General features: G+C 39.1%; 2 protein-coding genes and 1 long non-coding RNA gene across 3 annotated transcripts; 1 reads left to right on the top strand and 2 right to left on the bottom strand.

Moving 5' to 3' along the window:
- Positions 1 to 2,290: 2,290 nt before the first annotated feature.
- lancl2 (LanC like glutathione S-transferase 2) lies at positions 2,291 to 39,373 on the bottom strand. The gene is made up of 9 exons (XM_062983803.1): positions 38,812 to 39,373; positions 29,646 to 29,763; positions 19,858 to 20,065; positions 16,320 to 16,467; positions 14,679 to 14,825; positions 11,876 to 12,058; positions 10,248 to 10,424; positions 7,609 to 7,681; positions 2,291 to 4,336 (listed from the first exon to the last, which is right to left on the bottom strand). The coding sequence occupies exons 1-9, from the start codon at positions 38,992 to 38,994 to the stop codon at positions 4,218 to 4,220; spliced, it is 1,356 nt and encodes a 451-aa protein (XP_062839873.1). The 5' UTR covers positions 38,995 to 39,373; the 3' UTR covers positions 2,291 to 4,217.
- A 14,873-nt stretch (positions 39,374 to 54,246) lies between these two features.
- On the bottom strand, positions 54,247 to 203,327 carry egfr (epidermal growth factor receptor). Its single transcript, XM_008112902.3, has 28 exons — positions 202,860 to 203,327; positions 113,747 to 113,898; positions 110,584 to 110,761; positions 109,235 to 109,390; positions 107,271 to 107,339; positions 105,260 to 105,378; positions 96,973 to 97,114; positions 96,179 to 96,295; positions 92,595 to 92,721; positions 92,425 to 92,498; positions 90,197 to 90,287; positions 88,974 to 89,173; positions 87,874 to 88,006; positions 87,158 to 87,248; positions 85,837 to 85,994; positions 82,722 to 82,757; positions 81,156 to 81,297; positions 78,518 to 78,640; positions 78,098 to 78,196; positions 71,702 to 71,887; positions 69,282 to 69,437; positions 68,111 to 68,186; positions 66,798 to 66,944; positions 64,049 to 64,146; positions 62,420 to 62,587; positions 62,091 to 62,141; positions 61,794 to 61,896; positions 54,247 to 61,106 (listed from the first exon to the last, which is right to left on the bottom strand). Exons 1-28 carry the CDS (start codon positions 202,957 to 202,959, stop codon positions 60,730 to 60,732), a joined length of 3,669 nt encoding a protein of 1,222 aa, XP_008111109.1. The 5' UTR covers positions 202,960 to 203,327; the 3' UTR covers positions 54,247 to 60,729.
- A 34,366-nt stretch (positions 203,328 to 237,693) lies between these two features.
- Positions 237,694 to 262,295, top strand: LOC134292580 (uncharacterized). The gene is made up of 2 exons (XR_009999829.1): positions 237,694 to 237,927; positions 261,531 to 262,295. It is a non-coding gene; the product is annotated as an uncharacterized LOC134292580 (long non-coding RNA).
- The last annotated feature ends 21,513 nt before the right edge of the window (positions 262,296 to 283,808 follow it).

The following is a 283,808-nucleotide window of genomic DNA, read 5'->3' as shown; positions in this document are numbered from 1 at the left end:
GGCATGCAGTGAGATCAGTATCTGCATGTCAAATTCAAATGGTAAGGTTCCAGAACAGGAATGAACAGCCTTGGCTGCAGCATACAAAGCAAATATTTCCTAGAATATATCCATTCAATATGCTCCCATAACATGCTAAATAGCCATGTTGTAATACTGTAATGAAATTTTTGTTATAGATGCAAGTTTTTTTTAATGTTTTACATCCATCTACCTTTCTAGAGAGCATATTTCTTTGAATTAGCTGTCAATCTCAGCATAATTAATGTCCCTTTACCAAAGAGGCCAGTGCCTTTAGGGCAAGTACGCTAACTGTATGTTGCTAACCAGCTGCCAGGCATGAGGCCATGAGTGCTAATGAGACTTGCAACAACATAGTTCTCTTTGTCTACTTTTTTTGTCCCTTACTCTATGAGATCATGTTTGTGTTATCAGAGGATTTAACTCAAAGTGGAGCAAGAATCCTGTATCATCCTGTCCTGCCTGAAATACTACTACTGCTTCAGGCAACAACCTTTATCCACATAAGCTCATCTCTTGTATGAGAATTAACCCACATAATCAATTATTCAGTTTATGCAATTGAAATGAATTCCATTCCAGGAAGCAATTGTACAAGGCAGTAATAAGACATTACCACAAAGCCAGATTGGCTCTGGGAAAGAATGGGAAGTATCCTTCCTGGTCACAGAGCCATTCATCCAAATTAGCAGTACCCATTTTATAAGATCAATGTTTCAATGTATTTTAATTAGTTTTACACACTCAAAATATCTACCTATCCTCCTTTTCTTCTCTCTTTGTCTCAAGTTTTTTAGACAACTGGTGTCTCCACCTCAAGTTTATAGTACACTCATTTCATGCAATATCAAGGGATATACTGAAAATACTTTAACCTTATGGGAGCTGTTAAAAACTTACATACTAATTTAGTTAGTTTATTCCCAAATGTTCTCTCCAACCCATAATTAACTAGGCTCCTTGGTATACAGAGACCCTCAGATGATGAGAGCACAGATGATGGAAACAACTTCTGTGTGAGATGACATGATATAGAGTACATCTTTGTTCCTATAAGATAGCAATGTGTAGTGAATAAAGCTTTCTTCTCTGCATGTAATACATCTGTGAAATAATGTCCAGCTGAGCTATTTGGAGTAGTGAGAGGTTTAACTCAGGGATCGTCCCCTCTGAACCCACTGCTACAAACCTCAGCAGCTCACTGTGATAACTAAATATCATCTCACAAATAAAATTTTATTGGCCATCCCTAGACTGTGGAATTATTTACTGGAAAAGATTAAACAGCTAAATGAGCTTTCCTAATTTGAAAAACAATTAAAGACATTTCTCTTCCGACAAACCTAACCAGTCAATTTTAAAGCATAGGCACAAGTCTATAAGCACATGATAAATTATAATACTCCACTGGGATGAATTAATTCTGCAACTTGGAAAACCTATTAAAACCTATTAGGATTTCACAGAAACAAATGGGATCAGATTTTAAAACAGTCTTTACTGACAGTTCTCCATTGTACTACTACTATACACACACACACACACACACACATATACATACATACACACATAAAGGATCCTTTGATCTATGTATTTTAACTATGCTGTACCTCACCTGGAGACACAAGAGGTCAGATTTGACAGATGACCCAACACCAAAGTCACCAGAGTTCCCTGTGACCATTATCTAGATCACCTTTGGATTGTGTGTGCAGTTGGCCTTAAGATGTCCAAAGTTCTCACATGTCAAGTTCACACTGGCCTTGTCTTTCGACTGGCTCAGAGGGCAATAGCTGAACAGGTTGTGGCTGATGCATGGTTTTGAAGTTGTCAATTTTGTATGACAGGTGTCAAGTTTTTCTCTTATCTGTACAATGCAAATCTCTGGTCTAATCTTGTGAAGGTTGGGTGTGCTGACTGTCTTCCACTGATCTCAAGGTACGTATTTGCGGCAGTGGTGGCATGTTTCAATGTTTTACCGTTTGTCTCCAAGACATGTTGCACAAGTTCCTTGGGGAAATTATAAAAGAACTGCTCCAAATCATTCTGTAAGCAGATATCCTTTACCTTGGTGACCTTTACTTCCTGGAACTAAGGTTAAGAATAGAAGAAAACCTGTGTAAAAAATCAGAAGTCAACAGATAAGATCTTGCACAAAACTGCCATTTGGGTGGTACAAGCAGCTGTGTCATATATACCATGCAGTTTCAGCTCCTGACTCCAGCTGACCTTTTAGAAAACTAGCAGAGAGGAAAAAATGTTCAGAATATTTTCACATTTTGAGTAATGGATTTATTTACCGAAAACAATTGGAACAGGAAAACACTGTGGTAACAGATCCCTCCATTCACCAACCCCTCTTACAAAAGGTTCCTCATTCTCATTTTACTCTTAGTCAAAAACAATGCTGTTGCCAACCACAGAATCAGAACAATGTGATGCAACTATCTTGAAATATCTCCATTTGAAATTCAGGATTCAATCCTTAACTGAGAATGTCTGGAAACAGGTTCACTCCTACGAGAGATGCACCCTATGAGGCAAATCTTGCTCAATTTCTTTTAGATATGAACAAATTGAATGGTAAAAAGAGAAACATCCTTTTTGTTGAGACTCTTGGGCATAATCGTGACATGCTCTCAATGAACTGTCTGTCAAAGGACATTTCAGAGGATAAAAAAACACATCTGGGAGAGTTCATTTTAATCAACAGAGAACTATAACTTCATTATTCACCAGAGGCGGCTACACTGGTCCCATCAAAAAGATCTCAACACCAGTATTTAGCTCAGGGATGGGCAACTCCAAGAGGTTGGGGGGCACAGTGAATCTCACCCACAAAGAATGCATGCTGTCAAGACTGGTGCCCAATTTCCAGTGACCCGCTGCTGCTGACATTCAGCATGGATTACTGTGGAATATCTACACCATAAAGAGTTGCCAGGACAGAGTGCCTCAAAAGATAGGGGCTTTTTCTAACACTGCTTTTGGGTGACATGTTTTTATGCCCTCTGCCTCAACACAGGCAATTTTAGTGATATGGTTTCAGCAATAGCAATAACTAGGGAGCAATAGAGACTACAAAATACTTTGGGAACATACTACGTACTATGCATTTTTACCTGGACTGAATTTGCCATCACTTATATGGCAGCAAGTTTCCGTCATAACACTGGTGGAATTACAGTCAGTTGACACAAACTGTAACACAGAGGCATTGGGTACTTTAGCTGTACATGTTGTGGCCTCCTTGTATTAAAAAACTGGCTTTTCAGCAAACACTTGCACTCTTATTCTTCTTTTCTGAAAAGTATACTGAAAAAAGACATTTTGAAAGAGAGAAGAGAGAGATCATGCTAATGTATTCATTCTGAAGCAGGTTTGGTGCCTAAGGACACAATCTCATATACCGTTAACAGAGGAGTCTAGAATTTGTTTAAAATTATCCCATCAGAAACAAGCAGATGTTAGTGCTTCATTATGGAAGAACTGAAAACGAAAAGGTAATTGCATTGGAAAGGGGGAAACTGTTCAGTATAATTCAGAGAGAACCTTGACATATTTAAGTCCTACTGATATGTATTGCAGGAGATCTGTCCATGCATGACTTTTTGCATGGGAATCAATGGGCTTTGAAAGCGTTTTAGGTATGACTGGATCTTGCTGTTGAAGTTGTGTAGTGCAAATGTGTTCAGTGATTTTGGTAGTGTGAGCCTGGAAGAGTGACCAATTTGAGCATTTGCCTAGACTGGATTTCCTCCTTTGTTGCTGCCCACAGACAGCGCAATCCCATTATGAGCTCATATATCCAGCTGCAGAAAGAGAAGTGTGTTGTCATTACAGTCATGCACAGAAAAACAACAAGACTGGAGATCACAGAACAGTTTTCAGCTTTACAACAAACAGGGAAGAACCGTACATTTACAAACACAGAGAAACATGCAAACACTCGAAAAATCTAAATAGAACTGTGAAAACTGAAAAACGGAGAGCCTAATGAAGGTTAAGACTGCTCTGCGCCAAAGCAAAAGGCATCTCCTGAAATGAAACATTGAGGTGTTGAGCTCTCTCATTCATGCACATACCACAAAAATGGTCCTTTGGAAAAGTGAGAAAGTTTTCACTCTTTGTTCAGACTCCAGTGTTGGTTCAGTGTACTTTAGGCACTAAGCAGTCTTGTTCCTTTTGGCATCGTGTTAAGCTTCTACTTTGCTGTCATTCTTTCCTTTCTTTTGAGGACCAAGCTCAAAGGCTGGGAAGCGGGACTTCTCTGGGGCCAGTATGTCAGAGAGGAAGTGGATTGCTCCTGCCATACCTGGAAAGGGCAAATCAAAAGCTCACAGAAAGCAGCAGCAATTTTGAGCATAGCATCCCTCACAAACAATTTTGTAGTAACACAAAAATATATAAGATGAGGGAGAGCCTGTGGAATCACATTGCTCTCCAGTATACCTTCCACGGGCTGGATGATTAAACTAAACTGATCCCCTTAGAGGCCCCATCCTCTTGACATCATCTCTGGTTCCTAAGCTGCCAATCGGAAAAGCAGATTTACAGCCACAACTCTGCCTAGGAGGCATTGTGTCTCCACCCAGGCCTTCCTTTTGCAGGGTAAACTCAGGCAGCCATTGGACTTAAGGTACCATCTATGAGAGGACCTGGAGGTGTGGTTTCACAGTGGTTCCATTCCTTCCTGGAGGGACATACCCAGAAGGTGGTGCTGGGGGACTTCTGTTTGAACCCCTGGCAACTGACCTATGGGTCCCTCAGGTTCCTTTTTGTCCCCCAAGCTGCTTAACATATACATGAAGCCGCTGGGAGAAGTCATTTGGAATTTTGGAGTGTGGTACTATCTATATTTAGATGACACCCAACTCTACTATTCCTTCCTACCTAAAGCCAAGGAAGCTGTCCTGATCCTAAGCCAGAGCCTATCATCAGGAATGTATTGGATGAGGGCAAACAAATTGAAACAGAGGTATTCCTGGTCAGCTGGAAAGCAGATCAGAGTTTAGCGATTCAGCTTGTGCTGGATGGGGTTACACTCCTCCAGAAGACACAGGTCTGCAGTTTGGGGGGTATTGCTGGATTAAGCAATGGTGGCCAGGAGTGCCTTTGCACAATTAAAACTCGTGTGTTAACTGTGCTAATTCTTTCAGGTCCAGGATCTGGCTATGACATTACATTCCTTAATAATATCCCGTTGGATTACTGTAACGCACTCTACGTGTGACTACGTTTGAAGAGTGTTTGGAAACTTCAGTTAGTCCAAAGAGCTGAAGCCAGGTTGCTAACAGGGTCTGGCTATGCGGAGTGGACAACTCTCCTGTTGTAGCAGCTCCATTGGCTGCCTGTTTGCTTTGGGCACAATTCAAAGTGCTTTTTATGACACAGAAAGTCCTATATGGCTCAGGTCCAGGCTTTTTGGCTAATTGCATCTCCCTGAATGAACCTGCCTGGGCCATGAGATCCTCAGGAAAGGCCCTTCTCTAGGTCTCACATCCACCGTAAGCCCAATTGGTGGGCAGGAGAGAGCTGGTCTTCTTCGTGGCTGCCCCTTGAACACCCTGCTCAGGGAAGCTAGAATGGCCCCCCTCCCTGCTATCCTTTCATCAAATTCAGACATGCTTCTAAAGGAGGATTTTAAGAACCAGTTGGGGGGGGGGTGTTGTGGTTTTAGTTATGAATAGGTTTTTAATTGACTTCAAGGGTTTAAACTGTTTATTTTTAATGGCGTTAATATTTAATTCTATTTTAATACTTTACCATAAGTTGTTCTGAGTCTCTGTATAGGAATCACTGTGTATTATTTTGTAAGCTGCCCCAAGTCCCTATGGGAGATGGTGGCAGGGTATAAATAAAGTTTATTATTTTATTTTATTTTATTATGACACAGAAAACAAGATAGATATGCTGGATTTTGTATCACAAAATCACAAGTCGAACACTCCCCAAGTGTCTAGGATTGTGTGATGTATTTTCGGATGATGCGTGCAGATCCCAGTAGGGTGGCCTTTTGCAGTTGGCAGATCGTAATTTTGTCAATGCCTATTGTTTCCAAATGCCGGCTGAGATCTTTTGGCATGGCACCCAATGTGCCCATCACCACTGGGACTGCCTGTACTGGTTTCTGCCAGAGTCTTTGAAGTTCAATCTTGAGGTCCTGATAGCGGCTGAGTTTTTCCTGTTTTTCGTCAATGCGACTGTCACCTGGGATGGCAACATCAATGATCCAAACCTTTTTTCTTTCCACAACTGTGATGTCTGGTGTGTTCTGTTCCAGAATTTTGTCAGTCTGGATTCGGAAGTCCCACAGTATCTTTGCGTGCTCATTCTCCAATACTTTTGCAAGTTTGTGATCCCACCAGTTCTTCACTGCTGGGAGGTGGTACTTGAGGCATAAGTTCCAATGAATCATTTAGGCCACATAGTTGTGCCTCTGTTTGTAGTCTGTGCGATTTTCTTACAGCAGCTGAGGATATGATCAATGGTTTCATCAGCTTCCTTGCACAATCTGCATTTTGGGTCATCAGCTGATTTTTCGATCTTGGCCTTAACAGCATTTGTTCTGATGGCTTGCTCCTAGGCTGCAAGGATCAGGCCTTCTGTCTCCTTCCTTCTTCAGTGTCCCATTCGTGAGCCATAGCCAGGTATTCTCCTTATCAGCTTTTTCTTCAATTTTGTCAAGGAACTTTCCATGCAATGTTTTGTTGTGCCAGCTGTCAGCTCTAGTTTGTAGTGTGGTTTTCTTGTACTGACTTTATGTCTGCTGTGTTTTGAGGTGTTTCTGATTTTTGACTTCAATCAAAGCAGGTTCTTCACTTTACTTTACATATTCTGCCAGGGCATCATCATCATCATCATCATCATCATCATCATTATTATTATTATGTTATAAAGAGAAAAGTGGGGTATAAATAAACAATAATAATAATAATAATAATAATAATAATCTATAATCCCACTCCACTAATTTCATTCTCCAACAGATGACAGAATTAAACAAAACAGTAAATACTATGTAATTCATTCACCAGAGTAACAAATGGTGCATCTTTCAATGGAAAGAACAGAATGTCTAAGGAATTATTCAATAAAGGTTTCTGAAAGGGGCAAATTTATACTACATTTGAGACCTTACCTATAGTATTACACAATTTAACTCACTAGGTTTGAGTTTTCTTCCACATAAATAGGGATATGAATTGAATGCTGCTTGTGTCTTTGAATATGACAAAATGGGAGAAGCTGTTACATCTCAAACACATAAATAAGAAAAGTTTTTTGGGGGGAAATATAAGCATTTATGATGTATGTGTATACGTGTGTGTATGTGTGTGTGTGGGTGTGGGGGGGGGGAAATCACTTCAGCAGAGGCATTTCAATTATTATTTTTAAAAAAGATTATATAGGTCTAATACATATGCCATTAAACAGTCTAGCAGAGCAGTTCTATTCAGAAGTTAGTCTTAACTGTGTTAAATGGGGCCAACTTGAATGTATGTCATACTGCTTTGAATTTCCTCCTCTTTTTCCTGTTCCTCACATAATTATTAGCAATAGATATAAATCATAAAAATGACTTACCTTCAAAGAGTGAGTAGGGTCGATCAGGAATACGACATCCATGGGCACCATATTCAAGACACCACTCTGCAAACTGTGATAAATTATCCAAATATAGGGAAAAATATTGACTAGGTATCTTAACAAGCAATATAAATGAGTAAATACATAGGTTCAACAAATACAAAATACCACACAGTTCAAAAAGAGGAACTCATTGCAATCAATCTGTCTAGATTAACATTTTGCACTTCAGTTCTACTAATCATTATATCAGGAAACTGAAAGGACAGCTTAAATAAAATCCACTCTGCACTGATTAATGTTTGTGCACTGAGTTAAAGTAACCCGAAAGAGGGAAAAAAAGAGGCATTAGCAGCATGTCAATAGCCATCAGATTAAAGCAGAGGACTAAAGTTTACATTAGAGGGCAAACATTAGTTTACAGTTAGGAAAGCTATCCCAGTGGTCTTCCTTGTTAGCCTGTTTGGATCTATCTCTGTTCAGCAAGACCTGATAACCTCTTGAAAATAAACAAATTCCCTTGAAAATAAGCATCTAGTAATTAAGAATAATGATCTTGGGTTTTTGTTTAGCTTTTTTTGTTTCTGGTATGGAAAACAGCCTCTTTCTCTTCAATTCTATCCCAATCAATATACCAACTTAATCAAGATGGGAAATGGGTAATGAATGTACTATCTTAGCCAAGCTTTTAAATGGTCATGAATGGAACTCAGTAGGAAAGGCGTGTTTCACAATAAGAGTGACTGATAATTATTTTCAAGGTTTCCCATTATTCTGCACAACTAGCAGCTCTGGCTAAAGCTGATGGGAGTTGCAAAGCCAATGAATTCTGGATGCTTCCTAATCCTGTTACTGATACAGACTAATTCCAAACTCATTTTCCCAAAGTGAATGAAAATGGAGCCAAAACAGCACAATCTATACACAAGATGGAGTTAATCAAATGGGGAAGATCTATGGACTGCCTTTAGTGGAGGAAGTGTTCCTAAATCTTTAATTCTGAAAGCTCAAGTGGACATATCCAAAACAAGCTCAGCAAGGACTGAACATACTCAAGGATGTGTAATGCATATTAATGACGGAGGTAGTTATTGGTGAAAATCTAAGAAAATGAAGGAGGGGCATGATGGATAGAAACGTTCTGTTATTGTTTATTCGTTCGGTCGTTTTTGAAATAATCTGGGTACTGTATTAGTTCCTCCTTTGTCTTTTTGTTTTGTTTCTTTGGCAAGTCTTTAGATTACCCATATTTCATTGCATAATATTTGCCACCATGTTATAGTTGCACCTCCATTTTTGGAGAGACAAAATTGGTATTTTTATGTTCTTCACATTAATAGTCACAGAGCTGTTTGGGGCTGAATCCTTGTTTCTCTGAAGGCAAGGCAGTTTAAAAACTATGAAATTGAAGTCTCTGGAACGCCCTTCTTCCCTCTAAGGTAAGGCAGTTTTAAAAAATTGAAATGGAGGTCTCTGGAAATCAGATATTCCATCTTTCCTTCTTTTTTCAAACAGCTCCATTTCATATTTTGTAAATTGCCTTGCCTTTGGAGAAAGAAGGAAGTAAGCATGATCATCAAGTTTGCAGACAACATCCAACTGTGAGGGATAGCTAACACTCCAGAAGACAGGAGCAGAATTCAAAATAATCTTAACAGACTAAAGAGATGGGTCAAAACTAACAAAATGAAGTTCAATAGGGATAAATGCAAGATACTCCACTTGGGCAGAAAAAATGAAATGCAAAGTTACAGAATACGGGACGCCTGGCTCGACAGCAGTACATGTGAAAAAGACCTTGGAGTCCTCGTGGACAAGTTAAACATGAGCCAACAATGTGATGCGGCAGCTAAAAAAGCCAATGGAATTTTGGCCTGCATAAATAGGAGTATAGTGTCTAGATCCAGGGAAGTCATGCTCCCCCTCTATTCTGCCTTTGTCAGACCACACCTGGAATACTGTGTCCAATTCTGGGCACCACAATTGAAGAGAGATTTTGACAAGCTGGAAAGCGTCCAGAGGAGGGCAACTAAAATGATCAAGGGTCTGTAGAACAAGCCCTATGAGGAGCGGCTTAAAGAGCTGGGCATGTTTAGCCTGCAGAAGAGAAGGCTGAGAGGAGACATGATAGACATGTACAAATACGTGAAGGGAAGTCATAGGGAGGAGGGAGCAAGCTTGTTTTCTGCTGCCCTGGAGACTAGGATGTGGAACAATGGCTTTAAACTACAGGAAAGGAGATTTCACCTGAGCATCAGGAAGAACTTCCTCACTGTGAGAGCTGTTCGACAGTGGAACTCTCTGCTGCAGAGTGTGGTGGAGACTCCTTCTTTGGAGACTTTTAAGCAGAGGCTGGATGGCCATCTGTCGGGGGTGCTTTGAATGTGATTTCCTGCTTCTTGGCAGGGGGTTGGACTGGCTGGACTATGGGGTCTCTTCAGCTTTTCAGAGGTTTCCGTTGATTGCTGCACAGGTGCATCAAGTACCACATGTGCTTATTTAAGCAGACACCACGAAGGAGAAATAAAGATGGTGGTGTCTCTTTTAGTATATACTAATTAACAAGTGAGGGAGAATCTTCCTCAGTAATAACCAAAAACACATTTAGATGGAGTCTTTTCAGAGGAAAAATATACCTTGCAAGCCCGGTAGAGGTACTTTTTATCCTGAGTGAGATGGTAGAGGGATAAGAAGGAGTAACCATTTCCCGCAGTCCCATGACAGATGCCATAGCCTTTCCTCAACAGTCCTCTCTGCCAAATGAGATCGCTACATTCCATAGCATCCTTCAGATATTTCTCTTCTTTGAACACCTGTGGAAATGAACACAGAATTACTAAGTGGAAGGAGGAGGGGAACCAGGATGCCTGGTCCAAACTCTTACTTCATGGTGGAATGTAGATCACAAATCCACTGAGCATGTGAGTGCTTACTTCACAGTGCTCCTCCTTCCATACACTTAACCACAGCTTAATAAAAAGTAAATAATAATTATTAACAACAACAATTATAAAGAGAAATCTTGTGCCTTAATCTAGTAAGGAAGATCCATGTTTGGAAGCAACACATAGGTGTTTATGTATGTTTTTGTCTGTCTTGATATGTTCACTTATCTCCTGTAAAGCTGGCTAGATGTCTCATTCGATGAATATATGTATTTTTCATTAAGGTGTTCGAATGTGAGAAAGGATAAGCCCCGGAATAGGATTTGGGAGGCTTAGATCTCCACTTGGCCAGGAAATTCATCTGGTTAATATAGTTCTTAGAGCTTGGCTTGCTAACGTTAGAGTAAAATTACAATGGAAAGCATGATTGTTATGCACACTGCCTTGACTTTTTCAAGGCATTGTCAAATATTAATGTAACTATCAAACCCAGGTATCGACAAGGTCTTCATATTTATATACCACATTTCTAGTGATTATAGCATTTCAACAACATTAATGAATCTCAATAGCACCTATAACGGTGCAAAAATGAAGTCAACCCACTCTGACAAAAGCCATCTTACAACTTCCTTCATGAAGTGGGACTGAATCTCTTTGACATATAGGATTGATAAAATAGTAGTAAGAATTCTGAGAGTGGCTTAGAGTTGAGCACTTCAAAACTTTAAACAGCTAACCTCAGACTCTCTCTACACATATAATAGTCCACATCAAAATTGCTTCTGAAAGTATTTTCCATTTTTAAAAGCAATCTGCCACACAAAGGGAGACTGGAGTGCTGCATTTAGAACAATTCCTGGTTTCTGGATCTTTATTAAGTTGTACCAAAGTGTATCCTCATACATCTAGGGTGGATAGAGAGAAATTTTGACAAGATCTTGGGCTCTGTGAGTTGTTTTAAAGCCCCTCTATCATAAGATGAAGTAACACAGGCAATGTAGGCAGAAAAATTTGGCTGTCACAAAAGGCAGAAAAGCGATAGCTGTGTAACTTTTTTTACTGCCACAGAGGGGAACAAATACTTCTGGAATGTCTACCTCATATCTCAAAATAACTTGACTGGTAGGTACTGTGAACCAAGCGAGTAGGTGGGGCTGTAATTTGCTATTTTATCCCAGAAAGAAATCCTGAAATGGCCCTGTTTACAGTAAATAAAAAATAATTTAACCCATGTATACATTCATAACAAATATCGCAGCATAACAAAGGAGGAACTGAAATGATCCCTCCACAATTTTGAGAACCTACTAAGCTCCTGCTAGCAATCTTAAACATGCATGTTCCAGCCTATGTATTTTTGCAAAACAAGGACATACTTTATATGCTTGCATGAGCATATGGATGACTCCTGGGGCACCATGACACCAATGAACGAGCCTGTCAGTTTCATTGCTTAAAGACGATGGATAATTCCCAGATCGGAATTTTTTATGACGCACATAATCAATGCTTGGTTTCACCAGTTCTGTCAAAGTCTCCTGATCCACGTTGGCTGCTGGCTAAAAAGCAAAATTAGCATAAGAAAGATTTCATTTTCAGAAAAATAAGCTGACACAGTATGCACATTCCCATGAATACATACTTGTCCACAGTCATACTTAGCAATCTCAAAAATTACTTCTAAATTTGTCTTTGCTTATCTTGGTTAAATGGGCCAATGTAATGGTTGGTAGTGGCTGTTGTGTTTAAATGCTGACTTTGTGCATTTCAACAATGCATAACAATTCACATACTCCTGCTATGGAGAAAATGTGAAAGCTGCAATTCTGCACGCTAAACTGGAGGCATGCTTGTGTTACATGGAAAAATTCAGTGTTATTTCACCGCTGAAGTGACACAAGAAATTGCTATTTAAATGTTTGAGCTGTCAGACAGGCAATCTCACAATCTCCACACCATGGCACTGACTCATAATAGTAAGTCAAGAGTCATGGCTTATTTTGACTTACTGTGAATGAGCACATGACCTGTTTGATACTCTTTTGCACCTCCCCTAGCAAAATGGGCAAGATTGATTTAGCATTATGGCTTATGAACAAGGATGACTTAGTATTAAGTCTTAACCCAGGATTCCTAGTTTGTTGCTCTGAGACAAGCTAGAATCTGTAAGTCAATAGCCACCTCAGGATTAGTGGTGGCTGTGGTCCTGGCTTGTTTGGCAGCAACAAATCAAAATTCTTATCAAAGGCTATAAGAGTTAAAAACCAAGTTTTATAAACAAAATAAAAATCAGATTTTTAAGAGAAATGTGTTCACTTGGTACCATGGAATCCACATAACTCTGATCATTAACTAAAAGCACACAAGGAGTAATAAAACACTTAAGGGATGCTTGATACATGGGCAGTTTTCTCAGACGTTAACAATGTGGATGCTAGCTTGTAGGGCTTCACAAAACTTTGTAACTCTGTAGTATCTATTTCATAATTATCGTACATATGAAGCAATATTTTGAAACACGAGGGGTAGTCACGCAAAAAACTTAAGATTCAAAACAATGACTTAGGACTTTCGAATGAGTTATGTAAATCTCATAAGTGGCTCCAGGTCTCCGTTGTGGGTGCCGCTTCTCCCACAAAAAGGGCTGGGTTTAGTTTCCCCAAACAGCCTTGAGGAGGATGGCGAGGCCCAGAGTTGAGGGGAAAGCCCAGCTCTTTCCCCAAAGGGGGTGACACAGGGGGCCTGGGGCAGGTGGGAGGGAGGGATGCCTGACTAGATGGCTGGGCAAGGAAGTAGTCCCTCTGGCACATGGCCAGGCCAGAGACAGACAGGGACCATCACACTGTGGCTTTAACAAAGGCAGCCCCAATATTCTGAAGAGTTTTTTGGCCTAACTGAACCTTCCACAGATATATAAACATCCCTTGCTTAGTTTCCATTATACCTCACAATCTCTGAGGATGCCTACTAGCCTGCATACAACAGGGAATACAGTATACATTTGCTACATTTATATGAAATAGCTTTGACTGGAATTAGCACCCCTCTTATAAAGGAGGACTGTCATTTGAGCTATGGAAGACAGGACAATTTCTTTCTCTTCAGATATATCCTGCTACTTTGGGATCAAATTGACTTTCTCCTTTTAATTCGGTTATCAGCCATACCTCACTTCTCTATCCACTGTGCCTTTTCCGGATTCCCCCCTCTTGCTATTAATCAACATGGGTTTATCAAAAAACAAGTTTTGTCAGACAAACTATCTCTTTTTTTTGGACAGCTGCAAACTTGGTAGATGAAAGGGAAGCTGTGGATGTAGCATATCTCGATTTAAGCAAAGTGTTTGCCAAGGTTCCCCATGATATTCTTGAAAAGAAGCTAGTAAAATGTGGGCTGGACAATGCTACTGTTAGGTGATTTGGAAACGCTTAACTAGCTGAACTCAAAGGGTGCTTATCAATGACTAATTTACATCCTGGAGAAAAGTAATTAATTGGGTGCCACAGGCTTCTGTCTTGGGCCCAATGCTATTCAACATCATTATCAATGACTTAGAAGATAGAATAGGAGGCATAATTATCAAATTTGTAGATGACACCAATTTGGGAGGTGTAGCCAGTACCCCCGAAGACAGGATCAGAATAAAAAATGACCGTAATACATTAGAGAGCTGGGCCAATCCTAACAAAATGAATTTCTACAGTGAGAAAAGTAAGGTACGACACTTAGACAGAAAAAATGAAATGCAGATATAGTATACGTGACAACAGGCCTTATGAGGAACAGATTAAGGAACTGGGTATGCTTAGCTTGGAGAAGATAAGGTTGAGAGGGGATATGTTTAAATATTTGAAATAATGCTATATTGAAGGGGGGAAGCTTGTTTTCTGCTGCTTTAGAAATCAGGGCATGGAGAAACAGATTCAAATCACAGGAAAACATATTGCAACAAACATTAGGAAGAACTTTCTGATGGTTAGTGCTGTTCAACAGTGGAAAATGCTGCTTTGGAGTGCAGTGGAGTCTCCTTCTCTGGAGGTTTTTAAAGAGGCATGGTGGTCATTTGTTAGGAGTGATTTTATTGTATTTTCCTGCAGGGCAATTGGCTGGATTGGATGGCCCTTGTGTTATTTTCAAACTCTTTGTTTTTATGGTTCTATGACAAACATGGAGTATTACCTGCATTAGCATATAGTAGATCCCAGCCATGCCATGGGCTGCACCAACATACTGCTTTTTGTGCCACTGGTACAAAAGTGGGCACCGTTCAGTCTTTCGTTCTTCTCTGGAAAGATTTTTACCTGATTCAATGATGCAATCCACTACCTAATGCAAAGAGAAATACAATAACCAATTACGTATTTAGAAAAATTCCTTACATCTGGACACTATGTTCTGTGGCAAAGTCATTTTTAAAAAGAATATAAAGAAATCACACCCAATTGATCTACACGTTTAAAACTATTTTTTTCCACCTGCAATTACTATGTCTTCATGGAAACAGTGGGTATTGGTTTTACTGCAGTTGCATTTTCAGGTATAATCCTTTGGTTGTAGGAGGATCAAAAAATTACTCAGGTAGAAGTCCTGTTGACATGTCACCATTAAAATCAACAATGTATCACTGGTAAAAACTATATTGTTTATTCATTGCTGCAACAGTTGAAGTTTTAAAATGTAGCTACAGCAAAACTGGAGAAAGGTTTTGAGGGCAATAATTACAGGTCCCCAGACTTCTAGGCCACCTGATCAAAAAGTAACTTTTTCAAAGATCTAAACTTGTTCAAATGTTGCTAGCAATTATGTGACAGTGTTTGTGACACAATTATTGTGAAATCACAACTTTCCACATGTCTATACCATTCTTTCATGTCTAAGGCATTTTTAAAGATACGTTTTGTAATTGTTGCCAGTGGATCTGTCCTACTTTTTCATAGGCATATACTTTCTGTAGCGGTGCCTGAGCACTATGTGGATCCTTTGTTGCAATTTTCTTTATATGGTTTTTTTTAATGCTAAACAGTCTCACTTTTTTATTGGCTCCCCTATTTCTCTTTTGAAAGGGAGAAAATCAAGTATAGCAACACCTTGCCCCAGGAGATTTACCACATGATAGGATTATATGCTGGGACAGGATTTCATGCCTTCCACTGGTTCTGGATGAAGAGAATAATGGGTAAATGACTGAGGAAAATTTAAGTTTAATAAAACAATATCTGAAAAAAGCAGGATAGCTCAGAAATGTAGGAGACAGCTTTCTGTGACCTAAGCTGCCAATAGAAACAGATAAATTGAGATAAAATGTGGGAACAGTTGAAAAACATAATGTCCAGCATTCTCTCCCCTTAAGGAAAATGATTCTGTAGCAGGACCAGCCAAGACATTTTTCTGCCTGAGGCAAGAAATTAAGAGACCTTTCAAGAAATGTCAATATAACAGTATGATTTCACTTTAATGCCAAGGCTGAATGCTATGCAGTCCTGGGGTCTGTAGTTTGTTGAAGCACTGGACAAGCTCTCTAGTTAACCGTTAACACCCCTCTTTCAACTGCACATCTCAGGGATACACAAAATGAAACCATGACAATTAAAACTGAATCATACTGCTATATTTTTATAGTGTGAAGGGGCTCCAAATTCAAGGTACAGCATAATAGTTAGCCATTTTATTTTGAGACCTGAATCAAGATCAACCACTCAAACAAAAATAGTTTCCTAAGACAAAATCTCCTGCCTAAGGGCAAAGCCAGGTCTCTTTTGTATAAGGACCGCCCCAGGAACTTCCTACTATTCAAGGAACAAAACATTTTGGAACCCTTACCTCTTTGATAAAAGACTGTGGTACTGTCTCAGGATCAATTTCAGTATTCAAATACAGCAAGGCATACAGGTAACCAGCTCTTCCATAAAGCAGCTCGTCTGGAAGGTCAGCATCTGTGGCAAGGACTATTCTCTGGAGTTGCAAAAGTCTGAGTCAAGACAGAAGTGGAGGAAAAATTGACCTGTCTCGTAATCTAGCTAAGAGCGAAGGGAGTAGAGAGAACAGGGTTACTTTCCCAACCCTGGGAAAACTTTTCATGAATGGTAGAGAAACAGCTTCTTGTAAGTATGCCAAAAGTGACAAATGTAGGAGATTTATATACTGCTTGTGTCATCTGAGGTTAGCTACAATCTTCCAATAGGTGCCTGAGGTATGTAGAAATGGAACTGATCTTCCAAGCAGTAATACATTTTTCTGAGCTATGAGATTGATTAAACTTCTAAATATAAACTGTACCGACATAGCTATAGGCTGTGTCCTCCAGTATCAAACAATATATCAGACAAAAGGAGAGATGCTGGGAGAATAATATTTCGGGTATGGACATAACACAGAATAAAAATGCTCTTGGGTACAGTATTTAGAACCCACCAAAGGTCACTGTTGTGCCAGTTCTGAAGTAGGAGAGTGATGAGAAAGCAATTAAGAAACATTCAAATCTATTCTTAAAAAAACAAAAACAAAAATGGAAATATTAGAAGAAGCAAAATGGAACAAGAAGGGCAGAGTTCGCTCACGCTGCAGGGGGATAATGATTTCAACCAGCCACAGGCAATTAACTGAGTCAAAATGTATCAACCTGATGTGGTAGCACACTTTGCTTTATTAGGTACATCTGCTGTCTTCAGGATCTTTAAATCATTCAGTGAACTGAAATGACCTTCCTTCTGCATATTCTTACTGATCTGACCCATAGCAGAACAACCAGATAATTCATCTTCAGTTGTTGATTCTGTCCATGCATTTCTTAATTTGGGGAAGTCTACAAAGACCAAGTTTACTATGCCCAAGATTATGAAGTGATAAACAAGCACAAATACATAGATATACTAACTGATGCTTAACTTAGTATTCAAAATGCAACAGAAATTCAATAAGGACTTGAAAATATTTTGGGAGCCAGTTTGCTCCAATTATTTAGATTGCCCAAACAAGGAAAAATAATGAGGCTTTCCAGATATTGCTGGATTGCAAGTTACAATACTCCACACAACTGGCAAAGTTGGCTAAGGGCAGCTGGAGAGCTGTAGAACTCCCAACACCAGCTCAAACACCTTGGTAACCCATTCTGGAAAACCCCAATTCATTGCAGAGTACATAGTGAAAATATATATGATGTTCTGTGCCTTCATGGCATTTCCAATATATCACAGGATTTTCTTGCCAATATATGTTCAGAGGGGAGTTATGCCTTTCCCTTCCTCCGAGACTGGAAGAAGGTGATTTGTCTAAGCTCATCCAGTAAGTGTTTATGACTTAGCAGGATTTCAAACTCTGGTCTCTAGAATTGTACAGTAGTCCAATACTCAAACTCCTATACCACACAGGCTCTGACTATAGCTAGACCTACTATAAATTTTCAATATGCAATGATTGCATGCAAAATAAGCACCACATAAAAATATGGAAACATATCCACACATTTTAAAAAGCAACTAAAGTCTTAAAACATGAGTGAAACAAGAAGAGTCTTACTGGCATATTGATTGTCACATGTAACTGTGCCCTTCCTGAAGGGTTTTAGAGCCTGTGGATAGACAGCCCCCTTGGCAACAGAGTGTTAGTGGATGGACCCTATGCAATACAACCTCACAAATACTTCTTTGGCAGGAATTATCACTGATTTCAGTGGGACTTGCTCTGTACCTAGAAATACCTTTTTCGACCCTGTTGCTTTTGGGATTTGCATAAAGGCTAAAACTCACAGCAATATGTTGCGTGTGCATCCCTTTTGTTGTCTGTCAACTTCTGGCAACCCAAATAATTTCTATGTTTTCTTAGGCAAGGAATACGCAAAATTTGTTTTGCCAGTTGCTTTCTCTAAAATATAATATTTTGCACCTGGTTATTCAGTGATGGTCTTCCATCACTAAATAGGCAGGGCTAATGCTACTTAAGTTTCAGGCTCAGACAGAATCTTGTGCCTTTAGAGTATTTAGGCATTTAGTAGTAATATCTTACTTGTGAATTAAATGAGAAATTGACTGAAGCTTGCAAATGGCTTTAAAAAAGGTTTCGCTTCTAGTCATTTATATGCTGCTTTAACATATCCTGTGTCAAGTATTATTTTGCATGTTCTTCTTTGTTATGTTACTGTTGTTCCTGATGTGTGCCTTCAAGTCATTGCCAACTTATGGTGACCCTAAGGTTAACCTATCATAAGGTTTTCTTGGCAAAATTTGTTCAGAGGGCCTTTGTCTCCCTCTACCCAAGCTGAGAGAGAGATCAGTGGGTTTCCATGGTCAAGCTAGTATTTGAACCTGTTCTCCAGAGTCCAATGCTCACTTCTAGGAAACTACCTTATAGTGAGTATGCTTTTTTAAAGTACAGGCTACACGACCTGATAACAGCTCTTTGCAGTAAGAAACTTTCCTAGTGCTATTACTTGAAGATGCCAAGAATTAAACTTCTGACCTTTCATGTATAATGCAATTGATCTACCACACATATTAAAAGGCAAGGTATAATGTACCAAACAGTAACAGGAACAATAACTTCAGTGCATTTTTTCGATGGCCCCCAATATAGATAATCAGAAAACTATATTCCACTATTTATTGATTAATATTTATTTATACCCTGCCTTTCTCCCTGTGGGGAGTCAAGGCGAAGGTGAAGTGTTGCATACTTTGTTCATCAAGCTGTAACTCATGCTGAATACCAAGCAAAGTTTAATAGATTTATAGTCAAGCCCGGCCTTAGGGGTGACAAGCAGGGCACTCTCTCTGGGCAACGAATCAAAGAAGCAGGGTAAAGAATTGAGCTTGGTGACTTTGCTGAGATTGCTGAGTAGTATATTGTTTGCATCAAGTGAGAATGAAACAAACCAATACACATCATTATCCTCGCTTTCAAGCTCAATCCCCATTTGGAACTGGAAGCCACATCAACTCTGCAGATTCTGCTAAACTGCAATTCCCAGCAGCCTTCCCCATTGACTATGATAACTAAGGCTGCTAGAAATTATAGTCCAACAACTTCTGAAGGATGGCACAATTCTCTCTTGCTTTAGAGGTTATTTTAATACCATGAAATAATCTATGAAATAAAATTTAATCAATTGCCTTTAAAGCATATTTATTGTTCAATATTGAGTCTACTATAACTAATTCTAGATAAAACTCAGCAGAAAATGAATTTCTTTTGAAGTGCTATTGCTAAACACCAGAAGCACATTAAATATGTTCAACATGCTACACAGTGTAATTTTTAAAATAAACTGTAAGGCAATAGATGGATCTCGAAAGTAGTATTTATCTAAGGCCAGCCATTAAGAAAATATATACATATATATCTCCAAGTAAACCCAGGCACTTACTTTGTTATGCACTCCTTGGATTCAGTGTCATTCTTCAACTTGTGGTACACCACTGCTCCCACAGCCAAAGGTCCAGCATCACCACAAAGGAAAGTAACTCGTCTGCCATTCAGATTCCGAAGGATTCGCTTCACATAATCCAAGGATCTCTGGAGGTCACTTGGCTCCGTTGTCACGCGGTACATCTGAAGGTACAAGAGGGCTATACCTGCAGTTTGCATACAGAAGAAAAAATAAAGAATGGTTGCTTACCTGTAACCATGTTTCTTCGAGTGGTCATCTGTGAAATTAGCACATGTGATAGTTGATGCACCTGTGCAGCAATTAACAGGAAACCTCTGCAAAGCTATAGGCTTGTGGCTGTGGCCCCGCCCAGCCTCCACAGGGGGCAATATAGACAATGGAAGGGGCTGCAGCCTCAGTTCCCTTTCACCGCCTACTGCGGCTCGAGGACTGAGAATGAATTGCAGGGAGGATGGGTGGGGATGTGCTAATTTCACAGATGACCATTCGCAGAAACATGGTTACAGGTAAGCAACCATTCTTTCTCCTTAGTGGTCTCTGCTGAAATTAGCCAAAAACCTTGGATGCTGGACATCATGCCAGTGTTGAAAAGAGTACTGCTCTGCCAAGGGTGGTGTGCCTCCTTGACTGGACTATAAAGATACAGCCCTCAGAGATCCAAGATTGGTCTCTAGTCTTCATCCTTTTTGGGGACCAAAAAATAGGTGGAAAAAAAGGCTGAAGAAAACATAGAACGGTGGAATGGCACGATAGCTCCTTTTTGGAGAAGGGTGCGCACTTTGTCCCCACAAAACAGAAGAGGGAGGTGTTTTCCTGACAACTCCTAGTCGCAGCAGGCTTCTGAATTCAATGGCATAGCCATCCCAAATAATGTCAAGTACCCACTTGTCAGTGGTGATGCCACACCATGCTGCATAAAAGTCAGCCAGCCTTGTGCCAAACCGAATAGTCAGAGTGCTGTGTTGAGCAGGAAAGTGTGAAGGATTCAGGTGAGTACCATGTATCCCGTGGTTAGGTGAGTCATCACCATGCGAAGGCAGAGAAGACACACGTGCAGGAGAGGGGAGTTGTCACTAAAAGCGATGTTTCGTTTTATTCTGAGATTTCCCTTACCTTGCTGAAGCGAAGTGGTCTGCGTCTGTTGCTTTGGTGAGTGTGGTGGTCTCGTTTGCAAGGACACCTGTGAGGAAGGGAAATATGGCCTGCGGCTGTAAGAAGAGGACTGTTGGCCTCTTGGCCGTGAATGGTAAGAGGATTGCGGGAAACCAAACGTATTCACTGCTTGCCTCACCTCTTGTGTATCCTTAAGGTGAGTATTGATTTCCAGATTAAAAAGGCCACCATCATGCGCCAGAAGATCCTCCACCAACAACTTGCTCTGAAAGGGTTGAGGTGCGTAACCAGGCATGTCTCCGCAGGGAAGTGGACGAGAACAACTTTCCCTCATTATCTGCAAGACGTTGATTTGGGCTTGTGTCAACAATAAAGCTTCCCGGTAGTAGGCCTTACCCATACCCTGTTTATCAGGTGGCAACAAATCCAGGTATGGGGCGATCTTTTCCCATAGAAAGATGTCGTAGGAGGCCATATATGCCTCATAGTGTGCCATATGGGTAGTTAGGCTTGCGTTAGCATGAGCCTTTTTCCCCATTGTCTCCAGCTTTTTGCTCTCCTTATCGGAAGGGGTAGGCTGGGATCTTGTAGACCTTCTGCATTTAGTCACTACTGAATTCAGCTTGGGTGGATAAACAACCCAATTTGCCGTGCTGAGAGCAATACGATATCTAGCATCCCATCTTCTTGAGACAGCTGGAACCAATGATGGGGGTTGATCAGGGTTTTTTTGTCAACTGAAGCAAGTATGGCAAAGGTGGTAAAGCTGCAGAGGTAAGTGCTTGCTGCACCTGTTGGTCAGGTGGATACATTGGGTCATCAACTGGCTGGTGACTCTTTTTTGTAGAAAGAGTTAGCGCCTTAGCCATATGGACCATTAAGTCTGTGAATGCCGAAGCATCCTCTAACGTTGCTGATGGCATAACATCATCAGGATCCCTAGGGGCATCTACAGATGACCCAGATTCAGATAGAATGGCATGCTCACTGTGGCACTGTGACAATGGTGGTGGAGGTGGAACCACCTGCGGCGGAGTGGCCCTTGAGATCATGTGGATACTAAATCTATGTGCTGGTATTAAATGGTAGGCCCTTCCACCAGGGGAGTAATGGTAGGCATGACTCACATAACTTGAGGATGCCCGGTCTGGGGAATACCCGCTGTGGCCTTGGTATCTGGCGGGGGACCCATAAGGTGACCATCCACCTAGCTCCGGCCCCATATGGAGTAAGAGTGCCAACCTGGCGCTGGTCTTATGAGCGTCCGTGTGGGTCCCGGAGGCTCTTCGCTTAGCAACCGTGTCAGGGAGGAGGGCCTTTTCATATAGAAAGGCTTTGAGCCGCTTTTCTCGGTTCTTCCTTGCTTGTGGCGTTAGCGCCTTACAGGAAGAACAAGAATGCATTGAATGTGTCTCCCCCAGAAAAGAATGCACATAATGTGCTCATCTTCATCGAGTAGAGTCCCCCCCACAGGACACACATTTTTTTCAGAAAAAAACAAAGCCACTGTACAGACCAGGGTCAGACGAAAGAGTAGTCAATAGACAGTCCAAGTCAGGATAGGAGAAGGTCAGCAAAATCCTTTAAAAGGTCCAAGTCGTATCCAAGTTAGTTTTTTTTTTTTTTGAGTGAAGAGAGGTTTCTTAACACTGCTGCAAAGGCCACTGGAAAAAGGGAACTGAGGCTGCAGCCCCTTCCATGGCCTATATTGCCTCCTGTGGATGGTGGGCGGGGCCACAGCCACAAGCCTATAGTTTTCCTGAAGTTTCCAGTTAATTGCTGCACAGGTGCATCAACTATCACATGTGCTGATTTCAGCAGAGACCATGAAGGAGAAATGCTGTTTCTCATTTTCTCTGTATCTCTGACCCCATTAGCCAATAAGGAGAATTATACTGTTTTCATCATTACTTTAAATCCATATCAGCAGCTGTACGCATTGTAGTTATAAAGTCAGAACTGTTAAAACACATATCTGCAAACTACAAAAGGAGACATTTTACTATATTTACTATATTTGGGAGTATTTACTATACTCCCAAATTCTATCCTCCTCCCCCCCCCCAAAAAAAAAAATCTCAGGGCAAGGAGACAAACTTCCCAAAGATGAAGCTGTAATTCCAGAATATTCCTGCTGGAGGACCATGAGGTAGAAACCACACATACCACATTTTTACTTCAGCACTGCCAAAGATAATACAAATTGCTGGGATGCTTATATGCTAACACTGCTGAAAAACAATTCGGAATGTACTCTCTTATCAATCATGCTACTGACTTGCGCTACTGAGATCTATTATATTGTAATTATGCATCTAATTTCCTAATTTAGGCAGCTGCCACTCAATCTCAAAATGGACTGGAGAATCTAGTCCTAGTTCTACTTGCTAGAAAGTGGGTGGGTGACTCAAGCATTGATCCAGTGAAATCAGAGGAAAAAGAAATGCAGCATTGGCTACATTATACCTCAACTACATTTCTGAGCTGATAAAGGGCATGAACCACATCAATATGCTAAAAATGTATTTCCCCTTCACTGGAGCAAATCAGATCTGGAAGGAAATCATTTTGCTGGCTTTCACAGAAAGAGCCTGGTCTCGTGGCCCTGACATTACAGGACTGTGTTGTCCTCTTTCTCCTTTCTTTTGGTACTTGTTGATCCATCCTGCCACCTCCTTGTACAGTGTAAGGACTGCTGGTCACTTCAAGGTTGGAAACCCCACTCTTCATTTGTGCCCCCCCCCAACCTAAACTGGCATGGAAAAGACAGGAAATTGGCTTAGGGTGGTGTCTTAAATAGGTTTAGAGGGGTGATTTGATTCAATGAGCACCTCCTGGCACAATCTGGGGGAAAGATGGGATTTTGGAACTATCCCAGATATCTTGCAATTGAGGGGTTTGGGAAAACTGAAAGTCCTTGAGGCAGGGTCCTTGTCCTTCTGTGGTACCAAGCAGCTTGAACAGCAAAAGAAGAAACATACTGTAGTGCATTCTGGATTTTGATGTTTCTATCATTCTCCTTTCCTTCTTCAAAAATGTGAGGAAATCTTAAAGTATACGTGAATACTTATACGCTTAACATACATTCAAATAATATACCTTCATATTTTTTTTAGATCTGTGTGCATGCATTACCGAAGAAAGCCAAGGGATTAATATTACTCATCCATTCCTCTTGATACTCCATGTGAAAGGTTAATTTGTTTTACTCCCCTTTTGACAAGAGTGAGTTAGTAATAAATTCTTCAATTTTGGCAGCAAAACTTTGTTCCATTTTCTTTCCAAAGAAACAGCAAGCAAGATGCAGCTATTTACACACACACACACACACACACACACACACACACACTTCAACACCGGAAAGCTGTCCCCATTTTTAGATTCTATTAAATAAGCCAAGCACAAATACCACAATTTTGTCACCTCTCCTACAGAGCCATCTGTTGAGAACACATCAAATTCTTACAATAAGGAACAAGTACAAAAATACTGCTCTTTAATCACTGAATGTAGGCCATCTTATTTAAGACTTCTACTTTTTAAAGGGATTAATGTGAAATCTGAAAACCATAAAGCCCAAACATGTTTTATATCTCCACTAACTCTGTTGAGATGCCAAATGCGGTACTTCTCTCCTGCAACTGTCACCCAGCCACAGCCATTGCACCAGGTTACAGGGAATGAGGGAGGGAAACAGGGCCGTCCTCTCCCAGAACTGTTTCTACCCTAGCAAGTCATTGCAAAGAACAACAACAAAAACTCTTGTCTCCAGAACACTGGATACACAGTGATGCCTGCGTTTCTTGTTTTCCTTTTCTCTGCTCCCCTCCCTTTGTATAATTCATGCATTTTAATTTGCAATCCTAATGATTGGAATTGAGCTTTTATTTCAAGCTGCTTTTTCCAGATGAAGCATAAATTAAACATGATGAAATACATAAATCTGAAAAATATATATTTTTGCTTCAAACCATGTCCACATTATGTACCACTGCACTTATGCTAGACTGATGTTATCAATTGCTATCAAGTCAATTTCAATTTACAGTGATCTTAAGAACAACAGAACGCTAAGTCACCTTGTTACTAACAGCCCCTCTCAGGTCTTCCAAACTGGGGGTCATGGTTTCCAAGATTGAGTCCATCAATCTCCCTCTTTATTTCTTCAACCATACCATGGATTATTGTCTTTTTTGATGACTCATATCTTCATATGGTATGTCCTAAGTATAATAGTTTCAAAACAGTCTCAAGTTTAGTCACTTTGGCTTTTAGAGAAGAGCTCAGGATTGATTTCCTCGAGGATTCGTGCATTTGTTTTTCTAGTAGCCCATGATATCCACAGAACTCTCCACTAGCACATTTCAAAGGAGTTGATTTTCTTTCTATAAGCTTTTTTCTTTGCCCAGCTTTCAGCACAGAAATCAGAAATATGATGGCCTAGAACAGGGGTCCCCAAACTTTTAAAGCAGGCGGCCAGTTCATGGTCCCTCAGACCGTTGGTGGGCTGGACTATACTTGAAAAACAAACAAACTATAAACAAATTCCTATGCACACTGCACATCTCTTATTTTGAAGTAAAAAAACAAAACGGGAAGAAATACAGCCTCAATGTTAATCATAATCATAATAAAAATAATAAAGAGGGTTGGAAGAGAACCCTTGGGCCATTTAGTCCAACCCCCTTCTACCTTTGTGCACCAAAAGCACAAGCAAAGCACCCCTGACAGATGGCCACCCAGCCTCAATGTTAATAATAATAATAATGATAATAATAATAAGAAGAAGACCGCACTACAAACTAGAGCTGACAGCTGGCACAACAAAACATTGCATGGAAAGTTCCTTGACAAAATTGAAGGAAAAGCTGATAAGGAGAAGACCTGGCTATGGCTCACGAATGGGACACTGAAGAAGGAGACAGAAGGCCTGATCCTTGCAGCTCAGAAGCAAGCCATCAGAACAAATGCAATTAAGGCCAAGATAAAAAATCAGCTGATGACCCAAAATGCAGACTGTGCAAGGAAACCGACAAAACCATTGATCATATCCTCAGCTGCTGTAAGAAAATCGCACAGACAGACTACAGAGGCACAACTATGTGGCCCAAATGATTCACTGGAACTTATGCCTCAAGTACTACCTCCCAGCAGTAAAGAATTGGTGGGATCACAAACCTGCAAAGGTCGTGGAAAATGAACACGCAAAGATACTGTGGGACTTCCGAATCCAGACTGACATAGTTCTAGAACACAAACACAAGACCTCACAGTTGTGGAAAAGAAAAAGGTTTGGATCATTGATGTCGCCATACCAGGTGACAGTCGCATTGATGAAAAACAACAGGAAAAACTCAACCGCTATCAGGACCTCAAGATTGAAATTCAAAGACTCTGGCAGAAACCAGTACAGGCAGTCCCGGTGGTGATCGGCACATTGGGTGCCATGCCAAAAGATCTCAACCGGCATTTGGAAACAATAGACATTGACAAAATTACGATCTGCCAACTGCAAAAGGCCACCCTACTGGGATCTGCGCGCATCATCCGAAAATACATCACACAATCCTAGACACTTGGAAGTGTTCGACTTGTGATTTTGTGATACGAAATCCAGCAAATCTATCTTGTTTGCTGTGTCATACAATGTCGTTGTGTCAATAATAATAATAATAATAATAATAATAATAAAGAGGGTTGGAAGAGACCCCTTGGGCCATTTAGTCCAACCCTTCTTCCTTTGTGCACCAAAAGCACAAAAAAATCACCCCTGACAGATGGCCACCCAGCCTCAATGTTGTTAATCATCATAATCATCATCATTATACATCACACAGTCCTAAACGCTGAGGAAGTGTTCAACTTGTGATTTTATGATACAAAATCCAGCATATATATATCTCATTTGCTGTGTTATACTGTGTCTTTGTGTCAATAATACTGATAATAATAAAGAGGATTGGAAAAGACCCCTTAGACCATTTAGTCTAACCCCCCTTTGGCTTTGTGCACCAAAAGCACTGGCAAAGCGCCCCTTAATAAGTATTAATTAAATAATTAAAATACCATTATAAACAAGTAAAGCTTAGGAAGGCGTGCACCAGGTGAGGGAGGAGACGGGAAAGGCATGCGCACCACACGTGCCTTCCTCAACAGAGGAGGAGGGAGCCGCCACTGCTGCGGGGGCTAGATAAATGGCTTCCGTGGGCCGCATGTGGACCCCGGGCCTTGGTTTGGGGACCCCTGGCCTAGAACATCCTAAATTCAGTATTCAATTATATACTTTTATACTTGAGAGTCTTGTCTATTTTCCATCATGTATTATGTGGTGTATTCTTCTGTTTGTTGTACTGCATCTCCACTCTCAGCTTAAGCTTCTCCTTTCATTACTCAAAATTTCTGGAAGGAGTCTCATGTTTTACATTTTTGTCATCTTCTATCTCTGCATTGACTACTATTGTAGTTCTCCTTGCCCTTGCAAACAAGACCCTAAATAGTTGCTTTCAGTGTTCTTACTCTATTTCTGCCACCTTTTTTTGTTAGTGTGGTATGACAAAACTGTTTAAAGAGTTTCAGTTATTGTCCAGGGAGGCTTTTCTTTCTTTTTGACTGAGGATGGCATCCTTTTCTCTCACTCTTCACAGACAATGTTCCTGGCTTTTGTCCAGAATTCCTTTGGGTACTGGTCTGTTAAGTTTAATAGTACAAATCCATTTTTTACATTGCAGTTTTTTTCAACTTTTACAGGAATATTCTTCTGATTATATATTTGCACAATGATTGATTTAATGTTCTTCTTTAGGTATACTCTATTTTTAATAGTAGCATTTCATGGTTTGTGCCATATGCTGCTCCGAGTCTTTTTTTCTCGGAGAGAATTATGTTTCTCCATTTCCTCCTTCAAATTTCTATATTGGTTATCACATTATGCATATATAGTAGAGTTCCGCTCATCCCCTCCCAGGCCAGCGCAGCAAAGGTGGCGGCAGCCATTTTCACCTGCTCTCTTGCTCACTCACCAGGCTGGGTCCTGGGTCTGCTGCCATTGCCATCATTGCTGTCGGGACTGGCCTGGTAAGTGAGTGAGGGCCTTTGCTGCCCACCCTCACTCTTGCTCATTCAGTCACTCACCGGACTGGGTCCTGGTTCTGCCCTTGCTGTCGGGACCCAGCCCGGTGAGTGAGCCAAGTAGCGAGGGAGGGTGAGAAGCAAAGGATCAGCGGCGACACTGCCCCTCCGCTTGTCCTCTTCCTTCTCTCCCTCTAGAGCCAGCCTGCTGAGGGAGAAGAGGGGGATCGCGAGGAACAGCGGCAGGACACCTTCCAAGCCTCACTTGTCCTCTTCCTCCGGCAGGCTGGCTCTGGAGGGAGAGGAGGAAGAAGACAAGCACGGCTTGGAAGGTGCCCCGCCACTGTTCCTCGTGATCCCCCTCCTCTTCTCCCTCAGAAGAAGAGGAGGAGGAGGACAAGCGAGGCTTGGAAGGTGCCCCGCCACTGTTCCTTGCAATCCCCCTCCTCTTCTCTTTTGGAAAAAGAGGAGGAGGAAGACAAGTGAGGCTTGGAAGGTGCCCCACTGCTGTTTCTCGCAATCCCCCTCCTCTTCTGCCTCGGAAGAAGAGGATGAGGAGGAGAACAAGCAAGCCTTGGAAGGTGCCCTGCCGCTGTTCCTCGCAATCCCCCTCCTCTTCTCCCTCAGAAGAAGATGAGGAGAGGAGCCTCTTCCCCAGCAACAGGGGAAGAGGCTTCTTCTTCTGCCACCCTCCCTATTATCCGACAGTTTCGATTATCCGGCAATCTGCCTGCCAGTTTAAGTGGGATAATCGAGACTCTACTGTATATACAGTTGTCTCTTTGGTTGTCTGAATGCTGTGTTTGTGGTGGATAAACTGTTGCCTCTACAAAATTAAGCATCTATTTCTATCTTTTGAATTCCAATTCTTTTAGTGTGTCATCAATTTCCTCCTGGACTTCAGTGGAGAATCCCTTCAATTTCTTTCTCTTCTGCCTCTGTAGTTGAAAGCACGAATTTGTATTCTGGGCTCTTTTCACTCTATGTACAACATTATATCCACAATCATTTTGAAGATACTATGTAGGTTTATTCATCTAGCTAATTTTGGAATTAATATTTGATTACTTGGCTGGTATGAAAGGTTCACCTTCAGGTCGTCATATATCAGAAATGACTTCAGGACACACAATAACAACTAGATATCCATTTAATACAAGGAAAGTAATTAGAAGGACTCCAAGTGTTGTTGGACTGCAAGCCTTAACATTAGCATGGCTTCCCAAAAAGTAGCATAAAAGTTTGATGCATTGTAATATCAGTCATAACTAGGCCTGAATCGAGAATCCAACACTTCATGATAAAAAAGTGAATCATCTCCAAGGACTGAAGCATTCCATCTCCTTAATTATACTATGTACAGTGTTCCCTCGCTACTTCACGGTTAGCTTTTTGCACCTCGCTGTTTCGAGTCTCAACCAATTCAACACTGATTGTGGCAGCCACAAAAAATAAAGTTTCTGGAGTATAACAACTACTTTCAAAGTAAGTACTTCCCAATTAAACAGGAACAAAACCTTCAAACCAGGAGCACAACATTTTACAAATTTTGTTACATACTGTTATTGTCAAATAATTCTTACCTGTCCAGCCGGTATATGTAGAGCAGTCGTGAGGATCTGATGTCTTTAACCCTTCTTCCATTTGCTGCAGAAGGTCTTTAATTTTTGCTGTGACCTTCCTGTTGAAATATGGGCTTATCTAGAGAGAATAATGAGAAATTTTAGAAGATTAAGAGAAAGGGAATGAATGAGAGCATGCAAGAGACCAAGAGCAAACACACTGCAAGTCATGTAACAATGGGTAGAAATCAAATGTAGGATATAGTTTATTGATATTACATGTTAAGGATGTCAATGCAAGCCATTGTACATGTGTTCACACTCTATATAACATTAAAAATATGTGAATCTTCATAAATCTGCTCACTGCTAATTTGTAACAAGTATAGGAATCCTCTTAAATCCTAATCAAATGTACAGCTGTAACTGAGTGAAATGAACACATTCACAATTGTGTGAACTGAGAGACATATGTTCAGTTTATGAAATATGAAAATGTAGCCCCCTCCCTGGCTTTCAGGGATGGAACACAATGCTTTCTATTGCCAAGAGCTGCCGTAAGAGGAGTATATTTGTTGGGTGGGTGCGAAAATTCCAGAAGGGAGTGGAAAATTCAAAAGAAAGAGACTGAGGAAAGCACAGGAACAGGATATCAATAAAAAGAACCAGCTGGACAAACCATGGGAGAACAGGATTTCAGGCAATACTTCCAACACAATCTTCAACAGCTTTAGAACCAGAAGAGAGGAAGCAGTGTGAGGCCTGGAAATGCATCCTGGCTGATTAGGCTGTGATCAAGTACATATCGCACTCAGTGGCATCCATTCCCATTCTATATGTCTGCTTTGAAACTTTAATTTTACCCCTATCAGAGTTGTTTAAATTGTTTTCTTCTGGTCTTCTCCCTTCCTATTAAATATATTGCCAGCAAATATACTGGTATTTAACTTTCATAAGCATTTCTATTCCATTTTCAAAGCCGTATCAAGTGCGGATAGTTCCCTGACGATGCTCACATCATAACACAAGTGAAGTCTTCTGGTAGCAGAAGACGTAGCTTGTTGGAATAAACTTTCCTCTAAAAAACAGTTCTATTCAAGCCTCACTTAGCCTGCTTGGTCTTACTTCAGTGAAAGCTACCAAGATCTCTTTAGATCTGTTCTTCCTTGGACATGCTTATAGTTAATATTTTTTATTTATAGTAATTTATTTTGGGTCCTGTATATATCTGAAACTTTTCCAAAAATCTTATTATTAAATTATTATCAAATAATTATTAAATAAAACAACAACAATAGAAGCAGCTGTCCTAAGCTTTTTTCTGGATTTGACAAAAAATAATAAAATAGTATCTGTATATAAATTTATATTCAGTATTTTTAATTTTTATTCCTTGAATTTCAATATTTTTCCTTATTAATTCTGCTAATAGTTCTATTGCTGAAGCAAAAGGAATAGGAGAAAGTGGGCACCCTTCTCAGATTCCTCTAGATATTGGGAACTGTTTGAAATTCATACCATTTACACTTACTGTAGCATTTCCATTTCCATATATGTATTTTATAATTGCTATAGACGATTTTCATTTCTTTTAAAAGTTCTATCAAGTGAATAGAAACCCCCTTCCCCCGGTTTTTACTTTTGCCCAGTAACATGATTCTGGAAATTTCCATCCTAACCATTATATAAACCATGTACTTGATGGATTAAGTCATCTGCAATTTTGTTAAATAGAAATTGGTGTAAAGGGCATTTGGTCATGGTGATTTATTCACTCATTCATAATCTATCCATTGTTTCAACATTGAAAAAGCAAAGCAGAACAAATTATTTTCTAGATACGTATTATAGAACCAAAATGGATTACAATAAGCTCTTAACCATCCATGCTGCATCTCTGAACACAAAGATAAAGTAACAGAATGGGTGAACAGGCACTTATTGCTATTATCAAAGAGTGATTAAATGATTCATAAGTTTGTGCTATGCTTTACTGCAAAATTAGAGACTTATTCATCTCTGTTGTATTCTAGACAGTTCTGACTATGCTAGGCTGAAGAACCACTGTGGTGGGTGTTGCGAGCTATGCAGTTATGCAGTTCAGTAGATGATCAGATTAATCTTTCAGATTAATCCTCTCTGTAGACTCATTTTAAAGATAGAATGAGACAACATTACATAACTATCTGCATATCCGGTTATCTATCTACCTTCAGTTGCCACATATATCCTAAGTATCATACAAATGCAAAAAATGAAGCCTGTATAGTGATATGTACAATCCTTGATCTCATCTCCTGATCAATGACATCTTTATCTTGCTCCATATACAATTATTTTTCTTTGTCACACAGCCTATAAAGGGTTACACAGAATCATTTGCATCATTTAAATCATCCTATACCATAAATTGTAAGTGCCTTTACCACAAATAGATGGCATCAGCAATACTCAAGTAGCCCCTGTGCCATTGAACACCACTAAATCATCTGAAGATGTCCTAATTAACTATTTCTACTAACTGGTGAAGCGTTGCCATTTTTATCATTTGCCTTCAACTGCTCCCAATAAAATAAGGTTAAAATAAACCTTAATTACATGAAGTGTATAATACAATCCCCAAATATGTCAGGGAACATACAAACAACCCATTAGCAGTTAATATCAACAGCTCAAGTCATTTCTTAATTCCCTCTCACAACCCACACATAGAGGTTTGAAGACAGCTCTTGACTGTGTTCCACAGTTGTCTGTCATAATATTAGTACTTAATTATGTCTGTCAAAATATTGGGTTCTGTGCTGATGTTACTCTATCCATGTGGTAAGCCAAGGAAATAGCTTGAAATAAAGCAAAGAACATAATTTCTCATTCGTAACAATTTAGGACAGTGACACATCATAACATGACCTTCACTTTGCGAGATGGGGGCTGTCAAAATCCAGGATAGGTTGACAGACAGGGAAGGGACAGAAAAAGAAAATGCCAGGCATCCATTTGCTCATTCGGTTTGGAATAAGTGTCCGTTTCCTCCTATTAAACCATAATGAGGATGCCCAGCAACACAAGCATGTCCCTCCCTTTTAAGCATTTGATGAGGGATGGTTTGAGAACAGAATTCTTGTAGTTTGAACACCCCTTATCCAAAATGCTTGGAACCATGTGTGTTTTGGATCTTTTTATTTTTCTGGAACACCTCTATTTACATGTTTATGTATAATGAGGTATCTTGGAGATGGGAGATATCTTGGAGGTGGTTCAGGCTATTTGGTTGACTGCAGCCCTTTGTACAAACCTGCCTGGGCCCCAAGATTTTCAGGATGCCCTTCTCTCGGTTCCGCCTCCATCTCAAGCTCGATTGGTGGGGACGAGAGAGAGTCCAGCCTTCCTTCTCGGTGGCTGCCCCATGACTCTGGAACTTCCTGCCCAGGAAAACCAGGATGGCCCCCTCCCTGCTGGACAGGCTAGAACCTTTTTATTCAGGCAGGCTTTTAAAGATGAAGATGCTTAGAATCAATTCAGGGGATACTGTGGTTTTTAACTTTGAGTGTGTTTGAATGATTTTTAACTGAGAATTTTTTAATACTGGTTATATTTAATCCTGTTTTAATGTTCGGAAATTTGTATATTTTTAAATGCTTATTTATTTATTTATTAGCATCATTTATATCCTGCCCTTCTTGAGGGGACTCAAGGCAGCTTACAAGTCATATGTACATACAATATATTATATTATTTGTATAGCATAATACAGTAGAGTCTCGCTTATCCAACATCAGCTTATCCAACGATCTGGATTATCCAACGCAGTTTGCCTTTTAGTAGTCAATGTTTTTGTAGTCAATTTTTCAATACATTGCAAAGTTTTGGTGCTAAATTTGTAAATACAATAATTATTACATAACATTATCATGTATTGAACTGCTTTTTCTGTTGTAAAACATGATATTTTTTGCTTAATTTGTAAAAACATAACGTAATTTGATGTTTAATAGGCTTTTCCTTAATCCCTCCTTATTAGCCAACATATTCGCTTATCCAACGTTCTGCCGGCCTGTTTATGTTGGATAAGAGAGACTCTACTGTATATGCATGGTTATGCTAAGGCTTTTATGTCAAGTCCCCTTAGGGGGAGATAAAGTGGGATATAAATAAATATAATAATAATTCAAAGGAGGGAGAGAACATTTTACAAATGTTGTTACCCTAGTGATTTCTTACAAGCAAAAACTCCTTAGCATTGAGCCAGGATGGCGAATGGGATATCTAAGTGGTTGGATTCTGCAGTGTAGAGGAAACAGCCTCCCTCTCCTACTGAAGCTGCATCTCCTCTGTGAGTCTCCAAGGCAGGCCTGGGAAAACTAATGTATTACAATATATAAAACTGTAATACTACTATTATATAATACTAATAGCATAATATACTGGCGGTGTATTATATACATAGTGGTATAATAATATAGCACAATATAATAATATAATATATAATGATATCATTGTATATTATATATTACATGTAATATTACTAATAATATTGCAGTATAGTGGTATAGTACAATATAATAATATATAATACTAAGATTGTGCCGTTCAAATATATTATATAACCATAGAAAATTAATAATATTATAATGTAATACAATATAATACTAATAACAATACAATGTAATAATATATAATGATTATTTTGTAATATAATAATACTAATATATTAAATATAATACTATTGATACATTAAATATAACACTATTGAAAATATATCACCCTGCAGAAACGTACTGATAGTGCATGGGGTGCAGACTCAAAATTAATAAGAACATCAGCCCTGGCCTTGTCTTACTCAACTACTGTTTGCCACAAGTGTGCTCATAGGAAGCAAGTCAATACAGCACTGAACGAAACATGTAGAAAAATCACAAGATGTCTCAAACCTACACTTGTTGATAGTGTCTATAAGCTAGCTGGCACTGCCCCTCCCCATGTGCAATGGGAAGTTGCTGCCAAGGGTGAGAGAAATAAGGTTGAACACTGTGAAAACTACCTACTGTATGACTATCAGCCTTCTCCCAATAGACTTAAATCAAGGAAAAGTTTAATAAGAACCACAATTCCTCTTAATGTTCCTTCAGCACCAGCAAGAGTATCCCACTAGGCAGCTAAAACAGGACATCCCAAATGGTTTGTCCCTATGAGGGTCTGCTTCCAGGGGCAAACTAAGAATGAACAACCTGTAAGTTCCTGAACAGACTCAGAGCCCTTCCAGACAGGCCCTATATCCCAGGATCTAATCTCAGGTTTTCTGTTTATCTCAGATTATCTGGCAGTGGGGGCTCATATAATCCAGTTTAATGCAGAAGACCTGGGATCAGATCCTGGGATATAGGGCCTATCTAGAAGACCTGGTGTTGGGAGATCAAAAGACAACCTGAATAAATAGAACTGCCTAAAGAATACACCTTGTGCGACTGCAGAGCAGAACAAACAAGTCTGCATCTGTATGCTTGGCCACAATGCCCTGCCTTGCACACAGAGGAAGAACTATTTAAGCTATATACAATGTGGTCGCTGTTGCCCGTTTTTGGTCTAAAATTATTTAGTCACTTGTGTTCCCTCTACTTTATCAGTTTTATACTTGTTTATTTAGGCAAGGCTTTTGACATGAAATAAAATAACTGATTAATATATAATGATATACTGTTTTATTATTGTATCTTGGAAATTAGGACTTTTGGATTGTGAGCCGCTTTGAGTCTCCGCATGGAGAGATAAAGCAGGATATAAATAAATACATAAATAAAATGTCGGCCCTCCAGGGGTTTTGAACTTCAACTCCCACCATTCCTGGAGGGCCAAAGTTTGCCTATGGCTGCTCCACAGGGCTTCAAGGCCGATCTGAGTGCAGGCCTGCAGACAGCTGAGAGTTCCCCTTTTCACTCTCCCCCAAAGCCAAACACTGTGGAGGCCGAGAGTTCCCTCAGGCCACGGGTCGGTGAGCAACAGCCTTTGCACCCTTAGAGGAACACACACGGGTCTGAAGAAGAGTAAGAGAGCAACAGAGGCTCTTGCCACACAGCTGAATAAAATCCCACGTTTTCTGCTTTGACATGGAATATATGGTGGTGTGAATTCGGATAACCCAGTTCAAAGGACATATTATGGGATTTTTTGCCTTGATATTCTGGGTTATATGGCTGTGTGGACGGGCTCTGAGAGGGAAGAGATGTATGTCTTACCAGCACGCCCTTCTGCAAGCCCATAGCCAAGGGGGCAATTTAGGGGTTTAAACCACCCCCAAAAATGTTCAGGTAAAAAAACTCCTGGTTTATTCATGAATTTCACTTGTTAACCAAACCAAGTAAGTGAGAAGCAAAAACTAGAGTTCCTCAAGAACTGCAAGCACTATTGCAACCAAATTTTGATTATTCACACTATTATTACCTATCTTTCTACCAATTTACACTACAATAGAAGCATTAACTGACATAGTGGAAGCAGCCATAATGGAAGCTGCCAAAATGTGGTAGCTGGAAGGAGATGCCTAAGACACAGGACTGGGGGGGGGGGGGAGGATTTGACCTGGATTACAGGTGAAAGCTGAGGAAATTGAAGTGTCTACTACTGGTTCATCTAATCCAAGCCCTGCTAAGGAAACAATGGAATAGAAGAAAGAGAAGAAGCTGTGCCATTGGACTTTATATGAACAAGACTGTTTCGGATGACCAAGTGAAAGCTGAATTAGTGCAAAATCCATGGACTCCATTGCTAGGATATGTATTTTCTGTGGATAAGAAGAGGCACCTAAGTTTCCAACTCAAAGGGTTCAGCAGATTTCCCTGGTTGGTCTACTCATTTCATCTATATTGGTGTACTCTGTAAGCATGGTGTGGTGTTAAGAGAAGTTGGGGTAAAAGTCATCAGAAGCTTGGTGCATTGGTTGTTAAACCATTTGTGTGATGGAAAAATGCAATAGAAGCTTGGTTGTTGAAGGCTTTCATGGCTGGAATCACTAGGCCGCTGTGAGTTTTCCGGGCTGTATGGCCACTTTCCAAAAGCATTCTCTCCTGACATTCTGCCCACATCTATGGCAGGCATCTCAGAGGTTGTGAGGTCTGTTGGAAACTAGGCAAGTGGCATTTATATATTGGTGGAAAGTCCAGGTGGGAGAAAAAACTCTTGTTTGTTTGAGACAGGTGTGAATGTTGCAATTGGTCACCTTGGTTAGCATTTGCAGCTTTAAAGCCTGGCTGTTTCCTTCTTGGGAGGAATCCTTTGTTGGGAGGTGGTAGCTAGCCCTGATTGTTTCTTGTTTGGAATTCCCCTGTTTTTTTAGTGTTGTTTTTAATTTACTATCCTGATTTTAGAGGGTTTTTTTTTTAACACTGGTAACCACATTTTGTATTTTAACACTGGTAGCAATAGAAGTTTTCAATAGACATAAAAAGAACAACTGTGGTTGGCTGAAAACTTCCTGCTAATCCACAGCGGAAAACATCTTAATGATAAAGAAAATAAAAAAGCAGAAGAAAACAGAAAAAAACTTCTGCCAATTGTGGAAACTATTGTCCTTTGTGGCCGACAAGAAGTGGCTTAAAGATGGAGCAATGATTCAGGAACTGTTACAGTAGAGTCTCACTTATCCAACACTCAGTTATCCAACATTCTGGATTATCCAACACATTTTTGTAGTCAATGTTTTCAATACATCGTGATATTTTGGTGCTAAATTCGTAAATACAGTAATTACTACATAGCATTACTGTGTATTGAACTACTTTTCTGTCAAATTTGTTGTATAACATGATGTTTTGGTGCTTAATTTGTAAAATCATAACCTAATTTGATGTTTAATAGGCTTTTCCTTAATCCCTCCTTATTATCCAAGATATTCGCTTATCCAAGCTTCTGCCGGCCCGTTTATGTTGGATTTTTTTTTCGTGTCAGGAGCAACTGGAGTTGCTTCTGGAGTGAGAGAATTGGCCGTCTGCAAGGACGTTGCCCAGGGGATGCCCGGATGTTTTTATGTTTTACCATCCTTGTGGGAGGCTTCTCTCATGTCCCCGCATGGAGCTGGAGCTGATAGCGGGAGCTCATCCGCGCTCTCCCCAGGTGGGATTCGAACCTGGCAGCCTTCAGGTCAGCAACCCAACCTTCAAGTCACAAGGCTTTTATCCCCTAGGCCACCAGAGGTTAATGTTGGATAAGTTTATGTTGGATACGTGAGACTCTATTGTACCTGTTAAGAACCTTTGCACAATGGTGATAATTTCAGGGCATTGTTGAGGTCTCCTGCCAGTTCAGGAGACACTTGCCTAAAAAATCATCTTGGGGGGGGAGTTTCAACCCCTCCTGAATTTTTTTGATGGCTAGGGCCTGACTTAAGGCCCTTCCACACATCCCTAAATCCCAGAATATCAAGGCAGACAATCCCACAATATCTGCTTTGAACTGGGTTATCTGAGTCCACACTAAAATAATGTGGGATTTTTTTTTGCCTTGATATTCTGGGATATAGGGCTGTATGGAAGGGCCCTCAGACCGCTTTCACACAGCCAAATAAAGTTCCACATTATCTGCTTTGAACTGGCATATATGGCAGTGTGGACTCAGATAACCCAGTTCAAAGCAGATACAGTAGTGTCTCACTTATCCAAGCTAAATGGGTCGGCAGAACCTTGGATAAGCGAATATCTTGGATAATAAGGAGGGATTAAGGAAAAGCCTATTAAACATCAAATTAGGTTATGATTTTACAAATTAAGCACCAAAACATCATGTTATACAACAAATTTGACAGAAAAAGTAGTTCAATACGCAGTCATGTTGTGTTGTAATTACTGTATTTACGAATTGAGCACCAAAATATCATGATATATTGAAGACATTGACTACAAAAATGCCTTGGATAATCCAGAACCTTGGATAAGTGAGACTCTACTGTATATTGAAAACATTGACTACAAAAATGGCTTGGATAATCCAGAACCTTGGATAAGCGAGTCTCGGATGAGACTCTTCTGTATTGTGGGATTTTCTGCCTTGATATGGCTGTGTGGGAGGGCCCTGAAGGCGAAGAGGTGTATGTCTTGCCGGCACGCCCTCGCCCCCCGCCCCGTTGCCTCGATAAGCCGGGGAGGGGCTCGTCATGGCGGCGCCCACCTCTGTCTCCTGTCCTGCCTCTCCTGCTCACCTTGCCGTCGGCCTCGAAGGGGAGGCGCTCCTCGCCCTCAGGGTCGGTGGGGGAGGGCGGCACGGTGCTGGCGGCGGCCCCTGCTCCATGGTAGTCGGGGAAGGGGTTGCTGAAGGCCCGCTCCTCCATCTCCGCCTCGCCGCCCAGTTGCATCTTCAGCCTCTTAGACATCCCTTCTCCCATCTCGCGCCTCGGGCCCCTTACTTCCTTCCGGCCGACGGCGAGCAGGACAGGACACCCTTCTTTGCCCGGGCGGGAAAAGCGCGCCAGCTGTTGCGCCTTAGCTCAGCCCCGAGCCCGCCTCTCCGGCCCTTCTGCCTCCTCATCGCCGCCCGCCTCGCCTCGCATCTCAGACCGCCACCAGCAGCACCAGCAGCGGGAAGGAGACGCCGAAGATGAGGCAGTAGACTAGCAGCTCCCGCCCAGGGCGAGGCAGCCAAGCCCTCCAGGCCGGCGGAGGCATCGCAGAGCGAGGAGGAAGCGACAGCGCCAGGCCCCTCGCCGCCTCCGAGCCCTTCAGCGCCCGGACGGACTGCGGCGCCAGGACCGCGCGCGACGCGAAGGGGGAGGGGAGGGGAGGGGAGGAGAGGGCGGGGCCTTGGCCGGGGGCGGGGCCTCCAGGGCCAGGCGCGCGCCCCTCGCTCACACCTGCAAATCCACGCGCCTCAAACCTCAGAAGAGCCCTCGCACTGCCTTCCAGGCCTGTAGCCAGAAAAAAAAAAAATTCGGGAGGGGTTGACACTTTTCCCACCTCAGGCCAGTGCCTCCTGATCTGGAACGAGGTCTCAACAAGGCCCGGAATTTACCATCTTTATGCAAAGATTCTTCACAGGTACAGTAGAGTCTCACTTATCCAACACTCGTTTATCCAAGTTTCTGGATTATCCAAGCCATTTTTGTAGTCAATGTTTTCAATATATCATGATATTTTGGTGCTAAATTCGTAAATACAGTAATTACAACATAACATTACTGCATATTGAACTGCTTTTTCTGTCAAATTTGTTGTAAAACATGATGTTTTGGTACTTAATTTGTAAAATCATAACCTAATTTGATGTTTAATAGGTTTTTCCTTAATCCCTCCTTATTATCCAAGGATATTCGCTTATCCAAGCTTCTGCCAGCCCGTTTAGCTTGGATAAGTGAGACTCTACTGTTACAGGTCCTGAATCATTGCTCCCTCTTAAAGCCAGTTCTTGTTGCCACAAAGGACAACAGTTTCCACAGTTGAAAGACGTTTCTTTCTGTTTTCTTCTGTTTGTTTCTTATTTCCTTTATCATCAAGACAGGGTTGTTGTATGTTTTCCAGGGTGTATTGCCATGTTCTAGAAGTATTCTCTCATGACGTTTCGCCCACATCTATGGCAGGCATCCTCAGAGGTTGTGAGGTATGGAGAAACTAAGCAAGGAAGATGTGTTGTCGAAGGCTTTCATGGCCGGGATCATAGGGTTGTTGTATGCCTTTCGGGCTGTGTGGCCATGTTCCAGAAGTATTCTCGCCTGACGTTTCGCCCACATCTATGGCAGGCATCCTCAGAGGCTGTGAGGCATGGATAACACAACACAACAATAGACAAAAGACATGCACAATTATAAAAATTTCAACATTAGCCAATAAAAACAAATGACAAGAACTAATAAAAACATGGATTAAAACGGAGAGGTTGTAAAGGTAGACTGGGTAAGGTGCACCATATAAATATTGTAAACACAAGGTGACTGATAAAAGTGCTGCAAATTCTTGGAAGTGCAAATTGGGATGGGAATAGACCCTGTGTCTATATCAAGTTCACAAGGGTAAAAAGTGCAAACCGGTATAGGAATGGTCACAGGTACAGGATTATTATTATCCAGCAACACTCTGGAATATAGCCATACAGCCTGGAAAACATACAACAACCCTGTGATCCCGGCCATGAAAGCCTTCAACAATACTTTGAATATCATCAAGATGTTTTCCACTGTGAATTAGCAAGAAGTTTTCAGCCAAGCACAAGTTGTTCTGATTGTACTCTGTTTTTTGTGTCTATTGAAAGGTCCTTCCACACTGCCCTTTAATAATACTAATATTACTGCTGCTACTACTACTAATAATAATAATCTTTATTTATAGACCGTCCTATCTCCCCAAAGGGACTCAGGGTGGTTTCTAACAATACTTACTTACTTAGGCGATATCTCATAGCACAGCATACTTACAGAGCACACCTTGTACGTGAAATGAGTAGGCTGACCAGGGGAATCTGCTGAACCATTTGGGTTGGAAACTTATACATTCTTCTTATCTTATCCACAGGAAATACATATCCTGGTAATGTAGTCCATGGATTTTGCACTAATTGAGCTTTCACTTGGTCATCAGAAACAGTCTTGTTCATATAATGTCAAGGACAGAACGCCACAAGGTTCAAGATAACAGAGTTTATTGGATTACAGAACTCAAAAATGCCCGTAAAATACAAGGGCCAGGCAGTATTAGCCTTTAGGAGCAAAAAGGGGCAAGGAAAAACGTTCAAAAGATAAACCGGATTAAACCGGAGTTTAATCCGGGTAAAAACAAACTGCTTGCTTCAGCCTGGGGATAAACAAAACAAAGCCGAGGAACAAAAGATACAAAAGAATGCAACTAATTGGCAGCAGATTCCTCTCTGCTGCCAACACTGTGCTTAGAGTAACTTGCGTCGCTCCCACACACACAGCAGACAGGATTTCCAACACGAACAGATCAGCCAAGGATTGTAGCAGTAGAGTAGACCCAGTTCCTTTCCGTAGATCAAAGCCAGAAGCAGACGTTTGTAGATTCCAAGTCCAAGAAGGGGGGAAGACAAGCCGTGGTCAGTTCAGTCCGAGTTTTCAAAACAGGAGATGGCGTCCGTCAAGAAGACGACGGAAGGTCAAGCTAATAAGAGTAAGCACAGGTTTGCACAAACAAATGCCCACACAATTCCTCCCGCCGTCTGACCCTGAATTCCAAAACAACTTACGTCTCAGCACAGGAAAACACACCAGTCTTCAGGAAAGCGTCCCACACAGATCCCAAGCGTTCGTCCAGATTACCTTGCCCAACGCAATTTGCAATTGCTCCCAAGCCCCATTTTATGCCAGTTACAAATCCTCATCACTGTCAGCTGTCCTCCTTAACCCGGGCGTTTCCTCATCACTTTCCTCATCAGAGCTGGAACACCTCTGACTACGCCCCACAGCATCTCCAGCTGTGGATCCCGTCCCATCCCTCCAGCTAAGCCATGGGTCTAATCCTGAAGGTCCCCATTCATCTTCTATCCCATCATGACCAGTGGCACCCAATTCCTCCCTTACCCGAGTCCAATCCATCTCATCCTCCTCCGAGCTAACCAGCCCCTCCTCCATTCTCTCCGTAAACCCCTCAAAAGACTCTTCGTCAGATGGTGCTGCAAAAATGTCTCGCAGTCTTTTTCTTTCTCGCTCCTCGAGAGTATCTGACTCTCGAGGAGTCTTACGCCCACGTCTGTCAGTAACAGAGCCATGAGGCTCAATCATAACATAATAAAGTCCAATGACACAGCTTCTTCTCTTCACTCCTGTTCCATTGTTTCTTTGGCAGAGCTTCCACTATAGTTGCTTCCACTATGTCAGCTATTGCTGCTTTTGTGTGTGTGTCAGGAGCGACTTGAGAAACTGCAAGTCGCTTCTGGTGTGAGAGAATTGGCCGTCTGCAAGGATGTTGCCCAGGGGACGCCCAGATGTTGTTTTTTTGATGTTTTTATCATCCTTGTGGGAGGCTTCTCTCATGTCCCCGCATGGCGCTGAAGCTGATAGAGGGAGCTCATCTGCCTTCTCCCCGGGTGGGATTCGAACCTGGCAGCTTTCAGATCAAGTCACAAGGCTTTAATCCACTATTAATAGCTATTGCTGCTATTGCAATGTAAATTGGTAGAAAGTTAGTAAGAATAGTGTGAATAATCAAATTTTTGTTGATATAGTGTTTGTTGTTCTAGAGGGAGTCTAATTTTTGCTTCTTATATAGCAATAATAATAATAATAATAATAATAATAATAATAATAATAATAATAATAATATTGTACCTCGCCCCCATCTCCCAGAGGGACTCTGGGTGGCTCACAGAGCACTCAAAGTGTAACATACAGAATACAAAAAGTACAGGATCAAAACAAACAACAAACAGCCAACATAACATCACAATAACACAATACCCCTGATTAAAACAGTAAAATACAGAGATCTTAAAGCTTGTGCCATTTCATAGAAGGAGATACAGTCTCGAAGATAGGTTGGACCCGAAGTGTATAGGGCTTTATAGGTGATAATCTGCACTTTGAATTGGGTCTGGAAACTCATTGGCATACTTAGAATGAGGATTTGGTTAACTAGTCAAAATTCATGAGTAAGCCAGGTTTATGGGTTTTTTTGTGGAGGGCGTTAACCTAAAAAATTTCTAGAGTGGTTTGAACCCCTAATCTGCTTCCTTGGCTGTGGGCTTCCTTCCTTTATGTCTTTATTTGTTCAATCACTTCCAAGTGGTTGTGACCTCATGGACCAGCCCACGCCAGAGCTTCCTGTCGGTTCCTTTATAAACGGAACTGCCTTGCTGTGAGTTTTTCAGGCTATAGGTAAAGGTAAAGGTTTCCTCTGACGTTAAGTCCAGTCATGTCCAACTCTGGGGGGTTGGTCCCATTTCTAAGCCAAAGAGCCGGCGTTGTCCATAGACACCTCCAAGGTCATGTGGCCAGCATAACTGCATGGAGCGCCGTTACCTTCCCGCTGGAGCGATACCTATTGATCTACTCTCATTTGCATGTTTTCGAACTGCTAGGTTGGCAGAAGCTGGAGCTAACACTGGGCGCTCACTCCACTCCTGCGACCTTTTGGTCTACAAGTTCAGCAGCTCAGCGCTTTAACACAGTGTGCCACCAGGGGCTGTATATACAACAATATAAGAAGTCTGGTCTGATGCCCTGCAGGGATTTCATCACCCTTAATAATAATAGGGGTGGCACAGCGGGTTAAACCGCATAACTGCAGAACTTGCTGACCGGAAGGTCGGCAGTTCGAATGTGCTGGACGGAGTGAGCTCCCATTGTTAGCCCCAGTTACTGCCAATCTAGCAGTTTGAAAACATGTAAATGTGAGATCAATAATTGCTATCTACCTAGCAATGCGCACGGGGTGCTTTCTTCAACTGGCTTGCCGGATAATAGGGCCTCCCTATTATCCGTCAAGATCTGGTTATTCGACATTCGGCCCACCCGTGTATGTCAAATAACTGGAACTCTACTGTATAACAAATAACTAATGGAGGCATGAGGAAGCTTGCTATTTCTAAGAAATTAAAGGTGTGCGTCCACATTCAAAAGGCAATCCTAGTTAATAAGTCAATGCTGTTAGCATGAATATAGCTGAAAACACAAAGTAATAACCTTCCTGAAAATATCTTGACAGTATATCACTGATTAAGGGGATGCTTATATAACTAACAAGAAAGCAGAATATAGTCAGGAAAGAATAGAGAAATCTTGCAATTAAATATTTTTTTTCATAAGGGAGGGAAAGGGTGAAAGGGAAATAATGGCGGTGTAGTTGGAGGTCTCTATTTGCTTGTTGGAGGTTGAATGAAATCATGGAAGTGGATCAGAGAAAGGTTATGCCATAACACCACATGTATTCACCCAATCAGTGTTGGGTAATTATTACTTGACTGTCAATGCTGGAAAAAAGTGCTTTCAAGAACCTATTCAAAAGTTTCAAAAGATAGGGTCGGCCTGTGGCGCAGCTGGTTAGTAGCCAGCTGCAATAAATCACTACTGACTGAGAGGTCATGAGATCGAAGCCCGGGTCAGATTGAGCTTCCAACCATTTAATAGCTTAGCTCACTCTTGACCTAAGCAGCTCAAAAGACAGTTGCATCTGTCGAGTAGAAAATTTAGGTACCGCTTTATGCGGGGAGGCTAATTTAACTAATTTACGACACCATAAAAACTTCCAGCTGCATGCGGAAAGGAATGAGGAAGTACTCCATCAAGTACTTGGTGTCACAAGTGAACAATGAGCAGTTCCCTCTGTGGCCGGATTCGAGCATACCCTCATGAAGCCGTAAGCTGGAAAATGTTAAATTGCCTCTGTGTCTGTCTCTATGTCATATGTCTAATGGCATTGAATGTTTGCCATGTATATGTGCATTGTGATCTGCCCTGAGTCCCCTTCGGGGTGAGAAGGGCAGACTATAAATACTGTAAATAAATAAATTTCCCTTGTAAATTAAAAGGTACAGTAGAGTCTCACTTATCCAAGCCTTGCTTATCCAAGCTTCTGGATAATCCAAGCCATTTTTGTAGTCAATGTTTTCAATATATCATGATATTTTGGTGCTAAATTCGTAAATACAGTAATTACAAGATAACATGACTGCGTATTGAACTACTTTTTCTGTCAAATTTGTTGTATAACATGATGTTTTGGCGCTTAATTTGTAAAATCATAACCTAATTTGATGTTTAATAGGCTTTTCCTTAATCCCTCCTTATTATCCAAGATATTCGCTTATCCAAGCTTCTACCGGCCCGTTTAGCTTGGATAAGTGAGACTCTACTGTACTGCCAAACAACCGGGGAGGGGCTGCAATGCTACTGTTTTAGAATGACATTGTGTAGTGACTAGTGTTAACACTTGCTGGTAATCAGCCACAAATATGTGCCCTAACCCTCATGTGATAATATCTCTGTCTCACAAATAATCTATGTATTGCAGTATCATCCCTGACTGTTGGGGCCCCTGTCTGATCTTGGAAGCTAAGCTGGGTCAGTCTCATGAGGAATCTGTATAATGACCAAGTAGCAACAGTAAGAACAGACCATGAAACAACAGACTGGTTCAAGATTTGAAAAGTAGTACGGCAGGGCTGTATACTGTATATACTTGAGTATAAGCCAACCCAAATATAAGCTGAGTCATCTAATTTTACCACAAAAAAACTGGGAAAACTTATTGACTCAAGTATAAGCCGAGGGTGGGAAATGCAGCAGCTACTGGTAAATTTCAAAATAAAAATAAATACCAATACAATTATATTGAGGTAACAATAGGTTAAATGTTTTTGAATATTTACCATATTTTTTTTAAAAAAACAGTAAACTTGCTCTGTAAGTAGAAAAGCAGGGTCAACAAAACAATTTGGTATCAACAATAACTTTATAATAATAATAACAATGACAAACCTTCATTTGTATCCTTCCTTATATCACCATGGAGACTCAGGTCAGCTTCCAACAGTTACACGCAAACATTCAATGCCTATATAAACAATGCAGAGCTAGATATAGATCTATAATTACATATACTAATTTCACATATGCATTTCCCCCTGAAACGTTTGTAAATCCTCTCTCTCTATATATATGTGCATTTCTCTCCTGAAATGTTTGCAAGCCCCATATATCTATGTTTATATCTATCTAGATATCTCTCTCTATGTGTGTGTGTGTGCATTTCCCCTGCAATATTTGCAAGGCCTTTATATCTACCGTATTTTTCGCTTTATAAGACGCACTTTCCCCCCCCCCAAAATAGAGGGAAAAAGTCAGTGCGTCTTATAAACGCAATATGACCTCACGTGGGCGGAGCTAGAGGGGTTGTGTGAGAGTGCTCGGGCATTGGCCCCCTGGGGTATCAGGCTTCTCTGCCTCCATCAGGAGCAAGGGCAGGGCGGCTTGGCCCCACCTCTGCTTCCCTCGGGAGCAAGGGCAGAGCGGCTCGGTACCGTCATCTTTCCCTCTGCCTTCCTTGAAAGCAAGAGCAAAGCAAAACAATCGCTCCACGAATTGCTGATAAAAAGCGCTCAACTCTGCCCCTAGTGGCTGATGTTGCAGTACCATGCGCAGGCATTTCCCTGTCTGCCTGGCTTGTATGGATTGTGCCGGTTTCGACTGCCTGGAGGCCTCCGAGTCCTTTTCGACAGCTGAGGAGCTCTTGCTCTGCACTGCTCCAATGCCGGCCCCAGCAATAACAGAGGCTCCAGAACCTGGCCACCTGGATTCGTTGCTGGCCCTGGTGCGTCTTATCATCAGGTGCGTCTTATAAAGCGAAAAATATGGTATATTCATATCTGGATATGTCTATATATATTTGTGTGTACATTTCCACCCGGTTATATTTGCAAGCCCTCTTTATATAAATAATTATATCTATAGGATTTGCAGAGACTTGCCAACATGTAAGGGGAAAATTCATATATAAAAATACATATAGATATAGATATACGGGTACATGGAAATCTCTAGATATCTATATGTGTATAGGATTTGCAAAGACCTGCAAACATTTGAGGGGGGAAATCATATATAAAATTAAAGTATATAGATAGATATAGATATATAGGCACATAGGGATTGCAAAGGCTTGCAAAGGGAAATGCCTATATTTCTGTAGGAGAGATTAACAAATATTTCAGGGGAAAATGCTTTTATAAGATTAATGGATAAATGTATTTTCTTCTTCCTGACTTGCAAAGCTTCTCTCCCCCTCATTTCCCTTTTCAAAACATTCCCTTGCTTAAGAGCGAGGGAGGCTTTGGAAAAGTAAACACACTGATAAGGGAGAAAAATATATCATGTATTGCAAACAATGACCTCCAGGCTCCGGTGCCGGCTTGGCCTTGACTCCATTATAAGCTGAGGGAGGCTTTTTCAGCTCAAAATGAGGGTTGAAAAACTCGGCTTATCTTCGAGTATATACAGTACTCTCGCCCTACCTCTTCAGCTTGTATGCAGAACACATCATGAGATGTGCGGGGCTTGATGAATCCAAGGCTGGAGTTAAAATTGCTGGAAGAAACATTAATAACCTTAGATATGCAGATGATACCACTTTGATGACTGGAATCAAGGAGGAGCTGAGGAGCCTTATATCCAAGGTGAAAGGAGAAAGTGCAAAAGCTGGGTTGTAGTTAAACATAAAAAACCAAGATGATGCTAACCAGACTGATTGATAACTGGCAAATAGAGAAAATGTGGAGTCAGACTTTGTATTTCTAGGGGCAGACTGCAGCCAGGAAATCAGAAGACGTTTACTTGGGAGGAGAGCAATGACCAATCTCAATAAAATAGTGAAGAGTAGAGACATCACACTGGCAATGAAGGTCCGCATAGTTAAAGCAATTGTATTCCCTGTAGTAACCTATGGATGTGAGAGCTGGACCATAAGGAAGGCTGAGTGAAGGAAGATAGACACTTTTAAACTGTGGTGTTGGAGGAAAATTCAGAGAGTGCCTTGGACCACAAGAAGATCCAACCAATCCATCCTCCAGAAAATAAAGCTCAACAGCTCACTGGGGGGAAGGATATTAGAGTACTTTAGCCACATAATGAGAAGACAGGAAAGCTTGGAGAAGACCATGATACTGGGGAAAATGGAAGGAAAAAGGAAGAGGGGCTGACCAAGGGCGAGATGGATGGATGGTATCCTTGAAGTGACTGTCTTGACCTTGAAGGAGCTGGGGATGGCAACGGCCAACAGGGAGCTCTGGCGTGGGCTGGTCCGTGATGTCACAACAACAACAACAAGTTTACTAAGAAGTAAGGTCCATGAATTCAAGAAGACTTACCCACAGATAGACATAGATAGAATTGGAGCCATCTTTAGAATAAACCACATCGAAATAAAGTAGACTTTAAACATTAGGAATGTCTATCTTAAATCTCATGGTTTCGATGGGTTTACTTTAAGAATACATTAGTCTGGATCCAACCTTAAGTGCTTGTGACCTTATATGACCTTCAGATTCCTCCCAGCTTTGCAGTTTCATGATCCGATGAATCAAACAGCTTCCAGCACAGCATTATCTGCACATTTTCTGCTGTTTGTTTTCCCATCTTTTGTTTAGGCCTGGGAACTCAACTGAGATGACTGAAGCATTTGTTCAAGCCAAATAACCCACAGAGTAAGAATAATGTGTGTAACAAAACTGTCAGTAGGTGTGTGTCTGTGTGTGTGTTTGGCTGGGGGAGATTTTGATTCAAACATTCATTTTCCTTAACTTACCTAGTTCGCTTCTGAACTGAATGGAATGGATCCAAAACATGGTTAATAAATGTACTCTTCCAGCAGAGTTTATACATCACCTGGTCTCATCTAGGAAAGGAGGTATCCCCACCAACAGATGTGTGTTTCTTTTCTCTGTTGTTGCAGGTTTGCAACATTTGAATCTCTAGAAATTGATCTGTTGTGTTTAATTGAGAGTTGTAACCCAGATCCTTTAAGTTAAATATTATGGAAAGGAGCAAGAAGGCAAATTGAAAGCATGATTCTCTGAATGTATACTCATAAGTAAGGCCCACTGAGCTCAGTGGCTGTTATGTGTATAGAAATGCATAGCCCCTTAATGAAATTTGCACTATGCCAGTGGGGACACACATTACCTCTGCTATACGCAGCAAAAGTGAATGTTGGGTATTCCCTGGAATTATTTTCCAGTGGAACCTATTTTGAGCATATATGCAGATTTCCATTGTAAGACTATTTCCATGATCATTGTATTTTATATACCTCACTATTATGTAGAGGTAAAAAAAGGCCACATGTGCTTTTACCACATATTAAGCACATAAGGAGCCCCGGTGGTGAAGTGCGTTAAAGCACTGCGCTGGAGACTGAAAGGTCCCAGGTTCAAACCCCGGGAGCGGCGTGAGCGGCCGCTGTTAGCTCCAGCTTCTGCCAACCTAGCAGTTCGAAAACATGCAAATGTGAGTAGATCAATAGGTACCGCTCCGGCGGGCAGGTAATGGTGCTCCATGCAGTCATGCCGGCCACATGACCTTGGAGGTGCCTACGGACAATGCCAGCTCTTCGGCTTAGAAATGGAAATGAGCACCAACCCCCAGAGTCAGACATGACTGGACTTAACGTCAGGGGAAAACCTTTACCTTTGCCTATGCATATTTAACTTCTTAAATATTCCTTTTAATTTCTCCTTGGTGGTTGTAATAGCCTTTAAGTGCCATATATTTGGGGTCTTTTTCTCCTATGATTTTGATTACTGTATTAATGAACGCTAAATATTCCTAAACTGTAATTATATATTATAACTTTGCTAATTTTTAAAAAGTTGTTAGCTTGAGAGTAGATGTAAACGATACATAGTTATGTAGCTGCACATAGAAGAGTGCTGCATTAGAAATCTGGCTTTCTTGGAGCTTTTCACCTTGGATGTTCACTTTATGGATGTTTACGTAAAAGCATCCTCAGCACAGGCAACTGCAACATCAGAAATTAATCTTGGCATTAAGAACAAGGTGAGGTTTTGTAGATGGCTTGGATCATTCTCCAAGTTCCCAAGGCTGGAAGGAAGGTGAGATAGGTATTAAACATCTCTCTCTCCTTCTCCTGACAGCTCCATTTGCCAACTGGTGCATCAGTCCCAGAACAGTTGACATCCACAAAGATGAGCTGATAGAAGTTTTCAAAAACATAATAATACACAACACAATTACAATAGAATTCTCCCAGCCAGAAAGTTAAAGCCCATCCAATAGAACAGTGAAGGCTGCTAATGAGCCCAAATTCTCATTTTCCTCTTCTGACAGAAGATGTTGAGTCTTTCATGCCCCTGTGGACTCTAGCTTTTATTGTCATCTCCTCAGCCCATAAATGGAATGTGCTGGCAGAATTTGCAGAGTTACATACAGCAGTTTGGTGGCTCTGAGTCTGTGAAGTATTAGGAGGCTGGGTCTTCTGCAGTTCCAGTGGCAGCAGGTAAAGCAAACAGCAGCAGTACTAGATGACAGAAATGCTTTGCCTTTTATTTTAGCAGAAGTTGCTGACTCTCTCAGGCCCTAGTAGACTCTACCTTTAAACTTTGCCATCCTCTTCCTTTAGCCACCATGGATGACTTCCAATTCTATGATGAACAGATTATTTAATCCTTTGTCTAGTATCAGTTGAGCTGCTTGCCTGGTGTGGTCTCCCTATGACAGGATCTATATCTCCAGATCATAACATCCTCCGTTGTGCCTGAGGTCCCCATTGATATAGGAGCACGTCTACTTGTGGCATGTCACCATTTGCTTCGCTGAGTTTATGAATGCAGACATTAAGACTCTTCTGTCTAATGCTTCCTGACTTAAGTACAGATGATGCCAAAGAAGATTTAGTTGGCAGAGATACAATCAAAAGTGATTTTGCACTTCTAGTCTTTTAACAGCTAAATCAGTGTTTGGACAAACAGTGATGGGAAAGCTGCAGAACAAAGGCTTAATCAAAATGAGTTTCTTGGAGTTGGGAGTGCAAGGATACTGTTACAGGGCTGGACAGAGACATTTTGCTGCCTGAGACAAAGAACAAAATGACATCCATCCCATTCCATGTTCAGAAGCTGATTGGACTGGAAGTTAAATCTGATTTCAACACTAACAGATAGGGTCCCTCATCACATCTGAAAGCAGCAGGCTGTTTCTGGATTTTCAGGGCAGGCAGTGTAGCACTCTGCCTTATGGTAAGGCCAGCCTTATTTTGGTCCTTTGTGATGTCACAAAATTACAACTCATACGAGTTGGGTTACCAGATCTCAATGCCTGGCCCTGAAACTCCAGTTTCTGTGAATCATGTTCAGATGGAGGCAAACGGAACCTCCAGTTTTACGAGTTTAGGTCTGGACAAGAGGAAAAGACTATGTAAAACACTAGCTCAGTTAGTAAAAAAGCAGCATGCTACAATTTGCTACAACTTATATAGACAGACCCTTGGTGATGTGTGTTCCCCTTCTGCTCTGCGCATGCAGCTTTTGACTGAAAGCAGTGGGCTAGATTAAATGTGCTCTATTCCTTCTCCCAGAACCTAAATTGCCCTAAAGGCACCAGATTCATATCTGATCTTGGGAGCTAATCGGGGTCAGTTCTGGTTAGTACTTGGAAGGGATACTGCCAATGAATATAAGGTGCTGTAGGCTACATTCCAATGGAAGGAAATGGCAAAATCACCCCTGAAAATCTTTGTGAAAATCATGGGGTCACTATATATTGAGAGGCACATACAGACAGACAGGTTCCTTTCCCAGTCACATGGCATGGAATCAGGTAGCTACTGCCCACAATACAGTTGCTACCTGCTTCCTCCTTTTCACTGGCAGAAATAAAGTAGGATAGAGGCTGGAATTTGGGCCCCTGCCCTGTGTATCTAATTGCCTTTGGTGCAGATGCCCTCTCGGATTAAAGGCAGCTCAGGATGTCCCTGTCAGGCCACAATGTGGGACAGAACTATCATTTTGCATACCAGTTCCACCCTACATTTTGAGTCTGTGTAGAACTGGCCTTAGCGTGCGACAGAATGGGACCAAAGAAAATATTCTCCTTTAAAGGCTTTGCCAGTCAGTGAAACTGTCCAAATCTCTGCCAAGCTTTGCCTCTGTGGTTTCTGCCAGAGAACCTTGTTTTGTTGGAAGAAACTAATACTCTGGAAAAACTAGCAATGGACAGGATTACCTACTTTCCATTCAGAATTATTGTCCATCCATAGATCTGAGTTTTAAATAATTCATATGCAGAAAATATTGTTCATACACTTTATTAATATAAAATGAGCATGCTTCAAAAACACAGAACAATTATTTCTGAAAAAAAATGAATATGAAATTTAAGACTACATTGTATTGCTTTAAATAGAAAATCTTGGGTTGTCTATGCTGTTTTCATTATGGAAAGGATGAACTAAAACACAGAGATCATTAATGTGACCAGCTCTCTTTGTACAAAATTCACTTTATCAACTGATCTAAAAGTAAAGATTTTCCTTTAGGGTCAGTATCTGGTGAGGATTTAGTAAGATGGCACCTTCATTTTATCAATCTCGTTATAGTTCCTTTGCTTTTCACAATACAGTAGAGTCTCACTTATCCAAGACTCGCTTATTCAAGGTTCTGGATTATCCAAGGCACTTTTGCAGTCAGTTTTCAATATATCATATTTTGGTGCTAAATTCGTAAATACAGTAATTACAACATAACATTACTGCGTATTGAACTACTTTTTCTGTCAAATTTGAACCTAATTTGATGTTTAATAGGCTTTTCCTTAATCCCTCCTTATTATCCAAGATATTCGCTTATCCAAGGTTCTTCCGGCCCCTTTAGCTTGGATAAGTGAGACTCTACTGTATGTTGTTTATACAGAAATATTAGGAACAATGCATCCTTAAAGTCTATCCTCTTATTATCCATCAGGTTAAAGAAGGAATAGTTACCACGGCATGTTTGCACTACAATTTTTGGCCTAATTCCATTTAGGAGTTCCAGGTAAAATAGGTGTACTGAGTTAATGAAATTTATATGTGTTAGCTTACCAAATTTATTTTGGTTTAATAGATCTTCCTAATAACTGGATTGCATCCTTAGACTGTAGGAGGGGTAGGAATGTGTAGCCCACCACATGTGGAACAGCAAGTCCCAGTAGCCCTAGCCAGGGTTGTGATCAGGGATGATATGCAACATCTAGACGGCTGAACAATTCCCGCCCCTGGGTTGAGGTAACAGACACTCCCTCTTTCCAGTGAATCCTGAGAATTGTAGCACTGTGAAAGCCAAGTGAGGAATACTAAAACATCTCACCACGTGCACTGGACAGCAGGAGAGATGACATACCCCCTGAAGGCTGGTTAAGCAAAACATGCTCAACACTTTCCTGTTGAAACGACAAAGTGGATTATAATAATAATTATTATTAAAATCCCCGTATCCCTCAGTATTTTTAAGCTCACAGCATAATTTTCTACATGGCTACTCAGAGGGTGCTCCCACTGGTTCAGTGGGACGTACTCCCAGTATATAGGGATAGGGTTGTAGCATCAGAAACCTGCATTTTCTAGATTCAGTTGCCTTTCATATTTATCATTTCCCTATTTTCTTACTAATTATTGCAGCATGGAGACTACTTCAGTTCTTGGCACAAGTCTGTATATTTATGTAGCATCAACAGATGCCATATGAAGAATCTTCAAAAGACTCTATGTTAGCTGCAGATATAGATTGCTCAAGACAGGATCTTGGGACAGGTTCCAATGATCCACCGGATCCTGCTGCTTCTGCCAACATTAGCAATTTCTATCCTTCTAGCCTCTCAGGCATGTTAAAAATCTATGCTAAGTGGCACAGAAATCCCTTTCTGAAATATGTTTTGGAACTGCTGGTTGTTGCAATGATGGGGGGGGGGGGGAGGTGGAGGGAAAAGTTTGTAATTCCATCTAAAAGGTCTACAGAAGTAAACGATTAAATCCTGACCTTAGAGAGTAAAATGTTGATGTGTTGCTTTCCTACATATTCCTGTCCTAATCCCTGGTAACTATATTAATTTGGATGGAGCATACTTCCAACTTACAAGTCAGTCAAAAACATCCTTTTTTAGCTAACAAAATACACTATATTACATTATCGATTATCCTCAAAACATGAAAAATTCACATCTCGCTCCTTTTATTGCTTAATTTACAAAATAACATTTATCAACATTTTAAAAATCAATAATACAAAATGTGACATTTATTTATACAAATTGTGCTTTCATAGATGCATTTACAATGCTTAGCAACAGAGAAAGGAGGTTTGGACCCTACAGTTAAAGATACACTATTAAATCATTTAGGCAAAGTCATATACAAAATTATTGCAACATCATATAATTGATACAGACTTGACATTAGTTCCACAGGCTTTTTATACATCCATCCTTCCATCAGTTCTAGTCATGTGAAACCTTGAGGCCCTGTTTGTAGGAAATGTGCATCCCAACCTCATCCCCACTGAATGTAGCCATCCACTTAAATGGGAAATAGGTGGGCTTTTGTACACAATTGCCTTAGTGGATCAGGGCATAGAAGCTGATGGTTTCTCCACACCTTAATAAGAGCAAGGAACCTGTTTTCATCTGAGAGCGATTTCATTTTCAGGGAAGATTTTGGAGACCATATTCCACTGATGGGTGAGATCAAAGGCAAAGGGGGTGTTAAAAATGCTGGCATGTTCTAGTTTAAAGTTCTTAAGGTCTTAGAAGTGTCATTTTACCCTTTAAAAAGAGTGGGAGGATATTCAAAAGGCCTAGAAACAATCATATCAGGTTACCATGTGGAGTCTCACAAGGCTCATATTCATCCCGGGGGCCTGAATTTCTCTACCTCTACCCATAATATTACACACCGTTCACGTTAGATGTCATGTGGGGTAGAGGAAAATGAAAATTAAGTCTTTCCTGAGTAGTATAGTGGGAAAAATTAAGATGCACAAAGTTCTCTGTTCTTTCAGTAGAGCTTCTTTCCATAAGTGGCTTAGGATATGTAAACCAAATCTTAAATGGCCTCTTATTGCACATAAAGTGACTAGGGGCAGGGAAAAAATAATTTTTAGAAGCATTTCACACACAGTTCCTTTTAAAATCAAAGGGTAGTTACAACTGTATTCAATGTTGTAGGTAATTATAAAAGATTAATACTTTTGCTACAACAAAACTACATATCTGATAAAAAAGCTATATTTTTGTTCTACTTTCCCCTGTACTGAGGACACACAGCAGCAAAATACATTTCTTCATTCAAACAATGACAATTTACAGCCTGTTCATTTTATGGGAGTTTCGAGAATTCCAAATCCTAGAAGAACCAGAATGCTTGAACATCCTGTGCATTGCTCTAATATAATTCATGTTGAAATGAAACCGGGATTATGAAACTCATTTTTTGGTTTTGACATTACTAAACTCGAAGTACTACTAAACATAAGAAATTCATCCACCCAAGAATTATAGTTTGTGTTCTCAAACAAATGATTGTCACCGACAAGTGTGAGAAGTTTCATTGTTCAAATACAAATCTCAACTAGAACTGCTGGGGCATAAATTAACACAAAAGTAAATGCACATGTATGGATAACACACAATATTGTACAGATGTAAATACTGAACACAGTCAGGGTTTTGCTGCGCTATCCATAATAAAAAGTAGTACAGTAGAGTCTCACTTATCCAACACTCGCTTATCCAATGTTCTGGATTATCCAACGCATTTTTGTAGTCAATGTTTTCAATACATCATGATATTTTGGTGCTAAATTCGTAAATACAATAATTATTACATAGCATTACTGCATATTGAACTATTTTTTTCTGTCAAATTTGTTGTATAACATGTTTTAGTGCTTAATTTGTAAAATCATAACCTAATTTGATGTTTAATAGGCTTCTCCTTAACCTCTCCTTATTATCCAACATATCCGCTTATCCAATGTTCTGCCGGCCCGTTTATGTTGGATAAGTGAGTCTCTACTGTATTTTGAATTAAATCATATTCTAATATGAATATTTTCAAAGTAACTTTCTTAACTTAGTGTAGTGACCTTTTGGACATTTGTAGGCTGGCCATATTTTAATGTTGACATTTATACTGACATTTATATTCAAATAAGAAAAAAGATCTGGCTGTAACAAGCATTTGTTTTGCTTCTCATAGCTGAAATTGTTCCAGGCGTTCCTTAATTCATGGTTTGAAAAAGAGATGCGCTATAGAGCCTGTGCCAGTACATAGCTAAGAGCTTTTAAAATTTACAATAATAAGAATGTATGATAACTGTGATACACTGAATTGCATTAATGAATAAAAAGCAAGAAAATGAGACAATATCTTTGGTCCCAACAGCCCATTTTTAATATAAAAAGATTATTGCAGTATTTTAAAAATATTTTTTCTCAAAAAGACTTTTTAGGAAGTCAGATATTAGAACCAAACATCATTGGGAAAACAAATAAACATGGTATTTCAATAAGGAAAAAAATCACAATTAAATGGTTTAAGATTATAAAAACTTGAAAATATTGTCTCTGGCACTGGAATTCTATGTCGTTCACAACAGTTTTACTAAACACTTTAAAAAAATTAGGAGGTGCAAACAGAAAAGAGAACCCTCATTTTGCTCTGACTAAAATATATTCTCACAGAGAAATAAAAATTATAGAAGGAAAAACTCAGAACAATGTTAACAACAGCTGACATTGAAGAGGTAGGTATCAGTCTTGTCTTTTTGCCCATTCTGAATGTCCAAAAATCCCCAGAGCGAAATGCTTGTCAGGAAATGAAAAGAGTCTTATGTTCCAGGCTGTTTTACGAATAGCCAGATGTTAACCTGCTTCTTTGGTGAAAAGATTGGCATTGCGACTCCACTGTAGGAATGATTGCATAGGATGATGCCATAGGAACCTTTTATGTGCTGTACCTTATCAACAAATGGAAGATATTCTAGCCATTTCTGAAACTGAGCTTCTGCTCCTGTTACAATGCTGGTGCACACATGCAGGGGAAGCTGTGGATAGTAATCATGTGGGACATATATATTTTGCACACACACTTTTCAAGTATAGGAAACAATTAACTGTACCTTCTGCAATGCATATGAAAGGTATTCCAGCTTCTTAGATGACTACATTAGTGTTAGAAAGTACAGCCATAATCAATTGTACCTAAGATGGCTGGAATATGATCAGTCTCTTTTGGTTTTAAGTCCTTACACACGAAAAAGGGCATTTATTTGACACCCCTATGACACAATTCTCACATAACAACCCCAGAGAAGATCAGCATTCTACATATTATTTATGTTCTGCTTGTATGTAGACAATTCTCCTTCCTTACACAACCCAATCAGAACATCAATAAATGTTGATGGCAGATCTGTGTAACCTCTTTCTCCTAACCATGTGATGAATTTTGCCTTAGGTTTGTTAATATGTGAGGCTGCCAATATTCAACACATCTTGGACACAAGACTGATTTAAATACTGATTTTCTCATTAAGCTCAGGTTTGTAAAATGAAATAGCAATTTTTCTTTAAAGAATCAGAGACACCTAGGGATATCATTCTATGAATATATGCCAATTGTATTAAGCAAGGGCAGAAAACCTCCCAATGACTCCTCTTGCTATTACTCCAGTGATATGGGAATGCTTTCCCACAAAGTTTATGGGGACAGAGTTAGAAGCCCAAACTCACAAGGAAGGAACATTAAAAACTCTACTTCCTGGGAGGGAAGACACTGATGTAATCCTCCTGTAGTGCATGGGGAACCTTACTCCTTGAAAACAACAGAGCAGACTTGGATGCATGCAGAAATAACAAACGTATTGGTGTGAACAATCAATTGACTTCAACAACTTTCATATTTCCCAGACAAGAAACTCCAAGGATAAGACATTGAACAAAATGTAGGAAAAGTGTAATGTCTTCATTGTGATTAACCACTTGAAAGACCAGGTCCAGAATTTAATGTAGCAAAAGGAAAAATCACCATGCAATGGTGCATTAAGTGAACAACTTCTCACCATTGAAGAAAAAGAGAATATGCCAAACTGCCCTGTAATAACACATGTATTTTTAAAGAATCTAAGTATAGATGTGTTTTACAAGAAAATGATTTTCTGGGGTTAAAATAAACTCAAATTCTACTTAAGTTTAATTCAAATTAAACATGATAGCCATGTTTAAATATCTGAAAAAAATGCCACTGAGGAAAGGGCAGAGTTGTTTTCTGCTGCTCTAAATAGGGCATGACACAATAGATTCAAGCTGCAGGAAAAGAGATTCTGCCTCAACTTTTGGGAAGAACTTCCTGATGGTAAGAACTGTCCAGCAGTGGAATATGTTTCCATGGAGTATGGTGGAGTCTCCTTTTCTGGAGCTTTTAAAGCAGTGGTTCCCAACCTTTGGGTCTCCAGGTGTTTTGGACTTCAACTCCCAGAAATCCCAGCCAGTTTACCAGCTGTTAGGAAGCGTGGGAGCTGAAGTCCAAAACACCTGGAGGCCTAAAGGTTGGGAATCACTGTTTTAAAACAAAGGCTGGATGACCATTTTTTGGGAGCGCTTTGATTCTGTGTTCCTACATGACAGGGTATTGGATTGGATGGCCTTTGTGGTCTCTATGATTGTATGAAAATGTGTTTCGGTATAAGTAGCATTAGGAAATCAATAAAGCAACAAAGCTGAGGTGTGCCAACTTGGTAATGTTTTCAATGTTTCGGCTAGGTTTTGGGGAAATGTCTTGCTGCCTTAGCAAAAACGTCACAGATTCAGTGCCTATCTTTAAGAAGCAACATTATGATAATGTTAGTTTGAGGGGGGAAAGCTTTAGGTAAAAAGATGCATAAATCATAAATAATAAAAAATGCTGGAGGTAATTGTTTAATCCTGTCATAGATGCTCTAGTTTAACCATTTCTCTTAATTGTATTAAACAGAAGAGTATTTTTGTTAAGTGTTATGGTATCATGGCTATATATTTTTAAACCATAAAAGCTAGCCTTGAATATACAATCCCAATGGGCCAGACAGCTTAATTTTATTCTCTTTCACATGGTTCTTCCTCTCCATCTCGTTCTCATTACGATCACAGTTTTCAGCCCAAATTATTAAACTTTCTGGTGCAGTATCTTCTGTGCATAATAAAAAAGCGTAATTTTAACAATGACTTGGCTGTCATTTTTTTTGTCCATAAGAGGCAACAAAAGAATCTACATAATAACAAAACTAAGGCTAGAATCCTTCACAGTGTAGGTGCTAGGGGTGCAGGAAATCCCACTGAACTCAGTAGAGTTTACTTTTTAGACCAACATAGACTGCATGGGAATCACATATTTTCTCTAATTTCTGGCTTTAAACGTTTCTAGCAGCAATGCATTTGTGGTGAATTTCAGTAAACAGATAAAGATAATAAATCCCCATTTCCATTTCTGCCCCTGCCTTGTTCATGTGGTTGTATTGTTTATAAATCTGTATTTTATTTGTAATATACAAGCGAAAAGATACAAGCCTCAATAAAGGATTGGATTTTGGTCTGAATTTTTTTCTCCTCGATGCAATAGCTGTTGAATGAAAGGGAATTCTCCTGTACTGACTTCTTTAGGAATGGAACAAATGGTGACTTTTGTAGGGTTTGCATAAGGTACTTCAGATAAATTTCAATCCCCCTATATAAATCCAAGCACCAAGCCTTTTCCCAAAAAATAAGAATTTCCATGTATAGCTTTTTAAGATTTTACACCTGTTGTCACAGCTCCAGAGAAAGCAATGGGGCCAGAAAAAAGAGAGAAGTGAATAAACAAACAAAACCCATTGTTTTCATTTTCACTGAAGATTTAAGTGGCTAGTCTGTTGTGCACTTCATATGCATTTCTGAACAATATCTTCAAACTGCAAAGTTCTGGTGACGAAACAGTAGTGGTTAGTTGGCAGTGAGTGCTGTAAGTGAGTTCTTCTGCTAGACAGATTCTCTCAGTCAGATTCAGTTGTTCTAAGAAATGTCTTAAGCAGAATCACTTCTGTCCCAAATATCCCTTTCTCCTCATTTATATACCAAAATATTAAATGAAGCTGGCGCTTCAAAAGCTGGACCAATGCATACCAACAACTTTTTCTTTAGATCTTCAGATGCTTGTCAGTGCAGCTGAAAAAAAAACCCCTATGAAAAATGTCTCTTAACTCCAACAAAGATCCATCTGGCACCAAGCAGTTCAGTATCTGGTTGTCTTGATGTTATAAAGGACTTAAAAGTTCCAAAGAACATTTTACAAAATACAGAACATTGAATCATTTAAAGTGGATGCTGCAACTGCATTGCATTGAGAGATTGCAATTCTTTAGTGAGTTAAGAAAAGAATGAATGCAACACTGACTTCTAATTTCCTGGATGTTATCTCTTTGTTGTACATTGCATCTTCCCAATTGATAGAGGTAAGAGAAGTACTAAGCAAGCCTGTTAAAATCCATAAACACGCCTTGAAGAAAATGCACATTCTGACATCAATTGCTCTTTCATCTAATCAGAATTCCTTTCTACAGCAGCCAGGAACATGGCCTGCATTCCTGGTCTTGTTGCTGGTGCCACAAGCAGTCTTTCCCTCAGAGGTCACGCTGAGGCTTGAATGTATTCACTTTTTCCTGTTGCTACCCGTAGGTATTCTGGATTCTCGGCTGTAGGAATCTTAGGGAAGCCATTAGATTTGGTCTCATTGGGCAAGAAATCTTGCTGATAATCCGGATTATCCAGATTGATTTGGGGGTTGTCTTTCTGGCCCAAAAAGGGGGAGCTGTCAAAAATTGTATTAGCAAAAGGAGAGAGGCTTGTGTTGAGATATTCTGGATTATCCAGTGCTGTGTTGTGCGGATTCTGATGGTTTGAATCAACCACATGGTTGGGCTCAATTGGAAGGGAGAAATTGTTGTAGACTGGGGTTTGCATGACAGAAACAGATGGGGGTTTGGCTGCCAGTTGGTTCATGTATTCTGAAAAGATTTCAAGAAAACAAAGGTGGAAGAAAATTAGCTCAATTGCAAAAGTGACTTTAATCAAAGCAAGAATTATATCTGCAGAAAACTAAGCCTTGTTGTTCTCCCTTTTGCCCAGCAACTATTTTCATTTCCTAATTCATTAAAGTAATTTGTTGCTTTTCTGGATTTTTTATAATGTGGCCAAATACATTATTATGACTGTTTGATGCATTTTATTAAATACTCTTTTGAATTATATTAAAACAAAGACATTTCCTATCCATAAACTCATGAATTAAGAAAAAATGTACTGTGAAATGAACCCAGATTTGAAAAAAAGAACTTTCCTGATGGGTCTTAAAGCTCATATGGCAAAAAACTTTTAAGATCAACATGCGAGTATTTAAATCGGATTAATTCTGTTATAATTCAGTTGTCCTACAAACTATATAGATGCTCCTGAAATTCATATTAGATTCAGGACCTCTGAATCAAATAGTCATGGCTGCAAGCTATTTCTTAAGTGCACTCATACAGAAAATAAATCCTCTTTGAAACTGGTACCTTTTACCTAACCTACCATCAACTCACTTTTGTGACAATGACATCAATTGTCAAAACACAAAAATATACACTGCATATATCAATCAAATATGTAACATCTCGGATAAACTGTCAGAGATTAGAGGTCTGCATATTCACCTGGAGCAGGTAGAAAACCATCATCCAGACTGTCATCCAGGCAACTTCTAGTTGGGTCTGAACTATATCGCTGGATAAAGCTGTCTTCTCTCACTCGATGTACCTGCAGGTTAGGACAGAGTGAAAGAGGAAATCTGAAGCACAACATTGCTGTCAGTGAGACATGGCTGTTCCAATGTTAAAGCTCAACTTGGATGCCTTGTGGACTGATGTTTCTTTTAAGCTGTCACTGATAGATAGCAAAAAGAACCAGGAAGTAATAGCTGCTGCCAGTGATTGCAATTGGTTCAAACTTACCCCATTAATATCCAAGCAGGTTACAGGTGCAGAATTATCACTAGTAGCACTCTAAAACAGAAGAGAAAAGACTTTTACTTTTAACATGGGAAGATGGCATCTTAAGAGTGTTGTTGTTGTTGTTATCATTATTTTAATACCTGCTTCTTATTGAGGCTCACAACTTGTCTATAAAATCTGGGCAAGAAAAGCTGTTGTACAACAAAAATGATCAAATGTATTGTAACAAGTATATTTGCTGTGATTTTTTTTTTTTTGCTACAAAATGGTAGTTTAACTATACTTCTGCAGTTTCTCAATATGGAAGATTTTTGTAAACAAGCTTATACCAGTGAACTTAGGAGAGGTGTCCGGGAATTTGATGGGCTGCTGAAAAATCCTTGGTGTGGAATAAGGTATTCATCTGCATCCACAATGTCTTCCATGTCCTCTTCTTCCATGAGGCTACGGTAAAATTTTGAGTCTGTTGGGCTTGGTAGGTTCATTCTTTCATCTCCCTGTTCCAAAGCAAATAGTAATGACAATTTCTGTTTTCAGGATGCACTATTTTCACATTTAGTAGTTTAAAAAAATCACCTTATAGAACTGTAAAATATGAATTGAAATTGAGAAAAGGAATGCTTAAATGTCTAAAAGTTGGGCACCATTTAATGTAAGCATATTAAAATGTAAGAGCTCTATTAGATTAAATATTAGTACAACATCCTGCTTCCCACAAGTATGGTGTTTAAAGATAAAAGCCTCCTTCCCATGTTGCTCCCCTGGCAGGTGGCACACGTTGATTATCACATTCCCCAAATTGTGTTTGTATGCTGGAACTAGAATAGAGGTATCTGCACAGAAAACATCCAAGGGATTTGAAATGAAGTAAAACAAATGTTTCAATAAACTATTGGAATGACCCAAAGTGGATTCCGTTCACTCTCCTTCTTCCTGAATATGATAAGTAGGAATATGTGGAATTTACACCTTGGGAGATGATGTTACTGATATTTTTTTCCCTTCCTCTAAATTGTTTGTATTTATAATTTAGCCAAAAAAGGAGAGCATGAAACGTGAGGAAATATGGTAGTAGATTTTTTTCTCACGGTGTTATTTCCATTATATATGAGATTGGTCAAACATTTTCTTACATCATTAAACAATTTGGTAAGTCCTCAGAATCAAATCTGGCCGACAACCTGACATATCATCATCCCTGCACATGTATCTATACCAATACATAATGTCAGGTAATTATTAGCAATGCAAAGCTGTGGTTTGTGAATTGAAAGCTAATACATCAAAACCATATTACTGGACTGCATAACTCTTATTTAAAATAAAACCAAAGCATATATTTTGCTATTTCTACATGACAGAGAAAACAATAAAATAAATCCAAAATAAATTCTAATTATTTTTCTATCCACTTGAAGAACTATATTGCACAAGGCAAGCAAACTGGCATTGTTGTGTGTATCCCAGTGCTGGTCCACCTCTTCCTCATGATTCTCTTGTCTCTAGCTATTAAGGGGTAAAACATATAAATAGCTTCCAATCCCACAGTGTTTCCTCCTGTTCCTGTGCTGGCATGGCAGCAGTAATGTAACATCCTCCTGTCTTTCCTCACTATTCCCTAATGGGCTATTTTTCTTTTATTTTTTATTCTATAGTTATATAGTTATTTTTGCCTTTTTAAATGCTAGAATCGTGCAACTGAACTAAAAATAAAAAATATTAAGGAACAGTGATAATGTGGGAAATCAAGGTTACGAGGGAGTGCAGAATGAGATTACAGGAACACAAATTGGCAAACCAGCACAATTGCACTGTGGAAGAAAGGTGCTCAACCTGGTAAGTATATTTTATCAATGCAAACACAACTGTAGTGCAATATTGCATTCATGTGATATAAAGGCTTTAGCCTAACTCTTTTCCAAGAGAAAGTAAGTATTACACTATTTGATAACCAGTACCTGTATAACCAGATAGCGCTGTGGGTCCCGAGCCATTTTGGAGAATTCTGCTATCAGTTCCCGAAATTTGGGACGACTCTCTGCATCAATCATCCAACCTGAAGGACACACAAAAACACGTTGAGGAGGAAAAGAGGACACTTTAATGTGGTTAGGGGTTATATCATAGAGAAAACGAAACAAACATGAGCAATGACAAAGATCCACACAGAGTTCTGTCATAAACGCTTAGGGCTTGCTGGTGGGAGGAAGTTAAATGTGTCGTCTTTCACCACCCATTTACCCATGTACCCATGTATATAAATAACCAGCCAGTCAAACAAAATAATTTGTACTCTAAAACAAAATAAGAGGCAACCTGTAGAGTATTTAGATGGGAATAAATTTTGTATGATTGCTTGTTTTCCCATTCTAGCATGATATTGTAAAAAGCAAACATATAATATGCGGCAATGGAAAAAGGTCTCTGTTCCATCTAATTGCTTTGTTATACAGTTCTGTGAGGATTATGGTTTTGTTTGTGGAGAGGCTCAAACTGAATCCCTCCTATTTACCCTTAAATAAGTCTCAGGTAGATCTTGGACCCCTCTACACAGATCACTTACTCCAGGTGAAATCAGCATAGAAAGAAGCTGACTGTGCAGGTTACTGCACTGGAAATCCTGGAATCTGTTTGGGGGCTGGATGCATGCAGCACAGAGGCTGACCTCTAACTAGGCTCAGGATCTGCAGTTTTCGAGGCTTGACAACCAGAGAGGATGCATATTTTCAACTACGCTGCTGGCATGTGCATGAGCAGTTCAACAGGGTGATTTGCATTCTATGGAGTCTGTTTCACTATGCAAGGTGGATTATACTACAGTGCACTGATGCACATTAAGGGATCTATTTTGGAGTATCCCTTGACTTTGTTTATCTGAGCTTAAAGGCCTAAAAGCATGCTCCAGCGCATCCTTGCCCTTTGAAGAGGCACTATGTTAGAATGGTTGAGGGGGCTGGATGATTTGATATAAAGCAGCTGCATATCTTGGTATGCTGCCAGAGCAGCATGGGAAGATCCATGCAGCACTGGTTCTGTGTTGCTTAGGTAACATGTAGAGCAGCCCTAAATTAAGAGATAATAATGTTATGGATATTAGAAGAAAATGGGAAGCACTTATGGTACAAATGCTGTTTATCTCGATGATTATTTAGAGAGATCTTAATTCTATTAAATGTGTTAACAAGCTTATTAATATCTTCCTTTTTAGTCTATAGCCTTGGAAAGAACCAATTATGCAATCTGTCAAGAAATCCCAAATCATATGGGAAGTGTGAACTTTAAAATATACAGGCAATAGGACCTCTGAAATTCAAAACAAAGAATTTTGATGCCATCTAGTGGATTACTTGTGAATACACATCCACCTACATTTATTTCCATAAATATAACAGAATGCCTGCTTGGCAAAAGGACACCCTTTTGAGAGGCAAGGAGAAGGGGCACTTTCTGCCAAGCCGAGCCTGGTGACCTTGCCAGTCTTGTCTTGGCGGAGGAGTGCGACTTTCTTTACTGGCTTCATTCACGGACTGAATGAGGCCAGTTGGAAAACTGCCACTCCTCCACCAGGCTGAGGCTGGCGAGTTTGGGGAGAAGCACCACTTCTTGCCTCTCAACTGACTGGCAAAGAAGGGGCACATTACATTTGGCAACAATTTTGTTTTGTAATGCACACCTCAACATTGAGATGTGTATTACAATTGAGGGTGCAACTATACTTGAGTAAATATTATAGTCCTGTGTAAAAAAATTTAAACACAAAACTTTTTTTTTTTGCTTTGGCTCTATATTGTTATTCTACATTTTATTAATTAATATTTGTTGTGTATGACATTGTTTTTCTAGTTTATGAAAACCTGTTAAAATTTTAAAATGAAAAACATTATAGAACAACTAAAATATAATCCTACTTCAAAGCCTTCATATTTTCTAGAGTTCTCTTGTTTCACATACTTTATTGAAAATATTTGTTTCTAATATATTAACTACAATAAAACTGGCACTAGTATTCATTCACATTATTGAAAACATCTTTCTTAAAACCAAGCCAATTGGGGGATATGGCATCAATTTGTACTATTGTTTAAAAATGTTTTATTTTTCTGAGCACAACCTCAGCATCTCGATTTGAATAAAATACTTTTGTAATCTTTTTAGTAGCTTTCTTCTTGACCGTTTTTTGAAAACATCTTAAAATGGACCTTGTGCTAGCAAACAAGCGAAGAATACTAAACAAATCATAATCTTTCACATTTAAACAGAAGACAAACAGCAAGATGGACAGGCTTTGTGAATGCACAACAATACACTAAGTTTTATGTGGACATCAAGGAATATATATATTCAGCCCTTTTTGTAGAGTTCTGGTTGATTGCCACTGATTTTTATAGGATTTTTCTAAAAACTGTTGCTCAAAAATATTTTTCTGTGCTAAAACTTTCACTGCAAATGAATGTTCCACCAGTACTTTCTTCAATTAATGGATTTTCTCCTATGAAATCTTAAAGTACAATTGTGCAGGAAAATTTGCATTTTTGGAGAATGAGAAAGAAAGTTTTGAAATTATTGATTCTTATATGTGGCAATGAAATAAACAAAGATTTGTATCCCATTTTACTCATAATACTCAGACCAAAATCTGTAACTGCTTATATTTGACAATAATCATGAAGGCATCTGCTGTGCAAATGGGAGGGGAAGCTGACTTACATTTGACCATGATCATGTAGACATCAATTGTACAAACTGGAGGCTGGGGCAACCTCTCCCCCTTTTCCAGGACACAGGAAATTTCACTGGCCGGGATGCCATCATATGGTTTTGATCCAAATGTCATTAATTCCCAGACAGTGACACCTGAAATATCACAATTGCAGAGAATGTTAAAAGACTCACCCAGAAAGCTAGGTACAAAACGACTTGCATGTTCAACAGTCTTGAGAGCATGGATATTCAATCTTAGCGTCAGATCAAGAGGGAATCTTCTGAGGATTCTCTACAACTGGTTTGTGCTCAAGTACAACAAAATAATGTATTCTTCTATAGGTATAAACTTTGTTAAATAAAGACACATTTTACAAAAGATCACATCCTTCACTATAAGAAACAAGGCACGAGGAGATTAAATTTCTCAGCTCATTAAAATAGCAGCTGCCATTTTTTTCATCAGCCCCATCAGACATATAGATTTATAACCTCAGAGAAGTAATGCGTAAATCTGTACCAGATCACTTTTTTTCTGGAATATTGTTTTGGAACTGAAACATGAATTATTATATTTATTTATACCCCGCTTTATCTCTCCCGAAGGAGACTCAAGGTTATGCTAAACATGAGATAACGCTTATTGCCCATGCATATTTTGCTGTATCATTTATAAATAAATCTACTGCTTCATCTATATTTGCCGATGGTGCCATTTACCTAAAAGATATGATTTCCTTTTTTATCTGTCTGCAGTGTTATGGTACAGCACAAACCATAGGATTTGCAAATTTGGACTTCCTTGTCAACATTTTTAAACATGCATGTAATGAAGGATTTTGGGATTATCTTCACAGATCTCTAGAGAGTGGTTCTGTGTTGGGGCACGTCTTTGGGATCTTTACAGAAGGAATGCATTAAAATCTAGCTGTGACTTGGCATGATGGGATTTAGCTGCATATGCACACATGAGCTAAGGTGTTTTTCAGTCTTTTCAGAATGACTTTTAGGCCTGTTTGAAATATGTTTTGAAACCGTTCCCCATGTTGCAGATTGTTTAACTTGGATAAAGACTATTCTTAAAAAAAAACCAACACTTTAGGGGTTTCAATTTTTGGGTTGGTAGCCATGGAGGAGAGACATTTTGCTACATTATGTACAAATATATGATATCTATAATCATTAGGTTCAGTTAATTGGCTATGTAGGCTATTATAAACGTAATAGCAGGAAAGGAAAGAACATTAAGAAAACAAGCAGGGGGGAAAAACTGCAGATCATGTCAACTGGAAATCCACCGAAACATTTCTTCTACTCACCATAACTCCAAACATCACTTTGATGGGTATATATGCGGTGCAGAATAGACTCCAAAGCCATCCACTTAATAGGAACCTAAGATGAGTTCAAACGTCATCGTTAAAACTAACAGCAAGACAGGTAGCTCTAAGAAATATTGTAAACAGCTAATGATTAAGGAATTTACAGTATTTCATTGAATAATAGTGGCTACTGCATAATAGTCACATCCTCATTTTTTGGATGGCAAAATTGGTGTTTTTATGTTCTCATAATAATTTCAGAGCTGTCTGGGACAGATTCCCTCTGCTTGCCTTTCTTCTTCCAAGGCAAGACAGTTTACAAACTATAAAATGGAGATCTCTGGAGCTTCACTTTCACCTCCTTCCTCCAAAGCAAGGCAGTTTTAAAAATGTGAAATGGAGATCTCTGGAATTTGGATGTTCCCACAATTCGGATGAAAACACACAACAACTCTGTTATTCCAGCCATGAAAGCCTTCAACAGCACATGCCATAATTAAGAAATGGAAGAAATAATAGGGAAAGAATTAATATGGGACAAAGCCAGATTTATGTCTCTCACAATAAAGGTAAGGGACTGAGATTCTAAAATATATGACAGCTGCAATACAAGCATTGATTGCCTGAGGATGGAGGGATGAGACAAAATGGGACATAGAAACTTGGTGGTCTTATATATCAGAATATATAATTAGTGATTTCATTAAACAAAGGAAAAGAAAATATACAAATAGCCTAAAAGAACAAGACTGGTTCAGGAAATGGTCAGTCCTAATTGACAAAATAGATGGAGACGAAAGATACACCACCTTGAACCAGGCGTTCCACACAGTTAAAATGATACAATGTAAATATATTGAATTGCTGTTCCAGGGGGGAGGGGGAATGGGGGGAGGGTAAGGGTTGCGTGATACATTCCAAAGGATCGTTTAAAATGTCATTTAAGCATTAGTTACTTTTGGTATTATGTATATTGAAATAAGACATGCATCGCAAAAATTTTGTTAATTGTTGGATTGTATCAAATAAAAAAACGCTTTTTGGGGAAAAAACAACACATGCCATAATTCTTATTTTAACCTTCCTTCCATATACAAAGATTTCATTTTGCAAAAGCATTAGCATCCTGTTAAATACACTAAACGTAAATAATGTTTGTATATCATACTTTTCCTCCTTCTGCATGGTACTCCTTTTCTTCTGCGCCAAGCAATTTTGCCAGTCCAAAGTCAGTAATCTTTACATGTTGAGGAGTCTTAACTAGAACATTCCTGGCAGCCAAATCACGATGTACTAAACGACGTTCTTCCAAATAATTCATTCCCTACAGCAAAGATACAAAGTATAGTTATAAAATCTTATTCAACCACTCTACAACCATTGCAAAGAAAGATATCTCATATTGGATAAAAGGACACTTGCATTAAAGCAGTTCCAAACTCGCATGAAGGAAAGTACTGGGAGCAGAGTATGATTATGTAATTTAAACATACACTGTTAAGATTCTTACAACAGATATGATTTTACTATGAGGCTTTGCACTGTATGGATTAATCCAGTTTCCTCTATAATCAAATGCATATGGAGTCATTTCAGCACTGATCTTGTTTTGGGGTATCCAGAATGTTATGGCTTTTCAAACTTTCCAGATGCCCCTCTCCCAATAATATAATTAAATTAAATAATTGATTAGCACTCCACAACATTCCTCTATATTTCCCCAAACTGATAATGTGGCACAATAGTTCTTCAGTACAGGACATGATCGCATGGACACTCATGCCTGGTGGAGCTGGGAGGGTGGAGGCAAAGAGTCAATGGAGGCAGAGCCAAAGAATCACAAGAAACAGAGCCAACAGTGATAGCCAAGTCCAGAGAGAGCAAATATCATGATAGGAGGCACTGTATTTTCGGACCTTGAAGGCTGCATGTCTGTAGTGTTAACTGTTTGCTAAGAAAACATTAGTATAAAAAATATTTTCCATCTAAAACATTAGCATAATAATGTATTATCTTCAATCTAACAGACTAAACAATATCATCAGCTTCTGTTAAAAACAACTCATCTAGTCTGTAATTATTGTTACTGCACCAGAGATAATAATTATTACAAGAGTGGCCACTAGTTCAATTGCTAGTTCCAGCTATAATATTATAGCTGTGGGTCTGCTCTAGTTGGGACTAACACTGCATTTAGAGCAGGATCTATTTGGTAGAATCTACACTAACACAAAACTCTGCTGATGTTTTTTTCTCAATCATGAAAGAACTGCAATTGTTAATTGGTTAATTTTGTATAGATGCCACCAAGAAACTGTGTGTGGACACAGTCAACAATTTGTGTATGTGCTTGCCAATAGGATAATAACACAGACTTGAGAAAATGTTTACTCCCATGAGTCCACCCCCTTTTTTCCATTCGCCTTAGATCAACATCATAATCCCGTCTAAAGATTTTCTGATAAACTCCCACAATGACCTAAGGGTTTCCAGTGCTGCCAGACAAATCACTGCAGAAGGCCACTATAAAATCTGGCTTCATTACATAAATATGATTTTAATGAGCTGTTATTCTCAGACACATAGTAAACAACCACACTGAATCCTCATTACTCAAGAACTGTGTAATTTATTAAAGTTTATTAAATCTAGCTATTCTACAATTGAGCTCATATATGTATTCTAAGGTACAATATCCCTCAAATGGCGTGTATTTACAAATATTTTATTTGTCTAATCCCAGAAATATAAAATTTAAAATAGAATTTAATTATTTTAAATAATTATTCCGATAGACCATGGGTACTGAACCTGGGCTGTTGCTAAATTATGCTTTTGGGTTTTGATCTCTTTTATACAATTTTAATGGTATTTTCATATATTTCAGCTGGCTGGCACAATTTGAAAGGCACTGAGTGGAATACAAATTTAATAAAACACAAATATTTATAAGATACTAAGCTTAAAATATATAGGAGACAATGCTGGACATACTTTTGTGAGATTAGTTCCAGTGAAACCTATTTGTTGCCAACATGTTATGAGTATACTGTAGGATGATTAATTTTTTCAGAACCAGTGGCTGGCCATCAATAAATTGCTTGTTATGTTTTGAGCTGTAACTTCACCCCCTCCTCTTACTTAGGAAGTATATTATTTGCCTCCTGAGACACACTTGTCTTGAGAAACATTCTGTGCTTCAGATGCTTAAAGAAAAAGGCATTTTAGATTGAATAAAAATCACTGTGTCAAAGCTGTAGGAATCAAGGAAAAGAATGAACTCTGTGGAAGAGTACCTCTGGGATCTGATTTCCTGTTTGTGAGTCAGATACTGTAAGAAGATTTGCAATGGTTTCAAGATTAGCAGCATTTGCTTTTGCTGATCCAGGGTAGTGCAAGACTTAGTTAATGTGGGTTATGACTTAAATATGAATCAGGGTATTGATCAGTTTGTTCATAAATATAAGATATTATGGAAAAGACTGTCGCATTATGTACATTCTATCAGCTTTTGATTTTTGGGCCAATTTATATAGATATGTTTCTATATAGCACTAAATGACTAGATGGGCATTGCTGTTAATTTACCTTTGCAATCTGCACACACCAATTGAGAAGGTATTGGGATCCAATGTTATCCTTGTGCTCTCGGATATAATCAAGAAGACACCCATATGGCATAAGTTGTGTGATGAGCTGGACTGTAGATGTGAGGCAAATTCCCAGCAAACGGCACACATGGGGGTTGTCTACGCTTGCCATTACATAGGCTTCCTGATCAGGAGAGAGAGAAAAGAGACAAACTAAAATTTCAAAATACTTAATGCATGAAACTGAAGGAAACAACACTTAGAATAATAGAATAAATAGAGTTTGAAGAGACCACATGGGCCACCTAGTCCAACCCCCTGCCATGCGGGAAAAGCACAGTCAAAGCATCCCTGACAGATGGCCATCCAGCCTTTGTTTAAAAGCTTCCAAGGAAGGAGCTTCCACCACAATCCAAGGCAGAGATTTCCACTACTGAATAGCTCTTCCAATCAGGACGTACTTCTGAATGTTCAGGTGAAATCTCCTTTCCTGTCATTTGAACCCATTGCTCAGTGTCCTTGTTTCAAGGGCAGCAGAAAACAAACCTGCTCCCTCTTCCTTATAACATCCTTTCACATATTTATGCATGGCTATCATGTCTCCTCTTAACCTTCTCTTCTGCAGGCTAAACATTTATTTACGACATTTATACCCCGCCTTTCTCTACCCCGGAGAGGACTGCCTTCACACATAGGCAACTATTCAATGCCTTAAAACAATGTACAATTAAAATAACATTTTAAAATAGAATGATAAAATACATTAAAACATTTAAAACAATACCTTCACTATTAACCACACTATTCACAATTGTAATCTGGGCCGTTCTAATAGACATTGCACATAATTCCATATGTATCTATTCCACAGGTTCTCCAAAGGCGTCATCACATTTTCACTCTCTTACAGAATGTCAGGAGGGAGGGGGCTGATCTAAAATCTCTGGGAAGAGAATTCCACAGCCATCACTGAGAAGGCCCGTCTCTCGTCCCCACCAGTCATGCCGGCAAAGGATGCGGGACCGAGAGCAGTGTCTTCCCAGACAATCTTAAACTCCGAGATGGATCATAGAGGGAGATATGTTCGGACAGGTAAGCTGGGCCAGAACAGTTTAGGACTTCATAGGCTAAAGCCAGCACTTTGAATTGTGCTCAGTAGCAGACTGGCAGCCAGTGGAACTGATGTAACATGGGGGTTGTATGCTCCCTGTACACTGCTCCGATGAGCAATATGGTTGGACCATTTAAAGCTTCTCAACAGTCTTCAAAAGCAACCCCAAGTAGCTCTTTAAAATGCTCCTCATAGGGCAATGATCTCTAGACCTCTGATCATTTTAGGTGCTCTCCTCCCCCCCCTTCTTGAAGATAGGAAGAACATTTTTCTTCCTCTAGTCTGCTGAGACTTCTCTCGTTCTCCAAGAATTCTCAAAGATTATTGCCAGTCATTCTGAAATTACTTCTGCTAGTTCTTTCAATACTTTTGGATGTAGTTCATCTGACCCTGGGGACTTGAATTCATTTACAGCAGGATAGCCAGGTATTTCTGGACTACTTATTAACCTATTTTGGGTTGCATTTCCCCATTACCTAATCCGTTCCATACTGCTCAGGTTGAACACCAATCACCCTTTGGGAGAAGACTGAGGCAAAGAAGGTGCTGAACAGCTCTGCATTTTGCCTATTCCATTAGAATTTCACCACCTTCTTCACCCAGAGGCTCTACCATTTCTTTTTTCTTCATTTTTCTATAGACATAATCAAATAACCCATTTTTATTGGTTTTAATATCTCTGGCAAAACTGAACTCATTTTGCAGCTTAGCTTTATGAACTTTTTCTCTAAATAGTTTCTCTACAAAGGTTATTTGTTTGAATTCCTCTTTGGAGATTTCTCCCCCTTTTCCATTTCTTGTGCACATCTCTTATAAATCTTAGCTTAGTTAAAGGTTCTTTGGACATCCATTCTGGTTGTTTTACACTTCTCCAGCTTTTTCTCCTTGCTGGCACTGCTTGCAATTTTGCCTTCAGTATCTCACTTTTAAGAAACTCCCATCCATCATTAACACTCTTTTAGTATTCCTGCTCATGGATTCAGTACTCAGTATTTCCTTAAAGGCAGCTCTCCTAAAGTCTTGAATGCATGTTTGACTTCTCGGTAGTTTTACCCTTCCTTTGTACCACAAACTCTAGGATAACATGGTCACTCCCATCTAAGGACCCCACCACTTCCATTCCATTGACGAGATCCCCACTGTTGGTTATGATCAGATCCAGAATAGCTGATCCCCTTGTTGCCTCTTCTACACTAATTCAGATTGGATGGGTTGAACCCAGATTCATGCTCATACAATTGGACTAGTGAAAACAGATTCAGCCCTAAAACAGGTAGATTTGAGTGAAGCGCTGCCCATGGAAAATGCATCTATCCAAAAATGATTAGGCATTGTGCCTGTTCCCCTAGTCTCCCGCATTAGTGTCCACTTGCTCCTAAACCTTCTTTGAGGCTGAACTGTGAACCTAAGCTGATTTAGCTGTACTATCTATTTTTTAAATTTACCTACCTGCGTCATCTACTAATAGTGACAGCCTATTGTTTTGAATATTTATTGTATTGATATGCTGTTTTTCTTCCAATTCACTCAATACACTTTATAACTTAACACAATTATTTACAATTTGAAGATGTTATCCAAATGGAAGAAAATAATTTTGGGAAAAGCCAAAAATGCAGTTGGTTCCAGCTATGTCAACAAGGGGTAGTGTTTTTATTTTTATTTTGTCCCTTTTCAACCTATTTCTGAGAATTAGGTGGATGTAGCATGCAGATTATTATTGAAAATAATCTCCTCATGATTAATCAAAATTTTGCTCAGATTTCGCTCAGATGTAACATGTAAGAGCACTAATCATCATGTTTTGAATTTTTTACATTCTTTTTGTATTTATGGGACATATGGAGATCCACAATTTGATTAAATTCATCTAGAACAGAGGTGAATAGCTATGTCAGAAAAGGAAGATTTCTGCCTCATCCCCTTAGCAACTATAACAACTGCTATAGATCTGAATGTTCTGCATGAAAGATAAAAGCAGAAGCTCTCAAACATCTTCAGTCAAAGCCTACTTGCATTTTTGAAGTGAGAGTTTGTTTGATATGGAATGGATGCGAAGATATATGAAAGTGTATTTTCATAAAAAGAATGTTATGTAAACTACCATGTATATTATAAGTGCTTTTATACATAAATATTTTTTTTTAAGATTTAGGCACAAATATATTCATGGCGATAAATCCCTTTGTTTCTTTCAATGTTTTTATGTTGTGATCCATGCGTCTTTCATTTTTTCTTTAATTAAATCAATATTTCCCAAACAAATCTAAGCTCACGCTCCTGCAGAAGTTGGCTTCAAGCCAGCCAAGCCAGGAATTTTCTCTACGGACTGTGTGCCGTGTGTTGGCCGCACAGAGCATGGAGCTGTTCCAGCATTTGGCAGAACCTATTACATTTGATATTGCAAAGTGCCGTGGAAAAAATAATGAAGCCATTGTACAGTCATATGTTCTTTAAAATACTTTGAGAAGTTACAGCACAGCTTTTGTTTTAAAACTTTATTTTGGAAATCTGTGAGGTATGCTTGGTATTTGGCAGCCAATCTCCTGACTTAACTCATATCCTAATAAAGCCATTAGGAGCTACAGTTGGAGAGTGTACAATATTGGATTACTGACAACACTTGTAGTGCATAAAAATTCTACAGCAACATAACTAATGGGAGATACTGATGCTCCATCTAGTAATAAAAGGGAGGAATCAGGAGAAAAAGTATTCTGTCCTAGTTACAAATATCTAGTCAAGCAATTGCTAAATAGTGAGTCAATGAACAAATACTGTAAATCCCATTGATTGAATCAGTCTACTCTAGTCAGGACTAACAGGATTTAGGTCTGAAAGTTGGTTCCTCTTGATAAAATCAGAAAAAGCTAGATTTGTTATAGATTCTAGAAAAAATCACTACTGTGAACTTGGCTGTGAAAGTGTAAGATACAAGAAAATTATTTCCATGTGCTCTGGGCACATTTATAAAATTATAAAGCTCAGTGGAGATCTTCCACTGTACTTTATATATATATATATATATATTTATTTGATACTGCATGAGAAAATGCATAAATCATTTTTTCAGTATAAGGCACTAAAGTAAGAAGCTTACTTAAACATTAGTTCTTTTTTCTTTTTTTGAGCTTTAAAATCAGAAATATTGTACTTTATTTATTGTTAATAAGGTAAACAAATAAAATTATGAATTGCTGCATTTCTCCTAATGTTCCAAGCACTTAAAATGGATTGGGTTTTGTTTGTTCATTTCTCTATGTGACCCATGCCAGATGTAAGACCATAATGTGAAATAAGACAGGAGTCTCAATTGACTATATCAGTTCATCACTGGGAAGTACCTCTGGTGTGAATCCTACTAATATTTGAAGCCAGGAGAAGGAAAGGAGTCACATTTGATTTATATTGAGGTTTGAAGACAATTGAACACCAGTAATACTTGCTGTTTTCCAAATGATTTCAAAGCTCAGTGAGAATTTGGGAAATGATGTTGTCCTTATCCTCAAAATATCTATGGACTATGTCTACAAGCCATGTTGTCATGACCCCACACAATCCAATATCTAGGAGAGGTTGTATTGGGGGAAAATAGGGACTTCAAAAACAACATACAGTAAGTACTTCCTTAGTCTTTTATGAACAACATGGAGTTTGGTTATCTGAAGGGGCAACTTCAGTCATACAAACGTATTCAGCTAATAAAATCTTGAGAATGCCATCATCTAGAAAAGAGGTGAATAGCTATGTAAGAAAAGGAAGTTTTGATGTTCTTTGGTTGCCAGCTTAAAATACTACAATTTATTCTGGCTTTTTAAGCAGGAACTTTTCAGTCCTTTTGGACTAGCAGGCCCTCCAAATACCAGGCACTTCCTAGCTACCCAATTCCCATTTTATTTATCTCTTTACAAATAGAAAGATTCTGGTGAATGTTCAAGGAGCTCCTACAAATGCAGGACAAGTCCTTTTGGGATGGTGCACAGTGACCAAAGGGAAGTCTTGTTAGTTTTTTTAAATGATTTTTATTAATCAAACGGATTTTGTAAAGTTCTTTTTAAGCTGTATGTGTTGCCACTGTTCTGTTTTTATATCATTTTCATTTTGTTGCTGTTATATTTTTAGTTTTACTTTGTATTAAAGTTATAGTCAGGTTTATCTTTTGGCTGACCACTAAGATGGGATCACACATTGGAAGAAGCACTGAGGACACAGTTGTATTCCTCCTCATCAGTAATCTCATGAATACTATTCTTATCAAAATGCTCCTGCTTACCATGGGGAAATGTCAGTTACCTATAAAAATAAACTGTTGATGAGTAGGAGAAAAATGTGATAGCTCCCTCAAAGATATGGCATTCAATATTCTGAAGCAGAACATCAAAATCGGCATCAAGGTGCTTATGAAGTATTTAGCGTCTTCATCTTTATCCATTTTGGTCCGTAATCATGTAGTCACCAATTAGACCTATTTATTTATTACAATATTTATATCCCGCCCTTCTCACCCAACAGGGGACTCAGGGCGGCTTACAATAAAACACATATAAAAAAATTGTACAGTACACTATAAAACAGTTAAAAATTATTAACTTACATCGGACATTCATAAAACACATTCTAAAATACAGATGGGCTACTTGGCAGAAGCACCATCGCAAGCCAATAGTTATTAAACTGAAATTATTAAGATATTAGCTTTTCCTTAATATGTTCCAACTGAATATTTTATCCTTACTTATAAATAAACAGAGGAGAATCAAACTCATTACATTATAAGTTTTGAACATTATTACATGAAAGCACAATTTCAGAAGCCCCTATATGCATTTGTATTTGTTTCAAATCCAGGCACACTTAAGTAATACCATAGTATTACCAGGCCATATCCAAAGTAACATAAGTAGAATAATATCAAGAGGTGGCTGTATTTCAATAATGACTGTATACATACCACTAGCACAAGCAATACCTAGCACAGTGCAGTGAATATAAATTGCAGCATCAAAGTACTGGATCTGACAGCAATGGAAGCCCATCCATTGTGTAATCACAAACTGTGTAAACCACTATTTCTCCTTTCAACTAATCAGTGATTACATCCTATTCCAGGATGTTTACATTTTTAAGAGCAGGAATTGCAATCCATCAGAGGATCCACTGAAGACATTTAAGAGAATGACATAACACACACAATTTATTAATAATGCCTCCCTGCATACTGTTTTCACCTGAGAAAAGAGCCAAAATTTCAATACTCCAAATATAAATAAATGTGAAACTCACATCAAGAATTTCTTTGTTGGCTTTGGGGGACGTGGCTTCTCTCAATTCCTTAATGGCCACAGGAATTTTAACCTTCTCCCCTTCTGGAATCCACAGTCCCTGTTTAAAAACATGGTAAGCTTAAAGTAGAATTAAAGAGAAAAGTGTGCATGTAACTTTTGAGATTTCTAAAAGATTAAGAATGCAACAAGTAGATAAGCTGGCTATCTAACAGAGTAAGTATGTTTCACATAGTTTTCTGAATGCGATATAAGGAATTTGAATAATGTACTAACACTATAAATATTATTTTAAAAAGCAACATTAAAATTCTGAAGCAGCCTGATTCTGTCCATGTTTGCTTAAAATTAAGTTCCCGTGAATTAACCTAAGAAAATGTACATAGTGTTTTCCCTATATAAAAAAAAGTAGTGACTTTACCTTAAAGACAGTACCAAAAGCGCCAGAACCAAGAACCTTGACTTTTTTTAATTCCGTTTCCTTTAGAATTCTTAGGAGTGCTTGGTTTGGTGCCTCACCACTGGGAGTCAGGGGCTCAACAAGCTAATGAAAACCAAAATGACAAGTTTCAGAAATATAAAGCAGTGTAATTTTCCTTCTTTTTTCCCCAGAAACAGAGAAAAGGTAATACTCTGAAATCATCAGTGCTGTTATTTATAACAAATTATAGTCAAAATGCTGCTAAGAAATAAAAATGAATCAACTCTATAGATATGCAGTGCTATCAAACAAAACTGGACAAAATCTTCAGAAGTTTGAAATCATTTTACAAATGTGTTATTGCAATTAAACCAGAAAGAAAGGGGGACTAATGAGGAGCACATTTCACCTAATCCTCCCAGACAGCTAATTCGCAGGAAGATATTACACTTCAAAAATTGATAAAAAGCAGTACCTATACTATGCACTATGCAGTGCCGACACTATGAAACAATGTACTATATAGCTTGTTTTGCATCTATCTGAGAAATAAGCACCAATCTGTGACATATTTGCCAGAGATGACATGAGCATTGTGAATTTATGGCATTTCCAATGCATATTCTGATCTTCAGCTAAAAGTGGCTAATCAGTAACACGCCGTGTTACAATTTTTATTTCTTAGAATCATAGAATCATAGAATAATAGAGTTGGAAGAGACCTCATGGGCCATCCAGTCCAACCCCCTGCCAAGAAGCAGGAAATCGCATTCAAAGCACCCCCGACAGATGGCCATCCAGCCTCTGCTTAAAAGCCTCCAAAGAAGGAGCCTCCACCACAGTCCGGGGGAGAGAGTTCCACTGCCGAACAGCTCTCACAGTCAGGAAGTTCTTCCTGATGTTCAGGTGGAATCTCCTTTCCTGTAGTTTGAAGCCATTGTTCCGTGTCCTAGTCTGCAGGGCAGCAGAAAACAAGCTTGCTCCTTGCTCTTTTTACCTCTGAAGGGGCAGGAGGAAGAAGGAATAGCCCCAGATCCAGACTTCTCCTCCTCCTTGGTAAGACAGTTTTTAAAAAGAATTACAAATGGAGGTAGCTAAGTATGGGGCTTTGCTTTTTCCTTCCCACCTCCTTGGAAGAAAGAGAGGGAGAGCCCCAGACACAGCTGGCTCCACAAAATTGTTTTCTTTGAATAATGATCACACTCCCCATTCTTTTTGGAGAAAAAAGGATATAAAAGTGTGCCTATTACTCAGTGAATTCTGATAATAGCACAACAGCAGCTATAAATGAAGTTATGTTCTATTAATCAGATCACAACTTAATTTGATGATAATATAGCATGGCTGCTGCACTTCAGACTTCACAAATAAGTAATTTGAGTGTGTTGTCAAAGGCTTTCATGGCTGAATCACTGGATTGCTGTGAGTTTTCCAGGTTGTATGACCATGTTCCAGAAGCATTCTTTCCTGACGTTTCGCCCACATCTGTGGCAGGCATCCTCAGAGGTTGTGAGTTATATTGGAAACTAGGCAATGGAGGTTTATATATCTGTGGAAGGTCCAGGGTGAGAGAAGACAAAAGTTCTTTCTCCCACCCTGGACCTTCCACTGATATGTAAACCTCACTGACCTAGTTTCCAATATACCTCACAACCTCTGAGGATGCCTGCCATAAATGTGGGCGAAACGTCAAGAGAGAATGACTGGAACACAGTAAAAAAATTACTTTCAGACAGGGAAAACCTTGTATACTTAAAAATGTAGAGGGTCATGAGACAAGCTCAAAGCGGCCATTTTGACCCAGTTGGATGTTTTGGAAGCCACAAAAAAGTTTCCCCTTCCATTCCATTTTACCTTTTCCCCCCCCCTCTCTCTTTTTCTTTCTTTATTCTAGTTACCTTACCCATCTCCCTTCTCTAAACCAACCCCTTCCCACAATAGTCAACTTTCCCCTATTAATTACACCCTTATTTCACTTCAAATCTTCATTTTTTTAAAAATGTATGTTACTTTTCAAATCTCAATAATTTTTTTAAGAGACTGTGCCACTGTAGGCAGTCTTAGATTTAAATGCTGTTTTCCTAAGTGATTTTCTCCATGGGAGAACATTAAAACATACATTGGTTTATCACAAAAAGTAACCACTTCATTTTCTGATTGTGTTAAGTTGTCCTTATAGACATTGCGTGTGTGCGTGTGCAGAAAGTATCTAAGTGCAGAGGAAAAGGTCTAATTTAAAGCTACAAGACCAAGTTTGAAGCCACACTCCCAGAAGTAGTTCAAGTTTTGATTTGTGTTTCATCTAGTTAGTTCCACTTCTTGGCTGATCACTGGTGATAGGATCACAACACAACACAGTAATTAAGTGCAGAGTTATAATCCTATAAAACAATATCAGGATAAAGGCTCTTGCCTACTAAGAGGAAGAAACAACATTGCTTGAATGGAACAAATATGGTATCTTCCCCAAAGAGATGTGCACCCTTGGACAAAAACACCTGGATTCTAATTATCAAAATAAGAATAAGTGTGCATTTGTTCTGCTGCAGCATATGATCTGGAAGGATCCTGGAGAACTGACACTCACCATCTGAATAAATCTCAGCTAGCACATTTTAGAATCACTGAGTGTACCTACCTCTCTTTCTTGTAGCAGCCTGCGCAAAGTACGTTTCCGAACAATGTGACGCCTGCGTACATAGAGACCAATGCCCAATGCTATAACAACTAAGCCAAGAATACTTCCAACAACTCCAGCAGCAATTGATGGGACCTTCGAGCTAGAAGACAAAAATAATAATTTTATATTGGTTTTTTATTGAAGGGAAGAAGCCAGCTCACCGAGTATTCAGACTTGACTATTTTGTCTTAAAAATACTGTATTTACTCAAATGTAATGTGCACCCCTCCCCCCCAGCCGAGGCTGCAAGTGAAATCACTTCTGCTTGTACCCTGGTGGGAATGTGCACAAAATGAATAGAAAATTGCATTACAATCCATAGCACACTACATTCGACTAAATTCAGTATATGGAGACAAAACAGAACCAAGCTATCTTTCAGCAAATGAGAGTAAAGCTGCTCTCCAAACTGCTATTATGCACATAGTGATGTGTCACAATGAAGGCCACTCGTAACTTGGAATAACAAGTATAATCTTGTACAAAAATGTTGGTCAAATAACATGTAACTTTACACAGTTTTGACATAAGAGAAACAAACATTATCTAGCCCAGAATGTGCAAACATAAGAAAGAAGGGAGAAGAATTGATAACAAGGAGAACAAATAACAAGAGACTTGTGTTTTCATTTGTAAATGCTTTGGAGGGGTTCTTTCCGATTAGTAATTTGGAGGTTTGTATTTCTGAAATATCCAAATCTTCAAATTACAAAGCGGAGCTCTGAAACTTTGCACACCCCTAGTAGGTAACTCAAACCCAATCCATGTAGGGATCTAAAGGTTATAACCAACACTTTGCACTTTGCTCGCAAACAAGTTGGCAGCCAGTGGAGTGACTTTAGCATGAGTTTAATATGCTCACTTCTAGATTGTACGCCTACTGGTAATGTAATTTCTAGTTTTAAAAATTTAATGAGAGCTGGTGAATAAATGTAACGAAGACCAGTGTTAAATCACCCTGCGGATGGTATTTTACTTTGATTAAAAAGTTTTGCATAGAAGAAATGGAGGCCAGAAAGATTGTGGGAAAACACACATGCATTTATAGTAGAAATGTCCAGTTTCTGGAATAAGGTACAATCAAATGCATAGATTTCCCAGACCCTTATGTTTGCTGCAGAAACTCTCCGGCAGTATGAAACTGGCAGCTGGTTTCCCCTTCTTTGCATCTTCTCCAGTGGGGGAGAAAATGAGAGATGGGTGAAGTACCCAGACTAGAACACAGCTGATTTTGTTCCACACGAGTTCTTCTCACGAGCCAATGAAGCTAGGGCCTTGGCCATGTAAACTGTCAAATCTATGGGGGGTTCAGTGGTGGGAAATTTGTTTTCCTAAAAATGTTCCCCAATTCAACTAAAGTGCTTAGGATTATGTTACACATCTCTACTCACAGTAAGAATTTGCGTAAAATTTGACGAAAAAGGAGAAAATCAGATTACTAAATAATGTGTACACATGTTAATATGTATGTAAACAGAGATATATGTTATTAATTCTCACATATAATTAATCAGTGATATTTACCCAATAGGACAACCTTCAAGTCCTGGTCCTTTGCATCTGTAAAAAGAAAAGAAATGGTAAAAAATTCTTCAATGAATGTTATTTTGGTGTCTCTGAACACATTTTTAAAGATAAGGTACTTGCTTAGGAAACAAAATATTTGTGAAAACATCTAGAAACATTTAAAGTAGATACCTTTGTCCAGAGGACAGAGTATGCTGTATGTTCCACTGATGGAACAGTGTCTCTAAGTATATTGGGAAGAAAGCCTGCCAGAATAGTATTCTCGCACAGCAGAGAACTTTCCACTCCCTCATTTCCTAAGTACAAATTCAGTTTCCAAAAAGGGTTGTATTTTAATGACTTCAAAAGATTGTTCATCCTGACTGCACAAAGCAACCTATCACAAAGAGACGACTGTTCACTGACCCACATGTAAGGAAACAGCAACTTGCTGTGAGAGAATAAAACATTCACTTTTAAGATTCTAACATTCATTACAAACAGAAAGGTGAATGGTTGAAAACCTCTAGGGATAGGGAAATTTCTCAGGCTATTGCTCACCCTGTACAACACAACACTTCTCTGTTTAAGGATAAAACATTAACCTCAATGACTTATGATTTAGGGCTAAAATTCAGTAACAGAGATTTCCACACTGAGAACTATTTGGCAGTAGTACTCAGGAGCTAGATTCACTTCACTTCTACTGTTGAGAATGTACAAATCCAGACATTGATTCCCCTCCCCCTCAAATTTAGGAACTATTGGTTTTAAAATGTTTTAAATGTTTTTCCTTTAATCTATTTATCTGATAAAGGATTCATTGGCAATCCTTCACAGAAGCAGCACAAGAAATATCTCAGACATTCTTAAATGGTCTCTAATGTTTCTGGACACTAGAACAGAAATTAATTTGAACCTAGTCACTAACAAGACCTTGAAAGGCATGTGTTAGGCTCCATCTACATTGCCATATAATGCAGTTTGAAACTGCCTTATACAAACAGTATAGACTCATACAATGCAGTTTAACTTCACTGCCAGGCTGTGGCGCAGCTAGTTAGTAGCCAGGTGCAATAAATCACTATTGATCGAGAGGTCATGAGTTCAAAGCCAGCGTGGGTTGGATTAAGTGCCTGACCACTAAATAGCCCAACTCGTTGTTGATCTAAGCAATCCAAAAGATAGTTGTATCTGTTGGGTTGGAAATTTAGGTACTGCTTTATGTGGGGAGGCTAATTTAACTAATTTACGACACCATAAAAATGTCCAGCAGTGTGTGGAAGAATGAGAAAGTACTCTATCAAGGACTCGGTGTCACAGTGGATGATGAAGCAGCAGCTCCTCCTGTGGCCGGAATCGAGCATACTCTCACGAAGCTGCAAAATGTAAAACTGCCTCTGTGTCTCTCTGTGTCTGTATGTCGTATGTCTAATGGCATTGAATGTTCGCCATATACAATAGAATCTCGGTTATCTGACTTCCGTTTATCCGACACTCCGTATTATCCGAGACCCAGGGCCGCCCTCCCTCACTTACTCACTTATTCTTTCTTAGATAATATACATAAGGAATTTTCTGCAAATATTCCTGTATGACCTGCTCATGTAATATATGTATACCCACAGGCAGAGGAATGAATCACAGGAATCATCCCAGGTATAAAAGAAGTGAGCAGCCAGAAAACATGATATCTAAATTACAATAAACCCTAAATTGAATCCAAAACATTAAGGAAAACTGGTATGACTCTGAGGGAAGTTTATATATAGATATCACCTGAACATAATGGCTGTCCTACGTAAAAGATTTTAGTATCCCACCTTTTAAAAAAGTCTGATAAAGCAACCATGTGGTGCTACAGGCAGTCCAAGGTTACGAACAATATAAGTTCTGTAGGTTTGTTCTTAAGTTGGGTTTGGATGTAAGTTGAAACAGGTACATTTTTTCATTGTAACTCCAGCCAATTTTTTAAAAACGTTTTGGATAACATAGGGAAGAGTTAACACCCCTGTGATGTTTGTTTTGCTGTCTGTGCTTCTGTTCAGAAGATTTCAGCTCACTTTCTGTCCCTGTGACAATTGGATTTTGAAAATTTTGGCTTGGGAGAACAAGGATTGGTGATAGAGCTTTAGACACCTTTTCCCCACAATAACTCTTATGAGCGAACTTCCCTTCCTAGAGATAGCTTTCCTCTCACTTCCTGTTGTAACTAGGGGTTGTATGTTCGGATGTCTGTAACTTGGGGACTGTCAGTATTGAAGAGCTCCCATAGCATTATGTGAACTTTCCATCAGGGGTCACCATAGCTCTAATCCCGGTCTAGGCATGTGTTTTGAGCCTGTCTGTATGTAACTAATGATTCAGTCAGGTGTAGTGCCAAGAGAGAACTGTAATGAAGAGGTTCCAAGCTTTTAAAAATGTCAACAGCTGCAGGAATGGGGTTCAAAGCAAAACAGAATGGCAACACTGGAGAAGTAAAATACAAACATATATAAAATCTCCCTCCTACATCATTTTCTTTATGAACAACCTCTTCCCAAATGTTCCCAAAGGGGAAAATTATATGAAACTACTATGAATAACAGTATCAGTTGAAATAATGGAATTACAACATGGCAAACCTTAAGAATAATATACAGTGGGCATTTGATTCCCTGGGATTTGGTTCCGCCCTGCGGTGGATACCTAAATCCATGGATGTTCAATTCCCACTGTATACAATGATAATGTAAAATTGTTTATACAAAATGACAAAACAAAATTTTATTTTTTAGCATTTTAAAAATATTTTCATGACATGGAAAGTTAACTCTATGGATATACAGGGCCTCTGTTACGTGTATTTGTATTTGTCCTGCACACAGTAGGGACAGGTTGCTTACTTGTAACCATGTTTCTTCGAGTTGTACTCTGTGAATGCACACTAGTGGAGATAACTGTGCCTGTTATTATTTTTATGTATTGAATTTATAATCTACTTTTTTCCCAAGATGGGATGCAAAGTGCAGAAGCAAAGGTTTCTACTAATTTTTTATTTCTTTCTACTGATTTTTCTTTACATGGTGAAAACATGCAAATAAAAATATTTTAAACTCAGAACTTCAATTTGCTTTTTAAAAACTATACTTACCCACGAATACAATTTGGATGACATGGCTGGCACACTGAATTTTCATCTGTATATTTCCAGATTAAAGTACTATTTTCACCCATGATCCCAGCAGGGCATGATTTAACACAGTGAGGGCCGTCTATTAAATGGGCACATTTGGTGCAGTTGTCTGGACCCTGCATAAGAAGTAATGTATTATTCATGAATAGAAAATATATTTGTCCATCAGCTGACAAATATAATAACGGAATAACATAAATATTAGTACTGAGCATTCAAGTGGTTTTCTTGTGATTTGTTGTTTAATTATCCCATTAATTATGGCAGCTGTAGCATAGGTAATCCCGGGATTCATTTAACTTGTTTTCACACATCTTTTCTAAATTTTATTTTACATCTCCCATACTTTGTATTAATAATATAGACAGTTAGGTTTTTTAACACTGCATTAAGTAACAGCAAATTATTAACATGAACAAATTACTTATAAGTCTACTGGGAATCATCCACATACTCGGATGGCTGGTGGAGAGAGCCAGGAACACATAAAAACTCACAAATCTCTGAAAGAGGAAGGGGCAAATGAAGGAAGAGGAAGGCTGGGGAGAAAGGCAGATTTAACCAAGGCAGGCCACAAATAAGATGCAAAAGTATTACAAAAGGCTTTTTGTACTGTATGACCCCAGTATCCATGGTTTCACCTACACACATCTAACAAAATATGTCATATGTAGTAATTTTCTTTGTCTTTCAGGCAATTCAATGGCATGCTTCTGCTGGAGGCTACCATAGTCATCACGACGGACTTATAAGATTCCTAAAGAGGACTTTCTGGTGGAAGCTGTTCATTTCAAGAAATTCATTATTATCAATAGTTTCCTGTTTCCACAATAACTTCAGAAACATAGAATAATAGAATCATAGAGTTGGAAGAAACCACGTGGCCCATCCACTCCAATACCCTGCCATGCAGGAAAAGCAGAATCCCCTGGCAGATGGCCACTCAGCCTCTGTTCAAAAGCCTCCAGAGGAGGAGTTTCCACCACATTCTGAGGCAGAAAGTTCCACTGTTGAACGGCTTTTACAGTCAGGAGGTTCTTCCTAATGTTTAGGTGGAATCTCTTTGCTGTAATTTGAACCCACTGCTCCAAGTCCTAGACTCCAGCGAAGCAGAAAACAAGCCTGCTCTCTCTTCTTTATGACATCATTTTAAACATATCCTCTATGGTACTATATTCCAAAATTTGAAACATTTCTGGTCCCAAGCATTTTAAATAAGGGATATTAGCCATGCATTACGTATTAGCCTTTTTGTGTAATTGATCTAATATGCACTTACAGGTCCTGTGCAAGTTTTAGTTGAATTTTGCACCAGGCATTCTGGATGGCATTGAAGGCATTCAGAATCTCTTATAAATTCCCGAGGTTCCCTGAATGGGATAGAAAACAAAATGCAGGCCATTATCAGGATTCTATGACACTATGAGTATCTGAGTTCTTCAATCTTACTGTAGTTTTTTAGTTTGTCTATATTGGAACAGATAGAACAAGAGTACAAAAAGACTATAAAATAGCACTGAAAGGAGAAGTTTTACACACTGAAAGCAGGGCCATAGCCAGAAAAAAAATTCGGGGAGGGGGGGATTTTTATTTTTTTTAGTGAATCATGAAGAATAGTTCCATAATGCAAAATAATTTAAAAATCAGGCTCTGTCGATAAACTGCAGTGGACAGTCAAGACAGATAAACTTCAGTAGGGAGAAAGGTTTCTCAGTGACTGCTCCATACTTTGGATCTCTTTCCCCAAGGAAGCAGGTTGAGAGGAACTCTCTGTTATTCCCCGATAAATTTTCTGTCTATCCCCCCCCCACACTTCTAAATTATCAAGGCATTTTGAACCATATGTGTGGCAAATAATAAATACGTTTTTTTGTAGTCAATATATACTATGTGCAAATGCATCTTTTGTCCTTTATAGTTTTTTCAGTATTATCTGTTGGCAATTCACCATTTTTATTTGAAAATCTTACTTTTTAAAATGGAGGAAATGCTTACCCCTGCATTACATTGCATTCCTTTACACACTCCTGCTGACGAATGAAGTGATGGCAAGAATAGCATTGGGTGGGACCTGGGCCCCAGCAGCCCACAGGTGAGCAGAGTGGATCACAAACCTGCCTTGCAGCAGCTGGGGTTAAAGACACAAAAATGCTAAACATCAGTACCTCTATAGGTTAAAAAAATGCATACATTCAAAATCGCCAGAGAGCAGAAGCACTGAGGACATGATTAAATCATCATTTGCATTTGATTAAATATATATTTTAAAATCCGTGTAGTGGTTATTCTAGTTCGTTCATGCTAAAACATCACAATGTCTAGGAGAAGGAGGGGCAACTGTGGCAGGTCTGGGGGGCACTTTTATGCCTATTATCCTCCAGTGGTTGCATGAAATGTCTACAAATAAAACAAAAGACCCCTAAAGTTTCCAGAAGTCTACTTCAGTTTCTCAAAAACTGGTATTTTTAAGTTACATATGCCGATTAGCAAGGTAAACTGTTGCTTTCAGAGCAGCAATTCATCTTCACTTTTTTGGCCACACTCTGGACTCGGTCTGTGTACTCTGGAGGGTATGGGGAACACAAAAGATTCATTGGAGGGGGTACAATACTTGACTCTGGGGCTATTCTGTATAAGCCCCCTGCTCTTTCCATACTCCTTTACCAGTCATGTTAGCATAATCAGGGTGGCAGTGAGGGTGGAAAACATATCCATGACCAGGCTTTTGCACAACTGGGTTGTCAGTCTACCTCCTGCCACTGAGATTGCTCTGTTGGGCCATGATATGCACCAGAACTGGCATTTTTCATTTGCCAATTTCTAGTGCAATTTTTTCAAATTTCTGGCCCTTGGGTCTTTTTTTAATACACCAGAAAACAGGTCAAAAACATGGCAAAATGCTGTCATGTCCTTATAAATTTATAAACCACTGTGGAGAAGCAATGTGGAGAAGCCATATCTAATGTGGATGTACTGATGAATCCAGATATCAGTACAGCAAAGATGACTGGCTAATAATTTTTAAAAGTTACACCAACAATATAAAGCATTTTCCCTCCCAAATGTAAAGATCAAGCCAAGCTCTATCAACTTACCACATGAACTTTCATTTCTGTTCTGGGCAATTTTTATATTCTGTTTTTCTGTCACAAAAAGTGTAGTCCAGTCTACTGTATTACCAAAGCATAGGTTCTTGTTTCTCATAATGACAACATCTCCATCGCTTATTTCCTTGAGAGACCGCAAACCCAATTGTTTTATATCTAAGGAACTGATAGCAAGAGCATACCGGCCCCTAAAATAAAACAAAAATGGTAAGAAAATAAGAAAATATATGAAGAAACAATGCAATTTCTTTATTTTCATTAGTAAGCTTGATAAAGACTTGGAATTACAGTAGAGTCGTTTATCCAACGTAAATGGGCCAGCAGAACGTTGGATAAGCGAATATGTTGGATAATAAGGAGAGATTAAGGAAAAGCCTATTAAACATCAAATTAGGTTATGATTTTACAAATTAAGCACCAAAACATCATGTTATACAACAAATTTAACAGAAAAAGTAGTTCAATACGCAGTAATGCTATGTAGTAATTACTGTATTTACGAATTTAGCACCAAAATATCACGATGTATTGAAAACATTGACTACATAAATGCGTTGGATAATCCAGAACATTGGATAAGCGAGTGTTGGATAAGTGAGACTCTACTGTACATCCTCAGAAAATAGTGATTTGGCAAGTCCAGAGCCTTGACAGATTTTTAATTGTTCATAGAAGGAAACACTGTATTATGTGCATATTCCCTTTGCCACTATATCTGTGTTGAAAAAAAACCCACATTGGGCCTGTAATACACTATTAATTTGAATGAAATCTGATTGAACTATATATATGATTTTAAGGGCCATACAAAAGAAGCTTCCACAAAGGGAAAAAAATACCTAAAACCACAAAACTGGCAATTTTCTTCCTGACACAAGGATGAATAATGCATCAATGTACATGGGCCACCGAACTCTGCTTCGATTTTTACAATCCCAGGCTTCTCATTACTAAACAGATACTATCCTGATAAACTTCAGAGACAGTTGGGAGCTTCACAGAACCATGCACTCAATGCATATTTAGCCTGTACTGCTAGCAGTAGATTACATCAAATTAAGGAAATGTTGGCTGTGCTGTTCCTGGTAACTACCTTAATTCAGCCTGTAATCTGAATTACGGTAATTTATGTATATATGTGTGCGTGAATGCTTTAAAACATACCCACCTATACAAAAAGGCTTCAGCTTTACACATATGGCTGTACTTACATTTGTTTTGTTCTGCCTCGTATAACTTTTAGATTTTCAAAAACACTCAAGTCAGTGGCATTTGCTGGCCAATCCTGGATTGACAAAAACCCTGAAAAAGTGCAAGTATTAAAATATTTACAAACTATTTCTTTTAAGCAAGAATGTCTTTCCTCTTTTTCTTCTTTTATGAGAACATCAAAATGAAGAATGGCATTTCAGAGAGTTTCAGTATAGAGCTATTTTTAACATCATGTTGTAAACAGTTTACATACAGGCCACCAAGACATATAAACATTATAAAGGACAGTGTCTGAAAGCCTGATGAGTTTGAAACACCACAGAAGTATTTTAGTTCACTTTGGAAGTCTTAGTGAAAATCTCTACATTTCAGCTGGCACAAACAGATAACTATCTTCTCCTCTATTGAAGGCTGTTCTAGACTGCATGAATGGAAATGGTAGACAGACTGTAGCTGAATAGCCATCCATAAGCATATACTGTATTTGCTCTAGTCTAGTATGCTATCGATTTTAATGCACCCTTTATTTTTCAAATGCCTGGCAGGGGAAAAATATTTGCTAGCAAATGTAAAGCGCCTGCTTCTCTCGCCAGGTGGCCTATCAGTTGACTTGATGCCAGTGGTTCCAAACCACTAAACTTCTAGGTTTCTCATGCCCAAAGTCATGCTCAAGGGTCCCCACTTCTGTTGCCCACCCAGCCATGTGGCTCCCCTTTGCCTGCCACTGATTCCAGCAATGTGTAGCCCAAAAGCAGCATCACTTAGGATGTTTGTAAGGTTCTGCTCCAAGGAGAACACAGCCTTCCTCTCCTCCTTTCCCTCCTTCTCTGCCATTATCCTGTTGATCTCCTTGTTGGTATTGAGCTCAAAAAAGCAGGCTCAACAAGGAACTCAATGGGAGGAAAGCAGGGAACCCACAATGTCTCTCTTGGGCTCAAAGGAGGGAGGCAAAGAGCCTCTAGGCTATTCTAGCAGAGCGAGCCTGATCCCCCCCCCTCACTTTATCCTTGGGAAAAGTAATTGGAAGAAGGGAAGGTGGAAAGGAAGAAAGAGAGAAAGGGCTGAATTCTCCTTGGAGCAGAGCCTTCCAAACCTTTCAAAGGGTTGCATAGCAGCTCCTCTTGCAACTCCTCTTCCCAGTAATGAGGCAAATGCAAGAGTGGGGGATGTGACACTCAGACTCACTCTGCATCCCTCTGCCTGAGTGCCCATATTCACATCCCTTTCTCCTTCTTGGGAAGAGTCCTCCCAAGAGGGAGAAAAAAGGAGAGGAAGGCTGCACTCTCTTCAGAGCAGAGCTTTCCAAGCGATGGCGCTTTTGGGCTGGGCATGTCCAGAATCAGCTCGGCTGCAAGCAAAGGGGAGCCACATGGGTGGGTAACAGTGAGGATCCCACATGGGTCTTGAGGGTGGCTTGGAATACCAGTAAGCCCGGTGGTTGGAGTCCGCCATTATTGAGTCCCACCAGCTGGCTGACTAATCAGGGAGGTGGAGCGCAGCAGAGCTGCCAACAGGTGGGGCTTCAGGCACGATTCTAATGTGCTAATGTGCATCCTGATTTGGGAAACATAGTTTATCTAAAAAAGATGTGCACTAGACTCTAGTAGATATGGTATTGCAACAGAAAACTTTGTATGCTTCTTAACAGAAAGAGCAAATGTTTATCTTGGAATCTTAGAGCCCTTCTACACAGGCACTAAAATACAGTTACAAGCCAGTTCAAGGACAAGGGTGTCCACTAAACATGCACCCTCAACGTGTGCTGTAATGCACATCCAGCCAGAAACAGTATACAGTATTAATAAAAACTTATTGGAAATTATGTCAGAAGTCATAAAATTTACTGCAGAGCAGGAAATCAAAATGTGGAGCTCTTGAATAGGCAGGGCTAACACTGAAGCATTTGAGGGAAGAAGCAGATACACAACTCAGCTAGAAGGTAAACAAACACTTCCCCTGGAGTGGAAACTACGGTGTTTCCACAGGAACGCTCACTTTCCCTTTCTTCCTCTGTAGTGGTAATTTCATTGGACAGGCTGCTTCTTATCAGTGCATCACATTGGATGAGGCAGGAAAAAAAATGACTTGATTCACAATCAATAGATCTTTGTGGCCATCTTCCTAGTTGGTTTCTGCGTTGCCTTTGTTCTCTTCAATCCATGACTAAGATTAAATGGTTTATCCTTTTATGATCAAAAACAGTAAAGGTAAAATTGATATGACTTACCTGTTATTTCTTTAACTGTTCGAAAAATATCCAATTTCTTTGGGTCTAAAGGAGGAGTATGTGTATATACATCACTAAAAGAAGATGAAAAAAGTTATTCCAATGCTGATCTAAAAGCAGAATCATTCTGAGCTCTTTTCTCTAAACATAACGAAACAGCAAGAACTTACCCTTTAAATGATACGTGAAGGAATATGAGATCCCCACTGATTGTGGTACAGTTTTTGAAATAGTCAATGTTGGATCCATTCACAGCAAGAGCACTTGTAAGATTACCTGCTCCAACTCCATTGCACACTGTGAAAAAAAATAGAATTAGGTCTCAGTAAGGATCTCTCTCTCCCTCTCTCTCTCTCTCTCTCTCCCAACCTCCCTCCCTCCCTCCCTCTCTCCGTGCACACACATACATACAAAATGACCAATATTTCAAACATATGTGAAGAAAGAACCCCATTGTATTTATTTATTTATTGAACAATGGATAAAATAATCAGGAAAACTCAGAAATATATAAGCAAGATAAAAGAGAAATCTAGACCATTTACTCTACATTTTAATACTATATTCCTTTAAATTGTTCTTAAGAGAGCAGAAGGCTTCACACTATTGTGTATTTTATCATTCCACTCTCTATCTAAAAGTTTTATTCATCATTTCCAAGGATTATATCTTGTATTTTACAGTCAGTAAATTACTCTGTAGATGGCAGGTTTCAGGCTATCCAATCAATACCCCAGTTAAACATCACTGCTAACTATACTGCCATTAATAAATGACTAGTCAACTCAATTTTTTTTACAATTGTAGTCAAAACTTATTTTAGCCAGGCAGTCACCAGGAAGTAAACAGACAGCAAGTTAAGTACATTGGTTTTTTCTGTCTTCTTGGTGGTGGTGGTGGTGGGGGGGGGGGGGTCTATGGGGGTGCAGGGGACAAGAGGGACAGCCACTCTGCCTCCTCAGTCTGGAGAGCATCGGATGGCTATGGGGACTGATATGGGATTACGCACAGGAAAGGTGGGATGCTGCACCAATACTGCTGCAGAAGTTGGACCCTCCCCTGTGTTTTTCTAATCCAGGGTGCAGTTGCATTAAGCAGCTAACCCCAGGTTAACTCACATCAGCCTGTGTACATTGTGTGGCTAACGTGATTCTACACTGCATTAAATGGCAGTGTAAAAGTTGACTTACATTTTATTACTTTTCCTACACAATAAAATCCCTGTATTTGCAGGAGAAACATTAAAAAAAATCACATGGCTAAGCGAGACCATAAATAATAGCGAACCCTATTGAAATTAGGTATTTCTCACCCAAAAATATCATGGAGTTATGTGGGAGGACCTAGAAAATGCCTAAAAGGGACATATTTTGTCAGATGCAGATGAATGAAGCTGTGAATATCAATCCTGGTGTTGGTGACCAGCAACTATAATTATTTCCCAGTGTGTCAGAGACTGGTGCAATATTTGCAACAATTGTGAACAACTGTTTCTTTCCTTTCTGGAAACTTGCCAGGGAGCAGAAGCCAATAGCTTGGAGACTGGCAATGGTTCAGAGATAACAATTTTTTCATCAATTTCCTCCACAACTCAGTGATGTAAAAATGTAATTTTAGCTGCTGATTTTTTAAAAAAAACAATAAAATAACATACAACACTCATTTTAATACGAATTACATTCAGTCACATCTAAGCAAAGAGAAATGTCAAAGCAAGTTGGGACAGAGAAAATCTGAGATCATTTTTGGATTTAGAATTTCTATAAAACTAGCACACATTTTTCAATGTTTTTATGGCCTTCAATTTTGCAGGTCTATGACGGGGACTTGGAATGGTTTGTTCAAGAACTAGAAGGAACAATATTTGTAACACATCAGTATTTTTATTACAGAAATCCATCCAAATCATTTTAGAAGGTTGCTTCATCTCATTAAATCTTGTTTAATTTCACCAGATTCTTCTCTAGGGTGTTTGCAGTCTGAGTTTGGAACTTTTAATTCATTCCCCATCTTGATTAATGGTCCCTCTGGTCAAGGGTTGCTATTTGGAGAGAGCATACATTCATTTATTGTTTTACTTTGAAAGTTTATATTCTGTCTCCCTTTTACTGTGTTTTAAAAAATAAACTGTGGTAATAAAATCAATAACAACAGCAAATAATAGGGTGGGTGAGTGGGGGAAGAGAATTGGCAATTAGGAATTAGCTGATTTAAAGGAGAAATTTTAGTCCAGCACAATTATGATTGGAATATTCCACTTCTAGAAATCTTGGCATCTGGTTTATATTAGACAATATAAAACATTCCAATTGTTGTTTTTTTCCTTACATCTACATTGCAAACTTTTTTTTTACAATTTTACTATTACAACCGACATAGAGTAATATTTAAAGTACTAGGCTTGGAACAGGGAGACTAAAATCTGACTCTTTGCTAATTCTCAGCAATATGTGACAAAAATGTGGATTTTAATATGTGTGGGTATGAATGGAAGATGAATGAATGAGAGCTAATAATTTTGAAGACACTAGTCTGTAGACTAAGGCCTACAATGGCTAACTACCTGCTTGCTGAATTGTAATTAAAACCTGCTAATGAGACCTGAAATAGTTGACCTGCCTGGTAAACTGTGATAAGAACTGTGACTGATAAGAGAAATGTTTACATCAAGTTAAGGAATTGTTTACCACGTTTAAGAAGGAAGTCAACACAGAGCTGCTTTTATTTGCCAACACCAATAAAGAAGAATCAACATCTGGTCCAGGAAGCTGAGATGGAACCAGGATATTCATTCATTTACAATTTTGGGACAACATCAGCAAAATATTGCTATATAAATTACCTTAGGACAGTTCAGAAAGTGTGACAGACAGCAACGCTGTTCACCCGCCATGTTCAGTGGATATGGTGTATGGGAAAGTGGCAGATTTGCAGGGAAGCAGTGTGATTACTTTTGGGGCCTCCTTTTCTCATGGGAAGGAAAAGGAGTGTGTTTTGGAGATGTTCTTTTAGGAGTTTTGAAGTTTTGGCGTTTTGGCATTTTGGAACTATATGTTGGCAGGCTTCAGTGGAAGCTGGGCCTGGCCTAAGCAGGTGCTTTTCCAAGGAGGGAAAGAGGATATGGTAATATTTGTATGTATGAAGAGGGATGCATGTTGTGTGTGAATGCTGAGTGAAAATGTAACTCCCTTTTGTTTGTTTGTCAGCCACCGTAACTGTAGGTTGTTTGTGAATCCAATGTAATTGCATAGAATCTGTATGTCTGTATGTCTAAATGTCAATTTTTGTTGTTCTGTAAAAATTCTGCTATAACTTACAGACTGAAATTGCAGGAGTTTTCTTTTTAACTAATTTAGATCCACATACAGTCAAGTATGTAATTTTTTTAAAACATAAACTTGGATAGGATGAGCAACACTATGGAAAAAGTGAAAGATTTTGAAAATAACTGAAAGGAACTGTGAAATAGTGGGGTATGTTCAAACAGTAGAAAATCTACAAAAGGATATCTAAAAAAATAGGTGAATAGGTGATGGATAATAATTTACATGATTAGATCCAAGAGCCTTAATGCTGATTGTGGCTTTGGCATGTATATCATTACTGATCATATCCACAGTAGTTGTTGGCGTAAGAAAGGCACAATTTTCAATACGTTCCATGCAAATTGGTTTCAAAGCTGAAAGTCACTGTGTATTAGTAATGATTTTTGGGGTAATACCGCATTATGCAAAGTAATATTTAATTTTCTTACCCTTGCTACATGGCCCATCACATTTTTTACACTTTCTAATTCCATTTTCCTCCACCTCAGTGGAGTCTGGATTACATGATCGGACACATGAGCCGTAGTCTGTTACAACATAGTTATCTGAAAAAGGTTAGAAGGGAATGTAAATAACAACAGCAATAAATGAGGAAAAAGAAACATGGTCTTGTTTGCATATGTAAACTGGCTGACACAACTCGTTTTCCAATTAAAAACACATAATATAAAAAAAATATATTGAAAGCACAATAAAAAATAAGGAAAAAAATATAGACTACCCAAGATGCATAGTGTTCTTTAAATACAGCCGTAGGAATCACCTTTTAAAGATATTTCAGAAAGTATAAAAAGAACCCCTGACCTCTAGGTCTCCAAACTGATGAAGAAATCCCAAGTGTAGTGACTCATACAGAAATGCAATGGGCTCCAAGGCTGCTAATTTTGTGTGGTCTCTTCATTAGACCCCCGGATTAATCAGATACAAAGAAGAAGAGCTACTCATCCCAAGTGGACAACAACTGGAAGGGGCTGGTTTAGATCAAAAATCATTCAGTGGGCAGTCTTGTTCTCAGGTATCAGGAGAGCATGACGCAGTCTATAGTTCTTGGTTATTACTACTCTACAATGAACAGCTGGGAGCATGAGGACATCTCCATAAAATACAAGCCACAAACTAGCACAAAACATTCTGGATAGAACCCAGAAGCAAATAGATGCTTGTATTTTTTTTTAAGACAAGGATCCATTTGCTTTTTGAAATAATGCTTTAGACAACTTACGTGGACACTTTTTCACACAAGTGGCTCCAAAGCTGTACTTTCCATCTGGGTTGTCTTCCAACTGATAGGCTGTAGGATTATACACTTGCAAAGGGGGGCAAGATTCCTTACAGGTTGCATCATCCCAAAATTTGCGGCATGCCTGTCGGTAAATAAAGTAGCAATACCATGTGCAAAAAGACCTATGTTCTGTGTTTTAACATAGCCAGGTTGAGTAAGTGCAATGTTGAAATGATGAAAAATTATCAAAACAACCTTTAAAAGCAATTATGATGACAATCCTGTTATCAGAACATAATACCATCATCACAACACTGGGCTTCTGGGTTTTGAAAATCTGAGCATTCTTCATTATCTAATTATTTCTGAAGCATAACGATGTGAAACATGGTCAGCCTCACGACATTCATTTACAGTTTCAGTTCAATGCAAAAGGAAAAGTGAGTTTACTTTCTTGAAAGCAAATGCACTTTCATCTGATAGCTAGGTCTTACTTCTATGAAAGGAAGGTTCAGATCAAGTTCAAAATTCAATTTCTAAGATCATAAATATTAATTACAATATAACCTAACAATATAACAGAAAAAAATGTGAGGTGTCTCTTGTTTCTCCCTCTGTAACATTTAATACAACTTATTTATGTCCTGACATCATAATGTTATGTGTTTACTTGCCACAGCTACAACTTCAGCTTTAAGCAATATATAAATGAAGGCCCCATCTGCACTGCTATATAATGCTGTGCAGGAATCACATTAGCCTGGAACATCCATGCAACACATACAGGCTAATGCAATTGAATCTGAGGTAGGCTCCTTCATCCATCTTGACCCGAGATAAAGAAAAACCACCAGGAAATATTTAAATCCTACAGCAAGGTCTGGATCTTTCCTGGTGTTGGGGCAGTGAGGACTGCCATCCCAGATCCCAATGCAGGATCCAGGATCGCATATCCATAGCCATCCCATGCCCTGGTCTTAGGCAATCCAAGGATAATAGTGCCTTCCTTCCCCAGCACCCCTCCCCCCAACAGAATCAACATTTTTCACGCACGTTGAGACACATTTTGTGCTTATGTGGAAGGGCCCCAGTTTCAGCAATTTATTAAGCATAGTCACAACACATGGAAATAAGGAGCCCCCGGTGGCCAAGGGGATAAAAGCCTCGTAACTTGAAGGTTGGGTTGCTGACCTGAAAGCTGCCAGGTTCGAATCCCACCCGGGGAGAGTGCGGATGAGCTCCCTCTATCAGCTCCAGCTCCATGCGGGGACATGAGAGAAGCCTCCCACAAGGATGATAAAACATCAAAACATCCGGGCGTCCCCTGGGCAACGTCCTTGCAGACGGCCAATTCTCTCACTCCAGAAGCAACTCCGGTTGCTCCTGACACGAAAAGAAAAAAAAACCCACATGGAAATTACATTTTCACTTTGAATCTATTAAAAATATGGGGATCACACATTTTTGCTGGAGTTATTATCAGTAATAAAATATGACATTTCTTTTTAAGATAAATTTATTTATTTATTTACCCTATTTATACACCGCTTTTCTCTACCCTGAAGGGGACTAAAGGCAGCTTACATATGGCAATTATTCAATACCTTAAACACAAACAAAACATTAAGCTTAAAATAAAATGAGTTAAAATTAATACATATTAAACATTTTAAAACAGTATACACAATATTAAAATCACACCATCCAGAAATTGTAGTCTAAGGCCGTTCCATAGTCATTGCACATTTTCCAAATCTATTATTGCACTGCACTATTCCCTGAAAGCCTGATCCCAGAGCCAGGTTTTTACTTTCTTTCTGAAGGCTAGGAGGGAAGGGGCTGATCTGATGTCACTAGGGAGGGAGTTTCACAGCCAAGGGGCCACCAGTGAGAAAGCCCTGTCTCTTGCTCTCACGAGTTGCACCTGCGAAAGTGGTGGGACAGAGAGCAGGACCTCCCTGCCTGATCTTAATCTCCGAGGTGGATCATAGACGGAGAAATGCATTTGGACAGGTAAGGTGGGCCAGAACCATTTAGGGCTTTATAGGCTAAAGCCAGCACTTTGAATTGTGCTCAGTAGCAGACTGGCAGCCAGTAAAGCTGGCGCAACAGGGGATTTGTGTGCTCCCTGTACGCCGCTCTGGTGAGCAACCTGGCTGCTGACTGTTGGACCAACTGAAACTTCCAAACAGTCTTCCAAGGCAACCCTACGTAGAGCGTGTTATAGTAATCTATATATAGATATAACGAAAGAGTGGACTACTGTGGCGAAGTCTGACTTCCCAAGGTATAGGCGCAACTGGCACACAAATTTTAGTTGTGCAAAAGCTCCCCTGGCCACCTGGGGTTCCAGGCTCAGCGCTGAATCCAGGAGAACTCCCAAGCTGCAAACCTGCATCTTCAAGGGGCTGTAACCCTATACCCTGTTCAGCCTTGTGACTGACGAAGAGGAGCTCTCTCTTGTCTGGATTCGGTTTCAATTTGTCCGGTCTCATCCAGACCATCACAGCTGCCAAACACTGGTTCAGGACCTCCTTAGTAGCAGGTGGAAAGGAGTGATAGAGCTGAATGTCATCTGCGTACAGATGACATCGAACTACAAAACTCCGGATGATCTCTCCCAACGGCTTCATGTAGATGTTAAACACCATGAGAGACAGTACTGAACCCTGCGGGACCCCAAAGGACAAGGGCTGTGGGTGTTGTAGCCCAGCCTCCATCTGAGCTGTCAGGTGAACCTAAGGTTGGCCCTATTCAGCCTGTGATTGTCCCTGCACCTGCCTTGTCAGAGGTGCAGCCAGAGTTTGTTCCCCCACCTGCCTTGCCAAAGTACTCTGGGTTTGTGCCTGAGATGCAGCCAGAGTTTGTCCCAGTGGATTCTGGGACCAGAGACAGAATGGTTGCAAGCAGGTAGTTTGAACCGCATTCCTCAAAGCAGTCAAGGTCGGATCTCCAGGTGCCAGATGGACATTCTAGTTTGGATGTAGGAACTGATAAAGTGGAGAGGACTAATGAGCTTGACAGCAGGAGAGCGATAACTCCATTGAGAAAAGAAAAGAAATGTATTAGGAGGAGTAGGTGTCTACTTTTGAAATGAAATAATAAGCAACCTTCTCATGGTATGGGACCTTGAATTTCCCATAAGAAGCCTTGCTTTCTGTCAGGACCCAGGCTGCAGAGCACCAATAACCATGCGCAGAGGCCAGAATCTATCTAATATCTTTATTAAAGGAATATATAAAGTCAGTAAAAACAAGTGTAGAATATAGTTCAGAAGTAGACCTTTCAGGAAAGGTCAATTATAGTCCAGGAAAACAATGTCCAATATGAGATATTAAAGTCCAAAGTTGTAATCCAATAACCGAAACACACACTTTGCCAAGCAAAGTGAGGGGAAATGACAAGGTCCCTTAGTCCATGGAACTTGATGCAAGGCTGAAGCAACCTAGATCCTTGGCAAACGAGGCTTGATTCAAGGCAACAAGAAACGAGGAACAAGAACAGGGTCCGTGGCGAAATCCGTGGCGAGGTCCGGGGAACAAGGCAGGGCTGGAACGAGAGCAAGGTCCTGGAAACTGGAGTAGCGTAGTCCACACACAATCTACTCCCGAAGCTGACGAATTGACTCCGCAAGGATTCCTTTGTGGCCAAACATCTATATAGGATCTTGTTTTCCCGCCAAGGAACACTTTCTCTGGGGAACAAGAATTGAAACCTATACAGTGTCCAGGTGCATGACTCCTTAAACTTTCCCAAGGGAAACAGACTTAATCATCTAATTGTCTGGCAGCGATCCTGGCGCTCCGGCGAGTCGCCTCCCGAGCGCTTCTATCTTGATTATAATAAAGACGGCGAGAAAATGGGGGAGATTTCTGCTCAAGGCTTGTTTGGCTGACTTCTTGTGGACAAACATCTTGCAGCTGCAAGGGCTCCAAATCTGGCAGAAATAGTGGGAAACCCAAGTTTTCCTCTTCATCTGTCACAACAGTACTAGGAACAGGACTACATGGCCCATGAGTCATCACACTTTCTCCGACACGGCCAGAGGTGGTAACACTGCAAATTCAAGAAGGAAGATCTTTGCTTCATGTATATTTCTGAGGCCTTGTATCTTGTTTCAAGTTCCAGCCTTGCTCGTTCTTGTGTTTCCAGTTGATTTTGCAGTTTGGATTTCTGTTCCAGCCAAGACCTTTGCCTTGTGTTCCAGCCGAGACCCTTGTTGTGTCTTCCAGCTTGGACTTTGTACCTTGGATTAATTTGAAGTCTTGTTCCTGCATTCCAGTGTACTGTCCAGTGTTTCCTTGAAATTCTTGTTTGGACTATTAGTGGTATCTTTCATGGGACTTGCTTTGATATGCAGTTCTTTGAGTGAATTTTATAGACTCTTGCTTCAAGTTTATCAAGTCCTTTGTTCTTGTGGATTTAAACCCATTATATTGACTCTGAACTTTATTGTGCTATTGCTTGCATATAATCTTCAATAAACACCTTGCTTGCTTATATTCTGGGGCTCCAGTGTGGTTTTGAGGTGCCTACGCAGCCTAGGGGTGCAACAGTTTACCACCTCTCTGAAAAGCACCTCGAGATCCAAACCCCAGAATAGATGCTGCTAGAGTGGCTGGTGTTGCAGCGGTTGGCCCCCAGGTCCAGATTTCCCAGGATGAATACCAGCGTATGCAAGACACAATTTAAGATCACGAGGGCGAGATCTGAGGACTGAGGGCTCAAGTTGAGGCGCACCCTCTCCCCTTGGCTTTACCAGAGAAGTTTGCTGGGGAAGTTCATCAAGTCCAAGTTTAAACACCAAAGTATGGCTTATTTGGATGCTCGTAGAGCAGATTTTCCCTGGGAGGATTTGAAAGTGTCTATGGTGTATAGCCTCCTGGAGGGCCCTGCAGCAGTGTGGGTTACGGCCCTCTATGAAACCCAGTCAACCATGCTGAATACAGCTCAAGAGTTTCTAGACCATATTCAAGCGACTTGGGGAAGCCCAATCACGCAGAAGATGGCTGCTCACAAGCTCCGGCGGTTGTTCCAGCGAGAGAAAACTTTGGCACAGTACACTGCTGACTTTCCCGTTCTGGCCCAGCATGTAGGCTGGAATGATGAGGCCCTGAGAGGAGGAGCTGAACCTCGAGATGCAGGGGCAAGTGGCATGGGCCAACCCTCCCTGAATCGTTGGAGAGACTCGTTGCTTTGTGTCTACATATAGATGGGGTGATCGCTACTCGGCGGCAATGGACTCATGGGTCGAGTAAGCACACCCCAGGGAGGAATACCTCTGCCCCAAGTCTGGCATCACGCCCAGAGTGGTGACCCCCTCAGCCATTTGCCCCGGCTGAACCAGCAAGTTCACGACCAACATGTCTGCGCAGTACTGCAGCGGTTGAGAGAGCATGGACTTTACGGTAAGTGGGAAAAATGCGCTTTTGACTTGAACAAAGTGGATTTTCTAGGTATTGTATTTCCCCTCAAGGCCTCGCCATGGACCTCGCCAAAGTAACAGCAGTATTAGAATGGAAAGCACCATTGAACAAGAAGGAAGTGCAGCGCTTCATAGGGCTCGCTAATTACTACAGAAAATTTATCCCTGACTTCGCCAAGTGGGCTGACTCCATCACCCAGTGCATCTGGGGAAGGAACCCGTTCAAATGGTCAGAGGCTGTTGAAGCTGGATTTTAGAAACTCAAACAACTTTTCACTTCTCAACCAATCCTACAACATCTTGACCCAAAGACTCCATCAAGGCAGTGTTCGAGACTTTGAGACAATGGATGGAAGGAGCCAGGCACCCTTTGGAAGTTCATACTGATAATCGAAACCTCGAGCATCTTCGAACAGCATGCAAACTCAACCAGCGACAGCAGCAATGAGCCTTGTTCTTCGAGCGTTTTGACTTCCAAATCTGATACGTGACCCCGACACAGATGAAACAAGCAGACGCTTTGTCGCGCAAACCGGAGTACACTGGAGGACGAGAAGAGACCCCGGAGACTTGCCTCCAGTGCGCTGAGAACTTTGCCGCCATGACCGTTGTTGAGGAGGTGTGTCATCGATCCCGTGTGTATGTGTCTTCTGGGCCAGAAAGGGAAGAAATCCTGAAATTATGCCATGACAGCAGACCAGCTGGACACTTTGGATTGTTTAAAACCATGCAACTAATTTTGAGAGACTTTTGGTGGCCAAAGATCCAAAGGAAGGTGGAGAAGTATGTTACCACTTGCCCAGTGTGTCAACGGTCAAAGACACAAGGGGGGGGGAACCAGTGGGATTGTTGCAACCACTGCCTACCCCCACACGGCCTTGGGAAATAATTTCAGCAGACTTCATCACTGACTTGCCATGTTCCAATGGATTTACAACTGTGCTAGCGATCATGGACTTGTTCACCATGATGGCTCATTTCATTCCTTGTATCGGATTGCCTACTGCCAAAGAGATAGCAGACTTGTTCCTGCAGCATGTATTTTGACTTCATGGACTACCCAAGTGTCTTGTTACAGATAGGAGAGCTCAATTTACTTCTCATTTCTGGAAAGCTTTGCAAAAGTTGTTGGGGATTGAGACGCACATGTCCACTGCACATCATCCGCAGACTGATGGTCAGACTGAGCGGACTAATGCCACTCTAGAACAATATCTAAGGTGTTACATGAACTATCAGCAAGATAATTGGGCATCCCTCATATCGCTGGCAGAATTTGTGTACAACAATTCCATACATGGGTCTACCAAAGAAGCCCCCTTCGTTGGGAACTATGGTTATTACCCCCACTTCTTCCCAGCTGTGGTGGAGTCAGGAGATGTTCCTGCAGCGGACTGGCTCCAATAATTATCTGTGGTTTGTGATGTACTTCAAGCTCAACTTGACCAAGCCAAATGAATTACAAACGGGTAGCTGAACACCATCGACAAGAGGGACTGGAGATCAAGGTAGGAGACCGAGTATAGTTATCCACCAAATATCTTCCTTCCTAGCAGCCCTATCATAAACTATACTCTTGGTTTGTGGGACCCTAATGAGTAGTGGCTCAAGTAAAGCCTGTGACTTTTAAACTTCAACTTCCCTGCTCTATGCGAATTCACCCTGTATTTCACCAATCTTGAATGATGGGATCCATTCAGATTACGGACAGAGACCACCCCTCCTATTTTGAGAGAAGGGAAGGAGGAATTTGAAGTTAAGGACATTTTGGACTCTCGTTATCGCCACCGCCTACAGTACTTGGTAGATTGGACTGGGTATGGCGTCATAGGAGGACGCTCAAGACATTCACGCCCCGGGTTTGGTGGCTCGTTTTCATCATCTCTACCCTTCCAAGCCCAGGCCTCAGAGGGGGGGGGGGCAAGGGAGGGGCTTGGGGAAGGGGATAGTGGGGCAGAGCAGGTGTCCCCCAACAACACCTTCCAGGAAGGACTGGAGCCACTGTAGAACAGTACCTCCAAGACCCATTCCCGCAAAGCGTCCCAGAAGGATACCATGGTCTACAGTATCAAAGGCCACTGAGAGGTCCAGCAGACCTAACAAGGACACACTCCCCCTGTTGTTCATCTGGGGAATAATCAGTATTTAACAAAATAACATAAAATAATTTCTATTCTGTAACAGACGCACCTGACTATATATGCAGGTGCATTTGCACTGCCATTTAATTCAGTGCATGAATTATATTAGCCTGGAGCATCCATACAATGCATACAGGTTAATGTGACTGAATCTGGGGTAAGCTACCTAATCCGCCTTGATCCCAGGAAAAAAAAACATATTAAAACGTCTTTCCACAAAGTACATATTAATATATAGAAAACAAAGATTAAACATAATATGCAAGTTTAATTTAAACTGTCTGGGTAAGCCCCAGAAACCTCAACCTTCCACAATCAGCAGGCACTGGAACATTCTTGTATATCAATGCAGCTTTACAACTTTACAGTGCTTTTATAAAAAAAAAAACCCAATTATTTGTACAGAATGTGGAATACTGCAATATTTATCTTTATAAAGAACTTGTTAATAACAACTCTTTTGGCTACCTGTTCATTTCTGGGCACAAGGCAAAGAGCTGGTTACAATCTTTAAAGCCTATATGGCTCAGATTTAGGCTATCTAAACAGTCATACATTTCTTCCTGTTTTTATTTCTTGCCTTTTTAAAGGATAGATTTTAAACTGTTTTTAATTCTAGAGATTTTATTTCAATAATATATCTGTTTGTATCTGTTTATATATTTGATGGTATAGTATTAATGTTCAGATTAATTAGATAAACACAGCATAGTCTCCTTACCAAGCAATCACTCTCTTTAGGGCCTGTACATCCTGCTGCACACTGAGTATGACAACAGTCACTTGGCAACTTCCCCTTGCATCGACCTGAACACTGTTCTGCACAGCCAATCTTTGTTACTGAAAAGACACACACCAAAATTAAACTGTATCATCGAAAACAAATACTTACATGGAATTAAATGAAATATAGAATAGGTATCTATATGGGGCAAGTATTCTTGTCCCAGAGCTTCCCTGAATCTAGAATCCATCACGTGCCTGGTTAATTGGAGGGAGGGGGGAGTATCCAGATCAGGGGTCCTCAAACTTTTAAAGTGGAGGGCCGGTTCATGGTCCCTCAGATTGTTGAGGGGCCGAATTATCATTTGGGAAAAAAAAAAATTCTATGCACACTGCACATGTCTTATTTGTAATGCAAAAAAACCCCAACAACAATTATTTATTTATTTATTTGCTACATTTCTACTCCACCCTTTTTCACCCCACAGGAGACTGAGAGCGGCTTACAAGTTGTATGTACATACAATATATTATATTATTAGCATAGCACAATATTAGCATTATATATTACTATATTGTACTATACCACTATATTATTATTAGTAATATTACATTTAATATATAATATATAATTAATATTATTATATTATACAATATTATTACATTGCATTATTATTATTAGCCGCGCTGAGTCCCCTGTACTGTAATAAATAAATAAATAAGTATTATATTGTATTACATTATAATATTATTATCAATATTATATGTATACACAATATATTATATTATTACCATAGCACAATATTAGTAAATGAATGAACAATACAATATTTAAAAATAAAAACAATTTTAACCAATATAAACCTATCAGGATTTCAATGGGATGTGTGGGCCTGCTTCTGCCCAATGAGATAGTCAAGTTAAGTAGGATTGTTGTTGTTGTGTGCCTTCAAGTTATTTCAGACTTTGGGCAAGCCTAAGTCTAAAACTGAGGGTGGGGGCCAGGTAAATGACCTTGGAGGGCCGCATCCGGCCCCCGGGCCTTAGTTTGGGGATCCCTGATCCAGATGGTGTCAGTCTCTTCATACCTTATCTGAGTGATCTGAACTATTACATTCAATTTATTAATTTATTTATATATTTATTTACCTTATATCCTGCCTTTCTCAAACCACAGGGGATTCAAAATGGCCTTGCAAAAAGGCAGCAATGTGATGCCACAAGCATACATAAATAAACAAATCCATTAAGACTACATTAAAGCTAACAAGTTAAAAGCAAGTTCCACATGATTTTACAAAGTTTATAAAATCTCAAATGTACCATGATCTCAACATTATGATTCAAATGTATGGTTTAAATCTTTGTTTATATTTATAATACATGGTGAGAGCAATCCCTTGATGCAATAATCCCTAATATCTTTGCACTAGTATTCTTAAATTTCAGGGCACTCAAGCCACAGGCATATGAAAGACCTGCTGCCTCTCCTCTACTGGCTGACTATCACCCATTTTTGCTTATCTTATGAGAATGTATAAATACACTTTATACACCCCATAAGTTTGGAAATATGTTTTCAAGACATTCCCCATCTGATGGGATATAGAGAAGATGACTAGATAGAAAAATAATCCAAACCCATGCTCTCCATCCTCAGGTCTACTTCAAAGGGCATTCTAGTGCACAGTCATACTGCTTAGTCATTTAACTTGAAATGTAGGTTGATCTATGAAGACTCAAAAGGAATCAAAGACTCTTGAGGTCTTCTCTCTTCATCTAACCAAAAATGACAATCTCTCAATTCTATAGAAACCATTAGTGCTTAAAATATTGAATTGCACTTTAGGTTGTCTTGGGTAAAGAATGGAATCAACTGTTCATTCCTTGGATTAGTTCAGTTACATCAAATCAATTATGTTAGAAGAAAACAGAGAAGAACCGTTGAGCAATTGCTTATAAAATAACAACCATTTTTATTCACAGGGAAAATTAATGCATATACTTACATATTTGGCAATTTTCTAAATCAGGACCCCAACAGTGTCCACTTGTACAGTTGGGATGGCATGGGAGACCTAGGAAAGAGGGCAAAGGTGTATTTGTAAGGTGTCTGTATTAACTTAAATTATTTCATTATGATTTTAGAATAAAAGTCAAGTGTTCAAAACACTTTGTGCCAAAAGGGTCATTAGACAGGCTCTGGCAGTTTTGAACTACAGTTCTCAAAAATCTGAAATTAGTGAGCTTGAAACACATTATGAATTACCAAGTTGTGCTGGCACTTTGGCAAGCATCAGAATGGCAATGACTGATGACTGGGTGCAAATTTGCCCTCCCTGGGGATGAGGGGCAACCAGAAGCAATATTGCCTTCCCATCACTGTGACAGCGATTGGATAGTGTTGGTAAGAGTGGACTCCCTTCCATTGCTGGGATGGCTGGGAGCCTGCGACTACTGCTGCTCAAATGCTGATCGCACTCCATTCTAGATCAGCCCTGGGGTATATGGCCCATGTAGATGCTAGAAAGTGAGTTTTGCATAGAAGGAGCAGTAAGAGAGGAAAACCAGAAGACATGACAGAAAACAAAAGATCTTAGGACATCTGAGTGCACTATAATTGAAACAGTGAGAAGAGAAGTAGATATGTATATACAAGGGCTAAAATTAGTGAAAAGTATAGATAGCTTTACAGTGAAAGTCAGGAAGAGCACAAGAGAGCTAAATGATCAATGACATTTGCAGAAGATCTTGATTGGAGGTAAGAGGGCTATGCCCCCCCCCCCCAAATTGTATTGCAAATATATGAAGGGTACAAGAGTGGATATAGGACAGGGGCATGTTTAACATTTTACATCTTCGTCTTCTTCCATTGTTATCTAATAAAAAAAGGTTTCCTTATGTTAAAAAAGAAAAGAGATACCCAAAGCATTAAAACAGTAACAACTGGTTAGGCAATTTATTATATGTATCCATTGCTAATTAGGATAAACTGGTAAACAGTATTTTCAGCAATACAGTGTTCCCTCACTTATTGCGGGATTAGGTTCCAGGACCACCTGCAATAAGTGAAAATCCACGAAGTAGGGACGCTATATTTATTTTAATATTTACAGTGTTCCCTCACTACTTTGTGGTTCACTTTGCACGGATTCGCTGTTTCAGTTTTCCAATAAACTAAATAAACTACTAAAATAATGTATAAAATTTAAAATAAATATAGTGTCCCTACTTTGCGGATTTTCACTTATTGCGGGTGGTCCTGGAACCTAACCTCCGCGATAAGTGAGGGAACACTGTATACATTATTTTAGTAGTTATACACTATTTTAAGTCTTTATCAACCAATCGAGTGTTGATAAATCACCTCCTTCTCCTCCAGTTGCCGCCTGGGCTCCTTTTCTCTCCCTTTGGCTTCTCCTTCCTCCCTTAGGCTGTAAATTGTAATTTTCTATGATTTATAATAGTCTTTTAGAGTTTATTGAAAAACCGCAAGACAGCGAATCCGCGAAAAGTGAACTGCGAAGTAGTGAGGGAACACTGTAGTTATTTTAAAAAGAATAGTAAATTAGTAAACAAGAAAGTCTTTCAATTCATTAATATTATTCTCTGAATATTTTTATGTCCACTCAAGTCTTGTCAAAATTTGATTCTGTCTTTTGAACATAAAACCTTTTAGAAAATCGAATGCCAAATCTATATTTTCTCTTTCTAGAGAATTTATTTCTCTTCTGATAGATAAGAATTAGTCACTAACTCAGGAATAGAGGAATTGTGGTTCAAGAACTTCACACATCACACAAGACCATCTGGAGGTCCCTATGTTTCATTACTTCCAAAATATTTTTGCGCTTCCAGTATCTGCAGGATATTTCACCTGCAAGGGGATCTAAGGGAAATTTTTGCCATATTTTTGCACATCCTAGTCTAGGGTAACAAACTAGCTGTTTTTTACTCTTCAATGCATACTTACAAGTTTTATTGCTAATCGCTGGCAATGTATCTTTTCTTTCAACAGTATCAAACAGCAAAAAACCTTTGGTTGATTCTATAATGTCATTCCACAGAATATTATTAATGTTGCAGAGATAAGGGTTACCAACTATTTTAACACCTCCATTTAGAATTTCTGCCAAAAGAAATTAAGACAAACACATTAGGAAATGACATCATTTGTTGTTCACCTTTTAAAACACAGTGGATGACAGAAAACTGGTTTTAATTTTTCTGAATGGCAGTTTAGTGAAGACAGGGCCAAATTAATTACCATGGTTCTGTTGATAGTGTTTGGGTATAGAAAGCACATGTTCGAATCCTACTTTAAATTTGATATCATTCTGTATTAAAGCTAATGGCACTGTAATTTCACTTTTACAATTAATTATATCAGCTAATCGAAAGAGTCTCATCTTTATCATACCTCTGGGACCAATCTAGGTAGACAATTGTGGAAAGACTCCTATACACTTGGATGTTCTGCATTTGCTCATCTTGGACCATGGATAATTCTCTTTGAATGGAGCTAAGGCTATGAGGCAGTGTGTAAGCCTCATGAGCGTATTCAGATACAATTCTTATCAATATGGATATTTTCCCATCAAGCATAATTCAATTCTGTGCACATCTAATCAGGAGTAAGTCTCACTGTACACCAAAGCTAATAGTATGTTTCTTCAGACACTGATTGCGTATTGTAAAATGTTAATTTCATTTCAAATTATACAAATGTATCAAGCAAACTTGGTTTTGACCACAACCCTACTGAACAACTGTTAGGATGATTGAGAATCCAATTGTATTTGCTTTTGCATTCTCAATCTCTCACTATTTTAGTTGGTTTTACAGAACTCAGAAAGAGCTACACATGCAGCATCTTCCCATGCTTTAAACCAATGGTTCTCAACTTGTGGGTCCCCAGGTATTTTGGCCTATAACTCCCAGAAATCTCAGCCAGTTTACCAGCTATTAGGATTTCTGGGAGTTGAAGGCCAAAACATCTGGGGACCCACAGGTTGAGAACCCCTGCTTTAAACTTACATCTTCTTAAGGTAACAAAAGAAGCTTATGGGGTGAATAAGGCAATCTCCAAGGCTGCATTCTGCGGTTGGAGATGCACCTTTTATTGTACTGTACACCAAGCTATGTTTCTGAGATGCTCTGAAAACTCTAAAGAATGAGCAAATTAAACAAACAGCAATGATAATAATAGGGATTAATAATCCTCATTTAGTTCATGTATTTCACCAAAAATAATGGAAATTGGGTAGAAAGTCCAGATGTTTGTGATTCACTGTTGGCCATTGCTTTTGTCGTCTTTCTTACCTGCTAAACGTCTCATTGGAAGTTCTTCGAGTCCCTCGATTTCATTATAATTTAGTAAAATAGTGAGAGCAGCGTTTTCATAAAGGGTATTTCCTCGGATTATCTGGAGATTCTCCAAAGGAATAACTTTCACTGTGTTTAATGCTATGAGCACATAACCAGCTACCTCCTGTATGCTCTGAAAGGTGCACAAAAGAAAGACAGAATAATTAGTCATTTCTTCTTTTCTTTCATTTTGGACTGTGTGAGGAAGTCTTAAAATCTGTTTAGTCCAGAGTGCTCCCTTGTTGTCTTAATATTTAGAAGAAATAATAAAGAAAAATTATGTACTAAAGAGAGACATGAAATGCTGTAAATAATAGTATTAATACTTCGGACAATAACATTCAGAAACCTGATTAGTGTTCTAGCAGAAGCAGGAAACCCACAGCTTCTTTGCATTCCTGAAGACACAGTATACCTACCGTTCTATCTGTTACTAGCTGTGCCCGGCCACGCGTTGCTGTGGCTTAGTCTGGTGGTGTTGGTCAGTCTACATTAGGTTGTATTTATGCTGTGACCTCCACCCTTCTTTATACTCACATTAATAGTAGTATTTGAAGTCTGTTACCTTCTTCAATTTTTGTGTTGATTGATAATTGCTTGAGATCCCTGTTGTCTTTGGTTTGTTGTTAATTGTAATGTCTGATTCTGCTGAGTGTGGTTTATATTTTTATTGTGGTACAATAGTCTTTTTTTGTTTTGCCTGTGTAGTTGTTTATTATTATTGTTGTTGTAGTGGTCATGAAGGTTGGATAAGTTAGATGCTACTGTATTGTTTTTTGGAGGCCCAGTGTAGCACTAACTGGCCTCTCAGCCTCAGTGCCTGGCTGTTTCTTGCCTGTGATGGTGTTGATTCTTATTGTTGTTGTTGTCATTGTTATTATTGTAATTGTTTTTTGGAGGCCAAGTCTGAATGTAGGGACTGGGGAGGTGGATAAGTTGTGTTGTCAAATTTTGTATTTGTTATAGTCACAATGCGTTGTTGTGAGTTTTGTGGGTCCGGATTGTGGTTTTGTGGTGTGGTTATGTTGTTACAACTGAGAGGCAAGGCTTTTGTGTTGTGTTGCCAAGTTTTGTATTTCTGCGGCATTTAGTTGTGTGCCAAGTTTCGTATTTCTGGGGCGTTTAGTTGTGTTCTTATAGTCATGATGCATTGCTGTGAGTTTTGTGGGTCTGGTGTGGTTTTGTGGTGTGGTTGTGTTGTTACAACCGGGAGGCAAGGCTTTTGCATTGTTTTGCCAAGTTTTGTATTTCTGGGGCGTTTAGTTGTGTTGTTATAGTCATGATGCGTTGTTGTGAGTTTTGTGGGTCTGGATTGTGGTTTTGTGTTGTGGTTGTGTTCTTACAACTGGGAGGCAAGGCTTTTGCGTTGTGTTGTCAAATTTTGTATTTCTGGGGCGTTTAGTTGTGTTATAGTCACGATGCGTTGTTGTGAGTTTTGTGGGTCTGGATTGTGGTTTTGTGGTGTAGTTGTGTTGTTACAACTGGGAGAAAAGGCTTTTATGTTGTGTTGTCAAGTTTTGTATTTCTGGGGCATTTAGTTGTGTGCCAAGTTTCGTATTTCTGGGGCATTTAGTTGTGTTGTTATAGTAACGATGCATTGTTGTGAGTTTTGTGGGTCCGGATTGTGGTTTTGTGGTGTGGTTGTGTTGTTACAACCGGGAGGCAAGGTTTTTGCATTGTGTTGTCAAGTTTTATGTTTCTGGAGTGTTTAGTTGTGTGCCAAGTTTCGTATTTCTGGGACGTTTAGTTGTGTTGTTATAGTCACGATGCATTGTTGTGAGTTTTATGGGTCCGGATTGTGGTTTTGTGCTGTGGTTGTGTTGTTACAACCGGGAGGCAAGGCTTTTGCATTGTATTGTTATGTTTTATATTTCTGTGGCGTTTAGTTGTGTTCCAAGTTTTGTATTTCTGGGGCGTTTAGTTGTGTTGTTATAGTCACGATGTGTTGTTGTGAGTTTTATGGGTCCGGATTGTGGTTTTGTGGTGTGGCTGTGTTGTTACAACCTGGAGGGAAGGCTTTTGCGTTGTGTTGCCAAGTTTCGTATTTCTGGGGCGTTTAGTTGTGTTGTTATAGTCACGATGCGTTGTTGTGAGTTTTGTGGGTCCTGTGTGGTTTTGTGGTGTGGTTGTGTTGTTACAACTGGGAGGCAAGGCTTTTGCATTGTGTTGCCAAGTTTTGTATTTCTGGGGCGTTTAGTTGTGTTGTTATTGCATGATGCGTTGTTGTGAGTTTTGTGGGTCTGGATTGTGGTTTTGTGGTGTGGTTGTGTTGTTGTAACCTGGAGGCAAGGCTTTTGCATTGTGTTGCCAAATTTCGTATTTCTGGGATGTTTAATTTTGTTGTTATAGTCACTGCGCAAACAACTTTATCATTTTATATATATAGATGGGCATGTTCTGCGGTTGCAATATCTGGAGATTTTATATTTTAGAAACACAGACTGCTAACCAGTTCATTGACTCTAAAGTACTCTTAAAATATTATTCCTGATTTGTTACTGCACTTGCTTCAGAAATATATATTCCTGGCTCTTGGGGCTACCATCATTCACCAAACACAAGGGATTGTTTGTTTGGACTGGACCAAGCCTCCACTAAAGTTACAGAATAGTGACAGCAATTCAAAACTTCACCATCTGTTCTCTTCCTTGCTAACCAGGCTGCCAATTTTGGACTTTACTTTCTACTTTGTCTGTCTTTATATTTGCCAAAAGAAGGGGACAGTCCCTTCTACCCAGCTATGGTCCTCAAAGATCAAAGCTCACAACATTTTCTATAGTTAAGCTTTGCATGTTGCTAGTAAAATAGACATCCTGGTTTCACCTTCATTAAGATGAGTAATTAATGACAACCTCTGGTAGAAGAATGGCTTCTCCTTCTCAACCATTTCATATTTTGAAAAATGTATCAGTTAGTATAATGCACTGCTACTTTGATAGTACTGTAGTTACTTGCTATGAGCCTTGGCATACCCTCCAGAGTATCATGGAGAGAGCTAAATAATTATTTATAATAACAAGATATAACAAGGGTGTGCATTGTTACAAGAGCTACTACTGGCAGTTATTTTTCTTCCCATCTTCACTTGAACTAAAGCAATATGACATGTGATACAAACCTTCAAGAAAGTGAGATTATAGTTTGGTTCTAGACATGTGATTTCTAGGTTGCCAAGTACCACTTCACAGTCTTCATACATTCTCTTTAAGCTGTTGTAGTGATCTTCCACACTTCCAAGCTGTGATAATCTGTTGCTGGTTCCTTGACAAACTGTAGAAAAGGAAATAAAAATAATAATAAGTGACACCTTCAGCATATAAGTTACAAAAGTATAGTTTATTCGAGAGCTTATTCTTTATTCTTTTCAAGGAAATGAAAATCTCACACAATGCCAATGTAATGTTTCTGAACGAATGTCTTCAGGTAAGGAACTTTTAACAACTGCCTCATTCTATGAGAATACAGTAATACCTTGAGCTAAGAGTTTGTGTGACTGAGCTCTTAACTCAAATCACTCTAATCTCAAAATGAGTTTTTGTTGAAATGTACTGAAATGCTATTAAGCCATTCTGCTTCTCCCATTTTTGTTACATATTTTAAATAAAATGTACTTTATAAATAACAAATAATATATAAATGTACATCTACATGGAACAATAAAAAGAAAGATCAATGGTAGAAGGATAAACTTGTGGGAAAGAAGCACAAAGTGAAGAGGCAGAAGCATATTTTCTTCATACTGTACTCATTCCAGCCTTCCTGTGTTGCTCTCTCTCTCTCCCTTTCTCTTTTCACGAAGCCAAACATACCAGGAATAAAAACCACACAAAATCAACTAACCCGAAGTTCCTCAAAGCAGACAAGAGTAAAGCAGACAGAAATCTTCCAAAGTGGACAAAAGCCTGAGGCACGGAGGCACAAAGGCTAGAGGCACGAAGAAAGGAGGCTGCTCTCTTGAAGTCCTACAGCCCTGTACTCGCACTAGGCTCCCTCTGGCACTAGAGTTCCCTCTGGCGCTAGCGGTCCTTCTGGCACTAGGTCTTAATGCAAAATGCTGCTCATATGTCAAAGTGAAACCAGGGCAGAGCAATGGCTCTTAACTCAAACACTCTTAAATGGGACACTCTTACGTCAAGGTTCCAATGTAACTACAGTAGAGTCTCACTTATCCAACACTCGCTTATCCAACGTTCTGGATTATCCAACACATTTTTGTAGTCAATGTTTTCAATGCATTGTGATATTTTGGTTCTAAATTTGTAAATAAGTAATTACTACATAGCATTAATATGTAATGAACTACTTTTTCTGTCAAATTTGTTGTATAACATGATGTTTTGGTGCTTCATTTGTAAAATCATAACCTATTTTGATGTTTAATAGGCTTTTTCTTAATCTCTTCTTATTATCCAACATATTTGCTTATCCAACGTTCTGCCGGACCGTTTATGTTGGATAAGTGAGACTCTACTGTACTTTCCAATTTTGTTAAGGAAATGAAATATTGTAGAATGCAGCTATGGTTTCTGAATAAATATTATGGATCTGCAAGCACACAAGCCACCTGAAGCAGCAATATTTTTAATGTGGGTGAGGCAATCACACAAAAATGACAATGCACTTTAACCAACTATTGTTTTAATCCAATTGCCATGTTATTTAAAACACTTTAGTCTTCTTAAAAGAGCAACCAAAAATATCTAACAACAACAACAACAACAACAACAACAACAACAACAACATTTATTACGGTCCATAGACCCATCAGAAAATGAACAGTCACTTTGAATTCTCCCATCTCAGGATAAGTTCATTGTACAAGATACATCTACATTGTTTCAAGCGATATCCATATCAGAGGTTAGTTGCTTCCTCAGCCTTGCTGCCACTGCGAGGAATTTTGCCACTGTGAGAGTCACCCTGTGGCACTTGTCCTCTAAAAGATATGTAACAATCCTCTGAGGGGGATGGTTGGTCAGGCAAGAGAGGACTGGATATAAAAGTTGGCTACGTTGCACTGTATAATAGTGGCACTGCAATAAAATGTGTTCTATTGTTTCTATTTCATTTCTTCCACAGGGGCATAGTCTTTGGGAGAGGGGGATTCCTAACAGTCTGCTTCTTAGCAGCTCTGAGAGAAAAATGTTTAGTCTCGCCTTTGTAAAAAAAATTGCAATATTTATTTACTGTAAGACTTTCTAAAAATATATTTAAGTTGGGACACACAAAGGGTGGGCTGGCCATCTTTGTTTCAAATGCATTAAGATCTGAGATAATTTGGCCCCTCTTTAAGATCAAAAAGCAATTAGAGAATACCTGGCTAAAATTAGAAGAATATATATTATCCCAAATGACTAAATATCCTAGGGTACCCATCCTAATAATGGGAGATCTAAATGTCAGGATAGGAGCAAATGACACTGTGATAGAAGCAAAGTACTCGCTTCTGAGGGGTCTCAAAGAGGGTAGAGTCTTCCTTGACAGGAACTCAAAAGACAAATTTTAAACTATGCAGGATACTATGTGCTACAAATGATCTATAGGTTGGACTTCTTGGTGCTTAACGGCACAGTAAAGGAGAAGTCTGAAGGGGAATATACCTTTAATTTCAAAGGGGGAGCTAGCACAGTGGACTATCGTCTAATAACAAGAGACGCTTTAAATAGGACCCGCATGCTCAAATTCGAATTTAAAATTGAAAGAGATCACCTGCCGCAAACCTTGTTACTGGTTCTCCCTGAGAAAGAAATTAGAGTTATGCATAAATATTTACCAGCTTTTCTAAAAGAGAGTTCATCTAGAATAACATATACGTATATACTCGAAGATAAGCCGAGTTTTTCAGCCCTTTTTTAAAGCTGAAAAAGCCTCCCTTGGCTTATAATGGGGTCAAGGCCGGCAACAGAGCCTGTAGGCTATTGCTTGCAATATATGATATATTTCTCTCTTACCCTCCCTTATCAGTGTGTTTTCTTTTGCAAAGCCTCCCTCGCTCTTAATCAAGGGAATGTTTTGAAAAGGGAAAGATGCCCTTGCAAGTCAGGAAGAAGAAAAATATATATTCATTAATCTTATAAAAGCATTTCCCCCTGAAATATTTGTTAAACTCTCCTACAAATATATAGGCATTAACCCCTTGCAAGCTTTTGCAATCCTTATGTACCTGTATATTTCTATCTATTCATCTACATTAATTTTAGATATGAATTTCCCCCTCATAAGTTTGCAGGTCTTTGCAAATCTTATATACATATAGATCCATGTACCTGTATATCTGTAGCCATACATATACATTATTTTTATATATGAATTTACCCTCATATGTTTGCAAGTCTCTGCAAACCCTATATAGATATAATTATCTATTTCAAGAGAGATGTCTGGATAGATATGAATATATTGTTTATATAAGCATTGAATGTTTGCCTGTTACTATGTTGGCAGCTGGCCTGAGTTCCATGGGGAGATAGGGTGGGATCCAAATGAAGTATTATTATTATTATTATTATTATTATTATTATTATTATTATTATTATTATTAGGTAATTGTTGATACCATATTGTTTTTGTTGCCCCTACTTTTCCACTTATAGAGCTAGTTTATTGTTTTTCTTTGAAATATGGTAAATATTCAAAAACATTTAACCTACTGATGCCTCTATTAATGAAATTTTATTGGTATCGATTTTTATTTTGAAATTTACCAGTAGCTGCTGCATTTCCCACCCTCGGCTTATACTCGAGTCAATAAATTATCCCAGTTTTTTGTGGTAAAATCAGGTGCCTCAGCTTATATTTGGGTCGGCTTATACTCGAGTATATACAGTACCTTTCAAAAAATTCAGGAAAAATCTGTGAAATAAATATTTTTTGACAACGGAAGGTAGTGACATAAAAATGACACTAACTATGATTCATTTCCTTCATATTCAGAATTAGAGTGTTCTCTACAGTTTCCTGTTGAAGCATCACCTGATCACACCCTTGTGCAAAGCTATGGGAGGTTGTATTTTAAAAACTCAGTCAGTTCCAAGTGCAAATACACTAAGCCAACAAACCAAGTGTATCTGCGTCAGAGCTTATACCATAGAGGCATAATTATCATTTTGGTTTCAATATCTCCAATTATTCAGCATTCAGTTCCTTGTAGTTCTTGCTTGTAAGGCTCTGCTTACCCTCCTGTTACTGTTTGAATAATCATTAATTCCAGCTAATCTGGTGAACTTACTATTATATTTATAAGCAAAAACATTGTTTCACAAACCAAATGCAAATATTGATTCAGTCAAACTAGGGAGAAGGTGAAGTGGAAATACTAGCACTGGTGCCATCCGTGATTTGTTTATCTTGTTTAATTATATGCCTCATATAGATGAATAGAAGAGTGAAAAAGAAACATTGCATCTTTCATTAGGCAAACTATATTCACTTCTAAATTTTGTACTGAGGATACATATGGCTGGAGTATCATGTTCAGGTCTGAGATATATATGCAATTGCATAGCTGTACAGATAGGATCAGAGTGTAAAGAAATACGGAAACAGTTTCACTGTAATCCCAGCCCTGGAACTATGTATCTGCATATATCCCTGAGGCTTGTATAGTGTACTCCATCAATATACCTGAGGCAGTGGCTTGGGATCAATGAAAACTAATGATAAATAAAAATAATAGTCTTAAAGGTAGCACAAGAACCCTCTTTTTATTTTCTCCTTCTTTTTATGTAAAATAAATGAACATGCCAATTTTAAAATTATCTTTGAAAAAATCCAGATTTCATGCAATGACCTTGGCCATCATAGGCATTCACCCTTGTTGTCCTCCTTCTCCCACCTCTCCCTGCTTCCTAGAAGCTCGGGGATATTGAACTGCCACAGTTGCCAAAGAAAACAGAGATGGCATGCTGTTAGGTGAACCTAAGAGCTGGGAGTCCAAACCACATAATGCAAAGCCTAGGCATTCAAGTTCCACTCTATGCATACATGATTTGGTCATATTTTGGTTGCATAACTGCCAGGTGAAAATCAGAGCAGACTATTTTCTATTTCTTAAAATATTTATTCTACATCTGTGAAGGAAATGAGACCATAGTTGCTTCCATTCAAAGATTGCTATTTGCCCCCTATCTTCATCTGCCTTTTGATCTGTAAATCAGATGGCAGTCAGTCTCAGGGCTTCCTATGGTATTTTCATGGATTTTTGTGATCAGCACAAAATTCATGATATTAAGAAAGTGTTCTTATGAGAATACCACTGCAAGTGTCTGTGTCTGGCAAAAATGTTAATATAGCTGTTGATGTTAATTGGGAATGTCCCTGTCTACTCCCTCTCTCTTTTAATGCTACAACAATCTTATAAGTTAGGTTTATTGAGAGATCAGTTGTAACTAAAGCCATGAAATAAAGCTTGAAATACAGTGGGAGAAAGAAAAGGAATCAATTAATGTGTTTAATTTGCATAAGAATAATTAGGGTAATTAGAATAATTTGCGTTGTATTTAAATGGTAGGAAATGTTAAGTATTAGTTCAAATACTGAAGGACTGATCGCATAGACGGTTACTTGTTTTTTCTATTAATCACGGAGGACAGTCTTCTGATGTTACATTGACCGTAAGGGTTCAGCAGTTGCATGAGTTGTTATTTGTACAAACAAACTTGCTTGAATAATCCCTGTGCAGGTTTATGATATAACATATACAGAAAAAATTTCCTCTCACTGTTGCAAATAATGAGAACAGAGTGACTGTAGGGATCTTGTACTTTCCTCCAGGCTGTGCTTGTGGGAGTCGGGGCTGGGAGTGGGGATGGAGAAGAGAGTTCCAGAGAGAGCTGATCGCTTTACAAGCTGAACAATCATGAAAGAATTCCTTCAGTTTCAGTGTGGTTTTCTAGTTATTTGCAAATATGCAAAGGGAGCAATGAGTTACCTGGGACAGAGAAACCACTTTAAACATGTTCTGCAAGTATGGTACCTAAATTCAGATTCATACCTATTTATTTAAAAACTGAAGACTTGCCATTAACCAGGTATTACTAATCTGCCTTACTTCACCTGTCAAATAAAAACAATATTAACATCCCAATTCAGATGAAAAAGTGAGTGCGGATTTACAGAAAAGTCATTCACAGTAATTAAAAATCATAAAAAGTTGGTTAGGTCTTTCCTAATGCTTCGTGCCACTCCAAGATATATTTTTGGAGGACAACCATTCAGATATTACATCCTGCCTTTATCTCTTCCTCCCTCCTATCATGGTTCATCTTTGCGCATGACAGCTGGTACAGTGGCTCTTCACTGTGTCTTTACAAAAAGATTTTAGATTTTAGAAGGAAATGTTTTATTTAAAAGGAAGGGATCTATGGTTCCATCTTGGGCTGAATAGAGTCTCTTCCTCCCCCCTCCCTGGTTGGCTCCACTCAATAGAATTAATGCAGTTCAATGACACCTTAACTGTCATGGCTCAATGCTATGAGATCCTTGGATTTGTAGTTTGGAACAAACTACAAAGCCCAGGATTCCATGAATTGAGTCCCAGCAGTGAAAGTATTAACTCTAACACACTAGTTGTTACACCAAACAGAGCTGTACTACATGCATTCATAGCTATCGCCCTCTTCCATATTGTCATAACTTGTGCATTATTCAGACTCAGGACTTGAATATTTGTAGGCTAGTACTGTAGAAAGACAATTGCTAGATATGCAAGCACTTTTTATCAAAGTATAGTTAGGAAAGAATGGGTGCTCTATTGAGTCCTGTACTAATTTTTGAAAATGCAAGTCTTAATTTTGTGCTGTGGCGATGCTATGTATAAAACCGTGCATTTCATACACAGAATGGTTGCTAAAAATGTGAGATTATTTTTAAAATGAGGACAATCAGTGAATTATGAGAGTCAGAAAATGTGAAAAAGGTTCAGAAAAAAGTACTATACAACTGTAATGTACAAATAAATCATGTGTTAATTAAGTCACTTCTAACTTAAAGGGGGAGAGAGAGTATTTGCTGTGTGTTGTATTCATAGTCCATCTCACCTATGGAATTTTTGTTTATCAACCAGGGTTCCTGGAACCAAAAGTTCCACAAGAGACCATTAGGTATTTCTTGATTGAAAAAAAAATCTATGCATTTTTTGCTATAAATATAATACTGTTCATGAAGGGTTTGCCTGAAAACTAAACATTACTTTAGGGGCTGCTCCAGGGTAAAAAGACTGAGAAGGCTGATCTAACTCTTGTATACACACACAATAATGAATCATTGTGTGCGTATGCAGCAGTTTACTAGAGGTATGCTACCTTTACAGTAGACTTTCAGGTAACATTTATACAATCACTCTTGGTTCCTTCTTTTTTTATCTAATGTGATTGCTTTATCCAAAGCATTAGATCTTCCTTTAACTGATAAAGACAGAAATTTCACTAGAAAGTATGCAGTTTTCTCTTACATGTAGATAACAACCAGTTATCTTGAATGAGTCAATGGCTACTTGAGCAATCTGAAAACGCACACCAGAACTGGAGACATGTAACTGCTATACTACCAGAACACTTACCATAACAATGGCTGGAGAAAAGAAAAGAAAAGGCACCCACTTTCCAAACTTTTCAAATCCTAATTCTATAGTTATTAAAATATCTTTTCATTAGCAGTTCTACATTCTTATATTTGCAACAATTGATGATGAATTTAAATTAGAAGTTTATTTACTCTACAGGGAAGCAAATGCTGCACAGTTTTGTGGAAAATGTATTTTAAATCAAGATTTTCCTCTCTTTTACAATTTTACAATGAGGCAGCCCCAGTGGGAGAAAGTGAACTAAGATAAATAGTAAACTGCCACCTGAAAAAACTGGACTTCAATTGTTTTTTATAAAGTTCATGACTTGTTTGAAAAGAAAATCAAAATCAAACCAAATTTAGTCCCTTCTCCCAGAAAACAGTTATTGCAAGTCTACTGCTTTATCCCTGCTGGTTAACTTTACTTTTTTGCCTTTAAGGGTCATTTCCTTATTACAGGTCCTTCAACAATTGCTACTTTTTTTGCTACTTTTTTTTTACTTTATGCCAGGGACACTCTCCTTTCATTGCAACTTTGCCTCATCACACTTGGTATTTTGGATGTGTGTGTTCACAGTGTGAACTGTATTATACAAAATCTTTGTACTCTGTGGGTCCAGATGTTGCCATTATAGAGGAAGAAAAAAGAGGTCTTTGCTTGAGGCCATACCCCTGCTTTTGCTTTCCTAATACTCAAACTGAACTAGGAGTCAGCTGCTAAGTGTGGTGAAAGCACATTAACTGCTTGAAATATATGTACAGTAGTATCTTATATTCTGGTCCTGAAATCTGAGGCAATGGAATGCTGCTTTTATCAACCCTATCAGCATTTCTAAAAGATAATATACAGGGTAGCCACATATTTGTGTTATGGTTAGAGCAAATGATTATGGTTACTTTTAAAAAAGGGGGCTGTATAATCCATAGGAAAAAAACAAACATGGGAGATGGATAATACCTTTTATTAGGACCAATACCATATTGAATAAATAGTAAACATTTTCAGGATCTCTTAAATTGTTCTTCAGAAATGTTTGTACAAAAATAAAGGAAGAAATAAAGAATCCATGTATGTGTTCCTGGTTGATTGGCCATTGTACATTTTTCATAGTCTCTGTCTATTTCAGGCTCAGTCAAGAAAAGAAGTACACAAATCTTTTATTAGCTAAAAATAATTTTTGTCAGACTATCTTTATTTTCTATGGAAAATAAAACGATCAGCAGCTATGGTATGGATTTAACATTAAGACGTGCAACACAGAAGAAGCCAAAATATTCCCCAATAATATAACACAGAAAAACTGTAATGAGTAAAACAGATGCTCATTCCTAAATGCTTGAAAGAAAGATAGAATTGGCCATACATAATTTCTTGGATAAAAATTCAGATTATATTATATAATCATTATATGGCTTATTACTATGGAATATGCAAAACTACAATATTTTGAAAATGTGCTTATACACAGATGCATACATAGATAGGCAACTCAGATTTTTCTGCCTTTACGTTACACAACAAAACAAGCTATTTAGTTGAGTTTTCAGTATACAGTATTGCTATTATACAGATATTGAAACAAAGATGACCTAATGTGGTTCTAACTGATAAAGAGGGCTAGAAGTGGAATCAGCATTTGAAATGCCAGTTCTGGACTGTTTCACGTCAAAACAGGAGGGCCCTGAGCTACCTCAGCAATGATAGGGCATCTCTACAGACCAGCCACACTGAACCCTGTTTGGCATCACTAGATTGGGGCCCAACTGCCACCTGCTTCCCCCATATCAGTGCATGGTTACAGTAGCAACAGGATATCCTAGCTCTTGCTGAGCTTTGTCATCGTCCCTCTGTGTCTTGTACTCATGAAGGAGGATGGGTGGAGGGAGAGGAGAAAGCACCCTTTTCCTTCCTCCATCCTCATTTGTGAGTCACAAGGGAAAAACCTGCATTATGCAACTTTTCCTGTGTTAATTAGAATCACCCCAGGTATGCTATGTGCCTGTTGGCAGCTGATTCCTCTCTACGCCGACTTAAATAGTCAGTTTTGATGGGGCCTTAAACAGTTCTGTACAAGCAGGGGATGATTTAGTTTGCACAAACAAATCACATCTCTCTTCTTGCCATATGCTTGTTAAACTGCATTTGTCATGGAGACAATCCAAAGCTATATGCCATTAATGGAGACAATGCCTGTCATTTAAATACAAACAATAATTTAAAAACCAGCCTCTATTGGGCATACATAAAAATAGAGAAAAATACCACCCCCCTCCCCGAACACAAAATAATTCCAGGTGGAATTTTCATACACATGCAAATGCAAATCAGTTGTCTAATACAATAAAATGTGTAAAAATGTATAAACACAAAACAAAACTACAATGAAATTCAATGGCAAAAATTATTTTCACCCAGGAAAAACAATTAAATTTAAATGCTCATTCTAACAGAAAAACTATGCCTACAGTGGTTTTCGATTATGACCATCAGTTGTTTTTATATTCCAGTTGAACATTTTTAAAGTGTAACTCCAGCCATATATTTATATATATATATCTGCATACATACATGCATACATACATATATACATACATACGATTTGGATGGCACAGGGAAGAGTTAATACCTCTATGGTGTTTGTTTTGCTATCTTTGCCCCTGGTCAGAAGATTTCACCTCACTTTCTATCCCTGTGATAACTGGATTGTGAACATTCTGGCTTGCTGTGAAAACAAGGATTAGTGAGAAAGTTTGAGCTGAGACACCTTTTCCCGATGATAACCTTTTCAGGAATGAATTTCCCTTCCTAGGGATAGATTTCTTTCATTTTCTACTCTCTCACCCCCATTCTTAACTACAGTAGAGTCTCACTTATCCAAGCTAAACGGGCCGGCAGAACCTTGGATAAGCGAATATTTTGGATAATAAGGAGGGATTAAGGAAAAGCCTGTTAAACATCAAATTAGGTTATGATTTTACAAATTAAGCACCAAAAATTTGACAGAAAAAGTAGTTCAATACACAGTAATGTTAAGTTGTAATTACTGTATTTACAAATTTAGCACCAAAATATCATGATATAATGAAAACATTGACTACAAAAATGCCTTGGATAATCCAGAACCTTGGATAAGCGAGTCTTGGATAAGTGAGACTCTACTGTATAAGGTATTTGTAAGTCAGATGTTTGTAACTCAGGGAGTTTTGTAATGTATTGTAACTGTACAACCTAGAATCATATTATTACATTTTATCTTTAAAAAACCAAGGAGAGAGGAGAGAGAGATTTATCACTTTATGCATAGTACAGTAGAGTCTCACTTATCCAAGCTAAACGGGCCAGCAGAAGCTTGGATAAGCGAATATCTTGGATAATAAGGAGGGATTAAGGAAAAGCCTATTAAACATCAAATTAGGTTATGGTTTTACAAATTAAGCACCAAAACATCATGTTATACAACAAAATTGACAGAAAAAGTAGTCCAATACGCAGTAATGTTATGTTTTAATTACTGTATATACGACTTTAGCACCAAAATATCACGATATATTGAAAACATTGACTACAAAAATTGCTTGGATTATCCAGAGGCTTGGATAAGCGAGGCTTGGATAAGTGAGACTCTACTGTATAGATCTTTTTCTTCTATTCTCAAAATGTAAGAATCAGGGCTATGCAGATACACTGGGTGGTGAAAGATCTGTGATAGATTAATTGAATTACTTCTCACAATGTAAACTGTTAAATGTATTTGCTATCACTATGAAGTTTATATGGCTTCGACACGGTTTGGATCAAGGATTATGCACAAGGTTTTTAGACAAATGGATTTATCCACTTTATATGCTTTATGTTTTATATATTGTTTCATGTGTTTTAATGCTTAATGTAAATCTGTTTTTAACTGTTTTATGTTTTATTGTACTGTTGTTTTTATTGGCATAGAATTTTTGCCAGATTTGTAAGCCGCTTTGAGTCCCTTTGGGTGAGAAAGGTGGGATAGAAATGACGTACATAATAATAAATAAATAAAGGTGATCAGAAAATCATGGAGGACAACACTATCAATGGCTACTTGGATGGATACTATATATCACCACCAGCATATTTCCTTTACTACAGACATTACCAAAAATGGCTGTTTTGTTGTTCTTAACCCCCCCCCCCCTCCACACACACACACACACAATGTAATGCTGGATTGGTAGGTGACTGAAAGTGGAAGAGGTTTTCCAAAATTGTAGAGGTGATCTGACCCTAGGCTGATTCACCTGCTACATCAGTTGCCCTTATGATCTCTTGCTGGTCAATGTAGAAATACTGCATGGATTTGAGCTTCATAGACTTCAGACAGAATCTACAGTTTATTGGAGAATTTCCCATATCTCACAAGACCCCTGGAGAATCTAGATACTTCCATTTATCTGTGTCATCCTGCTCTGTGCCAAAAGATAATCTCAATACCTATCCACACAGAGGCTCCATCCCATTAGTACAGGTTCTAATCTCAAGACACAATGGTGCGATCTGACTTCTAAAGTCTCCAACAAAGAAACTTAACAGCAGATTTTCAATACTCTGTTTACAAGATACTGTTTTTCTTTAATACATTAAACGTTTCCCACTAATGGTTTACTAAAGCAGATTTAAATTTTCACTCAAAAAGTTAATAAATAAACTTTATTGACTTGGCTGAATGATATAGCTCCAAACACAGTGTGTCCCCTCAATCCTCTGTGGACACAGTGTTTTGTCTGTTACTATATCTCTGTTACTTGTACCTTTTTGAGAAACCATTTCATAACTTGTGTATTCATTAACTCAGATTTTTTTTAAAAAACCACCAAAATTGGTCAGATAATGTTTTAATTCATCAAGTGATTTTCCAGTTATAAAAAATTCATTGGTAATGTGCCTGCATGCTGATCTAAGGAGAAAGGTGTGAGCGTTAATTTTGAACAGAGTACTTGAACAAAACTATCCCAAGTAAAATAATATGAAGAAAGAAAGTTATCTGCACACTACTAAAAATCCACATGTGTGTTCTGATTTGCTCTTGTAACAGAATTAATGCTATTAAACATTCTGACTGGAAATACATTCATATTACAGTGTAACATTTCATCTACTTCAAGATTGGAAGGAAGTACAGTCTCACTTATCCGAGCTAAACGGGCCGGCAGAACCTTGGATATGCGAATATCTTGGATAATGAGGAGGGATTAAGGAAAAGCCTATTAAACATCAAATTAGGTTATGATTTTACAAATTAAGCGCCAAAACATCATGTTATACAACAAATTTGACAGAAAAAGTAGTTCAATACGCAGTAAGGTTATGTTGTAATTACTGTATTTATGAATTTAGTACCAAAATATCATGATATATTGAAAACATTGACTACAAAAATGACTTGGATAATCCAGAACCTTGGATAAGTGTGTCTTGGATAAGTGAGACTCTACTGTATCTATTGAATTTTTGCTAATATGAAAATCTGTTACCTCTTCTTTTTTTGCAATTCTTAAGATCTCTACTAATAGATTCTTGCAGTTTGACTTGAAAAAATCAGGTTGTGCATTTCATATACATTAAAAATTAGGTTTCTTAAAAATTCCCAACTTTTTTGACCAGAGATGGATAGATATGAAACAATTTAAAAACATTGAAAGGTGTGTATTGAGAAAAAATAGGCCTTGTATTTTTTCTTTTTTATCAGTTAAAAAACATGTTGCAGCAGCTCCATCAAACAGAGCGGTTGCAGATGGAGATTTGAATAATAATAATAATAATAATAATAATAATAATAATAATAATCCCATGCTGCCTAGATAGTGACAAATATGTTACCTCTTCAATGCTGTTTGATTTTTTTTCCCATCACAAATGTATCAAGATGATACAAAAACACTTTGGAGAGGAATTTGGAGCAGGAAAAAGAAAATAAGGTAGTTCATGATTTTCAACCCTAACTATTGACAAGTAATGTATGGTAATGTTCCAGGCATTTCCAAGATAAAGTCAATCCTAAAGAGGTCATTGGTGTTAGACAAATTATATTGTTAAGCATACAGTATATGGGCAATAAGGAAAAAGTGAATCTGGTGCATGTGGACTTCTCCTTTTCTCTGTTCTCATCTTCATGAATTATGCTTCCATTTTCTTTACCACCTCTCAGGTTTGCAATGCAAAACCAAACATTTTAAGCTTAAATATTCAAAAAGGTTTGAGTAAGAGATGCCAAAGAAATAGTTTTAAAATCGGTGTTTGAAATTAACATAATGACTGATAAATATTTTCCCCTGCTTTACCCCACTCAGATCCAAGATTCAAGCTTGATAACACCGCAGGTTTGTCTGTCAGGCTACCTAAAACAAGGCCTTAACATTGGGAAATACATTCAAAAAATTGCAAAATATAGATGTTAAGTTATGATCTCAGATATGAAAAAGTGTGAAAAGCTAAGATAAGTCTCCCATTCACATCTTAGTAAAAATTTAAAGTAAGAAACTTTGCATTCTTCACACAGATTCTGATGCAAATATTTCAACGCATATGAGCAATTTTAAATGATACGTTATTTACTGGGATGGCCTGCATAAACAAACCATATAAATAAGGATATAAATGTTGTATCTCCTCAGATTTATTTTAACACAATACATGTTGTTTAAACAACAGTTATACCCTTAGATAATAATAATATACTTTACTTGTAACTCACGCTATCTCCCTGAGGGGACTCAGGGCTGTTTATAGATGACATTATAAAGTGAAATTCAGTTTTAAAGAAGAAATATTAAAGTAAGGGGTTTTTTGCCTCTCCATCAGTGCTTTCTTCAACATTTTCAAGATTTTAGGAGAAAAATGACATTTTGATATTTTCTATCTCTGGATGTTTTCCCACAAGTATTATAGAACGGAGGCCAATTGTCCGATCTGCTCCTACAAAATTCTGGGAAATGTACTTTAGGGAAGCCGAGGACCTCTATGGGTGAGAATTCCAAAGGCTCCTGAACTACATTTCCCAAAACTCTCCAGGAGCAACTCAGACAATATAGCATCCGTTTGATAACACTGGTGGGAAAACATCCTTTGTTGAAGGGTACTATTCTGCTAGTATGACATATTCCTGTATATGTACTAATACCTACCCACACAAGCATAGGAGGATAATAGAAATGTAGTCTGATGTGGGCTGGGCTGTATCACAGCTGGTAAATCACCAACAGTAATAAGATCTACCAACTGATAGGTGGCCAGTTCGAAGCCCAGTCAGCAGTGAGCGCTCGACATCAAGCCCAGCTCACTGTTTACCTAAGCAGTTTGAAAACAGTTATAAAGTGTAAGTAGAGAAATTAGGTACCGCAAATTGCGGGGGAGGTATTTTATGACAAGATAAATAACAAGACCAGAAATGCGGTGGCCGAAAGGAAGGTGGAAGGAGGAAGTTCCGATGGCTCTTAGAGAATGAAGCAGCAGCACCCCCTGTGACTGCATCTGAGTGCAACATCAACCTTCAAGGAACCAAAAAACCCACAAAAAAACCCAAAAAACCCTGGACTTCAAGACTACATATCTCCTTCTGTTTGTCTTATTTTGTTTTGTCCTGTCTCCAAATGGCATTGAATGCTTGCCGTGTATGTGTACTGTGATCCGCCCTGAGTCCCCTTGGGGAGATAGGATGGAATATAAATAAAGTGTTGTTGTTGTTATTATTATTATTATTATTATTATTTGAAACACAACAAGATTAGTCCACAGCAGACACTCTGCTGGCTGTTGTATTGGATCACATGTCCGACACTTTCCAAGTGTCTAGGACTGTGTGATGTATCGGCGAATAATGCATGCAGATTCCAGTAAGGTGGCTTTCTACAGCTGGCAGGTGGTAATTTTGTCAGCACTGATTGTGTTTAAGTGCAGGCCAAGGTCTTTAGGCACTGCACCCAGTGTGCCGATCACCACTGGGATGATGATGATGATGATGATTATTATTATTATTATTACATACCATATTCATAAATATTTAATCTAGAAACAAGCATATGGGCCTTTTTTAGGAGTGTATAATGAACAGATGTTCAATAGACAAACATTTGCTAAAGTGTTCCATACTTAATCAACTGTGAAGAAAACCCAAAGGGCAAACATTGTAAAGAGCAGAAGCACACAATTTATGCTACTATCATCTAAATGTTATGTGAGATATCTTATTTTATCAACGAAAGGTAGCAGAGAAAAAGAGTAGCATCTCCCTTTTAAATTAAACTGAACTGGTTATGAGAGGGTGCACTTAAAAGTTTCCATACTTTTCAAAATTCAGTTCCATTCTCTTTAAATATTAAGTGGAAAATATTGAGGTTACTCACCCAGCTGAGCATTGATATAGCTAAAAGGAATAATTATGGCTGGAATCGAGCATACCCTCATGAAGCTGTAAGCTGGAATGTTAAATTGCTTCTGTGTCTATCTATATATGTTGTATGTCTAATGGCATTGAATGTTTGCCATGCATATGTGCATTGTGATCTGCTCTGAGTCCGCTTCAGGGTGGGAAGGGCGGAATATAAATACTGTAAATAAATAAATAAATAGTGTGAATTTTACAGTAACTTGTTAACATCTGCTTTAATTAAAAGAAAGCAGATGTTATCACAAGTCTCCCTTGATAACACACTGCCTCATACAGAAATCATCCCCGTCATAATATGTGAGTGAATTAAGGACAAACAAGTTAAGTAGTAAGGTGGGTGTTGAATTGATACTGTATCAAATTGCGTGGTATGTATTTTTCTTTTTGTTATTCCAAATAGTTCCAAAAGAATAAATGTTAATACCAGATGTCATCCTGTGGGACATGCATTAGGAAATAGGTTGTCCCTAGTAATGCAGAAAGTGTTTGTGTATGGTGGGCGCAATGAATAGTATGTTCTTTCATATTAATGTGAAAAACAAAATGTTTATTAGGAAACAAGATTTCAACCGTAAATGGTGAACACTTCTGACAAGCACTTCTGCAATACTGCTTAGAAATGAAACTCAATGGTGAAAATAATGTTATATATTTTAGTGGGCTAGTAAGAAAACGATGCAATGTTTTCTTAAATAATATTTTTCAAGCTTTCATTGACCAAGTTTCCAGGTCCCTTTTGTGTGTGATGCTAATTCATAGCATTTCTCCCCAGAAACAAATTCTTCTAGCTTAGATTAATCCACAGCCTAAAGCATTGTCTGTAACTTAGATTGTGATTACAATTAGTTGCTGTTAAAGAAACCAGACCCACTTCATGGATTACACTTCTCGCTTAATCATAGTTAACATTAACCAGAATTCTGACAACAAGCTATGTTAATCTAAAATAGAAAAGAAACTCAAAAGAAGTGGGGATAATACATTTCTTGGAAGGAGCCTAGACTCATTCACAACAGAGCGGAGGGAGCAGCAACAATATGTACATTTTTCATATGTTAACTTCACTGAAAATGAAGTGCTATCATGACTATATGAATAAAATTGAGTTTTCTTCTGTTGCCTTGATATTTAAAATGTAAACACATATATTTTGCAATAAACATCATTTTGTGGTAGAAAAATATACTTTATTTTTGAACAAAAATAATAAAATGAATATTGGTAAAGACTGTTTGATCACTCTCTGACTATAAAAACATGATTCCACCACAAGAACTTTATGGTGAACAGCATGTCAGACAAGCTTTACATGTAGATCTGTTGTCACTCTGCATTACCTGTCTTTTTCTGCAACATCATTTGGAAATCCTGGACCAAGGTCCTGAGGTCCACCCGAGCTACTTTAATGCATATTACAACATCTCTGAGCTTTAAAGGCATAGAGTTCCTGGATACACCCATCCTGGCCATGGAGAGACATTCTTTATTTATATTATTTAAACAGTATTTAGAAACTTGTGTCACTGCTGGTGACCTATAAAATCCTGTCAGTTGAATCCCAATATAGGCACCTTGAATTTCACTCTGGGGAAAGTGGGGTATATCTCCAATGAATTAATGAATCAATCTGGCAGAGAAGCATCTCCCCATAACAGTCTACTTAGGCTTTGGGATTCTCAGGATAAGTCCTTCTCCTAGTCCTACTACTTCCAGAAGTACGGCTGGTGAGAACATGAGATAGACTTCCTACTGGTTGCCCATGGCTCCAGAATCCTCTTTCTAGGGATGCTAGGATGGTCTCCTCCTTCCTATACTTATGCTGGAAAGCAATACTTTTTATCAGGCCAAAGAGAACTTAAGGTCTTTTAAAAATGATTTTAAGAACACTGAATTTTTGCCACTGGATATGTTGTACACGGCTCTGGGTCCCCATAGCGGTGAGAAGAGTGGTATAGAAATGCAATAAATAAATAAATAAATAAATAAAACTAATCACACTGCTTTTAAATATTTTAATACTTGATATTGCATTATGCTGTTAATAACGTAAATGCATTGTAATGTGGATCATTTGTGTGTTTACCTATACTATATTTATTATAATGTACAACCTATTATAAGTCTCAGTTTGGGGGAAATGACAGAATGCAAGGAAAATTATTGTTATTGTCCACCACCACCACCACCATCATCATCATCATCCCCTTTTAAGCTGCTCAGATGTTTCAGTATTTTAATTTTAAATGGAAGACTATGACTTTTATTTATGTTTAAATGTTTAATGGCAGATTTCTTTGAATGTCAATGAACTTGACAGTGGCACTAATAATCACCATGACATTGATGACTTAATAAAACTTAGATGACTCACCGCATCATAAACAAATATTGAATGTTCTTTTAACTGTGGTTTGCAAAGATAAGCACCACTAAAAGGTTAAAGGAAATCAAAGTTGCTGAGTAAATATAAGAAGAGCTATTTCTTTATGGATTTTCTTATGTTATTTTCAAATCACTATATAAGGACACTTTTAAAAGAGATAAGTTCCTAATTCTATTGTGATAGATGTACCAGGTGAAATGAATTACCAGGCCTACAAATATTAAAGGACTTCAATTTCTAGTCAGCACTAGGGAGACCATGAAGATACCAGCCACAGATGCAGACGAAACGGCAGGAGAAAATGCTGCTAGAACACGGCCATACACAACACCCCAGTGATTCAAGCCGTGAAAGCCTTCAACAATACTAGTCAGTACTGCTGGAGACTCACATTTTCCTATTTCAGGTTTGTTTTATCAAGAGAAATATGCACAACTTAACAATTCAACAGAACAAAATAGAATTTGCATACTATCACCATTCCTTTATATAACATACAATAAATACACATATCTGCATTTTTATACCCTTCAAACAGGGAATCAGGTGGGTCTAGCTCTATTTCTGTTAATAAAATTAATAAAATAAAACAAATCTGTAAACAAAAGAGTCATCACTGAACTCATTTTTATAGTTATGTGAGATTTCTATAAGCCCAAGAGAACACAACAATTCAAAGTGAAATTGTGTAGGCTTCTCCATTTCTGAGCAATTCACTATACAAGTAACTAGACAAAAATAATACATGACTAGATTTATATTTGCTAACAATATTTTTGTTTTCTTCTATAAACAAAGTAAATCCAGTGCTTGTGAATATATACCGTATACATTCGAGTATAAGCCGACCTGAATATAAGCCGAGGCACCTAATTTTACCACAAAAACTGGGAAAACTTATTGACTCGAGTATAAGACGAGGGTGGGAAATGCAGCAGCTATGGGTCACATTCAAAAATAAAAATAGATATTAATAAAATTGCATTATTTGAGGCATCAGTAGGTTAAATGTTTTTGAATATTTATATAAAACTGTAATTTAAGATAATAATAAGACTTTAATAAGATAAGATTGTCCAACTCTGAATACCTTTATACTCAAGTATAAGCTGACCTGAATAGAAGCTGGCCAGGACCCTCACTCGAGTATAAGCCATCTGTTATGACAGAATTAATAAATCAAGCATGACTTGAGGAATTTCAATATTAAAGTGATTTACTTTAAAATAGATGTAATAAATCCATCATACTTGACCAGAATTAGTTAAATACTTTCTTGTGTAGGCAGTCCAAAAAGGCAGAAAATCTAGGTCATATAACAGAAAACAAGAATTTGAAGGAAGTCAATTATCTTTTATAACCTCGGATTTTGTATCTATAGATTAACCACCCACAATTTTAAATTTTTTTTAAAAAATTCCAAAAAGCAACCCTTGATTTTTCATTTTACATAAGCTACAGTATTTCAGTATCCCATTATATATACAGTAGAGTCTCACTTATCCAACATAAACGGGCCAGCAGAACGTTGGATAAGCGAATATGTTGGATAATAAGGAGGGATTAAGGAAACGCCTATTAATCATCAAATTAGGTTATGATTTTACAAATTAAGCACCAAAACATCGTGTTATACAACAAATTTGACAGGAAAAGTACTTCAATATGTAGTAATGCTAAGTAGTAATTACTGTATTTACGAATTTAGCACCAAAATATCACGATGTATTGAAAACATTGACTACAAAAATGCGTTGGATAATCCAGAACATTGGATAAGCAAGTGTTGGATAAGTGAGACTCTACTGTAATAGGATTTGAGCATCCACAGATTTTTATATCCACAGGGAAACCCTGAACCAGACTCCAGCGAATACCAAGGGCCCACTGTATGATCTATTTTTTTAATGATAAGTGTTAGAAGATTTGAAATACAGGCAGTATTTCAATATGAACAAGATAGATATGTACGTTTGTTCTTAAGTTGAATTGGTTTATACATTCATTAAGTGTAACTCCAGCCAAAAACATCTTTTTCTTTTTTTCTTTTTTTACTTTGGATAGAATAGGGAATATCCTTGTGGTGTTTGTTTTGCTGTCTGTGGCCCTCTTCAGAACATTTTGCCTCACTTTCTGTACCTGTGATAACTGGATTTTGAAAAAAAAAAGTTTGTTGTGGAAACAAGGATTGGTGATAAAGCTTCAGTTGAGACACCTTTTCCCCATGACAACTCTTCCAGGAGTGAATATCCTTTCCTAGCAGATTTATCTCACTTCCTGTTGTCTCACCCCTGTTCTTAAATATGAGTCATTTGTAAGTCGGATGTTTGTAACCTGCACATGGCTTGGAGATGCTTGTAGTTAATATTCAAAGCATTTTCAATGACAAGTAACAACCAGATGTCGTTCAGTCAGAGTGATATGTGTGTGTAAAGATAAAAGAAGAAAAGCACAATGAAAGCTAGTTCATAACCAACTAAAATCATTACCCTGAACCATTTTTAAAGAACTGCAAGTTATCAAAATCAATATAATATTTTTAAATGGTGTTACTCTTTCCTGCTCTAGGATTTCCAGGATTCTAAAAAAGAAAATCTACAACCCAATATTATAGCACGTAACCTGGGTTATTCCAGTACCTTCTTTCAAGGAGGAATAAGAACTACAGAAATCATTCACCTAAATTCAACTGTTACCTGTAGTCTGAGCAAATGCAATCAATTAAATTTTAGTCTTTTTCAGCACAAAGAAAATATCCTGCTAAATTGCTGAAGATGTTTTCTATTACTTAAACACTTACAACAATGAAGGTGGATCAAAATATGAAACTGCTATCGTTCCTTAGATATGACGAATCCATTCAATCCAGAGTTTCAGCTACAATCTTCCGCAGTTTTAGTGTAAATGTATGAGTTTACTTTAAGGACATTTTAATTTTTCAAAATGATTTTGTATGTTGAGAGAAATAATAATGTCTTGCTAAGCAAATTGCACAGAACTAATTTCTGAATCTTAGACATAATCATGTAAAGGTCTTCTCCCCAAATGAAGGTGGGGATCATTTAAGATATAGCTTGCAGTTTTAAAATAATACATCAACAAGCATTAGGAATGAGGCATATTTAATGCCTTGCCATCTGAAATGCAAAGGAGTCATTATAGGGGACAATAACTAGAAAGACTGTCAAGAAAACTGGCTGATATTTTAGCATTATAAAGACCTCAGTTTAGAATAAATCCTTGATCTTTTATTTTTACTGTCATGAGACAGCAGAAGATTTTATTCAAGTGCCAGTTTGTTCACTAATCACAGGGATGGAATTGTCTTCAGCATTGTCTGCCCTATTACTCCACACATCAAAATCCAACGGTGTTTGACTCTATTGCAATTTGCACTGTAAAATGTATTATTATTCTTGTGAAAACAATAAAAATCTGCTCTTTAATTAAATTCTGCAACCATGTGACTATTGAATTTGAAAGACATTGAAATTATCCTAGGTAGCAATTGCTCACAAGCTTTCTTTATCTAGTCCTTTTCTGAATTCATTAAAACTAGTTCAGCAACATCAAATTAAAAATTAGGCACACAAGACTGGTTGATATAAATTACTAAAGGGCTACTAATACATTCAAAAAATCTTCTGTATTATTTCAAAAGATAGAATCTCAATGGAGCAGAAATGAGAACACAAATTTTAACTTTACAAGAAACATATTTTGTATAGTTCTCATATTATTGTATTGTACCAAAGCAAAGTGATTGGCTATGTCTCATGATTAGAAAAAGTACAGAGACTGGGAGATGAGATTAAGAAGATGGAAACCAAACCCTTAGGAGATAAATCTTTTTGTCAGTTTCTTACTACAGCAGTTTCCCAATGTCTTCTGTATGTTAGCTTATTTCTGTAGCAGTTTTAAAGAGTTATGTAAAAGAGCAATTATTCAGATACAAAAAATTTGTATTTGGTGGAGTCCTTGTAGACAACAACTTAAAAATGAGCCAGCAATGTGATGCGGCTGCTTAAAAAGCCAACAGGATTTTGGCCTGCATCAATAGGAGTATAGTGTCTAGATTCAGGGAAGTCATGCTCCCCCTCTATTCTGCCTTGGTCAGACCACACCTGGAATACTGTGTCCAATTCTGGGCACCACCGTTGAAGGGAGATGTTGACTAGCTGGAAGGTGTCCAGAGGAGGGCAACTAAAATGATCAAGGGTCTGGAGAACAAGTCCTATGAGGAGCGGCTTAAAGAACTGAGCATGTTTAGCCTGCAGAAGAGAAGGCTGAGAGGAGACATGATAGCCATGTACAAATATGTGAGGGGAAGTCATAGGGAGAAGGGAGCAAGCTTGTTTTCTGCTGCCTTGGAGACTAGGATGCGGAATAATGGCTTCAAACTACAGGGAAAAAAAGATTTCACCTGAACATCAGGAAGAACTTCCTCACTGTGAGAGCTGTTCGGCAGTGGAACTCTCTTTCCCTGGTCTATGGTGGAGGCTCCTTCTTTGGAGGCTTTTAAGCAGAGGCTGGATGGCCATCTGTCGGGGGTGCTTTGAATGCGATTTCCTGCTTCTTGGCAGGGGGTTGGACTGGATGGCCCATGAGGTCTCTTCCAACTCTACTATTCTATGATTCTATGTTTTCTAAGTGGACCCCAACATAGCTGCCCTGACCACTGTCCCATGTTCTCCTGTTTAAGTGGCTTAAGGACATGGGGTGGAAGTCCCACCCCCATCCCCTCCCAGCTGTGACACTTGCATCTACCTTCTGCTGGGTGGCCTGACTGCCTTCAGGCAGATTGCATCCTTGCACCCTCCTGGCTGCTTTAGCAAGTGCGCTCTGGACGACTACAGCCAGGGTCCCGAACCAGAAATTAGGTGGTGTTGCAGCTGGCGAGATCTGTGACACAGGTGAAGGGGGACTCCAGGGCTGCTGCCCAACAGTACTCAGTGTGGCTGAGCAATGGGCACTCCCTGCCTTAATATTATTAAGTTATTGTTGATACTATATTGTTTTTGTTGTCCCTCCTTTTCCACTTACAGAGCTAGTTTACTGTTTTTCGTTTAAATATTTAGCCTACTGATACTTCAATTAATGTAAATTTATTGTTATCTATATTTATTTTTGAAATTGACCAGTAGCTGCTTCATTTCCCACCCTCGGCTTATACTGAAGTCAGTAAGTTTTCCCAGTTTTCTGTGGTAAAATTAGGTGCCTCGGCTTATATTCGGGTAGGCTTATACTCGAGTATATACGATATGTCTTTCCTTATATCTGATGACCCTACTCTTTCCTGCAGCAACTTTATCCAAATATGTATTTGGTTTTCATCCTCTAAAAATAAATAATGCTGACAAAATCATTTTCCATAAAGAACTGCATGTAAAAAAAGAAAGCTGTACTGCAGTTGCATAGAATAGTGTTTCTCAAACTCTGCTTCTCCAAGTGTTTTGGACTTCAGCTCCCAGAAATCCCAGGCAGTTTAACAGCTGCTAGCAATTGTGGGAGCTGAAGTCCAAAACATCTGTAAGAGTAGAGTTTGAGAAACACTGGCATAGAGGATAGCCTAAAAGGGTTGCCACTAAGATTTATCTGAATGTTCCTTTCATTTATAATTGAACACATGAAGAATAAGCTTAAAGCTGCAACTCTATTCAACATAACCAGCATTGTTGCAGAGCAGTACTGGCATCTTACTGGTTATTTCCCATAACATTTTAGATTGTCTACTTTGATAGAAGGGTGTAGGCTACACAGTCTGTCATGCCGTCCCAATATCCATGTGATGCCTTGGGATAGTACATTTAACCACTAGTACAGTCAAATGTCTGAATGAAGAATAGGGATGATGGTTTACATTTTATTTCTTTTGCATATAGGTACATTGTTCAATAATCTATAAAATCCAAAACTGAATATTTCCTGCATCACAAATGACTGAAAATTAACTTGCTTCACATCTATTTTGAGTACAACTAGGAATGTTTTTTCAGGACTCGACAACTAAGCAAGACCCAAAATACAAGAACAACAATGAGGACTGTTTTGCGGTGGTTATTGTGCACTGAGCATGGCATCAAATTAGATGATCTTAAAGATTCTGTTTTTATACAACTTTCACAATAAAGATACATTTTTTAAAAACAGGACAACACTTCTTAACTCTAAGCTGATTCATACATCCATAGGGACAGGAACAATCCCAGCTGTTTCTTTGAGGAAGCAGAAATTGTAACAGTCTAAATAAATGATGACCATTAAATAATAAGGTCATTATTGCACTCTACAACTTCCTGAACAGCACAGAAAAGAAAACAAAGACAGACTAGTGTCAGTACAAAGGAAAGGAAGCACAAGAAAGGGTAAAATACATAGGCAACTGGAGGTCTATGGCAGTGTTATTTTAAGTCTGTTTTTAGAGAGAGAAGCATTCTGTGCAACTGAAGGAAAGAGATTAGAAGAAAGCATATTGTGGCCTCCAAGAAACCAAACTTTCACATGCCACTCTCAGCCAGCATACCAGCTGCATTCAACATTTCTTAGCTGCACTGCTGTGTTTCCCATTAATGACGCTGGCAACATAGTCCCAGGAATACTGTTAAAGCAAAAGGAAAATAATCAGCCAGTCACAACTCATTTGTCATTAGAAACCACTTAAACACATCTGCAAGAAAGGAGCAAAACAGAAAAAACACAGGCAGACATCTCTGTTTCAGAAATTACTTGATGAAGAATGTTTGAAGAATAATATAACAATAATAAAACTGTATTTATATCCCACATCTATCTCCTCAAGGGGACTCAGGGTGGTTTGATGATTGCTGAAACTCATCTATGACACAATGGATGAAAGACTAAATGAAAATCAAAATACCCATATATGCCTAGTTTCAAGCTAAATGTTTTACAGTAGAGAGCAGGTCAAGTCAAATATTTGGCTGTATCGGGTCCCCGCAACCCCATCCCAACCCCCCTGGCAACTAAATACATTACACTGCAGGGTGGCTATGTGAAACAAACTGCACTGAGTCACACTATTATGTTTTCTGATAACTGCTCTTATACTACAGCAGTTATAGACAGACTGAATTTATATCCTGCATTTCTTATAAATGGCACCCAAGGAGGTTACACAAGAAATAAAATAATGCACATATTTTTAATATTGAATAATAAAAGTGCTAAATATAATGAAATAAATTACAATATTAAAAACCCAATGCTGTTAAAAACAATATAAAGTCATTTCAAACCATAACAAAAATAACAAAAATAGTTACACATCCCATTAAAGACCTTTCCACAAATCTACTGGTGCTGATATGCACAAGGGTTATATGCCAGCTCCAGTGAGCATTATCCTACCCCAGTTAGACTTCATTAATATCACACTCAGCTGTTTAAATCCAAACTCAAGCCAGTCTTGAAAAGTTCTTCCCTGATGCCATCTTGGTTGTAATGTCCATGTGTTCACTGTATCTGATTACTTGAAGTCACACAATCATAACGGCTTTAGAGGTTTTTTCCTTTCACAGCATATAAAAACCTATCAACAGTCCTTCTTTTTGTGTTAATCTGACCACCCGTTAGTACTCCATTAGATGGTTTCCCCATCCAATCTGCTCTCACTCTCTCCTGCTTGAGTGAACAAGCAAACATGGGAACCTATGTGGCCTAAATTGAATGAAGAGTCTCAGACATGTACAAAAACAGAGGGTATGTGGTACACAGGTCAACGTAGCAAGGGCAGTGAGTGGGAAGAGGATTTGTTGGATCTTTCCTCATTCTCTGTCTCATCTTGCAGAATTTAAAGTACATAGAAATCCAAAGAAATCATCTCTGTGAAGCAGTGGACAACAACACACCACCTTCCAGCCATTTTGTGTAATAGCTACCCACAAGTCCCAACCAGGATATCTAATACTCAAGAATCACGGGAGGTCTAGTTCAAAACAAAAGAAAATTAGGCCAAATTTCACAGAGAGGTGAAAGATGGCTGACCCAACCCACTACTACTACTACTACTACTACTACTAATAATAATAATAATAACAAAAACAACTTTATTTTTGTATCCCGCCTCCACCTCCCCGAAGGTTTTCACTCCCTGATTTCTGTGGATAATCTTGACCTTTTTTTCCTAAAAGGAATTTTTGTGCCAATTTTGGAGGCCTAAAGCTGTCTTTTCTCTGCAAAGTTCTTATTTCCCCATTGGGCCAAAGTGAGAGGGGATTTTTGCTCCTTGGCTTTACTCCTTGAAGGTTGAAATAATTTTTTTAAAGGTTACTTTTGAGGCATGGTTTTGAGGCAGGAGTATATCTCCCCCCCCCCCCCCTAATGCTGGGACCTAATATATTGCATCAACCTCTATTAATGGGGCTTAGATATTGGATAGATATTGGATCTGGTATAAAAAGTGCTTTGAGATAAATCAACTCTCTTCATTTCAGAGACTATTTGTCTTCTTGAATCTCCAGTAATGTTGATTTTAGACAGAAGGCAGCTGGTGTCTAACCACAACTATTTTTTTCGTGTTCATGGCCATCTAATCTTGAGGATTAACTGTTATTTAAATCCATACATAAATCAGGTCATCTTTCATATTTTGAATGAAAGGAGAAACATTTCATAGCACATAGTTCCAAGAAATATCACAATGATGTTGGAAATGAGTCAGGCCTTATTTACGAAATCAGATTGGCAGAATAGACAATTAACTCTTGCTAATAAAAATAATGCCCCTAAAACAGAGGGTCAATCTGACATGAATATTCATCATGGGGCAGGGGGACTATATCTATAAAATCCTAGGAATATTGTGTTTACATAGAGTTTACAGTATATGAAAATGGAATGATTTTCCTCATAAAGTCGTGCTTACAATGTACCACAAAAACCTTTGATATTTCAATCTAACAATATGAATAATAATTGTATTAACCTATTGATTATTTACAGAACATTAAAGTATTTTGTAATGCAATTTTCACTGCAAACCATGGGGCATACTGGGCAACTTCACTCACATTTATGTTCTCTTTAATAGCAATGCTTTCGCCCAATGAAGCCAGCCAAATGCAACAATCACATAATTGGCATTGTACATGGAAACTCTTTTCACTTCCAATAATGCTGTATTATAACTGTATGTGTTGAGAAAGTTACACAATATATGAAATAATGTAATATTTTTTCAAACAGTAAACACAGATGAAACCTTAGCACAGCATTTTTCAACCTGGGGGTCCGGACCCCGGGAGGGGGGTTGCAAGGGGGTTGTCAGAGGGGTTGCCAAAGACCATCAGAAAACACATATTTGTGATAGTCTTAGGAACCCCTTTAGAATACAAATTAAAACCAAGGCTACAATTGTGCAACCAGGCACATACACATCAGTAATGAACCATTGATACAGCACTCAACCATCATGATATTTTACAAATCAGTGACGGCATTGGGGGGAAAAATCTGTGTTTCCCTTGTGATGACTTCACACCACAAGTCTGAAATGGTAGAATAAATACCATTCATAATGTCTGTTCAGCATAGAGAAATAGGATTTGTCATCAGACTATTTCTCTATGTTTACAGAACTGTACGGCACTTTATCACCGTTCCTTATTCCATATGAAACAGCACTTAATGAACCTGTCTTCGCATTCCTTCTTATTTACTCTGATTTTATCTGCCCAGATTTTAAAGTATCATTTTATTATATTGTTTTTGTTTACTGTTGAAATGTTTTAATTTTACTGATAAATTTTGTGTATGTAATGTTTTGCTGTGTTGTTGTTTGGGCTTGTCCCTGTTGTAAGCCGCCCCGAGTCCCTTCGGGGAGATGGGGTGGGATATAAGAATAAAGTTTATTATTATTACAGTAGTGTCTCACTTATCCAACACTTGCTTATCCAACGTTCTGGATTATCCAACACATTTTTGTAGTCGATGTTTTAATAAATTGTGATGTTTTGGAGCTAAATTCGTAAATACAGTAATTACTACATAGCATTATTTCTTATTGAACTACTTTTTCTGTCAAATTTGTTGTATAACATGATGTTTTGGTGCTTAATTTGTAAAATCATAACCTAATTTGATGTTTAATAGGCTTTTCCTTAATCTCTCCTTATTATCCAACTTATTTGCTTATCCAATGTTCTGCCAGCCCATTTATGTTGGATAAGTGAGACTCTACTGTATTCTTATTATTAATTTTAGAAGAACAAAAGGCAGATTAAAATATTAGTACTCAGTGGCATTGCTTACCCTGATATGTGGACATGCATTTCCAAACAGATTTTATAAAGTAGCATTCCATCTGTTTTCCCACACTCTCAACACATGTTATGTACTTAGCAGATTACTCACATTATAGTTATATTTTGCTCAGAACTTTCTGCATGCATACCATCAAAACAATGCATGTCAAAAGAATTTTGAGGGTGTTGTAATTAACATCAAGCTTGGGGTAGAGGTGTGGGAGGCTCCAACTACCCAAGGGGGTTGCTTCTTGTATTCTTGTTTTGAATTTAAACTGTTCTCCCTTTTGAAATAGAACTCTGCTCAAGCTGAGTTCTAAACTGAGTCCTTATTTGGTTTGAGAGCAAGGGCGAAACCGATGATCACTTTTTGCAGTTTCTTGAAGACGTAAGAGGGAATGCACAAATAAATATAACAAAAGCCGGATTTTAAACAGAGTGTCAGACATGATAAAAACACCACATCTTTACTGGATCCCATATACCTAACATTTCATCTAAATTCATTTTTGAGCATACAATATAATGCTCGTATGGCATCCATAGCTTCCTCTTCATTGTTAAACAATGTATCCAAGAAAAAGAAAAACACATTAAGAGTAAGAAGTTCTGACTTATATATATTTTTAAAGGTTACCAAATAAAAGGTTACGAGGAATTACCAAGAAAGTTTGATCTCACTTCTGTTTAGACTTCACATATTTTTGAAAAAGGAAATTAAGTTGGGCACTAACTGTCCACTTGCCCTTTTGACTCAATTTTCCAAGTGCAAGCATGATGCAAATCTTGTTCCTGATCTTCCCATGTTTAGAGACAAGTAAAGGAGGAGGAAGGCTCAAACATTTACAGTTCTTTAATAAGAAAACTTGAAACACAAAAATATTTGAGGTTAGCCTGGTAAAATTAAATTTTGTTTTACCTGCTACAGACTAACATTTATTTTTTGGGGAATGGACAACGTGTATGAATCAGAACTTGGAATGTTACTTTTTAAAAGGAACCAAATATATTATTCATTGTGTTGACCATCCAAAGGCCATCAATCCCATGTTAGTGTTATTGAAGTATAGAAAATAACCAACTGGTTTACTTGTCATGAATCTGTTATTGTAACTATTGTAACATACAAAATACAGGAAAATGCTCCCCCATACAGACCTATTTGTGATCATCATAATTCTGAGTGGAAGGTCTTGCTTCTCAAGGCGTATGCACAGCACAGCAGACCATACAACTGCTCTTTCAAATGCTATTAACATTTTTTAAAGCATGAACAACCATTAGTCCTAATGTAGGTTAAAACTGCAATATTTTGTGAAGGCTCTTTACAGTAAGATCACCAAAAGCTTCAATTAGAAGTTGAACTTGGAAGTAACTATAGGCAAACCCCGAGTTACAAACATCAGACTTACAAACGACTCATAAGTAGAAATGGGGGTGAGACAACAGGAAGTGAGACAAATATACCCCCCAGAAGGGAAATTCACTCCTGGAAGACTTATCATGGGGAAAAGGTGTCTCAACTGAAGCTTTATCAAAAATATTTGTTTCCACAACAAGCCATTTTTTTCAAAATCCAATTACCACAGGAACAGAAAGTGAGGTGAAATTTTCTGAAGAGGGGGCAGACAGCAAAACGAACATTACAGGGATGCTAACCCTTCCTTATGCTATTCAATCTAAAACATGTATATATATTGGCTGGAGTTACACTTAAGAACACATTTTCAGAACCTATCTTGTTTGTAATTTGGGGACTGCCTGTAATTAAAGGTAGAGAGCAACTGTAGTGGAATGGGTTTTATTTACGACTATGAATCTGGACACCAAGATTTAAATGCCCCCTTTTCCTGTCCCTGGAAATTCACTGGGTAACTTTGGGCATGTCATACTATTGCATCCTCGAAGAAAGGCAAAGACAAAATCCCCTCAAAGAAAATACTGTATTGTTAAGAAAACTTTGTGATAGCTTCTCCTTAGGCTTGCCATACGTTTGAAATGTGTTGAAGATACAAGAAACTTGGTTTTTGTCAAAACCCTTGATCATTCTCTGTTTGCATGCCCCAAATATGATAAAATATGGATGAAATACAGGAATTCCATTTTTTTGCAAGAGTGTAACAAAATTCCATACTTTCTGAATAACTGATGCATTCTTTTGCGAGACTGTTGAAAATTTTATTCTTGAGATTCATAGTTTTTAATCTTGTTTTTCTTTTTTATCTGTGATTGCTTTTTGTTGTACATGCCTGTGCTATGATCTTGTTAGTGCTTGCCAATAAAGGTTGTTGTTGTTATTGTTGTTGTTGTTGCTGAGTTGAAGATAAATAACAATTTATAATGTTTATATATAAATTGGCCGAAATTATTACTGGAACTGCACTGCTAAGGCCTGACTAACTATTGCCACTTAACTGACAATCTTTTCCTCCAATTGCGACTTTGCACAACTAATTGCACTTCAAAACTCTTTTTACCTCCTGCACTTTAAAGACTCTAAGACTCTATAACTGCTGCCCATGCTGCTACCTAGCCCACTGTTTTTAACATTTGTACTTACACTTTATAGTTTTGGAGGGGGCTGGAGGGATCTGAAAAATGCAGGGTGGGGGAGGGAACTGAGCAAGATGAGAGAGGAAGAGTGCAACTTTTAGAGGAACAGCAACCAAGTCATACAACCTTCATTAAGCCATGGGCTGGGGGCAGGGAAGCCGTGGGGTCCCCATAGGAGTGATTTTGGGGAGAGGGAGATACGGGAAAAGGAGACCAATAATTCAGCCTAGGGAACGTGAGAGAGCACTAGTAGTTCCAAAACAGTCTCCTGACATGGTAGAACTGAGTACCCAGGCTGGTGGCCCCTCCGAATTAAGGGTGCTGCTGTTGAACGCCAGGTCTGTCAATGGAAAAACAGCTATCATCCAGGACTTAATTCTGGATGAGTGGGCAGACCTGGTGTGCATAATGGAGACCTGGTTGGATGAGGTGGAAGGAGTCAAACTCACTCAGCTTTATCCACTAGGATGCTTCGTGCAGCACCAACCAACATCTGAGGAGCAGGGAGACAGAGTCGCAATGATCTATAGGGATTCCATCTCCCTGACCAGGTACCCCATCCCGCAGTCAACCTCTTTTGAATGTGTCCATCATGGGGTAGGTGACCAGGACAGAATAGGGATGATGTTAGTGTACCGTCCACCCCGCTGCACTACAGTCTCCCTGCCTGAGCTAGCCGGGATGGTCTCAGGCCTGGCGTTGGAGACCGAATGGCTCATTGTGCTGGGGGACTTCAATGTCCATGCAGAGACCAACCTTTCAGGAGCAGCTCAGGATTTCATGGCCACCATGGCAACCATGGAGATGTCCCAATGAGTATCTGGCCCTACCCACTGAGTTGGGCACATGCTAGACTTGGTTTTCTGCCAGGGATAGGAGGAAGGTGGTGGTGTGGAGGAGTTAATCATTACCCCTTTGCCATGGATGGGCCATCACCTGATCAGGTTTAGGCTTACTGCATCCCCAACCTCTGTAGGGGTGGAGGACCAATTAAAATGGTCCACCCCAGGAGGCTTATGGATCCGGATGGATTCCTGGCGGTACTTGGGGATTTTCCCGCTACCTCGGTAGGTGATCCTGTTAAGGCTCTGGTCACTCTCTGGAATGGGGCAATAGACATGGGTGAAGATGGTGGTTAATGCCTCCCTTCGGGAAGGCAGTATTCCAGCCAGCTTAAAACAAGCTGCAATAAAATTGCTGTTGAAGAAACCATCACTGGACCCCACTCAATTCGACAACTTCAGGCCTATTTCCAATCTCCCCTTTTTGGGCAAGGTCCGGGAACGTGTGGTTGCCTCACAACTCCAGATATTCTTGGAAGACACAGATTATCTAGATCTGGTGCAGTCTAGCTTTAGGCCGGGACATGGTACTGAAACAGCCTTGGTCACCTTCGTGGATGATCTATGTTGGAAACTGGCCAGGGGGAGTGTGTTCCTGTTGGTTCTGCTGGACCACTCAGTGGCCTTTGATACCATTGGCCACAGTATCCTTCTGGGACGCCTTGAGGGAATGGGTTTTGGAGGCACTGTTTTACGGTGGCTCCAGTCCTTCCTGGAAGGTCGCTTCGAGAAGGTGTTGTTGGGAAGCACCTGCTTGGCTCTGCAGCCGTTGTCCTGTGGGGTCCCGCAGGGCTCAATATTGTCCCCCATGTTGTTTAACATCTACATGAAGCTGTTGGGAGAGATCATCCGGAGTTTTGGAGTCCGGTGTCATGTGTATGCAGATGATGTCCAGCTCTATCACTCCTTCCCATCTGCTACTAAGGAGGCTGTTCAGGTCCTGAACCGATGCTTGGCAGGTGTGATGGTCTGGATGAGAACGAACAAATTGAAATTGAATCTAGACAAGACAGAGGTCCTTGTGGTCAGTCACAAGGTCTAACAGGGCATAGTGTTACAGCCTGTGTTGGATGGGGTTATACTCCCTCTGAAGAAGCAGGTTCGCAGCTTGGGAGTGACCCTGGACTCATTGTTTAGCCTGGAACCCCAGGTTTCAGCAGTGGCCAGGGAAGCTATTTCACAACAAAAACGTGTGCGCCAGCTGCATCTGTACCATGGGAAGCCTGACCTGGCCACAGTAGTCCACGCTCTGTTTACATTCCGTATATATTACGGCAACGCGCTCTACATGGGGTTGCCTCTGAAGACTGTTTGGAAGCTTCAGTTGGTCTAACGGGTGGCAGCCAGGTTGCTCACTGGAGCGGCATACAGGGAGCATACAACTCCCCATTGCATCAGCTCCACTAGCTGTCAGTCTGCTACCGAGCACAATTCAAAGTGCTGGCTTTAGCCTATAAAGTTCTAAATGGTCCAGGCCCAGTCTATCAATCCAGACGTATTTCCCCCTATGAACCACCTCGGAGTATAAGATCGTCTGAGGAGGCCCTGCTCTCGATCCCACCTGCGACTGGCGGGGACAAGAGATAGGGCCTTCTCTGTGGTGGCCCCCCGGCTGTGGAACTCCCTCCCTAGCGATATTAGATCAGCCCCCTCCCTCTTAACCTTTAGGAAGCGAGTGAAAACTTGGCTTTGGGAGCAGGTCTTTGATACATAGCACAGTGAATTTTTTTTTTAACCTGGAAATTGTGCAATGGATTTTGGAACAGCTTTAGACCTTGTCTTTTGATGATGTGTCTCATATTGGAATATATTTTAATTATGTTTATGTCTGTTTAATTTTTATAATTCTATGTTTGTGTTTTATGCCTAAGGCACTGTATAAGTGCCATTTGTAAGCCGCTTTGAGTTCCCCTCAGGGTAGAGAAAGGCGGGAGATAAATATGGTAGATAAATAAATATAATTAGTTATTTGTAATTTAATTGTAATTGTAGTCATATTTTCAGAACCATGTGATAGGTTCTCTTTAGGCTTGCCTTAAGTCAAATGAATTGAAGACAGCAATTAAAACAACCAGTTAATTGTAACTGTATTTTTTCCAGTAAGTTATAACTAGTAAGACAATCACAATATTGTGATTGTAAATTACAAAGGGATAACTTTACTGAATTTTAAAAATATAAATACAAAGAAAGTAGCAAAACAAAAAGAGCTTGGTAATAGGTGCTGACCATACATCCAAATCTCTATTTACTTGATATATGTGGCATAATACCTTAACTCCTTATGTACCAGCCTTTTGAGATTACTTTATAGTTGTAAGACTGCAACATTCTAAATAGCAACAAATTATACTATTTAGTTTGAGTGTTTTTACTTTGTGCTATGCCATGGACATTAAGATACAAAGAATAAAAATGGGAGAAGAGTAGCATGGGCCACTGGTTTTTGTATTTCTGATTTGTTTAGTAACTAAACATAATTATTTGTTCCTTTTGGGAAATGGGAAAGAACAGTTACTAGAAAGTATGGTTTCTGCTAGAAAACTAAAAAAGCAAGATGATGTCCACCTGGTGGTATAAATATAACATTAATTCCATTTTTGAAGTTATTTTCTAGATTTGTTTTCAGCAATCTCAATCATTGCCTACTGGGCATGACATTTTGGCATCTGCCCTGCCACATTCTTTCTAGTTACTCTGCTTCCCAAAGCAGAAAAAATCTGTTGCAAATGTATTGTGTACAGCTGTGTGAGTTGCCAATTCCCAAACTGCAGCAGAGCGTAATGAGTAAGCTGTAAATAGAACTTCTCATACCAGAGGTATGAATGGCACAAAGGTACAGAGAAGGAACAGAGAGATGAATCATTCCCCATTTCTCTATTTCTTCTCCTATTGTCTTGTTCAGCTGTTGTGGAAATAATCTGATGTTAAACTATCTGGTAAATTTAATTATAATTTTTGAAAACATGGTTCCCAAAAGATTTATTAGAGAGGGACACACTTTCCAAATCAGCATTGTATAGTGGTTTGAGCACTGGATTACGATGGAAACTCATTAGGTGACCCTGGGAAAGTTATACATTCTCTGCTTCAGGAAATAAATGTTATGGCTTTACGATCACCATAAATTGGAAACTACTCAAAAGCACACAAACAACTTTTACCTGCACAAAAATTGAATATGAAGGTACAGCAGTTAAGGAAACTCCTTTTCTCAAGACACACAGAAGGTAAACATCAATAAAATATTTCATTTGGAGGCAGATAGATAGATATTCAGAAGTGTGTATGCAGTCTGAAAATAATTCACTACCTTCTGAAGTACTTGCTTCTGAAGGGTTTGCTTTGTCTTCAAATTACTTGTACCACATTTCTGAAAGTCTGTCTTTGCCCCACATTTTCCATAAAATCAGTCACCCTGGTGTGTATATTGTGAACATTAATAAAAATATAAATACTGCTCATTTCATGGAAAATGAATTCTTTCTAAATAAATACATAAAGTCCTAAAGCTCTAAACAAACACATACAATCATAAATTAATAATGATAATTGCATTTAGGACTTGCAGTTAGAGAAGGGCTACCTTTCACATGGCCAAAGGAAATGTTACTGCACTACATCATTCAGAGACAAACCAAATGGGAATCTGGAACAGGTTCCTGATGCAATGGATAGCATCAGGAGGGAGGGAGGGAGGGAGGGAGGGAGAGAGTCCTTATGGCATTGTGGAAGCAGAGAAATAGCAGAAATAACTATATTTTCATTTCAGTCCAATAGTATAAGGAAATGTTAAAGATCTCCTTATTATGGTTGCAGTGACAAATGATAATGTACTATTCATATAGGGATTTGACCATGCTGATACGTTCAGTACTGCAGACAGTACCATCTGTTTTTTCATAATTACACTGTTAGAATCATAATTCTCTAACATGCCCTCATTTTTTAGGAATGTAAAGAGGAAGTTAAATCTCCTTATGAAATAGCTGGCAATGATAGAACTATTTTCCCCTGCCCTCCAACTTGGTCACAGAATACTAGGAATTTCAAATCCTCCATCCAAGCAGGCTTGTAGGTATAGCCATTTTGCCAAACATATCAGGGGAGGGGGGGATAGAATTTTTTAACATTAATTTACATTCATTGTTTAGTTCAAGTTTGTGAGACAACACTGTCCTCATTTATAAAATACGTGAAGAACAAAGGTGGAAAGAGAGAAACCAAGTGTATGCACCTGAGGGTCCAAACAAAAAATATGTGTGTTGGAGATTTAGATACACAACCTACATCAACAGACACAAAGATTTTTAAAAATTACACCAGTGATAGTTGATGAGAATGTCTAAACATGATGTGGAATCTTAATATTTTCAAATGTGTAAGTTTCTTTAAAATAAAAGACATCTAGAAACTTAAGGAAACAGAGATCTGATTCCAAACATTAACAATAATAATAATAATAATAATAACAACAACAACAACAACAACAACAACAAGAAGCAGTCAAAGAAGATGAACATGCCCTGGCAGAATATGTAAAGCAAAGTGAACAACCTGCTTTGATTGAAGTCAAAAATCATAAACTCCTCAAAGCACAGCAGACAAAAAACCAGTTCAAGAAAACCGCACTACAAACTAGAGCTGACAGTTGGCACAACAAAACATTGCATGGAAAATTCCTTGACAAAATTGAAGGGAAAGCTGATAAGGAGAAGACCTGGCTATGGCTCATTTATTTATTTATTTATTTATTTATTTATTTATTTATTTATTTATTTATTTATTTATTTATTTATTTACAGCATTTATATTCCGCCCTTCTCACCCAGGATCCACTCAGGGTGGATCACATTACACATATAGGCAAACATTCAATGCCTTTTAACATAGAACAAAGACAAGACAAACATAGGCTCCGAGCGGGCCTCGAACTCATGACCTCCTGGTCAGAGTGATTCATTGCAGCTGGTTGCAGCTGGCTTGCTCTCCCGCCTGCGCCACAGCCCAGGCCCATGAATGGGACCTTGAAGAAGGAGACAGAAGGCCTGATCCTTGCAGCCCAGGAGCAAGCCATCAGAACAAATGCAATTAAGGCCAAGATCGAAAAATCAGCTGATGACCCAAAATGTAGACTGTGCAAGGAAACTGACGAAACCATTGATCATATCCTCAGCTGCTGTAAGAAAATCGCACAGACAGACTACAAACAGAGGCACAACTATGTGGCCCAAATGATTCATTGGAACTTATGCCTCAAGTACCACCTCCTAGCAGCCAAGAACTGGTGGGATCACAAACCTGCAAAAGTATTGGAAAATGAGCACGCAAAGATACTGTGGGACTTCCGAATCCAGACTTTCAAAGTTCTGGAACACAACACACCAGACATTACAGTTGTGGAAAAGAAAAAGGTTTGGATCATTGACGTTGCCATCCCAGGTGACAGTCGCATTGATGAAAAACAACAGGAAAAACTCAGCCACTATCAGGACCTCAAGATTGAACTTCAAAGACTCTGGCAGAAACCAGTGCAGGTGGTCCTGGTGGTGATCGGCACATTGGGTGCCGTGCCAAAAGATCTCAGCCGGCATTTGGAAACAACAGACATTGACAAAATTACGATCTGCCAACTGCAAAAGGCCACCCTACTGGGATCTGCGCACATCATCCGAAAATACATAACACAGTCCTAGACACTTGGGAAGTGTTCGACTTGTGATTTTGTGATATGAAATCCAGCATATCTATCTTTTTTGCTGTGTCATACAATAAAATAATAATTTATTTCTATTGCGCCCTATCCCCCCGATGGGGAGTCAGGGCGGTTGAACAACACTTGGTCTTCTTTACTCTCTCTAGAAACAACCCTTGCTCTCCTTTACATTTTGCCATTTCAGACATAAATTAACCTTGGCCATGTCTTGAACTAAACCCCCCACCCCATCCTGTGCTCTTTTCTAAAATGGGGATGAAAGTGTTCCATGCTCGAATTCCATGTTCCAGAAAGCACTTTTAAAGGCATTGGTGCTGAGCTACCCTGTTTCCCCTAAAATAAGACATCCCCAGAAAATAAGACCTAGTAGAGGTTTTACTGAATTGCTAAATATAAGGCCTCCCCCGAAAGTAAGACCTAGCAAAGTTTTTGTTTGGAAGCATGCCCATCACACAAAACACCAGAGCATGTAGGATCACGTACCATAGAGTGTTGTACATGGAAATATTGGTAGTAACAAGAAAATCTTGATAGGATTCACAGTTTGTCTGGTTATGCTGGTTTGTGATGACAACTACTGTACAGTATATATAAAATGTTCATTTTTTGTTCAATAATAAATGTGAATTCTTCTTCATGGAAAAATAAGACATCCCCTGAAAATAACACCTAGTGCATCTTTGAGACCAAAAATTAATATAAGACACTGTCTTATTTTCGGGGAAACACGGTAATACAAATGAACAATCTTTTTGTGGTAGCACTTAACTCCAACTTCACTTCCTTCTTTTTGTTCATCACTTATTGCTCCTGCCTTTCAATGCTTTGGAATTCTAGAGGTATACTTTATTTGGTTTTGTTCTTATCACTCACAAAACAAGCAAAATATATAAAGTTGTCTTGAGTGGCCCCCAAGCGACTGCTAAACACAGGTCACTGAACACAAGTGCTTTTTGCAAAAGTTTTAACTAAAGAGCTATTACCAGCTATTGTGATTGAAAACAAAGAGGATCTTTGAATGAATCCTGTCCATGCATTATCACCATGCGTTAACTAGCAGCAAGTTTACTGACAATTTAGTATGCCATCTGCCTCCGAGAAAAATGCAGAAGATCCTTAAAAAAAACTATTGTATCAGGAAGCAATCATGTCCAATGTCCATGATCAGGAGTTTACACTAGACCTGTTTTATAAGTTAGCAGTCTAAAGCTAGATTGTTTAATTCTTTAAAACAGTGATTTGACACACTGCAAAAATCTAATCTTTTTGCGCCAATTATGATCTAAAGACAACTCGGCAACCATTGCTGATTTAATTAAGGACAGGTTTCCTTAATTATGCTTCTAGGTTCCTATGCCTCTGCCAAACTCCATGACTTTCATGACCTTATGTATCATTTGAATAATAAAGTAGACCAATATGACTCAAAATTATACCTTTTACAAAGGTTCAGCATATATACATATACACAGTAAATATATTGCAATATGATATTTAACAGAATCATTAGTTTTAATTATTTTAAATTTTCCTAAAATGACCTTATAGGTTAAAGTTGTTTTAAATTGTTATAAGCTATTTTGGATTCCATGCCAGCAGAAAGGTGGAATTAAACAAATACATGCATGAATGAAGAAAACAAATGCAATTTAGACTTGAAATTTGGAGAGTGTAGTATTTTTTCAGTCAAAAGCATTTTGTATATTTAGGTTTTAAGAAGCCAGAACTTTAAAAGTTGCTCTCAAAACCTGAATAGTGATGAAAAGCTTATTTCTAGAATTTAATCTCAACTTTTTTCTTCTAATTTCAACTCTGGGGCATGAGAAATCCAATATTTTCTATTACTTATATGGCAACACTTTAAATGATTTGAAAAGCCTACCCACTCCCCTCTTACTGATCTTTTCTACAAGGTTAGCATAGACACATTGAATCATGCAGCTGCTTGGGAACCTGTGCAAAAGAGTGTGGCTGCACAGATATCGCCTTGCGTTTCCCTTGACTCCTGTTTCACTATGTGCCTCATCACAATAGGGCATGGATCCACTTTAAATCTGATTGCTGCCTACTGCAGAATTCTGGGGTTTGTAAGTTTTGTGAGGCCCAGGACCTGTTTGGTTGAGCATTAAAGGCCCCTCCCCTAAACTACAAACTCCCCAGTACTGCAGGATGCAGCAACCGGATTTAAAGTGGACCAGGCTCTAGTGTGATGAGGTCCTATGAGACCTGACAGACCTTTACTCTGATTCAGAATGGTTCTTCTAAGAACCATACCTGTGAAAAAGACAGTAGGGGTCATAGAAGATCGCAAGCAAAATACATCATAAGCTTAGGTTCCTATGATGTGTTTTGCTTGCAATCTTCTATGACCCCTATAGTCTATTACACAGGTACTGAAGAACATAGCTTAAATGCTTGTCAAGAATATCAAATTTTTATGTTCAAAAGCTCTTAATATTTTTTTTTTTTAAAAAAAGAATATCAAATTCCATGACAACATGGTGTCTAAAAGCAATTTTCTTTGTGGGGAAGGAAGGGGTCAATTGCAAAGGCATCTCTGCCTTTGATACGAGTGTTGTTCAGATAACTAAAACAAGTCTGTTACTTTCAGAGTTATTTTTGTTTTTTTATTATTTTGCTGAGAAAAACAGTTAAACATGACTGAAATTTTGCTTTGGCAAGCCCAATACACAGAAAAGCAAGTACATGTTATTCAAGAATAGAATCCAGAACAACATGTTGCTTAAGAAAACGCAAAGTGCTGGAGAGACCATATAGAGCAGGGAATCTTGAAAGACCAGGAATAAGAACAGAGTAATAAAAACCTACCATACTAGGTGTGTGTGTGTTTGTGTGTGTGTCTGCGCATGCATGAGCACATGTGTATGTATGTGTATACAAGTAGAACTTGACAAATTGGAAGAAGGCATACTTGACAGCAGTGCCAAAAACAAGAACGATGAGGAACTGGAAGCAAGCTATGTAATGGAATAGAAGTACAGATGTTAGATATAGTCAAAGGCTGCAATAGAAATGGCAAGGATATGAAGGAGGCAGCTGAGTGAGAAAACAGCTGGAACAAAGGAAAGAATGTGGCAGCTATTATTCCTTCTTTCAGACCTTTCCCTGACAATGCGTAACAATCAAAATAAATATTGTTGACACTGTACTGTCCATTGATCAGAAAAAGAACTGGATTTTTCTTATTGATTTGGAGACAGTTGCAGAGGTTAATTGCTAAAGTTTTCACAGAAAGGTTTTTATTTGTTTGTATAGGCAGTTCCATAAAGAATAATCTATTTAGTTTGAACGCTACAGGGATTCTATACAGTAAAGAGAAACGGAAGAGAAACATGGTTCACAAGAAAACTGAAATCAGAGCTATGACAACCTGGAAATCATTTGGTAGGCTCCCACACTGCGTGGGATTGCATGATGTCACCACCTATACTGTTCTCAATTTGTACACATAAGCTGTAAAAGAGCAGCCAGTAGTGATGGGAAACAGAACTTTAAATGCAGTAAAAACCAAAAACCAAAAAAAGAAGTTTTAAAAGCTGGCTTTGTACTTGGCAATACACAGGAATGTGGTTCAAAAGCACTAGTGAAACTGTTGGGATTATCTGGGGTACTTTGGTCATTAAATTCAATTAGCACAGACCTAATTCTTCACTTATGTCCTAAATTCTTCCCCAAAGACGAATCACATCAAGAAGAATTGATTCCAGTGGCCCTGTTACCATCGTTGCTACTGCTATTGCTATAGCACACAAGGGAGTAGCAGGTTTCAACCCAGAAATCAGATTAACACAGGGCCCTTCCACACAGCCATATAACCCAGAATATCAAGGCAGAGAATCCCACAATATCTGTTTTGAACTGGGCTATCTGAGCCTACACTGTCATATATAGTATTCTAGTTTAAAGCAGAAAATGTGGGATTTTATTCAGCTGTGTGGAAGGGGCATCAAAACCAAAAGACGCATTGCTCTTTAAAATACTCCTGTCATTCATTGTTATAAAATGACAATCTGAACTTTCAGCACATCACCTTTCGTAACGAAACACATTTCCATAATTCACTGGCTGGCCTTGGTTCATTCACTACTTCTCAGCTTAAACAGCTGTTGCTGGGAAGAAAACGGAGTATTGAAAACAACATACACAGCCACAGATTCCTTGGAGAAAATGTAAGACATAAATTTAAATTTGCAAGAACAATAATTTTCTTTTTTTCTCCAAGAGCCAAAGCTTTTCAGAGTTTAGCTTATACGCCTCCTATGCCACTAGCCACCCACTCCTTCTTTTGATCAACTCCACCCCATATATGGTATCTAACTTTTTTTCTTGACTAACATCTAATTTAATTCAAATAAAGTATAGTTATGGCAAAGGAAAAACAACAGAAATCTATTACTGCAATTTAGGTCTAGAATTTGACTATTCCATGATTTCTAAAATGGATTGTTTCTCATTTGTAGATTTGTGTGGATTCTAACAAGCAATAATGTAACCTGGGGCTCTGGGGCCAACTTTAATATATACTTGTGCTCTAGCAGCAGATCCCCCCATGTTTCAATAGACTGCCATGCTAAATCCTACCTTTCTTCCCTTTTCTCATAGGCAACCGAGATTATATTATCTTTGTACACATATGAGCTTAATATTAAGCTGAAGAGACAATGACAGTTAATAATGTCCTTTTTTTTTGGTTTTGATCCCATAGTAATGGGACTATGTAACTGAACAAAAACAGATAATTTATGATTAATTTACCAATACAGATGGTCCTGATTTACCAGTACAGATGGGCATTTACTCTTGAGTGGTACAGGCAGAAGAATTATGCTGAGAAGAAAATAAACTTAGTTGTCAGCATGAGAAAAACAACAGCCTCCTGGTGTGATTCTCATGCTGTAAGTTAAATGTTTATAAAACAGGCTGTCCATTGCAAAGATCTGAATGTGTGATCTCTCTGTTACAGAATAAAGTAAGATTCTAATTAAAAGAGAGAGAGTCATGTGGTTTAGAAGCTAGACATCCCTGGAGGAAGGATGGAATCTGAACACAATAATAAATAAACAATAAATTGTTCCCAAACACATATGTAGCATGTAATACAACCAGGCTAGAGTAGGTAGATACTATTATAAATGAGTGGATGAAGAATACCTTTCCTATGGAATGGGCCCAAGAATGAGCCCAAGATATATTATGCAAAAAAAGGGCAAAAATCAACAGAGGCAGGTAAGTATAGGTTCCCCAAAAGATAGTCAGCATATGAAAAGCAGAAAATAGGGCTGGTGGAATCAAGGCATCAAGAAAAAAGGGGCAGCCTGGGGGGAGAAATGGTAGAAATACAGAGCTGAAAAAAAACACAAGGGTGATCCAGTTTAACTCTTCTCATGCAGGAACACAAAAACAAATCACTTTCAACTGATGGCCATCCAGCCTCTGTTTACAAACAGAAGAAGACTCCACCACCATCTGAGACAATGTATTCAATTGTCAAACAACTTTTATCATCAGGATGTGCTTCCTAATGTTCAGATGGAATCTCTTTCCCCATAGTTTCAACATATTGTTCTGTGTATGTGTCCTGCATGAGCAATCATAAAGATTTCTAGAAAAGGGAACCTACATAATACATCAAAATAGCAAACATTGATGCCAAAAGACAAAAAGCCTGTAAACTCAAAGAGGTCTAAGAAGGCCTATGGCAGGAAGGTAATAACTTCAGGAGTACTTTTATCCCAGTTATATTTGGGAATGGAGTTCAAACCTAGCTGAGGCAGATCACCCATAAAAGATACATATCAAAATGTCACCAATCTATCTTTAATTACATTTACATTCTGCTTTTCTACAAGAAACTCAAAGGAGAACAACAATTCTCTCCTCTTTTGTTTTCCTTTCACAATAATTCTGTGAAGTAGGATCCCATTTACATTGATCACTTAGGCCAGTGTACAAAAGAATTAGTTTCATGGCAGCCAAACGCTGCACAGGACTGATTTGCACTGACACAAGGCAAGGCCACCTTACCCCGTGTTACCCAAAACCTGGCAGAGAATTCGGGTTTTCCCTCATTTCAAGGCCAATGAGGCCAGTTGGTTCAGTTCCCAAATAGAATTTGATGTAACTATTTTCACTGCCAGCCTGTTTAACCCCCACTCCTCAGAATGGTTATCTCCCGGTGTTGCAGCAGTTTCCAGCCATGACACAGGACCAGTTCCCTGTTGCTTTATGTGATGCCAGTTGAGGCAACAGGGAATGATGGGAAGACAGAGGGAGAGGAGAGAGGAGTTCCTTCTCTCCTTTCTGCCCTTCTTTCTGCCTTTCATTTGCTTGATGTTATCATGACCAGCTAGCACAGAGTTAAAGACAACCCCAGCTTTACAACACAGAAGGAAGCATGCAGATTCTCGCAGGTCCACAAGAAATGAGCTCTCAGCAAGTAGCAGCTGAGATCTTAGATTAAAGAGACTCAGCTTGAAGGCCTGTTGGGAGAATCAACATTGTTGTTCTCTGATTGAATCAGACTCCGCTATTCGTGAACACACTGCTTTTTTTGGACCTTTGGTATTATTTATTCCAGACCTGCCCCTGTAATTTGATTCTGACAATTGAATTTAGACTATGTCTTTGGACTATCCTTATCAGTTATTGTTTGGACTTTGGGTTTTCACTGTGGCTTTGTTTGCATAAACCTCTGGCATTTGCCTTGTGAACTGTGCCTCTGATAATGCCATATAATCACGAAAGATGTCAGGGCAAGCATCAGGGAACAAGTAGATCCTGTGGCACAGCAAGAGACTGATGCAACACAGGAGCAGGGGGTGGGGGGTTAGGGTGCCTTCTGCCTCCATGGGGACACTTATCTGCATGCCGGAAAATAAGTGTCAATGTAGACGTGGCTTAGGTTTGGGAGACAGACTGTAAATGGCACCCAGTGAATTTCATGACTGGAATAGGATTTCAATGCAGCTTTATCAAATTATACTGAACAGCATGCCACCCTGTATATCAGAATTAAGCTGACAAAATCTGTATTTTTTTGTTCCACACATTGGTTTTGCATCAAATGGGTTTAAATTACCAAATAAGCCATCTGACCACTTCTGCTGCCACTGTGTTGAAGTCAGGGAAGGAAAGCCAGAGTTTGGCGCTCAATGTGTATTGTGACTTTTCCCACTTCCGTCTGTGTACACACAGTATTTGTGTGTAGAACAGTCTGAGAGGTATTCCCATCTTAGTCTACAGTTTAATCTATTGGAATGCATTTCTAAATGTACTTTTGGCTTTGGAAAGAAGGGCAAGGAAAAAGAAAATAGAGAAGTAAGTGCTCTCCGAAACACAGTGAATAGAAAATCTACTACCCAGCCAAATTCCCCGTTTGCTCAATATTTCTACTTAATGCTAATCCTGCTAGTTTGTTAAACTCCTTTCTTCTTTCTTTCCTGCTTTCTCTCTCTTGTTTTCTGGCACAAGATTTACCTGCCCTACACAGCTTGAATGGAATGTTTAATCAGTGAGCACAGGTTGCCATGAAACAGAAAAACTTTGCAGTGCTCTAGAATTAAAACAGATACTTTCAAGATGTGTCATTTCATAACATTTTTGTTTCCTTGTATCTTAAATCCTTGTGTCTTCAAAAATAGTGGAAGTAAAAATGTTGTCACTGTTTATGGGATAGAAAATTACACTGATTTTCCCCTCTGCTTTATTCAGACAAAAAAAGAGTGACAAAGAGGGAAGGCTAAAAGAGGAAAATCAGCCAACTACATTTTTCATAACGTAGTTTTTCTTGGAAATCATTGACTTTATTTTAGTAACTGAAAACATTGTCCCAAATATTTGACTATTACTGGAAATACTGGAAATTACTGGAAATACTGGAAAGTTAGTATTAAAATGTGAAGTGTTACACTATTTACTCTTTCTTCATCACCACCGCCATTGCTTCTGGCAATGTTGAACAAGGTTAAGAGAGATGTCTGTGCCTATTTGCACTGAAACTCTCCTGCTCCTTTTGAAATCCTCAATTTCAAAATGAAAGAAATGTACATTCTTGAACAAGAAGAGAAAATTTTGCAGAAAGTATGCTAGACAAAATATTAACATAACAGAAAACAAAACATAATAAACACCAGAGTCTACATATTTATTTGGAACAGTATTTGTAGAAAACGTCAATGTTGCTAGAGTGGCAGTTATATAAAGACATTGATATGACTTCCTAAGAACAGCAAGAGATGAAGAAAGTCATCCTAGAAGGCAAGCAAGTTACTTTTAAAACAGACATCTGTGTTTTGTAGAGCAAGAAAAACAGTTGCCTTTAGAAATCAGCAAATCTGAAGTTATATTTATTACTGTCAACTAAAGGTTTCCATTTCCTTTTTGTATTAAATATTAAATATTGCATTTATACCATTCACTTTATTTACAGAACATACAAACTGAATATATTGACAGCAAGCAAGTATTCCTATAGCAGGCAGCAACCATGTCCCCAAAGAATCACTACATCCTAAGAAAATGTCCCTCATAGTCTCTTCTCCACCAAAGCTCAATCTCTGTATCCTCTTATCATATGAAAGCTATTTTCATCTTCCAAAACTCGGGGGGGGGGGGGGGGAGTGATTACTATGGACTATCTGGAAGCCATCACAAAACTAGCGAAGTTTCCAGCACCAACATGTTACAAAATGCAGTGCTAAGGTTGAAGAATGAAAGCCAAGACATTTTAAACGAATAGACTTGTGGAGGGGTTGTCATGTTGTACTTGGACAGCAGAATTTTGCGGCTGGTCCAAAACTCCTCCCTCACTGTTTCTTCCAAGTTTTTATTCTTAATTAATTAACTTTATTCTATCCTGACTTTCTCTCAAAATAGGGACTCAAAGCAGCAATGTCATCTCTCTACATTACCGTGAGATATGAACATACAACCTAAAAAACACCCAGAAAAGCCAATGTATTTCAGAAGGAGAGATAGTTATATGAAACAAACTTCAGTTTTTCTTTTCAAAAATCTCATTTTATTCATCATTGATCTTCAGTGGCTTCAAATATATTTTGACATATGTATGCAAAGGCACATTGCGATACCCATACCTGACCAAATTACTACTACATATTAACATGTCGTTTAATGACAATGATTTAAAATAACAAAAAGTGTGTTACTAAAAAAATAGTTGAAAATGTATTTTAAACGCTAACATACAATTAAGCCACACTGAGGATAGTATAATTAACTTTATCTATGGAGGGTAAACTCTGTGATAAAAGAGGTCTTTCAGAATGTGCAGTTTGTAGAAATTATTCACATTGCAATGATGTTCTCATACGTAAGTGAATTCTAGTATATTAATGTGGTAATAGAGGGATATTACTTATTTCTGAAAAATAGACCAAACAGGAAAGGAGGAGTAGCATTGTATATAAATGATGTTTTGTGAGGAAAGCCATTCTCAACTTGGTTTTCAGGTTGAGAATATCTGGGTAAAAATTAAGGGGAAAGAAACAATAGAGATGTCACTGTGGGGATCTACCACAGACTTCTAAGCCTGACTGAGGACTTGGATTATGCCTTTCTAGAACAGATGACCACACATTCAGAAAGGAGAGATGGTGTAGCAACTAGAAATTTCAACTACAGTAGAGTCTCACTTATCCAAGCTAAACGGGCCGGCAGAAGCTTGGATAAGCAAATATCTTGGATAATAAGGAGGGATTAAGGAAAAGCCTATCAAACATCAAATTAGATTATGATTTTACAAATTAAGCACCAAAACATCATGTTATACAACACATTTGACAGAAAAAGTAGTTCAATATGCAGTAATGTTATGTTGCAATTACTGTATTTACGAATTTAGCACCAAAATATCATGATATATTGAAAACATTGACTACAAAAATGGCTTGGATCAGGGGTCCTCAAACTTTTTAATCCGAGGGCCGGTCCACAATCCTTCAGACTGTTGAGGGGCCGGATTATCATTTGAAAAAAAAAATACAAACAAATTCCGATGCACACTGCACATGTCTTATTTGTAGTGCAAAAACAACAATAACAATTAAACAATACAATATTTAAAAATAAAAACAATTTTAACCCAACATACATTTATCAGGATTTCAATGGGAAGTGTGCTCCTGCTTCTGGCCAATGAGATAGTCAAGTTAATTAGGATTGTTGTTGTTGTTGTTGTTGTTGTTGTTGTTGTTGTTGTTGTTGTGTGCCTTCAAGTCATTTCAGACTTTGGGCGAGCCTAAGTCTAAAATGTATGTATTTATTTATTATTTATTTACTGCATTTATTTACTACATTTGTATCATACCCTTCACACTCCAAAGGGGACTCAGAGTGGCTTACAAATTATATGTACATACAATATATTATATTATTAGCATAGCACAATATTAGCATTATATATTACTATATTGAACTATACCACTATACTGTAATATTATTAGTAATATTATATGTAATATAGAATATATAATTAATATTATTATATGGTATTATTATTAGTGTTATATTGTATTACATTATAATATTATTATCAATATTATATGTATATACAATATATTATATTATAAAACTGAGGGCGGGGGCCAAGTAAAAGACCTCGGAGGGCCGCATCCGGCCCCCGGGCCTTAGTTTGGGGACCCCTGGCTTCGATTATCCAGAAGCTTGGATAAGCGAGGCTTGGATAAGTGAGACTCTACTGTATCCTGATATTTGTTGAAAGACAAACTCTGACAAGAATATCGGGTCTAACAAATTCCTACTTTACCTTGCAGACAATTGCATTGCTCAGAGAGTGTAAGAGGCAAAAGGGGGGTCTGTTATTTTAGATCTGATCCTATCCAAGAGTGATGATCTGGTAATGGGAATGGAAGTGGCAGGCTCCTTAGGCAGGAGTGACCATATTCTTCTAAAATTTGTTATACAATGGAAAGGGGAAGTCAAGCACAATCAGACATGCATTCCAAACTAAGAAAATTAACTTGAGTAAACTTAGGGAGTGTGGTCCCATGGTCTGGAATACTAAAAGAGAAAGGGGTTCATTATGGATGGGAGTTTCTTCCTCATATTCTGGACCTTTTGCAGGAGTTGGAAAAAATGAAAAAGCCTTTGTACATAACAGAGAATGCATCATTCCTTTGAAACTTTGAATTTAAGAAAGAAAATAGGTGGAAGAAGGAACAGTGGCCCCACTGTAGACCACTAAATACCCATTACCCAATTTGGTTCCCATGTGCATATAGTATTTGATTTTTAATAAAAAGTACAGTAGAGTCTTGCTTATCCAACATAAATGGGCTGGCAGAATGTTGAATAAGCAAAAATGTTGGCTAATAAGGAGGGATTAAGGAAAAGCCTATTAAACATCAAATTACATTATGATTTTACAAATTATGCACCAAAACATCATGTTTTACAACAAATTGACAGAAAAAGCAGTTCAATACACAGTAATGTTATGTAGTAATTACTATATTTATGAATTTAGCGCCAAAACATAGCAATGTATTAAAAACACTGACTACAAAAACATTGACCACTAAAAGACAGACTGCGTTGGATAATACAGAACGCTGGATAAGCGAAGGTTGGATAAGCGAGACTCTACTGTAAAGGAATGGTTGCAAGCTATGTAACTAAGGTAGGCATAGGAATTAGCCAGATACTGTGAACTACATATCCCAGCAACTCTATTCAACATAGGAATGCTCAAAATCCAACAAGAAAGAGGGCAGTGGGTGGGACTATATGAGTCCCAACCCAATCAACATGATGTATACTTTGACTCCATCTAAATACCCTAAAGGAGCCATATCCCATTCTGATAATAGAAGCTCTGGTTAATATGTGGATAGGACACTGGCAATAAACAGCAGAGGAAGGAACTGGCAAAACCATCATTGAGTATTCTTTGTTTAAGAAGACTCTTTGAAATTCTTGGAGTCACCATAAGGGGCCAGGCATTTGATGATACACAAGCATGTGCGCGCGCGCGCACACACACACACACACACACACACACACTGTAGGATGTCTGGAAAAACGTGGCCACCAGGATATCTGGAATCATTTCTCGATTAGAAGCAAGATCTGGCGATGAATCATATTGCTTTTCTCTCTCTGCCTTGCTTTCTCTCAGAAGACAGTATTTATTTACCATGACACCAAATTTCAATTCCAAATGTAAGATAAAACATTTCAGGATATCTACAATTGTTTCTCCAGAACTAATAGAAAGGCCTGCAACACAGAAGATGTATATTACTGTCTACTATTTCTCAACTATGTTTTATATGTCAGAATTACAAAGTTTCCTTTCTTACAACTATCTGGCAGAAGAAGGGCTACACATTATACTCCTCAGAGATTATTGAATTTCAGCTGTGGGAGTTCCATTTTGATGAGAAATACTGAGGTGTTCTAGTATAGCAGATTTCCAGTGTTTTCCACCCACTTACATCTCCTTCCATTTTCAATTATTTAAACACAGGATTATTTTAAGCAACTTTCAAAGCAGAGCTGCTTTAGATACTGAACCCCTAAGTAGGCACATACACATTTTAGGCTTTGCAAAGAAAGAAAGAAAGAAAGAAAGAAAGAAAGAAAGAAAGAAAGAAAGAAAGAAAGAAAGAAAGAAAGAAAGAGATTACGGGGGAGTAAAAATGCAGAGGAGGCAAACGGAAATGAGAATAGCAAAAATCCCAAATATATTGGGCCCACTGGTTGTTTCCTGTTGATTTATTTCTTAATGTTTTTACTCATGTGAAACTTGACACCATCTGTTTTTAACATCTACATTTTGGCTGGAGTCTCTATGCAGCATCAACATTCCCATAAGAATTGAGCACAATTGAGAAGTTTAAAACTTCTATGTAGTATAGAGGAAGGAGGAAAACTGCATAACTATTAGACTACTGTCATAAAAAAACTGCAGCTGTTTTAGAGGAAGAGTTAGGGAAGAGGTTGATCTGACAACTTCAGGTTTATGCAAAAACATCCCAAATGTCAAAACAAATTGTATCAGGCAAGTGAAAGAATTTCTTGACATAGCCTTTATATGTTGGAAGGTATTGGCAAGCAGATACAGCAAGTTTGGTTTTATGTTGTTGTAAACATATTTAATATTGTTTACACTGTAGGAATAATGGCAAAAAGCCAAGAGGAAGTTAAAACATTGGCTAATTTATACACTGGAGGTACATGAAATACATACAGAAAAATATATTTATTTTTCCCCCTTCCTCAGCCATTCTCACACATTTCATCTTTAATTCAATGGAGGAACACATCCATTCCCCTACCATGTATTCAAGCATACACACAAACACAAGATAAATGTTTAACAGAGGACTAGACAATTCCACTATTGGTTCTACTCTAAGATTTCCAGAAAATGTCCAGTCTTAAGGGTTAAACTGCATATTATGTTAATGCACAATCATACATAACATGCATTTACAAACAAAACAAAACAAACAAACAAAAGTAGTGATGGCCTACTGAGATTGGGTCGAAGGGCTGGAGAATTACAGAGTTGAAAGGGTCATCTTGTCCAATCCCCAGCCATGTAGGAACACAGAACTAAAGCACTCCTAAGACACAGACTTCCACCACTTCATGGTTGAGTAAGTATCTTCAAAATTTTGGTACAATCTCTTTTAATTTGAAATGCACCTTAATTATTTCCTCCCAACAGTCCAAGTGAAAATCCAATTTGCATTAACGCTTGACAATATCAACAACCGTGATTCTGTTCCCATGCATTTTATTGCTGTTGCTAAATGGAGAAGTGTTAGAGCACATGAGGAATCCAAGGGTTCAGATGGGGGAAATTACCCAAATGCTCTGAGAAATTCAAGGTGAAATTGTTATCTGAAACTGGGACCCCAAAAAGGAGAGGTTCAGATAAATTACTTCTAGTTACCCTGCTCGGCTTCAGAAGCAAGAAATCCCCCCCCCCCCCCGGAACGGTGTTGCTAACTTTTCTTTTTCCCTCACCGCCCACATAATGAGCTCCAGATACCAGAATTTCCTCTTTAACCTAGCCCCTTGCTCAGAACTGATATCAGAATGAAGATTCAATCATGAAGTATTCTGGAACACAATGAATTCTCCCCGAAAGGAAATCCCAAGCCCATCATCCCAGGACTGCTACCTATTGTCTCATCAAGAACTCAACCCTTCCTAACCTCAACAGCGATCAGCAACCACTGTTCCCCCTGAGTGATTCCTTCTTTTCCCAAGAAACCCTTGCTGCAGAAAGGTGTCAGCATGCATTCAGAAAACATACTCAAAATTTTTCCTAATGAATGGCTTTATTAGGTTTTCCACCACAATGTACACCAATCATGAAATGTAAACATGACAACAATAAATATATTTCAAACCAATAAGAATGTGGATTAGAATTTGTAACAATCATATCAATGTCTATTTTCAAATGCCTATAAAATATAAGGCACTTCAAATCTGGGAAATTCCCCTGACATCCTGAGATTTCAGACAACAAAATCAAGGTAAATTTCAGAGTCCTTAAAACTTCTAGATGGGTGAATAAAAAAATAACAGAATGGCAGGTGCAAAATCATCTGCCATTTGGATTTTTGTGTGAGGGAAAGAGGTTCGCTTTTTGAGGTAATACTTGCAGGTCTCCAACTTATTATTCCAAACTCAAGCTTGTAGAAATTTGGTGACATTAGTAGCTAGTGACAGCATACATGGTGTAGCGGTTTGAGTGCTGGACTAGGATTCCGGGGAACAGTTTTAATCTACAGCTGGGCATAGTAACCATATGACCTTGGGTAATTCACACTTTCTCGTCCTCAGAGAAAGGCAGAGGCAAACCTCCTAAACCATGCCAAGAAAATTCTGTTACGGGTTCACTTCATGGCTGCTAAAAATTGGAAACTATTTGAAGGTACACAGCAACAACAACATATATAGCACTAAAAAGTATTTTCAAAATTATCACCAGATAGCTCGGACCCTCAGAGTCAAAACTACTAATGGATCCATACAAGATATTTGGCCTCTAGGAAACAATTTTGTGGATTGTGAACTAAGTGAGATGCAGAAAAGGAAACATATAGCAAGATCAATGAAAGCTCAGTTTGACACAATTGGCTTTGAATCACAGCTGTCATTTCCTTTTAAATCCTCACAACCTTTTCTATATACCCTTGAACTCTTGCATTGCTACGGACAATTTATTGGCATGAAAAATGCACAATAATTATTCATGCTGAAACTATATGTATAGATTTGGAGAAACATTAGTAAATGGCTTATTTAATGTGTATACATATCATTGATTTTCTCCTAAGCAATTGCGGTTTAAGAAGCACTCTTTGTTGGATATTGTCAAACAAAACAAAAATGTTGATATTTATTGTTTGAGTGAATTAGGGATGCACACTTATCTTTACCAGCAAAACAATGCATTTACTACTATAAACACTTTAAATTTTATGAAATGATACACACTATCATTCAAAGGCAAACTGTATATAATGTGGCCAAGATTCTAATCTAAATGGACTACTCTGCAACAATGTAATACATCTGGGGCAATTTTCTCATTTTACCTTCACCTTTCAGCAGAAAATTTATCAATATATATATATATATTTAAAAACTTCTATTCCATAGAAACTAAATGACAATGTATCATAAGAAAACGACTGCTCTGCCCTTATTCATAAGCTATTCACAGCTACTAGCTGCTAATCTAGAGAAGTTATTGCAACTAGTAGCAGTGGTCTAAGGTGGCAGTCTTCCCCAACTCATCCATACAAGATCCTATCAGATAGATATGACAAAGATCAAACATGGACTTTCCGAATGCAAAGAATGAGGCCTCCACTTATGTATCCACTTTATCACAAAATGTATTCTTTCTGCTATTTCAAAATGGCATGCTGTCAGGGAGGAGGAATTAGGTCACAATACAGCAGGAGATATTGTGGTACCACAGTAACAAACAAGCATCTTTGGATATTACATGTACAATTGCCAAAGATGTAAATCAGATATGTGGGTCTTCTTTCATCTACCTCTAACACAACAAGGTCATCCTCAGTAACTACCTACACAAATGAGTCCTAAAGGGATGTGTTACCTTACAAAGGAAGAGGAATGGCATTAGGTAACACATTTTACAGATTTTATCTTGTGATGGGACACTGCATCATAGTTTAAATCTTAATCGGGACTGGCAATTAACCCATCACTTACATTTTAATCTATGTATCAATTTTGCTTTACTTATTTGCATGGCACTCCTGAACATTACAGGCAAATTAATGTTAAGACAATTTATAAAGCATCCAAATATTTGGTGCATAAGGCTGCTATAAAACCCAAATCTGACAGCTCTTTTCCTTCACATTATAAGGATCAATACACAAACATCACAACATACAAACACCATTACACATGGTTGTAATATCCTTATGGTGATTCATCTACATTTATATAGCTTTCCTCCAAAAATCCTCATACATTACAGGAATAGGGGAGATGGCACCAGATCCACATACTTCACCATGTGGATAAAGCATGAGAAACAATGTGTCCTGCATTGAGTAGTTGTAATGGACAAGCAGCCTCAAGTGTCAATCTCAGAATTCAGAAAAATATCACCATTAAAGCACTGATTAACTCTATGATGCTCTTAATTACTATGGCTTCAAATTGTAGCAGTAGATAAGAAGTTAGAGTAATAGACAGGAGCCAACTGTTTTACTTTCCATTGAATTAAGTACGACATGTTAACAGGTTACACCTGGACCACTTTTTTACTAGACAGCTACTCAACTAGTCATATGGTTGATCTTAGCATCTAATAAAAGAATATTTAAAAGGTGCCAGCTTTCTAAATACATAATCAAAATATCCAGATTCCAAAAATGCATCGCATTTATACAGTAATTTATTTAAAATCATGTTCTATTTTTATTGCCACATATACACCACGGTTCTTTTAACAAAGCACACTTCCATGTAGAAAAACTGTACAGGGATTCTCAACCTTTTGTCTGACTGTAGATTATGTATAGGCAATATAATATAAATTTGTGATTTTTATACTTGATGCACACAACTTTCCCCCTTATACCAGTGTAAAGAAGGGGAAAACTGCATGACATGTTCCTTTACAGGTCTGCTCATATAGGGATGGGAATGTACATCTTCGTTCCCAGACAAAGGAAAACAGATCTGCTGCCAAAGAAAAAAAAGGAAAGCAAAACAAAAACATCCTTTAAACCACATGATTGTTTTGCCTTTAAAAATACGTTCAGCAAGGAAAGATTTTTTAAAAGTACTACAGATATCAGCATTTTCCCAAAGAATAATGGCAACTGTAGTGGATTTGATCCATCAAGTCCACTTCTGTCAACCTAAGAAAACTATCACGGAACAGTGCACTTCATTTGTTCATTCCATTATATCAACCTGGATCACATTATAACAGCTGACTGATTTTAGTTTAATAGTTTAGAGCTCACACACTCAGTAATGCTTTTGTGAACTATAAAACATTTTAAAAACATTTTAGGAAAGGAAAATGGTTTACGAGGGAGAAAGATAATAAAATATTATAACACAGAATAGTGTGAGCACATACACAGAAATCAGACACAAATATTGTTTGCAGTCATATAACTGAATTTATGGCCAGATGAAGAAGATTGGGTTAGGAACTAACAACATGGCACTATATCATACTAGAGCAGTGGTTCCCAATCAGTGGTCTGCAAGAACTCAAACTGGTCTGTGAAACATTTAAAATTCTAATATATATATTTAACATTGTGTTACCCAACTTGTAAAGATCATGCAAGCTCAAAAATCACATTGATGCAAACTGAATTTAATTTTCTCTTAAAAATGTTCTTTTTATATTACAATAGTACTATTTGTTCATGTTACTATTAAGTTTAACAAATATGTTAAAAGTTTTGATTGAAGTTTATTTTTAGATTAACACAGTTTATTATTCTTAAACCTTGTGGTCCCTGATAAAAATAATCAAAGTGGTCCCTGGTCAAAAAAAGGTTAGGGACCACTGTACCAGAGCATCTATTTACTTTTAATCCAGTTGTTGCCTCCTGCAGAATTCTGGGTTTGTAGTATAGGGAGAAGCATTTAAACTGCTCAGTCATAGAGGTCCTGTGCCACTCTAAACTACGAACCTCAGAATTCTGCAGGAGGCAGCAACTGGATTTGAAGTGGATAGATGCTCTAGTGTAATGAGGTCCTTATGTAAGGACAACCATGGACATGTCTGTGGTTAGTAGTTTTCTCTGCCTTTAAGTTGATTCAGATTCATCTTGGCAAGATTAGTACAGAGTGGATTTGCCTTTGCCTCCCTGTGAAGCCAAGGACTTTTATCACATTAGTTTTTTAAAGCACTGGCTCCCGCTCTCAATTGTGTGGCTGCCTATTTCAGAATTCTGGGCTTGTAGTTTATGGGAGCTGAAGATCTCTGACTGAGAATTCCAAAGGCCCCACAGGAGGCAACCACATGATTGAAATTGGAAGCCAGCATAATTGTATAAGATACTGAGAAAGTATAACTTGCCCAAGGTCACCCAATAGGCTTTTATGAAACCACAATTCTGTTGTTCTGTTGCATGCCTTCAAAGCATTTCTGGCTTATAGCAACCCTAAGGTGAACCTATCATGAGGGTTTCTTGGCAAAATTCAAAGATGGTTTGCTATTCTTATTCAAGTTGAGAGAGTGATTTGTCCAAGGTCATCCAGTAGGTTTCCAAACCCCTCTGTTCCCCTAGGACAGTGATGGCCAACCTATGACACGCATGTCAGCACTGACACGCCTAGCCATTTTTACTGACATGCTGCCACATGCAGATTGATTGGATGACTATGTCTTTTGTGGCCAAATTTGGTGTGATTTGGTCCAGTGGTTTTGTTGTTTACTCCATGGGAATTATGCACATTACATACATACATACATACATACATACATACATACATACAATCATATATATTCTATTATTATTGTAGTATATTATTATATTATTACTATTATATTAGCCCCAGTGGCGAAAGCACTGAGCTGCTGAACTTGCATACTGAAAGGCCCCAGGTTCAAACCCCAGGAGCGGTGTGAGCGGCTGCTGTTAGCTCCAGCTCCTGCCAACCTAGCAGTTCGAAAACATGCCAATGTGAGTAGATAAATAGGTATCGCTCCGGCGGGAAGGTAATGACGCTTCATGCAGTCATGCCTATGGCCACATGACCTTGGAGGTGTCTACGGACAACGGCGGCTCTTCGGCTTAGAAATGGAGATGAGCACCAACCCCCAGAGTCAGACATGACTGGACTTAATGTCAGGGGAAAACTTTACTTTTACCTACTATTATATTATTATTATATTATTCATTATTCATGACTACATTGAAACTACAATAGAGAGAAATCAGCGTGGAAACTGCAAGAGGTACCATAGATTGTTGTACATGGAAATAATGGTAGTAAATAGTTTTTGATTTATTAAATACAGTTATATATTATAATTATATCTTTTTTGTTATTTAAACAATATATATTGTGAAACTATGGTTTTTTTTCTCGAAGTGACACGCCACCCAAGTCATGCTAGGTTTTTTGGTGAATTTTGATACACCAAGTGCAAAAGGTTGCCCATCATTGCCCTAGGATAAGCACATTAGAACTGAATCCATTTTAAAAAAGCTCCTCATGTAAGAAGTTCCAGGAGAATTGTAATTTCTCCCCAAACAGGAATATTAGATATTTATCTCTTTACTTAGATTTGTATAAAATTTCACCAATACTACGTGCCTTTAAAGAAGAGTAAAAAGTTTCAGACTGCATTATATTGTCAGTGCAGACTCATATAGTGCAGTTTAACTACACTGAACTGTATTATATCAGTCTACACCAGTGTTTCTCAAACTGTGCTCCTCCAGGTGTTTAAGACTTTGGCTCCCCGAAATCCCAACCAGTTTACCAGCTGTTAGGAATTGTGGGAGCTGAAGTCTGAAATATCTGGAGGAGCACAGTTTGAGAAACTCTGATCCACACTGACCATATAATGCAGTTTCAAACCACATTATATGTCAGTAATAGATGGGCCCTAAGTTTCCAGTGTATTCCCAAAGTGACACTCCTAGATGCAAGCTGATGTTTCAATGGAAATGTATATCCTTGTGTATGGTAAAGATCTACCCTTATAACTAAAGAGCCACGTGCAAGATGAAGGGACTAGCAGCTATTTTGCTATAGTTTAAAATGTATAAATCATATATTGGAAGGAAAGCCAACTTTTAAATATGCTGCATGCCTTAATTATATAACTGATAACAGGAATTGTTATAAATCAACTTTGGGGACATGGCCTGGGGTAAAGGTCTCCTTCACTTCAGCTCAACATGGCTGATAATTCATAGAGAAAAAGCTGGTTTTGAGGTTTGGATAGCAGCAGTTTACACGTGTTAGGCATAAGGGTTTTTGGAAGGATTAACCACATGAGCCCATATTTGTTTCAACGATCTGAGAGCCCTGAATGGGAGTAGCAGTCACAGAAAAGACAGAGGTCCATGTTGCAGTCTTAGCTCAGCTACACAAATTGCCCCAGCTATAAAGCTGAAAAAACTCTAGGATAAAGCATCCCTTCCACTAGTATTACATATCAATTTTAATGAAGAGTCAGCATTGAGAAGCTCCTCAATTGAAGTATTATTATTTTTACTTCTCATTTATCTCTATTTAACTTGACTAATAGATTTGAGAGCCTTCTCTTTGATGTCAGAAATGGGACCATTTTATTTTTGGCTTCAGGATGGGGGTTGGAAGATACTTCTAGCCCACTGTTTCTCAAATTGTGCTCCTCCAGATGTTTTGGACTTAATCTCCTACAATTCCTAACAGCTGGTAAGATGGCTGGGATTTTTGGGAGCTGAGTTTGAGAAACACTGTTCTAGATAAACCCAAAGATAAGATACTCTGAATTACAAAGAGATGTAATGAATAATCCACATTCCAAAAAGAGATAAGCCAGTTGCAACAAGTGAATAATTTAGAACATTTGCTGCTGGAAAGTGAAACTCTACTATCTCTGTTCTTTGCATTGCTGCCTATGAAAAACATTTAAGATGTTAGCGCTTCAAATGCTGTTGTTGTTAGTGGAATTCAAAAAAGAGCTAATGCAAACCACAGCTAAAATTAAACAAGACTTTCAAGGACCTAACAGAATTCAGGAAAAACTTAGGAGTTGCAGTACAACATAATGATAAAGGGGAGCAGCTGATACTAGACAGGAGAAACAGTAACATCAACAACAGATAACAAACAAATGGATCCCTACAGACAGCTTGAAATGTTAGGGGTTTTGCGAATTGTGTATGGAGGTCAGACCCGGCCCTAGGTATTTTTCAAGTGTAGGCGAACAGAATTTTGGCGCCCCCCCCCAAAAAAAACCCAATCACTGAAAAATAAAAGCGTTGGATAAGCGAAAATGTTGGATAATAAGGAGGGATTAAGGAAAAGCCTATTAAACATCAAATTACATTAAGATTTTACAAATTAAGCACCAAAACATCATGTTTTACAACAAATCAACAGAAAAAGCAGTCTCAACTGCGTCCCCGTATGTTTTGCACCAGAAGTGACTGCTTAATTCGCCTCATTGTTGGACCGGCTCTAATGGAGGTATCACCGAATTGGAGGAATTGATATAAGCTTGTCCTCAGACAAACAAATTCTACAAAAAAAACAAACACAAAAGACAAATGTTGTGTGAGTCTGTATGTTTCATGCAAATAAGGCAAAGCCTACATGAAAAGCATATGAGAGCCCATTTGGATCAGAGAAACAGGTTAAATCTAAATAGAGAATTTCCTACTTAAGTGATGGTCTGGCTCTAGGAGGAATATTAAGAATGGGATAAATGAATTAAGAATTTTATCAGAATGTTACCATTTTTTACAGAAAGGGTGTGGTGGATTGGTGTAATGAAATATTGAGAATGAAGGGGGAAAGATAGTAAGATGCTATATCAAAATGGATTGTTGAAATGCAGTAAGCATTCTACACAAAATAAGAATAATTTAAATTAAATTAATGGGCCAGAATTCAGACTTTCCCCTGATGTTGGTTAATGTGGGTCATCCCACATTAAGGTGCCTTTGCCACATATTACCTTAGATGAGATCTTTGGTCCTTACGCATTAAGTGGTTAGTGTAAATGTGCCCCTAGTTTTCAGGCATATGATATAATAAATTTATAAATGAGATAGTACCTGACAGAGTCTCCCCATTGTTGTCTTGATACAGCACCACATTCAAAAATTATGTTCATTTTATGAAAAGAGATGGCACATGCTGACCTTGCACAGAACCTAATCTCCTCTAATCATGGATTCCTTTTTTTTTTTTTGGAAATACAACATGGATAAGATGTCTAAATATTTGCAATACAAGTGATCTGCTTCAGTGTTGCTCTCTACCAGAAAGGGAAAAAATATATCCAAAGAATACATATTGGAAAGTGTCATTTACTTTATAAAACAGCTTGTCCATAAACCTTTACATATCTAGAATGCTTCTATTTCCCCATTTTCTTAGGACCTAGTAGAATCCATGTGAATACTACTCAGAATGAATAAACTGATCTTGTAAATCAAATGAAGCAGGAAAAGCTGGTCTTGTTTATGCTCCCATTTTAGCAACAATCCTGTTTGATCTTTCAGGCATGCTGAGTGGACCATCAGGCTGAATGAAGAGAATCTTGTATTGCCTGGGAGGGATATGCACCCCACCCCTTTGCTTCCATTGCTCAGTAACCAGCAGACTGCCTTCTGGCAACATTCAAATATCTTTTCTCTCTCCCGCCAAAGAACGCTTCTTATCCTTAGAAAGACAAGACTTCTGAACACCACCTGGCACTGCATTTGAACTGCTTTTCCAAATGACTTGAGGGGTGTGTTCACTATGGCAAAACTTGGGAATTTTTATCCAAGTGGAATAAAACATCTGTGGCAAGGATTTAATTCTCCCATAACATCAGAAATCCATTTTCTTTAAATCTTTAAAAAAACAAATGTTTAACAGATTGACTTTTGTAGTGAAACTCCGGTTCCAAGCTGATGTTGCCAAGACAAGGACTGCTCCTCCTGTTGACTGAACAGCAATAATAGTGTAGCCAAAAAGTGTGAAGGAGATTTGGCAGATCCAACAAATCACCCTAGTGGCAGTACATCCAAGAAGTGCAACCACTTTTTGTTGTTTACTGATACTGAAGTCTGAGTCTGAATTGATGTTCTATATGTTGCATGTGTTTTATTTTATTGTATTTTATACTGTGTTCACTTTGATGTTATTTTTAGGCACCTTGTGCTATCTGTAAGCCGCCCTGAGTCCCTTTGGGGAGATGATGGAGGGACCTAAGAATAAAGTTGGTAAAAAGTACCACCACCAAAGGCAAGCCAAAGGAAAACAAAATTTCTGTATGCCATCATTTTATAAGGAAGAAGCATCATTAGAGCAGTATATTAATTGATGTGGTCTTTAATAATGTTTGCATATCAGAAATGAATTACCACTATGAAAGTACATTTAGACAATTTAGAGATAACTGAATGGTCTTAATAAATTTCTATCACAACTAATTCAAAGACATTCTTACAAGCTCACATATGCCTCCTTTGAAGAGAGGGTAGATGTTTTATTTCCCCTAAGGATGGCACCCTCCTTACTGCTCACCGGGAACATATTTTTAGTGGCTTTTTGCCTTTACAAAATGCCCAGGCTCCATTAGCATTTCCATATTAAATGGCAAATAGACATGGCTGGCAAAATCACAAATACAGGACTTGTATCAGAAAATAACAATTAAGTTCTTTTCTTTTTCATTTTTTAAAATTTGGGTCAAACAAGTAGAGTATAACATAACCACATTTCCTCCTGAGGAAGTTTAAAAGATAACATAAGCAATGTATACAGTATATATAAACAATTTAACAAGAAAGAGAAAAAAAATCATATGTAATCGCTCTCGTCCCCTACTTCTATCTATCACTTTTCCACTGTTTTCCCCCTCCCATTCACCTCCATCATTGCTATAATTGGTCAATGAGATAAGCATGATATTAGGTTAATTGGGGGAAATATATTGATATTTATAATAAAATATTCATAGACTCTGAATTTTTTTCACATACTGTTTATCGTAAGACAAACATTGGTACTGTACTGTCTTCACTATGCTCTGATTTCAATCAAAATTGAAAATGTATCATTGTTTTTTGTTAATTGCTAATTGATGATATTTTTGAAAGGGTACATCTACACTGACCACTTAGGTTAGTCTAAGGCAGTGGTTCTCAACCTTCCTAATGCCACGAACCCTTAATACAGTTTCTCATGTTGTGGTGACCCTCAACTATGAAATTATTTTCATTGCTACTTCATAACTGTAATTTTACTACTGTTATGAATCGTAATGCAGATATCTGATAATGCAGGATGCATTTTGATTCACTGGACCAAATTTGGCACAAATATCCAATATGCCCAAATTTGAATACTGGTGGTTTTTTTTTGGGGGGGGGGGAGGTGTGATTTTATCATTTGGGAGTTGTAGTTGCTGGGATTTATAGTTCACCTACAATCAAAGAACATTCTGAATCTGGACCAAACTTGGAACAAATACTCAATATGCCCAAATGTGAACACTGGTAGAGTTTGGAGAAAATAGACCTTGACATTTGGGAGTTGTAGTTTTTGGTATTTATAGTTCACCTACAATCAAAGCACCCCTTGAACCTCATCAATGATAGAATTGGGGCAAACTTCCCACACAGAACCCCATGACCAACAGAAAAGACTGGTCTTTGGCGACCCCTATGACACCCCTCACATAATCCCCAGGGGTCCTGACCCCCAGGTCGAGAAACGCTGATCTGAGGATACACCCACAGCAGCTAAATGCCACACAGGGGCTTATACGGCTTTAGTCATGGGAAACAGCTTAATATAGCTTTTCTGCCAGGTTAAGATAAAATGGGGTTGTTCCCTGAGTTATTTATTTACCTCACTTTTACCCCGCCCTTCTCACCCTTACGGACTCAGGGCAGCTTACAATAGTCGGCTATGTACATTGCCCAGAACACATTCAATGAATCAATAACAAGATAAATAAACAATAAAACAGTACCACATCAACTAAAACTCTATTAAACTCTATTAAAACATGAATTATAAAATTTTAAAATGCATATGTAGTTAGATTCGTCCACTGACACATTTCGCATACGCCTTGATTCAAACCATACCACCTCAGATATTTACTCCTCAAACACTTGAGCACATAGCCATGTCTTCACTGCTTTCCTGAAACCTAGGAGAGTCGGGGCTTGTCGAACACTACTGTTAGGGACACTACTGTTAGGGACAGTCCCCATCTACACTTCTAGAAGGGCCAACTCAAGACACTGGAATTGTGATAGGGAAGAGCTGTATGCAATACCTCAAATTTCTATTTATATAGTTGAGGTTTGTTGTGTGTTTCATCCCATAGCAGTACTACAATGGTGAAGCTTGTACAATGTACAATGGTACAATCGTAGAATTATGATGGAAGGGACCTTAAAGGTTACAAAATCCAAATGCCTGGTTTCATATTTTAGTCTACTAAGATTTATGAAATGAAGAAGAAAAATTCAGAGTGGAAAAATATCTTAATTTTTTACCATCTATGATGGCTATCACTTAATTCTAATATCAAAGGCACTATGTTTCCCAATGCTGGTTGCTGAGAAAACCCAAGGAAGAGTGTTCTATTGTATATTGTATTGTTTTTTGACTTTGATAGATAATGGTGGTTTGCTGTGGTACGAGAAAGGTTCGCTAGATAGATGTTTAGTTTCATCCAGCATGTTTGTCCTACATTCTCAAGACTGACTACAGTGTTCCCTCACTACTTCGTGGTTCGCTTTTTGCAGACTCACTGTTTTGTGGTTTTTTTAATAATCATTAAAATAATATTATAAATCATAAAATAATATTATAAATCCCTCTTTCTACTTCCTTCCTAAGGAGAAGCCTAAGGAAGGAAGGAAGGAAGGAAGGAAGAAAGGAAGGGGCCGAAGGGAGAGAAAAAGAGGCTGAAACAGCTTTGTTTTCACCTCACAAGACAGCGCCAGTGGTGGGAGCATCCCTATATAGCGTCCAAATATAGCGTCCCTACTTTTCGCGGGTGGTCCTGGAACATAACCGCTGCAATAAGTGAGGGAACACTGTATATGTCTGGCAAGCATGAGCTTTGTTTTGCCCCTTTATGAAAGACAACATACAAGTTGAGGTAGCTGCCATTAACCTTTCATAGTGGAATACTGATGTCTTCACAATGTCAATAGTCTGCCATCTGCTTTTCTCAGTTTCCCAGACTGATCTTTTACCAGGTTGCTGAACAGAAAGTTACACACAGGTCCAAACTGTGTGTGAAACTAGAATATCGATCTCCTTGGTCTGGTCTCTTGGGGCTTTTCAATTAACCTTTAAATTAAGACCAATTGTAAGGTTTTTCAAGAGAAAAATACAGCATGTTCACCTGGGAGAAGCCACTCTCTCCCAACCTCAGCATATGATTTCATAAACAGCAGTGATACCTTCCAAGAATTCAGAGAAATGTATGTTTCATATATGAGAGTTGTGTATGGTAGCTATATAGATGCTGCCGTGCAAAACTGCTCAATTGATGTGTGTAATATTATGCAATGAAGCCCCTCTTCTTCCTGCCTTTTGTGCTCTTGACATTTTTTATACACCTCTCTGCCCCAACTCAAGGGGCTGCTCATTCTGTTAAAAAAACCAAGCACACATTGCCAAACTATTTCTTTAGCATCACTCATATTCTGTTTTTAAGGACCACATTAGGGGAACCTATAAGACTGTAGACAAGGATGAAATGGATATTAATTTAGAGCAGTGGTTCTCAACTTTTGGGTCTCCAGATATTTTGGTCTTCAACTCCCAAAAATCCGAACAACTGGTAAATGGGAATTGTAGGCCAAAACACCAGGGGACCCACAGGTTGAGAACCACTGATTTAGAGCCTATGATAACTTTATATATACTACTAGCTGTGCCCGGCCACGCGTTGCTGTGGCAAAATATGGTGGTATGGGAAATAAAGTATTGAGGAATTGGTGGTAGTTGAGGTAAAGGGTAAAGGCTTTCCCCTGACATTAAGTGCAGTCATGTCTGACTCTGGGGGTTGGTGCTCATCTCCATTTCTAAGCCAAAGAGCCGGCGTTGTCCGTAGACTCCTCCAAGGCCATGTGGAATGACTGCATGGAGCGGCGTTACCTTCCCACCGGAGCAGTACCTATTGATGCATTCACATTTGCATGTTTTTGAACTTCTGGGTTGGCAGAAGCTGGGGCTAACAGTGGGGGCTCTCTCCGCTCCCCCAATTCAAACCTGTGGCCTTTCGGTCCAGAAGTTCAGCAGCTCAGCACTTTAACACACTGCGCCATCAGGGGATATTATTTCCTAAAGGTTGTGAATATACAATATTTCTGATTGGGTTTTTTTTGTCTGTTGGAGGCAAGTATGAATGCTGCAATTAGGAAAAATGATTAGGATGTAATGGCCTTGCAGCTTTAAAGCCTGGCTGTGTCCTCCCTGAGTGAATTTTTTGTTGGGAGGTGTTAGCTGGCCCTGATTGTTTCCTGTCTGGAATTCCCTTGTTTAAAGAACTGGGCATGTTTAGCCTGCAGAAGAGAAGGCTGAGAGGAGACATGATAGCCATGTACAAATATGTGAGGGGAAGCCATAGGGAGGAGGGAGCAAGCTTGTTTTCTGCTGCCCTGCAGACTAGGACACGGAACAATGGCTTCAAACTACAGGAAAGGAGATTCCACCTGAACATCAGGAAGAACTTCCTCACTGTGAGGGCTGTTCGGCAGTGGAACTCTCTCCCCCAGACTGTGGTGGAGGCTCCTTCTTTGGAGGCTTTTAAACAGAGGCTGGATGGCCATCTGTCGGGGGTGCTTTGAATGCGATTTCCTGCTTCTTGGCAGGGGGTTGAACTGGATGGCCCATGAGGTCTCTTCCAACTCTACTATTCTATGATTCTATGTTTTCAGAGTGGTGTTGTTTGCGATATTTTATGTGCTTCTACTGTCTGTGGCCCTGAGAAAACAGAGGATTTGCCAGACTTTGATGATGGGAATACTTTGTTGCGAGGTGTTAGCTGGCCCTGATTGTTTCCTGTGTGGAATTCCCCTGTTTATTTACTGTCCTGGTTTTAGAGATTATATTGTTCTGCATTATTCTATCCCAGTAATTATTTCATATTAAAGTAGAATCTCACTTATCCAACATTCACTTATACAATGTTCTGGATTATCCAATGCAGTCTGCCTTTTCATAAGCAATGTTTTTGTAGTCAGTGTTTTAAATTCATTGTGATATTTTAGTGGTAAATTTGTAATTACAGTACAGTAGAGTCTCACTTATCCAACATAAACGGGCTGGCAGAATATTGGATAAGCGAATATGTTGGATAATAAGGAGGCATTAAGGAAAAGCCTATTAAACATCAAATTAGGTTATGATTTTACAAATGAAGCACCAAAATATCATGTTAGACAACAAATTTGGCAGAAAAAGTAGTTCAATACACAGTAATGCTATGTAGTAATTACTGTATTTATGAATTTAGCACCAAAATATCATAATATATTGAAAACATTGACTACAAAAATGCATTGGATAATCCAGAACATTGGATAAGCGAGTGTTGGATAAGTGAGACTCTACTGTAATTACTACATAGCATTACTGCGCATGGAACTACTTTTTCTGTCAAATTTGTTGTATAATATGATGTTTGGTGCTTAATTTGTATAACGATTACCTAATTTGATGTTTAATAGGCTTTTCCTTAATCCCTTCTTATTATCCAACATATTCACTTATCCTGCCGGCCTGTTTATGTTGGATAAGTGAGAGTCTACTGTTTATTGATAATCTTATATTATCTGCTTAGAACTGGATTATATGAGGACCCTTCTTCACAGCTGTATAAAATGCACACTGAAGTGGATTATATGGCAGTGTGGAGTCAAGATAATTCAGTGCAAAGCAGATAATATAAGATTATAAATGGGTTATATAGCTGTGTGGAAGGGCCTTGAGTCTACACTGCCATATAATCCAGTGCAAATTAGATAGCCTAAGTCTGCCTGTCCCCTAACTGAACCCTGGCTGTCCCTTGGCTTGCTAGGAGTTGGTTGCTAGAAGACGAAGTAGGCAGAGATTAGCCCTCTAAACTGGCAGCAATTGGATAAAAAAAATTATTGCTCTCCCTCTAATTAGGACTTTATTTTTCTTTTCTTTTTGTTGTATCAACCTGGAGGCATGGATGATGGGTTGTGTTGTCAAATTTCGAGGTTGCGGGGCCTGTACTTTTGTTGTTTTGTGAGTCGCCGTGATGCCATCACTCTTTTATATATATAGATTTAAATAGAAGACTTGTGGCCCCTTAAAGAAAATATATTACCAGGTAAATGATTATGGAACACTAATAGCTGGAAAGTATTGCACTGTGTGCAACAAACACTTACAAATGTATGTCTATTTGAATAAATAAAAAAGGAAAAATATACATTTATTTTCTTTATAAAATACTTAGAAATCGTAGTTAGTGAAAGACAGACCATTCTAAACCTTTGACACAATTCTAGAGATTTCCTGCTCTTTGCATATCTCTCTGGAAAATGTGTCCTCTTAAAAAAATTATTTTGACACATAAAATTATGTTTTAAATCCATTGTGTTTGCGCTTATTCAGCTTTTACTTGTTTGTTTGGAAAGAGTGGCAAAACAAAACAATCTCAACACTTTTCTATAACAGTCAATGGAATAGAACCCAATCTTTGGGGAAGCCAATCTTTGGGGAAATTCGTTCCGATTAAAAAAGGTCTGTTGCCTGATTTATGCAAATCTGAATTATATGTATCAACTAACAATGCTTGTGACATTCTAAATGAAACAGTGTTTAACGGGTCTTGTATTGTTCAGATTTTCTTGAAATGCAGATGATCACTTTTAGCACTTTAAAGGACTTAATGAAGGAAATTTGCTTTACTTAGCAAACTGGCAAATCAATCCTTTGTGCCAGGGAACTCCTTCTAGGAATATATTGTGAGCTTTGATTAAGTTGAGGCATAGTAACAGAAGAAAGTATCTCCTTTTATTTCTTGGAAAGAAATGTCTTTGGCTCTCCATTTCTAACTATGGTGTAAAATGTATTATTTTCCCCAAAGACTTTTAGGGAGTGTTACATTTGAAAAGCTTTCCAAATTCAGTCAACTAGTGTTGCAAGCTTCAAAAAAAGGAATTTGCTTTTTATGATTTTTTTTTTATATTTCTGCTGATTAATAGGCATGCTGCTGCTTCACAAACAAAGATTTGGTAGAACAGTATAAATTAAAATTTCTAAAACAAAATCCCACACATCTTCAAAAATGTTTGGTGGGCAGTATAAAACATATTCTTGGAAGATGAATTTAAGTGGCTTTGGGGTCTAGGGAAAGGGGAACTGAGAGTGGTCCATGACCCAGGCCCCTTCTACACTGCCATATAATCCAGATTATCAAAGCAGATAATCCACATTATCGTCTTTGAACTAGATTATATGAATCCAAACTGCTTTATAAAACAGTCCAAAGCAGATAATCCAGATTTTATATGGCAGTGTAGAAGGGGCCTCAGAGAAAAGGCATGTTTGTATGCATACTGGGTTTTCTGCATGTTTTTTCAGGTGAAAATAACTCTAAAATGCACCAAAAATTGAGTGAGATCTTAAGTGGATTTGGGGACTATTAGCAGAGACTCTGAGGCTGAAAAATGGAGCATAGGTCCACATTAATTCAAAGGGTCATACTTTTGAATTTCTAGTTTATGAGTGAATGAGGCAGACATGAAAAATGTTGGGGTATTTAAGCGACAGATTGATTGCATCATTCATGATTCCACCACAAAATCTTCTGCAGATAACAGCGGTAATGAACAAACAGAAGCAGGAGTAAGAGATTATGCAGCAGAAGGTCGATGTTTATAAATCAGCTTATTTGCTTCTTGATACGCACATCCAGTTCTCATTTGTATATACCAATTTCTAAAGGCCGACAGCCACAAATCCAAGAAAAAGTAAACTCATAGCTATTTGAACTACAGCCTTTCAGCATACAGAACACACAGAAGCTGATCTTTCATAAAAGGCCTCACATCAAATACAGAAAAGACTCCATGAAATAGAACCACAACTCAGAGACTGAGTTTTCAGAGACTGAAAACGTGACTTTGTGACCAAGCATTTGGAGAGCTTGTGCAGCAGACATATATGGATTGATGTGCAATGATTTTCTGAACAGCCCGGATTATGCTTGTGGATCACATGATTAATTGTGAATGTATTATTTTTTAAATATTTTGATTGTTTTAATATATTTTATAATTTTTTAATGTTCATTTGAATTGTACAGTTTTTAAAGGCATCAAATAGTTGCCTATGTGTAAGCTGCCTTGAGTCCCCTCTGGAGTTGAGAAAGGCAGGGTAAAAATGTTGTAAATAAATAATAAACTATGTCTCTGTTCTCACGTGGAAACATCTAATAAGGACACAGAAGATTTATTCTCATGTGAATATTATACAGTCAGTGAAAAGATGGGTGCAGCCTTGACTTCAGCTAAAAAGAAAAACAATCTTGGGATCTGTTAAATTCTGACTTGCACTGAAAGTAAATAAATACAAAGAGACTTTTTCATATAACTTTAAATTGTATGAAAAAGAGAGAGAAAGCAGTGGCAGCTCTTAATGCATTTCTATATTTTATTTCATATTTTATCATTGTTCTCAGATTAATAGCAATGAATGCTGATAAGACTGAGAGCAGTCTTTCTGCAAAGATTACGATTTTCCCAACTTTCCTTGAAAGAATTTGCTTTGTTGATCAAACTAAGTACAACAGACCCTCAGTTAATCAGCAACCATGGGGAATGGTAAATGTAGTTTCTGGTGGATTGAGAGTTAATACTAAAAATAGGCAAAACTAATACTATACCCTATACTATACTCGACCTTGAACTCTTATTTTAACTTGATATTAATATTGAAATATAGTAATTGAAAACAAATAAAAATAAATAGACAAACTTAACAGTTTTACATTTCCACTATAATGATTTAATTTTATTTTAAATTTAAAATTGCTTGAGAGTTCCAGTAGCTTAAGCTCTGGTAAATTGAGTGTCTGCTGTATTCTGCCAAATAGTGTTTTTCTTGATGGTTAAACTCCATCTTTAATTCTCTAGAAAAGAAAGTAGGTTTTTTGTTATGTCTGAGAACACATCTTTCATTTCACAGAATGCACATACAATTCATACAGAATTGTAAACAGACCTTGGAAATAAATGAGTAATAAAATCATGCTATGAGGTAGCATGATGCAACAACTGACATTTTTAGTTATATGTTATAATTACTTTTAAAGAACTGTTTTTACTACATTTAGAATAGAAATTTTCATCTCTCTTGAAATGTAAGTGAAGGATATATTTACATTTCTTAAAGCCAACTAGCAGCAATAATGTTTTAAGCTTTTTACACAAAACTTCAGTTTTATAATGGCCTTGAGTTTGGTCATTAACATGTTCCAGTTCTATATCACATTGCTGACCTAGCTGTTGAACATTAAGGTTTCCACATGGATCTAATTATTCGAGAACCAGATCCCAGGGCTTCAAATGCGCAGCAGGCTGATAAACCTGACCTTCTGTTGACCAATCTGAATGTATTCAGAAACTGGCCAGGCTGGATTCTTGGGGAGTTGCCTGCTTGGAAAGAAACACATTTACTATGTAGTGTGTGTATTTTTCTACCTCTTCTTTAGCTAAAACATTTTATCTAAATCATTGTTATGGCTGAATCTTACATAAGTTCAACATTACATTTTCACTGTTATCCATGATCTATGTCCTAAAAGATTCTTTGCTTTGCTTCCATTGATCTGTGTTATCTGCGAATTCATAGGATGATCTAGCTCTTTATATCATATCTTGGCTAGCTGCTGTAAGAATGAAAGTGAGTTGTGTGAGAAAAGGCCAAAGATAAGTGATGAAATGGTTGCTTTGAGAAGTGTTTGTATTGTCAACTTGCAACCATTTTAAAATCCTCTTACCACCAATCATACTGAGCACATGGACAGAAATGTGTATTAGAATAAAAGAGGGAGAGGGGGAGACACAATCAGTTCTGCAAGTTCCATTACATATTGAGGTGATTGGCAGTAGCAACAGGAGTTTTTATTATAATGGCTGTTAGGCATTAACTTTAAACATTAGCTGTTAGTTTGCCTTGGTACCGTCTTCCACAAAAGTGGCTGTGAGGTGGTGTGCAATTAGATAATCACAGGTGAATGTCCATAACACTTAAATATTTGTGTTTATCTTGAATAACTATCACTTGCATGCTTTGCACACAGTTGCTTAAACTTCAAGATGAATATCCCTTATATAAAATGCTTTGGGTGTGTTTTGTATTTCACCTTTTTATTATTTTGGAATATCTGTACTTGCATATACTTACATAATGAGATAAATGGGAGATGCTTGAATGTTGTCCATGAAACAAAGCTTACAGGCATTAAACCACTAGAGAGAAAAGCTGCCACTATTACAACCATCCATGTGGACAGTTTTGAATTTCGGAGTATTATGGAATTCCAGACAAGGGATGCTCCACCTGTAATTACCAGAACTTCCAAAATCTACTTAACAGTGTTGAAAAAAAACCTCAGATTTTTGTACTACTGATTACTAGGGTTAGCTGGGCTCAAGTGGTCCTGGGACACCAGATGGCAGCCTGCTCCCTACCTCCAAATGTTGTGGCAGTCCCTGGCTGTGACACGGCACTTAGCTTTTCCCTGTCACTTGCTCTGACATCAGGCAGCGCAATGGAGAACTCATCCCCACCCACCTCTCTTATTACCCCTCTCCCTCTTTATTCTTAAACATATATGATTTTCTCTCTATGTACTGTACCTCAATATGATAAGTGGTAAGAGGTCTTTGCCTTTTTAAATTGGTTGCAGTTTCACAGTGCAAACATAGTTCAGTGCAACCACATCATTACTTATTATTGGCCTTCACTCTCACAACTCACTTCAGTTTTTACAGCAACTAGTCAAAATATGATATAAAGAGCTAGAACATCTTGTAAATTTGCAGACAACACAGATCAATGGAAGCAAAGCAAAGACTCTGATAGGACATGGATCATGTAAACTTAACAGTGAAAATGTGGTGTGGAATAGATGTAGAGCTTCAGCCATAACAATGATTTAGATAAAATGTTTTAGCTAAAGAAGAGGAAGAAAAACACAGATACCATATAGTTATTGTGTTTCTTTTCAAGCAGGCTACTCCCCAAGAACCCAGCCAGGCCAGTTGCTGAATACAGTGGAATCTCACTTATCGAAGCTTCACTTATCCAAGGGTCTGTATTATCCAAGGCAGTCTGCTTTTTAGTAGTCGTTGTTTTTGTAGTAAATGTTGCAATGTTTCGGTGCTAAATTTGTAAATACAGTAATTACTACATAACATTACTGTGTATTGAACTGCTTTTTCTGTCAATTTCTTGTAAAACATGATGTTTTGATGCTTAATTTTAAAATCATAATGTAATTTTATGTTTAATAGGCTTTTTTCTTAATCCCTCCTTATTATCCAAGATTTTCGCTTATCCAATGTTCTGCCAGCCCATTTATCTTGGATAAGTGAGACTCTACTGTACATTCAAGTTGGTCAACAGAAGTTCAACAGAAGCCTGCTACATGTTTGCAATTCGGGGATCTGATTCTCAAACTATTACGTCTATGTGGCAAACTTAATGTTCAACAGCTAGGTCAGTAATGTGATATAGAATTGGTAGTATGTTAATGACTAAAGTCAAAGCCATTATAAAACTGAAACTTTGTGTAAACAGCTAAAACGTATTTCTGCAGCTAGTTGGCTTTAAGAAAGGTAAATAAATCCTTGACTTACAGTTAATTTTATTCAGTGTTCACAAATACAGATGATACCAAAAAAAGACTCTTGCCTCAAATTGGCTTCCCTTGTAGATAAAATAGGTCATGAGTCAGAAAAAAAGGAAACATAAGCACCAAGGTAAGTAATATACTGAGAAGTAGTTTGGGTATTTTTGAAATATGAGGAAGTGTATGATTGTTTGTATGAACTGTGCTTCTTTCCACATGCACATCAAGCATGCAAATTCATTTCTTGGGAGGAGGTGTCCACATTTTAGGAAAAGGGATGCTATCCCATTGAAAACAACCATTTTTGGTTGTATGATACCCCATATATTTTAATGTTAATATCTTCAGATGTTTATGTCCTGCTGTTTCTTTCCCCAAAGTTCTCTGTGTGGTTCGTATATCCCAGCTAGTATCACATCCAAACTTGTTGCAGGGTCAGACATGTGCATTTTTAGAGGTGTATTATATAATTTAAGAACATTATTTAGCCTAGATTCTGGATACCATGATAACATGGATAATCTGAGAAACTGAACATTACAGGAACTGTCGATTAAAGGGTAGTCAGAAGCTGAGATAACACTGTGAATGTGGTCTAAAATGTATTCCAGTCAGGAAGTAGTGCAAACATTTTCAGAAGATGCTATCCCACTGAAACAATTGATCAGGGAAAGATTATGGAATGTATTGAATTGCAGCCACAAAAAGATATGACAGTGATTCAGCCACTAAATACTATATCAAATAAATTGAGCGCTTCTGTACAAAAAATTTATTTTAATAGAAACAGGATTGAATTATAAGTATCAAATAATGAAATTTGGCAATGAATTGTATAAATGCCATTCCACCAATGACTTTAGGGCTATAGTCAAACTCACTTAAACTGCACCAGGTTTCAGTTAATGAGTAGCATACAGGTGGTAACTGTCCAGATAAATGTTTGGTTATTCTTTCTATAAAAGAAACCTTTACCAAATAGTTTAATGAAGCTTTTCAAAATACATCTAAAGGTAAAGGAGAGCGATTAATCGGATCACTTGGGAAGCACTTCTTTACAATGCTACTTAATCAAATACCTGACAGAAAACAAACAGAAAAAAACTGGAAAGGTTAGCATAAGAATCCATGGTGTGCACTCTTTCACTCAGTCTCTCTTCACAAACACCTCGAGTACTTCTGATCTGTGAATACAATTCACACAGTTTGTGCCATTACATCTCAGAATAGTCTATGCCAGTGGTCCTCAACCTTTGGTCTTCCAGATCTTTAGGAATTCATTTCTCTAAATTCCTAATTAGTTATCTTGTGTATACTACCTGAGGCTTCTGGGAATTGAGGTAAAAAACACCTGGTAGACCAAAAGGTTGAGAACCACTGGTAAATGCAGTTTCTTTGAAAGTCAGCAGATTATTTGGCTTTCTTAAAACCTCTAACATGAATCACTTAATTTGCTTTTATTTCTTAACTAGGACAATAAAGACATGATTAATTTCGGCAAAATTGTTTCCCCTTTTCACTTATATTAGATGATAGAGCTTTGTCCAAAGACAATACTGTATAATTATTGTTAGGAGTAGACAAAGGGTGAAAAGAGGCTGGGAAGATGGGCAAGGAAGATGGAAAACGTGTCTGCAGAAAAACTAGGTCAAACCAACCTGTTTCTCCAATGAATAATGAATTTAGAAAGTGATGTGGAGGTTTTAATCATCAACAACTAAGTTAACAGGGTGGGAAGTTTATCTCACAAAGTATCTGAAGTTTATCTATCTTGAATCATATAGCAGGTTTCCGAAAAAATAACAGCTGTCCTGTTGTATTAGTTTCTTCCACTGATCACAGTTCATTTTCAAACATATTTTCATTTATCCTCTCCTTCTGCATCAACCTGCACATTTAAAATGTCCATGCCTATGGATCCTTAGTAATGGTACTTGCACTGCAGATGAACTGAGAAATCCCAATAACACTTCCATATCCACACAAAGCAACAGCATGGCATCTAAGCCATTTATTCTTTTCATTTATATTTAACCATTCTTTCATCATGGAATACAGAGCAGCATATACAGAACCTCCAGGCAATTATTTACTCAGGCACTGTGGAGACCAGGCCTCATCCACACAGGCACTATAATCTGGATGGAAGTCAGCTCGAGGTTTTGGGGAAATCACCCTCAAAACAACTTCCAACCCGCATACAGCCGGAAACTGTGTGTTTAAAAAACTCATTAGAAATTCTGGATCACTTCATGAAATCCACTGAAGCTGATGACTGTGAACAGTGCAATGTTGCAAAGAAGAAGCATTCAGAGCACTTATTGGGACAGCACTTATTGTTCCCTTGTAACATAGAGAACAAAACAAGGCATGTTTGAAAAATGGAGAAATTGAGATAAAGAAGGTCACAAAACAACAGCTTTCATTTTAAATTTAAATTATGTATAATTCCTGCCCTGGATGTCTATGTTTTGAACAACTCCCCACTCTGCAAACTTGGCGTTGGAAGAGAAGATTGTTTTACACAATAATTTAAAAAATCACAGGGAGGAGCCCAAGGGTCAATTTGAGAGCAACACCCTGCATTACAAAATAATTCTCTGTAAGCAAAGGTTCCAAACAGGTAAACCCACATAATAGAAGGCTGCAACCTATGATCATCTCAATGATGGTATGCCATACACAACGATCAGGAGTGACCTAGGTATGCTAATTTCAAAAGTGGTAATAGGGCGAGGGAAGAATTTATGTGACAAATTCAGATGCCTCAAGCATGTAAACAGTGTTATAGTGAAAGACAAAGAAAGAGGTTTAGACAGTTTGGGGACAGCGGGAAGCAAATGCTTCTCTATATTAAAAGCTAATTTTCTCAAATCCTGCATTTCAAACTGGGGACTGAGGGTAAACTGCGACATAATCCAGTTTTAGAATGTGGATTTAATTGCATTGAACTAGATTATATCACTAGATATGTTATTTATTTAGCTGCATTTTATGTGAAATGAGATAGAACTTGGTTTTTAAAAAAACAAAAATTTAGCGACTAAATTAAGCAATATTTTACTTCTTCGCTCATGGCAATGTTGAAATATCTGACCAAACTGCTAAAACAAGTTATTTATCATAGCTCTCTCTCCACCCTGTTTTTGTTTATATTCAACTCTCACAGTTACATTATATAACATGAAACAGAACATGTTACATGAAAGATACATGATGGCAAAGAATCCAAACATTTCACTCTTCAATGGTTGAAGCATACTAATTCTGTTTTGGCTTCACTTAAGGTGATTCTACACAGGGACCAATGTGACCTTGAACTGCCATGAAGCATACCAGTTTGGGGAAGCATTATGGCCAGATGGGGTGCCAACAACCACCTCTGTGGCAGGACACTAACCCAATCATGCCAAAGTTGGGAGCAGATTCTATCTGAGCTAGCACCCCCTTTCCCACTCCATCCCAAACACCGAAAATGGGCACTTACTTGAGCTCCAGGATGGCTATCAAGTTGGCTTGGAGCTGCATTAAATGGTTAGTATAGATGGGCCTGGAAAACATTATCTATTCTCTGTATGCAAAGTGACTGAAGACATGGTACCAGAGTCAATGACTAAGGCCCCATCAACACTGATCATTTAGTTCAGTGTGGGGTCGGATCAGCCTTCAGGCATTTATAAAATGCACATAAGGTGATCTGATCTAACCCCGGGAAAGCTACTTAAAACAGTTGCATCTAGGTTTAAAAAATACATGAGAAAGTTGAAATTCTAAGTGGAATCGGCAGTTATTATGCTGACTGCCACTCCACACTCTCAAAACACCTGAAGAGCCAAAGTTTGCCCATGCCTGGTCTAGAGTCTGAGCCCCTGCATAGCAGCACTGAACTATCAAATGCCTTCCCACTGCCAAAGATGGCTTGGGATGTACCTGTCGGTCTGCATGCAGGGCAGAACTGTCATTTTGTGCGCTGTTTCCACTCCATATTTTGTGGCGGTGTAGAGCATGTCAAAGTTCTCCCTTTTCAAATATTTTTAATATACTGTATAGGCAGCTTTCTAAACCTGTGGTTAATTATCAGAGTTTTTGCCTAAAACTTCAGGAACCTGAACACTGTTTGTAATCAAACTATAACTTGAAAGAGCAAATAGCAAACTTGATAATGAAGTTCTTCAAGTCTTCCTATCATATGCAAAGGATGAGGTAGATGGATACCTGAACTGAGTCATTATGCATTAGACCTGAACTGAGTCATTATGCATTGCCACAGACTCAAGAAATAAGAAAGGAAGAAAGTATAGCTTAAGAGGTTATGCATTAATGTAACACTTGCCATCAATGAGTATTCCTCACCTGTGCTCTCACATAAGCAAAACCACATAATATAAGACCACTTAAGACATTGATCTTTTTGTCCTTGTGGCATGTCAAGTGGTTTCAGCCTCTGTATTGTCAGGCTAATTTTAACTCCTGTCATTTTATTGTACGGTATTTTTACTGTGTTGATATTGCATACATTTTTCTTTTGATGAGCTGAGCTTTTAAGACGTCGTTAGAACACACACACACACTATATAATCTCTTCTTTTTTAATCCACCTTGGCCATTTTTACACAGCTTTGTATGATTCCAATGGAGCTTGTTTATAAAGTTGTTTAACAAGTATAACCAATAAGGCATATCTATGGAAAATCCCCTAAGGCTGGGCATCACAATATGTCACAGACACTATCATGGCCCTCGAACAAAAATAGCAATGCACTTTTGGCATCCTAATTCATTGATCATGTAACAAATAAAATCAGGTGGATTGTTTAGCAGAACAGGCAATGGGTGCATTGGCCAAACCCTACTCACATCTCCAAGTATGGGACATTAGCCTTAATTACAATTACTCATGTATTTTCAAACATTTTATCGATTATGCAAAACTTGTCTTCTACTTCACTCATTTAAATTTAACTTCAGACACATAATTTAGCCATTATGCTTATCCTGTTTTAGACTATCGCTATACTGCTCATTTGTGTAATCTGGGAACTGGTCTATACCAACCTCCAGCTAGACTTAACAGCAACCGTAAGGTGCTATGTAACATCTTATATTACAAGATTCTCTCCACATCATCTGCCTCACCATCAGTTCTTTAATCTTACTTCAGCAATTAATTTAGTAATGGGGTGGAGGGGGGGCATCAACTTCACCAATATTTGAAAATTGAGATATAGTGAATATCTTTTTAGAAGTACTGTATAGAAATTATACTACTAAAACTGGTGAAGCATTCCTCTGAATCAATATCACAGAAGAGCCAAAAAATAATGCAAAGGAGCTATATCTGTAACAACTGATTAAACATACTGTACTTTTCCGAAGTTAGTGTACCATGGACGCATCCAACAACTCTATTATAAACCTATCTGCTTAAATTCAAGACAGCATTTGTATATTTCCAACTGGGGAAGAGACTAAAAAGAAGTTTAGCACCGCAATGCTATATGTCTAATTCAGAAGCAAGATCCACTTGGATACATTGGGACTTCTTGGTCTTTTGTGTGTCTTCAAGTCTTTTCCAACTTTATGGCATCCCTATCACAGGATATTGGGGAGGCAATATTTATTTAGAAGGGATCAGCCACTGCCTTACTCTGGGGTTGAGCATGTGTAACTTTCCCAAGACTGCTCAGTGGGTTTCAAGGTCAAGTGCAAGTTTCATATATTCTGTACTCCAAACAAATATACAGCTATCCAGGTGCTCCTGGATAAGGTCTGTTACTTGTTGTCCTTAAAACATACATAAGAATTCGAACTATTGTTACCAAAATGAGTAACCTTGCATATTTAGGAAAGCATTAATATGAAAAGCAATCGATTTACTAGCTTCCTAGCTGGTGGAAGAACAAAGTTTCAGGAAATTTAAATATGCAAATGCAGGATCCAGTTTTTGAAGATCTCACAGGAATATGCAATATAATATCCCTACTCCTTTACATACAGATTGCAATTAAATTTCCAGGGCAAAGATTTCTGCACAGACACTATAATCCAGTTTGGAAATGGATTAAACAAACTAATATTCTTAGATAAACAGCCTTTGGAAAACAGGGGGTGTTCTCTTAACCAGTCCACTGAGATGTGTTGATGTACCACAGATGATCAGAGTATAATGATTTTGAGTTCTACGTGGAATATACTCTGATGAGCTGCAGCGCATTATGTGGTCTGTTCCATACTTTCTGGTGAGTTTTTTTAAATGAGCTGTTTCTGGCTTTATGTGTGCTGCAGCACACATTGCAAGTGTATGTTCTGTGGACACCTTTCCCTTGAGCTGGCTTTGAACTGCATTATACTGCCATGTAGAACCACCCTTAGTTTTCTGACCTGTCCCTAAAGCACTGAACACTGTAATGAGATTAGTAAATAGAAAAATCATTATTTAATATGTTATCTCTCATAAGCTCTTAATTTAGAGCTTATCTATGCAGATAAATCATTGGCACCCTATACTCTATAGCAGGGCCCCCCAAACTAAGGCCTGTGGGCTGGATGTAGCCCTCCAAGGTCCTTAATCTGGGCCCCCCTCTCAGTTTTACATTTAGGCTCACCCTAAGTCTGAAATGACTTGAAGGCATACAACAATAACAACAATCCTAATTAACTTGACTTTCTCATCAGCAAGAAGCAGGCCCACACTTCCCACTGAAATCCTGGTAGGTTTATGTTGGTTAAAATTGTTCTTATTTTTAAATATTGTATTGTTCTTTCATTTTTTTTGATTACAAATAAAACATGTGCAATGTGTATCAGAATTTGTTCATTTTTTTCTTCAAACTATAGTCCGGCCCCCCAACACTCTGAGGGACCGTGGACCGGCCCTCTGCTTTAAAAGTTTGAGGATCCCTGCTCTATAGTCACAATGATTATTTCCAGTTCTACATCCACACAATATACCTTGTCATAGCTTTCCATATTATTACTACATCAGATTAGGAAATAGTAACTGTTAACACAACAATGCCAATTGAAGAGGAGATACTGCTATATTTTGGATGAGCATACAACTTCCTCACAATGGCACAGGTACCTATATTACATTCAGGTAGAGCTATATGTGCGCTTCTAAAACAGATTCATTTTGATAGTGAACCATAAAATCAGATTTTAAGGACACAAAGTCTAGGTTTTCATAGAATCATAGAGTTAGAGAGTCCAACTCCCTGCCATGAAGGAACACACAATCAAAGCACCCCTGACACTCCATCACCCTCCGAGGCAGCATATTCCATTGCTGAACAGCTCTTACTGTCAGGAAGTTCTTCCTAATATTTAGGTGGAATTTTTTCCTTGCAATTTGAATTGACTTTTCCATGTTCTTGTCTCCAGAGCAGTAGAAAACAAATTTGCCCCCTCTCCAAAGTGGCATCCTTTCAAATATTAAAACATGGCTATTATGTCCCCCCAAGGCCTTCTTTTCTCCAAGCTAAACATACGCAGCTTCCTAAGTCTTTCTTCATAGGGCTTAGCTTCCAACCCTCTGATCATTTTGATCGCTCTTTTTTGGACACATTCCAAATTGTCAATAACCTTCTTGAACCGCAGTGCCCAGAACTGGACACAGTGTTATTCCAGGTGAGGTTTGACCAAAGTAGAATAAAGTGGGACTATGACTTTCCTCGATCTAGACACTATACTCCTATTGATGCAATGTAGAACTGCATTGGCTTTTTTAGCTGCTGGATCACACTGTTGGCTCATGTTCAGCTTGTGGTTTACTAAAACTCTCAGACCACTTTCTACAAAAATGACAACAGAAACCTATAGGTCTCAAATAAAAAAACAGTAAACACAAGTCTCAATTTTTGCCAAAGCTTTGGATGCTTACTTCATCTTAAGACGCATACTTCTCTTCTAACAGAAAGCATATCAAGTTTCAATGAGAATGAAGATATTATTTTTTACTTACATAGCTACTGCGGCAAGGATAACCTTTGCCAGACACTGGAAACTGGAAGAAATCCCTTCTATAGAATCTTGGATAGATAAACTAGATGAAATCCATGATATGGATAGACTAACTTATTTAATGAAAGAAAATAGAGGAAAACCAGTAAAAATGACAGACTGGAAAATGTACAAAGAATATAGAAAGAATAAAAAGGATTAACTAACAATTAGGAGTACCCAAGAAAACAAAACAAAATGGAGACCAGAAAACAAGAGATGTAAAATAACAGAAGGACAAAACCGCAACAAGTAAAAAAACGGAAGACCAAATAGACTTTTACCCCTTCTATTTACCCTCAATACCTCCCCCCTTTTTTCCACCTTCCCCTTTTCTTTATTTTACCTACCCCGCCCCAATGCATCTACCTTCCCCGAACCTCTACCCCACATCCCATTCCATTTACCTTTTATGTATCACATTTGAAAAACTTGAATAAAAAAGAAAAACAAATAAAGAAACTTTAATTGTAAGCAAAGGAGTGCTTGTGTTTGTGCTTGTATTATCATCATTATCATTATCATTATTATTATTTATACCTGCTTTTTCTCTCCATAAGGAAACTCAGAGCAGCTAACCTTTGACATCAGAACCTGAGCTGCTATTTAAGATGTATTTTTCCACAGCATTTATTTTAAACTTCTATTTTAAAATAAATAAATAAAAGCACTCAAAACAATATATATAAATATAGTAACAAGAAGGGCAAGCACTTCACAATAAGCAGAATGCACATTGCCATAAAAATTCCTGTGTGAGAAACAGAACTTTTCAGGGTAATTCGTTTCAGAACATGGCCTTAACATAAATCTGCAAAGAAAAGCTGTCCTTGACCAATGTGCAGACCTCTCTTGGAATGTGACACAGCATCACTGCTAGGCAGAAACATTGCCACTTCTCAAGTTTTGTTTTGCAGACAAGAACAGGACAATGTATTGGATGATGCAGATGCACTGCAGTTTCTCAAGTCGCTCCTGACACGAAAAAAACCCCCTGCTATCACAAATGTTTCAGTGATACTAAAATATTACATTGTAATAAGTAGGTACTGAATTGGTACATTTTCAAATACATACTTATTTGAGGAAACCTTAAGAAACTGCTGATGCATCACTTTTAACAGCAGGGCAAAACAGAACACCAGCCTCTAAGGAAAACCACATAACTTTTTATTGCTCTGAGCTGCACAATATAATTTATTATGTATTCCCAAAATACAGCACTAATTTTCATAAATGTTTGATATCAGAACTAAGACCTTGTGGCATGTGGTAGCTGACACAATTACATGAACTATATAACATTTACAAAGCTGATCAGGTCTAATGGAATCTTTTGCACTGTTTAGCAAAACCTATCTTCTATTACAGTGGTTCCCAACGTTTTGTCTTCCAGGGGTTTTGGCCCTCAGCTCTCAGAATTCCTGACAGTTGGCCAAGCTGGTTGTGGCTTCTGAGAGTTGATTGCCCAAACATTGGGAGGATCAAATTTTAGGAACCACTGTTCTATAAAATTGTTCAAGGGGCTAAAGTCAAGGCCAAATAGTTGTTACACTTCTAGAAACCCTTGGCTAATTTTTCTATTCCTGTACAAAGGAAATCATAACATAACAAATGTGTGATACAGTGTTTTAAAAAGCTGGGAGATTCATGAGATCTAATAATCCAAAATTGTCACAAGTATATATGAGCCTCTGAAAATTCCATGCACATGGCAATTATATGTCAACCACCAACTGTAGATACTCTTTCTATTTTTTCCAAATCTGCCAATGGCAATAGCTAAAATGCTTCTGAGAGGACCTTTCAAAAGGCCAAAAAAGTAGAGACAAGATGAAGTCGGTAAAAGCAACCTGCAGCAGGTAGTGAAAAAGAAATGGTAACACTCGAAGCAGCTAAGCCAGCATTTCTGCTTTCCCTTCTCTGCAAAATGATCCTCGGCTTAACATGGATCATATCAAAACCCATAAATTCAGCCCTAAAACCTGCCCTCAACTTATACATGAGGTTAACTTTTACATGAGTATATACAGTAGTAGCTACAATACCAACATTTTAGTTATATCAGACAATTAACTGAGGAGATCATGTTAAGAGACCTAATAATCAGACAATTTCCATACCTCAAGCTCAACCCCACTTCCCCATCCCAAAGGGAGAGATAAAATAAAACAGCCACAAGGGATTTCAGGCAATCTACTCCAAAGACAAAACAAAAGGACCTTCTTCTTAGCAGGTTACCCAAGAAAGAATATCTTCATGCCCATACCAAGATCAAGCCTTGATGGCAAGCATCTCCCCACTTCCTTGCCCCATTACCATTCCTTGTGGCTTTGAGGTTAATTCTTAAGATTCACTTTTGCACTTTAATTAAAAAATCCACACAGAGAAATACAATGACTATTTACATGATATATATTTTCTGCTCTGGAGTAGAGTGGAAAGGTTCTAACACAACAACAACATGCCACTTGGTTTTTAGACTACACATGGGTTGGCCGGATCTATACACCTCCCAAATATGTGAATGATGAAGAATCAGGAAGAAAAACACTCCTTTTTGGCTTTTACTCAAGTTTTGATTTACTGATCTTTAAAATATTTGCCCTAGGATACATAATTTCAAAAAGGGCAATACACACATTTGAACAATGGGAAAGATGTTCAAACATAGTGTAGCCTGCATTCTTCATATACAAATAAGTCTTGGTTGATGTCCATTTTCCATAGAATCATAGAATCATAGAATAGTAGAGTTGGAAGAGACCACATGGGCCATCTAGTCCAACCCCCTGCTAAGAAGCAGGAAATCGCATTCAAAGCACCCCCGACAGATGGCCATCCAGCCTCTGCTTAAAAGCCTCCAAGGAAGGAGCCTCCACCACGGCCCCGGGGAAAGAGTTCCACTGTCGAACAGCTCTCACAGTGAGGAAGTTCTTCCTGATGTTCAGGTGGAATCTCCTTTCCTGTAGTTTGAAGCCATTGTTCCGTGTCCTAGTCTGCAGGGCAGCAGAAAACAAGCTTGCTCCCTCCTCCCTATGACTTCCCTTCACGTATTTGTACATGGCTATCATGTCTCCTCTCAGCCTTCTCTTCTGCAGGCTAAACATGCCCAGCTCTTTAAGCCGCTCCTCATAGGGCTTGTTCTCCAGACCCTTAATCATTTTAGTCGCCCTCCTCTGGACGCTTTCCAGCTTGTCAACATCTCCCTTCAACTGTGGTGCCCAAAATTGGACACAGTATTCCAGGTGTGGTCTGACCAAGGCAGAATAGGGGGGGAGCATAACTTCCCTGGATCTAGATGCTATTCCCCTATTGCAGGCCAGAATCCCATTGGCTTTTTTAGCAGCCGCATCACATTGTTGGCTCATGTTTAACTTGTTGTCCACGAGGACTCCAAGGTCTTTTTCGCACACACTGCTGTCAAGCCAGGCGTCCCCCATTCTGTATCTTTGATTTCCATTTTTTCTGCCGAAGTGAAGTATCTTGCATTTGTCCCTGTTGAACTTCATTTTGTTAGTTTTGGCCCATCTCTCTAGTCTGTCAAGATCGTTTTGAATTCTGCTCCTGTCTTCTGGAGGTTAAAATAATTCCCTTTATGGATCAGGCTAATGTTTCATCACATATATCCTCTGTTTCCAATAATGACCAGCTGGGCACTTCTCTAGAATTCATATGCAAGACTTAAATGTAATAGTTAATCCCTTTCTGTGATCCAATTTCGAATCAATTGAAGCATAATGCCTTTGGGCATGACATATCAATCAACTTCAGTTTTCTTATTTTGAAGTGTGAAAAATCACCTCCATAACACTGAGAGTTTTTTTTTAAAAAAAATTCATTACACCTGTCCTTAGTATCTTTGTAAATGAGAAGCCACAAATGTTTTTCCTCATAGACAAGGCATCTCAAACGTTGACAATTTTATCAATAAGCATCTCTATAGTAATATTTTTGTCCCTTATTACACACTGTTCATAGCAAGGAGATACAATATTTAATAGAATGCTCTATAATATATTGGGATGAATGATACTCACATAGTATTAGTAAACCAGCGTCTCTATAGAGCCTTTTGTTTAATCTAGTTTTTATCACTTAAGGAGTTGGGTTTGTGTAGAGAAAACTGAGGATCCGTTTACACTGTTGAATTAATGCAGTTTAACACCATTTTACTTGCCCCAGCCCTATGCTATGGAATCATTAGTTGCAGGTGTTCAAGCTCTTTGGCCTTCTTTGTCAAAGAGTGCACTAAGCCATGTTAAAGTACTGTCAAACTGCATTAATTCTATAGTGTAGATGCACCCTGAAAAGTGACATGATAGCATCTTTAAATATCTAAAAAGATATTATGTTTGTTGCTCCAGAAAACACAAACCAATGGATTCAGATCACAATAAGAGATCCCACCTAAACATTCAAAAGGATATTGATGTAAGAGCCATTTGAGAGTGGAATGGATTCACTTACAGGGTAGTGGACTCTTCTTTGGGTGTTTTAAACAGAGCTTGGATGTTGGGTATTTTAGTTTTGCATATGGTTAAACTAGACAGTCCCTTCTGACTCTATCACCCTTCTCTACTCATTAAGACTACCCATGTCCACATTCGTTTTTGTTCCTATCTTTTCCTTTCCTGGTACTGGTGAAATTGAGATGTTAAGCTCCTTGGGCCAAAGACATATTCTTCAAGCATGATGGGTAATGCCCTCTAATCTATTATATGAACTTTAGGAACACCTGCACCATATAGAGTATCTGCAGAAGCAAGGTACAATCAAAAACAATACATCTTATTTTTTCCTTAGTAACAGAGAATGACGGAGATCAGGAAAATGTTTATAATTAAACCAGTGCATGAAAGCCTGCAATTGTTAAATCTAACAACAAACAACTTATTTTCACAATTAAAATGTTTGTCTACATTCAACTATACTACTGATATGGGGCAGTTATTAACAACAGAGGTTGCCAACCTATTATTCCATAGAATTATACTGAATATACATAATTCTAAATATTTTGTTTTCAATTTCTTTTTATTCCTTTAAAGACTTAACTCAGACTACCCACACTTCAAAATAGTTTTAATCTGAACAGTATAAAATGGATGCGAGTCTACCTAAAAAAGGGAAGAGGAAAAAAACACAACCCTGTTCAAATTACATCACCAACAGGTATGGACTTGCTCTTCTGAGTGGAGAACAATTTAAAGATTGTGCAATTAGGCTCTTCAGAGAGGCGTTTCTCTTTCCAAAGATTGTTTCATTGTCTGGATTCATGAAATACTTAAATTGCTTTTGCTCATGTATCAGACATTTTCCCCTCTCAGGAAAGAAGCAATGAGAAGGGGAAAGAACGAAAGACGAAAATCTTCATTTTTCTCCTTCTGGCAGATTTCCAAAACAAAGATGATTTGCCAGGAATTGAAGTTAGCTGCTTGCTCTCAAAAACTCACATAAATTAAAGAAAGAGGCAGAGGGAAAACCATTTACTGGCCAGAAGACAAACTCCCAAACTTCTTTGCACCATTTCCACTCCAATTTCTAAACTGGATTGTCAACAACAAAAGAGTATTTTATTTTTCTCAGTTGTTAAACAAAGTAAGGGGCGATACAGCTATGGGGTAAAATTTCAAGTTTAGCTGACATGGCACCAAATCATAAAGACTGACAAATTACTTCACTTGGGAAGAGCAAACACATACAGGTAAAAGTGTTTTTTTTAAAAAGGACTTGGCAAAGAAATAGTTTCATGGTGAACAGTTCCTTATGCTGTTTAACTACACTGTGCACATATTGGCACAAAAGAGCATCTGATAGTTAAGGGAACCTTTGAAACAACTCATCAAGCAAGCGCACAATCAATTGTTACGTCTCCCATCTGTAAGGAATGTTAGTTACTAGGCACTGTTATTCCTATGAATGAATCACTGCTGGTTTTCCCCAAGTTACAGGAAGGGGATGGAAATCTTTAGACAGTAACCTCTTCCCAGGGCATGTATGTTCTTGTGAAACTGACACATCTGTCTGTTACATGGATTTCTCTCCTGTGCCAGAGTTGTTAGTCCTATTGATGCTTCAAGGGCTTGTGAAAGAAAAAGAGATAATGAAGCACACACCAGAAGAGGAACTAAGAGAATGAATTTTAGACAAAGAGGCAAGTTCTTTACACAGCAGAAACACATGGCACATGTGCCAATAACTTCACTTAAGTTATTTACAGATCTCATCAGAGAAATGAAGTAGGAAAACATGTCAGGAAAAGAAGATTCTGAGATAAATTCAGAATGAACCCCATGTATGTCTGTGGATAGCATTCCAGTTTCAGAAAAAAGATTGCTCTTATTCTTTTCAGATCTGCTTTTGAGATTATGACAGCGTTGTTGGTAACTACAGGAAGTGGGAGGCACAACAACCACTTTACGGCTTCTTATAATCCTGGCTCCATTCTTTAAGAAAATCAGGAAGTCTGACATCACCAATCAGGTTAATTAAGAAATAGGGGGAAACAGAACAGTCCTTCACCCCTCAACTCTTCCAACATCTAACAACTGTTGAAGTAGCCCCACTGGCTGCCAGTCTGTTTCTGGGCACAATTCAAAGTGCTGGTTATCACCTTTAAAGCCCTAGACCAGGAATAGGCAAACTTTGGCCTTCCAGATGTTTTGGACTTTCGACTCCCACAATTCCTAACAACCTACTGGCTGTTAGGAATTGTGTGAGTTGAAGTCCACAATACGTGGAGGCCTGAAGTTTGCCCATGCCTGTCCTAGACAGTACAGGTCCAGATTATTTCGCCGGCCGCATCCTCTTGTACGAACCTCCCTGGGCCCTGAGATTTTCAGGACAGACCCTTCTCTCTGCCCCATCTCCATCTCAAGCTCCATCGGTGGGAACGAATTCAAAGCAGATGTTGTGGGATAATCTGCTTTGATATTCTGGGGCACCTTCCACATTGCTGAATAAAGTCCCACATTTTCTGCTTTGAATTAGAATATATGGCGTGTGCAGTCAACCATATAACCCAGGGCTCTTGCATACAGCCATATAACCCAGAATATCAAAGCAGATAATCTACAATATCTGCTGTGAATTGGGTTATCTGAGTCCACACTGCCGTATAAAAGATAAAGGTTTTCCCCTGACATTAAGTCTAGTCGTGTTGGACTCTGGGGGTTGGTGCTCATCTCCATTTCTAAGCTGAAGAGCTTGCTTGTCTGTAGACACCTCCAAGGTCATGTGGCCAGAATGGCTGCATGGAGTGCCGTTACCTTCCCGCAGGAGTGGTACTTATTGGTTTACTCACATTTGCATGTTTTCAAACTGCTAGGTTGGCAAAAGCTGGGGCTAACAGTTGGAGCTCATCTCGCTCCACGGATTTGAACTGGCAACTTTTTGGTCAGCAAGTTCAGCAGCTCAGCAGTTTAACCCACCGTGCCATTGGCGGGGGGGCTCATATATATATATATATATTCCAGTTCAAAGCAGATGTGAGATTTTATTCAGCTGTGTGGAAGGGGCTATAATAACAGCCACACTCCACTCTCTGCAAAGCAAGTACAGTAGAGTCTCACTTATCCAACATTTAATTATCCAACATTCTGGATTATCCAACACAGTCTGCCTCTTAGTAGTCAATGTTATCAATACATCATGATATTTTGGTGCGAAATTAATAAATACAATAATGGCTACATAGCAGTACTGCGTATTGAACTACTTTTTCTGTCAAATTTGTTGTATAACATGATGTTTTGGTGCTTAATTTGTAAAATCATAACCTAATTTGATGTTTAATAGGCTTTTCCTTAAGCCCTCCTTATTATCCAAGATATTCACTTATCCAACGTTCTGCCGGCCCGTTTATGTTAGATAAGTGAGACTCTACTGTATTCCAGTTCAAAGCAGATAATGTGGGACTTTATTCATCTGTGTGGAAGGGGATATAATAACAGCCACACTGCACTCTCTGCAAAGCAAGTAGAATAGAATGGAAGAACCGGATTGTCACTGTACATAGTACAACGAAATTAAATGCCATCCCCAATCACATTATACTGTATGTGTATAAATTGCAAAACAAAACGCCCTTCCATGTTCTAATCACTATTGCACAACTCTAAACGCAGGCATGGGCAAACTTCGGCTCTCCAGGTGTTTGGGATTTCCAAATCCCACAATTCCTAACAGCCAGTTGAAGTCCAACACACCTGGAGGGAGGGCCGAAGTTAGCCCATGCCTGCCTGTCACAAGGGAAAGGGCTTCGAGCTTGAGCTTTCTCGCAGGCGAGGCTTCCCGGCCTCTCTCTTTCCGAGCGCCGCCCTTCCTCGGCCTCACTTTCCCCTCAGGCGCGCTCCACTCACCTCGCTTCTCGTCCGCGGCGGCGCAGGAGCCCCTGGCCAGCAGCCCCAAGGCCAGGAGCAGGAGCGGGAGCGGCCCGCGGGACAACCAAGGCGCGCCCATCTCCGCCGAGAAGGAAGGCGCTTTCCTCGCCTCAGCCGCGCTGCTCGCCCTGAAGAGGACGAGGGCTGTTGCAATGTGAGGATGACAACTCCAACGCGGAGGAAGAGCAGGAACAGCAGTGAGGGAGTGAGTGAGTGCGTGAGTGAAGAGGAGAGCCCCCCGCCCCGCCTCTCCTCTCCTCTCCCCTTGCCAAACTCCCAGGAAAACTTTTCTCCTTGCGCCAGCGAGGTTGAGGGTCTCCCTCTGGGCCGCCAGTGGCCGCAATACCTGAACCCAGGCGGGGCCTGCTGCTACCTGGCCGTCCGGGCGCAGAAGGGACGGGCCAGAAATTCCAGTCAGGCAAGCTGAGCGAGGCTGAGGCGAGGCAAAGGCTGAGGCGCGCAGAGCGCAGGCGCGTTCTCTCCCGCGCGCCTCCATCTGTCTGTCCGCGTGCAGCAACCTTCTTTAGGGTTGTTGCTTGCCCGCCAAGTTTACTTTCTGTTTGCTCGCTTGCAAGGAAGCCCTTCTGGGAAAGCAAAGACACAGAGCTCCTGGTTTAGCATGCCTTGTGGAACAAGCTCCAAACAGTCCGGGCCAGGAACAGATGGAGAGCGCTTCCACACAGTCATATAACCCAGAATATCAAGGCAGAAATTCCACATTTTCTGCTTTGAACTGGGTTGTCTGAGTCCACACTATCATATATTCCAGTTCAAAGCAGATAATGTGGGATTTTATTCAGCTGTGTGGAAGGGGCCTGGAACCCTTTCTATACTGCCATATAAAATCCAGATTATCAGCTTTGAACCAAATTATTTTATTTATTTATTTCATTTCTGTGTGTGTGTAAGACAATCATCCTCGAACTACAAGGGGTCGCCTAAGTAAGTACAGTAGAGTCTCACTTATCCAACACTCGCTTATCCAACGTTCTGGATTATCCAACGCATTTTTGTAGTCAATGTTTTCAATATATCGTGATATTTTGGTGCTAAATTCATAAATACAGTAATTACGACATAGCATTACTGCGTATTGAACTACTATTTTTATCAAATTTGTTGTCTAACATGATGTTTTGGTGCTTAATTTGTAAAATCATAATGTAATTTGATGTTTAATAGGCTTTTCCTTAATGCCTCCTTATTATCCAACATATTCGCTTATCCAACATTCTGCCGGCCCGTTTATGTTGGATAAGTGAGACTCTACTGTAAGTTATATATATATATATATATATATATGTGTGTGTGTGTGTGTGTGTGTATATATACAGTAGAGTCTCACTTGTCCAACACTTGCTATCCAACATTCTGGATTATCCAATGCATTTTTGTAGTCATATGTTTTCAATACATCGTGATAGTTTGGTGCTAAATTCGTAAATACAGTAATTACTACATAGCATTACTGCATATTGAACTACATTAGAGTCTCACTTAGCCAACATAAACGGGCCAGCAGAACGTTGGATAAGCAAATGTGTTGGATAATAAGGAGAGATTAAGGAGAAGCCTATTAAACATCAAATTAGGTTATGATTTTACAAATTAAGCACCAAAACATGTTACTTTTTGGGATGTTGTTGTAGCGACCAGTTTGCATCATAATACCGAGTTGTTCAAACCTGGCCCTGGTATATATTCTTCTTAAGGGTAACGTAACTGGAATAGTCAAATAGTGTTCTAAATGAGTATTCATTTTGTGGGAGGCTAAAAACTTTGTGGCAGAAGACCTACCTATACTTGCTAGGTCCAATTGAGCATAGATATCATGAGTGCGTTGCATAAGTACCTGTTTTGCCCTAGGTGCTAGATCAATAAAAAATTGTAAAGGAGGGCCAATTTTAGCCATCTCATTGTTTAAGGCCACTACCCATGATGACTTGTGGGCACGCTGGTCTTGATCCTCTAAACATAGGTGAGGAAGTCTACTGGAATTCATCTGATTTACCTTTGACCAGTAATTAAATTGTCTCATTAAAATTTGAGCTTGTACTGGGAGCATACCTAGCTCTGCTCTTACAGCAGCCGTCAGTGTTGTTCTGGAAAGTCCCAGGAGAATGCGAAGCTGCTTAACTTGGAAGGCTTCGATCTTGGCCAAATTGGTGTGCCCCCAAATTTCGGCCCCAAATATGAATGTTGGCATTATTTTTTTCTTAAAGGCTTCCAGGGCAGGCCTGATTGTGCCTGGGTATCTATGATGGTACAGCTTGTAAATGGAACCTGCTGCTTTTGTTGCTCTTTGTATACTATGAGTAATATGATTAGACCAAGCACCAGATGATGAAAACGTAATGCCTAGATATTTGTAGCTATTAGTTGTGTGTGTATGTGTATCTGTCAAACCAGTTCAGGACACCTTGTTGCTCTAACTTAATGAATTTGCTCCTCGAATTTTGTATCCATTCTTTCCAAGAAAGAGCAGTTTCTGCCTCTACTAATTTTTTATTCTTAACTTTATCTCTCAGGTCTTTTGGGAATTTTCCAGAAAAACTATTGGGGTTAGGGGAGAAACTCCTGGGAATATCTTGTTTTTAACTTAACTCATGTTTCCATAACATCTTTAGCCGATTTTTTTATACCCCTTAATTGCTTTGCCTATTTTTAATTTTTTAAAAAAACATTTCTCCATAATCTCTTTGCCAACATTTGCCTTCAAGTTCCCACCAGATTAGCTTAGGTTCTGTTAGCAGCCTAAACACTCCCTTTATTATGTGCGTCTGATGGTAGGTTTTTAGTTCTGCCAGCACTTTCAGGAGCATGCGCATCTTGGTCACGACACACAGTTCGAAAAACTCTGTTTTGAGGAAAGAACTGGTAAAGCCACTACGTGTTCCATTCTCTAAGAAAACCCTATTAAATCCATAGTGTGGCCATAAGTCAACAGGTGAGTTGAAGGCACATACACACAGAGAGTTGGTAAGGGAGCTGACCAAAAATGTGACGATAGGCACTGAATTGATTGGTGAATTTTGTAAGTATTTTTAGATCAATCAAAAATAATCACAACATTGCTGCCAAATCGTAAGTGGATAGTGGTCCAAAAGGCTGAAATCGTATTTGATTTTTTTTAATGGTGTAGCAAGGAGTTTTTCACACTAGAAAATTCTAGTTCTAGAATAACAAAAGTAGCCTACAGAGGACAACATAAAACAAAATAGGAATCCTGTTGCTGCTGCCATTTAGATTCAACTTTTAATTGCCATAACAATATCCCATGAAATCCTGCAACTGGAAGGTCAGGTGAGGTTTCTCCCAGGAAGACAAGTAAATCAAAACATCAGACTGATATTGAACACCCTGGAAGTAGCAGAAAAAGACCCAAATAGAGATTTGGCGTTGTTCTTTATTGATGCAGAAAAAGCCTTTGACCATGTTAGATGGGATTATTTGGAAAAAGTGTTAGAAAAATTTGAAGTTGGCCACCAATTCAAAAGGGCAGTAGTGGCTATATACACTAATCAAAGAGCAGGGTTAAACATCAATGGTCAACTATCAGATTACATCGACATACAAAAAGAGACCAGACAAGGTTGCCCGCTGTCCCCACTATTATTTATTATGGGTCTGGAAATCTTAAATGTCAGAATAAGAGAAGAGAAGGAAATTACGGGTTTAAAGATCAGTGGCCAAGAACTAAAAATTAGGGCTTATGCAGACGATATAGTCTGTATTCTAACTAACCCACTACAAAGTATTAAAAAAGTTGTTTATGACTTTTGAATATATCACTAGATTTTCTTGCAAGATTTTTTCACAGGGGGTTGCTGTTATCTTTTTTTTTTTTTGACCTCATCACATTGGATTAAAATTGGCGGCATGCTGCTAATTTTAGCCCAGGTCACCCACGGAGCCAGCCAGCTCCCATCACATGACGCCATACCAGCTCCGTGGATGAAGGAGGGTAGAGCCAGCATGCTGCTGGTAGGGCAATACAGGAAAGCTCCCGTGTTCCCACACAGTCCATGGGAGGAAGCCCCATACACCACATGTTCTCATGCTTCTCCCCATGTGACTGTCCTCCCTTGGATCCGGATGATGCAGGGCATGGGGCACTGGATTCCGCATGCCCTGTGGCAAAATAAAGCACTACCAGAGATATGATAAGGTGGTTTGTGTGTGAGAGAATGTGCCTTGTTAAAAGCATGGAATCACCCAATGGATTCCATGACTGAGTAGGGATTTGAACTCTGATCTTCAGAGCTCCTCTTGTCCAACACTCAAACAATTAAAAACATTAAATCCCAATTGGCATTTTAGGAAGGACTATTTTAACTTCTCAGCCAGAGAGCTCTTCTAGTGCTTTACCGAACCACAAATTCTGCAAAATCCCTAGAATGTAATTGTGGTAGTTAAAGGGGAACTGCAGAGCTATAATTCTACAGTCCGAATTGCTCCCAGTAAAAAAAAAAGTCTGAAAGGGGAAAAGAGGATCAGTTTTCTTCAGAAAACTTGAGAATTTTTTCAAAGCCACAGCAGTAGCTGAAACTGAATCTATGGCACAAATCAAAGAAGGTGTTGAGTTGGTATGTAGTAGGCGTCGTCAGTGTAGGATCAAAATGATCTGGGTCTTAAAGCAAATCTATGAGAAGGGTTACAGTGTTGTGGTTTTTACATTTATTCAAAAGGGGATAAGGGGAACATGCAAGAATGGCCTTTGATTACATACAGTGTGGAGGAGGTGGATAGAAGTGCCTCCCTCTTTTTACAACATTAGAACTGGAGGTCTCCAATAACTCTGAATTGTCGGCATTTTTGGACAAACCAGAGGAAATTATTAATTAATCAATGGCCATCAGCTCAAAAGGGCTCAAAAGGGATTTGACCAGTTCATGGTGAATAAGGCTGTCTATGCACGGGGATGAAAGACAAAACACAAGTCCTGGAAAATATTATTTTTCACTCTGTAGGCTTCCCTAAGGCCACTATCACGAACTTCCATCTGACCAGGAGAGTTGTTCTTTTATATATATTTACTAGCTTTGCCTGGCCATGCGTTGCTGTGGCTTATGGGAATCCTTTGTTGGCCAGGTGGAATAGCAGTGAATAGCCTTGCAGTCTCAAAGCCTGGCCATTTTCTGGAGTAGCTGGAGCTTTTTGTTGTATGAATGCAGAGGCATGGATGAGGGGTTGTCCTGCCAAGTTTAGTGTTTCTGGGATGTGTAGTTTTGTTGTTTTGTCCTAGGCCGAAATTTCATTACCCTTTTATATATATAGATTGATATGTGTTGGCTAGAGTGACGAACTCTCTGTATTTCTCAGGAACTCTTGTATTTCAGCTAATTTTTGGGATCCTCCCAACTCCTGCATGACTCCCATTTCTTCCATATATTTAGAAGTATACTTGAGATGGGGGAGGTCAGGCAGGGATGGGATGTGCTTTGGGATAGGGGGCTATGGAGAGGGACGATGGCCTCTCTTCCATTCCTTCCTTGAGGTGGGAAAATCCCGGTAGGATCTGCCTTCCCTTGCCACAAGCCCAAGACCTGCTCCTGCAGTGAGGGAAAGAGGTGGGGCCATGTACATCTCACGGAGGATAGGCTCTTGTTGAAAAAAATTTAGAAGAACAGCAACAACTTTATTCTTTAGGAGCATAATAAAAAAAAAAGACAACAAGGCAAACATGGCAATTCCACACTTGAGCAGCCACTTTTTCTCACAATTCTTTCTAGTAAATGAGTGATTAAGAGATGTCAGTTTTAGTCAAAACAGTATATTCTGGGGTTGTCAGCAATTCTTGTTCCCCAAAGCACAAATATTTTTTATGGACGTGGAGAAAAAATATATCTATCAAATCCATGAACATTGTCTAGAATTTCTTGCTGTTTTCGTGCTGGCATCATCTTCTGATAGGACATGGAACCAAGTGTCCCCTTCATCCCCCTACTGAACCAGGCACACTGTGATCATTACTTTTTTAAATGACGGAGCATTACAGAAGCTGTTAATAAGTACCCCTACTAAGTAATTATTGTGCAACCATGTAACTGCTACTGCATTTGGTCTCTCAGTTTTGCAAATCTTCCATGTAATCGAAAAAGGTTACCTGTTCGATGAATGTATTTTTTCAAGAGCAATACATAAAAGAGCACTGTAAACTGAACACACAGTCACAGAATCATAAAAAGATGAAATCATGCATCATAAAAAGCAGGCAACAACATGTCCAAGTACATTTTTGTACTGTAATAGCTTGGGCAAACAAATGTGCTTTCTCAACTATATATTTTTCCTGCTAATTGGCAAAATTCAACTTTTTTTACTGCTCACATGCTGTGATCGAGGTGACCTCCCCTCCAGGACTTTGTAAAAGATAGTTCAAAAATCAAGACTTTATGTTCTATATTCCATATATTTATAGTAGAAGGTGATTGAGACTTTTTACTGGAGTTTACTGTGGATTATCCCTGCATTCTGAGGCAAGAGATAACAACTTCATGAATTGTAAAATCATGCTGCTAAAACTCCACTTCTATGACTTTCCATATTGGGTTCCCCAGATGTTGTAAACCTTGTTCTTATCAAATGTTTTCAATTGGTTATATCATTCATGATTCCCCTTTATGCAATGTAACCCACCTTTATGGATTCTCCCTTATTTCCTCGAAATCTACCTATCTGCCTATATGTATTTATACTCTTTGGGATCCCCGGAAAATATGTGTTTTTCCCAGCTGGGTTTATGTTCCAACTTTATTTTAATTTTCACTTTATCCCATATAATTGTCAAATCATGAAATCAAATGGGAAATATTATGACCCCAACGTGAACCTTAGTCCCATGACCCAGACCTCCCCTACCCAAAAACAAAAGGATAATCTGCCACAGTTTAATCCAATCTCATTCCGATCGCATGGACAATATAGGGTTTAGAGTCACCAAATTCCTAAAGGTGACTCGCCCCCAAGGCAAACATTGTCATATCCCAGGCCAGGACGCCGCTGGAAGGCACCCTGTGGGGCCCGTCAATGACGGCTCATCACCACCCATCACCACTTCCCGTCTGACACCCCAAGGCATATCTAAAATCTGTGAACGTGACAAGGACCCCGGACACCCTTAATGGGTGCCATTAATTCCTTTAGAAATCGGCTGGGCCAGAATTAATCTGATATTTCCTGTCCGGTCACCTCATTGTTTCAATAGCTCCCGCCTCCTCCTCTCTGATTGGCCCGAGGGGGGACAAAAAACGGCTCCCATTGGGCCAGCAGAGCAAGGCGGGAAACGAAAGCCCGCCTCGTTCAACCTCTCAGCCTATCCGCGATCAGATGGGCAGGGAAGCGGGGCGGGAAATTCAAAGGGCTGTCAGACCGAAACATTGTATAAATATGGCTTTATTTGAAACATATGTTACGCTAGTAGATTGAATGATCGCTATTAGCGTCCTTTTCAGCTGAATTGCTCAATAAAAACTCCTTGGCGGATTTTCCTTCAACTTGGCGGACCTTCTTCATTTCAGGCTTCAGGTTGTATTGCGGCTTATATTCTCCTTTTGGCTTCGCCAAGGTCCGTTCCCTCAGGACCGGATCGGCTCTCTCCTTAAGGGGCCCGATCCCCTAAAGAGCGGTCGACAACAATGCTATCAATGTTACTTGGAAAATGAGAAAACTAATTTCTTATGTATTTTTCGGGATAGCTATGCTTCAGCAAAATACACATGGGTTCCTATAAAGGCTAACAAACGTGGTATTTGTGGGGGAGGGGGTACAATCTTCTTTTTCACATGCATAGTACGTCATATTATATCACAGAATAGAAGTATTTCTGATCATGCATCACAATACTTATGACCTCTCTCACTGATTTCAGAAGGCAGCTGAAACTTACAAAATATCCTATTAATGAAGAATAAGAAAGAAAATCCTTTGGGCATGTGTAATAACAATAATTATTTTGCAACGTTAATGATTAAAGCAAAAGGACAGAGTACTTGATTTTCTTCTGCCAGTATTAGCAAGTAACCGCTTGTATTTTATGCAATGGGATTTGTTTTGTCTGTCTGCCTCTCTGTGTATTCACATGTGTACATTAATTGTACTAACACATAATTTAAAGTTATTTCTTTCTATGTTCCTTAAAATATTTTCAACAGGGAGAAAAATAAACAGGTGACTTCACTAGATGAGGGACTTTTTGTGGCAATGTAAAATCATTTTGTTTGTAAATGGCTGGGAAGTTTAAATTCTTTTATTTGCTTTAGGTGTTTGGTTACTTGCTTCAGTCCTTTTCTTTAAGGGTGTTGTCTATCCAAAATACAATATGTTAAATGTGGTTTACCTCAAATAGGCAATATACAAAAAGATTTAGAGACTGTGAGAAAAAGATTGCATCTGGGGAAGTAAACTTAGAGCTTATCTACGCTGGCCAAAAGCCCTTACCGCAAATGGACCTCTGACTACCTTCATGACACAAAGGAGCTTCTGTTGCATATCTTGGGTTTTTTCTCTCTAAACTCACTTTATCCCCACTTTAGGCAATGTCAGGGGGTATTCTAGAGTTTGCTTGAGACTCTGAAATGTCCGGGAATACTCTGGAGAGCTGGATCAGGTCTGATTTGGTTCTGATTCCCTGTTCAGATGGACACCACTGCCATCACCCTTTCCCTGATCAACACAGGGAAATGGGAATGGTTTGTCACTATGTCACCATGTTCCCCCACCAACACAGGGTTCTGTCTAAGTGTCTGGCTGTTGCAGTCGCCTCTATTGATGTCAGAACAAGGCTCCCATGTAACCAGCAAGGAGAGATCAACACCCTCCCTGGCCAGCTAGGCGCATCAGTATGCAAAGGGATCATATAGCACCTTAGAGACTGAGAGAAAGAAATTGGGAGCACAAGCTTTTGTAGACCAAGGGATCATCTAAACCAGTGGTGCTCAACCTCCCTAATGCTGCGATCCCTTACTACACTTCCTCATGTTGTGGTGACACTTAACCACAACATTATTTTTGTTGCTACTTCATAACTGTAATTTTGCTACTGTTATGAATCGTAATGTAAATATCTGATATGCTGGATGTATTTTCATTCACTGGATCAAATTTGGCACAAATACCCGATATGCCAAATTTGAATACTGGTGGGGTTGGGGGGATTGATTTTGTCATTTGGGAGTTGTAGTTGCTGGGATTTATAGTTTACCTACAATCAAAGAGCATTCTGAATTCCACCAGTGATGGAATTGAACCAAATTTGGCACACAGAACTCCCATGACCAACAGAAAATACTGGGTTTGTTGAGCAGTGACTTGAGTTTTGGAGTTGTAGCTCACCTACATCCAGTGAGCACTGTGGACTCAAACTATGATGGATCTGGACCAGATTTGGCACAAATACTCAATATGCCCAGATTTGAACACTGGTGGAGTTTAGGGAAAATAGACCTTGACATTTTGGAATTGCAGTTGCTGGGATTTATAGTTCACTTACAATCAAAGAGTCCCTTGAACCCCACCAATGATAGAATTTGGGCCAAATTTTCCACACAGGACCCCCATTACCAACAGAAACACTGAAGGGATTTGGGAGGAATTGACAGTGATTTAGGGCAGATGTAGTTGACCTACCTTCAGCGAGCACTGTACATTAATATGTGTTTTCTGATGGTGTTTGGCGACCTCTCTGACACCCCCTCACGACCTCCCCCAAGGGTCCCGACCCCCAGGTTGAGAAACGCTGATCTTCACTAAGCAGATACGCCTGGTATACATTTGGCCACAGCAGCCCTGGATCCATCACATATGTGCTGAATCCTGGGCCACTGTCCAGATGACCCTGGATAGCATCTACCATGCTGTCTAACACTTCCTCTGTGTTGCCTTCACTGATGTTTCTAGCCCGTCACATAACTCTGTCCATGTGCCTCGCTGCCACAGTCGCTTCTGCTGATGCCAGAGCAACCAGCAAAGAGAGGGATGGTGACACAGTACATCAGGGTGAATGCTATCCTGGGGTGTCTGGACGATAGTCCAGGATTCAGCACAAATCCTTGGTAAGGTAGGGACAAATGCCTGCCATTCCTCTGCAAGACCAGAGCAGGGCTGTTGATAATCTACTATCTCCAACTGATGCTCTGGTATCAGAGCAAAGAGGGAGCCAGGAAGACAGTTCCTTTGCCATCAGCTGGAGGCCCCTCCTCCCAGTAACATGCTATGCTAATTATATATATCTATATATACACTGGGAGCCCCGGTGGCGAAGCGTGTTAAAGCACTGAGCTGCTGAACTTGCAGACCGAAAGGTCCCAGGTTCAAACTCCGGGAGCAGTGGGAGTGGCCGCTTTTAGCTCCAGCTTCTGCCAACCTAGCAGTTCGAAAACATGCCAATGTGAGTAGATCAATAGGTACTGCTCCAGTGGGAAGGTAATGGCGCTCCATGCAGTCATGCCGGCCACATGACCTTGGAGGTGTCTACGAACAATGCCAGCTCTTCAGCTTAGAAATGGAGATGAGTACCAATCCCCAGAGTCAGATATGACTGGACTTTACCTTTTATATATACACAATATAATTTACAATAATATATTGTATATACATATAATATTGATAATTAAACCGCTCCGAGCCAAACTGGGAGTAGCAGTATACAAGTCTAATAATAAATAAATAATATTATATTGTAATACGATATAATACTAATAATACAATATAATAATATTAATTATATATTATATATTACATGTACCCCCTCGATGGATTGTCACCTTGTCGTGGTGAGGGGATTTGCGTGTTCCAATGAACCTGCGGGCACAACCATGGGTGTCACACACTCCCAGGAGTGGCCACAGGGGAGGATCCAGACCAAGAACAATCCGAAGACCCAAAGACCTCAACGGCGGAGCAGGCGGAGGAAAGCATGGTACATGTTACAACGGCTGTGAAGGCGGAAGAAAGCTGCAACAGACTGAGGAGCCAGTCTCGTTGTGTAATCATACCACTGCTGGGACCTCACTCTGTGAAGAATGTGTGTTGACCGGCCGTGCACCGACCTCCACACATTAAAAAAAATCACGCACAGGTATCTTCCAAGAAATGGAGGACCATCATCCTTGAACTACGAGGGATTGCCTAAGGTAAAAAATTACATGTAATATTGCTAATAATATTACAATATATTGATATAGTACAATATAGTAATTTAATGCCAGTATTGTGCTATGCTAATAATATAATATTGTATGTAAATTTAATTTGTAAGCTACTCTGAGTCCCCTTTGGGGTGAGAAGGACAGGATATAAATGTAGTAAATAAATAAAATGTAGTGACTTGGAAGTCTCTCCTTCATGAGGTCTCCATAAGTCAAAACTGATGACATTTAATAACAAGCTTAGTTTCCCCATCATCCCCTAAACAGTTTCAAAGAATATTTGTTGCACTAGCATGCAGTCATTTCTCCAATGTGTGCCTTTAACAAACACATCTTACAAGTATGTGTGTGTGTGTGTGTGTGTGTGTGTTTGCATGTATATACACGGTGCTGAACTGAGACATCTAGGAATGTGATGTCTGAAACCAATTGCAATTTTCTTTCAGAGTATTGTTTGTTTCTAATGAAGTAGTAGACTGAAACAACTGATTTAGAGCTTGCAGTGCATCTGAAAGCAGCTGTTATAATGAACAATGCCTGGAGGAGAAAAATAAACTAGAAATTTATGATTGCCTGTTTCCTTTGCATTTGGGACAATCTTAGTATTTAATTAGCTGTGTTCATTTCAAGATGTGTGAACATTTCAAGCTGCAAACAAGCTTATGTGTGCTTGTCCATGTGTCTGCTTGAGCTTATTTACTCGCTGTGTCCTATGTGTATTCACTTAGGTCCTGGGCCGCCCAGTTTTTGCAGAGTCTCAGTCTCCTGCATATCCCTTTTAATGCTCCTGGTTTCAGAAACAGAGAGGCAAGGACTGGAATTATGTTTTGGTGCCAAGAATGTGAAAAGGCCCACTTCCTCAACAGCACCGCTAATTTCAGTTAGCTTGGTGCACGCAGAGGGATTATGGCAGAAAGAGAGGAATCTTTTGCAAATATCACTTAATCTTGCTGGAGGGGGTAAGAGAGGCCGTGGCTGCAATTTCTAAAGAAAGTAGCACGTTCTTAAGTATGCAATTAAAACCTACAAGTAACTTAGATTAATGGTAGACGTGTGAAGGAAGAAATAGGGGAGGAAACCTTTATGGCAACAATGAAGAAATAAAGTTTATTTCCCTTGCTTTATTGCCTTTGTTGTCTGGCTCTCCTTTTGTGTGTGTTTGAGTGTAGGTTCTAGGTTTTTGTCTCCCTTATGCTCACTGAAACATCAAAAGAAACAGCATGCAGATCAGAAATCTGTGACTACAACAATATCATTTTTTCCTTCTGCATGAGCTCTGTACAGTCTTTGCTTAATGAAGGCGCCAGTGAACTTCAAATGTTACTGTACTTTTTGGGTATCTTTTGGTGTGTTTTTCTGGATTTTGTTTAATAGCCAACATGCTTCTCTCTGCATACAGTAATGTAGCTCGACCCTGGGAGGATCCGACCCTGTGTTCTTGTATATGTTTCTTTATGCAATAACAGTAGGGATGGAAAAGAATTTTACTGCATTTTAATGTCTCACCAAAAGCAGTTACTTTGCATCTACAAAGATTTGTAATGAGAAGATATGTAATTTGCTACGAGAACTTCCACATTGCAAAGATTACAGAGCACTGCAGTGCAGATAATGGAGATCATAACACTGTTTTTAATGTGAGTTCCCACCTCCATAACCACAAGTGAAAGCTTAAATTACTGCATGACATTGATAGTGTCAGCATTATGTTATCAGTTGTTATGGAGTCCATGTTTTTATGATGTTTTACATGTTTTAATGTGATTAATTGCTTTGTAATACAAATATATTTAATGGTGATGTATTTTAATTTTTGTTTCACTGGGCTTGGCCCCCATGTCAGCCACCCTGAGTCACTTTGGGGTGGGATATAAGAATGTTGTTGTTTGTTGTTGTTGTTATTGTTGTTGTTTGTTGTTGTTGTTGGCAAAGCATAGGTGCATAGTAGTATTTATAAAAGGTTTTGGACCTGTCTTTTGATTTGGAACCCTCTTCCATACAGCTTTAATATTGTGAAGTGGGATAAAATGTGCTTCTTTTTTAATTAAAAAAATTAATAATATTTTTTATTGAAGATTTGTATATATACACAATGTCAACACAAGACACAGACAAATTGGGTTTAAAAAGGGTAAGGTTTGATATAAGGGAAGTGGGGGTGGGTGGGGAGCAGGGTGTGTGAGGGCTGAGGGATGTGAAGGAGAGACACATTAGGGAGGGGGGGTTTACTTCTGATCTTTGTTCTTTTCTGTTTCATGTTACATTATCAGTTCCTGAATATTATTTTCTTAATGTAGTCCTCAAACGGTGACCAATTCGTGGTTTTCATCGCTCTTCCATTGCTCTTCCTTGTCAAAAAAGTTAATTTATCCATATCCTTTATTTCGATCAATTTTCCCAGCCATGTTTCTTTTGTTGGTACACTTTTGCTTTTCCACTGCTTTGCAATCACCATTCTCGCTGCAGTAATAAAGAAGGTGAATAATTTATATTTTTGTCTAAAATGTGCTTCTAATACTGGGGGGTGGGGGATGTAATGTCCATTGTGAGCTATCCTTGTTTTTCTGGCAAGCAAATGAAAAAATAACTCTTCCCAATTGCCAGATTTAAAAGACAATCTAGACCTTTTCTCTGCATTGTAGAATTTAATTAAGTTTTGCACTTTTTAAACTGTCAGGGCTCAATGCTAGGAAATTCTGTGAGATATAATTTGGTGAGGTGCCAGCACTCTTTGGCAGAGAAGGCTAAAAACCTTGTAGAACTACAACTAGAAGGATTCCCCAGTATTGAGCTATGGCAGTTAAAAAGGGTGTCAAACCGAGACACTAGCACTCTTAGTGGTTAAAGGGATGCCAGACTGCTTGAATTTTACAGTTTTGATGAAGCCTGGCAGTTTTTGGGAGACAAAAGAGTCCAGTTTTGTATTTTTTTTTGAAGGAGAGTGATCCAATATTGGGGGGGGGGGGGGGTAAACATTTTGGTGGCTAGGAAGCACATCCTACAATGGATGTCACATCACCTCTCCCCCAATCAGCCATCCCCAGTGGTTTATCCATATATTTTTTCATTGCACAGTACAACTCAGCTAAAATGGGTTGAGTTTCAATCTCAATGTGTTTATGGGCATTGAATGTTTGCCCTATGTGTGTGTAATGTGATCCGCCCTGAGTCCCTTTCGGGGTGAGAAGGACGGAATATAAATACTGTAATAAATAAATAAATAAATAAATAAATACCATGAGTTTACCATGGAAGAACCCATTTTAGGAAAAACGTGATACCATCCAACATATGACATATCTTTTAAAATGCAAACACATGAACTGTCAACTGTTAAAAATACACAAATCAGGAAACTATATTCATTATGTAAAATTCATATATGAATGGGTAATTAGAAAATTTGTATTAGAAGTTAACATTTCATAACGTGATATGAAACTTAGTAATGAAGAAAATGCTATTGTGATTTGGAGAAGCACAACTGAGAAATTTTCAAATTTTGTTACATAGTGTTATATTCCTAAGGACAAGGATAAATGGCAATACAGTAGAATCTCACTTATCCAACACTCGCTTATCCAACGTTCTGGAATATCCAAAGCATTTTTGTAGTCAACGTTTTCAACACATCGTGATATTTTGGTGCTAAATTCGTAAATGCAGTAATTACTACATAGCATTACTGCGTATTGAACTACTTTTTCTGTCAAATTTGTTGTTAAAAATGATGTTTTGGTGCTTAATTTGTAAAATCATAACCTAATTTGATATGTAATAGGCTTTTCCTTAATCCCTCTTTATTATCCAACATATTCGCTTATCCAACATTTTGCTGGCCCGTTTATGTTGGATAAGTGAGACTCTACTGTATTTGCTGAGAGTGAGACATTGAAAATATATCACACCTAGAATTGTTATATTTACATTGCTGTATTTACATTCCTTTGATAACGGTGACTCAGTCTAGGCATCCCCCTTGGGATGCCCAAATTGTATATCCGATTGCTCAACTGAGGTTTTGAATTACTGCAGTGCCAGAAATTTAGGAAACGAAGTACAGTTTAATGGGAGGACAGAATTCTTTTTGAAGAAAATGAACTATTTTTGGCAGTTCTGAAATATTTTATTCATTTTGGCTGATGGCATTAGATTCTCAATTGAAATGTATAAACAGACTGTTCTCTGGGATGCAATAGTGGGGAAAGAGTAGGTTTTTAGAGGGAGTTGGTTGGCAAAGATGTGAAGTAGAGTCCTGCTGGACTAGGCGACTTAGCAGGTCTCTTCCCTGAATTTGGATAGTGGTTTCTGTCTCTATCAGGGAACTATAAATGCACTGTAAAGTTATATTGCAGCAACTGCTTCTTCTGCATAAATCAAAGGGCATGGAGCAAAGATCAATCTTTTGACTGATAAACTTTTAATTAATGTTTTCTTACATTCTGGGGAAATGTACTGAATATAAAAGACATTTTCATTTCTCCCTGTAATATGGATATATTTAATTATTATTAGACAACTTTCCCAGTTAATTTTCCTTGCAGCTCATCATAAATAGCCAAAAACATACATAACACATGAAACCATTAAAGTGTGATATTTAACAATTAAAATATGCACCCTTGGAAGACAATTGGGCAAAGGTATCGCCTTTGATGATGATATGAAAGCATTCTCTGAAGGTAAGAAATCTGAGAAATTGGGGTTCTGTTCTTAGTATGACTAAGTCTGGATTCAACTCACTAACAGTGGCACTTTCTAGAACAGACAGAGCAGTGCAAGCTTTTTCTCTAATCCATTCAAATTTTCGTTTGTATAAATGAGCACCTTAGGGACTGATGCAATATTATGCTCTGCACTAATTTTGATCTATTTATGGCTTCCATATGGCTTTGTACAGAAGTATAATGATACAACTATATAGTTTTTGAAATTTATTTATTTTAAGCAATGTGATGTTAAAAATAAAGAACGTGCTTATGTTAGTGCATTTTACTTGCCTAAGGCTTTATGCCCATTACAGTGCATATGGTTTATACCGCCTAAGACCCAAATTTTCATTGAGAACTGATTCTGCATATCATGTCTGAGATAAGGAAGGGATACTGTAGCAGAGCTTTGGAAAGTTACTTACTTGAACTGTGATTTCCACAAGTGCGGGGAATTTTGGTAATCAGAGTTCAAAAAGATTTTGCAGCATAGTTGGATGTCAACAGCTGCATACAGTGACTGTTCAAGGACAAAAATGAGATTACTACATCATGTGGAGAAACCATACACCTGGGGGTCAAAGGTAGTGCTTAATTTCAGTGTAAGCTTTTGTTAGGTGCTATTGCATCGTCTCCAGCAGCAATGTTATAGCAACTTCATTTTACTACCTTATCTATATACTCTACTATTGAAATAGGAGAATGCACAAAAAAGTATAGACTTACTACAAAAGAGACAAAACTTCAATTCCTGTGTATACTAAAGCTATCAAATATTAGAAGAATTAGGGAAGGCAAACTCTTGCAGTGCAGGATTTATGGGCATTTTCTACTGTTTATGTATCCAACATGAAGCATATTATGTTTATTCTTCTCATGTTATGTTTTCAGATTCTGATGTCAGTTGGGTAGCGTGCTTCCATTTATTTCTAACAAAGAGTACAACCAAGATACTAGCTCCACATTCCTGGATGTATCATATTTTTGGCAGCAATGAGTTAGTTCTGTCAGGTAAAGAATCTGCTCTGTTCAATCACTGCTTATTAAATTGGTCCACATAAAGATATGTGACCCCCCCCCACCCACCCACCTCCATGCATGCACCCAATTTTCAGTTTGACAAGATCAGGGCCTTTTTCTCTCTGACTATGAAATTTACAGTTTCTTTTCAAAGCTTTCCCAATAACACCGTTAATCAAACAGACAATTGCTTGTGCCTAGTTCGTTCAGTTGTAAAATTGTTGCATTTGTCTGATGACAGGAAATTCAGCATGATTTACCTGTGCGATTTTTAAAATGCCATTTACATGCAGCATGGGGTGAGAGGTTGGAAGTATATGATAAACTGGGGGATTTATGTAGGAAGAAATGACTTGGCCTTCAAAGGCTATGTGAAAGCAAGTCCCCCCCCCCCCCCCCCCAGAGGTAACATTAGTTGTATTGAGTATTACTGTTTCTTCGACTATTTCCTCATTTGGTTGCACTTTATCTTGCCCTGTTAGTGTACTATAGTCACATGGTTCCCCCACCCAAGTTGCTCTTCTATTCGATGATAGCACTTAAATATCTACCTCATTTACAATTTTCACTCACTGCACCTCATTTCATTTTATCTATTTGGGGGCCAAATCCATGTTTTTACCATGATTGTCTTTTATACATATGTGTTTATTATTATTATTATATTTAGAATGTTAATTTGCTTTTTGTTTGTATTTTCTGATGTTATTGTATGTTTGTTTGCTGTTTTATCCGGGCTTGGCCCCATGTAAGCCGCCCCGAGTCCCTTCGGGGAGATGGAGGCGGAGTATAAAAATAAAGTATTATTATTATTATTATTATTATTATTATTATTATTATTATTATTAATCATGCTGTACACACTTTCTCCCTGCTGAATAGATCTTTCGGGTTTTGGAAGAACTAATAAATGCCTATTTCTCAAAGGTGATGATAAGAAGTCGGACAGGTCTCAGGACTGGGTCTGCATCTTTCCGGTATAAATGGAAGATGATTTAATTTAATTTAATTTAATTCACATTTCCTAGATGAATATGAAGTTTGGAACATACATATTAGTTTTTTTAAAAACAGCTCCACTGCCTCCAAATCAATGTAAAACCAGAACAAAACTATCCAGATTATTTTGAATGGCAGACAGTTTTGGAGTAACCAGCACCTGTTGTTAACTCTGTCCACTGGGCAATATGACCATCTCCCATTTTCGTATCTGCCTCTACCCTGTATAACTGGGATGACTGCAATTTCTGTTCCTCTCCATTTCTGCCAGATTTGAGGCAAAGGAGAGCACCAATTAAAGTTAATCTGATTTCCTATTACTATCCCAGACTTGTTTGCAGATTCCTTCCTCATAATGATGGAAAGTTAGTTATATTTGATGAGCATTAGAGTAGAGTAAATAGGGTAATTCAGTTTGAGGATGCGGGAAATAACCATGAGATGCCCAACCTTAAAGTTCCTTAGACTCCATTCCAAGTTTTTGGTATATAATTTCAAGCTTTCATGATCTAGACTACAGCAACTCTAAATCTAGAGGTATAGCTATAATTACAGCAAAAATTTTAATTTTGTGAAAACAGGGGTGTTAAAAATACAGAAGGTAGATATATAATAATGGAAGGGGAAACTGGACAAGACAAATATTTATTAGTAAATGTCTATATTCCTGATGAAAAACAATAAGAATTTTATGAGAAAGTGTTAAAGAAAATAACTAACTGGCAACAAAAATATGTAATTTTTGGAGGAGATATAAATATGGTAATGGATACAGTAAAAGACAAATCTAACCCAACAGTTAGAGCTAAAAGTAATAACATGACAAAATTAAGAATTACTATGGGAAAATGGGGATTGCGAGACATTTGGAGACTTTTAAAAGGAAACGAGAGAAGGGATACATATTTCTCAGAAGTACATAAAACATACACAAGGTCTCCATTGTTCAGAGACCTGCCCGCCTCTCTTTCATCATTGGACAGAGGGAGAATTTGCACCAAAAGCAGGCGGTGCTCTCTCATTGGCCGAGGTGCGTCAAGCTCCCACCTCTCCAGGGAGCCCCTGCCAATCACAGCAAGCCTGGGTCCAGCTAGGGGTGGTGGGAATTTTAAACCTGAAAACTGTATAAAAGTGCATGCTTTGCTATGCTATGTATCTCAGCTTATTTTTTTCTCACCAGGCTTAACCCACAGCTTGGATCTCACTATCCAATGCTGCTCTAAATTGCTCATTAGGATGGGATGAGTGGCCCTGTCCTGATGCTGGAAAGGAGGCAAGCGGGGGCCAAGGGTGCTCCAAAGCCCCATCGCCCGCTGCCTGCCTTTCTCTTTTGCAGTATCAGGAGAGGCATGACGCCTGATGCCAGGAGAAGGTTTTCCCCGAGAAGGAGACAAGCGGGGACTGAGGGAGCTCCAAAACGCCCTTGCCTACCACCTGCTTCTCCCTTCTTCTGGCATCAGGAGAGGCATGGCCCCAACCTGATGCCAGGAGAAGCCTGGCCAGGTGAGGAGGCAGGTGGGGGCCAAGGGAGCTCCAAAGCCCCATCACCTGCTGCCTGTTTCTCCCTTCTCCTGGCGTTGGGATGAGTTGAGGCCCTGTCCTGATACTGGCAGAAGGGAGAGTCAGGCAGGAGCTGAGAGAACTCCAAAGCCTCAGCCTCCTCCCAGCATGATGGGGCGAGCAGCTCCATCCTTATGCTGGGAGCAGAGGCGGTTCAACCACCAGGCCAACTAGGCAGTTGCCTGTGACGCCATCTTGTTGGGGGCGCCATCGAGGCAACTACTGTCTCCTGCGGCCTGCCTCTGCCGCTGCGCCTCCCTCCGCAAGGAAGGAGCCGAGGTTGCTGCTTTGGGGAGCAGAGAAGCTTCCTGGTGAGGCCTTCCTGGTGAGGCTTTCCTGGCATTCAGCGGTTTGGGGAGCAGAGAAGCTGCGAATGCCTTCATTCTCGCTAGGAACCACTGAACGCCTTCCTGGTGAGGCCTTCCTGGCAAGGCCTCACCAGGAAGGCCACACCAGGAAGGTGTTTGGGGCTCCCAGTGCCCACGCTGGGCCCGCCTTTGAGGCCTTCAGAGATTGTGAGGTAAGTAGGGTTTATATATCTGTAGAAGGTCCAGGGTGGGAGAAAGAACTCTAATTAATCACCTTGATTAGCATGTAATGGCCCTGTGGCTTCAAGGCCTGGCTTCTTCTTGCCTGGGAGAATCTTTTTTTGGGAGGTGTTAGCTGTACCTGATTGTTTACTGTCTGGATTTCTCCTATTTTCATAGTGTTGTTCTTTATTGTCCTGATTTTAGAGGTTTTTTTTTTTAATACCGGGGGCTATCTGGGTTATCTAAGTCCATACTGCCCTATATCCCTGTTCAATGTTTGGTGCTAAATTCGCAAATATAGTAATTCCTACATAACATTACCATGTATTGAACTGCTTTTTTTGTTGATTTGTTGTAAAACATGATGTTTTGGTGCTTAATTTGTAAAATCTTAATGTAATTTGATGTTTAATAGGCTTTTCCTTAATCCCTCCTTATTATCTAACATTTTCGCTTATCCAATGCTTTTATTTTTCAGTTATTGGTTTGGGGGGGGGGGGGTGCCAAAATTCTGTTCGCCTGCACTTGAAAAATACCTAGGGCCGGCTCTGGCTGGGAGGAAAGCCAGAGGGTGATCTGACCCACCCTCCTCCCCTTGCCCCTCCAGCCCTCTGCCCCATCTCCTCCTAGGCTCGCCCCACCCTAGCCCCGCCTCTTCATGGGCCTGCCCTGCCCTCAACCCACCTCCTCCCGGGCCTGCCCCATCCTCTCTCCTGGCCCAGCCCTCCATCCCAGCCCAGCCCAGCCCTCTATAGCTATAGCAAGTTTGCCCATGCCTGCTATAGACAGTTAATTAGAAGGCAGGACTATGTCATATTGGGTGAAGCAGAACTTATTTCTGGGTGAACATGCAAGATATCTGAGTTGAGGGTCTCAGTCAAAGTAGAGGAATGGGACTCTGGTGTGATGAGTTTAGATCTATTTAGTTTAAATAAAACCTTTGTTGGTTTGTTTCCACTGTATTTGAGATTATGTGAAGTTTGATTTCAGAGAGTTAGTCATGCATGCAAGACATTACTTGATATATTTCAGTCCTTCATGATGAACCACTTTTGACTGTTCACAGCTTTTGTGTGAAATGACTCCCCCTTACATTTGTATTGTGATTTTATAGATATTTGAGCTTACCTGAAAGACTTCTTAGAATAATTTGTTTTCTCACAAGAAGGATTTAAATAATTCATATGAATGTTTGGAATAAAATGAAAATATCTGAACATTTTATCTGTCCTGTTTGATCTGCAATGTTCATGTACATGTGCAAGATATCTTTCGATACTGCTTTCATCAAGTTGTGTTTGTGTACAGAAAAAAGGAAACCCAGGTATAGTATAGTCTTTTAAAATCATTTGCATTATGAATAAAATAGAAACTGCAGGCCTAAAACATCTGGAGATATTACTGAAAATGATTATATTGAGAAGCATAAATACACTTTATCCAGCCAACTAAATGTTTAGTACACTAATGCAATTTTCCCAGGAAGTCACTGCTCTCATTATCCAGTTAATGCGTTTGGAGAAAAATATGTTCGTTTATGCTGACCACCCATTTTTTTTTCTCGTGTCAGGAGCGACTTGAGAAACCACCCATGTTTGGAGGGGAGAAAGCTTTTCCTCTGTATTCACATCAACCAACTGTATTCAACACTGAGAAGGCAAATAAAATGAAACTGAGAAAACACACTTGTATGTTGTTCATCTCCCTTGCTCTGCTAAATCCATGTTCCACAAGAGACTGGAAATTCTTGTTGTCCACTGGCCTTTCTTTTGCTTTCTTGGGAGTTACATGTATTTACAAATCTCAGAGGCTGAGGTGGGTGTAATCAACTAAGTCACTTGAGTTTGAAAAGGCAAGTGTTGGAAGGATGTTACAAAACTGTCAGGATTACCAGTATAATTCTGAAATTTTAGGAGATGGTCACAAATTATAGCTTATGGTTTATAAGGCAGTGATAGCTTGTTAGATATTCAGCCTTAGCTGAAGTTTTATTCACTGAAACAGGAGATTAGAAAAATGAACTCAAGTAGCATTACCTACTGCTGTTTACTCATACACAGGTCCTGCCAATTTCATTTATTTATTCATTTCAATTAATGTTTATCTTTCCCAAGTATAAGTAAAAGATACATGAACAATGGGCAGGACAGTCTGAAGTGATTCTGATAGGAAATGTTGCAATAAGTTTATTTAACTGTCCCACTTGAAAACAGATCCAGGGCCAGGGTCTCGTGAATGCAGGTCTTATCATGCTTATCGTGATTATACATTGTACGTGAATGCTATTGATGGGAGACTAGTTAACTCTAAGGACTAGTTAACTCTTCTCACAGAGGCTGGATCAACAGTGCCCTATAATCCAGTTTCAGGATGTGGATTAACTGCATTGATCTGGATTATAGACTGATAAAATCCAGTCTAATGCAGATAATCCACATTCTGAAACTGGATTATACAATATCTTAAATCCAGTTTGAAAAACGCATAAGATTCCAATGAACTCAAATATTCACAGGAATACAGCTGGAAAAAAACTACAATAGAGGGGTAGTTTGATCCCCACCCCATAATCTTCACATTTCATCCAGTTTTCTTTACAACCATACACAAGAGTTTATGTTCTTTGACCCGTTGTTGTTCACAGTGTGTCCATAAGTTAATCTTTTCTGCCCTTAGGTAAAATGCAATCAATAGTCTGCATGAACTATATTAACCATCAATACATTTGTCAGCCATTAGCAAATTTTGACAATTACTAACTCTTTTAACTTCATGACTGTAACCATTTATTTTTGTTATACTTCGATGCTTCCACATACATTCAGTCCACATCTCCAAGCAATAAAAAGGCAAAACTCTGTCTTGACCTCTTGTTTATATTTGCAATACAATAGTCTTTATTAGAGTCAATACGGAGTAGTAGTTTGAGAATATAAACAGGGCTCCAGGAGGCCAAGGTTCAAATCCCTACTTGGTCCTGGAAATCAATTCATTGCATTAGGCACATTACACTTTCTCAGCCTCAGAGGAAAGCAAAGGCTAACCTCCTCTGAACAAATGTGGCCAAGAAAATTCCATGATAGGATTGCATTAAGGTCTCCATAGGTTGAAAATGACTTGAAGACATAAAAACAGCAAAGTGCTTTTGCTATTTCTTCTTCTTGTATTCTTACAAACTCAGACGATCATAAACTTTAATTTCTCTAGTAGTTTTTGGTGCCTTTTAGCATTCTAGACTTTGCAACTTTCAAAACAGGCAGCCTATGCCTCGTACAAGGAGAGAAAAATAGCTGTTCTTTGGGTCACTGCCATGCTTACTAAACCCAGTCTTCATGCTTTGATTATACTTTATTGTGTATTCCCACATAACGGGGTTGGACTGGGTGATCCTTGTGGCTTCAGCTCTATGATTCCCTAATTCTATACCCCATGCCCGAATATTTGGTAGTGCAGTACTTCTGTATTAATAGGAGGGTGGTCTTTATACAAGATCTCACATATGTAAATACTGTAGTATCAAAGAAGAAAAGTTCAAACAACAACAACAATAGTGTGGTTTTCTGGCATTGTATATTTCTGCTGCTTCTGTGTCTGTTCATTTGTATTTTGATTCTGTAACCCACTTGTCAATGGATGTCCAGAATCAGCAGCATCCACCACGGTCTTTATTATCCTGGGTGACAACCGAGCCAGTATAGACTTCATTTTGGTTTGTTTCTCCATAACATTCATGGGTTAGATGCTCTTAGTTCCATTCCTCAACTGAGACCTCTCTGGCTTGGTTGGACCTGCCGGTAGTTACACTACCGCCAGCACAGATCTCAGCATCCTTGGAGCAGTTAACCGCCCCCCCCCCACACACACACACACACCACCACCACCACCACAACAAGGTGGCACCCATTGAGTGGGGTGCTTGATCAAAGAACCTGCTTTGATTGAAGTCAAAAATCAGAAACTCCTCAAAGCACAGCAGACAAAGGATCAGTACAAGAAGACTGCACTACAAACTAGAGCTGACTGCTGGCACAACAAAGCATTGCTTAGGCAGTTCCTTGACAAAACTGAAGCAAAAACTGGCTATGGCTCACCAATGGGACGCTGAAGAAGGAGACAGAAGGCCTGATTCTTGCAGCCCAGGAGCAAGCCATCAGAACAAATGCAGTTAAGGCCAAGATCAAAAAATCAGCTAATGACCCAAAATGCAGACTATGCAAGGAAGCTGATGAAACTATTGATCATATCTTCAGCTACTGTAAGAAAATTGCACAGATGGACTGCAAACAAAGGCACAACTATGTGGCCCAAATGATCCATTGAAATCTATGTTACAAGTACCACCTCCCAGCAGTAAAGAACTGGTGGGATCACAAACCTGCAAAGGTAATGGAAAATGAACATGCAAAGATACTGTGGGACTTTCAAATTCAGAATGACAAAGTTCTGGAACACAACACACCAGACCTCACAGTTGTGGAAAATAAGAAAGTTTGGATTATTGATGTTGCCATACCAGGTGACGGTCGTATTGATGAAAAACAACTGGAAAACTCAAGCATTATCAGGATCTGCAAATGCTCTGGCATAAACTAGTGCAGGTGGTCCCTGTAGTGATCGGCATACTGGGTGCTGTGCCAAAAGATCTCAGTCGGCATTTGGAAACAATAAACATTGACAATATTATGATCTGTCAACTGCAAAACGCCACCTTACTGGGATTTGCATGCATCATCTGAAAATACATCACACAGTCCTAAACACTGGGAAGTGTTCGACTTGTGATTTTGTGATACGAAATCGAGCATATAGATCTCGTTTCCTGTGTCATACTATGTCTTTGTGTCAATAGTAGTAGTAGTAGTAGTAGTAGTAGTAGTATTTCTTACCCTCCTCTCTTTGTGGCTAGAGGTGTGTAAAATACCTTCCCATCCTCTCTTGCAATCATAACCTGCCCCACTTTGGCTGATAAGAAATCCAAGAAAGCATAAAATGCTTCTAATGCTTGACAACCAATCTGGGAGACTTCCAAGTAGTTATATAAACATGGTAGTATATCACTTGTTAAACAGTTGTCTCTATTTATTCTACTTTCCCCCATAGATCAGGGTAAGTAGTTTTAAATGATGTCTGAGGATAGTTTTCTTGGTCTCAGGGAAGTGGCTGACATCTCAGAAAATTGTCTACTTCTCCAAAGACCTTATCACATTAACCTAACGATTTACTGCTGGAAGTAGCTATATGTTGTGGAATAAGCTCTGTGGCAAAAGGGGAGAGTAATGGGCAAATTAGCTCAAATGACGAGGTTGTTAGTCTCCAAGTAGAGAGATAAATTTCAGAGGGCTGGAATCTGTGGCACCAAGTAAGCCATAGAGACTATCACGAAGGTTATAGGGACTCAAATTTTTTTACCATGACACCACTGGATAATAATGTGTATGTAAGACTGCATTGTAAACACTCAGACTCATTCCCAGGATCTGGAAAGGGGCCCTCTGTCTCATTTTCCCATTGTCCATCTTTGCATGTCCCAAGTCATTGCGGGTCCTGCTTCATATGTCCATTGGCACTCAAAATACACGGTGGTATATTTCATAATGTGTACTAGAATCCTGGTGCAAATTGGTCAACAAATCCCATTTCCAAGAAATTTCAGTGAGTACAAATTGTCCTTGGTGTAATATTTACTTGGCATAAGATAGCAACCATCCTTTCAGCAAAACCATTCTGTCATGTTAGCATTTATTGCAATGCAAACACAGATGTTAGCATATAAAGGTCCTTCTTTCAGGGAACAACATGTCAACACCCTTGCTTGGGAAGAAAGGAATGAGAATACATGTCATAACATATCCTAGCATGAGAACTTCTGTGCCCTTGGATTTGATCATTTATCTCGTTTACCTGCTTTCCCTAAGCAACTTTGGATGGTAAGCTGACATTTCCCATAAATGGGAAATGATACACCACACATGTTAAAAGTCAAACAAATAATAAGCATTGTTAGCGTTATCTTTTCAGCAACTAATTAAAGGTAAAGGTTTTCCCTTGACATTACATCTAGTTGTGTCTGATCTCCATTTCTAAGCCGAAGAGCCGGCATTGTCCATAGACACCTCCAAGGTCATGTGGCTGGCATGACTGCATGGAATGCCGTTACCTTTCCGCCAGAGCAGTATCTATTGATCTACTCACATTTGCATGTTTTCGAACTGCTAGGTTGGCAGAAGCTGGGGCTAACAGTGAGAGTTCACCCCATTCCCCGGCTTCGAACCACCGACCTTTTGGTCAGCAAGTTCAGCAGCTCAGCGGTTTAATCTACTTCACCACCCGGGGGCTCCAGTTTCAGTAGCTACTGAATAGTTATTGGCTGTGGAATTATACGAGTATTTCAAAAATGACTTTTCCAAGTCCTGTCAATCATTTCTATGACTGCAACTGCACTTTCCCCAGTAGCCAATATGGGTATATGTGGCACAGCTTCATCATGGATTAGATCATTGTGTAAATCTTGCAACTACTGTCTATTTGGAATAGTAGCTGTTCTCCAAACCAAGACACAAAAACCAAGTTTTGTTGTCTTGGTTTTTAGACCTGTTCCTGGGGTTGCTGATTCAGAAAACTGATTTGGATAGACCACATCAGTTCTTAGGTATGGGTTATCATGATTTCCTGTAGGTGAGTAGATGTTGAATAATAGAATCACAAAATTCGACTCCCATATAACAATAGTTAAGGAACTAGATCTGATGTTGTCTAGCCAATGCAATTTTCTGAAGCAGCACCCCAAATAACTGATGGCATATGTTCTTTTTTTTAAGTTTTATTGAGTGATTTAATGACATATAAAATGTAAAAAAGAAAACTAGAGATAATCAAGCACACATAATACAGGGATGCCATTCCCCAAACAAGTACATTGTCACATTCTCTTGTATGTACCACTTCCCCATAATAGATTGTAATACAGAAATATGTATGTCTTGACTTCTATGATATATTCATCCTCTAATTCTATTACATACTTGTTATATTTACCTCTATCTGCCTTCCTCTTGTTTCCCCTCACCTAGTGCTGACCCTTCACCCCAGACAAGCCGATTACAATTATTATTTCCAAAATTCCATTGTTTCTATTACAGGTTTGTTCCCCTTACCTTCTAAATATACAAATTCTATAAATTTTCCCAAAAACTTCCCAAAATCATTCTTTTTCAGTAACCCCTTTTAATCTTGATATTACATGTCAATTTATCATTTATTGCAATATTCCAGGTCTTCCTATACCATTCTTTCAATTGGTACTCCCCCTGCTTCTTTCAATTTTTTGGCTATTAACAACCTTGCAGCTGTTACCAAATTGGCAATTAATTCATGTAACTCTTTTGATATTTCATTATTATTAATAAACGACAGCAGTGCTACTTCAGGCATTCCTGTTATTTCTGTTTTGATAATTCCCCTTATTTCTTGAAATACATTTTCCCAACATTTTTGAACATATTTACAAGACCACCACATGTGTATGTATGTACCAGTTTCTTGGCAACCCCTCCAGCACTGCTTAGAGTATTTGTTATTAATTTGATTTAGCCTAATTGGTGTGAGGTACCATCTCCACACCACTTTGTAATAATTCTTTTTTATTCTTATAGACATTTTTTTTAATATACGCATATTCTACATTCCTTTCCAAAATTTGAGGGTGTATTTCCTTATTACAATCTTACTCTCACATTTCTTTAAGATAATCCTGATCCTGTACTTCGTCCAACAATGATTTGTAAATATAACTTGTTACACTTTTGTTCTTTCTTTCTCTTCCTTTAACCCCCTTTGACTAATCATCTTTTCAAATTTTGTGAGCTCTCTATATCCCTTATATTTCTTTCTTATTTCCCTTAACCATCTTTCCAATTGTAGAACTTTATACCACGTATTACTCCCTCCTGGTAGTTGATCCATTGTCTCCCCTGTATTTTTCATCTTTGATACCCAATCTTGTAATTTCCTTATTCTTTTTACTTTAAATTCACTTTCTAACTCCTTTTTGAGATTTATAGGGAATTTTTTTGTAATTAACACTGGAGTTAATGGGGAGATCAGTAATGTTCTCTGGAGAAAATAAAGTACATTGAGTCCCCTCGGGGAGAAGGGCGGGGTATAAATGCATGTAATAAATAAATAAATACATTGACTTGCAAAATAATGACAGTTTTATACGTTTTCATGATAAGACACTCTGTAAGATATGCCCTTCAAATATGGAGGACAGAGAGTGAAAATGGCAGACTACAAAATGGAGGGCAATCAAACTCAGACTAAGCAAAAAGAGTGAGGATGTAGCTGAGACAACAAACAGGGAATTACATTAATAAATGTCCGAACTCAGACATTCAAACAAGCAGCTACTGAACAGCACCCCCCCCCCCCCCGCATTTTTCAGCCAGTGGCACAGAGGGAAGCAAGCATCCAAATATTACTAAGAACAATCAAATAATAATAAAACAGTATTGCAGAAATAAATGCTTACATTCACATAGGTTCCAATAGGAAAACTCATTCTTCCAACTTATATAGGCTTTGATCCTGTTGTGAGAGCTTTAGGGGAGATCTCATTTTTCAGTCTCAGTTGTCTGTTCTTCAACATGGGGACAATAACAATGCCCCAGTATTACAAAACAGTGTTAAATCATAGGGTTGTTTTAAAGCAGATGAAGAAATGATGCCAGCTGCAGGCTGCATGCTTTTATGCATCTCATCAGATGGGGCTGTTTTTAACGGCATATGCTGGTTCCACTGTAGTTTAGCCATGGAGCCTGTCAGCTACTTGTGACGGGGCTTCATGGCTAAATTACAGCAGAACTGCCGTATGCCACTGCAGCAGCAATAAGGGGTGGCTTTTCGTATTGCACTAGCAACAACGGAGAGAAGCCGAGCTGTGGACACTTCCCCCCTGGTATGGAGTTTCGGTAAGTTAGACGATATGGGGCATGGGGTGACGGGTTCCCCATGCCCCCCCGACAGATTTGGCGGCCACTATGATGAGGTCCTTGGATACCCATTTCACCCATTTGTTTCTCTAACAGAGAAAGGAGGCCTTTTCAAGGAGTGACAATTATCCACTAAACAGACAAGCAGAGATTTGTTTTAGGATATGTGTATGAGAGAGAGTTCTATTGCTTTTTCGAAGCTAGAAGTGAACTCCAAGTTTTGAAAACAAAGCAATTTTTGAAAGTTTGGAAAGGAAAATAGTGTAGCTTGAGATGGGCTTTGACAGAGGCATAATCCACCCCTCAGCTTCAGGAGGCTGCCCACTGTCTCTGTTTGATCGGCAAGATAATGAATGTGGGTAAAACATATTAGTACTAAGCATTGCACATATTCTAAGGAACCAGAGTGTTCCTTTTTTATTCTCCAGTATTGAAAAGGTTCTGCCTGACATATTTTTTCTCTGTGCTTATCTGCCTGAGGACTGAAGATGAGGAAGTTGGGAAGGGCTGTCTCTGCCGTGGTAACCCAGTTGCGGAAGGACCTCTTTCCCTGGGAAGCCCAACTGGTGTCAGTCTCAGTTCCATTTCATTGCCAAATGAACACATGGTGGTCTGCCCACATTCTAATGATGTTATCCAATTTGTGAATAGTTTCAACTGTTTTATAATTACAGTAGAGTCTCACTTATCCAACACTCACTTATCCAACGTTCTGGATTATCCAACGCATTTTTGTAGTCAATGTTTTCAATATATCATGATATTTTGGTTCTAAATTAGTAAATACAGTAATTACTACATAGCATTAATGTGTAATGAACTACCTTTTCTGTCAAATTTGTTGTATAACATGATGTTTTGGTGCTTAATTTGTAAAATCATAACCTATTTTGATGTTTAATAGGCTTTTTCTTAATCTCTCCTTATTATCCAACATATTTGCTTATCCAATGTTCTACCGGCCCGTTTATGTTGGATAACTGAGACTCTACTGTATTCATTAATTTATCATATTTTAGACAATAAATGAGCTTTTACTATTATACTTATTTTTAAAAAAATGATTAAATTCATTTTATAATGTGTCATTTAAAGATCTTTGGGTATAGGTTGGGCCATAAATAGTAGTTTAATAAATATATTTTTTATATATAATAAATATAAACTGTTCTGGTCCAACTTGCCTGTCTAGATGTATCTCCCCCTATGAGCCTACGAGAACTTTAAGATCATCTGGGGAGGCCCTGCTCTCGATCCCACCCGCTTCACAAGTGTGGCTGGTGGGGACGAGAGACAGGGCCTTTTCAGTGGTGGCTCTTCGGCTGTGGAACTCCCTCCCCAGCGACATCTGGCAGGCTCCATCCCTTCTGGGGTTCAGAAAGAAACTGAAGACCTGGCTATGTGCGCAAGCGTTTAAAGAATAAGTTTTTACTGGCTTCGACTTGGTCCGGAGTAAGGTTTTTGTACAAGGTCTGGTGGACGAATGGCATAAGCACTTTGCACTGTTTTAAACTTTGTATATTGTATATTATAACTGTTTTAACTGTTTTAATGTTCAATTTTATTGTATTATGGTGTATTGGCATTAATTGCCAGTTTTGTAAGCCGCCCTGAGTCCCCTCTGGTGAGAAGGGTGGGGTAGAAATGAAGGAAATAAAATAAATAAATAAATATAATTTTAAACACTACTCACAACTCATATTGGGAGCCTTCTTCATTCTAATATCAGGAAAAAAACCGTATATAAATGATAAAATAAAATAAAAATTTGTTCTTCTAAAGAAACTTGCTTCAAGATTAGCAAATTGATTGGGGTATGCTGTTTTATAAGAAAGGGCCTAACTCATCTGATACATGCTGCATTTTAGGATCCAATATATCTCAGATATTTATTTTAGAAATGAAACAAGTACTAAACGGAATAGCCTGCAATAGTCACTCATTATGCGGGTTCAGTTCTTCCGGGTGCAACACTGAGAGTAGAAGATAAGAGTTAGAATAGCAAATGCATGCAGAATTGTTTGAATTTGGATCCTATAAAATTTCACTATAAACTTGTGCCAGAAATTGGGAATATTTTAGTATGTATTGATGTTATGGATGATACATTGTTTGGTCTAGTTTTAGAGTAAAAATGTCTCACGAAAGAAAGAAAAACATATCAATACACGCTTTTACTGCATTATAGAAGTTGATCCTGACCCAAGCAAAATGATGCAAGTTGGGTGTAAAATATTTCATGAAGTTACCTTTTAGTTTTTGTTACATGGTTTAACAAACTTGCAGTGCATCCTAGGGATCTGAATAAATTTGTATAGCTTAATTTTCACAAAAATGCTATAATTCCCAATATTGTCTCCTCTGTTGTTTCATATTCTCTTTTCTCTGATCATATAACTCCCCTCCTTAAACTCCCATGCTATCATTAGGGTGGTCTTGTGCCTTACTTTATAGAGGACATTCCTCTCTTCAAAGTCCTATCAAGAATGATAATTCTTTATTAGAAATCATCCTGAATGTGACTCCAATTCAAATCTGGTTTACAAATAAGGAGAATTAACTATTTTAAATTTGTTTAGATAAAATATTAATTTTCACATGCACATTGTATGCACTTTTCTTTTGTTCTCTTTACTTTTTTGTGGTTCAGTTTCCTCTTTTTAGAAATCTATAAGGAAGTGGCCACATTATCAGACTTCTTACCCACTTCCTGCTCACCTAATTCCCTTCAAAGCCTGTGAGAGTCTTCCTCACTTATTTCTCCACTCATATATGTTATATCCCTTTCTGTGATCTCACCAGCTTTACACCCTTCAGAATCTTTTCTGCTCCTTCAAAATATAGTGCATGGAAGAAGCAGTGCCAACAAGAAGTATTTGATTATCTTGATCTTTCAGAATTACAATACATAAAATATGTTTATTTTTAAAATTTGAAGTTTTCCAGAAAATATATTAATAACAGTAACAGTATGGATGTTTTAAATTAATGTTTCATTGTTTTTAACTGTAATTGTTTTAAATATTATGTTGTCTAGCATCTAATGATTGCTAATTGCGAGGCTGCCCTGAGTCCCCCCTTGGGGGTGAGAAGGATGGGATATAAATGTCTAAAAATAAATAAAAAAACAAACAAACAAATAAATAAATAACAAGAGAACAAATCATTGGGAATGGGTACACTGGGAATCATGATATCTTGAAAGGACTGCTTAAATCAACAAGTGGTTTACTCATATGGTTATTAAACAGTCCAGCTGTATTGTTTGACAAGCACTGGCCATATATAATGGCAGTTTAAAAGGAGGAGAGTTCTTGTTAACAAAGCAATAAAACTATTTGTATTACGATGCAGGTAGGGTTAGGTCCAAAACCTAGTCACTGAAATTAATGGGAAGTCAATAATGACTAAGTACTATTCATTTCAATGTACCTACTCTGAGTATGACTATAACAGGGTACAACCTGTAATCAGCATGAAAAGAAGCTGAACTTTACATGAAATTTATTTCTCTTTTAGTTTCACAATTCTTTATTCTACAGCCTATCATCTAAGTGGCATCAAATCAAGTAGTTTGCGGCCTATTTGAGTCAAAGCCAGTCCTTCTGAATCATCAAAGGAAAATTAAGGAATCTTAAAGAAGAAATAGATATTCAGAAAAACAGGATAGGTTCAGGCTTGCAAGAGAACAAGGTAAAAGGTATTCTCACCGCTCATTGGATATACTGCCTTTCTCCCTTCAAACAATATATTCCTCCCATATCTTCTATCTTCTCCTTCTGTTCTTTGCCTAGGAGGGAATGCTTATGTACTGAAGTCAGTTAAAATTCAACAAAATACACTTTTACCCCAAGAAGGAATTAATGGAGACAAACACAACATACTAGAAGAATTGAGCAGGATAGATGGGAGTTAGTTTGTATACTTTTATGAAATAGAAGTATCGTTACTTATGTCCCAGACAAATGGAAGAATTGCTAACAAATAATGAAAACATTTTCATTGCCAGCAGGAGGCCATCATAATGTTAAATGAGATATGGAGATAGCATTCCATAGTAAACTCACTATAATTTGCCTGGAAGCTGGACCGAGGTTGGAGTGTCTACAAAACATGACCTCCAACCTGGAAACAGTGTTTAAAAAAACTCTTTTGAAATTCCAGATCACTTTATAAAATCCACTGAAGTTGATCACTGTACGAACAGTGCAGTGATGCAAAGCAGAAGAACGTTCAGAGTGGTTGTCAGGACAGGGACAAAACTATAGGAGTTATAAACAGAAGCCACACAAACAGCTTGGAGGGAAGGTAAACAAATGCCTATCCCAGCAAGGAAAAGGCAGCATTCCCATGGAAAAGATAAATTGACTTCTGTTGTTTGGATCTCCTGCAGACAAACACTGTTTTCAACCAGGGCATTTGCAGAAGGTGCTAAGGATCTGGATCATTGGAGCTTTGTGGATTTTATGGAAGCTTGCAGATGGTTCATGAGGTGCCTGTGTAGGATCTCTTTGATTCACATCCTGAATCAGAGGAAATAGCTTGTCACGCAATGCTGTGGTCTCACAGGAATTGCATTGTTTAAGCAAACAAAAACATAGTAATATCAGTACAATCATGTTCACATCCTCTCTGCAATATTACTATGCTGCCATTTTGGCGAAGCAAGATCCTGCAATCAGTTGTCCATACCGCATTGCTGATCCTACCTTCTTATGTATGTCTTTTCCAGTGCATGCACTGTATATTTAAAAGACAAATTCCACTGAAATTGGACAATCACGCTATTGTGGCATTGTCATGAGATCATCTTTCTCTGTATCACATTTTCCCATCAAGGTTATCTTTATAGGTATGCTTGATTCAGCATTTAATAGGTTGATCATAGAATCAGGATATACATTTCTGGCTTTACAATGTCTTCAGAAAGAGGAAACTATATTTGATAATACATACATATGAGAAGTACATAATGTTATTGACGTGTGCCCACAAGGTGTTTCCAACTTAGGATCACCATAAGGTGAACATACCACAGGGTTTTATTTGTTCAGAGGGGTTTTGCCTTTGCTTTCCTCTGTGACTGAGCGTGCTTCCAGACATACATTTTCACCTGTGTTGTAGCCCCACCCCCTCCAACAACCTCAGGATTTCCCTCCTGGGGTGGCTATTTGATTTCCTTCCCGGGATGGCATCCAGCCCCCTTCCAGCCCCCATTCCCTCCCCAAAACTTACCCCACAGGCTTGCCAGGCATGGAGGGCTTCTCTGGAGAGCTGTGGCATTACTTCAGAATGACGCTGGAGGAGAGGGAGGAGGAATTTTCCCTCTCCCCCTCCCTCTCCTCCAGTGTCATTCCAGTGACACCACAGCTCTCTGGAGAGGCCTTCCATATCTGGCAATCCTGTGGGGTACGTTTTGGGGGAGGGAATGGGGAGCTGGGAGAGGAGGGGGGGTGCCATGCCACTCCTCCAGTCTTTTGGAAGCCCGAAGAAGTGATATGGCTGTGGGGACTCACTCCCAGGTAGTCCCAGGATTGAGTTCTCACAGGCCAAATACCCCATTAGACCCAGGCCTTTAAGGAAGACCCAGATCTAGGGTATCTAATTAATTAATTCTGATGGGGTATCTAATTAAAGCAGGTAAATTCTGCTTTGTTCTGAATTAATTCATTTTTACCAGGGGGGTTGTTCTGTAAAAATCTAGACAGGTCCCAGCATATGGCCTGTCTGGATGATCCCTGAGAAAGCCTAACTTGCCCAAGTCACCCAGTGGGTTTCTATGGATGCGTGGAGGTTTAAATCCTCATTGGTAGAGTGATCAACCCCTACACTATGCTGGCTCTCTGGAGATGTGCATACATACAAACATGCTCTCTACATTTCTACATTTGGGTTAATGCATTCATTAATGCATCTATTTTTTAAAAAGAAAATACAAAAAAATGCAGCTTTAAAAAAACCCATAAATGCCTGGCACAGAGGGGACTTGTGGGTGGAAAGTGCAGGATGTTCGCAGAGACTGACTTGGCAGATCTATGTATCCTTACCACATTCTGCTTTCATGAAAGCAAGAGGAAAATGCTATTAACAATGTAAGTAACATTTAGATTATAGTCTCAATTGAAAATTTGTAATGGTTGTTGTTAACTGCTCTGTTTTCCCCTAATTATTTTATGATTTATTTTTATTTTTTTAAAAAACCTTAATTTGAAATGGCTTGATGTATTTAAGACTTGTTATCAAATTGATTAAAAATAGCTGGTGTCATTTATCCAGTCGCAAAACTCAAAATGCCTAGATCTATTTTAACCACTTCCCCATACTTTGGAAGACCATACAAAAGAGCATAATGGTATATTTGATTGAAATAAAAAATTGAAGATGGGGGTTAGTACTGTTGGTCATATGTACATATGTATATGTTGCTTGTGTAAGCAAGTGTATATTCCAAACTGACCTCAAATGATCGGGTACTGTATTCTCCAAAATCAACCAATATGTCTCCATAATGACTTGTGCACAAATCATAAAAAACCCACAGGTTTTCTGCTCAGGAATACTGAAGCTGCAAAGCAATACGCTTTGGCAAGGCATATGTTTAACACAGCAGTCATTTGATGTGATTCATGCACACACAGAGGTGAACTCTCACACACATTCTATATAAAGATGAATATTTTAAAAAGATATTAGTGCAGACTTCAGATTGAAACCTCAATTCCGCAGGAGCCAAACAACCATAATCAAAGGCAGAATAGCAGAGTCCAAACTGCTGAATGTGGATTAAATGTATTTGGGCCTATTTTTTCATTGCAATGTTGTTTTGTTATTCCAATTGCATCATTTGAGGTGAAACACATAGTTGTACTTGAAGTGAGATGTCACGCAGGGCCAGGCTGGGTTTCACTGAAGTCTGGCCAGACTTTTTCCTCTTGCTGGCAGTTTATTTATTTATTTCCATTATTTATATGCCGCCCTTCTCACCCGAAGGGACTCAGGGCAGCTCACAATACAGTAGAAAAATAAAACATAGCAATATAAAACAATCAATTTAAAACAATCCCATAAATACATTTAAAACAGTATAATAAAATACTTAATCCATTTGTCCACATAAACCTTGCACGTAAACCTTAGTCCGGACCGAGTTAAAGCCATCATAATTCATTCATTAAACGCTTGTTCGCAAAGCCAGGTCTTTACCTTTTTTCTGAAACTCAGAAGGGATGGAGCCTGCCGGATGTCACTGGGGAGTTCCACAGCCGAGGAGCCACCACCGAGAAGGCCCTGTCCCTCGTTCCCACCAGCCGCACTTGTGAGGCAGGTGGGACCGAGAGCAGGGCCTCCCCAGACGATCTTAAAGTTCTCATGGGCTCATAGGAGGAGATACGTTCGGATAGGTAAGTTGGACCGGAACCGTTTAGGGCTTTGTAGGCCAAAACCAGCACTTTGAATTGGGCTCGGTAGCATATTGGCAGCCAGTGGAGCTGACACAACAGAGGAGTGGTGTGCTCCCTGTACACCGCTCCAGTTATAAGCCTGGCTGCCGCTCGTTGTACTAATTGAAGCTTCCGGGCCGTCTTCAAAGGCAGCCCCAAGTAGAGCGCGTTGCAGTAGTCCAAACGAGCTGTAACTAGAGCGTGGACCACCGTGGCCAAGTCAGACCTCCCAAGGAACAGGCGCAGCTGGCGCACAAGTCTGAGTTGTGCAAAGGCTCCCCTGGCCACCGCCGAGACCTGGGGTTCCAGGCTCAGCGATGAGTCCAGGAGAACCCCCAGACTGCGAACCTGTGTCTTCAGGGGGAGTGCGACCCCGTCCAACACAGGCTGTAACCCTATTCCCTGTTCAGCCTTACGACTGACCAGGAGGACCTCTGTCTTGTCTGGATTCAATTTCAATTTGTTGGCCCTCATCCAGTCCGACACAGCGGCCAGACACCGGTTCAGGACCTGGACAGCCTCCTTAGTGACAGGTGGGAAGGAGTGACAGAGCTGGACATCATCTGCGTACAGATGACACCTCACCCCGAAACTCCGGATGATCTCTCCCAACGGCTTCATGTATATGTTGAACAACATGGGGGACAGTACTGACCCCTGCGGGACCCCACAAGTCAATGGTTCTGGGGCCGAGCAGGTGTCCCCCAAGGACACCATCTGGGACCGACCCTCCAGGAAGGACTGGAGCCACTGCAGAACAGTACCTCCAAGCCCCATCCCGGCAAGGCGCCCCAGAAGGATACCGTGATCGACGGTATCGAAGGCCGCTGAGAGGTCCAGCAGAACCAGCAGGGACACACTCCCCCTGTCCAGTTCCCGGCGTAGATCATCGACTAAGGCGACCAAGGCTGTCTCGGTACCATGCCCCGGCCTGAAGCCAGACTGCGCCGGATCCAGAAAATCAGTGTCAACCAAGAATGCCTGGAGTTGTGCGGCCACCACACGTTCCATGACCTTGCCCAAAAAGGGGAGATTGGAAATAGGCCGAAAGTTCTCTAATTGAGTGGGGTCCAGTGATGGCTTCTTCAACAGCGGTTTGATCACAGCCAATTTGAGGCTCGCTGGAAAAATGCCTTCCTGAAGGGAGGCATTCACCACCACCTTCACCCACTCGGCCAACCCCCCTCTGGCTTCCTTTATCAGCCAGGATGGGCAGGGGTCTAGGATGCATGTGGTAGCCCTCACCTCTCCAAGCACCTTGTCCACATCCTCAGGCTGAACCAATTGAAAAGAATCCATCAAAATAGGACAAGCAGGTGCTCGTGTTACATCCTCGGAGACTGCCGTTAATATGGTGTCAAAGCCGGAGCGGATCAGAGCGACTTTGTCCGCAAAGAACCGAGCAAATGCTTCGCAGCGGGCTGCCGAGTTGTCAGGGATCCCGTCTTGAGCGACGGGATTTAACAAGCCTCTGACAACCCGGAACAGCTCCGCCGGACGGTTCTTTGCAGACGCAATATTAGCTGCCAAGAAAGCATTCTTTGCAGCATCTATTGCCGCGGCATATGCCCTGAGGTAGAGACACAGCCGTGTTCGGTCTGATTCGTTCCACTCTGAACGCCACACGCGCTCTAGTTCCCTCTTTTTTCGCTTCATCGCTGCCAACTCCTCAGTAAACCAAGGAGCTGGTTTAGCTCGGTTACTCGAGAGGGGACGTTCCGGAGCAATCGTGTCTACTGCCCTAGTCATCTCCCTATTCCAGAGAGAGACCAGGGCATCAACAGGATCACCAACCGAGGCGGCGGGAAACTCCCCAAGAGCCGTCAGGAATCCATCTGGATCCATAAGCCTCCGGGGGCGGACCATTTTAATAGGTCCCCCACCCCTGCGGAGGTTAGGAGGTCAGTTGAAGTGCTTTGACAGACCTTTGGCCTTATGGTATTGGCACTCTATGCAGAAGCTGGCACTAATGAGGTTTTTTGGCCTTCCCTAGATTTATTTGCTTTTAGCCAGAAAAAGCTCCCCAAATGATACGATATGGCCTGTTCAGAATTTGTAGGTAATGTGTCGCTGGGAAGCACTTACTTCATTACCTACCATATTTACTCAATTCTATGAACCTGCACGATCTCTTCGCTCTTCGGGGGAGGCCCTCCTCTCGCTTCCACCACCTTCGCAGTTGCGGCTGGTGGGGACGAGAGAGAGGGCCTTCTCCGCTGTGGCCCCCCGCTTCTGGAACTCACTCCCTAGGGAGATTAGACAGGCCCCCACCCTCCTTGCCTTCCGGAAAGGCCTTAAAACCTGGCTTTTCCGGAGGGCCTTTGACGACTAATTTTTGGGGTTGATTTGTCTGCCCATTTAATTAGAAAATGTTTTCCCATGATTATTGATACCTTGCTGAGGACTTCTGCCACGAAGCTACCTTCTCCATGTAGCCCTCTATTTCGGCCTAGAATTGTTTAGCTCCTTGTTTTTAACATGTGATGTATGTATTGATTGTATGACTGCTTTTCATGTTTGATTTTACAATGTGCAATTTGTCACTGTTTTTATTATTGCTGTGAGCCGCCCCGAGTCCCTTCGGGGAGATGGGGCGGGATATAAGAATAAATTTATTATTATTATTATTATTATTATTATTATTATTATTATTATTATTCTAATGCTCACCTTTTTTTTTTTACTAAACTGCCTTCCCAAAATTAGGGTACACATCACATTCCTGTAATATGGTAAATACTTTTTGGGTTTCAGAGTTTTGAAAATTGAGATGTGCATTATATTCAATGATGCACTAGACTAGATTAAATACGGGTAGTAGTTACGATTTGCACTAACAAGCTAGAATGATGTTAATTTTGTCAGTGACAAAAGTGTAATTCAACACTTTTCAGCGAATTTGTTACATACTATTAGTTGTCTAATTCAATCAAAAGATGGAAAGGAATGTTTGTACAGCTAGCAAGGGGCAGAGGAGCAGCGACAAAGAAGTGGGCATGGGAAAGGAGAGAAGAAGCACTGTAAACATGAACTGCATTAGAGACTTGTTGGCGGGAATACTTTGGAAATAATTTGTAAAATCTTTCCTTGTCTACCTTAGTAAATTTTGCACTAATGCTACATTTTATCTGGAGGATGGGGGGGAGAGTGGGGGTTCCAGGTAAGAAATTCCACTAAAATTTGATGGTTACAAATGGGAGGAATAAGATCATTTTCCTATATTGTTCTATGGCATAATCAGTGTTAGTAATGACCATTCCATCCCCAAAGGGATATAGGGTGGGATATAAATAATGTTTTTTAAAACTATATTGTTATTATTTCATAGACTGCAGTCACAATAATAAATAATGACCTATTAAATGACCAGAGATGTTAACTAATTCATTTTTTAAAGTAACATTCCTAGCTCTGTGTCTGTCCCAGGGAACCTGAGTTCTAGTGTTTCAATCTTTTAAAATAAATTTTTATTCCAAAATACATGTCCACATTTCTACTTTTAAAAACACTTCTCTAACTTTTAATAACAGTTCTCTAGTTGATATTTGCCTCTATCTTCACTACAGAAGCATGATAAATAAATACTAATCTCTCTTAAAGGTGGTCAGGGGTTCTTCCTGGATCAGCATTATCAGTTTGTTCATTTCAGGTTCACAAATTTCAATTTCTCGTGTTAGGGTTACTTATTCTATCCATTTCTGTGCTTGAATGATTCTTACTTCAGCAATCATATATTGTAGTAATCATCCATGTTTTCTTTCTTGTTAATCATCCAGCATCCCAAACAAATAAAACTCTGCTTTCATCATGATTTTGACCTTAACAATGTCTTCCAATATCATATGTATATGAACGAGTGTTCAACAGACTTTCCTTTATCTTCCTCAGTCTTCTTCTTCTTCTTCTTCTTCTTCTTCTTCTTCTTCTTCTTTTTTTTAAAAAAAAAATCAGACTTGGTCATACACTCCTCATCACCATCTAGCTTAAGGAGTTAAAATATATCCATGTTAATACCCATTGGGTATTTTCTCCTTTGTCTTTCTATACAAATGAATGCCTGGGGATCCTTATGGTGTGTAAAGGTGGCATAGGATGCCACCACTCTGACTTCATATCTGACCCAAGCCCTGGCATTTATTAGACTCTTTTACTCTTCTTTTAACAGCCCATTAAGAGAGACCTCGCACATGTGCCGCCACCTTCCAATAACTGTTCCTATCTCTACACTTTTCTTCTGAAGACTCATTTGCTGTTCCATTGTTGTCTAAGTCCTCCCTGTTGGTAGACTCCTGCACCTCTTGGTCTTCTCCATTTCTTGCTCTTCCTGGTTTTCTTCTTGTGCAATGGATCCTCCTCAGTTTCTGAAATATTTCTGCCATGGTTGCAGATGGATAGGGATCGATGACTCATACACACACACATACATACACACACACACACTAGCTTGGGGACTCGGCAATGCCCAGGTTATTTGAAAAAGGCATTATTTGTCTTTGATTGTTAAGTATTCTCAGTTTGGAGTGGGTGAACTACAATTCCCAGAATTGTGGGTCAATCCTCCCCAAACCCTGCCAGTATTCAAAGTTGGCCATTTCGGGCCAAGTGGGGTCCAGATCTGTCATTGGCTAGTCATCGCCTGGTTGCAGTGCTCTCTGGATGGGGATGAACTGCTACAACTCCCAGATTCCAGGGGCAATTGTCCCAAAACATCTTTCAGTATCCACAGTAGGCTATGTTGAGTCTCTGTGCCAAGTGTGGTCCAGATCCGTCGTTGGCTGGGTTCAGTGCTCTTTAGATGCATGTGAACTGCAACTCCCAAAATCAAGGCCCATTCCCACAAACCCCTGAGGTATGTTCAGTTTGTCATGAGGCTTCTCTGTGAAAAGTTTGGTCCCGGTCCATTGTCGATGGGGGCCACTGTATCTCTGGATTCAGGTGAATTATAACTCCCTTTCCCTCAAACTTGTCCAATATGATATTTTGGTTATGGGGGTTCTGTGTGCCAAGTTTGGTCCTGGTCCATCGTCAGAGGGGTTCAGAGTGCTCATTCATTGCAGGAGAACTATAAATCCCAATACTTACTACTCCCAAATGTCCAGACCAATTCCCCTCCAAACCCACCAGTATTCAAATCTGGGCATATCGGGTATGCATGGCAAGTTTGGCCCAGAGCCATCGTTGTTTGGGTTCATAGCATTCTGGGTGTAGGTGAACTACAACTCCTCTACATTCCCCAGTAGAAGGCACAGTGCTCTGACTGGATGAAGGGTGAAAGACAACTTCCACCATGTGGAGTCAATCCCCAAACTCTTCCAGGAAATTTAGTTGGTGCTCAGTTCTGCTGTTTGTTCTGCAGACAGATTTGAAAGGGAAGGGCAGTGTGCTGGGTCATGCAAATTTCACACCAATGGAGAACCCTGGGATGCCTGCCTGTGGTAGAGGAAAATGCAAAATCTAGGATGAAATGGTCCCCAAATGAAAGCATTTCTTGGGTGGTGGGCTGTAGTATTTGGGAAGGACATTGGCAGGGGTTGGGCTACATGTTCACGGAGTTTGCTGTAACCACAATGTCAGTGGAAAAGAGTGACTTGGTGGCTCCTCAGCACTGGGAACTATAGCCTGTTTGTGGAGGTTGGAGACTGTCTGTGTGAGCGGACACCTGTGCCACATACACACATACGGGTTTTCACTTTTATTATGGATACACACACACACACTTACACACACACACACACACACACTTTATTTGTACCCTACCACTATCTCCTCGAAGGAATTCGGAGTGGCTCACAAAAAGCACATAATTGTGCAGAAAATACAAGATACAAAACAAGTAAAGCAATAACAAAAAATAAGTACACAAAAAAATAATTGCATAAAATAACACACAACCCTACCAATTAAAAATCCAACAATATAGCTGATGCCTAGGACTTCAGACACCCACTTCTTGGTCAACATCATCTGAGATAAACTTGGTAGCACTTCAGTGCTGCTGGGACCCATTCCCAGACTTGATGGTTTCCCAAACTTCAGTATAGGTTGTATCTCTTCTGCACCACCCCACTGGTACCACAGCCAGGATTTTGGAGGTTGGCTAGGTTGGCTCTGTGTCCTGGCAATAGTTCCTGTGTCGCATTTTGTGCTTTCTTAGCTGACATAGTTCCAGTTATCTACAACCAAGGCAAGAAAAATAACATGCTCAACTAGCCAACCCAATGAAGAGCAGAAACTATGATCCAACTGATTGATGGGCTTGATTGCATGAGACAGGTAAATCACAATTAAATGATGATAATTGCATCTTTGACTGGGTCTTATCACTTATTGCCATTTCCTTTTTCATATTCTCCTATGGGAAATAATTGGAAATAATTGTTAAATTAATACATAAAAATCCAATAATGGCCTCCTTTCCCACTTCTATTCTGCTATGATTTCTTGTGCAAAAGTTCAACTGCAATTTATGTTGATTTTGGGTGGCCAGTGTGAGTACTTTGGATGAGGAAATGCCAACCCACTTCCAGTGACTGGGGAGGGAGAGAGAAGGTAGACATTTCAGTTTGATTTCCTTTCAATTGGCAAAGTAACTGGAAAAACTTTAAAACTCTGTTTATAGAATTTTTTTTGCCATAATAGAACTTCCCCCAAATGGAGCTTGTTAGTGAAACCAAACCGTTGTTCACTCCTCCTCCCCATTTTCAGCCCTATTTTAGAACCTCTCTGTCATATTCATTTCCCCTCCCCCAAACACATACCTGAAAATGTGTGCCAAAAGAGTCTCACAATTTTAAAAAGCATTTGTTTTATTAATCCTTGATCTCCTTTTTGCATACTTCAGACTTAATTGTTGGTAAAGCATTGTGATTGATCAGACAGATAGACCAGTAACTTCTGACTTTTATCTTCCATTTATTAGTTAAGTTTGACATAGGGGGCTCTTTAAAATGTCATAATATTTTCATTTACATTTAATTTATATTTTGGGAGAGGGAGGAGCATCTATGTGTACATATTTGTGCCAAACTAGGAAAAGGAAAATGCCTTCAAAGAATTATTGCATAGCACTGGGTCCCAAATGCTATATCATAAGCAGTTAGTACCAATGAATGCTGTAATCCTGAAATGGTTCAGAAAGTATGAATGGAAAGAGAATAATGGTGATTTAATAGCATTTTAGTAACAACTTTATTGTAGTGGAAGAAGAGCCTGCTATGATAAAGCCCTAAGAAAGGTTAAATAGAATAAACAGAGTTTTGTAAGTTCTGAAAGAAAAAAATGCACACACAGACTTAAATAATTCGAGTTGATTCTACAAAACTAAAGTGTAGAGAATAACTACTGGATTTACTTGAATCTAATGCTCACCTTTTTGGGCTAAATTGCCTTCCCAAAATGAGAGTGCGCATTAGATTTGCATAATATGTTAATCTTAGTGCCGAACGAAAGCCAAAGTGGAAGCTGCTTCAGGGACACCTAGTTCCTATTTGAGGGACCTCGTCTCTAATTTGATCGCCATGGTTCAATGCTATGCAATGCTGGGTGGTTTGGTGGGACATCATAATTCTTTAGCAGCCCCCATGAACCCAAACTACAGTCCTCGTGTCTCCATAAAATTTAGTCAGGGCAGTTAAAGTGCATAGATGCACCCCAAGGTTTTATTTTCCATTTCTGGAAGCATTTGTGCTCTAACACTTTTGTTTTAAAAGAAAGAATTATAAGCATGCAGCCATTGTAATGCACATCTTTTTTGGCCAAATTACAAAGAGTGCACTTTTTGTTGCTGAGCACTACATTCACCACCAAGTACTTTTTTTGGTTTTAGGGTTTTGAAAATCGAGGTGTGCGTTAGATTTGATGGTGTATTAGACTCAAGAAAATATGGATATTCTAAATTAAGATTCTAAACCTTTAAGAACAATGATAATCAGTCAATAGACATCACAGAGATCCTTTGTATATATTTCAGGAATGCAAGGTAGCTTTTGAAAAAACACATTAGTGTTGTAGTCCGGCAAACATCAGAATTTTTTTCAGAGGATGAGGGGGATGACGAGTTTCAAATTGAGGAGTCTTTGAGTGATCAAAGAGAATTGCAGGCAGATGAGGCCGATGTTTTGGATTTCTGTGATCGTTCCCAGGCAACAGGGAAAAGTGAAAGTCCTTGGGCAGATGGGAGTTTTCCCAGAAACTAGATTAAGCCTGAGAATGAAGGGAGTGAAAAACAGACAAACTAGATATTCTCACAGAGTTCGAGATAGCACCTTGAAGTCCATGTGTGTTCAGCATGATGTCATGGATGCCTGGATGGGCTTAAATTAAGTGGTTTGGCTTCAAGCCTCTCAGAGGAGACAATGTCGCCATAGGAGATGGCTGTCCTGTCTCTGCTCTCAAGTTCATGATTCAAATATTCTCAAGATTCCTGTTCTGGTTCATGTCTTTGTTTCCTTGGAGAGTTTACCTTGGAAAAGTTCCTTTTTTCATGTTTATGGATTTATGTTTGAAGTACTGCTGTGGATTTTGGTTCTTTTGACTTTATGCTCTTTGTCATTTTTGGATTACTGCTATTTTGTATTTCCTATTCTACTGACCCTTTTGGGAATTTCCTCCTTTTATCTGCTTTCTTTAATAAACATTTTTTTGATAGAACTACTGTACTCTGGTGTGGTACTGGGTGAAAAGGTGTTTCCGTGCTATAGTGCAACAGTTAGCAGGGAATAGGGAAAATTTGAGTTTGTTTTTAGTTAACAACTAGAAATAAAAAACAATTTAAGTAATGTATACTATATAAATTGTATATAGTGCAACAAGTGATGCATCCATATTTTTCACCAGGCCTTTGATATAATGAACTGTTTCAGATACTGTACTTTATAAATCATGTCAGTATTCAGATATCATCTTGTATAAATCATGTGAGTGTTCAGTACCACACAGTGACTGACAAACCTTAAAATTTAAGATATATCAGTATATTTTCCTTTTGAGATGTCATGTTGTTTGCAATTCCAGATGGCTTTTGAGCATTTTCTACAAATTATTTCCTTTTAATGTTCAGCTTTTGCTTGAGGCATCACAGTCCCCTAAAGCACCCAAGTCAGGGTGAAAAGGATGCTAAATGCTTTGGAGTGGAAACAGAGCCTTCTGTTTCAAATTTTCCCTGATCCAGGAATTTAAAAATCATAGTTGAAATATAACTCTCAATGCTGATTGTCATCATTTTAAGAAAAGCCAATGTGTTTGGTAATGAGAAGCTAACACAAATGAAATCTGAACCCTTAGTTTGCAGAACTTAAAGGACAAGGAAGAAAGCCACAGAGAAAGCTGATAGTTTTATCAAATCAATGTGTCCTACTTAAGGTAAAATGAAGCCCTGTTCCTTGCATCTCTAATCTCAATCGTATTGTACATTTAGGTATTTAGTCTCTCCAGAGAACTTTAGTTATGTAATGTAGCTAAAAATAAATAATGTATTTATTTCTTAAAGAACTAGAAACTATATTTATTCAAGATTTACCAATTCCTTTGGTTTGCTAGTTAACGGAGTCCAATATATTTGCATATTTTAGGCTTAGTTGTCACAAAAAGAATTAAACCGCTATCTTTAGTATAGACCACTCCAAATTGTTGCCAAAACTTCCATGATCAGTATTACTTTCTTCTACATAAATATTTATTCGGTGTAGAAAGCTAATTGTGAAGGACAAAGTACTGAGTTCCCGTTTTCCACATAACATATTTTTGCCTGTACAGATTATCTCCTATTCCTTCTTCTGGCTGTTCATTCTATTACAGCAGGAACCCACTTGTACCATATAAAGTGGTACATCCCAGACATATTTAACATCTCATATCTTGTTTCTGAAAAGGTCCAAGACAAATGTATTCACTGAGATTCCTTGCACCCAGTCAATCCAAATTTAAAAGAAAGCATCTGCATTCCTGCAAACTTGTAAGTGCATATAGTAGTTAAAACAAAAATATTAATTCACTCTAAACTAGCTGATTTCTGGATTAGCCTTCAGGCTAGGGTGGGGAAGGATAATTTAATTTAAAACAGTTGATCTGGAAGAACCTGCTGTAGTACTTTGTAAAAAATAGTTCCACCCTAAGGTTTAAAATAACCTGTTTCTTTCTCAGATCACAATGCTGTTAGAAGTTTGTATTCGTGATTCAAAATGTGCAGAAAGTTTGAGACTACTCCAGGACAATGTTTTTGAATAGATTACCCTGTCTCTTGTCTCTGATTTGGTTCTTAAGTACAATATGTACAATGCGGTTTGATCCTAACAATATAGCCATAGAGTCTAGTTCAAATCTAGTTCTCTTCAGGATATTCCAAACTTATTTCATTAAAAGTTTCTAATGCTAATGTTTGCAAAGATTTAATAAAAACATATCCACATTATTCTTTCCAATTGTTGCCTGAAGCAATCAAACAGATGGCACACTTTCTCCATCTAAAGGCTTTTCTACACAGGCAGCTTAAGTCAGTGTCCACTCAGATCAGTCACACAGTGGCTGATCTGGCATAACCTGGGGCAAGGCTACCATAATGCAGCCTTCCATTGGGTTAAACTTAGTTGGGTTAAACTTCGTTGGGAAAAGCCCAGAACTCTCTTCAGTTGTCCTGACAACCATCTTGCTTTCCTGGGCTCAGACAGCCTTCTGCCATCATTAAATAATAATAATAAGACCTGGCTATGGCTCACGAATGGGACCTTGAAGAAGGAGACAGAAGGCCTGATCCTTGCAGCCCAGGAGCAAGCCATCAGAACAAATGCAATTAAGGCCAAGATCGAAAACTCAGCTGATGACCCAAAATGCAGACTGTGCAAGGAAACTGACGAAACCATTGATCATATCCTCAGCTGCTGTAAGAAAATCGCACAGACAGACTACAAACACAGGCACAACTATGTGGCCCAAATGATTCATTGGAACTTAAGTACCACCTCCCAGCAGTAAAGAACTGGTGGGATCACAAACCTGCAAAAGTATTGGAAAATGAGCACGCAAAGATACTGTGGGACTTCCGAATCCAGACTGACATAGTTCTGGAACACAACACACCAGACATCACAGTTGTGGAAAAGAAAAAGGTTTGGATCATGGATGTCACCATCCCAGGTGACAGTTGCATTGACGAAAAACAACAGGAAAAACTCAGCCGTTATCAGGACCTCAAGATTGAACTTCAAAGACTCTGGCAAAAACCAGTGCAGGTGGTCCCGGTGGTGATGGGCACACTGGGTGCCGTGCCAAAAGATCTCAGCCGGCATTTGGAAACAATAGACATTGACAAAATTACGATCTGCCAACTGCAAAAGGCCACCCTACTGGGATCTGCGCACATCAACCGAAAATACATAACACAGTCCTAGACACTTGGGAAGTATTCGACTTGTGATTTTGTGATACGAAATCCAGCATATCTATCTTGTTTGCTGTGTCATAAAATAATAATAATAATAATAATAATAATAATAATAATAATAATAATAATAATAATAATGTGTTTCTATCCCCCTCTCTCCCCTGAAGGACTCAGGGTGGTTACCCCCCCCCCCCCCATGTCAGTGTAGTCCCTAGCTGTGACACTCACTTATCTTGTTCTTGAGCACCAAAGGCCAGATAGATGGCATGCTTTGGCTGCGACATGGGAAGTGTGCGGGTGGAACTGCTAGGGTGACTGCCTAACAGGACCAAACTGTGTTTGACATGGCTGGCAATAGAGACTCCCTGCTGTCTCCAGAGCACCTCAGGAAATCCCTATAAGGATAATATGTCAGCCCAATCTAATGTCTGGCCGGCATAAGCTATCTGTGTAGTAGTGTTGTCAAAAAATTGGCCTCCCTCCCTAAAGCAAGAATTAATTAGGAACAGAATATCCACTTTGGTCTCTGTCCATAGTAATTGAAACTTGTTAAACATCAGAAGTTTATTTTGGAAAGAAGAAATAATCATCCCAAAAGTAATAAAATCACACTATAAAATTTCATTCCAGATTTATTTTCCTTGGTTTTTTTTTTCTGAATCAGGGATGCTGGTTTCACATTATACCACATCTCCAGAACTGATAATCTCAAATTAACCAATGAGGTTTGTGTTTATGTTCTAGACAGAGTATTTATTTATATACTAACTAGGAAATTTCATTAGATTGAGCTATTCTATAGTAGTTAGTTCTAGTACATGTGAAGAAGAGGATAAGTCAATCAAGGAAAGTTAATGTTTGGTGAATGTTTGCTGACCTTTATTTACCACTAGCTTGGGGACCCAGCAGTGCCCGGTCATTTGAGAAAGGCATTGTTTGCTTGTGTTTTAAGTGTAGTCTAGATCCAGTGTCAGCGGACTTCAGTTGTTGCGGGAAACTACAATTCCCATATGCAAGTCCCATCGTCCATGGTCCATCCCCCTTCAAACACCGCTTGTGCATTTTGGGTGAATTTCTATCCATTTTTGCTTGCCAGATGCCAGAATACCAGAAGCCCACATATCCAGTTTTCAGTGCCTCCCAAAAACGGGTGCACTGCCGAATGGGCGTTTTCGTTCTGCATCTGAAAAAGTGGCTCTTTTCAGCCCATTGACGGCAATGGGGAATTTGGGAGGCTCTCCTTTCCCTTGGGAGCCTTTCCTTTCTTCCCTTCAAGGAAGGCTGGATGTCAGCAACGGGGTTAAGAAAGCACCCTATCCAACCTATTATGGCGGAGGACTTTCCACAGTCTCCCCTTCCATATCCTTCATTAAGACCTAGATTGAAAAAGCATCAGAGTTAAGATACGACTTTTTCTGGGATCCTTTGTCCTTATATCTTTCATTAAGATCTGGATTAAAAGCATCAGAGGTAAGATACCACTCTTTCTGGGATTATTTGTTCTTATATCCTTCATTAAGACCTCGACTAAAAGCATCAGAGTTAGACTGTCAGGGAAACCCTGTGCAAAGACCATGCAGAGCGCCCGCGTGCTCCCAAAAAGCAGAGGAGGAGCCGAGATTGGCTCCCACTGGCTTTTGTGCTTGGTGGGTTTTCGTACTGGGAGGTCCCTTCCCGTTATGTGCTCCCAAAGGTACCAAAGGAAATGAAGGTACCAAAGGAAAACAGATCTGCGCACAACTCTAACGTGAAATGGTGGCCACATTTATAAAACTCTTCCCAAAAGACTTATATTTGGCCTCATCACTGATGAGTTTTTAGTGAGCTTTGAAAGCATATTTCAATTTGATTTTGCTTTGGTTTCATCCATGAATGTTCTCATTTGTTTTTATTACTACTGCTTTAAACATTTTGGTTTTATATACTGCATCTGAATCATTTGAATTAATTTTATACTAGTGTTTAATATATGTGGCCTTTAGAATGCTTCAGCTGCTATTTCAATATGATTTAATTTCACTTGAACAGTTTCATTTGAATGACAGTATTCTTTCTGCATAAGTGACTTTGTGAAGGCTTGGCCCTAAAAGATGGCCCTTTATTACTTTATTAAATTCATAAATTAAAAATATTGTGCAGGAGAGTGGAATAGTGATTACTGGCCTCACCCCTACCTCTGCTTTATGTAAATCATTGGAACAGGGCAATGTAAAATTATATGCTGTAAATGACAGCTCTTCCTGGGTTCCTACCATAAAAGGGGCCATTTGTAGGTCTCATTCTTATATTCCTCCAATGATTACCCCATTACACCTTTGAGAAACCATGAAGCTGAAAAGATTCCCATATTATTCCCAGCAATTTTCATGGCACTGTCTAAGAAATGTATCTATTGTGAAAAGTATAATAGAATATATAAAGATTGAGGACAAAAAGGATCATGAACAGGTTTAGCCTCATTCATAAAGTATAAAAAAGAATGGCTTTTTGATAATTTACCATATATGTATAAGTCAACCTCATATATAAGTCAATGGCAGGTTTTGGAGCCAAAATTATGGATTTTGATATGACCTATAGATAAGTTGGAGCCCCGGTGGCGAAGTGTGTTAAAGCACTGAGCTGCTGAACTTGCAGACCGAAAGGTCCCAGGTTCAAACCCTGGGAGCGGCGTGAGCAGCCGTTGTTAGCTCCAGCTCCTGCCAACCTAGCAGTTCGAAAACATGCCAATGTGAGTAGATCAATAAGTACCGCTCCTGCAGGAAGGTAACGGCGCTCCATGCAGTCATGCCGGCCACATGACCTTGGAGGTGTCTACGGACAATGCCGGCTCTTCGGCTTAGAAATGGAGATGAGCACCAACCCCCAGAGTCAGACACGACTGGACTTAACGTCAGGGGAAACCTTTACTTTTCCTTATGGATAAATTAAGGGTCATTCTGCAGAGGGGTGAAAGACCAGTGCTGTCAATGGGACAGCTGTCTTTGAAGGTTGCTACCATTTTTCTATCCAGGGATTCAAAAAGGCCAGAAGTGGCACCATGACAGTAAGAGTAGAGGGATTTGTGCTTCTTTTAGATTCTGTTGGGACAGATTAAGCTCTTTGTTTTTGTCACTCTACTTATATAAGGTGGTAGTTCCTTTATTGGTAAGAGTTAAGGTACAGTACTCAAACTGACCTATTGATAAATTGACCCAGTTTTGGGGGACTGATAGTTTGACTAAAATTTCCAGACTTATACTTGAGTATATAGAATAATCTGTTCATAATATCCAATAATATGTAATTAAATTTACCTATGGACCAGTGGCCACCATGATAATAGCCTCTCCCCATTACTCTCATGTCTATCATTGATGCTTTCTGCATTTGATGTATGAATTGTCCTTCCTATTTGGAGGACTGCAGTTTCATTTGCTAGTCCTCCACTAGTCCGGCCCACAAATTAGAAAACTTGACTCATAACCATCAGCAGAGCAGATACTAAAGACTCAAAAAGTGTGGGAGGTCCCACCTCATCAGACGGGGCATGAGAACTGTCATAAGGCACAGGCAAATGCCTAGTTGGCCTAGTGGTTGAACCGCCTCTGGTGAGGGAACAGCACAGGGGTGACGAATTCACCCTGTTGCTTTTCTTTTCTTTGGGGAAGCGGGATGGTTTGTCTGGCCTTTGTGAAAGGTTGTGAGTCTTGAAAGAACATCAGTGCCTATCATATTCTTGGTCATTGAATTCTAGTGACTATTGTCTTTATTTTTAGATCATGGCAAAAAACCAAAGTGTGAAATATCTTGCTGGTTGGAATGCATTCTTTGCCATGAGCTGTCTCAGTCTTTGCCCCTTTCCATCTTCAGTATGGCCCTGTGAATCATCTCCTACCTCATGGAATTTTGTCTTGTGCATGATTGAATTCTATGGAATAAATAAGCACATGCATCCTGTTTTCACCCTCATCTTGCATTTTTGGTTTACTGATTGTAAGCCACTTTGTGTTGCAAAAAGTAAAGCAATTAACAAAATGCATAGAAAAGTACAAAATAAAAAGTACACGAAGCAAGTAGAATTCCTCATATTCTTATTGATATTCCAGACATATGATTTAAAATGGTTTGATGATGGTGGCGCTGGTCCTGATTGTGACTGCAGTACATTCTGGAGATTTGAGACATAAGATTGGCTATAAATTGACAAATAATGGCATTTTTCACAGAGGCTTTTCTAGTTTAGTTTTTCTGGGTTATCTTACTAACTCAAAGGGTTAATGGTTAATCAAAGTGTACTTTTTATTGAATTAAGTGAAACTAGGCCTTCACCAATGCTTTCTTGTTACTCCTGTGCCTACCAGGAACCAGAGTTCCACTGAATGTTTCAAAACACATATCCAGTTATGTAACAATTCCTTTGTAATGTTTAACCTGGGTTCTTTTACACTAGCATAAAAGTAAAGATTGGAAACATCTGGTGGTTTTAATGAAGGGAAGAACAAAATATTCTCAAAATATCTTGAAGACTGAGTATATATTAAAAGATCTGTGCACAGAAACAGTGCATTTAAAGTAGACATTTTTGTCTTTCTCGTTATCCATCTATTAACACTGTGTAACACAATTTTTGCTCCTGGGTTATAAATGTCATTTCCTAATTGATCCTATCATAAAAACATGGAAAATGGAAAAGCCAAAGAGCCGGCGTTGCCCATAGACACGTCCAAGGTCATGTGGCTGACATGACTGCATGGAGTGCTGTTACCTTCCCGCCGGAGTGGTACCTATTGATTTACTCACATTTGAATGTTTTCGAACTACTAGATTGGCAGAAGCTGGGGCTAACAGCGGGAGCTTATTCTGCTTCCCGGATTCGAACCGGTGACCTTTCAGTCAGCAAGTTCAGCAACTCGGTGATTTAACTCACTGTGCCACTGGGGGCTCCTGGAAAAAGTTTATTAAACTGCAAAAACTTTGTTTTTGGGGGACATCCTGCAGCACATTTTGCTATAGTTTTTTTGCTATAGTTTGCTATAGGACTGTGGTGGAGGCTCCTTCTTTGGAGGCTTTTAAGCAGAGGCTGGATGGCCATCTGTCGGGGCTGCTTTGAATGTGATTTCCAGCTTCTTGGCTGGGGGTTGGACTGGATGGCCCATGAAGTCTCTTCCAACTCTACTATTCTATGATTCTATTCTATGATTCAATGAATATCTCATACACACTCATCACTTGGATCCCCCCCCCCCCCCCGATGCTGTTTTGCCAGACTCCTGAGCAGTGACGCTTCCCCCATCACACAGAGCCAGCACAACATGGGAGCCTTCCCATGTTAGGACAGCTTGTTGCTGGACTGTCCCTTTAGCATCCTAGGATGCTAAAAAAAGTACCATATATACTCGAAGATAAGACGAGTTTTTCAGCCCTTTTTTATGAGCTGAAAAAGCCTCCCCCGGCTTATAATCAGGTCAAGGTCAAGCTGGCAGCGGAGCCTGGAGGCCGTTGCTTGCAATATATGGCATATTTATCTCTTCTCCTACCCTCCCGTATCAGTGTTTACTTTTCCAAAGCCTCCCTCGCTCTTAACCAAGGGAATGTTTTGAAAGAATCTCTTGCAATTCAGAAAGTATATATATATATATATATATATATATATATATATATACACACACACACACACACACACACACACACACACACACACACACCCATTCCGCTATCTATCTATCTATCTATCTATCTATCTATCTATCTATCTATCTATGTAAATAAATAAATTATATATATGAATTTCCCCCTCATATGTTTACAAGTCTTTGCAAATCCTATATACATATAGATAGCTAGAGATTTCCATGTACCTGTATATCTGTATCTATGTGTATACATGATTTTATATATGCATTTTCACCTCACATGTTTGCAAGTCTTTGCAAATCCTATACAAATATAATTATCTATATATAGAGAGATATCTAGATAGATATATATGAACATGGGGCTTGCAAATATTGCAGGGGAAATACACACACACAGAGATATCTAGATAGGTATAAATATATAGAGCTTGCAAATATTGCAGGAGGGAAATGCACATATATAGAGGATTTGCAAACATTTCAGGAGGAAATGCATATGTGAAATTAGCATATATAATTGTAGATCTATATGTAGCTCTGCATTGTTTATGTAGGCATTGAATGTTTGCCTGTTACTATGTTGGAAGCCGGCCAGAGTCCTCATGGGGAGATAGGGCAGGGTACAAATGAAGTTGTTGTTGTTATTATTATTATTATTATTAAGTTATTGTTAATACCATATTGTTTTTGTTGACCCTACTTTTCCACTTACAGAGCTAGTTTACTGGTAAATATGGTAAATATTAAAAAACCTTTAACCTACTGATGCCTCAATATAATTTCATTTCATATATTTTCATTCTGAAATTTACCCATAGCTGCTGCATTTTCCACCCTCGGCTTCTACTCGAGTCAGTAAGTTTTCCCAGTTTTTGTGGTAAAATTAGGTGCCTCGGCTTATATTAGGGTCGGCTTATACTCGAGTATATACGGTAAGTATGGTAAGATTCTTAGAGTCTCAACCAAGTCAGCATAGTTTGTGTCAGCCACAAAAAACAAAGTTTCTGGAGTATAACAACTACTTTCAAAGTAAGTACTGCACAATTAAACAGGAAATAACACCTTCTAACCAGGAAAATGATTTTTTAAATTTTTTTTATTACATAGTGTTATTTATCTACTAACCACTTTCCAATACATTGTATGATTATAAAACAAACACAAGGATTATGTTTGTTTATATAATGTTTCCAATTGAGGCTTGACAACCACATAATGCCAAATAATGTGACAGAAAGACATGTTACATCTGAAAAGGTATGATCTTTGTAAAATAGAATCCAGTTGATTTAGAGCTGAGCAGGTTTAAGTGATTTGGTTTCTTTTTATTCCAAAGTATCTTTAAAAATTGGTAGTAGCCCACACATTCCTTCCTCATTTTTTCCCTCTCAGATATAGAATCTGTTTTTTGGTGGTGTAATTTTATGCCAGTGGAGAAAGTTTATATATCAACCTCACCATGTGCTCAATGGCATGGCTCTCTCTCTCTCTCTCACTCATTCAGCGTGCCGACAATCAAAGTTCTGAATCTACCAAATCCTTCCTGGAATCTGCTTAGAAAGGAGATATTTCCGTCACCCAGACAGATCCTGGCCAACTAAGATGAATGGCATGATTCCTCTCCACTTACCCTCACGTTTAGTAGGATTATAAAGGCTAACACTAAAAGAAGAAGGAAGGAAAGGGAAGAGGAATTATTATTTTTTAGTTAAGTCAACATGTTGGTCAGAGAGTGAAAACAGAAAAAGAAGTGTTCAGTATAAGGATATCAGATGCATTCCTTGAAAACAGCCCAAAAAGACCTCAAACATTCTCTGTATGCACCAGAACCTGAGGCTAGTTGCCAGAGTTTTAGAGTAAACATCAGAACACTATTTTCATGGTGTTCAGGACTCAGCAGTTTAGGCACCTGTTGAGGCCCACATCCTTCCAGTTTTCTGACTGTCATTTCTAGAGCCACCTGGCCCTGCTGCTACTATTCAGCTTCCCCCTTCTCATCACCATGGTCCAATGCTGGATTCCCTGTTCAGCTGCTTCATGGGCTTCCTAGATCCTGGTCACTTTTCTACTGCCTAATTGTCAAATGAGAAGTGATGCATACCTATCAATGTTTCATAGATGAAAAATAGGATGTATGTAGTTAGCAACATGAGAGTATAGCCAGGCAACAGTAGGGCAAAAGTTGTCAATGGGGAAGGATACAACCCCCCCCCCCTATAATGTATGTACACAATTGTGGAAAGCCTGAAGAAATTAAAATCCCAAATGGGAAGGGCATAACTTTGTTGCTTCCTCTCCCTCTAGTTGAGGAAATAGGGCAGCAGTAAATTTAACCAAGATTGTACCTGCTAAACTGGGGCAGTTGGAAAGTATGGTTATGACAGCCAAGGCTGTAGCCAGAAAAAAATGGTTTAAAAAATGGGGGGGGGGGGGGTTGAACCCCTAACCGTGCCCCCCCCCCCCCCGGCTACAGACCTGCCAATATCTGCTTGAGATAGTGCCTGGAGGGACTCTTAATTGTTTGCGTCTCATAGACTTAGCATGGGGATTTGGTTAACCAGTTAAAATTCATGAGTAAACCAGTTTTTTTTTTAACCTGAAAAATTTCGGGGAGGGGGTATTTATTTATTATTATTTTATTACATCACTTCTACCCCGCCCTTCTCACCCATCAGGGGACTCAGGACGGCTTACAATATAAACATACACATCAAAAAACAGTTTTCATCAAATTTAAAAGTCCATCAAGATTAAAAATTACAATAAAATTAAGAATATACATTAAAATATACATAATTATACATTTAAATATACATTTAAGGCACTTTCCATGTCCAGGTGGGGTCTGTCAGTAGGTCATATATTCATATCTCATTTTTGCTACAACTCGTGCTCAAATGCCTGGTCCCATAACCACATTTTTGTTCTCTTTCGGAAAGACAGGAGGGAGGGAGCCTGCCTGACTTCAATGGGAAGGGCTTTCCATAGGCGGGGAGCCACTACTGAAAAGGCCCTGTCTCTCATCCCCGCCAGTCGCACCTGTGAACCCCTAAAAAAAACCCCTGGCTACAGGCCTAATGACAGCCACATGAAGAAATGTCCTTCCCCAAAACACCTTCTGCTGTCAAGAATTCAATGACTGCACGTTGCTTAAGTTGCATTGACCAACTGTCTGCGCAGGGTTCCATACTTCGCACTTTAACAACACAACCGTTCAGTGCTAAGGCTTCTCACCAAATGGAACTGTAGAAGAGAGTCTACTGAACAAGCCAATACCTGCCTCATACCAGTACTGCCATCTGTTGAGGAGTTACGAAGGTGGAGGCATTACTTTTCATTCAACCCTCGTATAATGAAATCTTATAGAGGTCTACTCAGATGTATGTCCTACTGAATTCCACTGTGCGGGTGAAGGGGGCAGATGTGGGAATTATCCCACATGTAATCTCCTTGACTTCACCCCCCCCCCCCCCCGGCATCATTTTATTCAAAAGAACTCTAAAAAATTCAAACATTTACATATGTCTGAGGAAAAAATAAAGATGTCTGGGAAAAAATAGACCTTCCATCCCCTTGTAAGTGAACAAAAGCCTAATTGACACATCTCCAGTGACGCCATGCTGCCCAATCATGAGAAGATCATCTTAGGGCCCTTTCAGACAGGATCCCAGGATCTGATTCAAGGTTTTCTGCTTTAAACTGGGTTATATGAGTTATATGAGGTTAAGGAGCCCCGGTGGCAAAGTGCGTTAAAGCACTGAGCTGGAGACCGAAGGGTCCCAGGTTCAAACCCCAGGAGCAGCATGAGCGGCCGCTGTTAGCTCCAGCTCCTGCCAACCTAGCAGTTTGAAAACATGCCAATGTGAGTAGATCAATAGGTACTGCTCCGGGGGGAAGGTAACGGCGCTCCATGCAGTCATGCCGGCCACATGACCTTGGAGGTGTCTACGGACAACACCGGCTCTTCGGCTTAGAAATGGAGATGAGCACCAACCCCCAGAGTCAGACATGACTGGACTTAACGTCAGAGGAAACCTTTACCTTTACCTTATATGAGTCCACGCTGTCAGATAATCTGGGATAAACAGAAACCTGGGATTCTGAGATATAGGGCCTGTCTGGAAGGACCCACAGAGACCTCCACCCTTCTTCACGCCCAGCCCTTATTCCATTCCTATCTCAATTAGAGGGTCAAATCACACCTTTTAAAAAATCTTCCCAATAACAACAGAGTAAATGGGAAGTGTTTTTTTTAATTGCCTCCAAGTCCTTGGATATCAAAAAGAAGTATGTTCATGTCAGAATGAGAGGAACATCATCTGTTTAACAGGACTGAGATCAAGGTAAGGAAACATTCTTTCTCAGCCTTAGTTGTGTGTGAACAGCTGATATACTGTTCTTTGAAAACAAATGGTCCTAGATTTTCAATCTGGGAAACATTTTGCAGAGACAAAGAATTTACAAATAATACTTTGATTCTCTTGCTTGAATAGCTCTGTTGCTGTCACATGGCTGCACATACACATGTTGATTATTGGACAGGTGCACACCAGTTCTCTGTCAGTGAGAGTCACAAGGGCATTTTCCCATGTGATGCACAAATCATACACGTGATGCATAAATGAGATCAGAATAGTGCCTAAGGGGTCTCTTAATCAGTAAGGGGGAAAATATTAAACCACTTGCCACCTTGCCTTCCAGCTCCTTATCAACTCTTTTAAGTACTTTTTCGTTGTTGCTTGAAGGTCTTTCTCAACATGCTTATAAAGAACTACAAAGTACTTCTATTCTGTTTTTATAGTGTTTTCCTCCTCTGTGGAAGGAAGAGGTTAATTAATTAATTAATTAATTAATTCATGAAGCTTCTTGTAAAAAAAAAAGATTCAGTATCTCCCTTCTGAATATTTAAGTGGTTCTGAGTATTTAGTGGGTCAGGTGGGAGATAACATGGTACATGTTACTATAGCATGTTACTGCGGCTGTGCAACAGATTGAGAAACCACTGTTGTTGTGGTAAGCACGCCATTGGTTGGGGCCCTCACTTTGTAAAGACTGTGTTTTGATTGGCTGGGCACCAACCTCCACACATTTTTAAAAAACTCATGCACAGGCGTCTTCCAAGAACTTGAAAGGCCATCATACTTGGACAATGAGGGATTGCCTAAGCTAAGATTTAGTGGTTCATACTGTCAGATAGAAAAATTGTTATATCCCAGCTACCTTTGACCCTGGTACCTGACCCCAGGTTTGCCTTTGACCAGGATGAAGAATATGTTGATATTTCTCCGAGTCAGCAAGACCCGATGAATTTGCAGCTGCCATTTGTTGACGAAACACAGCCAGCTCTAATTGAAAGGGAGAGTGTTGCAGATAACTCTACTCCCTTGCCAGATGTCTTTAGCTCACCGGAGTCTGTGTCCTTCAACCGAAGAGAGTATGTAAACAAACAGAGATCTGAGAAATAGGTGCGGAGAAAAAGTGCCCGCTTGGCTGAGCGTGGAGACTCTCTCTAGAAGCCTTTCCCTTGGGAACTTTGGGGAGGAAGCCCCCCCCTTTGGGGGGGAGACTGCACTTCAATAAAAGTTTCGCTCCCAGTAGTCCCCTTGCGGTGTCAACATTGCTCAACTCTAAGAAGGTATATTCGCCTCCAGTTTCCAGCCCCTTTGACTCAAGCGGCTAGCAGCTGCCTTGACTTACGAGTAGACCCGGATTTAAGTCTGCTTTCTTGTCATTTCGTGAACCAAGATTTATTTCCATGATCTCAAGTTCCTGCCTTACTTCTAACAACTATTCTTGAACATTTGGACCCCGTTCATGTGCCTAGCTTGTTGGTTTGATTCCCCGCTCAAAGGCTATCATTAGTTTTGAGTGTGTTTCGGTTTCTGGACTTTGGACTCTAATATTGGAAATATTCCTTGACATTTCTGGACTATCTTATACCTTTTCTTAAAGGGCTATTGCTTGCGCAACTTTTCCACCATTTCATTTTTGGATTACTATTTGCTTTAATAAAGATATTAAAAGATTATTGGTCTCTGTGTTGGTTTTCGGTGCTCTCGCTGCCTGGACTGCAACAAAAATGTTGTATTAGATAGGAATGCATTGCATATATTTCCAGTATATGGAAAAGTACAATTCTAATGCACATGTGTTCACAGCACAGTCCACTGAAGAGATAAGAAAGTAGAAATGTGATCCTAGAGAGACAGCTGAGTTATTTCCACCCTGGAGGGAGAAATGGGAGTGGCATGTATGTAGGCCTGTAGCGAGGGGGCGGTTCCAACCCCCCCCCCCCGAAATTTTTCAGGTTATAAAAAAAACCTGGTTTACTCATGAATTTTAACTGGTTAACCAAATCCCCATGCTAAGTCTATGAGACACAAAACATTAAGAGTCCCTCCAGGCACTATCTCAAGCAGATATTGACAGGTTTGTAGTGGGGAGGGGTGTGTGCAAGGGGTTAACCCCCCCCCCGAAATTTTCAACCCCCCCACCCCCGAAATTTTTTTCTGGCTACGGCCCTGCATGTATGTGAACTTTTTTGCCACGTGCTTGCTCTCAGCCATCTTAGATAGCTTGTCATTATTCTCTTCATCTGTAATCCATCACCATCCTTGTGTGAGAGTCTTACTATTGTTGTGAGTATCTCTGATAGCAGAGATACTCACAACAATATACTGATAGCAGACCCGTAAATAGTTGTATGTAGCAACTACTGAAAAATAAACTTCCAAAGGAGTTTGGATGAAAGCCAGAGCTCAAGTGTGCTTATTCAAGCATTGAGCTACTATACAAGGTCAGAGGCTGTGCTATAAAATCTCTGGAGTGTTTTAGATTGGAACTAACTGCTTGCCTTTGAGACAGTCTTTCCCATTGCGCAACTGGAGGCTGTGAGAGGAAGAATTCACATGTTTATCTAGCAGGGGAGTTGTGTTTTACTCCCCTTTCTACTCCCGCAACACATACATAGACTGGGGATCTGTTCTCAGGTAGAAGTTTGCTCATAAAAATAAATAAATAAATAAATAAATAAATAAATCTATATATATTATAAAAGTCAGTGTTTGTATGCGGCGGTGTGGCGGCGTATCTGTGTATGTGCCAGCTTTCTGATTGGCCGCCACTATCACACGCCACAGTGACCGCCAGGAATGATGGACCTGGCCCAAACGTGACACGCTTAACCCCCATGATGCACTTTACGTCCTGGTGCCGTTTGGGGAAGGATGGACCACAGGTGATGGGATATGTAGTACTTTCAATCACTACGACTCCCACAGGCCACTGCGATGCCCACCAGTGACAGAACTGGACCAAACTTGCCACACATAACCTCCATGAACCCCTTTCCGTCCTGGGGCAGATTGGGGGAGGATGGACCAAGTAGCTTCACTCACTTCTTGCTCTGGAAGTTGTAGTTCACCTTTATACAGACAGCACTGAATCCAGCCAACATCGGATCTGTACCAAACTTGGCACACTGCCTCATCATGCCCAACTCTGCATACAGGCAGGGTTTCGGGGTGATTGTCCTTTGGCTCTGGGAGTTGTAGTTCACCCTTAAACAGACACCACTGAACTCACCCGACTTCGGATCTGGACCAAACTTGACACACTGCCTCATCATGCCCAACTCTGCATACAGGCAGGGTTTCAGGGTGATTGTCCTTTGGCTCTGGGAGTTGTAGTTCACCCTTAAACAGACACCACTGAACCCACCCGACTTTGGATCTGGACCAAACTTGGCACACTACCTCATCATGCCCAACTGAGCATACAGGCAGGGTTTTGGGGTGACTGTCCTTTGGCTCTGGGACTTGTAGTTCACCCTTATACAGACAGCACTGAACCCAGCTGACTTCGGATCTGGACCAAACTTGGCACACAAGTTCCTCAAAATACCCGGGCACCGCCAGGTCCCCAACCTAGTAAATAATAAAATAGATATATTCAAGTGGTTTCTGATGTTAGACGAAAGAAGTCTTACCCATCTTTCTTGGGTCGTAGGAGGTAACTCCTTCTATAAGGCTCTACAATCAGAATATTAGAGAATTCTGTTCTCTGTGTTGGCTATAAAAATAAAACCATTTAAGTACATAGAAACAGAGAACAATGGGAGCTCAGCTAACAAACCTGTACAGCCTGCAGGATAATTTCAGCCCAGTCAAAAAAGAGGTAACCTATATAAAGATCCTGGCTGTAGTTAGAAGCTACTCCCTGCAAGGTGTCTTTAAAGAAATTCAACTGAAATACATAGAAAACTGTAAGTCTATTTAGAGGTTTAAAAAATACCACCTTCAGTCTCCATTGGCCTTAAAGGGTATAATATGTTTTAACCTAGAATGAACCTGATTATGTGATACTTTGGCCACATAATGAGAAGACAAGAAAGCTTGGAAAAGATCATGATGCTGGGGAAAATGGAAGGAAAAAGGAAGACAGGCTGACCAAGGACAAGATGGATGGACGGTATCCTTGAAGTGACTGACTTGACCTTGAAGGAACTGGGGGTGGCGATGACCGACAGGAAGCTCTGGCGTGGGCTGGTCCATGAGGTCACAAAGAGTTGAAAGCGACTGAACGAATAAACAACAAACGAACCTATTATCCAGGTTTATTCCAGGTTTTAAAAAATACCATCCAAAAAGTCACAGATATCTATACAGTATAGAGGAGGTAACCAAGGTTATGTCTGCTAAATCACAGTAATATTATGCATATATATCCAACCAAAATATTAAACGCAGCAGTGTAGTATTTCAGGATTAAATTCTCACAAGTATGGGTACATATAGCAAACCAGTTTGAGTTTAATATCCTCTACTGCTTAAAGCATGTAGTACAGGGTTAAGCTTTTACTCATATATGCATAAGTAACAAAATAGTTAGAGTTCAATTCACTCTTTTGCGACTTTCTATAACAATATTATAGTTGCGCAGTATGCTGCAAGTAGTTGTCTTCTTTTGCTTTTCTGCATATGAGGAGGAGGTTGGTAAGTAGAAAAGAAGGAAGTCTCTCATATGAGAAATATTTGTTGTGTCCTTAAAAGGATGCACGACAAAGAGTCCCGGGTTGTTATAGAAAGTCGCAAAAGAGTGAATTAACTATTTTGTTACTTATGCATATATGAGTAAAAGCTTAACCCTGTAGTATATGCTTTAAGCAGTAGAGGATATTAAACTCAAACTGGTTTGCTATATGTACCCATACTTGTGAGAATTTAATCCTGAAATACTACACTGCTGCGTTTAATATTTTGGTTGGATATATATGCATAATATTACTGTGATTTAACAGACATAACCTTGGTTACCTCCTCTTTAAAAAATACCAGCCAAGATCCGAATCTTACTGGAAGATCCAGACCTTTGCAGTATGGAGACAGTGGGGATTGCCTCCTCAGATCACTATTCAGGATTCCAGGAGGCAGTTCTGACAGCCATCCCATCTGCCAGGGCTCAGGCAGTGTGGGGATGAGGGATGACAATGCTAGCCTCCCCTCTCCGCCCCTGGTTTAGCTGTAAACATAGAGGGAAAGCCTCTGCATGGAGGAATGAGACTTGTCTTAGCTTCCTGGTGCTTGAAAATGATGCCAAAGAGCTTTGGGGGGGGGGGGCTTCCCCTCCAAAGCTCCATAAAAGTATTTACAAGCATCGGGAAGCTGTGCTGATTGTGAATTGACATGGTGGGTATCTGCCACCTCTCAGCCCGAAAGCTAGGGTTTCATCCCCTGTCTAGCTCCAAAATGTGAGTGGAATCAGAGTTTTAAATGCCCATTCCTCTCACAATTTGGGCAGTGTAGAATGGTCCGGAGACCATTGAGTATAGACGGCTATGAATCCTGGTTGCCCAGAATCCTAATCGAACGTTCCAACCACAACAATACACTGGGTTAAATTAGTAGGGCATAGACCCATTTTGTGCTGTCTGGCACAGTTAGATCACAATAGCTTTCAAATGTCAGTGTGAATTGATAAAGTTTTCATTTCAGGGTTTTTATCCCCCCCCCCTCTTAGAAGTTAAATCCCTGAATGAGACCCATGCATCTTTTATTTATTGGACATGCTAGTAATGACAAAAATGATTTGTCAGCTTGTACTTTAACATGTGGATTAAGGCACTTCCTTGCCTGTTTCCACCAATATTCCCAATAGGAATAAAATCAGAAATGTTTGCAGATGTACTGATGTGAGTGCCTGACAGGGGAATAGGCACTTAAAATGAAGATCCTGCTGAGACATTATACACTTGATGGACATAAATATGAACTGTAGGTTTCAACAGATTTTCAGCAGAAGGTGACCACAGAATTGCCCTGGGAGACCTAGAGATTCTTAAAAAGAAAAGGTAAAGGTTTCCCCTGATGTTAAGTCCAGTCATGTCTGACTCTGGGGGTTGGTGCTCATCTCCATTTCTAAGCTGAAGAGCCGGCATTGTCCGTAGACACCTCCAAGGTCATGTGGCCAGCATGACTGCATGGAGCGCTGTTACCTTTCCGCCAGAGCGGTACCTATTGATCTACTCACATTGGCATGTTTTCGAACTGCTAGGTTGGCAGAAGCTGGAATTAACAGCGGCCGCTCCCGCCGCTCCAGGGGTTTTAACATGGGACCTTTCGGTCTGCAAGTTCAGCAGCTCAGTGCTTTAACCCACTTCGCCACCGGGGCTCCTTATTCTTATTCTTATTCTTAGAGGTAATATATTAATCAAGTCTTCCAGTAATCAAATCCCCAAAAGTTTAGTCAACAAAAAAAGGTCAGTCAAAGTTCCAAAGGGAATGTGAAAACAGCAAATATAAGAATGTGAACAATTTTCAGTGTATCAATCCTTGTAATTTTAGACTTTATTTGTGGAGCAAATATTTTTAGTTCACTCCTGTGGCTATATCCCTGATACATATATGCCCTAATATTCTTTGCAAATTGGGATACAGTAACTTAAAAGTTCTACAAAGCGTGTTATCATTCTTTCTCCTCATTAGCAGAAAGGCTCCTAAGGACCTTCTCACACACACTACTGGTGTCTGTCCAGGGGTTGTGGGAACCTGTCGCCCCACGCCCCGCACCATCCCAGCTTCCTCCCTACCTCATCACACAGGGGAAGCCTCCTTAAACTGGCTCGCCCCATCTTTCCCAATGGAAAGACAAGGAGCCCTCAACTGATCAATTTTTTGGTGGCTGCAGGGTTTTTGCGGTAGTTCAGCCATGGAGCCACCCCGGAAGTACTTCTCCGGGGTGTGATGCGGGGCATCGGGCTCCAGGGAAGAATCGCCAAACACACATTGCCACTGCCAAAAATAGCCTATGTGATTATTGTGCCTATTTCCAGATATAAATTGTCTGTAATAATTAATTCAAATTAGCTTTGGAATGGGAATATCTTTCTATGCATTTGGCAAGGAACAATGTAAATTTTCTTAAATGTTTTCATTACATTTAGTCTGCCCAGGAAAAACTCAAAAATTTAATGACAAGACCAGATTTGTCAAAAAATCAAGACATAATCAAGGGGCCGGTTAGTGCCGCAGGCTGTTGAGTAGCTGCAATAAATCACTCTGACCATGAGGTCATGAGTTCGAGGCCAGCCCATGGCGGGGTGAGCACCTGTCAATTAAAAATAAAAAATAGCCCCTGCTCGTTGCTGACCTAGCAACCCGAAAGATAGTTGCATCTATCAAGTAGGAAATAAGGTACCACATATAAAAAATTGGGGAGGCAAGGTTAACTAATTTACGACCTGGAATGAGGAAGTGCCGTCAGAGTGGATGATGAAGCAGCTGCTCCCCCCTGTGGCCAGAATCGAACATCCCCTCAGGAGAAGGTTAACTTGCCTCTGTGTCTGTCTGTCTCGGCCTCTGTTTGATGTGTTTATGGGCATTGAATGTTTGCCCTATATGTGTATAATGTGATCCGCCCTGAGAAGGGCGGAATATAAATATTGTAAATAAATAAATATATTTAATTCAAAGTTTATTTTTTCTTTTGTGCATTGGATGGGAGTAAGCTATATCATTTTTCCAGAGAGAAGAATGAAATTCACTTAAGGTGTGGATCTGGAGTCTCAGGAGTCTCAAGGGGTTAATCAAGAGTGGAAAATGCTGGGATGGTTTAGCCTGCCACTCTCCTGGTTGCTGCAGAGGCAGGAGGGAATTCTGACCTTCTAAACTGCCACCCTTATCCTTGTCTCTTCATTCAGCAAGTGGGCATGACATGGTTAGTATTGGTTGCTAATCACTTGGAGTGACACTAACCAGAACAACACGGGAGGGAGGGAGAGGAGGAATCACCCTTCTCCAATCTCCATTACTTTGGCCAATGTCACTCCAGGCAATGAATGACTGATATGAGCCATGTTATGCCACTGGCCACCACAACAAGGTGGGTGGTGGTGGTGGTGGTGGGGATGACTATGTAAATAGTTGTGGCAGATTCCATCTTGGAGATTGCCCTACTGTTTACATAGGCCCAAAGTCACAGTTCATTCTAGATTCTGGAAAAGAATCTAGAACAAGCCACTACTTTGGTTAATGCAGTTAAGGGGGCCTTAGTTTGCATTAACCTGAATCAGCCCCATGCATCATTTACCTACTTGCCTATTTGCCAGCTCTTCAGTGGTCAGTGTAGTTTTATCCTCAAATGTAAATGCTAATTTCTCCAAGGTGTTATATTCATATTTGTATCTCATCATTTTACAAGGATTACATGGCTTCATTTTGGCTGGTAGACAGGTTGCATGGAAGAGACAATTAGGCATTCTTCTTTCTACGACACGGCTTCACCTCAATTCTAGGTCCAGGGTTGCTAGATTAAAAAGAAATTACAATGTGAACATGGAACATAGAATTTAAAAGTAATATGAAGGTAATCTGGCCTTTAACTAATTTTTAAAGATATCTAGGGTAGAATATCATTAGATGGCCCATGGGAAAAGATGAAACAAGTACCATCCATTTCTATTCAAGAAATCCAACGTATTATTTTCCCCCCAAACAATTTAACCATTTTTACTTGATCAAGAGTAGATTTTGCACTCAGAATCCATTTAAAGTCACACTGAAAGCCTTAGAAACTGCCTGATATCAATTGCTATCACTTTGAATGTTTACTAAAGAACTTCTGTTTTTTTATGAATTCTAGTGACAACACTTTACCAAATGTTGTTTTGTTGTAGAAATATGGTTATAATGTATAGTTTCCCATCACAACATACACCAACATTTTTGTAAAACAACTATTTTTATATATGAGAAGGCTACCTATATACAAGGGTAGGTCAAAATGTCTTGCCTCCTGTGTCACAAAAATGTTATGAATGAACATATTCCAGCAGAAGTTGCTACAGATCATAGCCTGAACTATCCTCTACACAAAACTACTGTTCAACATAGTCATTACCAGTTTTGTACATATTTGCACCATCATTTAACCCAGGCATCAAAACCACTTTGGAAAAATTTAGGGTTTTGCTTTGTGATCCATGATTTTAGAGTTGTTTTAATGTCAATCAAGACATTGAATCTGAAACCACGTCAGCTGTCCAAAAAGACAACCTACATGATTTCAGATTTAATGACTTGAATGACATTAAAACAACTCTAAAATCATGGATCACAAAGCAAAACCCTGAATTTTTCCAAAATGGTTTTGATGCCTGGATTAAACGATGGCGTAAATGTGTACAAATTAATGGTGACTGTGTTGAATGGTAGTTTTGCATAGAGGATAGTTCAGGCTATGATCTGTAGCAGCTTCTGCTGTTATATGTTCATTCATAATGTTTTTATAACACAAGAGGAAAAACCTTTTGATCCACCTGCATAATTATCAACCTTTGTACAGAGCTAATTTCAGATACTATCTTTCAACAGTACCTTGCATATTAGAAAATGTGGATTTGTGACAGTAACATTTCTGTTAGAAGAAGAACAGCATTCTGACTTTCTTGTCTTTGGGGTGCAGTGTGAATGTCAGCTAGTCCTATAGATCCCACAGATGTTGTTAGATACAGTAGAGTCCCACTTATCCAACATAGACGGGCCGGTAGAACGTTGGATAAGCGAATATGTTGGATAATAAGGAGAGATTAATGAAAAGCCTATTGAACATCAAATTAGGTTATGATTTTACAAATTAAGCACCAAAACATCATGTTATACAACAAATTTGACAGATAAAGTAGTTCAATAAGCAGTAATGCTATGTAGAAATTACTGTATTTACGAATTTAGCACCAAAATATCACGATATATTGAAAACATTGACTACAAAAATGCGTTGGATAATCCAGAATGTTGGATAAGCGAGTGTTGGATAAGTGAGACTCTACTGTACGACCAAAAATGATAATGAAAGGGGATTGTTCTGACTCTCCCAATATAGCTTCAGGTTACATCAGTAAATTATTTCAATTTTTATAACGTCACTAATACATTCAGCCTTCCAGGCTTAAAGGTTGTTGAAAGAAGGGCACATGCTTCTATTGTGCTTCATGCAACATTCTTAGAATTCCTGATGAGTTAGTATCTCTGCTTGGTTTTCCAGTTTACTTGTTTTGGGGATTGGTGAATCACCTAATCATCCAACTGCTTTCCATTTAAAGTAAATATGCATGAACCTGAAGGTAGTAGGTAAACGAAATGCACATTGTTGCTTCAGAGGTTTTTCTTATCAGCTTGGTCTGCAATTGCTGCATGTGTGGTTGTAAAAATGTTCCTAGTTTGTATCATCTTTGATGTTATGGGGGAGTAGTGGAATTCCACATCTGAAGAGTCTTCCAGCTGTGCACATCTAAATTACCAAAGTCTAACGTGATGCACTCCTCTTCACATTTAAGGAATAAGCAGGCTTTCCCACATCAGATGACTAATTACTCATCTGTTGTTAATGGCTATCGTGTTCATTTTGACTTATGGCAACTATATGAATGAAACACCTTCAATACATCATGTCATCAACATTCTGGATCAGATGTTGTAGACTAAGGGCTGTGTCTTCTTCCTTGATTAAGTCGATCCTCCTATACTGCAGTATTCCTTTTCCCCTACTTCGTCCCATTTTCAATTGTGACTTAAAATGAGCTGGTAAATCGTGCAACTCTTTTAGAAAGAAGGTGATATAGCCCCATGTAACTGGCCACAGTTAGCATTCTGGTCACAGCATTCTGAACCCATGATAGTTTATGTACAGTTTCCAAAGGAAGCCATGTGGAGTGTTTTACAGGAGTCCAAATGGGGTGTAAGACATGTGTCACCGGCCAGATATGAGGTCTCAAGGATTGGGCACAGTTGGCATACTAGTTTTCGCTGTGCAATTGTATTCTTGATCACTGCTGAAACCTGGACATCCAAGCTCTGCATTGGCGGGGTCTAGGAAAACACCCAAACTGTGGCCCTGAGATTGCAGGGGAAGTGTAACCCCATCTAGCAGAGAAGAAATCCCTATTTTATGATGTGCCTTTTCACTGACCAGGGGCATCTCTGTCTTGTCTGGATTTTCTCTTCCAGTCTACTAATTTCAACAGACTTCAGTTCAGGACTGAGACCACTTTCTTGAAATCAGCTGGAAAGGAGAGATACTCATAGAAGCAGAGAATTGCAAAAGACCACAAGAACCATCCAGTTAAATCCTCTGCCATGCACAAACACATTATCAAAGCACTCCTTACAGATCCCTCTCCTTAATGTGACACCCTTTCAAATATTTAAACAGGGTTATCATGTTCCCTCTCAACTGTTTCCTACCCAAGCTAAAAATATCTAGCTCCCTAAGTTGCTTCCAAAACATTTTGCTTGCCCTTCTCTGGACACCAAATCGCAAAAGACTTGATCATTTCTCTCAGAGGTTTTATGTAGACTTTAAAATATTTGGGGGACAAAAGAGAACCCTGAGGGACCTCACAGGCCAAAGTCAGGGTTTGAATAGGAGTTCCCCAGCACCATCTTCTGGGTTCGAATGAACTGAATGGAAGATGAATGAATGTGAGCTAGTAAATTTGAAGACACCAGTCTGTAAACTAAGGTCTACAATGATTAACTACCTACTTGCTGAACTGTAATTAAAAGTTGATAATAAGACCTCAAATAGTTGACCTGCCTGGAAAACTGTGATAAGAACTGTTACAGTAATAAGAGAAATGTTTCCATCAAGTTAAGGAAATGTTTACAGCTGTTAAGAAGGAAGTCAACACAAAGCTAATGCCAATCAAGAAGAATCAACATCTGGCCCAGGAAACTGAGATGGAGCCAGGATATTCCAGGATGGAAGACGTCTATCATTCATTTACAACTTTGGGACAACGTCAGCACAATATTGCTATATAAGTTACCTTATAACAATTCCGAAATTGTGACAGGCAGAGACGCTGTTCATCCACTATGCTCTGCTCCATTGGGAAAGAGAGAGATAGTGTATGTGTCATCTGCTATGGGAAAGCAGGATTCTGGTCACTTTTGAGGCTCCTTTTCTCATGGCAAGAGGAAGAAGTGTATTTTGGAGTCATGATATGTGTTGCAGCGAGTCAGTTCTGTTGTATGGAAAACAGGGGTCTGATCCTTGGCATTGTTCTTAGGGAAAGAGAAGTTTTGGCGTTTTGGCATTTTGGAACTCTGTGCTGGCAGGCTGCAGTGGAAGCTGGGTCTGGCCTTAGCAGGTGCTTCTCCAAGGAGGAAGAAAGAATATGGTAATATTTGTATGCATGAAGATGTATGTATGTTGTGTGTGAATGCTGAGTGAAAATGTAACCCCCCCTTTGTCCGTTTGTTAGCCAATGTAGTAGGTTGTTTGTGAATCCAACGTAGTTGCATAGAATCTGTATGTCTGTATGACTAATGTCATTCTTTGTTGTTCTGTAAAAGTCCTGATATACCTCTCACACTGAAATTGCAATAAAAAATCTATGCTTTAAAGTTCAGAGTTATTGAAAAGTTATTCATAACAGAGTCTGGTTCATGAATAACTCTGAAATAAGGGTTTGTGGTGGACAAGCGAGGAAAGTGAGCTGGCATGTGGGGATCTGGGTCACAGGAAATTTGAAATATAGTTGAAACACACTCAAATATTGCTACTGACATGAAAATATGAAACTTGGCTAGTGATGCATTCATGAAACATATGGAATGACCAGCAGTTTAAGGATTCTGACTATAACCATGGTGGAGATTATTTAATTTTTAATAGTAAAAATGTGTTTTATAGCATGTTAGCTCTGAGAGAAAACCTCTTGTGTTAAAAGCAAATGATCTTTTCAGTGCCATAAATCAACATGACGGGTGATTCAATTGGCCACATGCCTTGCCTGATTTAAACACCTGTCAACTCAAATGGAGCAAGCGAGTTCAAGTCCCAGAGGATCCTCCAACCAGGGTAAGAAAGCATCAGGCTTGCACTTTTAAAAGCACTGAAGCCTAAATTGAGGAAATTTCCTGACACAAGTAAAATAACAAGGGCAGAGTCTGTAATTTACATGGTGAGTTCAAACAATACAACTTCTTCTACTATTTTATTTCACTTACATATTCAGTCAAAACAACAACATAAAATTAGGCAGTGGGATCTGAAAGATATGAAAGTAGCTTTCTGGAATCACGTTGTACAATTGCAAGTACATAACAGATACAGTAGAGTCTCACTTATCCAAGATAAACGGGCTGGCAGAACATTGGATAAGCGAAAATGTTGGCTAATAAGGAGGGGTTAAGAAAAAATCCTATTAAACATCAAATTACATTATGATTTTACAAATTAAGCACTAAAACATCATGTTTTACAAGAAATTGACAGAAAAAGCAGTTCAATACACAGTGATGTTATGTAGTAATTACTGTATTTACAAATTTAGCACCAAAACATTGCAACATTTACTACAAAAACAATGACAACTAAAAGGCAGACTGCCTTGGATAATACAGAACCTTTGGATAAGTGAAGCTTGGATAAATGAGACTCTACTATACACATATGTAAATACTATGTATCCATAACAACCCCTAAATGGGGCTATGTAGGGACCATGGACGTTCACTAAACCACACATACTGGTAAGCAGCCACTGGGATAAACAGGATAATAATAATAATAATAATAATAATAATAATAATAATAATAATTAAAAAAAACTTTATTTATACCCTGCTACCATCTCCCCACGGGGACTCGGGGCGGCTTACATGGGGCAGAGGCCCAAACAACATAGAACAAAACATAGGAAACATAATACAAATCACACTATAAAAAGATGAAACAGTAATACAATGTAAAGATGTCATGATCATTGTGTTTTATTCATGATTGCTATGTTTAGGTTGACTGTTTAAGGTTATATATTTCAGCTATTCTTATACAGAAGTTGGGAGCCTCTAAGGCATGGCCAGGAAAAGGGGTGTGGCTTCACCTTGCTGGTGGAAGCCTTAGAATTCAAATTTAGCAGTTGGAATTGGGCAGTTGGAGTTTGTCGGTTGACCAGAGCAGTTGGTTCTGTTCAGGGGAAAAGGAGTGAGATCGAGAGAAGAGATTGTGGGAAAAAGTTGAGCAGCTAGAGAGTTTTAGCGGAGAAGGGCTAAAATTAAAGTTGCTGAGCTCTTAGTAGGGATAACTAAAGAGCTGAGGCTACATCCCTAAGTCAAGGAAGACTAGGGTTGACCAGTTACACTCCCCAGTCCAAGTTTGATCAGGTACAGATCAACTAAGTTCAAGAGGGACAGTATTCCTAACTGAAAGAAACAAGTCATATAAAGCTGATACCATACTAAGCTCAGTGAAACTATTGAGAAATCTTGCAACACTTACTGTACAGAAGTAACATCGCTCACCTCAAGATATAACATTCTTGCGACTATTAAGCTTTGTGCCATAAATAAACAAGTTACTGTTTCTTCAAATGTTGCTTATTATTTGAGCTAAGCATCTTTCAAAGGTGGTGGCAGCGACAACATTGGAAAGTGGGATACATAGAGGTAGAAGTTGAATCCTTCGCAATTGGGTGGCAGCGGTGGGATCCAAAAAGATTCCATCCCTGTCATCATACTTCTTTACAACAATATATCAATTAAAACAAAAATACAGGATAAAAAATTGCATTTAAAACACATAAATGGTAAAATCGTAATAAAAATGGGATAGATTATTATTATTAAAGGTTTTCCCCTGATGGAGCTTAGCCTTCTAACTGGCAGCAATTGGATGCGTTCCCTTGTTGATCAAGAAGCAGATGCCTGGTGTTACTAACCATTCCTGTGACTTCTTCACATGGGGCTCAATTCGGCAGCATATGCCGATTTAACCCCAGTCACCCACTGAATCGGCTGGCTCCCATCACTTGACACCAATGTGGCTCCATGAGTGAAGGAGGGTGGAGCCGCTGCATGGCACCATCAGGGCTCCCATGTTGCCATTGGAATGCATGGGGGGGGGGAGCTGAGTGCACCACGCTCGCTCACGCTTCCCACCATCTGACCACCCTCAGCTGGAGCCAGGCGATGTGCTATTCCTTGCCTGAAGCCCAATGTCAATAAATTTTTCAGCATAGTCCTCAAATCCAAATCATTCCTGGCAGCACCATCTGCAAAGCCAGTAATTCTATTATTCTTCTCTCCCTTCCTGGTGTGCATCCTTGAACTGGGAGGAGAGATGATGTGACAATCTGGGCATCAAGGTCCTTCTGCTTCCTGTCCATAGCTTCAAAATCCTGTGTAATCTCCCAAAAGTGCCTTGCAGTGTCATTGGCTCCCACATGGACCAAGAGGTAACAGTCTGTGTTCCTGACTAACCTTATCAACCTCTCTGTTACATTTTGGATTTTTGCTCCAGGGAGACAGCACAACTCTTGAGTCATGGTGTCAAGTCTGCAAACCACTTGTTCCTTACCCCTACCACTGCCACACATCTTCTTGGAGGATTGGCAGAGGCCATTTCATGTGCTGACTTTTTCAAGGGCAAGCTCGGGTGATTACATGAGCTCCCTCACCTTCCATTCTAACACAATTAATTAGGGAATTAAGGAGATAATGGAATAGAAATCTGGATCTCACACACCAAACACTCATGCAAACACTCTGTTTGTCTCTCCTGTATACTAAGCTCCTGTGCTTAGCATACACAGGACTAGTTAGCTCCTCCCTCAAGCAGCTTCTGGCCTATTTTCTGTATGCAGATGCCCTTCCCTCTTGAGATCAGCTGCTCAGGCAGGTAACCTGAGGCTAGATGAGACTATTCACACTGGAATAATAACATCCAAATGAACAAGCAAATAAGCTTCCAACCAGTGTTACACAAACTGCCTTTCCCCAAAAACAAACAAACAAATAAAAACAAAACACAACCGTCGTTCACAAACGTCCAATACTCACTCAAATTGTTCTCTAGTACTGGAGAGGTTACCCCAAGAATCACATGCTCACTTTGTATTGTTTCTTCCGTTGCAACCAAGAGAACTAGTGGCAGTTAGCTCCTTCCTCAACTAAGATGCATGCATGAACCTCATTCAGTCGTTTTCGACTCTTCGTGACCGCATGGACCACTCCACGCCAGAGCTCCCTGTCGGCCGTTGTCGCCCCCAGTTCCTTCAAGGTCGAGCCAGTCACTTCAAGGATACCGTCCATCCATCTTGCCCTTGGTCAGCCTCTCTTCCTTTTTCCTTCCATTTTCCCCAGCATCATGATCTTCTCCAAGCTTTCCTGTCTCCTCATGATGTGGCTAAAATACTTCAACTTTGCCTCCAATATCCTTCCCTCCAGTGAGCAGCCGGGCATTATTTCCTGGAGGATGGACTGGTTGGATCTTCTTGTGGTCCAAGGCACTCTCAGGATTTTCCTCCAGCACCAAAGTTCAAAAGCGTCTATCTTCCTTCGCTCAGCCTTCCTTATGGTCCAGCTCTCACAGCCATTGGTTACTATGGGGAATACCATTGCTTTCACTATGTGGACCTTCGTTGACAGTGTGATGTCTCTGCTTTTCAGTATTTTATAGAGGTTGGCCATTGCTCTCCTTCCAAGAAGTAGACGTCTTCTGATTTCCTGGCTGCAGTCTGCATCTGCAGTGATCTTTGCACCTGTAAATATAAAGTCTGTCACTGCCTCCACGTTTTCTCCCTCTATTTGCCAGTTGTCAATCAGTCTGGTTGCCATGATCTTGGTTTTCTTGATGTTTAACTGCAGCCCGGCTTTTGCACTTTCTTCTTTCACCTTGGTGATAAGGCTCTTCAGCTCGTACTCACTTTCAGCCATCAGAGTGGTATCATCTGCATACCTAAGGTTGTTAATGTTTCTTCCAGAAATTTTAACTCCAGCCTTGGATTCGTCAAGCCCCGCACGTCGCATGATGTGTTCTGCGTACAAGTTGAATAGGGAGGGTGAAAGTATACAGCCCTGCCATACTCCTTTTCCAATCTTGAACCAGTCTGTTGTTCCGTGATCTGTTCTTACTGTGGCTACTTGGTCTTTATACAGATTTCTCAGGAGATAGACAAGGTGACTTGGTATCCCCATACCACCAAGAACATGCCATAGTTTGTTATGATCCACACAGTCAAAGGCTTTAGAATAGTCAATAAAGCAGAAGTAGATGTTTTTCTGAAACTCCCTGGCTTCCTCCATTATCCAGCGGATATTGGCAATTTGGTCTCTTGTTCCTCTGCCTTTTCTAAACCCAGCTTGGACATCTGGCAGCTCTCGCTACATGTATTGCTGGAGTCTTCCTTGCAGCATCTTGAGCATAACTATCAACTAAGATAGTTCCACAAAAGGGCATTTCAAATGAACCTTTTCTCCTGTTAGCAAAGGTTATTGATGTACAGGATGATATATGTGACTCATTTGAAGAATATGCACTGTTATAGATCTATCAATTGGAGAATACAATGAAAGCAACAAATCCAGAAAATGCTTTGTTGCTTTTCAGCCACTTACCGAGGCAAATCTACATTTTCTTATGTAACCCAAATAAAAATAGTTTCAAATGACTGACATTCATCAGATTGACTGAAACTGCAAGCCTCCATGCTGCAACCAAAAATTCAAATGCTATCCAACAAGGGGCAGACACAATAAAGACATTAAAAGATAATGAAAGTTTAAAATTAATAAATACCTTTCATTTTTTGAAATGATTATGTATATAGTAGTTAGATTTTTACAAATATGATGTACATTTTAAAGTATTTCTCACTGGAGAATTTGAAAATAAGTTCCAGTATAAAATTATCATAATAAAGGAATCATGTAACACACACTATTTCATGAGTGTCTAACAAGGGACTTTAAGAAATATATTTCACAGACATATTACTTGAATTACTATTAGTAGTGTTTGCCAAGGGATGAGCATTTTTTCATAGCCTTGTCTCATAGGAGTCAGCAGCCAGCAGCAACTTCCTGACTTGAAAGATAACTCTTTTTAAGAGAAGTCATATAGAGTGCATGGAATTTTCCAAACATCAAGACATTTATAACAATGAGCTATGTAAGCAAGCAATATTAAATGTCACTAGTAGATAACAACTAAGCCTATTATCTATAAATTAGATAATATTATCTAATTTTATTGTCTATTTATCTAGCACATCTGCTCTTGAATGTCACTTGAGAGTAATTTTATACAACTGCAGTGCATATCATGCTGACTGACCTGGAGCAACTGTGTCACCATTTTAAATATCACATCTCAATCTAATCTAATCTATTTATCTATCTATTCCATCTTTTGCCTGGTCTCAGGAGTCCAAGTCAATTAAATCAGGGGAAGATACACTTGAAAGATCCCTTAATCCCACTGACTGGAGTTTTTATACAGTGTTCCCTCACTTATCGCTGGGGTTCGGTTCCAGGACGGTTCGCAATAAGTGAAAAGTAGGGACGCTATATTTATTTTAATATTTATACATTATTTTAGTAGTTATACACTATTTTCAGTTTTTATCAACCAATCGTGTGTTGATAAATCGCCTCCTTCCCCTCCTGTTGCTGCTTGGGCTCTTTTTCTCTCCCTTCAATTCTCCTTCCTCCCTTCCTTAGTCTACAAATTATATTTTTATGATTTATAATAGTCTTTTAGAGTTTATTGAAAAACTGCAAAACAGCGAATCTGCAAAAAGTGAACCGCGAAGTAGTGAGGGAACTCTGTACTGTCTTCTTGGAACTTTGTCAGTTGTTCTACACTAATAAGATCTGTAATGGCTAACAGATCCTCTGAAAGGACGTTCTTGTCTCTTCATGAATGTGGAACCATGATCAGGAAAAATGTATTATAAAATTAAGCAATAATAAAATAAAATAAATATCCTTGCCCCTCCTGACTTCTTAAGCAGGGGACCAGACTGAGTGCGTAAAGGGAAAGACCAATACCTTTCTACAGAAGAAGAGACCCCAACATAGCTAGAGGAGGCAGTGGTAAGTCCGCTATTGAAAACCTTTCCCATTGGATCCAGAATATTGTCTAGGCAATACTTCCTTTTGAGACTTAGGGCCTCATCAGATGGGCAATTTTAGCATCTCAGGATGCTTCCACCTTGTTTTGGGGATGGAGTCCCACACTGGCCATTACACATCATGTGACTTCTGGTGGAGGCCCTGTCCTCAACTGAGCTGAAAGTGTCCTTGAATGCTTCTCTCCCAATATAGGAACCAGCATGTTCCCACCAACTGGGAAGGCAACACTTCCCACGTGTGATGGGGAAAGCATTGCCACGAGGGAGTGGCACACGGGGTGACAGATTCACCCACATCCTCTGTCCAAGGTGAGATGCTTTGCCTGGCCTTTGTGATAAGGTTGACACTAATGGAATCTTTGGTGGAATCTTGGATAGAATATATGGCAGTGTAGACTCATATAATCCAGTTCAAAGCAGATAATGTAAAAATAGTCCTGGGATGGGGGCTGCTTTCAACCAAACAGCTGTACTTCTCTCAGTTCTGTTAGTTGACACAGTACATTTTTTCTTTCCACCTAAATGTAAGAAAGCTGTTTCTATCTGAAATGCTTCACAACTTGAGCATACTCCTGGATTCAGACATCAGTTTAGATTCCCAAGTTTCTGCAATGACTATGAATGAATTTGTACTATTAAAGCTAGTAGATAAAATGTACCAATTCCAGGAAATTCCTGATTTGGCCACAGAGACACACATCTTAATTACATCTAGTCTGCATTATTGTAACATGCTCTACATGGGTCTGACTTTGATAAATGATAGGAAAGTTCAGATGGCCTAAAGAGTTACAGCCAGACTATCAACTGGGGCTTCATTCCAGGCAATCATTTGAACCTGACTGGGCTGCATGTTCCTCAGAGGAATCCTGGGCATTAGACTCCAACGACATTTAGAAGGTCACAACTTTGTTCTTGGAAAGGGTTAGACAGAAGGTGCTTTCTGGTCTTACGGCAAACTAAGAGCCAATTTCCAGTGAATCAATTAGTGTTATTAGTCCCTAGAATTTTTAAAAGAATTAGGGTCTCAATGCACCTTGGTCTGATCCAGGGAGAGATTTCACCAAGCTTCACTTGATGTAATCTATACCTATAATTAATGATATCTATACTTGTATGACATTAAGTGATTCCAAGAATGAGTTTGGTTGAATTTAGTTTTCTGAGAGAAGTACAAAGGCATTATTTTATCAAATTGATTTTCTTGATCCATTTCAATCTGGTATTGAGACAATTTTGGTCACCTTGGGAGATGACCTATAGCAGGGTACTAGGAAAAGGGAGTATGCCAGCCTTGGCAGCTTTTGATGCCATCGACCATGATATCTTAAGCATTTTGGATAAGGGATACTCATTCTGTACCTGTTGGAGAGACTGGATAGACACTGTATTAAAAATTGCAACTCTAGATAAAGCTGCCTGCTGTAGAGTCTTCAAATAAGCTCAGTTTGCCTGTAGAGGCAAGTTCCATGCTGTGGGGTGTTTTGGAAGACATCATATCATTTAACAGTCTGGTTAAAGATGTTAGTATCAGTAGATTATAGAAATAAACTGCTACAAGCTCAAACAAAACTGAAAGCTTGTTATTCAAGAAAACTGGAATGTTGTACTTTCGAAAACTGAGGTTTTTGTCAATGCAATGAATACTGAGCCGGAATTTCTGGAGAAATGCACTAGAAAGATGAAATGATTTTAATGGATGAAATGGCTGTTAGAAATTTAGAAGAAAGGAAGATTCTTCTTTCATGTTACTATTGTATTTCCAGTCATAAAAATCATTGCAAAGCTATGCAGCGTTTGCATAAGAAATAAGATGGTTGAAAACCAAACTGAAAAAAACTTACAAGTCTTTCACTGGAGATGATAATGTTGATGTCACAGTCGACTTGTGCAGCAAAATGAAGTATTGGCAAACAACACATTTAACTGACTTTGTAGATGGTATGTTGGAACCATCAAACCTCTTAAACTTGAAATGTTATTTTTATGGGTTTTATTTATTTTGAAGTATATGTGCAGTTCTGTCTATCTTTTGTGCTTTTCCAGTGACTACAGGTGAAGCAAAGGGCATTAAATACTCTGGGTAGTTTTAAAACTTCTCCAAATCAACTTCATGCCTCGTGGATTTGGGACTCTCAGATGTTGAATCCAAACCTGCAAGAAAACTGATTTTTGCTCCCTCATTGAAAAACTTGCTAGTAGAAGAACCCAGAAAGCACTGCTAAATGTGTTGATGATACATAGACTGATGATTAGTAATAAAGAGTTTATATGTGTCCTGATTTCACAATGACAACCTTAACAACTTCTGTCATCCTATTTTTTCAGCTGCTTTTCAAATGTCTCTATTTCTCCCCTCTTCCCCTGCTTTCCTTTTTTGCCCTTCGCTTACTTCAGTTGCACTCAGTTATCTCAACAAAAGAGAGAAGGATCTCGCAATTCCTGGTAAGCTCTCCTAGTTTATATTAATATTTTTTCCATCTTGATCAGAGTCTGGTGTTGACTCTTGCCCTTCCTGGCTCATTAAACTTGCTGGTGGGGGATTGGCCGAGTGGTTTACAGGTGTCATTATTGCCTCCTTGGAGCAGGGGCATATGCCATCAAGCTTTTAAAAAGCTAATGTTAGACCAATCTTAAAGAAGTCATCCCTTGACTCCTCGGTATTAAACAACTACCATCCCATTTCTAATCTCCCTTTTTTGGGCAAGGTTCTGGAGTGAGTGGTGGTTTCTCAACTCCAGGGACTCTTTGATGAAGCTGATGATCTTGATCCCTCGCAGTCTGGTTTTAGCCCTGTTCATGGAATGGAGACTGCTTTGGTCGCCTTGGTGGATGACTTCAGCAGAGAACTAGACAGGGAAAGTTTATCCCTGCTGGTTCCCTTGGACATCTCAGCAGCTTTCAATACCATCAATCATGGTATCCTTTTGGGTCGGTTCTCCGAAATGGGTCTTGGGGGCACTGATTTGCGGTGACTCCACTCCTCACTGGAGGACCATTCCCAGATGGTGATGCTGGGGGACACCTGCTCAAACCCCTGGCCATTGACCTGTGGGGTTGGGTGCCATCTCTACGCAGATGACACATAACTCTACTACTCCTTCCCACCTAATTCCAAGGAAGCTCCCCAGATCCTGGACCAGTGTCTGACAGTTGTAATGGGCTGGATGAGGGCTAATAAGTTGAGGCTTAATCTTGACAAGACAGAGGCCCTCCTGGGCAGTTGCAGGGCCAATTGGGTTATAAGGTAGCAACCTGTGCTCGATGGGGTTACAGTTCCCCTGAGGATACAAGTCGCAGTCTGGGGGTCCTCCTGGACTCAGCTCTGAAACTTGATGCTCAGGTGTCGGCAGTGGCTGGGAGGGCCTTTACAGAGTTACAACTTGTGCATCAGCTGCAATCATACCTCAAAAAGCCTGATCTGGCCATGGTGGTCCACATCTTAGTCACATCTAGAATGGATTACTGCAATGCACTCTACATGGAGCTGCTTTTGAAGATGGCTCAGAAACTGCTATTGCAGAGTTACAACTTGTGCATCAGCTGCAATCATACCTCAAAAAGCCTGATCTGGCCATGGTGGTCCACATCTTAGTCACATCTAGAATGGATTACTGCAATGCACTCTACATGGAGCTGCTTTTGAAGATGGCTCAGAAACTGCTATTGGCGAAAAGCGTGTATCACACCCCTAGCTATAGGGAGCGTATCATGCCCCTATAGCTCCATTGGCTGCCGATAAGTTTCCAGGCTCAATTAAAAGTGCAGGTTATTATCTATAAAGCTCTACACAATTTAGGTTCAGCCTATCTTCATGATTGCATCTCCTCCTATGAACCGGCGCAAGCTCTAAGATCTGCCGGGGAGGCCCTCCTCTCGGTCTGGCTTCCGTCTCAAGCACGGTTGGTGGGGACGAGGGAGAGGGTCTTCTCGGTGGTGGCCTCCCTGCTCTGGAATGCTCTCCCCAAGGAACTTAGGCAGGCCTCCACACTACAGCACTTTCAGAAACAACTAAAAACTTGGTTCTTTCAACAGGCCTTTGGTAACACCTGAGATCGCAGCCAGACTATTATTTAGCCAGGGAAGGCTAAATAATTTTATTACCATAAAATTATATAGTACA

Source organism: Anolis carolinensis, chromosome 6 (assembly GCF_035594765.1).
Source record: "Anolis carolinensis isolate JA03-04 chromosome 6, rAnoCar3.1.pri, whole genome shotgun sequence".
NCBI lineage: Eukaryota > Metazoa > Chordata > Lepidosauria > Squamata > Dactyloidae > Anolis > Anolis carolinensis.
This window is presented reverse-complemented; position numbering and strand designations above follow the sequence as displayed.

Coding starts and splice junctions, on each gene's coding strand:
- lancl2 (XM_062983803.1), bottom strand. CDS start 38,994: ATGGGAGAAGGGATGTCTAAGAGGCTGAAGATGCAACTGGGCGGCGAG. Junction 20,066..29,645: donor TACATATACCGGCTGGACAG/GTAAGAATTATT, acceptor TGCAAACTGCAG/GTATAGCCCTCTTGTACCTT. Junction 16,468..19,857: donor TCCAAGGAGTGCATAACAAA/GTAAGTGCCTGG, acceptor GTCTTGACTCAG/ACTTTTGCAACTCCAGAGAA.
- egfr (XM_008112902.3), bottom strand. CDS start 202,959: ATGGGCGCGCCTTGGTTGTCCCGCGGGCCGCTCCCGCTCCTGCTCCTG. Junction 96,296..96,972: donor TTGTGTGAAAAAGTGTCCAC/GTAAGTTGTCTA, acceptor AACCTTTTTCAG/ATAACTATGTTGTAACAGAC. Junction 68,187..69,281: donor ACCATGCAGAAGGAGGAAAA/GTATGATATACA, acceptor AACTCATCTTAG/GTTCCTATTAAGTGGATGGC.